This window comes from Notamacropus eugenii, chromosome 3, assembly GCF_028372415.1.
Source record: "Notamacropus eugenii isolate mMacEug1 chromosome 3, mMacEug1.pri_v2, whole genome shotgun sequence".
Taxonomy (NCBI): Eukaryota; Metazoa; Chordata; class Mammalia; order Diprotodontia; family Macropodidae; genus Notamacropus; species Notamacropus eugenii.
The window spans coordinates 115470776-115735786 of NC_092874.1; the positions used below are offsets into that span (position 1 = coordinate 115470776).

The window sequence follows — 265011 nt, forward strand, 5'->3', positions numbered from 1 at the left end:
ATTTGTCCTTCTAGGTGTGTTGGTAGAGAATTCACTGGGTAGAGTTTCAAGCTGTAGTTTGCTTAACTGATTATCCACATGCCTGTCCTCAAACACTCCTCACCGAAACTGGGGTAGCAAAGGGGTTCCAAAGGCACATGGGACTCATGCTATAGATATAGGATTCTATGATGCCTCCCATGTGGAGAAGAAAAGTAATGTAATTTTTTTAAAAACATACTTATCTTGGGGTAGTTTGGGAATCGGAAAAATAAAAAACTTTCTGGGGGAAAAGAAGGAGAATTAGGCAGTAAATAGAAGAGGTAAAGTAAGGAAGGATTTCAATAAAGGATCACAGGATTTAGTAAATAATATTATATTGCACTCAAAATACTGTTTATTCTCTCTCTCTTCCTCATAATAAAATCATCTAAAATTCACACTAGCTTTGAGTTGTTGAAGTAAAAAAAAGGAAAGAGGGGGAAAAGAAATGCATGATAAAGTGCACTGGAAATAGAGGGTATGGGAGGTTGTCTCTCAAAGTCTGTGTAGCATCTGGTTTAACAACAGCCTATAAGAAAGCTTTTCCAGAGGCTAGGTTGGGGGTTCAACATGTTTGTGCTGTTTTCTTGCCATTTCAAAGTGTTTTTAGCAAAAGGATCCAGAGTCTTGGTCTGCAGCATGGAGTCTGAGGAAGCTGACTGGATCACCTTATATCAAGGTCATAGCTCAATCCCAGTAAGTGACAATAAGCTTCACCCAGAGAAAAAACAGAGATTGCCCTCCTCACCCCAACCAGGCATCTTGCAAATGTGTAGCATTCATCATGAGGGGGAAAAAAACCAACAAATGAGAGACTGAAGATAGCTCCATGCTGTATCTCCCCATTAACACAAAGTGCATGTCCTATTGATGAGAGGAAGATATCCCAGAACAATTACTAGCTTTCAGGGGATTTAACTTAAGAATTTTCTCTATAGCAGAACATGTACTGTCCTTCACATACAAAAGTGCTTCTGCTGACCTGAGAAATACCTAACAAGCTCTGTCAATCCTATCTGCTGACTACAATATGGAAGGAATGGGTTTAGATGATCCCCAAAAGTTGTCCCTTGAATTTTATGTGTATTTGCAGATCATTGCAATATAGTCTGAGCTTTTCTTGATTCAATCAAACAAGCAAAAAAATCATTTGTTAAGCACCTACTATGTGCTAGGCACTGTATTAAGTACGGGGGTATAAAGAAAAAATAGGGAGAATGATGATATAGTTATTAATATGTTTATTTACTTTGGGATAGAGAATAATGCAGAGCTTTTTGAGACAAAAAAAATAAAAAGTGCCTGTCCCCAAGGATCCTACATTCTAATGAAGAAGAAAAGACATGTATTTATACATAGAATAAGAACACACACAAAAAAATAACAAAATCTGAGGAATCAGGAAAGGCTTCATGTAGAAAGTACCATGAGCTGAGCCTTAAAGGAAACTAGAGATCCCAAGACTGGTCCTTTGGTTTGCCTATTACTCTCTCAGCAGAAATCAGTGACAACCATTCCCTTAGTTGAAGTTATAATAATAAAAATTAATAGCTAGCATTTACATAGCCTTTTAAGATTCACAAAGCAATTTGCACGTATAATTAGCTTTAATCTAATTTCCCAAAGACAGAAGAACTGTCTATTTAATTTAGATCGGCCTCTGCAATCTTCACTGAATTATCATGACCACCATTCCAACTACAAGTATAATTTAAGTCTACCACTCACATCTCTTCATACCTGAATTACCAGGACAATCTCCCTGACTCTAGTCTGTGCAGTCGTCAATATCACCATCTGACTATACTGTGGTTCTCCAACAAATCTGTGATTTCATCAGTGTGGATATTTCCTCCAACAATGCACTTCACAACCCATCTCTGTCTGCCCATCTTGGGCAAATCTGATCCCTACCCTCCCATAACTTTGCCTTAGGGTATCCTTCCAATGTGCAGAGGGCCTCCTTTTTATTCTCCTGACATCAGGGGGACAGGGTTCCTTTGGTTATCTATCCTTTTCATTACATGGCTGGCTCATCTTTTTTTTTTCCTAGTCATTCAATTTTTTGAGAATCCTCCTTTCTTCAAGGTTCAATTCAAGTACCACCTTCTGCACAAGGCCTATTCTGATACCCTCAATTGTAAATGCTCTGCCCCTTGCCTTTCCTTGAGCATATTCCACGATTTCTCTCTCTTTTTAATAAATCACACAATATTTTTGCATACCACTGGTAAACTCATGGGGGATACTTAATATAAAAGAGATTTTAACATGTACAACATGTTTAAAGTTGTTTGAATAGAATATTCCTGGTACCTAGAATGACTTTGATCTTGATTCCTCTACATAATTCTCCCATCCCAGGGTTCTACCTTCTCTTGTTCATGTTTATTTGCTGAAATCTTGTCCATTTGTTAAGACCCAGTTCATGCTCCCTTTGCTTCTAAGAAGTCTTTCCTGATCCCCTCAGCCAGAGGGGGATCCTTCCCTCCTCACAATTCTCACAGCACTTTGTATCAAACTCTCTTCTATTTCATATAATAATTATTGTGAATAAATCTGTCAGCTAACAAGCATTTGTTGAGTGCCAACCATATACCAACCACTGAGCTACATGCTGGGGATATAAATACAAAAGTAAGACCATCCCTGACTTCAAGAAATTTATTTTTTATGGCAGGAAAACAAAATGTTCACAAACGAGCGAATACCAGATATATGGAAAATAAACACAAAGTTATTTTGGTAGGCCCCTGTAAGAGAAAGAGTGATGTAGAGATACCAACAAGGATAATCAGGAAAGGCTTTGTGAAAAACTTAGGACTTGACCTTGACTTTAAGAGGAATGAGCAAGGGGTTCCAAGAGGTAAGAGGTAAGAGGTAAGGAGACAGAGCATTCTGGGCATGGATCTCCCCAATTAAATTGCAAGCTTTTTCACTAAGGGTAGGGACCATGTCTTGTTTACTTTCATGCATCATACACAGTCCCTTATACTCAATAGTTGCATATTAAATATTTAATTTAATTGAACTGGTGACATGCCAGCCCAGCACTCTACTGAGAACAAAAACGGAACGGGAGCATACTGTCTCTGCTTTTCCATCTTGCTGCTTGGTTAAATTCTCCAAAGAACCCATGACAGAGTTCAGCTGTATGGGAAGAGATAAATCAAGATATTGATCTAAGGCAGCAGTTCTCAAACATTTTGATCCCAGAAGCCCTATATAGTACACTTTAAAAAATTATGAAGGACCCCATTATGCTAAAAAGTATTTTCATCCAAAAGAGTTTTTATTTATGTGGATAATATCTTTTGATATTTACCATATTAGAAATGAAAACTGATAAAATGTTAAAATATGTAGTCATTGAAAATAATAACACACTCATTAACATGAATTACATAAACTAAAAATAGCTATACTTTCCAGAAGTAAAAAATTCAGTGGGAAGAGAGGCATTGTTTTACATATTTTTGCAAATCTCTTTAATGTTTGGTTTAATGGAAGACGGGTAGATTCTCATATCTACTTCTTCTAATCCGTTGTAATAGGTTGTTTTGGTTGAAACATATGAAGAAAATCTGGCCTAACAGATATATTGTTCAAAAAGGAAATATTTTTGTAGGCAAATAATGTCTTAGTATTAATATTATTATTAAAATGGTCTTGACCTTGAAGATCCCCTCTAAAAGGATCTTGAAATCCCTAAAGGTATTTCAACCATATTTTGAGAATCTGATCTAAGGAACAATAAATGGGGATGGGGACGGGATGAAATGGGGAGGATAGCATTGAGTTAGTTGATATTGGCTACCAAGCCATTGAAAACTTATAGTCTGCTGCAGTATCTCTGGAGTGACAATACCTCTATAATAGCAGAGAGTATGGATGCCCTTTGGTCCCTGGGAAGAGACTAATGATTACTTTCCAATAACAGCCACCATCTATCTGGCCAAATGCACAGCAACTCCCCAGCTGTTCCCTGAATATGATCCTTATATTGCCCAGAAGAGAGCATTAGTGAGCAGTTGAAGCATGAAAATATGTACTTGTTTCTGTATCCCAAAGCAGTAGGAATTTTGGGGAGAAATGGACATAGAAATCCTTAGATAGATTAAAATACCTCCTTCTCTAGAAAATACCTTCTCATTTCAGCCTCTTTCTTCCTCTCTCATCCTCCATCTTTAGATGGAACTCTACTAGCAAACATTACATGTGTACATATGTATATGTGTGTATACATATGTATACACACATACATACATGTGTATATACATACACATACATGTGTGTATATAGATATATAGATAGGATCTGTTATTTGGGGGATGAGAATTTCAAATATGAGATTACAATCAATTGATTGTTACCCATCTAACTTAGTAGATAAGTCATAAGGTGTTTTTTGAGAGACATAGAAGCTAAGGCATTTGCTGAGGGTCAAATAGAATCAGAGGTATAATCTGAACCCAGCTCTTCTAGACACTAAGCCCAGAACTCTGTGCCATTGCTACTTTTTATGTGCTTTTAAATAGAAACACATAAATACTTTTTATGATTGCCAAATTATCAACAAACAATGCTATCTAGATGATTCTGATTATATGTAACTTCACATTAGGCAAATGTGACTTTATGTAAAGGATTCTGAAAGAAATCTGCATTCCAAATATATAAATAAGAAATCTGCATTTCAAAAATGTTAACTTTACTGCATAGCACTGTGTTCTCTTTCTCTCTTTACTCCTGCCCCTTCACTCAGCAATCTGTGACTTCCCATCCACTCCCCACCAAAAAACAAAACAAAACAAAACAAAACCAGAAACAAAAACCAAACATTAAAAAAAAAGCTTCTAAGTGAAAACAGAATAGACTCATGGCAAGACCACCACAGCTGCCACCACCGCCAAGGCAGAATGGCCCACTTCTGTAAAGTGTAATCAAATCTTGCAATTTTGACCCTCTTGAGTCAATTGTATTATTCTATATGTGGTGTCCTATAGAATATCATTTGCAAGAGTCTATTTTTCATTTCTTATATCTTCATCAAGAATATCCTGTTTGTGTGTATATAGATAATTCCCATAGAAATTCTGTAAAACTGGGGAAATAAGCATATGAATAAGTACTTGTTGATGTTTCTTGGGACAACCAATACAGAGGGTCCATTAGTGTGTGTGTGTGTGTGTGTGTGTGTGTGTGTGTGTGTGTGTGTGTGTGTGTGTGTGTGTGTTTCTCGGGGACAGACTCTATAGATGGTTAGTGAAGTGGGTTCAGAATTGTATTTGATGAAGAGGAGAAACGGATTACATTCGAATCCATTTGAAAATTATACCATGCTTTTTTAATGACTCCCAAGTTTTTCTCTGAAACAAAGGTCCATTTTAAAAAATCAATATTATCCCAATGGCCTTATCTGGCTGTGAATTATAGTCCCCCACAGTTTCTGAAGAATCAAATATGCAGATTACCAAAAGTAATAGAGGGGCTCGTGGTATTTACGAGTTGGCTTCAGCATATTACAATCAAGCATTATACAGGACAAGTGGTATAAAGGACATCATTGAAAAGTGAAAGGAAGGGATAACGAATGGATAGCCCATGTGCTCCACTGGGGGGGGGGGGGGGGTGAGAGAGAGAGAGAGAGAGATCCAAATGAAAATAGAACCCTATAGAGGATTTATGAGAGGACATAGACAAGAATCACATAGGAATAGAGGACATGAATCTTTTACACCATTGGAGGGAGTACTCATATTAAGAAGATCACAGATCCATCAAATATCAAAGTATGCTAAATTGCTAACATCATTACTGAGTTACTGATTAAAGTATCTCTGGGGCTTTTGAAGATTCTGCTTGAGTTAAAATACTTTGAAGATTCGAGTTATTCAGAAACCATCTGAATCCCAGGAAATCTTGAGACTATGTATAGGATTTTTTTTCATTTAACAATCATATCTCAATTAAACTATAATGAATCTCTGAGAGCATCATTATAAAACCAAAGAAATAGACATAATTACCATTGTATCTATACTTGTACAATCATGGCTATTCATGTGTATGTATAATAGTTTATATAATTGGAATTCACTGATTGAGACTGGTCTAAACATACCTGCATTCAAGATTGGGGACAGTGTTTTTCCAAATCCAGACCCAGAGGGTTTAGGTTGTCAAGCTAAATCTGAACATTCTATTCAAGGGAATTCACCTTAAACTCAATGTGGTTTCCATTGTTTACATGGAAAAGAGCAGATTGATCTGGGCAATATCACTTCTAAGAGTAAATATTATATAGGTAGTGACAAGAAAAACATGAGCAATATTTAATGTGCTTTATATTATATAGACTTATCTTGGCAAAAGCTGGCCAGCCGTACAATCATCCTCTGGTGGGTAGACCAAAATATTTGCTATTTATTTCTTCTGAGAATTTCCATCAGCACCTACCAATAATTCCTTCTAATGACAAGACTCTTGAGTCAGTTGTATTACTCTAAGTATGTGGTCTCCTATAGAATATCATTTGTAAAAGTCTATTTTTACTTTCTTACCTATTCATCAAGGCTGTCCTATTTATGTTCATAGCTCATTCTCATAAAAATCCTGTAAAAATGGGGGAATGGGAATATAAATAAGTACTTACTGATATTTTGGGGAGCAACTAATAGAGAAGGTATCATAGCGTCTACAGGTCCTAGCTGAAGTTGAATATAAATGGATGGGTGTCTGCTGAATTTATTTTTATTTAGCACACATACGAAGTAAAGAAAATGAACATAAATGCTAAACTGGTTTTTTGGGAGAGGAAAAGAAGCTCAAGATCTATGTTAACTTCCTCTCCCCACCTGGGATCTTTCTGGATCCCACGTCAATGTTGGTAACGATTGAATGTGCTGTTATGAGTCAATATTCATCAAATGAATGAATGAACAGTAAAGCTACCTCATAACACTGCTAGAATTAATTCCTTAAACAGAAAATTCTCTTTGGAACTGATCCCTAAATGTGTTTTGAACAGTTTAGATGCTGTTAACTATAGAGTGTGAATATTTTGAAAGTATAAATCAGGGGTCCTTAATCTGGCATCTTTGGAGATTATCTAGTGCAGAAGTTCCTAATGTGGGGTTGGAGAAGTTTTTTTCCCCAAAAAAATTTTGACAGCTATTTTGATATAATTGGTTTCTTTTGTAGTCTTGTGGTTTGTCATTTCCTTCTTCAGCTCATTTTACAGATGAAGAAACGGAGGCAAACAGTAATCCTGTTATCCAGGATCGCACAGGTCATAAGTACCTGAGGCTAGATCTGAACTCAGGTCTTCCTGACTCCAGACCCAGCACTCTATCCATTGTGCCACCTAGAATCTGAGGACAAAGGTTCTAATCCTGTCTCAGTTACTTCCTTGTGTGATCTTGGGCTAGTAGATAAACCTCCCATAGCTTCATGTGTAAAATATGTAAAATGAATGGTTTGAAAATATGACCTCTGAGGTTCTTTCCAGTTCTAGATGTTTGATCCTATGACTCTTTGAATGAATTTTCCAAGGCTTTGGAACCTCCTAGATGGCAGTTCCACATGTCTCCAAAATGGAGGCTAAATGAGATTTCATACTGATAACCAGAGGAGCCTTTCAGAGCACCCATCATGAACCTACAATTCCCTGAAACCAAAGAATAAATACTATGCATTATTGTCTACTCTAAGCAGGCATTCCTAAAAGGCAATTCATGGTGTATACATAAAATATAGGTGACATGTTGCATAAAGCACTGGACTTGGAGTCAGGAAGACCTGAATTCAAATTGGGTCTCGGACACTTACTAGCTATGTGATCCTGGACAAGTCAATTAACTGCTCTGTGCCTCAGTTTCCTCATTTGTAAAGTGGAGATAATAGCAGCACCTACCTCCCAGGGTTGTTGTAAAGATCAAATGAAATACCATTTAAAGAACTCTGCAAACCTTAAAGCTCTTTGTAAATGCTAGCTATTATTATTATTAAAGGCCATCCTCTATTTCTGATTAATGAAAAGAATAAGGCATATAGAAAATACAGGTATCAGTATACAACATTTCACTGACAGCACAAGGCAAACAAAATGACAAGTTACCAAATGGCTTTAATGAGAACATGTTGAAAAAAATCATGGTATATAGACATGAGATCATTTGCAAGCATAATCGATACGAACAAAACAAGTGAACAGATCAAGCAAACAGAACCTTGAGTGGTCAGTAAACCCCTCCAACCAAGTCAAAGGAGAATTCAGTTTAAAAGTGAGCCATACATCTGGGCACTCAGATTCTTGAAGGATAATACCACAATCTTTTTGGTATGAGTTTCTCACCAAAGATAGCAAGCCCTCCTTCTGTACCTCAGTAAGACAGTTCTGATGAATGTTTGTGGCTGAACATTTACCACACTGTGAATAACTTGGTGTTGAGCCTCTCTGAATTGTTAGGCTGGTCTCCAGGTGACAGGCATATAATCTGGCACTGGGTCCATACTTGAAGCCTTCCCATTTCAGTAGGAACTATCAGAACTTGCTCTCCTTTTAAAACCTAGACTAGGGTCATCTCTATTCCAAGATGAGGTTAGTTCCTGCAACTGCATTTATATTCAAGGACTGGGTGCATAGAGGGTAGCTGCTATCTCCAGTTCTAAAAGCAAGCCTGTAGTTGAGACTCTTACTATGCAGTTCATAAGCCCCCACTAGTTTCCTTCTCATTAACAATCAGACAGTAGGCATAATTAACCCTTTACTAAGATGACATAATAAAAACAGTAGTCACAAAACATTCCCCACATAAAATTGTTACATTTTCCCCACAAACATACACAGTGGCCATGGAAAGAGTGTGCTCAAATTTGGCATACATGGTGGTGGTTGTCCTTCGTTCTCAAAGAGGACCAAAATGACATCACTATCCTAGAGTCAAGTTTCAGTGTGTCCAACTGTGGCTGATGAGACCAGTTACAAGTTTGGAATGCTGTACCATAGGTCAGGCACAACAATGGTAGTGATGGACACATGTAAGATACACGTGTGGCCAAAGCAACTCACTACTCCTGTTGTTACATGGTCCCTTTGGGTATAGTATGTCAGCTGAGTAGGTTGTCCAGGTGGATTCCCAGGGTGTGCTTCTCTCCATTGCCAGAGGTCGGTCTCTGGAGTCCACAGCTGGCTTTGTTCTCCTCTTCCTTGAAGCTGTTTCATCTGAGTGGCTACCTTTCTGTACCTGCATCCATTTGGAGCGTGTGCCTTTGATCCCTCACATGTACCTTGAACTCTTTCAAATGAGGATCTCTTGTATTTCTGAATGAAGAGTCTTCCTCTGGTAAGACCCTGTTACATCTCATGACTCACAAAGAAGGAGAAAGAATTCCTTTCTCCAACCTGCCCTCCCACCCCAACTATGGATCTCTTTCACAAAGTTTTCTCTATAGCCCACAAACTGTCTTTTGAAAGTCACCAGGGGTATACCCATCTTCCATCAGCCCATAGGATTTTCTTCTGATTCACTTAGAGAAAGCTGCTCATGCTTCATAAAGGGATCTAGCTTAGAAATACCTTCATACTTAATTTAACACTTCATTAACAACTTGTAATTACATTCTGAGCTTTAAGGGTGACAAGCTGTCAAATGTCAAATCCCTTACACATTAAATTCTAGGATCATAGAGTTAGAGCTAGATAGAATCACAGAGGCAATCTAGTCCAAATCTTTTTTGCGACAGCTAAAAACACTGAAATCCAAGGAGGCTTAAATGATTTGCCCAAGGTCATGTGGGTAGTATCAGAGATTGGATTTGAATTCAAGTCCTGAGCCAGTGTTCTTTCAATAAATACACAATATTTCAAGCACATGTGTCTCATCTCCTCAATAAGATTGTAGGTACCTTAAACGCAGAGGTCAGGTCTATTAATTCTTCTTGCTCCCAGCCAGAATTTGGCTCATAATAGTATCCAATTAATGATTGTTGAATTAAATAGAACAGACCAGAGACCTTTCCTTCCTCAATTCCCTTTCCTTGGGAACTGTCTAATCATTAGCTCTCCTTCCTGCTACATCTAATTTCAGTCCCTCACCTTGAAGTGCTTGACCCTTTCCTCTTACTCTGTCTTTTTAAGCCACTAGAGCTTAATAATTGTCTTTAAGTCATGCCTCCAACTTCTTTTTATCTTTTCCTCAAAGACCTTATTTTTCAACGCTTTAATGCTCTCCCCTGGATCTCCTCCAAATTCATCATGTTCCTTTACAGATGCAGAACCAAGAAGTAGATTCAATAGGAGTTGAACCAAGGTCAAATACAATAGGAGAACTGCTTGTGCTTTTATATTAATTCCATTGTCACATTGACTTTTATAATATTTCCGACTCAAGTTCAGTTATCATCTAGTTTGACCTCGAGACCTTGGAACAAGATTTGAGTCCTGTCTTTGACATTAGTTGTATGACCTTGGGCAAGTCATTTTATCTTTTCTGAGAGATTGCTTTCCTCATCTGTAAAATGGGAGGTGATACTTGCACTGTCATTTTCACAGAATTGTTCTAAGGATCGAATGAAATCACAGAGGCAGCTAATGGGTGTAGTGGATAGAATGATGGACCTTACACTAAACTAATTTATATATTAAATGCAATTCCAATTAAATTACCAAAGAGTTATTTTACTGAGTTAGGAAAAAAACATAACAAAATTCACTTGGAAGAACAAATGGTCAAGAATATCAAAGGAATTAATTTTTAAATATGTAAAGGAAGATTTTTGCAGTATTGGATCTTAAATTATATTGTAAGTCAGTAGATATCAAAAGTATCTGGTACTGGCTAAGAAACAAAAAGGTAGATCAGCGGAACAGTGTAGATGTACAATTTACAACAGCAAATGACTTTAGTAACCTTGTGTTTGGCAAGTGTTAAAACTTAAATTTTGGGTATAAAAATTCCTTATGTGCTAAAAAAAAAAGTTGTTGGGTAAGTTGAAAAGCAGTCTGTCAGAAACTGAGCATAGACCAATATCTTGTACCATTTCTCAAGATAAGATCCTGGGCAAGTCACTTAATTGCCTCAAGCTCCTCATCTGTAAAGTAAGGATAAAAACAATAGCACCTACTGCCAGGGTTGTTGTAGTGGGGATAAAATGAGATAATATTGGCAAAGCACTATGCAAACTTTGAAATGTGATATGTTAGCTATTATTATGTCTACAAAGCATTTTGTAAGTCTTAAAGTGATGCATAAACTATCGCTATTCTCCTAGACTCATACCTTGCCAATTACTGTTCATCGTCTGTTTCTACAGTTTCTACTTCCTTCAAAGTTGACCATCTTGTTGGCCTCCATTCTGTTTTTTATCTTCTTTCCAAAATATCAATTGACTTTGGAATTTGACTCCTATATAAGGTGTCCCAAAAGCCTTAGTGCAGCCTTAAGCTATTATACAGCTCCCAATGCTATTGAAAAAGGAACTAAATAAACATGTTCCAGTGCATTTCAAGAAAGGGCTTTTTTTTGGAGGGGGGGCATGGGCGAAGAGGAATGTTTGTTTACCTCTATTACAGATATAATCCTCCTGGGTATGGGATCTGAACTCCTAAAAGGAAAAGACTGTGTCTTTGGGATCTGGACCCCAAAAAGGAAAAGCCCCTGGACTTTCCCACATGACTCAGGTCCCTGACTTTCTCCTGAGACATCCACTCATCCCAGTAATTCTTTCAATTGTCCTTTCACTGCGGCCCCATGCCCAAAATTCCAGTTCTCTGTTACCTGTAATCTAACCCAGCCCTTCATTTACTTCTGGAAAGCCCTGGATCTCTTCTCACTCTTGATTCTTTCCCTGTTATCTCCCAGTCATCCCAAAGCTATTGGTCACTGCTTGATAATACCCGGATCTTCTGACAGTCTTTTTGTAGATAAGGTCCATCTTGCCCCCCATTAAATCACTCAGTTTCAATCTGGTCCGCTTGTGGATACAAGGGTCACAAATGCTCAAATTCTTAAAATCTGGCCAGTGTCGTAGCTTCTTAAAATCTCACCCACCCCAACTGGTGTTCTAATAAACCTTGTCTCAGACTGAAAGAAGACTTGGGTCTAATTCTATGAGGCAGGACTCCCTGCCATTGCTTGCCTTTGAATTTCAGAATTCCTAACACCCCTCAACCTCAACAGTCCCGAAGCATATTTAAACTTACTTCAAACATAATTTAGAAAAGAAAAGTAATAAACGTTTATGTAGTATCCAAAATTTTACAGAGCACCTTCCTCACAATAACCCGGCCATTTTGCAATTATTATTATTATCCTCATCCTAAAGATGAAATAATTGCATTTCAGAGAAGTTATATGATTTACCCAAAGTCATACAGTCAATAAGTCATCAGTCTGGGAACTGGAAGAAGGGTGACCCCAATGCACTTTTCATAAAACCATACTTATGCCCAAGTACTAAGCACCATAAGGTGATGAACTTAAGGATGTGTAATTAATTATTAGACTATCAGCTCCATGAGAACAGAGAACACATCTTCTTCATCTTTATATTATCCACAATACCTAGCATGATACCTTGTAATAAATAGGGAACAAAAAATATTTATTGAATGAATGAGTACAGTGTTCAGACCATGTGGAGCTGTGAGCTGATTCAACCATTCTGGAGAGCAATTTGGAACTATGCCCAAAGGGCTACAAAAATGTGCATACCCTTTGACCCAGCAATATTGATACTAGGACTGTATCCCCAAGAGATCATAAAAATGGGAAAAGGTCCCACATGTACAAAAATATTTATAGCAGCTCTTTAAGTGGTGGCCAAGAGGGGATGCCCATCAACTGGAAAATGACTGAACAAGTTGTGGAATATGAATGTAATGGAATACTATTGTGCTATAAGAAAATGATGAACAGGAAGACTTCAGAGAAACCTGGAACTTATATGAACCAATGCTGAGTGAAAGGAGCAGAACCAGGAGAACTTTGTATATACCAACAGCCACAGTGTGTGAGGAATTTTTCTGGTAGACTTACTCCTTCACAGCAATGCAAGGAATAAAATATTCCCAATGGACTCTTGAGGCAAAATGTCTTCCACATCCAGAGAAAGAACTGTGGAATTAGATCGCAGAATGAAGCAGACCATTTTCCCTTATATTATGTTTTGTTTTGTTTTATGGTTTCTCCCATTCTTTTTAATTCTTCTATTCAACATGACTAAGGTGAAAATATGTTTAATAAGAATGTATGTGTAGAACCTATATAAGATTGCAGGCCATCTCGGGAAGGGAGTGGGGAGGGGGGGAGAAGGAGGGGAAGAGAGCAGGAAAAATCTAAGATATATGGAAGTGATTGTAGAAAACTAAAAACAAATAAAATGATTTTTTTTAAAAAAAGGTCTAAAAATGTTTATAACCTCTCCCTTCTACATTCCCTCAGCCATAGATGGGCTACCTTTCTTATAAAAATTGTCCTCCAAAATTCTTAATGTAGCTTTGGGTTATGACAGCTTAAAAGCAGCACTAAGACTTTTGGGACACACCTGTATGTGAGTACACACAGTCTTTCACAGAACTCCGTCTCTGAGACCCCTAATCTAGCCCAGGGCTTTAGTAAAGATGGGGACTGGGAGGAAAGAAGGGAGAGCATGAGAAAGTCAGGCATGACAAAGTGAAAAACATCCAAACTTCAGGAGGATTGGTTTAAATGTTAGTGTACAGAGACTGCCTGCTCATTTTATAAAACATAGAGAGGAGGGAAATGCTTTTGATATTCTTAAAAGCCACAAGTCAAGGAACGCAAATGTGCCCTCTTTAACAAAACCAAATTAAAAAAGCGGTTGGGAATTCTTTGCATAGTCAAGTAGAACCAGTTTTCCCCCAACCTTTTTTAAGGGCATATTTGTTCTCTAGAAATCACATATCCTTAAGCCCAGGAACACACATAGATCATTTTTAGCAGCAGCAACAGCAGCATATTACTTTAGTACTGCTGTGTTCTTCCAAAGAAGAAAATGCACAATCCATCACACCAAGGACAGCTTCTACTAAACTGGGAACTGGCAGTTTAGAATGAATGGGAAGGAATCCCAAGGAGTCTTTCTTTGACTCCCTAAAATCAGGAACCATAACAAGACTGGACGTGTACTTAGTTACCTCAAAGAGATCAGGACCAGTGATTACAAGGAAGTAATGTCCCTTTGTTAACCAAAAGAAAGATCCCTTAGTTTATCTGGGGACCAGATCTAGAGAGAAGGCCTTCTGGTTTACCTGGACCCTGAAAGACTTAGATTTGCAAGAAGATATTTTTCTGGTGTGAGACTCCAGAATTTACATGTGCTATTGTTTCATTTGGTAAGCTTTATAAAATCCTAGACTTAAACTATGTATTTTTGTTCTACTTTTCTGGAGAATTTTGTCTTTTATTTCCCAATTACAAGAAAATGTAATGTGGAAGATGGTTGGATAGAGAGGGAATTCCCAATTTGCAGAATGAACGGTGTTGGTCTGAACCTCTGCAGAAATGCTTGTGTATTAATAAGAAGACTTGCCCAGGGCTGTCCATATGGCAATAAACAGCAGTGCTAGCATTCTAACCTGGGTTCTCTGATTCCTCATACAACACTCATTCTACTCTACCACAGGCACTGAAACAAACAGAAGGTAGCATCTCCAACCACTCTGCAGTGTGGGGCCCCTGCCTATGGCTAGTGGACCTCTCCTGATATATAGTGGTAACCCTCTACATCCCACTTGATTTGCTCTTTGAGGTATTTCCTGTTATTACACATTGAGGAAAGGTCCTCCTTAGTCATAGACCCCTGGCTATGTTCTCTGGCCATTCTACTTCAACTTCTTCATTTGACCAATGAGGAAAATGAAGCACAGGTTGATTAAGAGTCTTGCCCTAGGTCACCTAGGGAGCAAACGAAACTGGTGGGATTTGAACCCAGAGTTAAAGAAAGATATCATGTAAATACAGCTAGTTTTCTCTCTCTTAGTTCAAATAATAAATCAGGTGATCAAATTCATTTTGCAGAGTTGCACTGGGCTGGAAACAATGACCGTATTTTACATAATTATTACTTTGAATAATGCCAATTCACATACATGTGAATACGTTGTGGGATTTATTAGTTTGTGGAGGAAATGGATAAAATTTGTGTGCTATGAGTTTAAGGAGAAACATCTCCTCAAGAATAGTTACCTGAGAGATCAAAGAGAAACATGGTAACCCCAACCCTTTCCTTACCCATATTTTTCTCTATGCCTCTTTTTAGTTTTTGTAACTGGTTCTAGGTAATGATTCCTGCCTAAAGCCTCTTGTCTTCCACATGGTTTGGTGGGGGAAAGCCCTGTTTTGGGGAGTTACGTTATCTAAACTCAAATTCCCAAACTGCCGTTTTCTACTTGTGTGACTCCGGGTAAATCATGTTACCTCCTTGGGCCTTGTTTTCCTCCTCTGTAAAGTAAGGAATTGACCTTCAAGCTCTAAAATGAGGGGTTTGGATTAGACCATGTTTTAAGTCCTTCCTAGTTCTAATATTTGTAGATTCTTCAGTGAGATCTTTAAGAAAACAAAATTCTTTCCCCAATGTGGTTTTCCTTTGGCCCTAGGGGATTTTTGAAAGTCTTGCTTCCCGCTCCATCTAGTGGTTTCTTTTTCCTGTTCCTGGGCTCTAGCTGAATATCAGTCCCCAGCATGTTAGGGTGTTGTTGGTGGTGTTACTATTAGCAAAAAATCAGAGTAAATCTGGACATTCCCCCCCAATTTTAAACGAATAGATTGTCCACTTATTGCTGGTGCTTGGGTCACTGTGCCAGGGAAGGGCACAGTCTGGTCTACATTACCTCTTGCCCATTTATGCCTGTTTTCCTTTATTTAACTCAACATTTGCATTTTCTTTTCTGCTTGTCAGCATGAAAAACTGTAATGTAGTGATGCCTTAAAGGTCAGCATGATACCTTCACAAAGACTGATGAGGCTATTTTCTCAGAAGATGAATCTGTTGTGCTACATTTGATGGTGAACTTTGAGAGCACATTTTCCTACCCCCCTCATTATCTGGAATAGCTCTGCTGTTTTGTCACCCATGACCGGCTCCTTCCATTTTTTTTCCCTGTATTTTTATCTTAAGTTTTTTCTGTACCATGTTGGTAATTTCTAATTATCAATATCTGTGCCTGGGTGCTGCTCTGAGTCTTGTTTCTGATCAGAATTTGATAAGCTTTAAGAGAGGCACTGGTGACACACCTGTATCAGGGGAGGAAAGAAAGGAAGGAAGGAAGGAAGGAAGGAAGGAAGGAAGGAAGGAAGGAAGGAAGGAAGGAAGGAAGGAAGGAGGAAAAGAGAGGGAAAGAAAAAAGGAAAGAAGGAAGGAAAGAGAGAGGAAGGGAGGGAGGAAGGAGGGAAGGAAGAAAAGAAGGAAGAAGCGAGAGAGAAAGAGAAGGGGAGGAAGAAACAGAAAGAGGGAGAGAAAGGCAGGGAGGGAGGAAGGAAGGAAGAAGGGAAGGAAGAAAGAGAAGGAAAGGAAGAAAACAATGTATTTTAAATGATATTGGGAAATAATAAAACAACCAATTCCATCAATCTTTTAAGTCCATGAAACTGTTCCAGAATCCATTCAGCAGCACAGTTAAATGGATAGAGCGCTGAATGTAGGACCAGATAGGTAACTTCAAATTGGATCTCTATTACCATAGCTGTGTAATCATTGGAGCTCTCTGAGCTTCAGCTCCCTCATTCCTAAAATGAAGAGTTAGATTAAAGAACTGCTAAGGGCTCTTCTGGGTCTAAATTCATGATCTCCATCATCTATCTCAGCTTGAAAACAAGCAACAACAAAACCTACAACAGCAGCCAGTATCGATAATAAATAGTAATATCAAATATTTTAAGAGAATATTATAACTAAATGGGATCCAATGGGATCCAATCCCTAGATTTTACTGGAGAAACTGAGGATTAAAGATCTTAATAATTATTGGTGTTTATAAGTGATATGTCCCTATGCAAAGACTGGTCGGAATAGGCAAGTAGAGCACTTTGGTCTGTAGCTGCTCATGGTTCACAGGCGTTTCAGATGGAGACCCCAGAAAGAGAAGGGACTTGACTTTGGGAAGGTAGGGCTCATGCAAAGGGTAACAGTAAGAAGCGGTGGCCAGAGAAATTCTAGATGATCATGCAAAGGAAGAAAATAAAACATAGTTCTCTTGAGTTTAAAACAAGCAACTGGGGTGAGTGATAGAGCTAAGTAAATAAGACACAGAGGTTGAATCCAGACAGTAACCTGGAACAGAATATGTGGTGAGGGTCTTCCATCCAGCCCATAGTTCAAAGTTTACAACTCCCCACTGAAAGAAGAGTTCATCCTTGTTTGCTTATGTAATCAACCGATTCCTAGTTCTAGATCTCCTGGAAAGAAAGAGCAATCCCACTGACCCTCTTAGTATCTGAGTCATAGATATTATTTCGAAGTTTTAAATTTAAATCAAATTAAATTTATTTATTTATTTTAATTATTGTGACCCTGGGAAATAATATCTAAGATCCTGGGAACCATTATCTAAAAAGGAATAGCAAAATCCACCTTACTATCTATCTATGTATCTATCTCTTTATCTACCTATCTACCTATCTATATATGAATTTACTTAATTTTAATTAATTAATTGATTAAAATTTTTTGTTTTAACAGGTATCCTATTTAAACCACAGTTAATCGTTAAATTGTATATACTAGCATATATGGAGAATTGTATATACTAGTGTATATATAGAATTATAGTTATATATATATACAAATATATAAGGGAAGAGAAGATTGGGAAAACCGATAACAGGAACATTTAAAATATCATTTATCATCACCCACAGACAAGGAGCTCATTAAAAAAAGATAATTTGTTAATTAATTTTACTTATCATAAATAAAAATTATAAATATAGGTTATTTATTATTTTAATAACTTCCCAGAGTGGTGAGAATTTTTTCTTCAGGATTGTCCCTAAGGTTAAAAAGAGTCACTAATCAATTAAAGTAGTTGGCTAAATGAGTAAAGCTACTTCCAATGGTCATGGCTAAGGGAAGCCATCTTCCAAGAAGGGAGGGGAGAAAAGGAATTGGCTAGAAAGAAAGTCATACTCTAAAGGAGGAGTAAGTCAGGGTAGCCCTGCTCAAACAGAAGTGGGGAAAGGGAAGTGACTGGTAGTTCCACCTACCTGCTCATCAATGGTCAACCATTATTACACAAAGTCAACAGTAAGTTAGACAGGATTGGGTAGACCTTGGGCAGATACTAGGTCAGAACTCACCTATAATAATACATAGATCTTTCACTTTTCTCTCAGCTAGTATCAGAAGCTACTTGTAACGATAGCCATCTTATACCTTAGCCAGTTATAGACAATCCACTACTCTTACATGATACCAATCTCTGCCCTTAGCCATAGACATCATTTTAGAAAACAAGTAACTCAGTTTGCAAGTTGGTTGTTTAGCACTCAGAACATGATTTTTCCATAGAAACTATGCGATTAAAAGGGGGTAGGTTCATGGGTTAGTTTTTTTTAAAAGAATAGTTAATTTATAACCCAGCTGAAATGCTGAATACTTGCAAAGAATATATTTGAAAATTATGTAATTATGATACAAACGAAATATAAAAATCAAACAACATAAAAATGATAGATGAGGAGTCAGTATCTCTCTGGTTATACACTTCCATGGGGACAGACAGGACACCTAGAAGCCTGAAACTGGGATCTGAGCCAAACGTAGCTCAACCACTTCCAGTTTCCTCAAAAGCTCTGTGGCTCCACTGATGTGTCTGATTCTCCATAAGACTGATTTTGTTTTCTTTTGTTTTTACACTGAAAACATTTACACATCACCCCCACTCCCTGAGAGTTCTCTTGTAACAAAGTAAAACAATTAATTAAAAGCAGTAGTACCATGGCCTCACCTGAAAGTTGCCTGCAATCTTCTGTAGTACATCTCCACCTCTCTATTTTATTTAACACAGAGTTGTTCTCTCTCTCTCTCTCTCTCTCTCTCTCTCTCTCTCTATCTCTCTCTCTCTCTCTCTCTCTCTCATGCACACACACACACGCACACAGACACACACACACACACACACACACACATGCAATTCTGCACCCTAAGTCCATCACCTCTGTCATGGATAGTATACTTTATCACCAAACATCTGGAATCTTGAATGGCCATTGAATTTATATTCCATTATATTCCATACATTGATCATTGTTCTTAAAGCTTTTAGAGCCCTTTACTTTTACAATGTTTTCCTTATTCTCCGGCTTCTGCTCATTTCACTCTTGATCAGTTTAGAAGTACTCAAAATCATTCATTTTTATTTTATTTGAACCAATAAATACAAAAATTGCTGAGAGAATTGCATAGCAGTATGAAAGAAATTAGATTTAAGTTATCTTAGAGATTAGATTATAATTCTTTCATACCTTAGTAGATAATTTCATGAGTTGCTGTGGCCAAGAATAAAATCACCACCTAATGATCAACCTTTTGGTGATGACTTCTCTGAATTTAACTAGGCTGATCCTCAGAACAGGAAGAATCCATTGGCAGGACCATAACTTTATCCTTTCCAGCTTGGTAGGATCTACCAGAAACTGCTATTCATTGGCATAGCCTTCAAAAACCCAAGGTCACAGTCACCTACATCAATGCATACACACACATGTGTAGATGTTTTTATATATATATATATATATATATGCATATATATACACATATATATGTGTATATATATATACACACACACATATATATGTATACATGTATATATATATATGTATATGTATATATGATTCTAGTGAAAGATCCTGAAGTTCCTCTCTGTAAAATATAGTTATAACTCTTATTTATGTTCAGTTGATTTCCAAGGATCTCTAAGCATGTTATATATGAGATTTTGACAGTCTTCACAATAACACTTTGAAGGGAGAAGGAACACGTATTCACTCCATGCAAAAATAAGAAAATGAGGCAGAAATCATTAGCTCAGGAGTCATAAGTTGAACTACTGGTGGAATAAAAATTTAAAAAAAACCCTCTAATTTTCAGGACCTAAACTTCCTTGTTTCTCTTCTATACACACCCTGTTCTACAGCCCATTAACTCCACCATGCTCCTTTTCTATAGTCTTCTATGTCTCAAATCTTCCCTTCTGAAAACTTCTAACTTCACCAATTTTTGTCTCCCTCCCTGTGATTTCAGAGGTCACAATCAATCAACAAGTGTTTATTCTATTTCTAACTATTTACTTATGTTTACTAGGTACCAGGAACTATGCTTGGTACTAGAGATACAAAGACAAATATGAAATAGTCTTTGCCCTCCAGTTGCTTATAGTCTATCAGGGAGACAACATATACATGTATAAGTATATACAAGGTGTATATAAATAAGAGGTCATTTTGGTGGGGAAGATACTGCAGATAAAGAGATTCAGGAAAGGCTTCATGTAAAAGGCAGCACTTGAATTGAGTTTTGAAGAAAATGGGATGAGCTCCAGGCTTGGAGTCAGAAAGACTTACCTTCCTGAATTCAGTCAGCCTCAGATACTTACTAGCTGTATGACCCTGGAAAAGTCACTTAACCCTATTGCCTCAGCTCCTCATCTGTAAAATGAGCTGGCGAAGGAAACTATAAACCACTCTAGTATCTTTGCCAAGAAAACCCTAAGTGGGGTCACAGAGAGCTGGACATAGCTGAAAAATGACTAAACAGCAGCAACAACAAAGAGGTGGAGTTGAGGAGGCAAGCCTTCCAGTCATGATGGACAATTAATACAAAGGCACAAGAACGAATCCAATATGAGTGCCAGAGATGCCACTCCCATTCCCCTCCCAAAGTGTGTTCGTCCTTTGTTGCCAAAGAAGACCATGCCATCAGAGAAATAATGACATGACTTGCACTTGACTTTGTTTTGAGTGAGGGAGGGCTGTGCAGGTCACCAGCCTCACTTCTCCTCCAGAGCCATCTGGGTCCAGTGACCAGATATTCATCAGGATGACTGGAGATGACCTAGGATGAGGCAACTTGCCCAAGGTCACACAGCTAGTGAGTGTCAAGTGTCTGAGGTGAGATTTGAGCTCGGGTCCTTCTGACTCCTGTGCTGGTGCTCTATCCACTGCACTACCTAGCTGCCCTTCCCCTCCCAATGTTCACTGGCTCTCATCCTTCTAGCAGAGCAGCTCGGTTGTATGGAACAGAACCCAGGCAAACTGTCTTACAGAGAATCCAGAAGATTGATGAGAGACTGGGCTAACACTGGGTTAACAGAAGAAGATGCTTCTTTCAGGATCATGAATTCCTTTAATCCTTCTTCTGCATTCTAAAGATCCTGTCACTGGAGGGTCAGGTGTATCCTTCTCCAGAAATCGGGCTGGTGGATTAGAAGAGGATAGCTTTAGAACTGAAAGGAACTTCGAAAAGGAACCTCTTCATTCTACAGATAAGGATAGTGACTTACACATTCCTGACTCTCTAGCATTTGGGATTAGGATGGATCCATGCCTGTTAAGCTCCCAGTTTCATCTGGTAACTGAATGAGAACATTCTTGGTGACCAGATATCAATAAGACTGTACCTGTTAATTGTATTTAGGAGTTTGGATGAGTCACTAGCATAATTGTTCCTATTTATTTGATGCGTTTAACATTATGGCCTTCTCTCTATTTTGCACATATGACATTCTTTCTTCTGTTTCTGTGTCTTTCTTCTATGCCTAATTTATCCTCTTTACTCACCTCTATCCCTTAGAATTTCTTTCTTCTTTCAGGGTTCAGCTAAAACATCATTTTCTACTCCCCCCAACTACCAGTGCTCTTCTCCCGTTACCTTGTATTAAATTTGTATTTATTTTCTTCATATTTATCAGGTATACTTTGATGTATGTACTTATCTTCTCCATTAGAAAGTAAGCTCCTTGAAAATGGGGATTGTTTCATTTTTTGTTGCCTAGCACAGTATCTGGCATTTAGTAGGTATTTAATAAATGTTTGTGGATTGGTGGTAGACAGAAGAAAGATTTTCTAATTTCTGATGATTTAGAGTAGGTCCAAGGAAGTGTTATCAAACTCTAAGGAATACATAAACATCTCTGCAGACTGCATTTTACCTTAGAAAACCATATATTAACATTATCTATGTTCTATTTTAAGATTTTTACTTTGTTAAATATTTCCCAACAACATTTTAATCTGGCTTGGGGCTGGGCCATGTGTTTAGTGGGCCACATGCTTAGACTCTGGGTCTAAACAATTTTAAAATCTAACGTTAAAGTTCAATTTATGCTACTGGATATAGATGAGCTGATGATCTCCCCCCATAGACAAATCTGTCAGCCTCCAGAAATTGGACCTAACCATAAACCTTTATAAAATATCCCTTTCCAAATATTTAACTCAGTTACAACTGCATGTTCACAGATTTCAAATGTGCACATGCTCCACTCTATCTGATGTATGAAATAACTTATTTACTGAACAGAGGTCCTTGCCTTAAGGCTAGGAATGTTGGAAATGGACAATTTTAGCATGACATGACTACAGGTCAAACTAGATTTTGTTGCAAATTGCCTTTCTGGGGACATAACCATTATAGTTTTCAATTCTCAATGGTCACAAGTGGGGTTCAAGGTCAATCATGTAGGTAGTCATAATCAACAAATAAGACAAAAAATTATTCATTCAAGCTTAGGCATTCACCTTTAACTGACATTCTATGCTTCAATTCCTGGGATAAGTAGGAACAGGAAAAAAATGCAAATATGTATATTGTAATCATGTAAAATGTAGAATCCAGGTAAATGAGCCTAATTCTTCTCCTTCAAAAGCATATTGTCTAAGTACATGCATACTGCCTTCTTCATCAAATTAATGAACTCTGCAGTGTTAGATGAAGGGACAGAAAAATAAACTTTGATTAGAAAAAAAGAAAGGGAGGGGAGGGTTACTTTATCATCCTCAATTAATTATGAAGGTCTGCAGCTGGTATCTAGCATAAGTTCTATTAATGATTTTTGAAGAGGCTATTTCTTAGTGAAACTGAAATTTCTGTCCACATATTATTTCAAGTCGAACATTCTCAGTTCATATGAATGGTTTGGTATGAGGAAATGAAAGATCAGATAGAAATGAAAATTATTGAGGTAGGGTTGCCATGTCCTCTGAATGAACGAACTCTGATCTCCTTGGCTAATTATTTCATGCTTTTCCATGATAAAGTGCCTCCATAAAATAAATTGAATAGACCATAAGTCAGCTTCCGAAGAAAAGGCTTCACGACCAGAGGATTTACAAGTGAATTCTATCAAACATTTAAAGATCAATGCATTCCAATATTAAATAAATCATTTGGTATAATAGGCAAAGAAGGAGTCCTACCAAATTCCTTTTATGAAACAAATATAGTGCTGATACCTAAACCAGGAAGAGCAAAAACAGAGAAAAAAAAAATTATAGATCAATTTCACTAATGAATACAGATGTGAAAATCCTACAAAGAGTATACATTGTGACCAAGTGGATTGTATACCAGGAACACCGGGATAGTTTAACATAAGGAAAACCATCAACATAATTGATTATAAAAATAACAAAAATAATATTATCATATCAATAGATGCATAAAAATCTTTTGGCAAATTATAACACTCATTCCTGTTAAAACCACTTGAAAGCATAAGTATGGATGGATTTTCCTTTAAAATGCTAAGAAGTGTCTACCTAAACCATCAGCAAGCATCATTTGTAACAGGGAGACGCTAGAAACCTTCATGATAAGATGAGGAGTGAAACAAGGATGTCCAGTATCACCAATATTATTCAATATTGTATTAGAAATACTAGCAATAACAATAAGTGAAGGATAAGAAATTGAAGGAATTAGAATGGGCAGTGATGTAATAAAAATTCATCTTTTTGCAGATGATATGATGGTATACTTGGAAAATCATAGAGATTCAACTAAAAAGATATTTGAAACAATTAATAATTTTAGCAAAGTAGCAGAATATAAAATAGGTCCACATAAATCATCAGCATTTCTATATATCTCCAAGAAAGCCCTGTAAGAGGAGATAGAAATAAAATAACCATAGACAAACAATAAAATAACCATAGACAGCATAAAATACCTAGCATAAAATAACTGGCAAGACAAACTCAGGAACTATGTGAAGATAATTATAAAATATTTTGTACAAAAAAAGATGTGAATAATTGGAGAAATATTCATTGTTTATGTGCGGGGAGAGCCAATATAACAAAAACGACAATTCTACCTAAACTGATCTGCTTATTCAATAACATTCCAATTAAATTACCAAAAAATTATTTTATTGAGTTAGAAAAAAACAATAACAATACATTTGGAAGAATAGAAGGTCAAGGATATTAAAGGAATTAAAGGAAAAAATGTAAAAGAAGGAGACCTGGCAATGCCATATCTTAAGCTGTATTATAAAGCAGTAATTATCAACACTATCTTGTACTGGCTAAGAAATAGAAAGGTGGATCTGTGGATCCGAGTAGGCATACAATTTACAGCAGCAAATGACTATACTAACCTTGTGTTTGACAAATATAAAGGTTTAAGCTTTTGGAATAAGAATTCACTATTTGATTGAAATTGTTGGGAAAACTGGAAAGCAATCTGGCAGAAACTAGGTATAGACCAATATTTTACATCATTTTCCAAGATAAGGTTGAAATGGATACATGACTTAGATATAAAGGGATATATCATAAGTAAATTAGAAGATCATGGAACATATTACCTATCAGACATACATAGGAGGAGAATTTATGAGTAAACAAGAGATAGAAAGCATTGTGAGATGTAAAATAGATAATTTTGATACATTAAATATAACAGTTTTTGTACAAATAAAACCAATTTAGCCAAGATTAGAAGGAAAATAGAAAAGTGGAGGAGAAAATTAATAAAAAGTTTTTTGGATAAAGGTTTCATATTTCAAATACACAGAGAACTATGTCAAATTTATAAGAATATGAGTTATTCCTCAATTGATAAATGGTCAAAAGATATGAACAGGCAGTTTTTAGATGAATAAGTCAAAGCTATAAGTATATGGGGAAATGTTCTAAATCATTATTGACAAGAGAAATGCAAATTAAAACAGCTTTGAGATATCATCTCATACCTATCAAATTGACTAAAATGACAGAAAGGGGAAATGATAAATATTGGAGGAGATATGGAAAAATCAGGACTCTAATATACTGTTGGCGGAAATGTGAACTGACCCCATCATTTTGGAGAGCAATGTGGAATTATATCAAAAGAGTTATAAAACTACGTATGCCCTTTGACCTAGCAACACCACTAAGGTCTGTTTCCCAAGGTGATCAAGGAAAAAGGAAAAGAACCTATATATTCTAGAACATTTATGGTAACTCTCTTTGTGATGGCAAAGAACTAGAAACTGAGGGGATGCCCATCAATTGGGGGATGGATAAACAAGTTGTGGTGTATGATTGTGATAGAATGCTACTATGCTGTAAGAAATAATGAGCAGGTTGATTTTAGGAAAACATGGAAAGACATGCATGAAATAATAAATAGCAAAATGAGCAGAACCAGGAGAATGTTGGATAAAATAATAGCAATATTGTTCAAAGACTGTGAACAACTAAGCTATTCTGAATATTATAAATATTCAAATCAACTACAAAGGACGTATGAAGGAAGATGTTATCCACTTACAGAGAAAGAGTTGATAACTAGAAGTCTGCATAGTGTGATTTTAGACATTTATCTATGTTTACATATATTTTACATCTGTATTCAAATATATATTTACACACATATATGTTTAACACAGGTATAGTTATGTATAGCTACACCTATTTGTGTTAAAGAGTGGTCTTCTCTAGTGCATGGTGGAGAGAATGAAGGGAAACAGTTCAGAACTTAAAATGCAACAAAAAATTAATTTTATTTTAATAAATAAAATATGTTCCTGCTGATAAAAAAAATCTTGAGAATACCAATCTGATCTTACACAGAGTTGGGGGTCCTCTGAGAAAAGAATGTTTTCAAGACTTTTAATATCTAAAAAAGATCTATACTCTTGTCCTAAGGTACCCACACCCTGGGCAATGAAAGGTGAGCTTTGAGTCTTGTATCATTGCGTGCCGTGCTGACATTACCCTTGACAAATGTTGTTAATCTATCCCTGTGTCCTCTTGGTCAAATAGTTCACTTTAAATCAAATGAAATGGTCGAATGTATGCTTGCCCCCTTGGCAACTGAATAGAAAATAATGACTTCATTCCGAAGGCCATAAAATAGCTGTGATTTGCATGTTGAGCGCCCTAACTTTTCTACTGAGTTTCTCTTGTGAAGCCTTTAGTTAGACCACATCTAAGACTATGTTTTAATATGTATTAGCATGTTGGTGACTCTGTATTTATCAATAATAAGTATATGTGCCTTATATCAGAGACTCACATGTTATAAAAGACTCAGGGATACTTTGGGGACTCTGCCTCACTTTTCTGAATTTCTCATCTTTACCAAACATTTGTTAAACATTTACCACGTACTAGGTTCTGTCTGGATTCTAGAGATTCAAAGACAAGATGAAGAGTCCTAGTTCTTAAAGGCCTTATGTTCTACTGGTCACCAAACAGATTGACAAGAAGGAAATGAAAACCATGGATGTCTGCAAAAAACAGCATGAAACATTTAAAACACTTGTCAACCTGAGAATCTGACAATTATAATTACTTCTTATATTTGTTATTATTCAGTTGTTGGTCATGTCCCTTTGTGACCCCATTTGGGGTTTTCTTGGCAAAGACACTAGAGTGATTTGCCATTTCCTTCCCCAGTGGATCCATTTTGTCAGGCAATCAGAGGTTAAGTGATTTGTCCAGGGTCACCTAGGAAGTGTCTGGTGCTAGATCTGAGCTCAGACCTTCCTGATTCCAGGTCCAGTACTCCAACCACTGAGTCACCAGCTGCCTCCATAGAATACTTCTCATAGAATATATTCAGTTTCTCAATGAGTCTCAATGATCTCAAAGATCAGCAAGATAGTACCATCAAGTGCCTAACTGCCATGGTTACAGACTGCTCAAGAAGTCACAGCACACATATTCTAACAAGAAAGCAACACCTTTGAGTAAATACCATTGATTCATTCCCCCCTCCCTCCCTTTCTCCCATCTTTCCTTCTTTTTCTTTCTTTCCTTCCTTCCCTCCTTCCTTCCTTCCTTCCTCCCCCCCTTCTTTTTCCCTGCTTTCTTCTCTTCATTCAAACAACACAAATTTATTATCTTATATATGAGCTAGTTGCTATATAACAAAAGTACCAACAGATGGCTCTCAACCCTTGCTAGTTACTGCTTCCACCAACCAAGCCATTTCAGTCCACAAGGATATTAAAGGTAGAATCACAAGACTTTGCATTTGGAGGGGGTTTTAGAGATCATGTACTCCTGGCTGTATAATGTCTCCTAGCTAATCGAGACCAATGCTGCACACATCAGCATGCCATTCATAATATTACAGAAGAAAATTGTATTAAAAGAAGCAAGAAAATCAAACATAGACCATTAAAATATGATGTAAAGGCAAATGTTCTTGGGCTAGTTATTTCACTTATAGGATGTCGATCTAAAAACAGTCATACAGTTCAGGAAGAGGAAAGAAAAAAGAATACGCATTTATATAGAGCCTTCTATATGCCAGGCAATATACTGAGTATTTTTATAAATATTATCTCATTGGAGAAACACAACTCCAAGAAGTTGATACTATTATTGTCCTTAGTTTACATTGAGGAAACTTGCCGAGGGTCACGCAGGGTCTCAGCTCAGGCTTGATGTTGGAACAAAATAAGGCACTCGCAAGTTATTGAACAAAAGGGGGTTTATGATGCCTTCCCACAGCAAGGTTATGCAACAAGGATACAGTAGTACTTAAGCTTCTCTGGATTCAGGTCCCCCTCATCACCATAGGGACACATGACAGGTCATGGTAACTCTTGTAGTTTTCAGAAACCTACGAATTTGAAGAGGCTTCTGCTGAATGTGAATGGACGTTTTCATACTGTTAGGCGACCAGAACGTTGTATCACAGAAATAGGGGTCAATTAGGTCTGGGATGTCTCTTTTTTAGGGAAAATGAATATCTGTTCCAGGAAGGAAGAAGAAAGAGTGTGGTCTAATCCCACATAGGGAAATGCTGGTAGATATTTAGTCCTGTCATGCATGTGATGGCTTGTAATTGCTGATAAAATGGTTTAATGTTTTGAGGGAGAAATTCAGAGGGATTGAGGACTCTTGAATATTAATTTGAATAAATTCAATCCAAACCTGGCCTTAAAAATTTAGATGTATTTAGTGGCTATTATGTAATGTGTCTTTCAAGGATAAAGTATTAGGAGATTAGGAAAATGCAGTATCTATGGTAGTTTTGACATTGTATTATGGAAGGGACATTTGAAAAGAAAGTCACCATGCTTTATGGGGAAAAAAAACCCAATAACTTAGAAACAAGAGAGGTGAGGCCATCATGAATATTTGCAGCTAAGTACTCACCTAGAGACTTCAAAATGTGGGACACACAATGGTAGATCCCAAGATGGTTCTAGATCTTAAAACCTCCACTGCCCATGAATGATCCTATAAATGAGCATTCTTGGTTACAAAGAGGTATATCATTGTCCTGAACGTGAGTTTTCCTATGACAGGCCACACCCCTACCCCCACAAGTCCAATCTACACTTCCCAGTTGAAGTGAGAAGAGGAAACGAATTCTTTTCTCAATCCCCCTCCCTTCCTGTTCTTTTTCATGGCTCTCCACAGCTTGACAGTATACCAAGGGAACCTGTGGCCTCAAGGCCATATGTGACCCTCTAGTTCCTCAAGTATGGCCCTATTGAGTCAAAGAGTGATGCTTGAGGACCTAAAGGTCCATATATGGCCTCAAGGCTGCAAGTTCCCCACCCCTGGTATGCAGTTTCTCAACCAAGGTGAGATGAAATCTCTGGTGTTTTCTAAACATTGAGCAGTAGTTCCCCAGTGCAAGAACTTCACCAGCCTAAGTTATAATCAAATGAAAATAGTAGCTAATTTTTAGTACCCTGGCAACAAACAAACCTAGAGAGCAAACCTTCTGAAATTTTAGCATAATCTCTAGAACACTTCTCTGGAAAGGATATTCCAGTTCCAGCCAGACATATTGCCTTTAGGGATCCCTACCAGATGAAAGGTAGCAAAAATTACAGCCTTTACATAACATATCTAACTTTGAAGCACTAGCAAATAATGAGACAACGACCAGTTGCCATCACCAGTGGTAGAGATTCCAATCACCTGGAATTAGAGGCAAGGAGGTGCTAGCTCAGTTGTATAGATTTTCATGATTTGGTTTACTGTATCTAGATCACTATTTCAATCCAAGACTCATTTGGCTTGCCTCCAGAGAGCATAATCAGGAATAAGGAGTAGAAACTGAAAAGAGCTGAAACTGAAAACACTGAAAAAAAAATTGTAGGTTGGAGTTAAGGAAAAAACTCCCATAATTAGGGCCGTCTAAAAGTGGAATGGACCATCTGGAAGGAGATGGCTCTTCTCTTCTAGAGTTCTTCAAGCAGAGAAGACCATTTGTCAAGGTTGTGTTAGCAGGTAGCTTGGTGGTACAATTGTTAGGTGGACCTGGAGTCAAGAAGACCTCGTAACTAGGTCCTAGTTCAAATCCATTTTCACACACATCCCTTTTTAGGAAAGATTCCAGGACAGAAGAAGGAAAGTTATGCCTAACCCCTGTTGTAGGGAAACGCTGATAGACATTAGTCTTATCATGCATGTGATGCCTTGTAATTGCTGATAAAATCTCAGTCTTTTGAGGAAGAAATTCAGATGGATTGAGGACTCTTGAGCATTAATTTGAGTAAATTAGATTCCTCATCTGTAAAACAGAGATAAAAACTGCACCTACTTCCCAGCATTGCTGTGAGAATGAAATAAGGTAGTGTTAGTAAAATACTCTGTATCCCTTAAAGCACTACGTAAACGCTAGCTAGCATTATCAGTGGTGCTGTGGCTATTTTCATTCTAAGGGTTGGACTGCTCGGATGGCCTCTGAGGAAACGTGAGATTCAGACAGGCTGGGATCCTGAGATGTCTTCAGTTTCTCCCATCTTTTGGCAAGTCTCTGCAACCTAGAAAATAAGTAGTAGTAGCAGTAGCAGTAGCAGCAACAGCAATAAGAGTAGTAGAAGAAGTAATGGTAGTAGATGGAGGGGGTGGAGGAGGAGTAGAATGAGTAGGAGGAGGAATAGAAGAGAAAAAGAAGGAGGAATAGGACTTGTTTTTCAGTATTCTGGACCCTAAGGAGTTTTCCTTAGATATTTTGTTAGTGTGTATGTGTTTGTCCTTCGTTGCCAAAGAAGACCATGCCATCAGAGAACTGATGGCACTTGACTTTTGTTTTGAGTGAGGGAGGGCTGTGCAGGTCACCAGCCTCTCTTCTCCTCCAGAGCCATCTGAATCCAGTGACCGGATATTTATCAGGATGATTGGACATGACCCAGGATGAGGCAACTGGGGTTAAGTGACTTGCCCAAGGTCACACAGCTAGTGAGTGTCAAGTGTCTGAGGTGGGATTTGAACTCAGGTCCTCCTGACTCCTGCACTGGTGCTCTTATCCACTGCACCACCTAGCTGCCCTGTTAGTATGGCAGACTAGCTAAGACAAAGATGTTCTCAGTGAGGAGTTCTGTATTCTAATGTTGATTCTTATGTATCTAATTTCCCTATGTGATAAAGGAGTGAAGAAGAATGGTAATCCTCCTCACAGAGCTACTAAAGATATAATGTTATTTAAAGGAATGTGTTGTAAACAGGGTCAAACATGCAGACTTGTCAAACTTCTCTCAACAGCCTTCTACTCAGTAAACAATGAAAGCTTCCTCTGTATGATCCTCATCTTGAAAGTGCCTCAGAGACGGAAATAACAGAGCCTTAGGAGATTAACATACATGGCGTGCCTAAGCCCCTAACGTCATTCTTATGTTGTGGTATGAACAGGACATTTGAAAAGAAAGTCACAAGACTTTGCTGAAAAAGCATCAGAGACCCTAACAATGCATGATGCCAGCAAGAAGTCAGAGACTGTGTTTAGCCATGCCCTGATCTGGGGACAGGGATTCAAGGGACCATACTAGACCATGGAAGAAGAGGCATCAGCTCACACATTTTTTTTTTTTTTGCCAGTAATCAGCCAGGAAGTAGAAATCAAGCTACAGGGATTGGAACGGATGAATGTCATTACTCACAAAATAAGAGAAAAATGTAGTGATTGAATAAAGATCTCCATAGCAGCAAAGGTGAGATTTAAGCCAAGGTCCTCTGACTCCAAACACAGATTTTGCTTTTGTTGTTGTTATCTTAAATTTATCATTATTTATTTATTTATGCCATTATTTTTTACAAATTGAGTTCCAAATTCTCTCCCTTCTTTCTGCCCCTCCCCGATCCACTGAGAAAGTAAGAAATGTGATTTCAATTATACATGTGAAATCACGCAAAACATGTTTCTATATTAGCCATCAAACATAGAGTTTTCCAGTACACCAAGCTGTTTTTACTCATGAATATCTGATTGACTGGAATTTATTCAATTCAATTCAGCTAATTCAGCAAGTATTTATTAAATACTCACTATGTTCAAGGCACAATTCTACATAGCAGAGAAAGAAAATAAAAAGGCCCTTGCCTTCAAGGAGATTACACTCTGTTGGGGAGATAAAACTTGTATACAAATACATAAAAATTTGAATGTCAAGAGAAATCAATAGGAGCATTCAGAGTTTTATTTTGAGCCACTTTTTGTGAACTTCTGGGAGGACAGTACTCTAGATGTGATCTGACCACTTCAGAGCTCAGTGACTCCATTAGCTCTCCTGATCTGGGGATTGTATTTTTGGGAATTCCCATGTGGGACTGAATTAGCCCCTATAGCAACTGCACTACATTGCTTACGCACAACAAACTTATGGTCAACTGTATACTCTTGAATGTGTTTCACATTAATTGCTGTCAAGTCACGTGAACCTATACTTAACTGATTAGTTTAAAGCTGAACTTGGGACTTCCCAGGCACACCTCATTTGATTGCACCTTGCTTTATTGAGTTTCATAGGTATTGCATTTTGTACAAATTGAAAGTCTGTGGCAACCCTGCATCTAGCATCATTTTTCCAATAATGCGCTCACATCATGTCTGTGTCTCATATTTTGATAACTCTCACAATATTTCAAATTTTTAAATTATTACATATATTATGGTGATCTATGATCTTTGATCATTGATGATACTAATTGTTTTAGGGCACCACAAACTACACCCATATAAGAAGGTGAACTTAATCGGTAAATATTGTATGTATTCTGACTGCTCCACCTACTTACTGGTTCCCTGTCTCTCTCCCTCTCCTCAGGCCTCCCTATTCCCTGAGACACATCAGTATTGAAATTAGGCCAGTTAATAACCCTACAACGTTCTCTAAGCATTCAGGTGAAAGGAAGAGTCCATCACTGAGGCAAACTTCATTGTTGTCTTATTTTAAGAAACTGTCCCAGCCAGCCCAATCTTTAGCAACCACTACCCTGGGCAGTCAGCAGCCATCAACATCAAAGCAAGACACTCCACCAGCAAAAAGGTCACAGTTCGCTGATCCTCAACCAGGCTCAGATGATGGTTAGCACTTTTTTTTGTAATGTAGTATTTTTAAATTAAGGTATGTATACATCTTTTTTTAGGTATAATACTATTACACACTTAATAAGCTATAGTGTCGTGTAAACATAACTTTTATATGTGCTAGGAAACTAAAAAATCATGTGACCTACTTTATTGAAATATTTGATTTATTGCACTGGTCTGAAACAGATCCCACAACGTATCCGAGGTATGCCTGTGACTGAATGGTCGTTACATTTCATCATATGCTTTCAGGCCATTATTCTAACCTGCCGAGATGATTTTGCATCTTGGTGAGGTCACCCCATATACTGACTTTGCCAGCCATGTGTCATCTGAAAATCTGATAAGCATGCCTCCTATTCTATCTGCGTTACTAATAAAATTGTTGAAGAGAAGAGAGCCATGTAATAGAGATCACCCTCCAGACTGGCATTATCAAAATTCATTTAAAGATTCCATTAACCAGTTTATACCCCAAAGAGGCTTGGCATAGTGCTTGGAACATAGTAGGCGTTTAATAAATATTTTTTGACTAATGATAAGGAAAAAATTCTTATATGCTAAAATACTTATAGCAGCAATTTTTTTTTTAATAATGAAGAATCAGAAACAAATGTCCATCAACTTGGGAATGGCTAAACAAACTGTGGTACGTAAATAATTAATGGAGTATTACTGTGCTGTAAAAAAATGATGAATTCAGAAAAGCATTGAAAAGATCTACATGCACAAGTGCAGAGTGAATTAAGAAAAGCCAGAAAACAGATCCATAATACCTACAAGGATGCAAATGGAAAGAACTACCACAAGAAAAAAGTGTTGCAAAATTATAAGGAACCAGCCTGGCTCAAAAGAAAAGCTATGAAAAGACATTCTCACCCCACACCTCTGCAGAAGTGGGAGGTTCACAAGCGTTGTACACAGCACATATTTTTAGATTTTTTTCAATGTACATACTGACTTGTTGATTTTTTTTCCTTCTTTGGTTCTTGGCTTAAAATATCATTTGTCATATGGGATGGCTCTTTGAGAGGGGGAGGAGAGAAATAGGGAAATTGTGGTGATGTTAAAAAATAAACGCTATCAACAAAAGTTTATTTAAAAAAAAACTTTTTGAAATGGTTGTTCAACCTACAACTATGTTGCTAAAGCTACAAATTCACCTAACTGTGCTGTTACCCAGCTTACATTTTTTCTAGCTTGACAAAAGGATCTCATGAGAGACTTGATCAAATGTTTTACTGATACTATGACATATCGTTATTCCCCTTATATACTTGTCTCATAACTCTATCAAAAAAAAAAAAAGACATTCTAGTAGGTTAGAATGATTTATCTTTAGTGAACCCCAGGGAAGACTTCCCCACTTTTTTATGCAATCACAAACCAAACAAAACTTCAAACTCCTGAAATAACACTACACCTACTCAGTTCACTCTAAAGGACAATATTAGTGTTGTAGGGTGATGATGGGGATATCAAAGGTGGAGAACCTGGTTTCCAACACCAACTCTGTCATGCATACGACCTTAGACAAATCATTTAACCTCCTTGGGCCTTAGTTTTTTCATCTGCAAAATGGAAGGATTAATATAGATTATTAAATCAATCAACAAGTGTTAATAAGTATTTCCTACTATACACTGGTCCCTTCTATCCCTAAGTGTATTATTTTCTAGCCTTTTTTCCTTACTAATCTCCTTCCAGATAGTGCCTTGATACTCTGGGAAGGACAAAGCCACTCAGTTGAGATGGCCAGAGAAACCCTTGATCTAGCACAGGTATCCTGGTTTTCCCTCTCCCTCTAATCTTAACCCAAATTCCATCCTGTGCTCCTCTGCCTTAACTCCTATGATATAAAATATACATATATACACATGTATACATTTTATATACATAAAAAATATAAGTATAAAAATATTTTTTATATTTGAGGGCTCATTTGCTGTTAGTTGATTTTTTTAAAAATCATAAAATGCCTTATTTAGTATTCTGGAGCATATCCCTATATTACTTCTACCTCTGCTTATGAAATTCTTGACAAAGAAATCTGTCACTGGAATTCATTCTCTTTGTTAATAGAGATGTAACTGACAACCATATGAAAGTTCTTTGGAAAGTCTAAAGTAAAGATGTAAGATGGTACGATTATCATTACTCTCATACAATTGGAACTCTCAGTTGACAGTCACCAAGTCTCCAATGGCAATAGGGAATTTAGGCTTAGATAATGTGAAGAAAGAGGAGTTTGGAAGTCTTTGCAACAATGGCCAGACTTTGGTTGCTGCTCTTGCACAAGGCCCAGGTTGAAGGAGCCAAAATGGATAGCAAGAGGTTACAGAAGAGACCACAACAAGACCATGGCAAAAGCAGTGAAGGCAAGGCTAATTAACTTCTACCCCAGTTCTCAAGTCCACTGCCCTTTTTTACCCCCAGCAAAATGATACAGCATGATGATGACAAGCCTTTCTAGGTTAACTCATCAGATCCCATGGGATCTACTGTTATCTCTACACAAGGGTAGGGCATGGAAGCTGACCCTGCAATTTCTTTGAGATAGGAATTCCCAGATGAAGAAATCCTCCCCTTCTATTCCCCCACCAATATAGGTCAGTTCCTTCTCTACAACCTATAGTCTTAGAGGACTGTCTATTGTTGTTGACACAACTCTTTGTAACCGTATTTGAGGTTTTCTTGACAAAGATACTGGAATGATTTGTCATTTCTTTCTCCAGTTTATTTTACAGAGGAGGAAACTGAGACAAACAGAGTTAAGTGACTTACACAGGGTCACGCAGCTAGTAAGTGTCTGAGGCTATATTTGAACTCATTGAAGATCAGTCTTCCTGACTCAAGGACCCATGCACTATCCATTGTACCACCTAGCCACTGGGAAAGAGTTGGTATCCAACACACAGCCTCCAGGCTGCATTCAGTTCACAGCACTCTTAAGTATGCCTGCAACTAGATTAAAATGTAATTGGGAAATACTTAGCAAAATAAATTTTAAAATACCATAAAACATAGATAATATTAGTATGTAGTTTTCCAAGTCAATATGTGGCTTTTAGTTGTGCCCTACCTCTAACAGTTCCTGGCCATGGGACATGGGCTGGAGTTTAAGGCAGAATGAGAGAGTTATACTAGATGATCCATTCAGTCCCTTCCATTTCTAAATCAAAGATCCTGTGATTTTCTCGCCTAGACCATTATGTTAGCCTTTAATTGATCTCCTTGCTTCCTGTCTTTGTCCTTGCCATCAATCTTCCACTCTTGCTTGGAATAGAAGACTTTTCCCAGTAGAATGGGCAGATGAGAACAATTTGTTCCAGTGGCCATGAAGGCAGCTGAAGCAGGCTGTATGGAGAGCTTAGAGCTTGCATCCTGAGCCATCATCAGTCATCTTGATTTTTTCTTGCCTCTTGACTTCAATGACTCTGGAAGAGAGAGTGAGATAGATGACTTTGCATAACTCTGCCTCACTTAAATCCAATTCACTCAAAAGTCAAGATATCACCCATCCCATCCATGATGTCACTGGTCCTCTTTGAAAATGAAGGACAAACAATGACAACAAATATCTTTCACTCACCTGCTAAATCTTGCCTTGTTACTTCCATGCTCAAGAAACTTCAGTAGCTCTCAATTGCTTCTAGAATGAAATATCACCTTCTCAGGTTAGCATTTAAAAACCCTTTTCAGTCTGGCTCCAGCCTAGCCTTCCACACTTATTTCATATTGCTCCTCTATGCTCTGTGTTTAAGCCAAATGGTCTGTTTGTGGTTCTGTAAACTTAACATTTCATCCCCTTCCCCCACAGCCTTCCCCCATGGAAGTGTAGAAGTTTCCTTCTTCATCTCTGCCTCATATAATCTGACTTCCTCCTAGGTTCAGTTCATATGCCTCCTATAGGAATCCTTTCCCTATCTCCCTAGTTGTTAGGGCTTTCTCCCTTTTCAGATGATCTTATATTTAGTTATCTCTGTGCATGATGCATTCCATAACACACATACCCCTCTGCCTAGTACAGCATGATCTTGGAGGATTTTTCTTTTTATCTTTCCACCTGTGGTACCAAGCACGGTGTCCTGCACACAATAGACACTGAATGAATGTTTATTTAATTGAAATGAACCATGAGCAACTAACCACCTGCCACTTAACATTTTTGATTTCACATGATGAAAATAAGAGGGTTACAATGTTCTGTCAAGCAAATGAGGCATGTCTTCTCAACCTCCCCAGAATACATGCTTCCCTCTGTGGGCAGGAAGCTCTCCAGGACCACACCTTTCTGTTTTTCCTTAGTTGGTGTTCCTATTAAGGCCTAGAGCAACTGAAGGCCTGCCAGAAGTATTTTGAAATAGGACACTTGTCAGCATTGACTTTGACTTATTTTAGTCAAAGAGGATGCCATGAGTTCAGTCTGAACGAGGAATGATTCACTTTCTATTTGTAGCAAACGTATAGTCTGTGATGGGAAGGCCACCTCACTGTTAGAGGACTACTGTTTGATCAATCAACCAATCAATATGTATTAAGCACCTACTGTATGCCAGGCACTATGCTAAGTGCTCAAGATAGAAAGAGGCAAAAGATAGTTCCTGTCCTCAAGGAGTTCACAATCTAGTAGAGGAGAGAACATGCAAACAAATATATAGGAACAAGGTGTATACAGGATAAATCAGAAATAATTAACAGAGAGAAGGTACTATTGAATTAAGAGGGGTTAGGGAAGGCTTCCTGTAGAAGGTGGAACTTTAGTTGGAACTCAAAGGAAACTAGGGAGGGAGATGAGTACTCAGAGGAGAAGAGGGAGAGCATTCCAGTTATGAGAAACAGGCAGAGAAAATGCCTCGAATTGAGAGCCAGGGAAGGAGAGGTCACTGGGTATAACTGGTCTGCACAGGGACAGCCAGCTGGCCCAGTTGATGGAGCACTGGCCCTGGAGTCAGGAGGACCTGAGTTCCAATGTGTCCTCAGGCACTTACTAGCTGTGTGACCCTTGGCAAATCATTTAACCTTAATTGCCTCACTCCCTCCAAAAAAAGTTCTGCATTTATGCTCCTTCATATCTTTCTAGAGTCAAGTCAAATGAAAAAAAATGAGAACCTAGTCCAAAGACCATGACTCAGAGCACTTCATCTGGAGTAACGATAAGCAGAATTTATATAGGGCCTACTATGTTCCAGCCACGTTCAGCTAAGTGCTATACAAATATTATACCATATTAAGAGAACCTAGATTTGAATCCAGGCTCTTCCCCATACTACCTGTATGACCGTGGGAGAGTCACTTAATTTCTCTAGGTCTCAGTTTCATCACATTTAAAGTAAGGGACTGGACAAAATGACCTGTGAGGTCTCATCTAGCTCTAAATCTATCATCCTTTGACACAGCCTCTAGGGCTATGATAGTACAGTGACTAGAGTGATGGACTTGGAGTCAGGAAGACCTGAGTTCTAAATCTAGCCTCAGATATTTACTAGCTGTGACCCGGGGCAAGGCACTGTGCCCCTTACCACACTGACTATGATATAATGGAACTTCATTTTGTTGTTCGGTTATGTCTGACTGTGCATGGAATTTTCCCAGTAAAGATACTGGAGTGGTTTGCCATTTTCTTTCTAGGATGTCCAAATTTTACAGATGAGGAATTGAGGCAATTAGGGGTTAAGTGGCTTGTCCAGAGTCATACAGCTAATAAGTATCTGAGGGTGGATTTGAATTCAGATCCTCCTGACTCCAGGGCCAGTACTCGATCCATTGCACCACCTAGTTGCCTCCCACCCCTTTTTGTTTTCAACAAATTGTTTCTCCTCTGTTTGTTGTTGTTCAGTCATGTCCAACTCTGCATAATCCCATCTGGAATTTTCTTGGCAGGGATACTGGAGAGATTTGCCATTTCCTTCTCTAGTCCATTTGACAGATGAGGAAACTGAGGCAAACTAGGTTAAATGACTTGCCCAGGGTCGTAGAGTTAGTAAGTGTCCGAGGCCAGATTTGAATTCAGGAATGTGAGTCTTCCTGACTCCAGGCCTAGCACTCTATCCACTGTGCCACTTGGCACTCAGACCTGACATTCAATCCCATAAGACTAGAGAAGGCTGCAGCAGAAAGTAGAAAGACGGTCTCCATTTTGACCTTCAACTCTGCACCCGCAAGCAAACATTCAGATAAGCCATGTATGACTAAGCCACAAAGTGCACATCAGGACATTGAATAGAAACTTCCTACACATTACTTAACACTTAGAGAAATAAATGTGTGATTTCAGCAGTGTGGGTACTCCCTCCACCCACACAGATCTCAACCCTGCTGTCACCTAAGAGACAGATAATCTTTGAGAGTTCCTGTGTTTGAAAAATGCATCCTCCTGCTGCCAAACTGGTGCAAAGGCTCTCTGGACTGAGCAAATATAACCCAATAAACATTTATTATTAGCTTACTACATGCCAGGCATTATGCTAAGGGCTGGGATACAATTATTAAAAAGAAAGACACTCCTTAGCATCAAGGAGATTACAGTCTAAGAGGAGAAACAACACACAAAAGGAGGAAGGAAAGGGTGGGAGGGACAATACCAGTGGGTGTAGGACATGGGGGCATCTTATCTCTGTGTGCAGCAAAGTGGGGTGAATTCAGTCCAGTTTCTGTCCTCTATAAAGGGAGGCATTGGGAAGAATTTGGTATTCTGCCCTCTAATCAGATCAAGGCAGCTAGGGTGTCTCAGCATATAAAGTGCTGGACCTGGAGTCAGGGGGACTTGAATTCAAATCTGGTCTCAGACATTTATCAGCTGTGTGGTCCTGGGCAAGTCACCCAACTCTGTTTGCCTCAGTTTTCACATCTATAAAATGAGCTGAAGAAGGAAATGGTAATCCATTCCTTCCAGTCCAGATCCAGTCTAGTATCTTGCCAAGAAAACTCCAAATAAGGTGATGAAGAATGGGACATGCCTAATCTTGACTTAACAGCAACAATCAGAAAAGAGAAGGGGCTTTGGGAGGTGGTATCAGGTAAGATTGATGGTAGTATAGTTTAGGAGTAATGAGCTTATCTTGGGAGGTCTCTACAGTTGAAATCAGGCCAAGTAGCAAACACAAAGTGAAAAAGCTTATCTTTTGACAAAAGATGAAAATTCCATAACAAAACCTATACTTGAAGCCTTTCTAGCTTGGTGGGGCCTGTGCTTAGCTACCAGTCTTCATACCAAGTTGAGACTTCAGAAAACTTTAATGGAGGTCCTGCTGTACCTAACAGGTACCTAATAAATGTTCATTGAAAATTGGGACCTTATGTTTTCCTTCAAGGTTCTACCAGGTTTTCATTGTCGACTGGCCCTAAGGGATAAGTATGGTCTCAATAGATATCAATTGCAGCTCCACATGAATGGGATGTATAGAGTACTCAGGTCAAGAACTAACTAGTCCCTCTGGTGTGAGGGTTTGCTGAACTCCTTTCAGGGCTGCTCATCCACCTTCACCCAACTTTCACATGTGGCTCTAAGAAGGTGTAGCATGCACAGTGGTTACATCTCAATAAACTTTCTTGGCAGATGGGCTAAATCAGCTTAAGGGTAACCAACAGGCCTCAAACCCATCAGTGAATTAGAGATGTCTGCTCCAAGCATGTGAAGTCTTCCCCCAGTAGAATAGGCAGAGAACAATTTGTTTCAGTATCTATGAAGATGGTTGAAGCAGGTGCTGTGTAGCACTTAAAGGTTGGTCAAACATTGAAGATGCCAAGGTCATCCACTGCATCCCAGGATATCGCCAGTCATCCTGACTTTACTGAACTTTAGTGACTGGAAGAAAGAATAAGGCTGATGATGATGCACCCTTGCATCACTTAAATCCAGTTCATGCAAGTTAAGATGTCTCTATTGACAGAGCTTACAAATGCTCCTCACCTAAGGGCATCTCTATGCATTCCTGAGTAAGGCATCACAGTGGGATTTTTTGCCTACCTATCCCCTCCATTTTTTAAACAGACCTTTCTATTTGATTATGGCAAAGATTAAAAGACCACTTTCTCTGTAACAGTAGCTAGTAAAATTTTTATCCACACGTAACTTGATACAAAATAGATCTTTTTCAGAATTAAAAAAAAAACACAACCCTTTACATGAATTTCAAAATCAATTTTGAAACACAAAAGAAATAAATCCATCATTGATAGCAGAGCCACAGCTGTCTATTTGGACCTCCAATGAGAAGAGTAAAGAATGAGATACCTGGGTCCTATTTCATATAAAAAATATATTGGCTAGTTTGGCTGGTATCCATCCTGGCATTATGAACATGCGACTATACATGTGGTTCTTCTGCCCAAAGCTATCATTTCAAATTTCCTCCAGTTCCTCTGCCTTGTCCTTGATTGCCTCCCAACTGATTCTCCATGTGCCAACCGCCCTGCTCCCCTCCATGCCACAATTTCTAGTCATCTCTTTATATTCTGTACAGGTCTTCATTGTGTATTAATCTATGAGGTAGCAAACTGAATATTTATTGAGGATTGCATTAAACTATTTGATATCCTTCAAAGCATCCACCATTCATTCAAAGTGCACATCTGTTGTCTATAAACCCTGGCCAGACGAATCATAATGCCTGGTTGCTTTCTGCAGAATTCCAAATTCAGCAAATAGTTTCTCAAAATCCATACCTAACACTCCAAAATTTAGACTGGAGATCAACAATTTACCACAAGTCTCTACACCAACTCTGCCTCCAAAGCCACTACTGAATGGGTCATATTGTTACTAATTTAGAAGTTGGTTAAATATAAGGCAGGTCTACTTCTGCCTCTGTCCATGCTCCTCTATTAGCCATAGCCAGTCTACTCTGGTTGGGCCCTCTGGCTCAACCCACTCAGTGGCCACCTCCCTCCCCTTACATCCACTCCGTCATCTCAGGTTTGATGATGTGGTCTAGGGAGATGTCCATCTTCTCAATGTAACAAGAGACTTTATTGCACTTATGTACTTCAATGCTTGGTTGGATTGGGATTGCATCAATGTGGTTGCTGCCCTCAATGGTAGAGATTCCAATGCATATATAACTTCTAATCCTTTGTGACTCTTGTTCATTTCCTCTCATAAATCTTGCATCAGGAATCCAACCAACACACTGAAAGTCATGTCCTGGGTCTTGGAATGTTTCATGGCCACCAGGGCAGTGTTTGAATTTCCATCTCTTCTCCTGATATGAATGAATGAATAACATTTGCTAAGGACTAACTCTGTACAAAGCCCTGTGTCAAGTGCTGGGGATACAAACAAAAAAGCAAAACAGTCCCTGCTCTCAAGAAGATTACATTCTAACAGAGGAAAGACAAAACATATGAAACAGACACATGATGAAACCAATCCCACCAATTCTTTTTTTCTTTTTCTTCTTTTCCAGGAAGAAGTTTTAGAGGGAAAGTAGAAACAGAAGCTTTTGTGACTGGTATAGAAGCTGATTTCAGTTCAGTAAAGGACAAACTTTCTAACAAACAGTTTGAAGGCTGCTTCTCTTATAACTTTGTTTGAAAACTATTTTTAGACCTACTACAATGACTTGGTACTAGACAAATACTTTTCACTAAGTTTAGCAATTTTTAATTGTTTGTCTAAAAATTAATTCAATCATTAGACATCCTTTTTCAAAGTCTTCTGCAATCTGATCTAAAAAGAAAAAAATATTCTATCAAAAACAAAAAAACAAACTACCCATGACCTGCTAGGGTTTGATCAAAGCAAGTATGTTTAAGTAGATGATTTCTATTCAAAATTCTACCCCAGCAGAGATGCAAATTAGGAACTAGATTATCTTTTGCCAAATCTCTTCTGCCTATTTGCAAGTAAAGATATGGTAAAGAGATTATTTCTATCCTTTGTGCTTGTTGTTTAGTCAGTCTGACTTTCTGGGAACCCATTTGATGTTTTCTTGGCAAAGATACTAGAGTGGTTTGCCATATTCCTTCTCCAGCTCATTTTACAGATAAGAAACTGAGGCAAACAGTGTTAAGTGCCTCACCTAGCAAGTGTCCAAAGTCTGGAAGATGAGTCTTCCTGACTTCAAACCCAGCACTCTACCTACCATACCATCCAGCTGCCTTATTTCTGTCCCTGGGCAAAACTAATCTCTTCATTTATGAAGAAGTTATCAGAGAATCGTTACCACCTCTGGCCAAAAATGTTCAAAAATCTATTCAAATCTGCTACTAAACTATATTCCCCCAGGTGAGCACAAAGCCTTTCTTATCTTAGGCTGACCTCTGTGATCTACACACAATTGACATTTAATAAATGTTTCTGGAAATCTGTTGAATCTGTCATAGTGAGAATGTGTCAATAACTCAAGGATGGTCTCATCTTTTGAGTATCATGGATCCTTTTGTCAGTCTGGTGAAGCCTAGAGACTGTCTCAGCAGATTGATTTTAAACACATAAAGTAAAAGTACTTGAGATTACAAAGAAAGTCAATTATATTGAAATACTGCTGTCGAAATAGTTTTTTTAAAAGTCAGTGGTTAATTCTCAGGTTATAAGAACCCTGACTGACGTATTGCGGTTGACATGATACTTACATAGAGACATGGTATGATGGAAAGACTGCCCTTCTTAGGAGTCTGAACAGCTTCTGGTTTGTACTGTCTTGAGCAAATCCCTTAATCTCTTTGAGCCTCATCTTCCTCAACTGCAAAGAGAAGAAAATAACAGATGAGAGAGAGGGGAGGAGTTCTTATTTGGAAAGGGTGGGAGGAGAACTTTATAAGAATGGAGCTGTTGTAACCTTTTTCCATGGCATGGGATTCCCTAATAAGGTTGACCTGAGATTTTGGAAATAGTTTAATATACATCAAGTACTCTTGATTATAATTTAACATATATCAAGTATTCTCTACCTGTGTTATAAACATGAATGGAAAGCCACCAATATAAAACTTAGGACCTGCACTGGGGGCCAATTCTATATTCTCTAAGGATTTTTTTTTTTTTTTTGCAAAGGTGTTAGCTAAATCATAAGCCAATTTAAAGTATGACTATAGACAGCCAGACAGTGTGTGGTTAATGCACAGTCATAAAATATTTTTGAGAGTTCTCGGGTAGGAATGTGCCATAGGTATGAAATTACAGTACATTAGTATTATAGATTTCTTTTCATTACCCTCTGCTATATTTCCTGGGACTAAGCTAAATAATTCTTATCCTGCTGACTATTTACATCCTCCAGATATTAGCAGACAGTCCCAAAGCTCTCCCTTAGTCATCATTTAGTCCAGCTGTACTTATTCAGCTCTTTTAATCTTTCTTCATAAATCAGTGTGTTCTCCTTCATCATTTTTGTGGCTCTTCCTGCAACTCTGCTCCCATTTGTCTATACTTTGTTGATAATTAGGTGCTCAGTGCTCAGTGCAGTATTTCAGGTACATTGTGATAGAGTGAAGAGTCCTTGATTTGGTGTCAAGAGGGTCAGTGGGTTATAATGAAAAAAACAGTGCCTCTAAAGTAGGAGAACCCAGGTTCAAATATTGTCACTGCCACATACTACTTACTTAGGTGACCTTGGGTAAGTATCTTAATCTCTCTGTGTCTCAATTTCCCAACTTATAAAATAAGGGAGCTAGACTAAATGACTGCTGAGGTCCCTTTTAGCTCTATGATCCTATGACTTGGGTTAAAACCCCAATCTTAAATTCTTTGTTATAAGGAATGACTCTCTGGGAGAGGAACGAAAGAGTGATATTGGAAGAATCTCGGAGATAGAAAAACAGAAGATATCAATAAAAATGTATTTTTAAAAAGAAAAAAACTCAGCTCATCTACTTACAACGTGTGATCTCAGACAAATCATTTCTCCTCAATTTCCTTATCTGTAAAATTCAGGGATGTGACTAGTTGATTTCTGAGGACCCTTGCAGCTCTGAATTCTGTCATTCTTAAGGGACTGACCTGTAAAGGTGTGTATTGTTCTAATAGTTGCTTAACTAAGTCATTTCAATTTCCTCCACAGCCCGTCCTTTGTCCTTCGCTTTACACAAGCAAATGCTAAGTCAACAATCCTACGATAGAACAACCTCAACAAAAATTGCACAAGACTAAGAAATAGACCCTATGAAGAAAGAAACTATATCCAGGTATGTTCTATGGAGAGCCAAGATATCACGGACCCACTTGTACAAATTCATTGAGAGTAATGGCATTCCCACTGTTCTCACACCCAGAATTCCAAGTTCACTTGTTCTTCTAGGGTTCTCTCTTTTCGCCTGATTCAAAAGTTACAGCAGACTCAGGAATTTGCCATGCAGATATACACAATGTGATCAGAGCCTCCTCATCATTGCTCTCTGGTACTGGTTTTTATGCATGAAGAAGGTCTTCAGATCCAGTCTCCCACAGACTATTCCTCTTACTTCAGTGTCAGGGGCATATCAACCACCAAATTTGCCCCAGTCTTCCTTTCCTCTCCTATATAAAGAGTCACCAACAGGGCTCCAAGCCCCAAGAGAGTATCTCACACTACCTTTGTCCTACCGGCTTCCTCCCACCCACACACAAACTGCCAGCACTTCAAACTTAGGAATATTTTCTCTCTCAAGCAGCTTCTCTCTCCCTGCCGTTCATTTTTGACGTTTGTTGTTTGTACCGATTTGGCCTTCTTAACTCACTCTTTCAGACTCCCAGAATCTATACCCAGCAGGATGTGAACAACCATATCTTTCCTAATAATGGAATCAATGGTTCATCCTGCTCCCCTTAAATGAACCCAGGCTACCATACCATAAGCCCATACTATTTTATGGTATGGGCCCCTACAGTTTCTCAGACACAGCTGTTCTTCCTTGATGCTCTATCACAAAAATCCTAGAACAGCCAGAAGTCACTTGAATAGATTATATAAAGTTTACATTTATACAATATAGAATATATTTATCTCTGTTGTCTATGACACTGGAGTGGAAAATGCCATATATCTAATTTAAGGCAGGGTTATTATATAATCATAATTTCCAACAGCAATTTTCTAAATATTAAGTAGAATCATGTTGAGAATTAGGGGACTGGCTTTAAGTACTCTCTTTTACAGAGAGTGAAACTGAGGCTCAGAAAAGATAAATGACATTCTTAGTAAATATCTGAGATGCAGTTTGAGCAATTTTTCCTGCCTCCAAACCCAGGCTCTATCTACTTTATCACATATCTAGTCCAACTGTTGAAATCTGGAAAACGAAATCCCACCAAAATACAAAGGTGAAAAAAGATTGATCTTACGTAAGCATTATCATCATTTTACTGGTTGGTTGTTGTCCTTCATTCTTGAAGAGGACAAAAATGACATCACTGTGCTAGAGTCAAGTTTCAATGTGTTTGACTATGAATGATCAGACCAACATGAGCTGGGAATGCTCTACCACAGGTTGGGCACAAATAGTCTGTGTGAACATTTGGACATCCTGTGTTTCCTTTCAGCTGCTTCAATTCTGCTTTGCTCATAGCACCTTCTCTAATGTGAGCATGCCATGCTAAGCAGTTCTGTGCCAGTGTCTCCGGTGTCACACAGTCAAATCCAAAGTTCTTGAGAGAGATCTTGAGAATGTCCTTGTATTGCTTCTTCTGACCACCACGTGAATGCTTACCCTGTGTGTTCTCTATACAACAGTCTTTTTTTGCAAGCATATGTTCTGCATTCAAACAATGTGACCAGCCCATTGGAGTTGCACTCTGTGAAGCATAATTTGAATGGTTGGCAGCTTAATTTAAGTAAGGACCTCAGTATCTGGTATCTTATCCTGCCACGTGATATTCAGAATCTTCCTATGACACTTCAAATGGAAGCAATTCAATTTCCTGGTACAGTGCTGGCAAACTGTGCACATTTCAAGGGATCATCATTTTACTAATCTTTATGATAACCCCTTAAAATATACAATCATGCTCATTTTACAAATGAACTACCAGAAGTAAAGGGAGATTATGCCAGGGATAGCATTGTAACTCCTGACTAAGTTCTGTGGAGTATTGGCAATAGTTTCATGTGTGTTTCTCTAGTTTCCCCAACTATATAATGGGCTTCTTGAGGAAAGAACCCTAATGTCCTTCTCCTTCCATTTTCCCCACCATACCAAGCATAATGCTTGGAACACGGTAGGCAATATACTTGCTTAATTGCATAGTAATGGTTGATTCTGGTCAAACAGAAAATCACTGCTTTAATACTTCTGTTAGCTTCTATTAAGGAAAAACTGGGAAAGGGGAGGGTAGGTGGGATTTCAAAAAGAAAGTCAGTTCAGACTAAGCCCTTGGCAACAAGAGAGTACAAGTTCATAACCTTACTTTGATCAGCATTTCAGAGGGAGGAAACTACAAATACTTGAGGGATCATTTCTTCCTCTGGATATAATGTTCTCACTTAACGCCCATTAACATTAACAGACATAATGAGTCTGCAGCCAAGGGGAAATAGACCCTCTAGTGCTTAATGAACTCAAAATAAAACATTTCCTTTTATCTTAGACATCTATTAGGGTAATTTGAATAATGATATTCATTCATGGAGCACAATACACTTTCATCCTATTAATATTGTCTTAAAGACTCCCATAAAACTTCAATAACTACACTGGGACCATCATGATTCATTTTTTGGTTAGAAGATGTATCTACTGATGAATTAGTACATTTATGGATCCAGCAACTTAGGCAGATACAAGATAAAGGAATTGTTACAATACCCTATCTCCACTCTAATGGATGGTATTGGGTGACCTTGAGATGATAATCTCAATACTAATCACAAAAATAACCATAGACAAAGCTGAGACACATACTTAATGGAAAACAAAGTAATTGCATAGTGATAGAGACTCCCTCAAGTAGAAGAGACTGTATGTATCCATTTATGTCCAAAAGGATGTGGAGGAGACACCTGTGATTTCCTTGGTCTATGGAACTTCTGGTGAGAAAATTCCTTCTACAAAGACAGGTAGGCATCTTGTCTGTAATTTATTATCTTAGAGAGTTCATAGAGCACTGAGAAGTAGTGACCTTCCCAAGGTCATACCTCCCAGCTAGTATGTGTCAAAGAGAAGATTTAAACCCAAATTTAAAGATTAAATTAAAAGATTTAAAACTTTTTGGTTTTAAGACCACTCTCAAAACTGTATCATGCTGCTTCTCATTGTGTCTAAAAAGCTCATTAAAAATGAAATAATATATTGGTCATATCATAACTTCAAATTGAGCAAGTAGAAGTATAAATGGAAGCAAATGCTCTTTTTTTGTAAGTTTATTTATTTTTAGTTTTCAACATTTACTTCCATAAGTTTTAAATTATCTCCCCTTCTTTCCCCTCCCCCCTCCAAGATGGCATGCAATCTGATATAGGCTCTACATATATATTCCTATTAAACATATTTTCATATTAGTCATATTGTATAGAAGAATTAGAACGAATGGGAGGAACCAGGAAAAAGAAAACAAAACAAAAAAGAAAGAAAATAGTCTGCTTCACTTTGCATCCAGATTCATGGTTCTTTCTCTGGATGTGGAAGGAATTTTCCATCATGAGTCTTCTAGAATTGTTTTAGGTCCCTGCATCATGGAAAATGGCTAAGTCTATCAAAGTTGGTCATCAAACAATGTGGCTGTTACTGTGTACAATGTTCTCCTGGTTTTGCTCACTTCATTCAGCATCAGTTCATGTAAGTCTTTCCAGGTTTTTCTGAAATCCACCTGTGCATTTCTTATAGCACAATAGTATTCCATTAAATCCATATACCACAACCTGTTCACCCATTCCGCAATTGATGGGGATCCCCTCAATTTCTAGTTCTTGATCACCACAAAAAGTGTTCCTAGCATTATTTTCTTGTACATGCAAATTCTTTTCCCATTTTTATGATCTCTTTGGGATACAATCCAGCAAATGCTGTCTTAAGGGAGTTTAGATCTCTCTCTTTTGCCCAAAGGGAAAGAACCCAGAGAACTCAAAGGCCAGTTCTTGAGATTTAAATTCCCCTTTTCCCTAACAGGAAGAAAATCAGAGGAAGAGAATGTCTCTGAAATTAAATAAAATTTTTTATTATGCAGGGAAGAAAAAAAATAACATGTGCATGGATACTATTTAGCCTCTGCTGATTAGGACACCAGGTAATGAATGAGAAGAGTTTATATACCTTATAAGCAAAGGAAGGCAAGGAATTTTGTGAGGTAAGTTGGGCTTAGAAAGGAATGAGTCAGTGAGTTCCATTCCCAACGGGTATGTGTGAGGAATTCCAGGTGTCAAAGCTATGGCCCTTTAATACACTAATCAGAAGGCATCCTTGATGATAAGCAGTCCATAGTTTATGGCTTGATAAGATGTCTCAAAAAAACAGGATACTTCTAAGAGCCCCCTAATCAAAGTTAGGGGAGTGGTTTTGGAGATGTCTCCAAAACTCATAAAGTCTTTGAAGATAGGAAAGTTCCAGAAATCACCAAATGGCTCAGTGTCTACTTCAAAGCTGGTATGAGTTTAATTAGCTTCAGAGTTGATGATTTTCTAGGGGGAGGGGGTTCAAGCAAATCAAGGTATCTACTTTCACAGAAGTCTCTACATGGAAGCTAAAGGTGCTATATGGGACTACTAAAAAAGCAGAGCCTGAGAACAATTTTTAAAAATCATGTGCTTTGTGTTTGTTTTTGGCTCAGAAGACATACACAAATGTAGAACGAGAGAAGGGGACATACAGTAATGCATTTCTGTAATTTCCTATTTACAGTAGCAATGTAATTGGGTGAACTTGAGGTAGAGGTAGGGACATGAACAGTCAGATAAAGATCTATTTCCCTGATCCACCTTAACTGAGTTTGACCTTAACTAAAATTTAGCATTACCATTCCACTGGACCCTCAAGTAGTAATTATGTCTCTTGTCCACTAATTAACTCCATCACCAACTTATGAATATCTTTTTACCCATTTCTTGGAACCAAGAAATTTCAGAAAGATGTTTTTTCTGGACCAGATGGTAGCAGTATCAGGGATCACTATTCCCTCAAAGCAGTATTCTTGAATGATGTGGTGCCTTGATTAGGGGAAGGGAATTCTTCCAGATGTTAAACTCTGCATTGGAGCTATAATTAAGAAGTTTTTTTATTTGTTTGTTTAACCTAGGGCAAATTCATTTAAGTTGGAGGAGAGGCATGATAACCAAGGGACAGTCATAATGCACAGGTGAGCCACAAAAAGCAGTTGTGGGAGGGAAGAAGTTTGATCTCCCATTGCCCATACCTGCCAGTGAATCCCCGGTTACCTATATTAATTAAGTCTTTGCAAAAATATACTACATGATTCTAGACTGACTCTCTGTATTTCCATTTTCTTTCTCTGATTATTAACACCACCACCACTTATTTACTCCATTACTACCACCTTGAAGATGACAAGATGAATCAGTAGATAGAATGCTGATTGTGAATTTAACAAGACCTGAGTTCAAATCCTGCCTTAAATACTTAGCAGTTGTGTGACCTGGGACAAGGTACATAATGACTCTCTCTGCCTCAGTTTCTTCATCTGTAAAATGCTCTAATTCTATGATTCTTTCATCTGTCCTGGATCCTTCTCACTCAAAATGCCGTTGAATGAAATCACAGATTTCCAACTCTTGCCCTATACTACTGTCTCCTTAAAAATGCTTATTGCTCTTTAAGTTTTAGATATTAGGATATTAGGATAGGTATTAGGAAACATACTTTAGAGCCTTAGAATTTTAGATGACATCTTCTGAGCTTAAGTGAGAATAGCGAATTTTTAGTAGGTAAGGGACATGAGAGGCAGCATGGTATAATAGATATAGGGCTGGCCTTAGAGGCAAGAAAATGTGGATTCAAGTCTTGCCTATGACACATATTGGCTGTGTGACACTGGGCAAGTCATTTCACCTTTTAGGACTATAGGTAATTCTCTAATATGGGGCCTGGAATTTCACAAAGGGCAAGTAGAGGTAATCATCCTAGCAATGTATCCTTTATCAACAGAGGCAAGTAAATAGAGAGGTCTTACTGGTTTGCCTCTATGTAGTGCCAAAAAACCAGGAGTGAGAGCAGGGGCAGGGGAGGTGGGGCTGGAATGGAAGACTCCTCAGATGGGCAGATCCCTAGAGATTCACTACAGCTAGTGAAAATGGCTTTAGAAGATGGTGGAGTAGAAAGACTCACATACTCTAGCTTTTCCCCCACAGCCAACAAAACACCTAGAAAAAATGACTCTCAACAAATTCTAGAGCAGCAGAAGCCACAGAATGACAGAGTGAAAGAGATTTCCAGCCCAATATAACCTGAAAGGCCAAACAGAAAAGGTCTATCACACTGGACATAGAGAAGAGCACAGCCTTGGCCCAGCAGCACCAGGAGGAATAGGACCAGAACAGGCCTTGGAGGCAGAATCCCCAGCAGCAGCGGTGGTTCCCATATCCCTCAGACCACAAGTGCCAAAGGCAGCTTCAAAGGTCAATGAGAGGGCTTTTTCAAAGGGTAAGAAGGGAGCAGGGTCCTGGAGCCAGGCAGTGGCATGGAGGCAGCAGAAGTGGCAGCAGCAGGATCCATTCCTGGAGCCCTTCACCTGAAGCCCCTGGGGGAATTGAACAGCTGATCTGAACCTCAGCCCTGAGCACAGTTCTGAGGTGTGACAGACAAAGGACTCAAAAGTCAAGTAACTGACTGGGGAAATGCCCAAAAAAGGAAAAAAAAATAAGACTATTGAAGGTTACTTTCTTGGTGAACAGGTATTTCCTCCCATCCTTTCTGATGAGGAAGAACAATGCTTACCATCAGAGGCCTCCAAAATAAATATGCAATGGTCTCAGGCCATGGAAGAGCTCAAAAAGGGTTTTGAAAATCAAGTAAAAGAGGTGGAGGAAAAATTGGGAAGAGAAAGGAGAGCAATGCAAGAAAATCATGAAAAGCAAGTCAACAGCTTGCTAAATGAGACCCAAAAAAATATTGAAGAAAATAACACCTTTAAAAATAGGCTAACTCAATTGGCAAAAAAGAAGTCCAAAAAACCAATGAGGAGAAGAATGCTTTAAAAAGCAGAATTAGCCAAATAGAAAAGGAGGAAAAGCTCACTGAAGAAAGTAGTTCTTTAAAAATTAGAATAGAACAGATGGAAGCTAATGACTTTATGAGAAATCAAGAAATTACAAAACAAAAGCAAAAGAATGGGAAAAAATAGAAGATAATGTGAAATATCTCATTGGAAAAACAACTGACCTGGAAAATAAATCCAGGAGAGACAATTTTAAAATTATTGGTCTACCTGAAAGCCATGATCAAAAAAAGAGCCTAGACATCATCTTTCATGAAATGATCAAGGAAAACTGCCCTGATATTCTAGAACCAGAGGGCAAAATAAATATTGAAAGATTCCACCAATCACCTCCTGAAAGAGATTCAAAAAGAGAAGCTCCTAGGAACATTGTAGCCAAATTCCAGAGTTCCTAGGTCAAGGAGAAAATATTGCAAGCAGCTAGAAAGAAACAATTTGAGTATTGTGGAAATGTAATCAGGATAACACAGGATCTGGCAGCTTCTACATTAAAGGATTGAAGGGCTTGGAATATGACATTCCAGAAGTCAAAGGAACTAGTATTAAAACCAAGAATCGCCTACGCAGTAAAACTGAGTATAATACTTCAAGGGAAAAAGTGGTCATTCAGTGATATAGAGAACTTTCAAGCATTCTTCTTAAAAAGACCAGAACTGAATAGAAAATCTGACTTTCAAACACAAGAATCAAGGGAAGCATGAAAAGGTAAACAGGAAAGAGAATCACAAAGGACTTTCTAAAGTTGAACTGTTTACATTCCTACAAGGAAAGATAATATTTGTAACTCGAGACTTTTCTCAGTATTTGGGTAGTGGAAGGGATTACACACACACACACACACACACACACACACACACACACACACACACAGAGTACAGGGTGAGTTGAATAAGAAGGGATGATATCTAAAAAAATAAAATTAAGGGGTGAGAGAGAAATATACTGGGAGGAGAAAGAGAGAAATGGAACAGGGCAAATTATCACTCATAAAAGGGGCAAGAAAAAGCTTTTTCAATGGAGGAGAGAAGGGAGGAGGTGAGAGGGGAAAAGTAAAGCTTACTCTCTTCACATATGGCTTAAGGAGGGAATAACATGCTCACTCAATTTGATATGAAAATCTATCTTACATTACAGGAAAGTAAGGGAGAAGGGGACAAGTGTAGTGAGGGGGATGATAGAAGGGAGGGCGAATGGGAGAAGGGAGCAACTAGAAGTAAATACGTTTGGGGAGGGACAAGGTCAAATGAGAGAACAGAATAAATGGGGGGCAGGATAGGATGAAGGGAAATATAGTTAGTCTCACACAACATGAATAATATGGAAATCTTTTGCAAAACTACACATATATAGCCTATACTGAATTGCTTGCCTTCTCAGTGGTGATGGGTGGGGAGGGAGGAAGGGAGAGAAGTTGAAATTCAAAGTATTAGAAACAAATATTGAGAATTGTTTTTGCACATAACTGGAAAATAAGAAATACAGGTAATGGGGTATAGAAATCTATCTTGCCCTACAAGAAAAGAGAGAAGATAGGGATAAAAGAAGGGTGGGGTGTGATAGAAGGGAGGGCATATTGAGGGAAGGGGCAATCAGAATGCAAGGTATTATGGGGTGGGGGAGGGAAGAAATGGGGAGAAAATTTGGAACTCAAAATTTTGTGAAAATGAATGTTGAAAACTAAAAATAAATAAACATAAAAAATAAATAAGAATAAAAATATATATTTCATATTTTAAAAAAAAAGAAAGAAAATGGCTTTAAATATGGTTGACTTGCCCCTCTCTGGCACTTAATGAAATAGAATGCTAGTTGGTTTATGAAACCTAGCTTCCTCTATCAGTCTTTGGTTAGAAAAACACAAACCATCTTGGTCAGGTTTTTACTGTCTTGATCTCCCTTTTCTAGACCAGGTTGCCCCAAATCTGGACAAGGAGAATATAGAGGGCAAATGAACATGTCCCAGCAAAAAGATCTAGCTGAGGCTGGCTTTTGTTTATAGAACAAACGAAAGTGAGAGTCTCTGCCCTTACTTTGGTTTCTAAGATACACAAAAGTAAGGGTCCCTGCCCAGGTAGAGATCTTGGGGTCTGGGAATAGATTACATTCATCAGCTAGAATGTACCAGCATGGGTTTCTTTTTAGGGTAACAGAAGAAATGATCATTTGAACAGAGAAGGGAATATTACAAATTAATATTAATAATCAATCATATAGCATTAAAATTAATTTTCTTCACTAAGATAGAGAAGGGGATGGTTTCCATTGGTAGAAGGAATTTCTTTAGCCAGAAATTCCCTATAGCAATGCAATCACAAATCTTTAAGACATATCTATCCATCTATCTATAGACAGATGTAGACACATACATGCTCATCTAGGTTATATATAATCTTCATGTGTTATGGATATACAATAATTAAACAGTGACCTTATCCCTGGTTTATTTTTCATAAACCAACCCATGGGCAGAGGAAGAAAGTATGGGAAAAGGAAACTGCTCTAGTATGGTTAGCAATTAGTTAAAGCTCAGAACTAATGAGGCCAAAGTCTGGGTTCCATAGGGCAATTAGCTTGATTCTATTTCATGACTATAGACCATATTGTAATTGGTCAGCTGTCTCAAAAATACATGCTATTGGTCACAAGGCAAAACCTGGTGAAAGTATGATTGAATCAGTGTACACCAATTACTAAAAGAAAAAACAGTCAAAGAACATGCATTGAGAGATCCATGGGTCAATAGTATCTTTTTCTACTAACTTAATGTCCTAGTTGGGAGAAAAAAATGGTATGGGAGCTTGGGAAGGAAACAGAACCTTCAAAGAATCAGTCTATTTTAAATATTATGTTACAAAAGAGAACCAGGAACACAGTGAAAGTGCTAGAGATATATGCCCTGTTTTCAGAAGAGAATCAAGTTGACACCATTTTTTAAATTAAAAAATGTAATAGGAGTATATTTAGCATTTGGATTTACCACCTCAAGAGAGAGTTTATCTATAAGGAACAAGAAAAAAACAACCTCCAAACACACTTAGAATGTCCAAAATTAAGTGTTTAATTCTGCTCCCCACCTCTGGTTTTCACCTCAATAGTTTTTTTTAATAATTAATGTATTATGAACTTTAAATAATAAAAATGCTCATTTGAACTTACATTTTTAAATAGACATTAAAAAAATACCTTCAACATTCAACTGTCACCTTCATTTTTGCCCATAAAGGAGTCATAATAAAAGCACATAGGTTAAAGATTAGTAATGCTGGAAAAAAAGAGTCTTTCCCAGTCAAGACTCCAGGGGAAAATTGAGTAGCAGAGAAGAAATTTGTCTTTTAATAATATCCTTGAAGAAATTACATTTAAAATTTTTCTGGGATATTATTCGTATCTTACCTAAGAAATGAACATTTTTTTCACTCTCTAATAATGCCTAGATTTTATTTATTTATTTCCTTTCTTGTTCACAGTTCAAAGTCTTTGTAACTCAACATCTGTGTAATAGAATTAGAAGGAGAAAATCATTCACATTTTATAGCTATGGAAAAGCAGTTAAAACAAATTAGGTAACTAATCTTTAGAGCTGTCAACTGTAAGGGACCTATTGTGCTATCCCATAGGGGTTATTATTCCTTGATATTTTAATCAATATCTTGAACAACAGATTTGAGAGAAAGCATAGTAGCTTTTGGGGTGATAACCCCCAAAGGTTAGGTAGCTAGAAACTATATGCAAAAATAACATACTAAAAGAACATTCATTCAAACCAACTTGGACAAATTAGAGAAATGGTGCATTGAAAAAAGAATTCATTTCAATTGGGACAAATATGGCATTAGTGCCTTCTCCCTAACTTTCTTACTGCTACTTTGCAGCCTTCAGAGACTATGCCTTGGAGGTTTTAACCCTTTCACCTCTGAAACATCTGCCTGAGGGCCCCACTGTCTTCATTGGTAACTACCCCAACCCGGCCCACAATTTCAGGCAAGTCCCAGCTATGCTTCATTTTACTCCCTGCTCCTCGACCATGCTTTGATGCTGAGCACAAACTCTGGCACCAACAACACCACTGCTTCAGCATCACCCCAGTAGATTTCTGGACCAAGGTTCTCTTCCCTGGCAACTATTCTCTCCTCCTATTACATCATAGGCTCTTTAAACATGATAAATATGGCCTTTATGTTTGTATGCCTATCATTTAGAGCAGTTCTTGGAGCTGTGCAGGAAATGCTTTCTCAGTCTTTAGGGGCCCCAAATGAAATCTGTGTATACAAATTATGCAGTGTCAAAAAAAATGGAATCACAGAATCTAAGAAGTAGAAGAAACCTCCATGGTCACTTTGTCTAGCCATAAGTGACCAAGAATCCTTTTTACACCATCCCCAGAAGTGGTCGTCCCAGCTCTTCTTCAAGGTCATCCCTCTATTGGGGGGGAATTCACTGTCTCTCAAAACACTCCATTCCACTTTTGGATAGCTCAAATTGGGAAATTTCCCCTTGTGAAGCAGCTAGGGGGCATAGTGGCTTCACCATTATATCTGGGGTCAATAAAACCTGGGCTCAAATGTGACCTCAGACATTGACCCTGGGCAAGTCCTCCAACTGATCTCTGCCTCAGTTTCTTCATCTGTAAAATGGGGAGAAAAATAGCACCTACCTCCCAGAGTTTTGAGAAGATGGAATGAGATAAATGTTTGTAAAGCACTTTGCAGACTTCAAAGTACTATCTAAACAGTAGCTATCATAATTTCATCATTATTGCTATTTCTAAACCTGCTTCTCTGCTCATTCCACGCGTTGCTATCAGTCCTGCCCTCCAGGGATAAGAGGAAGAAGTTTAATCACCATTCTCAGTATCTGATGACAGCTATCATGGATTCCCCATCTCTTCTCCTCCAGGCTGAACATCTTTGGTCCTTTAAATCATTTACTCATATAGTTTGTCTTCCAATCCTCCCACCATTATGGTTACTCTTACCTGCACGCATTCTAGCTTCTCTTGTCCTTTCTAGAATGTGATTCCCTGGGGGAGGAGCCAAGATGGCAGAGTAGAAAGACACACGTATGCTAGCTCCAAACCCACAGCCCATAAAATATCTGTAAAAAAGAATTCCCAACAAATTCTGGAGCAGCAGAAGCCACAGAACAACAGAGTGGAGGAGATTTCTCCTCCAGAGAGCCCTGAAAATCTGACCCGAAAGGTCTATGGTGCACTGGACCTGGAGCAGAGCCCAGCCCTGCCTTGGCCTCGTGGCCCAAGAGGAGCAGATCCCAATAGGCTTCAGAGACAGAATCTCCAGTGGCCATTCAGGTCTCTCCACCCACAGGTGACGGGGGTGAGTGAGAGGCTTTTTGGCTTGCTGGGAGGGGAGTGGGGTGTCTCCATAACTCAGGCCCCCTCAGGAGGCAGCAGCAGAGGTGGCAGTGGACCCTGGGCTCCCTAAGCAGGCAGGAGCCTGGATCCATTGTTGAAGGTCTCTGCATAAATCACTTGAGGGAACTGAGCCCCATGTGGCAGCCCTGCCCCCACCTGAGCACCTGAACTTAATCTCACACTGAATAGCAGCCCTGCCCCCACCCAAAGCCCTGAGGCTGGGAAGCAGCATTTGAATCTCAGACCCCAAGCACTGGCTGGGCAGATCTGGAGGCGAGGTGGAGGTGGAAAGAAAACTCAGAAGTCAAGTCACTGGCTGGGAAAATGCCCAGAAAAGGGAAAAAAAAAATAAAACTATAGAAGGTTACTTTCTTGGTGAACAGGCATTTCCTCCCTTCCTTTCTGATGAGGAAGAACAATGCTTACCATCAGGGAAAGACACAGAAGTCAAGGCTTCTGTATCCCAGCCCACTCAATGGGCTCAGGCCATGGAAGAGCTCAAAAAGGATTTTGAAAATCAAGTTAGAGAGGTGGAGGAAAAACTGGGAAGAGAAATGAGAGAGATGAAAGAAAAGCATGAAAAGCAGGTCAACACCTTGCTAAAGGAGACCCCAAAAAATGCTGAAGAAAATAACACTGTGAAAAATAGGCTAACTCAATTGGCAAAAGAGGTTCAAAAAGCCAATGAGGAGAAGAATGCTTTCAAAAGCAGAATTAGCCAAATGGAAAAGGAGGTTCAAAAAGCTCACTGAAGAAAATAGTTCTTTCAAAATTAGAATGGAACAGATGGAGGCTAATGACCTTGTGAGAAACCAAGAAATCACAAAACAAAACCAAAAGAATGAAAAAATGGAAGATAATGTGAAATATCTCATTGGAAAAACAACTGACCTAGACCTGAAAGCCATGATCAAAAAAAGAGCCTAGACATCATCTTTCATGAAATTATCAAGGAAAACTGCCCTGAGATTCTAGAACCAGAGGGCAAAATAAGTATTCAAGGAATCCACAGAATACCGCCTGAAAGAGATCCAAAAAGAGAAACTCCTAGGAACATTGTGGCCAAATTCCAGAGTTCCCTGGTGAAGGAGAAAATATTGCAAGCAGCTAGAAAGAAACAATTCAAGTATTATGGAAATACAATCAGGATAACACAAGATCTAGCAGCTTCTACATTAAGGGATCGAAGGGCGTGGAATAGGATATTCCAGAGGTCAAAGGAACTAGGACTAAAACCAAGAATCACCTACCCAGCAAAACTGAGTATAATACTTCAGGGAGAAAAATGGTCTTTCAACAAAATTGGGGACTTTCAAGCATTCTTGATGAAAAGACCAGAGCTGAAAAGAAAATTTGACTTTCAAACACAAGAATGAAGAGAAGCATGAAAAGGTAAACAGCAAAGAGAAGTCATAAGGGACTTACTAAAGTTGACCTGTTTACATTCCTACATGGAAAGACAATATTTGTAACTCTTGAAACTTTTTTCAGTATCTGGGAAGTTGGTGGAATTACACATACACACACACACACACACACACGCACACATGCACACACACAGAGACAGAGCACAGAGTGAATTGAATAGGATGGGATCATATCTTTAAAAAATGAAATTAAGGGGTGAGAGAGAAATATATTGGGAGGAGCAAGGGAGAAATGGAATGGGGCAAATTATCTCTCATAAAAGAGGCAAGCAAAAGACTATTTAGTGGAGGGAAAAAGAAGGGAGGTGAGAGAAAAACATGAAATTTATTCTCATCACATTCCACTGAAGAAAGGAATAAAATGCACACTCATTTTGGTATGAAAACCTATCTTACAATGCAAGAAAGTGGGGGAGAAGGGGATAAGCAGGGTGGGGGAGATGATGGAAGGGAGGACAATGGGAGGAGGGAGCAATTTGAAGTCAGCACTCTTGAGGAGGGACAGGATCAAAAGAGAGAATAGAAGCAATGGGGGGCAGGATAGGATGGAGGGAAATATAGTTAGTCTTACACAACATGACTATTATGGAAGTCATTTGCAAAACTACACAGATATGGCCTATATTGAATTGCTTGCCTTCCAAAGGGAATGGGTGGGGAGGGAGGGATGAAGAGAAGTTGGAACTCAAAGTTTTAGGATCAGCTGTCAAGTACTGTTCTCGCTACTAGGAAATAAGAAATACAGGTAAAAGGGTATAGAAAGTTATCTGGCCCTACAGGACAAAAGAGAAGATGGGGACAAGGGAAGGGAGGGATGATAGAAGAGAGGGCAGATTGGTGATAGGGGCAATTAGAATGCTCGGTGTTTTGGGGTGGGGAGAGGGGACAAATGGGGAGAAAATTTGGAACCCAAAATTTGGTGAGAATGAATGTTAAAAGTTAAATAAATTAATAAAAAAAAAATAGAATGTGATTCCCTGAACTGAACACAGTTCCCCAGATTGTGTTCTGACCACGCAGAACATGGTAGAATTACCACCTTCCTCCTTCTAGACATTATTTTTCTCAGTGTAGCAAAGGGCAGGACTAACTTTCTTGCCTGCCATATTAATCGCACCGTTGACTTATGAGGAACTTTCAGTCCACTAACACCCTCACATCCTTCTCAAATTAATTGTAGTCTAGCCATGAATCCCTCATTTTGTAATGGTGGAGTTCTATGCTTGGATTAAAAAATATTACCTTTGTATTTATTCCTATTAAATTTCATTCTATTAAACTCAACCCATTACTGTATCTATTAATTTAAACTTTATTTTTTAATTAGCAGATTAGCTGAATTGCTAGAGCTGTATGATTAATGGTAGGTCAAACTGGTCACTCAGGACTTGGCTCTTCACCATGTGATTACTGGCCAATAGAAGCATGGATTCATGATGATTCACTCTCCTGATCACAAAAACACAGCCATCTTCAACACTTTGACCCAAAAGTAGAAAAGAAAGAAACCACAGTGACAGAAGCAATAGCAGGGCCATAGGCTCTTTTTTTCATGACAGCTCTGGGTGGCTCAGAAGCAACTTTAGTGGCTTGGCCCTTGGGCTTTGACTCAGAAAGACCTGAACTCGAGTTCAACCTCAGACACTTACTGTGTGATTTAAACTCTATCTACTTCGGTTTTCTCAACTGTAACATAGGGATAATAATACTAAAACCCCGCAAGACTTTGAGAATCAAGTAAGATCTATGTAAAGTTCTGGCACAGAGTAGACACTTAATAAATGTTTATTTCCTTCCTTCTTTTACTCCCTTCCTCTCCCTACTTAGAGGCAACACTGAAGTCCCTGTCAACTTAACTCAGACATGCTGTTCAGGAAAGAGGATTTTTTGAGTCTTTTTATTGCCTTTTTGAATATACACTTGATCCCAACTCAGCAACCAATCAACACTCCTTCTATTTATCATCCATTAGCTGACTGGAACCTGTTACATGCTCAGTCAAGTTCCAAATAAGAGAGCACAGCCCTTCCTTCCATCCATCATTATGCACCTTCTAGAGCCACTGTGTAGGTTCACCAGCTCCATTACACTCTCCTACCTGGTTAAAAATCTTTCTAACCTCAACAAATTGGACACAGTATATTTTGAACATTACCCAGGTCCTCAATAAAAAATAATTCTCTGGGGTCCCTGGCAGGCATAACTACTGACTTTTCACTTGTTTCCCCAGTGTCATAGAGAAAAATCTCTGAACCTAAGGTGGCATAGATCCACAGTCCCAACATGGATAGGCCAAATTCACAATTTCTCCCAAATACCAAGTCATGCAGATTCAACTAAAAAGGAACACTTTACAAAGTTTATTGAAGTTTACTGCTGGTTGAATATTCAACAGCATTCTCTCTTGGTAATTTTTTTTTATTGTAAATAGTATTTTATTTTTTCCAATTACATGTAAAATTAGTTTTCAACATTCATTTTTTATAAGATTTTGAGTTCCAAATTTTTATTCCTCTCTTTCTTCCCCTTTTCGCTGACCAAGAGAGCAAACAATCTGATAAAGGTTATACTTTTGCAATCATGTTAAACATATTTCCATATTAGTCATGTTGTGAAAGAAGAAATTGAACAAAAGGGGAAAACCATGAAAAACCAAAAAGCAAAATAGTGAAAATAGTATGCTTCGATCATTCAGACTCCATAGTTCTTTCCCTGGATGTCGGTAGCATTTTCCATCATGGGTCTTTTGGAATTGTAATTGATCATTATACTGCTGAAAAGAACTAAATCTCTTGGGATACTTGAAACAGTATTTCCCAACACAAAGGCAGTAAGGAAAAGAAACCAACAAAAAACACAGGGACAATCGACTTACTGTCTCAAAAGAAAATCTGGTCACCACAGGTCTTTCTCTGACAATATCAAGCTCTCTCTGAAGGGAATTAGAATCTGAAGTCAACATCATTACTTTCGATTCTTTCCAATGGGATGCTTCAGGGAAGGTTTGGGGAAGACACTTCATTCTTCTCCTTCTGCTAAGTACCCTCTAAACTCTGTTCTGGGACTCACACTTACAGAGCAGATTTAAAACCCCAGTAACCTAAAGATGAAAAGTACATCAAACTTCTTCTCTCAAAAGGAAACCTTAATCCCTACAGCAACCCCAGAGTGTGGGATTCTCCCCACAACCTGCAGCCTTCAGGCAGTAAGAGGTCCTGTGGTACACCAAAGGATTTCTGGTAGCCTGAGAAAAATGTAGGAGATATTTTCCTCTACATTTTAAGCAGGCTTCCTGAAATCCTTTGACAGGCCGAAGGTTGTGCAGGGCTGCTCTAGAGTGAGCCTGGGTCTGGCAGATAAGTCCAGAGTCTAGCTATGTAGGTGCTTTGTGGCTTTTGTTTTAGACCTGTGATTTTCTTCATTCATAGAATATCCCTTCACCAATGTAAATAGAAAACATGGTACAATTTATGGTCTTAAGAGAGTTTCTTGGAAAACTGAAGGTCAAGTGACTTGTCATTAGACACCCAGCCAATATGGGTCAGAGGCAGGTATTAAACTGAGAATTCCTAATTCCAAGGCCAGCATTCTATCCATAATATTATGTTGTTTCTTTTTTCATAAGTACTCATGTATATGTATATTAAATGAGATACTTGCAAAAATGAAAAGGCAGTAACTGATACACAGTAGGTGCTTATTATATAAATGCTTATTCTCTTAATACAGTGACTGGCACATAGTAGGTGTTTATATAAATGCTCATTCCCTTAATACAGTAACTGACACATGGTAGGTACCTTTATAAATGCTTATTCCCTTCTTCCTATATACATATACACAAACATATTCAATACGTGCATATAATATCTATGATCAAAAAATAATGGATTGAACACTTATATTTAATGCCTATAGCAATTTCAGAGTTTGGGATTCCCCACTCCAATTCAGAGGTGGATCACATACTGAAGAATAAACAAAGGCTCTAGGACACCTTCAATTCGTTTATTACTTTGGGTGATATTGATTCAGTCAATCAATAGACAAGTTATTAAGGATCTACTATGTACTAGGCACTGTGTAAAGCAATGAGAATACAATAAAAAGCAAAAAATAGTCCCTGTTCTCAAGGAACTCACAGTCTAATGGAAGAGATGATGTACAAACTGCTACATAAAAACAAGCTATAGACAAAATGAATTGGAAATAATCAATTAAGAGATTGGATGGAATCAAGGGACTGAGAATTTTTTTAGAAGGTGAGATTTTGCAGAAGATGATACTTGAAGGAAACCAGGGAAAACAGAAAGTGGAGATGAGGATGGAGAGATTCCAGGCATGCCAGTAAAAATGCCCCAAGTCCAGGCATCTTGCTCAAGAACAAGGTTAGTATCAATGAATCATAAGTACCTGGTGGGATGGATGATGTAAAATAATTGAAAAGGCTAAGGATAAGGCAGGTTATGAAGGATTTTTAGAATTGTAGTAGCATAAAAGAAACATGAGATGTCCAAATTTAGAACCAAATGTTCATATGGACTATCTGTGCCTGAGACCTGTGGCAGAGCCTTCTGAGCTTATATTGGTCTGATCAGCCATAGTCAAAACACTGTACCTTGACTTTAACATCATGATGTCATTTTGATCCTCTTCAAGAATGAAGAAGAACAACAATGAAGGATTTTGAATGTCAGAAGATTTTGTATTTGATTCTAGAGGTGATGGGGAGTAATTGGATTTTAGGGAATGGGTGGGACTTGGAACATGGTAAAACCCTTGCACTTCATGGTCATGTTGATAGCTGAATGAAGGATGACTGTAGTAGACAGAGAGTTGAGGCAGGGAACTCAACTGCTGAAATAGTCCGGGTATGAGGTGATAAAGGCCTATACCAGGATGGTGACAGTGTCAGGAGAGAAGGGGCATATGCAGGAGAATAAACAGGCTTTGGAGACAGATATGGGGGTTGGGGTATGAAAGAGAGTGAGGAGTTGAGGATGACACCTAGGCTGTGATCATGGTGACTGGGAGGATGGTGGTACCTTCAACTGCACTAGAGAAGTGTAATGTTAATGAAAGATCTTCCTGCCCATTAATAGGCCTCATGTGGAGCCCATTAAGGAAAGCTTGTAGGAAGGCCCACACCTTTTGTTAATTGTTAATGAGGCACTGGGTCATAACAGTTGTGATGCCCTCTGGCTCTGAAAAGCATATATATATATATATATATATATATATATATATATATTCTGAGGAGAGGTTTTGCTTTGGGGACTTACTCTTTGGAAAGAGGTTCCTGTGCCAGATGAGACTCTGAGTAGCTGTTAAGAAGCCCTCCGGCTGCTGGTGTTTCTCTCTCTGCTAGCTATATATGTATGTAATGGTCAGACAGTTGGAACTGTCTGTTGATCTGTAATGTATGCGTTGCTTAGGGTCAGACAGTTAGAAGCCCGGTCTGTTGGTCTTTATTTCTCTGCTTGTATTTTCTCTGTTGGTGAATGTAATTAAAGTAAATTGTTGACCCCTCAAAAGTTTCTTTCTTTAGAAAAGCACATCTAAGAAGCTATGCCAGCAGGTCATTCTGAATGTGTGTCAGGGTGCTTGCTTCTACAGGAAATAAGGATGAGGAGAGGGTTTTGAAAGAAAGATAATGAGTTCAGTTTTGGATATATTGAGTATAAGATGTCTATGGGATATCCACTTTGAAGATATGGACAGATAGAAAGACAGATGACATATACATGTATGTATGTATATATGTACATACATTTACCTTGCTCGAGCTGAACTGCCAAGCATTCAAACTATGCTTCAGAGAGTGCAACTCCAAAGAGCTGGTCACGTTGTTCAAATGCAAAATGCACACTTGACAAAAAGACTATTTTATGGAGAACTCACATGGGGCAGGCGATCACATGGTGGCCAGAAGAAATGCTACAAAGACACTCTCATGGTCTGTCTCAAGAACTTTGTATTTGACTGTGCAACATGGGAGACACTGGCACAGGATCGCTCTGCTTGGTGTGCCCACATCAGAAAAGGTGCTGTGCTCTACAAGCAAAGCAGAATTGAGACAGCACAAAGTAAACACAGGATGTGCAAACTTGGAGTATCCACCCCAAATGTTCACATGGACTATGCCCAATCTGTGGTAGAGCATTCTGAGCTTGTATTGGTCTGATCAGCTACAGTCAGACACGCTGAAACTTGAGTTTATCATGGTGATGTCATTTTGGTCCTCTTTGAGAACGAAGGACAACAACCATACCATTTGCTTATATATACATACATAGACATATGTATATACACCTATCTATCTATCTATCTATCTATCTATCTATATATATATATATATATATATATATATATATATATATATATAATCTAATTCTTTTACAAATTAAAAAATCAAGACCCAGAAACTTGATTAGGTCACACAAGTGAGGATTATGTGAAGATGTATGCAAGAGAGTACCTGTATATCTATGTACTCAGATTCAATCCAACAAGAATTTATTGACTCCCCTCTGTATACAAGGTACTATCCTATAAGGCACTTAGCCTGGGACACTCTGCCTGACATTTGGCCCTTAGCTGAGTTTGGTGGATCATAGCAGGGTATTACTTACTCAAGAGTTGTTAGTCTACCACTATATCCCCAAAGACAAGGATGGAGATGGAGAACAGGCACAGTTCTCCACTGTGCAGGGGTTAGGGGAATGGTGCCTCCTCAATCTGGAAAATATGCATAAAATTTTTTGGCCTTCCATTTGTAGCAGAGAAGTCTGAATTGTTATGGTATTAAAAGATAAAACAGTTGATACTATACAATACTCCAGATACATTTTTTGCTTTTCTGAGTTTCTAAACTTTTCCTATGTCATTGCTGGCCTTTGAGTGTCTTCTGTGGCTTCTGCAAAACTCAAAAAAATTTCTCATTTAGTTTCTTATGCCAACCTGTGATATATCAAAACTGTGAAGGGGAAATTTAAAATGTAGAAGGGATAACTATACTCAGAAACTGTTATATGGAAGGCAGCCATAAGATCGGACAATCACTGTCCACCTGCTGGTCTCAGTTAACTGGCAGAGATTATAGAACAAATAGAGAGTAGGTTCAATGGGACCAGTGTGATGGCATTACCACAACACATTGATTATGGTCCTGCCTTGTCTATGTTGTAAGTTGTTCATGTGCCCTAGACATGTTTTTACTATATATGCTCACAGTAGTCAGAAATTCTGTTACAGTTGGTGTGTGGTGTTCAGCAAGTCCCAAATAAGATCCCCAAATTCTGAGGGCAAACAAGGTCAGATGATGGCACCTTTTGAAAAGGAAACTAAGGAGAACCATCCTAAAATGAATTCCATTAGCCATCTTTAACATAAATCAAACTATAAGAGGATTGATAAATGAGCTGCTGGTGAGATAAAGGTATCTACAAAAATCTCATCAGCAAGTTACCAGTCCCAAACTAATACAAATCAAATGTAATCTACTTAATCTGTGCAGAGGCAATAAAATGATAGAAGGTTTTTTCATGACCAATGAGGAAAATGAGGGAAAAAAGATCAAGCGAGAGAATTAATCATTGTATCTTCAGTATTGTCCACGAGATAGAAGTGTCTCGATCAACTGACACAAGTATTAAGGTCCATTTGGCAAGAAGTTTACCTGCCTCACAGAAATTCCTCCCCCTCATTTGTCCTGGCCTGAACTCTAGGTCATTCACCTGACTACGAGCTCCTGGAAGATCAGGTTCCTGCCACAGTGGTCACACTCTGAGCCTATGGAACCAGCTGGGTGCGTGACAGCACTGTGCTCTCAAGTGAGTGGGGTTGAATTGGGACTGGCCCGGGTGGGATGCCTAACTAAAACTCTGATTCCAGTTATGCTGACAGTATACACAATGAATAGGGATGCCTAAATCTCTGAATCCAATTACACCAAAAATGTACACGATGAATATCAAAAAAGGTTGAATTTTTTTTTTAATTTTCTCGTCTTAAAACACTTAACGTAGTAACAGCAAATGGGTATGTAATGCTTTAAGGTTTAGGAGCTGAACTCATTTGATCCTCAAAACAAAAACATGAATTAGGTCATTCCCATTACACAGAGCCAGCAGAGGCATTATTAGTACACAGGGCTTCTGACTGAAGCACTTTTCTGCACTACTCCAAAGGGTTTTACCGAACATCGCATAAAGAGGAAAAGATGATAGATTTGGAGCTGAAATGGACCTTAAAAGATATCTTCTCGAACCTTCTCATTTTACAGCCGAGGATAATAGATGCTCAAAGCATTCAGCACACAATTCAGCTAAATTTTTTCTATAGAAATCACTAAAATCACACTACAAATATTGTTTAATCTTATTGCCGAATTTTCATTTGCAATAGATTTAAAAGCTGTCCTGTCTTTTCTCAAGAACTTATATAGTTTTCTACATAGCTTGAAAGAAACCTAACGCAATTCTTCTCTAAAGAGATCCATAACGGTAATCCACTCTTTTCACTGTATAATGGAAAGTGGGACATTTGGAGTCCTAAGAACTGAATTTTAATCCCAGCCTGGACACTCATTAGTTGTGGGACCTTTGACCCGGTACATTCTTTTCCAGATTTTAGTTTGTTTGTAAAATGGGGAATGATATTTTCATTTACCCATCACCCCACAGGACTGTTTTTAAGCAAGAATGAGTGGGAACTATTATTAAATTCCTGGAAAAACTGCTAGTTTGACTCTAGTGCCTGGGACACAGTAGGCGCTTAATAAATATTTGTTGGCGTGAGCTTCTGGGCTGCAACAACAGCTCCTAAGTGGCCAGAGCTTTGTGGGTGATTTTTCTTAGCAATCCACAAGGGAGTCCGATCACGGAACCCTGGTCAGTTTTCCGCCTGCAAAGCCCCCGGAGTGACAGCGATGGGACTTCAAATCCCAGCAAGCGCAGCTCTCGCAGAAGATCACGGGCCCAGGCGGCCTCGCCACGTGAGGCGCTCGGCATTCTGGGAGCTGTAGTCCCGCCCCTACCGGCGAGCCCCCTCTTCTGAATGGGCACTGGATAACCTGGAAACTACAGCTCCTCGGGAGGAGTGGGAAGCCGGCGCTGCCCCCGGAGCCCCCAGAGGCGATGTTCTTGGCTGAGGTGGACGGAGCAGCCCGGCGCCCTGGGACAGCGGCTTAGGCGGCCCTCTCCAGCCACCCTCAGTTCCACCCCGGAGCCACCATGCACCAGGCCTGCGCCGTTGGCCTGGTGTTCGCCGGCTGCTGCAGTAACGTGATCTTCCTGGAGCTCCTGGCCAGGTAAGAGACCTCCCCCGAGGCTGATGGGCGCGGCCTGGGCACCCCGGGGCGAGGAGGCGCGCCCCCAGCCGGCCGTTAGCCTGGGGCTCGGACGGGCGGGGGGACGGGGAGCAGGGGAGGAGGGAGCGTGAGTGGAGGGGGGAGCGAGAGGGGAGGGGGGAGCAAGAGGGAGGGGGAGGAGAGGGGAGAGGGGAGCAAGAGGGGAGGGGGGAGCAAGAGGGAGGGGGAGGAGAGGGGAGAGGGGAGCAAGAGGGGAGGGGGGAGCAAGAGGGAGGGGGAGGAGAGAGGAGGGGGAGCAAGAGGGGAGGGGGGAGCAAGAGGGAGGGGGAGGAGAGGGGAGGGGGGAGCAAGAGGGAGGGGGAGCAGGAGAGCAGGAGGGCAGGAGGGAGCAGGAGGGGAGGAGGGGGCAAGAGGGGAGGGGGGAGCAAGAGGGGAGGAGGGAGCAAGAGGGGAGGGGGAGCAGGAGAGCAGGAGGGCAGGAGGGAGCAAGAGGGGAGGAGAGGGAGCTAGAGGGGAGGAGGAGCTAGAGGGGAGAAGGGAGAAAGAGGGCAGGGGGGAGCGAGAAGGGAGGGGGGAGCGAGAGGGGAGGGGGAAGGAGAGGGGAGCAAGAGGGGAGGGGGGAGCAAGAAGGGAGAGGGGAGCGAGAGGGGAGCAAGAGGGAGGGGGAGCAAGAGGGCAGGGGGAGCAGAGGGGAGAAGGGCAAGAGGGGAGGGGGAGCAAGAGGGGAGAGGGGAGCAAGAGGGAGGGGGAGGAGAGAGGAGGGGGAGCAAGAGGGCAGGGGGAGCAGAGGGGAGAAGGGCAAGAGGGGAGGGGGAGCAAGAGGGGAGAGGGGAGCAAGAGGGAGGGGGAGGAGAGAGGAGGGGGAGCAGGAGGGCAGGGGGAGCAGGAGAGCAGTAGGGCAGGAGGGCAGGAGGGAGCAGGAGGGGAGGAGGGGGCAAGAGGGGAGAGGGGAGCAAGAGGGAGGGGGAGGAGAGAGGAGGGGGAGCAAGAGGGCAGGGGGAGCAGAGGGGAGGGGGGGCAAGAGGGAAGGGGGCCCCGGAGGGAACCGAGGGAGGGGGGGACCCTGGGGAGAGGGGAGGAGAGGGACTATGGGTCACCTTTGAGAGGCAGGGAGGCTTTCCTCGGCTCTCTGCCCCGCGGCCTCGGGCACAGCACCCCCGGAGGCCATCACTACCTCCATGCCACAGCACCCAAGGCACCCCTGCAGGGCGCCAAGCTTTGCAAAGCCTTTAGCACTAGTTCCTCCCGTTGGAGTCTCACGACACAGATGAGGACACTGAGGCTGGGCCAGACGAAGTGACCTGCCCGTTGCGGCCAAAGGCCCCTCGAGCCCAGCGGACGTTACCCCCTCCAAGCACACTGGCCGCTACCCCGCCTAGCTTGACCAAGCTCATTTCGCAGGTGGGGAGACGCCCCCGGAATCTAGAGGCCTCCTTTTAGAGCTTGTAAGGGGCCTCAGAGGCCATCTAGCCTTCACTTTACCAGATGTGAAAGCTGAGGCCCGGAGACTTTGAGTGATGTATTCTATCTAGGTCAGAGATAGTGAGTTAAGTCGGAAAGCGTTTATTGAGAACTTTCTGTGTGCGGTGTCCGGTGTCAATCACCCTAATCACTTGGTATTCAAAGAAAGGCAAAACCAGGAATCCTACCTTAAAGAGTGTGTGTTTTAATGAGAGAAGCAGCATGCAAGTAACTGTACATACACAAAGTACATAGAAAGTAATGGCGCACCTACCAAATGTAGAACTTGAGCTGAATCTTAAAGGAAGCCAGGGTAACCAGAAGCTGGAGATTAGCAAGAATATTCCTGTTATGAAGGACAACTGGTGCAAAGACATGGAGGTGGGAGATTGGAATGTGCTGTTGGAGTAATAGCGAGTAGGCCAGCGTAGTTGGGTTATATAGTGTGTGGAGGTGAGTCAGAATAAGAATGAAAAGATAGGAAGGTGAGGGTGTTAGAGCAGAGATTTGAATAGTTTCTTTGACTGAGAGAGGAAAATATGAGGGAGTGGATAAGTGTGGCTTGGTAGCCACAAAGATCTGGGTTCAAGTCCTGCTCTGACTCTGGGACACTGAGGAAATCACTTGGCTTTTCAGTGCTCTAGGCAACTCTCTAAATTAGAGGGAATTTTCTTACCTAAGAAGCTCTGCTCTCAAAGAAGTCACAGGTCTTGTCCTTCATCTTTGACTCCAATTCCAGTCTTTGGACCCTTGTATTTGGACTTTAGGGATCATCTAATACAGGAATATTTAGCTTTTGTGTGTATGGTGGACCCTTTTGGCAGTGAAGCCTGTGAATAGATTTTCACAATGAGGATTAGCTTGTTTCCCAGTAGTCCATGGCCCTCCACAGCCACCTCTTGAGCATATATTGGTCAGAGATTTTAGTACCTTTCCTTGTTCATCCTAAAAATTCCTTTGGCTGTCCTGCTGCTTTGATAGGGTCATTACTGAAATAAGTGGTCTACCCCAAGTAGATTCAGTGGAGTTTTTATGTTGTTCCAACTCTCTAGAAGTTAGTTATAAGCAAAATGTTGAGAGTATATTACTAATTATTCATAATCCTAGGATGGCGATAAGAGTCTTGGAAAGAAAAATATTGGGCTCTTTAATCTCTGTAATACCTGAGAGGCAGATCAAAGTGTAAATTAGCAAAAAGACCAGTATAGTCTCATCAGCCATGAGAGGGACAATATGTAGATGTGTGGAGAATCAGTCCTGAGTATGCTATTAGTTGGAATTAAAGGATTGTATAATGTTAGACTATGCAATCAGTTTAGAAACTTAAAGAGTACCTTATGGGCACATTTGACAGGTTCTTGAAAGGTTGTATGTAAATTTAACTTTATAAATCAAATGAATTTACACGTACTAAGGTGACTATTTTTGTCAAGATCTCCAGTTTCATTGGTATAGGACAGAGGTGTCAAACTCAAATAGAAATGAGGTCACTGAATGTTACATTAGAATCCCTGAAGCCAGAATACTGACTTAGAAAATCAAAAATTAACATTATCTGTATTGTACCGTATTCCTGTTTATTTTGTTGGTAATGGATGCCCAGCATGGCAAGCCTGCTTTACTCTGTGAGTAAAGCAGAATTTTAATAGCTCAAAAGAACTTGTGCAGACATTTATATGTGGTCAGTTTCCAACCTGTGGTAGAGCCTTCTGAGCTCATGTTGATCTGATCAGCCACAGACACACTGAATCTTGACTCCAACATAGTGATGTCATTTTGATCCTGTTTGAGAATGAAAGACAAAACCAATCAGCAATTTATTTTGTTAAATATTTACATTTTTTAACTGTTTAAAAAACTTTTAAAAAATATTTACATTTTGATCTGATTCTGGCTGTATTTTAGGCTGTTTGTTGGACACTTGGTATCCATACCCATTGCACCTGACTTGCAATTTAAGGTTTTGGAAAGTTTCCTGATTGCCGAGAGATTAAGTGAGAGAGATTTTCTATCCACTACACTGTGTGTTTTTTTTTTCCCTTATGCTGGTGTCTTTTATAAAGTGAATTAGCATGCTCAAATTTTGTCTCTTTGTTATTCTGGATTTTTAAAAAATAATACTAAGTAACATCAAGTTTTAAATAATATTGAGTAGGAACCATTTGTTGTGGTAAGAATCTTAGTCTGAATGCCAGGAAACTTAGGATCTTATTCTAGCTAGAATAAGTCATTTGACCTCTTTGGGACTTTTTTTCATCTGTGACATAAGGATATTAATCTCTGAAGCCCCTGGAAGTTCCAGTGCTGTTGAAGAATATCTAAACGCTTATACCTCGATGACTTCCTTCTATTCTTGAGGAAAGAAACTGAAATAGCAGAGATTTGCTTAGAGATATAAAATCTTGGAGAAAATGATTGCCAGTCTTTTAATTTTCTGCAGTTTAATGGATGCTTTTCATGAGTTGCAGAAGCTTTAAAAATTTGTCACCTGGTAACTTGTTGATGCCTCTCTAGACTTAGCTGGGCTAATCCTCACAATAAATATGTAGTTTTAAGTTGTCTACATAAAGGGTTTCTAGCTTGTGGAGATATGCCAGAGCTTTCATGTATATGTCTTTAAACCAGGGTCTTCTCTGTACTGCTCCAATGGGAGTGACACATTAGAGTAGAGCTCTATTCAATATAACTAGCAATAGTGTATGTGATACATTTCAGTATCTCATCCAGCCTAGCAGAGTGACATCATCTTCTGTCTTCCCAGGACTCTTGAGAAGAGTGAGAGCTACAGTCAATTGGTACTTGCCTTGACCAGCAAACTTCCACCACTTCCCTTTGATTAAGAGCTATAGTCTATGGAAGCTAAAACTCCTAGTTCCACATTACTCCCATGCCTGTAGTCCCATCTAAGTACACTTCTCCTCCTGAATCCTCATGTAGCTGTTTTTCTCTTTCATTGGGTCCTTAAGAAACTCCATTTTATTATTAACAAATTTCCTTTCATCTTTTAGCTTTCTCTCACACTCTTTCCATCTTCTCAAACTTAGAGATTCCCGGCTTCCCACAGAAGACTCGGCATCTATGATCACCTTCTTCACTACTAGCCATATCTTATTTCATGTCCCCTAGCATGAGGGTTGTCATACTCTGTACCTCACTGCTATTTTCTGTCCTGTTTAGTTTATTTTTCGTTATTTTGGCCATTTTTTTAAATAAATAAGAGGCTTCTTTCTTTTATAGAGTTTTTTTTAGAGGTTTTTCTTTTTTTCTTTTGTTATCCCTCTAAGCTTTGAGAGGCAGCAAGATATGGTGGGTAGAGCCTGCTTTAGGGTCCCTGAGTCCTGTGTGCCTCTCTGATATAGTGTAAGCCACAAAAGGGAGAAGGCACTAAGACTCTTTAAATAGTAAAGCAAAAATAACTTGCATTCTTAGAAGGACTTTCCTCACAAATAGCACTGTACACCATTAAAAAAAACCCAACCAAACATACAACAAAAACGAACACATATGGACTTTGACAAACTTAGTTCTGGCATCTTCAGTGCAAACTGATGGATAGACCATTCTGAGTATTTGTATCCACAGATTTATTCTTCCCAATCAAATTATAAGCTCTTTGAGGTTAGGCACTTAGCCACATACTCCTTTCATATGCCCGTGATGTTTAGCATAGTGTAGTGTGCAGAGTAGGTGTTCTGTTTAGTTGCGTTGATGATGCTAGTTCAGATTACTATATACTTTGTCCAAGGAACCAGATTCTCACTATTATATAGTAAACATAAAGCAATTCTATGAATATTTAAAAAGAAATGTTCATGGACTATGATTAAAATTCTTTGTCAGTTTTTCCTCCTTTTTTGCCCTTTATCTGTTTCTTTGGTCCATTTCCCTTATGTAAAACAGCCTGAGTGAAACCTTTCACTTCATATTAAAGAGAGACCTTTGGATCATATAACTCATCACTTATTTGAGTACCACCATGTGCCTAAGTACTTGATGCACTAATGTTGGGAGAATAGGGTAAGCAAAGTTATATAACATGTATCCTGCATAACTCCTACAAGGCATTCACAGCCTAATTAGGAGACAAGTCATATACATATTAAACAATAAGAAAACAAGACTTCATTGATTATAGGATAGTTGCAGATAAGTGCAGAAAACCCCAGAGGAGAGAGGTCATTTCTGGCTTAGGAGTGTGGATCACAGAGGAGGTGACATTTGAAGGTAGACTTGGTTGAGTTCGTACCAGTTACCATTCTACTAGAGTAGGCTTTATAGCTGCTGTAGGAAGTAATGATAGAAAATGAAGGAGACTTGGATTAGATCAGGGGTTCTTAACCTTAGGTCCATGGACTTCTAAAGAGTCAATGGATAGATTTCAGGGAGTCTGTGAATTTGTACAGGAAAAAAAATCACATCTTTATTTCAATGTGATTGGTTTACTTTATATTTTATGCGTTTAAAAACATTATTTTGAAAAGAGATCCAAAAAAAGAGATCCATAACCTTCATCAGAATGTCAGAGGAGTCTGACACACACAAAAGGTGAAGAAACCTTAGGAAAGGGTTCTCTAACACCCCCTCCAGCTCTAAAGTTTTTGTTACCTCTGGCAGTAACTAGATTATGTTTCTATTTCACTGCTAACCAGGAATTGGATTTGGTGGTACTCAGGGATTTAAATTCATTCTTCTGGGTAACTTAGAACCAAGGACATTAAGGGTAAATCAGATAAGGACTTTTTCTCAAACTAAAATAAGAAATATAAGAACTGAAACTTTTGAGTTCTAACGAAATCCTCATTTTCTCAAGTATTTGAACTTCCCGTATTTTATGTCTGTTTGGGTACCTTTCTAGCGAAACTAATCGATATAGATTTGTTTGGAAATTTTTTAATGAATTTTAAAAATTATTTTAGTAGTTCTTACTGAGGAATAGAATCTAGAAAAACATTGGCATGTAAGGGAAAGGGAATTGGGTTACCACTCACAAGGCATAGATCTCGATAAATCACCTTGTGCTCTTTGGAATTCAAAATTTTTATGCAAAGAAAATAACTAAAATGTCTATTTTCTTTTACCCAAAGATTCTGTTATCGGCACATATACCCCAAGGAGGTCAGTGAACAAAGAAAGGCCTCATATTCACCAGAGTACTTATAGCAGCCTGTTTTTGTACTAGCAAAGAATTGAAAACAAAATAGATCCCTATCAATTGGGCAATGGTTAAATGCATTATGGTAGTGAATGTAATGGTTACTGTAAAGTGTTACTGTGCTGTAAGATATAATGACTGCAGAGAAGGACCGAAAGACTTATGTGAACTGATGAAAAATGAAATAAATAGAACCAGGAAAACAATATGTACAGTGACTACAACAGTGTTAGAGGAAAGAATAATGACAAAAGAGGCAATGCTGTGAAATTTTAATGTCCAAATTTGGCCCAAAGAAAAGATATGAAAAGACAATTCAGCTCCCTTTCTGCAGAGATGGGGGACCATGGATGTGGAATGCTATATAATATCAAACTTCCTTGATACATTGTATTGTGTAAGTTTTTTCTTTCTCTTTTTATTATAAAGGATTGATCTCTGGGAGAGGATAGAAGAGGGAACATAGTAAGAAATGTAGGTTATATGAAAGCAAAAGATCTAAAAAATTATTTTTTAAAAATATTTTTAAATAAATTAACAATGCTAAATACAAGTATGTCTTTTTTTTTATTTTTAAGTTAGGAGGGACCTCAGAAATCATCTAGTTCAACACCCAACCTGAACCATAATGCTTTCTGTGTAAACCCCATAAAGAGAATTTTTGTAAGCAGACTCATATATTAAATGTACTCAGGAAACTTGATACATAAAATAATCTTAGGGATATTATTTTATAAAATAAAACGTTCTTTTATCAAGTCAAGAATTAATACCATTTGCATAAACTTTATTTTTAAATCCTGCTCTTCATTTATCATATTTGCTTAAAGCAAAGTATATCTCTGTCCATGCTACAAGCATCCTAACTCATCTTTCAGATTCTTGAATGACTGCCACATTTCTTTTTTGAAGTGTTCAAAGAACCATTGACTAAGACAAAAATTCTTCATTAGTTTCCCACCCTTATTTGTGTGTGTGTGTGTGTGTGTATCCCCCTTAATAAAATAATATAACTAAAATCTTTTTGAAAAGTCTCCTCCCCTTCATGGCCTAGCCACCTTTTAACTTGAGCATATGAATTATCCAGATCTCACATTTTCATTACATTTTACAATATTCAATCACATCAATTATATAATTTTACTTATAACATAAAACTGGTCACTTCCTCTCATTGCACATATTATATTCTAGTGCATCTGTAACAAAATCTGAGCAATGATTGAGTGGTTTCCAGGGGGTGAGGTTCTTTGGTGCACCTTTGAGAATGGCAGTGGCAGGCTTTTGTTGGGCACAGTAGATCTTCCATTTCTTTTGTGGAGACGATGATAGAGCAGGCTCCTCCTGTTCATTGTTTGAGCTTCATATCATGATTGCTGCACCCACCAGTTGCCTGCATTTATGGGCTGTGTTCTTTACATGAATTGATGCCCTATTAGATCTGTCTCACTCTGGTCTCATAATTTATATAATGATAATACAGAGGGCTGGGCAAGAGGATATAAAAAATACTATGTTCATAGATATAATAGAAACAGTGATCGTGAGACAGAGCAGTGGAAAAGGTATGACCAGGATAACCTAACAAAGTTAAAAGATGAAGCCTTTATTCTGATTTTGAAGATGTTTCCCTTTGGAAGGTTTGTATATCCCCACAGATACCAACTTTGGAATTCTGATTATGCCTTTTTGATGTGTGGACATCATTAGGAGGATGGATTTGTTTATAGGGAGCACCACTGAGAATGAATTATGTTATTTGGGAATAATTAAATAGAATGTAATATATAACATACACAGATATATATTTAATATAATCTATAAAAATTATATAATATAATAAATAAATATAAAAATAATTAAATATTGTCCATTGTAGATTTGAGCCAAACTCTTAGGATAGCTTAAAAAAATAGAAAACAGTTACACAAATCATAATTGAGCATAGAAGAAGACCAGAACTGAGAATGGGACTGTACACAGGGAATGAATTTGAATTCTTAGATTTGAGTATCCATGCAGTGCTCCCCAAGAAACCTCTCAGCCTCAGAGATGAAAGCTACAGATAGGCAGTAGTGGGGTGGGAATGAAATCTGTGGAGAGGAAATTGTGTAGGCCCAGAAGAAGAGTGAAATATGTCACCCAAGAGATGGATGCAGCTAGGGGCAGTGGTAGCATGGCCAAAATTCATGGACTCAGCCTTCTTGAAAGAGGAGAGTTCTAGAGAATACACAAGTTCCCAGGTCAAATTTAGGAGTTCTGAGACCAAGAAGGTATAGTCAAGGAAAATCTACTATACAGAAGAACAGTCTGGACCTTCCCCTCCACTACTATTATGAGTTATTTGGATTGTGCTGGTCTTATGTAAAGGAGTTGACTCTTTAGCTACCCCACTTGACTACAGGAGCCTGAGTATGGAGTATTGAAAGTATTGAGTATAGGCATATGGGGGGAGATGGGATCAACTAGAGGATGAAGGATTGCCATATAGGTAACCCCAAGTACCTTTCCCTTTTAGGGAAGCCTCAGGAAACCACAGGGTAATGCTAAGACTGTGAGAAGGTGGGATTCTTTGGAAGAAAGGAGAGTTGTCTTGAATATTTGTGGGATAGAGTGTAAGTCCTTTGTGTTGTACACATAGAATTATTCTTTCTGTTTGCATAGAAGGTTTCACCTTTTATGTAGAAACCAAGGCACAAGCTGTATTCCAGTGTTCCCAAAGAAAACCTGTGTGGTAGTAAAATGAGCATTCTCCAGGGAATTCTGGGTGGAAGCATAAAAAAAGAGTGCTTTGTAAGAATCCCCATGTTTCACCTTGGTCCATGTAACCCAGAGCTGGGTTTCTGGGGCATAGGAATTAAAAATGAAAAAGAAGTAAATTCTCCAATAAACGCCTTTACCCAAACTGTGTTTTGACAGCAGTTCTAACAAAATTCTCACATAGAGGAACCAGAAATGGATTGCCACCTGATAAATAGCATCCTGACAACTGCAGCAGGCATTGAAACTTGCTTGTCCAGTTCTCTAATGAACTTTTTAAGAGATTTATCAGAGAAGCAGATGTGCCAGTATAGGAAACTAGTATAGGAAACAAAGTTTTTATTGGCCAGCCATTCATAGGCTGTTCATTTAGGTTACAGTAATAGTTTGATCCCCTTTCCAACCAATCATTGAACAGTAAGTGCCTACTACAAAGAGGCATGACAGCCCCACACCCTCAAGATTACAATCTAAAGGAGAGACATGCAAACAAATGTATATAAAGCAATCTGACATATATGATAAAGAGAAATAATCATCAGAGGATTAAGAGGGGTTGGGGAAAGCTTCCAGTAGAAGACAGGATTTTTGTTGGGCTGTAAAGGAAACCAGGGAGGTCAGTACTCAAAGCAGAGAAGAGAGCATTATAGACATGGGAAGCAACCAGAGAAAATGCTCAGAACTGAGAGATGAAATGTCTTGTTTATGTAACTGCCAGGAGGGCAGGGTCACTGAATCAAATAGTATGTGTTGGAGAGTAAGGTGTAAGGACTGGAAAAGTAGGCAGGGACTAGGTTATGAAGGGCATTGAATGTCAAATAGAGCATTTTGTATTTGATCTTGGATACAGTAGGAAGGCAAATTAATGAATAGGGTGGAGTGACATGATTGGACCTGAGCTTTAGGAAAATCACTTTAGTGACTAGATTGGAAGATGGATTGGGGTGGGGAAAAACTTGAGGTAGCAGCCCCACCAGCAGGCTATTGCAGTAATCCAAGTGTGAGATAATGAGGGCCTGTACTAGAGTGGTGGCAGAGTCAGAGGAAAAAAGGGAGGATGTTTGAGAGATGTTGCAAGTGAGATAGACAGGCCTTGACAACAGGTTGGATTCTGGGGGGGTAGTGGTGTATGAGAGACAGAAATCCATAATCCAATATGACTCCTAGGTTGTGAGCCTGAGGAACTGGGAAGATAGCTTTGCCCTCTGTAGCAATAGGGAAGGTAGGAGGAAAGGGAGGCTTTTAGGAAAAGATTCTGAGTTCTGTTTTGGACATATTGAGTTTAAGATGTCTACCTGACAGCCATCTCATATGCCTGAAAGGCATTTGGTGATGTGAGATTGGAGGTCAGCAGAGAGATTGGAACAAGAAAGGTAGATCTGAGAACCGTTAGCATAGAGATGGTAATTAAATCTGTGGGAGCTAATGAGGTTACCAAGTGAAGTAATATAGAGGGAATTGTCCCCCTCAGAACCCTGAGGTAAGCTATGATTAGAGGGTGTGATTTCGAGGACGATTCGGCAAAAGAGACAGAGAAAAAATGGCCAGATAGATAGGAAGAAAACTAGGAGAAGTGGTGTCCCAAAACATAAAGAGAAGAGAGAGCATTGAGGAGAGAGTGATCAGCAGTGTCAGGGGCTGTGGAAAGATCACAGGGAATGATGATTGAGAAAAGGCCTTTGGATTTGGCAACTAAGAGATCATTGGTAACATTTTAGGGAGCAGTTTTGGTGGAATGATAAAGTTAGAAGCCAGATTGCAAATGGCTGAGAAGAGAGAAAGTAGAGATGCCTAAGGCAAATGGCCTTTTTTAGTTCAGCTACAAAAGGCAGAAAAGACGTAGGACAATAGCAGGAATGGAAAGGTCAAGGAGGGTTTTTTCAGGATGGAGAGACATGGGCATGTTTGTAGACAGTAGGAAATGAGTCGGTAGAGAGTGAAAGAGTGGGGATGACAGAGGGAGGAGATGGGATGGAATTAAGATGACTTGAAGTGGAGGGTAAGCCTTGGTAAGGAGTAAGTCTACCTCATCATGTGAGACGGGGTGAGACAGCCCTCTTAATCCTAGTGCCTTCCCTCTGATGGTTATTTCTATTTATCATATATGTCAGATTGCTTTATATACATTTGTTTGCATGTCTCTCCTTTCGATTGTAATCTTGTCTCTTTGTAGTAGGCACTTACTGTTCAGTGATTGGTTGGAAAGGGGATCAAACTAGTACTGTAACCTAAATGAATAGCCTGTGCATAGTTGGCTGATAAGAATTTTGTAGTTTCCTATACTGGCACATCTGCTTCTCTGATAAATCTCTTAAAAAGTTCATTAGAGAACTAGACAAGCAAGTTTCAATGACTGCTGCTGTTCTCAGGATGCTGTTTATCAGGTAGCAATGCAAAGATTGGCAAAAGACATGTGAGTGAGATAGGAGAAGAGGGAGTTAAGGCAAATGGCTTTATTTTTTTCTGTAAAATATGAGGTGAAATTCTCAACTGAAAGAACGAGGGTAGAGGGAGCCATGGGAGATTTGAGTTGGGATGTTCGTCATGGAAAAACATAATGTTGAAGGGTTAGGGAAGAACAGAAATGTTTAAAATACTTTGTAACTAAGTTTAAAATGAGTAAAACAATTTTAAAGAATAAAATAAAATACTTTGTAGTTTGAGGAAGTCACAGAACACCACTTACTTCACTGTAAACTCCTTGTGACCAACTGAACTCTAGTGGAGTAAAGGGTGTCTGGGGCCTAAGCAACATAGACAATAGGAATTCTTGAGGCCTGCTTTTAAGAAATGGTGCAGGGCAATTTTTCAATGTGGGGAATCCTTCCTATCTCTTCCTGTAGAAGATCACCCACTTTGGCCCTATAGCTCTGGGAAAATTTTTAATTTCTGTAACAGTCTTCAAAATTCTGGGTTAGGCTAGGTGTAAAGAGTGTAGAGATCTCACTGGATTTTATTCCTTATCCTTCCCATTTAAGTGGGGTTACTGAATGAAAACAATCTGGTTATATGAGGATCCCAATGACTACATGTAGCCAGTTTTATTAGGCTGGACTTACATGGTCAATTCAAGAAATATATTGCTCCAGATTAATGCCTACCTCACAAATTTGATGAATTTTGTTAGAAAAGAGTCTGCCTACAGGCATTTTTCTCTGAGTTATGGATAACTGGCATGTGAAAACACAGATAGAGGAGATAGCATGTTATAGAAATTTATTTTCTGTATTCTGGAATCATCAAGCTATCTTGTGTCATATAAATGACCTTGTTCTCATTTCACTTATTTTTCTCCCCTCTCACTCCTACCCACTGTTCAGGAGGCATCCAGGATGTGGGAACATCGTGACATTTGCACAGTTTTTATTTATAGCCGTGGAAGGCTTTATCTTTGAAGCTAACTTGGGAAGGAAGAAGCCTGCTATTCCAATAAGGTATGGAAGCTAACATTTTTTTTCTTTCTTTGCTTTTATAAAACATGTAAAGGCATCTCTTGTACCTAAATGTAGAAAAGTCTGAAGATCTCCTTAAGATCTGTGGCAAAGACATCTGTGAAATCATCCATTTTTCTGAACTTCAAGAGTTTTGAAACTGTACAAAATACTTAATAATATCTAATGCTTTTACAGCACTTTAAGGTTTGAAAAGCATCAGATACATTACGTTGTTTGAGCATCACAGCAATCTTATAGCTAGTACAAATATTATCTCTGTTTATATATGAAGAAACTGAAGCTAGGAGGAGACAAATGGCTTTCCCATGGTAAGAGTCCAAAGTGACTTTGAACCTGTTTTGTTCAAGTCTCTCTTAACTTCAGGTGCAGCCCTCTTCCTGGTATACTACTCAGCCAATCATTCAGCTGGCATTTCTTAAACATCTGCCAGCACTTAGTAGTACGCAGCCCTGGGCCAAGCATGGTAACTACATAACTGTCACTCTGAGAAACTAACATTCTAATGGGGGAGGAAACATGTTAAACAGATACATACAAGATAACATATAGATGGAAAATGACCTTAGCGAGGAAGACTCAAGAAACTGGGGAGTAGGGAAGACCTGGAGAGCCTTCCTGTACTCGGTGTCATTTTATCTGTGTCTTAATGGAAACACAGATTTCTCAGAGCCCTAAGAGAGGAGCCAGAGTGTTTTAGACATGAAGGATTCAGTCAATGCAAAGTTACTGATGTGGACTTTTGTGTTTAAGGAACAGCAAATAGACCATTATAGCCGGGGAATAGTTTATAAGAAGATCAGAAAGGGTCCAGGTTGTAAAGAGCTTTTAAATGCTAAAGAAAAGACTTTATATTTGATCCTAGAGGTTACAAAGAGTACCTAGAGTTTGATTAGTGACATAGTCCTACCTACACTTTGGGAAAATCACTTTGGGATTACAGTGGCAAAAAACTTGGGGCCCAGGGGCCAATTAGAAGGTTGCTGCAGTGGTCCATGTGAAATTCGATGAGTCCTGTGGGTGGAGAGCAGGTAACACAGATGAGGACTGTTGGGAAGGGAAATGGGATATGAGGGAGTGAGAATAAGGAGGTGAGAACAGCACCAAGATTTGGAACCTGAGCAACTAGAAAGATGGTGATGTCTTCAACAGTAATAAGCAAATTAAAAAGAGGGGAAGGTTTGGAGGGAAAGATAATAAGTTCACTTTTGGACATGATGAGTTTGAGATTTCTTTGGGTGATTTAGTTCAAAATGTCTAGTAGGGAGTTGGTAATATCAGACTGGAGCTCAGAAGAGAGACTAGGACTAGACATATAGATCTAGGAATCATATGCAAAGAGATGGTAATTGAACCCATGAAGACCAAGGAGATCACCAAGTGAGAAAGTATATAGATTAAAGAGAAGAAGACCCAAAACAGAGTCTTGGGGCATACTCTTAATTAGTGGGCCTTCTGCCTCCCCTTAGAGCACATAACGCCAACTTAAAGAAATTGTGATAAAGATAGCAAGTGATGTATATACATATGAAATATGTTGTGAGTAGTTAATATAGGGCCAATCAAACATTCTAGTCGACCTATGCTCAAATGGGAGTTTGGTAGACTGGGTTGTTTGTGTTTTTGTTTTACTTCTCTATTAAAAAGGAAGAAAAGCAGAAATTAAAGGTAGATAGCATTTATTTCGTCAAAGTACAAAACTTCACTAAAGTAACCCAAAGGGAAAAGAGTCATTTAAGTATCTAACAGTTTATCTGAAAGCTTATTGATCTTACTGACAAACTAAAATAGAAGGGAAATGCATTTAATTCTGAGTGTTCTGTATAGGAAACTGTCGCTAGATTGGGTGTGGTGGGGAGGTAAGGAGGAGGGATGTGAGGGAAGAGAAGAAGCTTTTAACATCACATCCAAGTTTGGAAGTTAAAGTTGGGTTGGTATTTCGTAGAAATTTTCATGAAGAATCCTTTTGAACTTATGTTCTTGATACTGTAGTTACCTTTTTTTAATTGGGGGTAGGGAAGCTAGATCTTGTGATTCCTTTTTTTCTTTCCCTTTCCACCGTAAGTTTGTGACCCTGAGGTAGAATGGCGTTGCCATTTCAGAAATGGCCACATCTTACCCAACCTTGCCAGCTATCTTGGGGTGGCACAATAGAATGGAAGGACCTGAGATAAGGCTTGATGCGCCTTAGTATTCTCATTTGTAAAATGGAACAATCCTATTTGCACTACCGACCTCATAGGGTCATCATGCAGAAAGCACTTTTACAGCGCTATTCAGAATGTTATATTTTCTGACTCATTTACTATTTTTTAGCAGTTAGTGCTTTATTTACCATAATCCTGTGTATTTGATATCCTAGGATGTCTTTCTATTCCCAGTGCTTTTCCCACCTATTTCTGAAATTTCTAACTAAGAAGACTGTCACTGGAATGCATCTTCTTTGTTTGCAGATTTTATATGAGAGCATTCTGAGAAGTCTAAAGTATGCATGTAAAGTATCATTATTTTCTGTATAAAATTGGAGCTTTAAATTCATGGTTGCCAGGTTACCACTAGCAATGGGAGATTTTGGCTTGACTGGTATGAAGAAAGAAGTGTTTGAAAATGTTGATGAATGTCACCCTTTGCATTATTGTACTTGCTGCTATTAACACCATAACTCCATAATCATGTGATAAAGGAGTTAAAATTGGTAAAAGAGAGTCAAACAAAGGAAGCAAAGGGGACTGGTATTTATTAAATGCCTACTGTGTGCCAGGTTCTGTACTAAATGTCTTACAAATAGTAATATATTTGATTCTCACAGTAGTCCTGTGAGGTAGGTGCTATTATACTGCCATTTTACAATTGAGGAAACTGAGGCAGATAGCAGCTAAGTCATTTGGCTGGAGTCACAGAATTGGTAAATGTCTGAGGCCTACTTTAAACTCAGGTCTTCCTGAATTTAAATCTATGATACTGTGCTAAGTGCTGGGGAAACAAAGAAAAGCAAAAATACATTCCTTACTTTCAAGGAGCTTACATTCTGGGGTGGGGTGGGGCACAAAAATGCAAAAAATTGTACATACCAGACTTGAGCAGTGTAAATGGGAGGCAAGAAAAGCACTGGTGGGGTGGAGAGAGACCGGAAACAGCCTCTCATAAAAGATGGGACATAAGTGGAGTCTTGAAGGAAACCAAGAGGTGGAAGGAAGCGGGGGAGGATATGCTAGCATAGGGAACAGCCGATGAAAAGACAATCGAGATGGACTGTTGCGTGCAAGAAACAGTAAGAATTAGACCAGAGTTACTGAATCAGAGTATGTGGAGAGAAGCCAATGTGAAAAGACAGGATAAGCAGGAAAAAGCCAGTCAAGTCAGTCAGCATTTATTAAGTGCCTGCTATGTGCTAGTCATTGTGCTAAGTGCTGGGAATCCAAAGAAAGGCAACAGAGTCCCTCCCCTCATGGAGCTCACAATCCAATGGTTAAGACAACATACAAACAACCATATACAGACAGAATATCTACAGGTTTAAACCAGGCCGTAGAATTAAGAGAGACTGGAAGAGGCTTTCTGTAAAAGATGGGATTTTAATAACCTTGAAAGAAGCCAGGAGACAGAGATGAGCAAGGAGAGCATTCCATGCCTGAGGGACAGCCATCAAAAATCCCCAGTAGACACATGGAATGTTTTGTTTATGGAACTACAAGGAGACCAGTGTCATTGAGTCACAGAACATGTGGAGCAGTGTAAGAAAGCTGGTAAAAGGGGGACTGTAGATTATTAGGCTTTGAATGAAAACCAGGAATTTATTTTTGATCTTGGAGGAAGACAGGTTGTGAAGAACTTTAAATACCAAACAGAAGATACTCTATTTGATCCTATAGGCAACAGAATGTCACTGGGAAGGGAATTTGAGGGCTGACATGTTCCACCTGTGCTTTAGGGAAATCATGTTGACAGTTGAGTAGAACTGGAGTGGGAAGAGATTTGAAGAAGGGAGACCAATCAGGAGACTTTTGCAATAGTCAAAGAATGAAGTGATGAGTACCTGCACTCCCAGGGTGATGACTATATAATTAGGGATAAGGGAGATACAAAAATGACGAGACTTGGCAACAGATTGGCTACATGCATTGAGTAAGAGTGTGGAGTTGAGGATGATGTTTAGATTGTAAGCCTGAGTATGGGAGGATGGTGGCCCTTGACAATAATAGGGAAATTTGGAAGAGGGGAAAGATGGGGGGAGGGGATGATGATGAGTTCTGCTGGCAGAACCAAAAGGATGGTATTAGATGATGTTAATATCAATCACTTTTATACACATATGTAAAATAAATACATTACTTCCAATTTTCCCAGAAATACAAATATTATCTTCTAAAATGGTAGATTCTATGTGATGTGCTTTTTTTACTTCTGTTGCAGGTATTATGCCATCATGGTGACCATGTTCTTCACTGTCAGTGTGGTGAATAATTATGCTCTAAATCTCAACATTGCCATGCCCCTGCATATGATATTTAGATCAGTAAGTGCTACCTGGATCACCGAATGTGTTTACTCTTCTTAAAAACTTAGCTTTGTAGACATGATATAGCAAGAGTAGGGAGTTCATCCTGTGATAAATGAATCTCAGTATGGGAAAATGGGCCCGATAAATGTAGAAGTTGATTTTTACCATATATGGATGGGTGGTTGGTTAGTCTAGTAGCAAGACAAAGGGAAAGAAATAGAGAAGTTTTTTCCTTCACCTTTACTTCTTTTCTCTCTTTTTTTTTGAGTTAAACATTAAATGTTTAATCAAGTAAACTAAATTATCTCAAGGAAAATAGAAAAAATTTATTTTCATCTTAACTTTTAATTGTTGGATTTCACATGAAAACTTAATGTTATTCCAGTTCTTATTTACTTCTTTTTTTTTTATTAAGTTCAGAAGGTTTTTTTCTGTGATTTGAGGTAATTAAAAGCAACTTTTATTACAAGAGCAGCATTATTTTTGCAGCAATCCCACCTTTCTTTCTTTTCTCTCTCATGTATATGGAATGTATACCAACAAGAAAAAGGGTTCAGAGAAGAGCTCTGAATAATTTTGATGTGGTTAGTGAGTACTGCCAGAGTATACACAATTAGTTAGATGGGGAAGCATAGGCAAACTTTTATATTGCCTGGAATTCTTTTGAGGTAGAATATATTATTTTCAAAGTCAGTTATCTGTTCTTATTTTTGTAATTCATATAACCTTTCAAATGCTAGGCATATAGTAGACACTCCAGTGAATACTTTTTAATTCGTTTATAGTTTCCCAGAGAAGAGACACTTTTGTGCCTTTTTTTCTTTTTAAAGTCCATTTTTATTGATTTGTGTGGCACCATAATTTTTCCCAGTATCATCCCCCCTTCCCTCCCAGAGAGCAATTTCATGTAAACAAGCAATGTTTTTTAAAGAAAAAAAGAGGAGAAAAATCTGACAAATACATTGCTAAGAACTGAAAATATATGTATTGCACCACATTCATGACCCTCACCTCTGCAAATAGGTATGTCTTCTCATGTCTGTTCTTTGGAGCCATGCTCATTCTTTGTAATCTTGTAATAGTCACTTTGGATTTGTGTGCGTGTGTGGTTCTTTCCTTTTGCTTTGTTGTTGTCACTGTGTATACTGTTTTCTTGGCTCTGCTTAGTTTACTCTGTATCAGTTCATATGGCTCTTTCCATGCTTCTTTGTATTCATAGTTGTCATTTCTTATAATATAGTAATATTCATGTATCACCATTTGTTTAGCTATTCCTTAGTTCATTGGCATCTACTTGTTTCTAATTCTTTGTTATCACAGAAAGTACTGCTAGAAAAATGTTATATCTGGGAATTTTCTTATCAGTGGCCTCTGTGAGGCATAAACCTAGAAGAAGCATCTCTGGATTTAAAAGTATGGCCATTTTAGTTATTTTATTTGCATAATTCCAGATTGCTTTCCAATATGCCTAATGCTGATACACATCTCCAACAAGGTACTAGTGAGGTTATCTTCCCACAACCCTCCTCCCCCAACATTAACTATTCCCATCTTTTATCATCTTTGCCAATTTGCAGAATGTGAAGTGAAACCTTTCATTTGCATTTCTCTTAATTACCAGTGATTTGTAGCGTTCTTTCCTATGGCTGTTAATAGTTTGCTGTTCTTTTGAAAACAGTTTGTTCATATCCTTTGACCATTTATATACTAGGGAATGACTTGATCATATGTATATATATGTGTGTGTGTGTGTGCATATATATAAAATCTGTTATTTATAGATCTTGGCTATCAAACTTTTATCAGATATATATATAATATAAAGACTTGTGTACCTTTCTTTCATTGATACTTGAATTCTGTTAGATTCTGCATACTGCTAGCTTTCATTAAAAGTTTGATAGAACAGAAAGGTGAACCCTTTGTTCACATGAGGCCTTTGAATTTCATTTGTTTATGTTCTCCCTATCCTCTTTTACAAATGATTATTATTTATACTTTCACCAGCATCTTTAGTAGTAGTACCATGACCTTTAGTGGTTTTGAGATTTCCAATAGTTCTTTATTTTATGACTGAAACTATTTCTGTCACATTCAAATAGTTAAGCCTCATTAACTGTTAATCCTAGTATTTGTCTCTCTTGCCCATTTTCTTTACACTTGTAACTGAGTTTTGCTGCTTTTGTCTTCAGTGTGCTGACTGTTACTGTTCTTTTTTTTATAGGGTTCTCTAATTGCCAATATGATTCTAGGCATTATCATTTTGAAGAAGAGGTAAGTAGCACATCCCTTCCATATTTATAGGTGATATCACTGAACAGAATTAATGAGATATGCATTTTGAATTACTTTTCCAGTAATTGTATTGAATTTCTTTCTGAGTCATCTACACCTTCTCCCTTAGTTCCCCTTGTGACCAAGACCTCACATTTGTCAGGTAGTTGACCAGGGTCACAGATAAGATTTGTGGCCATCAAACAGGTTCTTTCTCTGTATCAAAGTAACTGGTCTTTACAGTTACTGAACTTGAGCTCTAACCAACTATTCCTACTAGTCTAGATATATTTAATATTCATAATGAAATAAAGAGAAATTATGTGGGTTAAAATGAAATTACTAATAAAGGCAAATTGTTGTTCGTCCTTTGTTCTTGAAGAGGACCGATGACATCATGAGGGTGATGTCGTGACTTGCCCACGAAATGGATGTAAGTGAGGCTGAGCTATGCAGAACCATCAGCCTCACTCCTCCAGAGTCATCGGAGTCCAGTGTCAAGATGACTGGGGATGGCCCTGGATGCAGTGGGTGACCTTGGTCTTTCTAAATTAAGATCTTTCTCAGGTCTTGATGGCAAGTAAAGTATTATAGAGATGCTTATTTAATAATGTATTTCAGGATAGCATCTTCTCCAGTATTATTGTTCTGACTGTGTCTTCAAATGTCTACCTACTTTACTGGAAATTTTTCTTTAGTAATTTGTGGATTCAGATTGGAAGACCCTTGACTTTTTAGGTAATAAGTGTTTGTCATAGAAGGGGTAATCTTCCCCACAGGTCTAGCCCTGCAGGTCATTTTTTCTAAGGCATTCTAGTAGATTTCATTCTTCCTGCCTTGTTGCAGTTTAGATATTGATATAATGTTGAGGCTTATTTTGCATATAGGAACCAGCCCACTTCTTGGGCAACTTAAGGCTTTAAGAGTTCATCCTGGGCTAGGTTCTTGGTCCTTCCACTAAGTGTTTTCTCCCTGTTTTCTGTCTCTTTTGACATTAGTAATTGGAGGATCATTTAAATAGGGTTCTCTGACTGAATTTATCAAAGATGAGATTTTTTGTTACAAAAGAGTCTTTCTGTCTGCATTTTGCTCTATAGAGTCAGGTGCTTTTTTGGAGTTTATAATATTAAACATTTTAGGATTGTATATTCTCTGAGCCTTTTTATGAATTGTGTGACTGTAAACATATGATTTGAAAAAATTATTTGCAAAATCTTGCCTCTTATCACAATTTTATCAGAAGTACTGATCTATGGATAGATCATTCTTGTAGTTTTTATAGATGAGAAAGTTGGCATATGGGTCACAAGTCATTGCTGTCTCTCAATCTCTCACCCCATTTAAAAAAAATTCTTTTGGCATCTTCCACTTCCTGAAATATCTTAAAACAAGCTCTCATCACTTTCATGATGATGTCCCCTCTAGCATGGCTTTCTTCTCCCCCCAACTTCATTTTCTTATGTTCCCTTCTGCTGCCTTTGTTAGCACATCTGGAACTTAGTGTTATTTCAGTTATTGTTAAATATCTCTACCATCTTCATTGCTCGGTCCAGTAGGTACAATTTTTAGCCTGATAGGCCAGGATTTTAACAGTGGCTTGCTCAGAGACAGCTTTGTTTATTTCATCCCTTCTCCACTTATCCTGGGATGAAGGAGCAAATGATTTTCTGAGTTTTGAAATCAGCCACATAGGTCAGATATATTTTTTTAACCCTTCCACACACCTGCTGACATCAGTACCATGCTTCCTAGAAACAGAAGAAACAGTAGAAGCTTTGGGAGACTTTACAACAAAGTAGACTTAGAGTAAATTGTTAGGATACCACACTGCAGTAGCCATAAGTGTTTTAGAAATGCATTCATGTGTTCATTCCTGAATATGTTTCTGTGGAATGCACTGGCAACTAATTCCCTCCTTTTTTTTAACTCCTGCAATTTGTGCTTTTTGCAGTGTCAGACTAGAGATACCTGTTGAAAATTAATATGTGAAACCTTAAAGCCCTTTCATTCTTTGTGCAGATACAGTATATCCAAATATACCTCCATTGCTCTGGTGTCTATGGGGATTTTTATCTGTACTTTTATGTCTGCAAAACAGGTGGTAAGTATCTATTCACAAGGTTTCTCCCCCTTGGTATAATGGATAGATGTCAGTCTTGTAGTCATGAACCCTGAGTTCAAGTACTGCCTCTTCTAATACATATGTCCGTCAATATCCTGGGCAACTGAGACTTCTGGGTATCGGCAAGCTGCTAATGTGCATTGGTGGACAAAGTTTCTGTACTGACAATTCTGTCCCCTGCTGAAATCTAGGCCTAGACCAAAGCATCTTCCCAAAACTTTTTGTAAATATTATGGATTGGGGCAAAGCTACCAGGGATGTAGTAATAAAATTTTTTCAAGTGTTTGTTTAATGGAAGGATGCACCAGCCATTCTGAGATGAGTGAACTAGAGGTGTTTAACTTAGAAATATTTCTTTTACATCTGAAAACAGTTGCCTGGTATGTAGTTGTTTTTTTTAATACCTGTATTCCCCCCCCTTTTTTTTTTTTTTGCTTCCCAGGCATCCCAGTCCAGCTTGAATGAGAATAAAGGATTCCAGGCATTTGCTTGGTGGCTACTAGGTTAGTACTGCTAATTGTAGTAAAACCAATTTTGCTTCTGCATTTCTGTTTGCTGTTGTTTTCTCCTTGGGGATAAGTCTCTAGACAAATAGCTTGTGCTAAACAAATTATGCCAGGAAAGAGGGAGAAGCACCTGGGAGTAGTATAACATGTTTCTGTTCATTACCATCTAAGAAACAGGAAAGAAAATCTAAGAAAGAAGGAAAAGTTTCACTATAGAAGCAGCAGCCCTGCAGCAGCAGACATTTATATACGGCCCATCATGTGCCAGGTGCACCATTCTAAGCATTTTACAAACACTTACAGAGTTCTCATTCTTTTCTCTTAGACCAAGCAAAATAAGGAATCTAAGCCTTCTTCCATGTTCTCCAGATTCCCTCTCCTCCTCAGATTTCTTTTCTTCAGGCTAAGCAATCCCTAGTTCTTTGAACTGGTTCTTTTTAGGGGATAGCTGTGAGCCCCTCCCCATCTTAGTCACCCAAGTGAGCAAGCCCTGACCTGACTCACAACACAGGTTTCACGTTGTCCTTGGTTGCTGGTCTAGTGTGGGAGGCAGGTCAGGGGGGGAGATGGGAAGAAGTGTACTTTTCAGTGACATTTTCAGTATCAGATCTGTGATGTGTGATCTTTCCATGAAATGGAGATACTTTCTTTAGTCTTAAGTAGCTTGTATTCTCTCCATGGATTGACAAACCCATTGGGTACTTTGGCATTCTCTTGGGGTCACTGATAGACAAGGATTTAGTTTTTTTCCACTTCTGTAGTGAAACTCAGGAGAAACATTGCTGTTGATTCTGTCTGGTACGAATTCAAAGAATATGCCAAGAAGGTGAGAATAATCAGTATATATTACGCTCCCTATTTGTAGTTATTCCTTCTCCAAATCCACATGAATCAAAGCTAGTATTTTCCCTGTTAAGTCTCCGGAGCTTGGGAAACCCTGTCTTTGACAGTGACGTCTACTGGAAGGAATACAGTCTTTATTCACTTCAGGAGGAGAGGAGTGAATGCTCTTAGGCCATTCTTATGGAAATTCTAGAATGGATTAGAAGAGAAAAGCTTTGTGAATATCTAGAAGAATTTAGAGCCCTGGACAGTTGTCCTCCATGCTGAGGCACAGAGTTATTAAGCCAGTTAGTTTGTACCATTTCTTGAATCCCATTTCCCTCTTCTGTTTAGGTGAGTGCAGAGAGTAAAACTATTGTGCCTGCCTTTCTCTGCCTATCGGAGTAGAACTGTATCTTCCCACTTCTCCAGTAACGTTCACAGGCAGACTCCTGTGTTGTTCACATGAAAGATGCTGTGTCAGTGCTGGGCATCATTGTTATTATCTATCATTTCCCAGTTTCCACATTTAGCAATTAAGCACACTCAGCATTTCCCAAGTAAGAATAAATCTTCAGCTTGAAGCAGTGATTTTGCATGAGACAAAGCTCTGCAACAGGTTTATTCAGTGTATCCTATTTATAATTTTAACATGCTTTTCTAATGATAATTTTACAAGATGAAGATGCGTAGCCTAATTGGTCATTATCCATTGGAAAAGACTGAATAAATCTATGGACCATACCCTTAAGTAGTGAAAGCCTGTGGGAGGAATCCAACATCCCCTCCCATTTTTTTTTAATCTAAAGAGGAGACTGTATCAGCATTTTATGCAATTTTAGATCGTAACTGGAAGCAACCTAAATGTCCAACAGCAAGGTCAAGGTTAAATGGTGGTACCATTAATATGATAGAATATGAGGAATACAAAGGAATTGGGAAAGGCTTTTATGAAATAATGCAAAGCAAAAACAAAAAAGCAAAGCCAAAAGAATGGCGTACACACTAACCATAGTCATGTGAGGAAAAGTGAATGCAGATGAAAGGACAAGAATCCTAAAGGGGAATTGGATTACTTGGAAAAATAGTATGATGCCATCTGCATTGGAATAATTGATTTTAACATAAATAGTTATAAGCAAATTTGATTGTATTGTTCTCATTTGTAATAAGATATTTATAAAAGAGGAGGCTATCTTAACATAAAAAAGGAATGTAATTAGGGATGTTTGTAGCTGAAGCAGCAGAGCTTTAGAAATGTTCAATTTCTTTTTCTCAGGAGCCGGTACTTCCTACCAGAAATAGGCTAAGGACAGTTAGGTAGTAAATGTGTTTCCTTGTTTCAAGTCAGGGCTGGGAGGCAGAATTGAAGTGATGCAAACAATCGCAGTGACTGCGAGATGACTGAGGAAATGTTACAGGTGGGAGTGAGTTTAGGCATGCCTGACTCCTCATCCCCTGCTTAGACTGTTCCCTTATTTGGAATGTGATATATTTTAACACCTAACATAAGTTTGATATTTTTTACTAAGAATTATAGATTCTTTATTCTATAGATAGTTTGTAAGCATCTGTTGTATTCATTCTTTTATTAGGATAAGGCCGAATGTCTACTTCTCATGATTCTGGAAACTAAAAGAAGAAAAACCAAAAGCTCTGGGTTGTTAGCACTCTGTTTGTTTTTCAGGGATTGCTGCCCTGACCTTTGCCCTCCTGATGTCAGCAAGGATGGGCATCTTCCAAGAGACACTCTATAAGCAATTTGGGAAACATTCCAAGGAGGCTTTGTTTTATAATGTAAGTAACTGCTGGACTTATTGGGAGAGACTTAAGTGACTGAGTAGTGCCCCTCACAAGGGGACACATTTATACCTCAAATGAAATTAGAACTTCTTTCCAGATAGTTTATAGATCAGATCAGTTTGTCAAGTTAATAAAGAATAGGAAGACCTCACAGAATGGAATCTGTTACTAACAATGTAAAATCTATGTCACCAGGTAAGGAAGTCTGCTTAAACTGCCTGGGCATCCTACTGGTGTTCATTAGAGTCTCTGCTGCCCACAATCAGCCAGCCAGTCAGTAAACATTTATTAAGTACTTATCAGGCACTGTGCTGCGTGCTACCAAGGCACGCTGCTAACAGCCCCAACCATGTAATCTGTGGAGCGACCTATTCCTCCAAAGCCAGCTTTTCAATGCAGGTGAAATCATGTGAATGTTGACAGCAAACTTGAAAGGGTAAAGAAGTCAGCTAGCACAGCAGAGAAAGGTGGGCAAGTAAGGCAAGGGGCAGCGTGGAATCGTCAGTTTGATGGATCTAGGGCTTGGGAAACCTCGTTTGGCAGGAGCCCCCTGCTGCCCTCCCTCTCCATCTGCCACTGCCAAGCTTTGGGGCCCTTCCTCTCCTTTCCAAGGCACCAGTCCTCACCTAGCGGATGGCTCTGACATTAGCTCCCTGGACTGAAGTCACAGATAACCAGCTGAAGAGAGGCGTTCGAGGAGTATGGAGCAGTGGGAGCTGGAGGAACAAGGAAGCTCCTGTCTTCTCTTAGATATTCATTTCTGCTTTTATGATTCCTTTCCCTTTGCCCTTCTCCCCTCCTTTCACTCTTTTCCCCACCCCATGTTTGTCCTTATCTAATCTCTTGCCTCATTTCCCCACCATCCTGCAACCTGTCTCTTCAGTATCTATAATTCTAGAGTTCATATTCAGTTTTGTACATACATTTACACAAAGTAAAACCAATACAGTTATCATGGGGGGGGGGTGTAATTATATGCATTTATATACATGTATATATATGTATACACAGCTCACCAAATCCTTTAGGAATTCATAGGAACATTTTGGTAATTGTCATACTGTATTGCATTTTAATTCTCCTCAGTTTCTATTTCTTCCCATAGCATGCCCTGCCACTCCCTGGTTTCATCTTCCTGGCTTCTGATATATATGATCATGCACTTCTTTTTAATAGATCTGGTGAGTTTGGAATTGAAATATTTTTAATAGAATAAAGAGATAACTGGCATTTCTATGAGGCAGGGCCTAGGTCTTCTGCCTAACTCATTTTTTAATGGAGCAAACAAATATATATGCACACATTTCAGTCTTGTTACTAGTTTCCTGTTAATAATGGTGGGTATTTTGGAGATGATGAAGCAAAATATTCAATTATAATGACCAGAAGTAGAAATTCTACATTCCTTATATGTAATTTTTATCCTTTATAAAACAAATTAGTTGCAGTTTCCTGATCTGTCATTGTATTTTTAACAATGCAGCTGAGGGTAAGGAGGCTTGTGTGGCCAGGACTTTAGAAGCAGGATCATATACAAAGCATTATCTAAGGAGCTTAAGTTGTCTGGTGCAGTCTCAAGACAGGATCACTTGAAGGGCAAAGAATTTAGGCACAAAGGATGGTGTAGAGGTGAACTGGTTTCCCAAGGGGTTAAGGGAAGAGAGAGGAGAGTACAGAATGGTCTGGGAAGGAAATGAGGGGTGGTGAGATTGGAGATCATGGTGAAGAAGAAGAAGGGGTTAAGGATTGTAAAGCAGAAGAAAAGATGGAATGGTGGAAGTGTACTATTAGATAAAGGAGAAAGGAAATGGAATACTTGAGGTGATGGCAGGTATGATTTTTTCAGTGTGGAATAGTGGAGTCTCATGGAAATCCAACTGGAAACTTAGGAACTGCCAAATTAGGTTATTTGAGGGAGTATCAATATCTATATTGGAGTTCCCTGATATGAGGGGAGGAGTTGGAGAGGGAGAGAGACTGGGAGACTGGGAACCAGGCACTGAATTCCTTGAGAAAGGAAAGGAATACCCTAGGGATTGTCCAGTCATGGCCACCAGGATCTGGCTTGGGTGATAAGTTTTTAATATAGCATGACCCTCAGAGCAGGGGAAATTGCTGAGTGTGGTAGAGATGGAAATGGGGAATAAGATATATTACAACTCTGCCACCAGGATATACCAGGCAGGGGGTTTGAGTGACAATGCAGCCAATACCAGAAAGGGTGGCTAGAAATGGTATTGCTATAAGGGAGCCAGGTTTCATTAAGGACCAGAAGATGGAAGGAAAAGGTTTAAGATGGAATAAAGCACTTTACAGACTGTAGAGTGTTATATAAATATTCAGAGCTTATTATTAATGCTGAAGGCCTTTCCAAGCCTGTGGTCTTTGGGAAGGATGGGCCCATATTTTGCACTGAGGCTGAGAGAACACTGCCTGCAGCTGTGCTGGGTGACCTAGGTCCTACAGCAGAAACATTGACGAAGGATCTGACTGACAAGTAGCTATTTCCTCATTTTCCTCTGTCTGCCCACAAGCTCTCTTTTTCTGGCCTGAATCTTAGGCCACCTAAGGAACTTAGGAACTTTTCTAGCAATAAGTCTTTGTCTCCCATCAGAAGTACTGAGCCGTTAAGTGAAACCCTTCCCAGCTTCCCAGTCTTTATAACTTCCTCATATTTAATCCAGTGAAAACATATGGAGCTGTTTCCAGAAGACTAAAAGTCTCTGATTTCTTTGAAAAAAAAAAGAATGTGGATATACTCACTAACTCCTCCAGAACAGCCACAATTAGTGGAACAATGAGTGTCGACTGCTGTAGGCAGTTTTGTTGAATTAGGGAGCTGCAATGGCTGCCCAGAGCACCAGGGGGAAGGGTAGGTGTTAGGGTGCCCATGCATTCCTCTCCTTGCCTCCAGTCTCCCTGGGTACACACCTTCTGAATCTAAAATATGATGGCAGTCTATGATTCCTAGCTGCAGTTCTGCATGGGAGCATGTGCAGAGGGCTGGCTTATGTGACACCTGGGTGTCTGGAAACTGACGGGAGCTGATCCTCTGGATTTCTTCACTCTTCTCTGCCACTGGTATCTATCCCATGTGTTGGTGGAGGAGGGAGGGATAGGACTAAGAAGGAGGCCACCATACCTGCCACCATGCATGCATTCCTCATGGTCCTAGATGCGTGCACAGGAAGGGAGACACCTGTTGGTCCCAGGATCCTCAGCCTTCCCACTTGTGTGCTGCCATCCTCCTACTCAACTATTCTTGCTCTTTGCTTTCGTGTGCCCATCCGAAATGCTCCTTCTCTGCACCCACTGCATCCTCCCTGGTCCCTCTCTCATCATGTGTAGACCAGTTTCCAGACACCCAGGTGTTCCATAAGCCAGCCCTTTGCACACGCTCCCATGCAGAACTGCAATTAGTCACTCTCATTTTCAGCCTCACAACACCTGCATCCATCTTCCATTATTAGCCGTGCAGTCAAATCTCCTGACCCAGGTTCTGGTTTATAAGATAAACGGCAGGAGGTACCTTAGCACAAATAAGAATTTAAGACTTCAAGAGGCCTTCGCATTAATGTCATGACCCTGATTGACTTCACATTAGTTATATCCTCAGTGTGTCTTTGTTTTCATTTGGAAAGTAGGGAGCCCAGTACCTGGGTTTTTTAAAGGTAAAATAAGAATGTATTAAGATGATATTATTTCTGGTTTGACTAGAGGAATGAATTTGACAGTTTCTTGGGGAGACATGAATTGAAGCAATTTGTGAAGTAGGAGAGTAAAGTCCTCACTACTGAGCTTCCTTCTGTCATAACATATGATGGGACACCTCCCACTCAGCTTGTATTCTTTTGGTCAAAACCCATGAAAGTTCATGAATGTCTTTGTTCTCTTGTAATCCTTACAGAATTATATCAGGTTCCAGTTGTCGGGGTGACGATGCCCATCATGTGGTTCTACCTCCTCATGAACATATTTACTCAGTATCCTTTAGTCTCTGCTACCCCTGCCTTCATATGGCAGGGAGAAAGTGCCCACATCCTATTGTTCTCGGAATGCAGCTTCAATTTCTTATCTTGATACCTTTTCTTCAGGGAAAAAGGAGAAAAATGACTCTTCCTGAAATCTCCTTGCTGAAAGATGATACTGCAGTGTTTGTCAAAAGATGATAGAACAGAGATGCTAATTGTGGAGATAGAGTGAGTAAATAGATGGTGTGACAACTGAGATAAGAAAAGAAACCTTTAAGAGAAATAGCTGTAAATATAGAAGATGCAGTGAGTGATTGAAGGATTTGTATACTAATTTGACTTGGTAATTTGCAATCCTGGGTTTAACATCCCAGCATCTTAAGGGATGAAACCCTGAAACCCTGAAAAAAAAATTTCAAAATTATTTGAATAGATTTTAAGCAAATAATTTTAAAAGTTTGTATTGTGGCAAGGTAGTGAGACTGATTTTCTTGTTTGCTTTGTGGGAATCAGATTCATTCCTTTGTAGTAATGGGGCATTGAGTTGTGTCATGAAGTCAAATGACGATGTCATAAAGATGAATCCCAGGATGAAACTGAAGAACCTCTTGGGATTGGGTTAAATTGTTAAAATCACATGGAATAGCAGAAAGTTTTCAGGCACAATTGAATTGGGATGGCAGGAATTCTGCAGGATAATATGCTGAAAAGGCCCTCATGCTACCGATCATTATGTCCGTTGCCTTCATGCCACCTTAAAACAAAGAATTGTACTTTCTGCAGCTTCAGTCCCCTGACTTCTTAATCACAGACTGAAAAGCTCCCTTAACTTCTGCTCTTCAGGTATGTCTGCATTCGGGGTGTGTTCATCCTCACCACAGAGTGCACCTCCCTCACCGTCACGCTTGTTGTGACACTACGCAAATTTGTCAGCCTCATCTTCTCCATCCTCTACTTCCAGAACCCTTTCACCCTATGGCATTGGTTGGGCACCATGTTTGTCTTTACTGGGACCTTGATGTACACTGAGGTATGGAACAGCCTAGGGGTGTCCAGGAGGCAGCCCCAGAAAGAGGACAAGAAGGACTGAGGTTCATCTGGGATAGACTCTCCTTGACTTGGGAGGGTGGTGATGTAGTTGATGAGAGTCTGGCTACCATCCCACTTTCTTTAAAGCTTACATCCCCCAGCATAGACTCAAATACCTAGCAGGGAATCCTCCTATAGAGGGGAATTTTAGTATACCTGATATCTGTGCTGAGTGATATTTGTAGCTGCCAGATGAAACATCCATCCCCCAACTCAGAAGTAGAAAAGGAATAGTTCTGATCTCTTGAGCAGAGTATCCATTTGTATTTTTATTAAAGTGTTCAAGATACGTATTTATTCAGTTCCAAGGATGTGAAGGACCTAATTTTATACCAGTGGTCTCAAACAAGATTACCCTTTTCACAGCAGCCACTAGTCCTACTCCTACTCTATCACCAGCAACAACGAACTGCTCAGACCCACCTGACATAATCACCCAAACAGTCAAGTGGTTAATTAACTGAGGCAACCGTAACATGTGGCTGGGAGCCTCGGTGAAGCTGGAGCAGGTCAGGTAATAGTTTCATTTGTCCGTACTGTCTTCTCCATCCGTCCAGAGGTAAAATGATGATGACACATTCGTTCACTATCCTGATTGCAGCAGCCCTGAAACAATTCAATTACAAGCACAGTTGTATTAGGGCCTACTCTGGCCCACTATTAGCCTTTGTGGAAGGGTCCTGTACTGAATAGGTTTAGTAACAGTGAGGTCCCTTATGTGAAAGCTGAGGTGGCATCTTCAGGACATCATTGAACAAGCTTGCTTCATGCTGACTGGCCCTGATCACAAACTATAAGATGAGGTCAGTCCTTGAGGCCAGGACATTTGGATTCAGTCTGTTCTAAGGAGACAGATCAGTAAGGCATCAGAAGGAAGTGTCAGCTCTGCTCAGGAACTTTGGTAAAGTACACAAAAACCAAAGCCTGTCAGGCCACTGATTAGATTTTAACTTTACGTAAAGTCATGTCAGGTTAAATCATGATTATATTAAAACCAAAAGCTCATCACAAAGTATAATTTGAACGTGGTAAATACTATTGTTTGTTTTATGGCGTGTATGTATCTCTTGTCTCTTGTTAGACAATTAAAAATAGTATTTGCCTCTATTTTGATCATTTCATAAATTGAGTTTCCTTCTGAAAATCAGGCGAATATCATTTTTGGTTTATTATGTGAAGGTGGAATCAGAGATTTCCAGAAGCCATTATTCCTTAAAGCATAGGTCTCATTTTCCGGCTGTAAGTGTCCCCGCAAATAATGCAATTTAATTCATACATTTTGGAAGGGTTTTCTTTGTGCACAGCATTGCTTTAGGCTCAGGCCTGCCCTCAGGGGACATACCATACTTGGAGTGCAAGAAAACCCAAGGAGGAAAAGCCATGTTAATAGCTAGTAGGGTCAGACAGAGATGGAGGGAGAGCCTGAGCCAATCCTTGAAGAGAGCTTGGACCCTGGGAGGTGGAGGAGAGGAAGGCAGGGCCAAAGCACTGGGACCCTTTAATAATAGAGGACAAGGCAAGATCCTGTTTCTGTTGGCTTTTCCTCTTTTGACATTTAGAAAAATAGACTCCAGTTTTTTGTCAGGTGCAAAATTATATGTACAGAGTGGAATGTCCCTTTTTCATGTAAAAGCCAGTGTGAGTTTCTGGGCAACTAGGTGGCGCAATGGATACAGCTCAGGCCCTAGAGTCAGGAGGACCTGAGTTCAAATTTGTCCTCAGACGCTTACTAGCTGTGAGATTCTGGGCAAGTCACTTAACTCTGCCTCAGTTTGCTCATCTCTGAAATGAGCTGGACAAGGAAACAGCAAACCAGTCCAGTATTTTTGCCAAGAAAACCCCAAATGGGGTCACAGAGAGTCAGACATGACTGAAACGACTGATCAAGTGAGTTCCTGAACACTTCCCAGACTATAGCTCAGCTATGCGGCCTTGTGTTTACTAAATGGAGCCTAGTAGCAAAATTGCAAGCTTTTGTGCACAGAAATTTCGAGGTTATGTTGCGGAGGGCATTTGACCTGCCCCAACTTTCCTCGTGTAAAGTAAAGATATTTGTTTGCTCATCTGAATTCTGATGTTGAAATTGAACTGTGATTCTTAATGTTAATATGCCAGTATTAATGTCAAATGCCAGTAGTGTTTGATTCTGAAGGACACAAAATTGGATCTGAATCCAGCCCAGAGTTTGAAAAGAAGTATCTGTAATGAATGTGCTACATATTTTTAAACATTCACTTAAAGAAAAACTAGAAACAGAAAACATTTGTTAAACTTCTTTAAATAGGAACTCGACTGATTCCATCACTATCCTGGGGCTGCTTTTATGCTTATGAAGGTAAAAATACAGGCTTTGTTAAGCTTCATCTAGACAGGTACAAGGTACACTTGTTTTTAAACAGAATTAAATCCTTGTGATGGGCATTGAATTACATTTTTGGTGCTCTGTGTGTTTCCTTTGATCTGCATACAACACTTATGGTAATAAAGGACTCTACATATGTCTGAAAGACTAGAACTTAGGAGGACAATGAAACAAGCCTACCTAGCAGCAGAATAAAGGCGTTGGTGCATTAGGTTTCTGCTTTTCAGCAATTTGGATCAAGAAATTTATCAGGAAAGCAGTTCGAATATTGTTCTCCCGTGCTGTTTTATTACTCATTTATCCTCTTTGGTTTTGTAACCCACTCATTATTTTTAACCTTTATTAGAAAGGTCCAGGAACTAGTCTAGCAAACATCAGTTCAATTTAATATTTAGTGAGTAACTACTTCACCTGTTGGAATAAGGGATGTTCTTTTTTTCATGTAACATTGTGTGTTGACCTCAGTTGTACTTCAGATGGAGGGGGTGACTATTGTTTACAAGATGGATTTTGGTGCCAAAAGGTGTTTTTTAAAACTGAAGCTAGAGCAGAGATCAATAACAAATGGCACTGATCTGAAAGATTGTGTGTGTGAGTGTGTGTGTGTGTGTGTGTGTGTTATAGTATTCATGTGTGAACACCAAATCTAGTAACAAATTGACAGGTCTTCTGATCTAAATGTAAAAGTGGCAATGATGAATATTTGTACTTTGCTCAGTTTACGGCTGCATTTCATTTACAAGTCTTTGTCATCCATTAAAGGCTTTATCTTTTTCAGTTCTTTAATTGGTTCATATTTCCTTCATTTTGGATCTCATACTGGCTTTTTCATTCAACTAAAACAACTGTTATCTGTACCCATGTTATGTATGTTTATTGCAAAACCATAGATTCTAAAGAGTCAAATGCTGTCCAGCTCAGATGTGTGTGTGTTTTCCTTCACTTTAGCCAATAATTTGTAACAACATGCTACACAATGCTTCAGTTTGGTCAGTACTAAAAATTGAATTAAATTGATCTTTCCAAGACTTTGCATAACAAACCTTTTCTAGTCTTTTTGTAAGGACTCTAATAGCATCCTTTGGTCACTTTTTAAAAATGCCTCTACTCTCTTGCCAATCTACACTATTTCTTTTCTCTATCTGTGTGCCTGGTCTCTCCCTGCCATTACCAGCCTCTATTTTCCTGCTACTGATCAATTCATGTGTCCTTTTCACTTAATAACTCACATAACCTACCAACAGTTTACCCAACTATTCATTGGATATTCTATGTGTTCTATCTATGTATATTATGTTTGAGTGAATGTAGCAGTATCAGTGAAAGTGGATATGACAGATTATGGATATATATCTGTGAGACTATAATGGGAAGAGTGAATACGAAGATGAGTGTCTACGTGTATATATACGTGTGTGTGTGTGTGTGTGTGTGTGTGTGTGTCTGCGCATTGGGTCTAAAATTGGGGATTAGTGCAACTGGAAGTCTTCTTCCCTTCCTTTCCAGAACTAGTGGTTCCCTTCTTCCTACCATAGCACTCCATATTTAATTACCTACCTCTGTCCCCCCAACAGTGTCTGCTAGGCATAGGGATCAGAAACAGGACTCATTAGTTTAGGTTTAATTTCTGAACCAATGAACTGGCCCTACACCAGTGCTATATATGTATCTATTAATACTGTATATTCAGAGATGAACAATTTGGTATATTAGAACTCTAGATAATTACTCCTTAATGGTAACCTATCACTAAATTGAGAACAGAAATTTTAGCACTCATATAAATTTCCTGATGACAGACATTAGTTGTGACATGTATGTATGTATAGATGTGAGTGTATATATGTATATGTGTATATATGTGTGTTTACACACACACACACACACACACACACACACTCTAAACTGAGTATATTCCCACATTCATTGACTTACATGGGCATAATAACAAGCTAGAGCTGAGGTTCTTCATAGTCATTTTCTTTCCCAGCACATTTAGCTTTGTGACTAGTTGCCCAACATATATTTGGCAGTTTCCTCATATAACATCCATAGACCAGTATGGTGGACAAATTATTTATGTTCTCTTTGCCAAGATTTTCCAGATCTATTCTAATGGTTTTTAATTGCCCAGGGCATCAGTCATATCTATGTTTTCTTATTCCATTCCCACATTTGCTGGTCTTCTGGTTGGCAAAAGAGATGGAAAGCAAATAGACCCTACTCCTATCCTCCAAGAGAAGGGGAATAACAAAATATTCACTAGTACATAACTGAGAATAGCTGTCAGTAAATCTTCAGCTATCAGGCTTTTTGCTATTCTGGTAACCTGATAGCAGAGTAGAACAATATACATATCCTGTGTTCATTAATACCAGGATAGAAGGGCAGATGGATGCTCATCAGAGCAGCACTGAAGTTTCATTAATGTTATTTAAGGAATTTGCCTTCCTAATGTCATGTTCTCATGGTCTATTCCAGTTTGTATGGAAAGGTTGATGGATCTCATTGATGACTGTTGAGTGTAACTGTCTAATCTTAGCGGCAAAAAATCATCCACATTTGTTAGACTGTATTCACTTTATGCTTTTTCCTCTTAATAGTCTGCAGTTTCCTTTGAAATTTCAAAAGTAAAAATGATGAATCTTACCTGCATTTTATATAACATAAAACTGTTTTGCTGTTTCCTGAAAGCTTTTCATTTAAATTCCACTCCAAATAGATTTTCTTTTAATGAACATTTAATTTGTCCAGCTCATATGTAGTCTCACCTACCCCCCACCAAGCCACTTTAGTATCCTCTAAGGGTAGCCTTCTAGATTCTAGTAGAGATTTAGGTTCTAGTCATGGTTCCATCTGTAACCAAAGATAAGTGTCCCTGCTACTTCCATGGGTCATTGGGTGGAGGAATAAAAGTAACTCCTTGAGCATTCTGTGATAATATGGGCTTTGCAGAGCACAGTGACATGCTAGTCTTTCTATTATTAGAAACGTGTTTTGAGTTTTTAAACTTTCATTATCCAAATTGCTTATTTGGTAAAGTGAGGCACTCTGCTAAGGAACATAATAGAGTGTGATGATGATACCTGCCCACTGCCACAAAGCATGAGGCCCTCACCACATAAGCCAAATTTGGACTAATATTACCTTACTGATGCTGGATTTTAGGGACAATGAATGACTCCTACAAACCAGAGAAAAGGAATGATCGTTGTTACAGAGTACAAAGAAATAGTAAATAGTGTGTGGTCCCCTTCATTCCAAAGCATATATGTAGATCCTGAACCAAAAAGAACAAGCTTGAAAGATTTATTTCCGACCTTTGGGAGGCACAGTGGATAGACTGCAGAATCTGAAGTCAGACTTCTCTTACTAACTTCAAATCTGCCCTCAGACACTTACTAGCTGTGTGACCCTGAGCAGGTCACTCAACCCTGTTTGCCTCAGTTTCCTCATCTGTAAAATGAGCTGGAGAAGGACATGGTAAACCAGTTCAGTATTGCTGCCAAGAAAATCCCAAATGGGGCTATGAAGAGTTAGACATGATAGAAAACGACTGAACAACAGCGGGAGGCAGAGGTGGAAAAAGTAGGGTTTGGGGCAGTCTAAGATCTGTTCTAAAGTGACATAATGACCACCAAAGTGTATATTCATTTTATGAACTGTATCATAAAGCATTGACTCGATCTTACCAATGTTTTGAATAGTGAATTTAGGGTGAAGGGATATTTTGTGAATAAAATTATTTTGCCAAACTTGAGTTTTTGTCATTATGTAGCTCAAGTCTTTACCTTCTAGAGCAACTCAGAAGACACGTGACATTTTTATTCTGAATTGTGTAGCCATTATTTCTTTTTTTCAGGTGTTTATTATTGCTGGCCCAGGAGGGGAAGTGAGGCTGGTGACCTTGAACAGCCCTCCCTCCCTCAAATCAGAGTCAACTGCAAGTCATGTCATCATCTTGATGTCATGGGCTTCTTCGAGAACAAAGGACAAAAACACAGTTGCTTATCAAGAGTCTGCAACTTTTAAAATTTTCTATTTTTTACGGGAGGGGGGCACCAGAGTGGGGTGTTTTGTTTGTTTGTTTTTTTACTACAAACACTTGTAAGCAACCTCTTTGTAATGTTTACCACCTGATCAATCACAAAACACTTCTCAGGCTATTTATTTATGCCCCAGAATGGTTAAAGGATCAGTCTAACTTTCTGAAGTTTTTATTGGCTCACTGCAATCATTAGTGAAACTTAAAAGCCCTTGGTATCAGCTCTGCAAAGTCCGACTCTCTTGACTAGCTTAATCTGCAACCAGTTGCTTTCAGGTAAATCTGATGAGAAGGCAGTTCTTTTTAAGGTTAACTACAGCCTGTGTGCTCTTATCAGGTGCACTAGCCACAAATACAGCAAATTAAAAGAAAAAGCAGATGAGCGATTTGGCACTTAATGTAGCATAATTAAAATACATCTCTTTAAAATCACAGAGTAACTTTGTCAGAAGGAAAGGGGCCATGACATGCTCAAACAGTCCCGAGTTTGTAATTACTAACAGGTGCAGTTTTTGGCTCTTCTGGAGATCCATCAGTCTCCGGAAGCATAATATCTTGGTAGTGATAGGATTTGCCAGTCACTGAATAGTATGACATCCAGTGTTTGAAATTGCAGAGCTAAAAGTAAAAATGACCCTTGAGGAGAAGAAAATATAGTTCAGTTCTGAGAGCTTTTAGCAAATTGTATCATCAAACTTCACTGTACTCTGTGTTGCCAGTACCACAGCCCACTGCAAAGTACAGCAGTGGTGACCACCAGGCCAGGCAGCAGTACTAGTCAAAACCAAGGGTCAAAGTCATTATCATAAATCAAAAGTGAGACATCCTTTTCTATGTGCAGTCTTGTGAACTTATTTGAAGACAGCTTCCTTAGGGGTTTGTTCGGAAGTGTTTGTGTTCAAATGTATAATTTTTTTAAAGACAAGTTTCAATTTCAAATTTCTCTGACCACCAAAAGCAATTGTAGTAGATTTGGGGCAAAAGACAAGGAACAAAGCAAAAATACTCTTTAAAAAAAATTTACCTATGAAGAGGGCCCTTTCAGAGGAGGTAGGTAGTACCAGAATTATCTCTTTTGCAGATGAAGAAACTGCGATGTTAAATGATTTCTCCGTCATTATATCCATAGCTGCTACTGTAATGCAGAGTGAACACATCAGGCCATGTTTTTCATGTTCACCATTCTTTCCAGTGCAGCATACAAAGCTTTGCACTATACCATAACCACACTACATACTTGTTATATAAGTAGGTTTATAATGTATAAATATTTGGAAATCTACCATTGTTCCCTCATTACATTTAAATTATTTCAATTCCTCATTGTTTCTTAATGCACACTGTACCAATTTAACATGCTGTTTGCAGAATCTCAGAATCAGAAGAGATCTGAGAATTCAATATACCCCTATAGGACCAAGAAACTTCTTTTCAGTATTTCTGAGAAGTGGTCATTTGACTTCCACTTAAAGACCCAGAAATCATGAACTCATGACCTAAGACACACGTATTTTTGGAGAGTTGTAATTGAACCTCTCTTCCTTATGTCCACTCAAAATCTGCCTTTCTCTAGCTAGCCCTGTCCACTGGGAGCTAAGGAGAGTTAATCTAATCCCTCTTTCACTGTACCAGCCCTTCTAATACTTGAAGACAACTCCAGATCCTTCAGCTGATTCTCATGCGTCATCCTTCTGTGGATTCTCTGAACCTTTTTAATTAATACACTCGTAATACTCTGGACAGTATGATGTCCAGAGCTGAACACGATACCCCAGATGTAGCCTGACCAGGGAAGAATGCAAAAGGATACTGCCCCCATACTATTTCCACTAGTGTACACTATACCTACCCCCCCCCCTCTTCCTTGTAAAAGCCTCCTCCCATACCATAGAAGAGACCCTGAATTTTCCAGTAGTTTATTGACAAAGTCCAAGCTTTGGCCGGTTCTACCAAGTTTTCTACCAAGTTGGAAAAGCTTCAAGTATAATATCAATGGACTGAAGACCAGCCAAGGTGAAGACTTATTTGGCCATAGGATGATGAATTTTATTTTGCCTTCCCCTCCCTCAACTTGAAGATGGTCTACAAATGATGTAATGAGGTCTGGAAGGATTTTAATCTGTGGATGGAGTGAGTACTGACATCATCAAAACCATGAATCCTTGGAGGATTCAAATATTCAGATTTTTTTTTTTCATATTTGTTACATCCTTTCCTCTGCTCCTTTCCCCCATTTCTTCTCTTCTACTTCTGGAGTTGATTTTTTTAAATGCAAAAATCAAATTTTATATTTTAAGATTTTCAAGATTAAATTAAATTTCTTTTGTAATAGCCCATCTTTCTAGACAATTGAGGTCTTTTCTAGATCCTAATTCTGCTACCCATGTTAGCCATCCAGCTTTGTGTCAGCTGCTCAGATCCACATGACTGTGGGGCCACCAATGAGTTTGGGATTCAAGTTATCCTTCAAGTTTGGACATGACAGCTTGGTGTGCCAGACCAGTACATTACTACTTTATGTTTTTATTAAACATTTATTATGTGCCTCTTACTCCTGCCTGAAAAATTTCTTTTGATCAGCTCTAATATTAGGAAGTTTTTTCTTATGAGTGTGCCTAACGCTACCTCACTGCAATTCCCACTCTGTTCTTCGTTCTGTCCTCAGGCCAAACAACACAAATGTAAATCTCATTTCCACAAGACATATTTAATTTCTGAGCTTTGAAAAAACTTAAGGTGAAGGGATTTGTCCAGTGTCACCGGCCTAGAGAAGTGTCTGAGGTGAGAATGAATCTTGGCAGATGCACTAATCAATATTCAACAACTGGCTTTTGAATGGGGAAATGTTCACAAGGACACCCTTTAGTTTAATCTGCATTATTAACATTTGCTCCATAGCAGTTGCCAACCATAAATGCTCACTGTTGAAAGTTTAACACTCAGCTCACATACCTGTACCTCAGTCTTCCTGACTTCAAGCATGGGCCTCCATACCATGCTGCCTGTGGAATCATCCCTTCATAGCCATCATATACATTTTGAAGTCTTCTTTCTAGGTTAAGTATCTCTAGTTCCTCCCACTGATCCTCACAGGGAATGGTTTCAAGTTCCTTCTTCATCCTGATCCAAGGGTTCTGGATAGGCTCCAGCTTTCAAAGTCCTTTAAAAAAATGTAGCACCCCCATCACCCCCACTCCTGAACCCAGTTCTAAACATGTAGCCAAAAAGGATGGGACTATCCCTCCACAATCTGCTTCTCTCAGTGTAGCCAGAACCCACTCTTAAAGTCATTTTGACCTTGTAAACCACTAAAATTCCCCCAGATGTGGAAAGCACTGTGGCTGATCATAGGTTTAAGAGACTGGGCTTTGCCAAGGGGTCAGCCAATAAAGAGTTAAAGGTGTGGCACACCACCCCAACCCTCAGGAGCATCTGCCTCTTAAAAGTGAGCTTCATAAAGGCAGAAACCTAGGGACAGAATGACTTGGCAATCGGATTGTTATCTGGGGTGAGATTTGTTATGTCAGTTCTATGCCAATCAGTTTATCACCAACCTGTGGTATTTGCATTTTAATACTTAAACGATGTGTGAATTGTATCATTGTGGGTACACCCTCCACTAGTACATATTACAACACTTCCATTCCTTAGTTTTTAGTCTTCTACAGTTGCTGCAGTCCTCCCTACCCCCCCCCCCAAAAAAAAAAATCAACCTCACATGACCATTCTGTATCAGCTGCTTTGCTTGGTTCCAATTCTACGGAACAAGATACTCCTCCCAAGTTAAACTCCCCACCTCCAGTCTCATCACTATGCTGCTCATCAAAGCCTTTATTGGCACCACCTCCCTCAGTCTTCTCTCTCTTCTGACAAGAGAACTGGAGGGTGGCATTCCACATTCCTCCCAATGCCTTTTTTTTTTTTCATCGAAGACAGAAACTGGACTTTCTTGACTTATCAATGTCTGCTGTTTTCCCTGGTTTCAACTACACAGAACAAGATGCTCCTCTGCTGGGTGCCCCCTGGCCTTCTCCCCTCCCCACTTTCCTGCCTGATTTTGTGTGCTGTCTCCCCCAGGAGATTGTAAGCTACTTGAAGGCAGGTACTGTATTTTTCTTAAAAGTGATTGGCACACAGTAAGCACTTCATAAATGTTTATTTTGTTCAGTTAGCCTTTTGAAGACAAACTTCTATATAAACACTTGGCGTGGCACACTGAAATATATTATCCATTCATGGCATTTTCCTTAGGTTCTTGTTCAGTCACATCTGACTCTTCATGACCCCCAAAGAGGGATTTTCTTGGCAGGGACAGTCACTGCTTTGCCATTTCCTTCCTTCTCCAGCTCATTTTACTGAGGAACTGAGGCAAGCAGGGTTAAGTGACTTGCCCAGGGTCACACAACTAGTAAGTGTCTGAAGCTGTATTTGAACTATGAAAATGAGTTTCTTGAGTGCTCTCTCTGCTTCACCACCTAGCTGTCCCAATTCTCCTTCAACATTTAGCTTCAGCATAAATTGGTGCAAAACTTACATTTATAATTACCGGAAGCAACAATAATCAGTTTTCTAGTGCAAAAGTAGGAAAGTGTGATTTATTTTTCTCTTTAAAACACACTGCCCCTTTTTAAGTTTGGAGGGGTGAGGGGGATGACACATTTTAATTGCTTGAAACCTTGAGGAGAAAAGTCATCAAAACAAGGGAAAAAAAGTTTGAGGGGAAGAGAGCAATTGAAACCCTATGGTAATTTGCTTCTGTTCTGCAGCTGCCAGAGCCTAAGATTTGAATTTTGTCAGCTTCTTCATTAGGCTAATTAATTCTCTTTAAAAGTCACCTCTTTTTCCCCCTTCAATCAGTGTCAATGTCCAATTGCAACTTGTCAGCAACTGAAGTATAACAACACAAATGTTTATCAAGGAAGGCAGCTTTAGGTCTGCCAAGATTAGTCATTCACTCCCTCTTCCTTACATTTGCAATCACTACTTTCCAACTGTTTACAACAATTTGCCTTTAAATAACTCTATAAAAGAAGATGTCTAACTTCTTGCGTACCCTGGGCCACATAGCTCCTCTCTCCCTCTTGGTTACAATGGATATATTATTAAGATAAATTCCCTTGAGGGCTTTCTCCTACTCCATTAACCCAGATGCAAAGTCCTGTTAATTATTTAAAGAGATAATATTCTTAGTAGATGAAAGAAAGCAGCAAATGGCATTTGTGGGTGATTAACTGTAGAAGCAAATGACAATTGTCATGTTCTGCAGTGTTAAGAGCATCATTTTCTTGACGGAGTTGGAAAAGTTTCTTCTCTGTTTCTCTGTAAATATTTGTCCTTGTGGAGGGACCTAAATAATTGAATGTGATTTTGGATTTCCCCTGATGCCTCTGGCAGGTTGTTGTTTATTTGGGCATCTATGTGATGACTTAGGGCTAGCAAGCACTTTCTATACATGGTCACACTTGATTTTCACTTCATGGGATCACATTGTATGTTGGAAGTTTTCCTTATTGAAGTGGGATGTAAGCTTCTTGAGAGCCGAGATTGTCTCCCCATTTTGCTTTTGTATGCCTCTCTACTTTCCTAGTGCCCACAGGCTTCTGACTGTCTCTTGATCTGGACCTGGGCTGGCAAAAACACTTTCTCTAGTTTCTCTTTGGATTTTGCCATTGTTTCTGCATCTGGTGTTTTATCCTTCCCAGAGTACTTGTGAGAGACCTGGGCTTTGCTCCTTCCTTTTCCTGTGCCATTTGAAGACAATCCCATTCTCGCCAACTAGCTCCTAAGCCCAGTTGTTTGTACATTAATGAAGGAATGAATGCGTTATCATTATGTAAATGTAAAATGGTTTTAAAAGGTCATGATTTCAAATATTGTACCCTTGAAAATTCAATGTCCTAAAACTTTAAAGTGCCAATCACCCAATCCTAATTATGTCTCTGGTTTAGCAATCATTTAGTCCAACCCCGACATTTTAGGAAAGAGAAAATTAGAAATGACTACTCAGGATGCATGAGATATTCTCCAGAATTAAATCCTGATCAGATGATACCACTACCACAAAATATTCTGACAGGGATTGTAAAAGTCAAGCTCCCTAAAAAGACCAATGTGGTTACACCAGGAAGTAATCAAACAACTCAGATTTTAATAATAACAACAACTGATACTTCAATAGCACCTACTATGTGCCAGTCACTGGGCTAAGCACCTTACAATTAGTATTTTATTTGATCCTCACAGGAACCCTGAGAGGGAGGTGCTATTTATTATGCCCATTTTACAGGTGAGAAAACTGAGGCAGACAGAGTGATTTGCCCAAGGTCATATAGCCAGGAAATGTCTAAGGTTGAATTTGAACTTGGGTCTTCCTAACTCCAGGTACTGTGCTCTATCCACTGAATCATGTTTATAGAGGCAACTAGGTGGTGTAATGGAAAGACTATTGGAGTTAGGAAACATTGAGTTCAAATCCTGCCTCAGAGACTTACTTAGCTATGTGCCCTTGGACAAATCCCTTAATCTCTCTCAGCCTTCTAACTGTTGTTGTGAGGATCAAATGTGTTAACACATGGAAAGTGCTTTGTAAACCTTAAAGCCTTAAATGCTAGCTACTTTTTTTTTATTCTTACAAAGGAAGCAGGGGCAGTTGCCCCTGAGGATGATTAATAAAGAATGTTAGAAACCTGTGTCCTTGACTCTGACCTGTTCAACGTATTTATCCTTGCCATAGATGACAAATGAACAGATTACATACTTATGAAATGCATACATGACTTGGAACTGGAAGGGTCAGTTTACATTTGATGACAGAATCAGAATGCCCCCCAGATTTTTAAGGAACAAGAATGATTGTCCAGATCTACTAAAATGAAATTGAAGAGTGAAAATTAAAGTTCTACATTCAGATTTAAAAAGGCATCTTCCTTTTTGTGGAGATGGGGGAAGGGTGACTGGACAAGCAGCAGCTTATGCAAAAAGACCTGGTGGTAGAGCGGATGGCAAGTTGGTTGTTCCCAGTGACATGATAATGGAAAGATCCCAAATCTGTGGGATGCCCATCAGCCTTAAGGATCTCTGTCTCATTGTTGATTCATAGCATTGTTGCAAACATCAGAAGAGAGGCAAAGTCCTATATAAATTTTATTATAATTGTAATGTGTTGGGGGGAGGAGGGCATCTAGACTTTGGATTTCATCACTGTGATGAACTCCACCATTGCAAATCAGTATTGTTGTTGAGTATTTTGGGTCACGCCCATCTCTCTATGATCCCATTTGGAGTTTTTTGGGCAAAGATACTGGAGTGGTTTGCCATTTCCTTCCTTGAGGAAACTGAGGACAAAGGATTAAGAGACTTTCCAGGGTCACATAGTTGGTAAGTGTCTGAGGCCACATTTGGACTCCGATCCTTCTGACTCCAGGGACAGTACTCCATCCACTGTGCCACATAGCCACCTGTAATTTATCACCACAGACAATTGCCTATAGCACTGACAGGTTAAGTGCTTTGCCCATAATCTCACACAGAATGTATCAGAAATGATTTGCCTATGCTCACACTTCTAGAAAGTATTGGAGACAGGACTCCTACCCAGGTCTTCTCAACTACAAGGCCGATTTCTATTCATTGTGCTGGGAATTCTTGACCTGGAGTAGGACAAGGGACTACATGAACCTGAATTAAAAAAAAAAAAATAGAAACTGCAAAAATAAAAAATTTACAGTATCTCTGATAAAAGCCTCATTTCTGAAATATATAGAAAACTGAGTCAAATATATAAGAAAATGAGTCATTTCCTAATTGACAAATGGTCAAAGGATATGAATAGGCAATTTTCAGATGAAAATGCAGACATATGAAAAAATGCTCAAAATCATTGTTGATTAGAGAAATGCAAATTAAAACAGCTTTGAGGTACCACACCTATCAGATTGGCTAATATTACAGAAAAGGAAAACAATAAATGTTTGAGGGGATGTGAGAAAATTGGGACACTAATGTACTATTGGTAGATTTGTGAACTGATCCAAACATTCTGGAGAGGAATTTGGAACTATACCCAAAGGGCTATAAAATTGTGCATACTCTTTGACCCAGAAATACCCTTACTAGGTCTGTATCCCAAAAAGTTTAACAAGCAGTGGGGGTTAGGGGGAAGGGGAGAAGGACCTATTTGTAAAAAAAAAAAAAAAAATTATTGTGATGGCCATGAATTAGAAATTGAAGGGATATCCATCAATTGGGACACATCTAAACAAGTTGTGGTATATGATTGTGATGGAATATTACTGTGCTGCAAGAAGTAATGAGCAAGTTGATTTTAGACAGAAAGACTTACATGATTTGATGCAAAATAAAGTAAGCAGAACTAGGAGAACTGTGCACAGTAATGCAACGTTGTATGATGGATGGTCAACTGTGAATGACTTGGCTATTCTCAGCAATATTATGATCCAAGACAATTCCAAAGAACTTATGATAAAGGCTATCTCCTCTGGAAAAAGAACTGATGGAATCTAAGTGCAAATCAAAGCATGCTATTTTCACTTATTTTTCCCTGGAATTGGGGGGGGGGGGTTGTTTTCTTTCACAGCATGAATAACATAAGAATATGTTTTGCATAACTGCACATGTACAATCTATATAAAACTGTTTACTCTCTGAGGAAGGGGACAGAGAAGAGAGGGAGAGAATTTGGAACTGAAAATTTTAAAAAACAAATGTTAAAAGTTAAAAATTGTTTTTACATGTTATTGGGGGAAAATAAAATATTATTTAAAAATACATCTTTATTTTCACCAGCCTTTGGTTTCCTTTGTAATCCTTCATGCATTTAAAAATGCTATTCTGAGGAGTTCATAGGCTTGCCAGACTACTGAAGGTGTCCGTGACCCCAAAAGGGTGAAGAACCCCAGCATTACACCATGTCACCTCTATTATTTATTATACACCACCACCATCAACATTTGCTGTCATAAAGTTGTAGAAAGTGAACTGAAAGCCATCTTAGAGGTTATCTAGACCAGCCCCCTCCTTTCAAAGAAGAGGGAACTGAAACCCAGCGGGGAAGACTTGGTTTACTCAAGATCAAATAAAAGATTTCTGTCAGAATTGAGGCTTGAACCCAGATCTCCTGCCTCCCAGTACAGTGATCTTAATACTAAATAACCATCACAACACTCAGGACCTTCCCCTGGAAACCATATCTAAAGGCTCCTCTGCATCACCATGAAATCCCATTATTCTGGCCCATAACAAAATACCACTTTCATATTCAATGTCCCATTTTTACCTAACCGCCTCTCTCCTTGTTTTTTGTTGTTCAGTCATTTCAGTTGGGTCTGACTCTTCCTGACCCCATTTGAGGTTTTTGTGGGGTTTTTTTGACAAAGATACTGGAATGGTTTGCCATTTCCATCTCCAGCTCATTTTACAGTTAAGGAAGTGGAAGCAAACAGGGTTAAGTGACTTGCCCGGGGTCACATGGTTAGTAAGAGTCTGAGGCCAGATTTGAACTCAGGAAGAGGAGTCTTTCTGACTTCAGATCCCGCAGTCTATCCACTGCCCCCACCCCCACCCCCCATTCTGTCTCCTTACAAAAAAATAAAAGTAAAGGATGGTGATTTGGGAGATTATTTCTACCCACTGGCAAGTAGTCTCCCCATACAACGTAGAAGGAAAGGAAACTAATTGTTTTTGTTTTCTTTTTAAACTGTATCACTGACAATAAACTCAAAGAAAGAAAAAAATACACACCAACACAGACACACAGACACACACACCTGCTTAAGTTTGTCACTATGAGCAAATGATCAAACAGGAAAAAGGTTTGGGCAAATCCAATGGGCTCTCAGAAAGCTATGTGCCTCTCAGGGTCCCATCTAGGTTTCATCCTGAAGTCTTTGCTCAGCCCTGTAAGGATGGAAAATGGTGTCAGGAACCAGTGGTAACAGGTGGGGGGAGCACCCATTGCTTCCATCATAACATGCACATACATGGGAGCTTTTGAGAGAAGCAGAAGAGGAAGTATCCACAGGACAGTTAGGGATCATAGTCTTCCTGCCCCAGCAAGAGACTAGGGCTACAGCAGGGGCTCTTAGCTGGAGGCTAGGATTTTCCACTCTAGTGAGACCTTTTGAAGTAATGATTGAGAGGATGGAGAAAGAAAGGAGACAGGCTGGGAGCTGAGCTTCCACGAGGAAAAAACCATGTCATGGTCACAGCAATTATGTCCCTAAGGACCTCTTGAGATGTGTGTGCTGGGGCTGAGGACTTAGTGTAGTAAGTAGGCCAAGCTTGGGGCAGCCTCCCAATGGAACGAAGAATTCACACAGAGCTTGTTGAATGACAGCCCCTGAGAAACAGCCCCAAACTGTTTCTCAACATTCCCTATGTTTATGTACTCAAACAGGTATATGCACACATACATACACATGTGTGTACATATATGTACACATACACACATTTTTATAAAAAACATGTGGGCAGCTAAGTGGTACAGTGGTTGGAGCACTGGGCTTGAAATCTGGAAGACTCATCTTCCTGAGTTCAAATCTGGCCTCAGGTACTTACTAGCTGTGAAATCCTGGGCAAGTCACTTAACCCTGCTTGCCTCAGTTTCCTCATCTGTAAAATGAGCTGGAGAAGGAAATGGCAACTACTCCAGTATCTCTGCTAAGAAACCACCCCCATCTGCTCTCCAATGGGGTCACAGAGAGTCAGACACAAGTGAAATGATTGTGTATGTGCATGTAAGACACTAGGGTGGCTTGCCATTTTCTTCTCCAGCTCATTTTACAGATGAAGAAACTGAGGTAAACAGGATTAAGTGACTTGCCCAGGGTCACACAGCTAGTGTCTCAGACTAGATCTGATCTCAGATCTTCCTGACTCCAAGCTGCTGAGCCACCTAGCTGCCCTCTGTATATATATATATAATGGTACCAAATACTGTCCTGAGGGTGGAGAATTCATTTATAACCTGTATTAATGAACCCTGAGGGTCTCCCAGTTTGATTTTTTTGGTTATTCTTTTCTTTTCTAAAAGAGGCCATCCCTGAATAGATATATCTCACTCAAAGTGAGAATCTGATAAGACCTTGGCCTGAAAGGACCAGGGTCTCCCAGTGCATCCTGGGCCATCTCTAGTCATCCTGATGAATATCAGGCCACTGGACCCAGATGGCTCAGGAGAAGAAAGTGAGGTTGGTGACCTTGCACAGCTCTGCCTCACTTAAGTCAAAGTCATCATCTTGATGGCATGGTCCTCTTCGAGAATAAAGGACAAACACAACAATTAATAAGCTTTCTTTAAAAATGCAAGAATGAACCCAACTGGATTTGAGTCAATTTTCTTGTGGGCTAAAAAGCACAAGCTCAGCCGACGCTAAGTCATGTCTAATATGGGAGCCCCACACAAAGACAAAAACTCAGCTTGGAAACCAGAAGAGGGAAGAATGAGAGGCAGGAACCAAGGGGAATATTATTATTCCCTGAGCTGGCCCAGGGGGAGAGAAGAACTGGCTCCTCCTTTTTCCAGAAGGGAGGAGGGAGTAAAAAGGAGAGCCTGCCAGCCAGTCAACTTTGCTCTCCAGTGACCTGTACTGCTTATAGTAGTTATTCAGTCATTTCCAACGCTTTGTGACCTTGTTTGGGGTTTTGTGGCAAAGACAGTGGAAGTGGTTTGCAGTTTCTTCTCCAGATCATTTTACAGATGAGGAAACTGAGGCAGACACGGTTGGATGATTTGCCCAGAGTCACAAAGCTGGTAAGTGTCTAAGGCCAAATTTGAACCCAGCGCTTTATCTACTTGGACACCTAGTTATCCCAGTTATAGTAGAAGCATATTTTTTATCATAACTAATTGATCAATAGGACCTTTTTTAATGTTTGTCCGGAAAAAATTGTCCGTTGTCTGGGAGTACACTCACTGGCTCTTGGAACAAAGGTGAGTGGTCGACCATTAATGACACTTTTGATTATTTGGAATAATAGATTTTTCAATAATTTTTCTAAACCAAACCGAAGACAATATTGCCTAAATACCAGTGAGTCTGAGCTCCCTCCCATGAAAGAAACAGCATTAAAAAGCCATCATGCAAATGCAAGCTACATATACCTGGCTTTTTGGATCATAAAGGTTCCATCTGTTTTTGCCCGAGGCATCTCTGCGCTTCGGAGCAGAGCTGACCTGAGAAGGAAGGAGTTGCTGAGGTGGTCCATATTTATGCTAATACTAAGAGGTTAGAGAGAGAAATCAAAGAGTATGCTTGGAGAACTATGGTTATAGGCATGTCAGGTAGAGCTGGACATGACTTAGAAATGGATGTTGGCAGTGGGAGAAGAAAGGAGGAAAGAAAGGCAAGTCCCGGCCTTTGTTTAGCTCCTTGCTAAATCTCAGGCCCACAGCTTTTGTGTCAATGAAGCTCCCAAACGCTACAGAGAAGGTCTAAGGGAATTCATTCCCATTTTGAACCCGCTCTTCCATCTCTCTTCAACATATAATGGAAACCCAGGATTCCAAATGTTAACTGGATTCAAGGATCTCCTGGCCACTGGGATGAGGTAAGCACCCTTTTCTGTGTTGTCTTCCCCAGCCCTTTCTGCTCCCACTGTCTCCCTGGCAGTGAGACCCCTGGAGTGCCCACACGCTGCCAGCCGCATCTGTAGCTCCGCTGACTTCTGGGCAGTCAGTCGGACTGTGGACCCTCGTAGAAGGGGACACCCTGGCGCTGGGTAGGTCACATTTTTTTCTCCCCTCTTCCTGGAACGCTGGGAAAAGTGGCAAGAAGCTGCTTGGAGACTGCTGGGAAGGGTATTTGGGGAGGAGATCTTAAGGAAGAGCAACTAGTGTTCCATTGTAACCAGCCTGACCTCAATATAATCTAGGAAAGTAATTTGTGAAAAGGGTTTCTAAACAAAACAAGCTAAGTAAGAAATTTGGTCTCCAAAACTTGAAGAAAAGGCACCTTGCTCTGCGTGAGTAGACTTTTTACCCTGGGTTGTTCCTTCCCCTCCCCCACGGGATATTGAGGGAGGTGAGTAGGTGGGCCTCTGCGCCTAGTTTTCTCTGGGGGCTCCTGTACCCTGGTTACAGGGTCTCTGTGCCCTGTAGGCCTTTGCGCCTGGTTTACTGCTTAGATGTAAGCCTTCTCTCTGTCCCTATCATTTTCTTCCCCTCCCTGAGGATATGCATTTTCTAGTCTTCAATCTCAAAGGCAAAAAAGACAAAGAACTATAGTTCCTCTCCAGCCAAGATGGAAGGTTTTGGGTCCAGCGGTTGAAGGCCATGGACCTGGACACACCTTCCAAAGCCCTATGTGGAAGGGTAAGTCCAATTCTCTCATTTCTCTCTTTGCTAGGGAACTGGGAAAACTGTGGGTGCTCCCTTCCCTCTGCACACCAATATTCTCTGTCCCCACGCCCATGCCTACAGGATCACCCTTCTCTCCTGGCCTGCTGGCCACCAGATCCTTGCAGCTGGACTTAGCAGGACTTCCCTGAGAGTTCCCCCTAGGTTAGCAAAAACGTGGATTTATGGATAATAACATTTTCTTTTAAAGTGCTAGGAGTATTGGGTCTTAGAAATTAAAATGTTACCACTACGGATTATGAATCCAGATTTAATTTGCTCATTCAACTAAATTACGGTCACCTGATTGGTAATGAATTGGTTCTGTTTCAAGTTTTAAATACATGCTTGTGGAATGATTATATTTCTGAATTTTCTTATTGTGTAATTTTGCATTACCTGTGTTAGAAAAGCAATTTCTCTTATAATCTAAATGTTGTTAGATTATCAGATTATGAGGTTGCTAACTACAACAAGAATTTTGGAACCATCCAGTCATAAATTCTTATCAAACCTGTAGAGACTTTGGTGTAGCAGAATTCCTACTGAGTAATTATGGTGTTCCTAAAGCAGGAACTTGTTTTGGTGAGCATTTGGAGGTCTATATATACAAACGATCTCTAGTCATTGACTCTTGCTTGTACCAGGACAAGTTTAAAAATTTGAGATGTGAATCTTGGTAAATTTTTGATTAGTGAAACTTGCCGTCTGAGGTAAAAGCTCTTGGGACTATAAGGAGAACTATGTTTTGAGTTATCTGATGGATCATAAAAAATTCATCAATAATCAATAATCCACCGAGAGAAATGCCGCAAGCTATTCAGAGAACATGTGACCATTACAGATGGAGATCTCCCTCTGGAACAGCTGAGAGGACAATTCTACCCTCTGCCTAGGATGAGATCCTCCTGGCTCAGTTTCCCCATTGTGTTCCTTTGAAAAGGAATGTTTCCCACCTGAATATTCCTGAGTCTGGCTATGAGGTAGAACTAATACTAAGTGCTTGCAAAACTGTGATGTTTTATCTAGTCATGTCCTTGCTTTTCCTTTTTATGGCAAAATTCTGTAATCAAGGCAAGTTATCAGTCTGAATGTGTAGTTATTCTGTATCCCAGGTGGGTAAATTAGTACTCCTGCATAGCCATGTGAAAGATTAAATCCCTGGAAGAGAACATTCTTTCTGAATGATATGGAAATAGACAAAGGGAAAAAATATTTGTGAATAAAGGTGCAAACACAATGTTGAATCATTATCCCACAGACTAAGGCTGGGACAGTCTTAGCTACTACATTAAAGTATATGCTTAAGATGTGAGTTATTCAGCCTAAGATTATATTCTTTTTTATACATCAAGCAACTTAGTAAATGGGTATTTGACCTAGTCATCTGCCTGCTACTAGATCTATGTCTGTATGGAATAAAAGTCCTTAAATGTTTTAAAATGATGTTGGAATAACTGAGTATCGGTACAACTGATTAAAGTACCTACCTGCTATTCTATTAATTACTGAAACTAGATCAGAAACATCTTCAGTTTGAAAAAAAGAATTTAGTACAATTTTCTTAAAGGGAGGTAACGGAATATTTTTGTATTAATGGAAAACTCAACTTCATTCAAAGTTTGTTACTCTTGTGGAATTAATACCTGTTTATACTGTGGTACAAACATTTTATTATAAGCAACTTATTGCTATGCACTATTTTGGAATTAATTACTTATGGATCCTCCCAAGTCTTTTCTGGTAACCATGTAGTAAAAGTCAGTCTCTTATAAGTAAATTCATCTGTATAACTATTAAGTTCAAGGGTAGAAAGCTTCTACCTGCAAAGTGTTGTTATTCATATTTACATGTATAGAGTTGGATCCTCAATAGCATCTGATCCTTCTAAAGGAATTGCAATCAGAGTGGAAACTTTTGAGAAAATAGTAAGATTAGAAAATCCTATATGTCAAAAGTAAATAATAATATCATGGTGCTCTTGGTTTTTTTCTTTGCTTTTCCTCTTTTCTGACATCACTTTTAATGCTCCTCCTATTTGGGGCCTGCATATTAAACTTGTCAGATTTGTGTCTCCTAGACTATGCTGTCCACCTGCATATGGTCATGCAACAAGGATACCTGTTCTACACTCTCCTCATCCTCTGGACACTGCTTCAGCCTCATTTTACTCTCCTCCCCACCCCCCGTCAGGCAGGGACAGTGCCTTTGTCCCTTTCCCAAAAGCATTTGGGTTGGATAGTGAAGCAGACCACAGCATCGAGGCAGAGAAGCAAGCTGGAGGCAGGATGTGAGATAAGATGCAGGGCGTGACTGTCCAGAAAAGTGATCAAAGAAGACCTTGCCTTGAAGCCTCTCACCTTGGAGACTTGTGTTCTGGGCCCCACATTGAACCATTTCTGTTCCTAGCCCACCTGATTCCTGATTCCCACCCTATGCCAAGGGTTAGACCTGCTTTCTCAGCACTGGAAGTCTAATGCCTTAATTAAAATGGGGGAATGATTGCTGGATGTGTCACCATCATGCCCAGGATACTATCTTACACCCCATGGCTCTTCCCCGATATTCCCTGAAGATCCTGCATGGAATTTTTCCCTTGAGCACTCAAAGGATATTACAGCAGCCTCTTAGATATAAGACATCCACTCCAGCCTGATATCTCCCCCTACCTCCTCCTGGGGGTTGTGGCTTCTCTCTCTTTCCCCTCATTGTAACCCTGTTATTGATCATTTTACTTGCTCTTATACTTGGTTTGTGCTTGTGCTTATACTCCTGATTTGATTTGTGTCTTCTCACCCACAGCAACTTTTAGGATACCAAGTCCGGCCCTTGATGTCACCAAATGGCTTTCTCTCTCCACCCTGGACTCAGCTGGCACTGCATTCTGCACCCCATGCTGATCACCCTCCCCCCCAATCTATTCTGGCCCCTGAAATGGACTCTTTACCCCTGCTCAGCAGGAAGCAGCTACTGAAGACCATTACCTTTGCTATTACCTAGTTGTTGAATGGGGAAATGATGTGGATAGAAACAGTGCCCTAAGAGTTAAAAATAATATTGATTGACTTTGTACAGACCTTGGTGCCCTAAAGTCTCCCCTTACACAACTTCCCCCAATCCTGGACCATAACATTCCGAGTCCCCACCCCTCATCCTGGGGAAACATAAAATTCCCTATCCCCACCCCACATCCTGGAGAATGGGATTTCCTTATCTTGTGTCATTCATATTCCTCACCCCGTGCCTTTATCTTGTAGATTTCTTTATCTTGCAAGACTTACCCTAGATGTCCAACTCTCACCAAGAAACCCTAAAATCATCCTATATATAAGTATGACCCTTTTCCTATATCACTGACTTTGGTTAGCTCCTTGCTAAATCTCAGGCCTGTTGCTTTTGGGTCAATAAAGCTCCCAATGGCTACAAAAAAAAAAGGAAAGTCCCTAGTCAAAAGATCATGTAATTGAGATAAGTAGGAAAACCAGGAGAGATGAGTATCATGAAATTCCAGAGAGGAAAGAGTACTTAGAAGGAAAGAATGATCAACTAAGTCAAATGCGTTCTGGAGGTTATACTAGGTAACTTCTAAAGTTTCTTCTAGTTCTGAATTTCTCACTGATCCTATCAACCTCTGAGGTCACTGAGTCCAATCCTGAGCAGGAGTGAATGACTACACTACTTCTGATATAAGGCTTCCAGTGAGCGGGAACCAACTACTTACTAAGGTAGTCCATTTCTCTTGTGTAGCTCTAATCGTTAGGAAGCTTTTCCTTATTTCCAAATTTAAATCTGCCTCTCTGCCACGCCTGCCCATTGTTCCCAGTCCTGTACTTTGTGGCCATAAATCCCTTTGCCACAGGTGACACCTATCATGTGCTCACAAAGTCTTCTGTTATCGAGGTAAAACATCCTCAGTTCTCTCAGCTGATCTTCAGGTAACCCCATTTCCAGTTCCTCTCATGACCCTGATCACTGTACACACTGTCAACAGGCTTCCAAAAATCCCTCTCAAAACTGAACATGACTCTTCAGGGATGGTCTCAAAGCAGAGCAGCGACTTCGATGTGCTTTAAAAACTTGAGGAATAGTTTGTTGCTGACGCATGAATTAATAAAGCATTGATTTATTCCTTTATATATGCAAAACACTGTGCTAAGTGCAAATAGAGAACAAAAGTCAGTACTGCTCTCAAGATGCTCCCATATGGCAGGCTTCAGCTGCAAGTCAAAGGGGAAATTGTCATGGTCCTTAGGGTAGAAGGGCAAAGCAGATGGTAATGCCTTTTCTTTCAGGTCATTTCTATTGGGAAAACTGTATCCTTTTCTTTTTTTAAAAAAATTAAGTTTGTTTATCTTCCAGTGCCCTAATCACAATGTGTTATATATAGCAGGTGCTTAATGATTATTGAATTCACGAATCAAATAATATTCCTCTGAAAATTTGAATTGGATGTTTAAACAAGGAATTTCATACATTCTTTAATAATCTGAGGATTATTAACCAATATTAATTTTTAAACAGTTATCTAAACTATAGAAATACTAAACTAGTTATATTTGTCTCTTGAACAGTGTCAAGTTGAATGGAAAATGAACTAGCTTTTAAAAAATCATCACTGAATTCTTTTTGGAGATCATATCCTTTTCCAGCATTGAACCACTTGAAGGGGCCAAGGACTTTGGTGTCCAGAACTCTCTTTTCTGGGTCTTCAGTCAACGTGGCTGTAGCACCTGCTGGAGCAACTGCCAGGCTTCATCTCCACAGGAGTTGATTCTCAGGATGATGGCTGTGGATGCTGGGCTGGAAGCATTACTATTCCCAAGGTTCTTGGACTCAGAGTCTTGGGCTGTCTCCCTCAGGTTCTGGGTGGGAGATGGTGAGCAAGGTAGTGGTGGTGGTTTTACTTGCCTGGCATTTGCTGCCTCCTGTCCCTCCTCCTCAGGGTGCCCCACCACTTCAGATAGGCTAGCCCGCTTGTCCTGTTAGCTGCAGTTGGTGGGCACGGGTGGCCCCTCAATATTGGTCCTGGTTGTGAGAGATGAAGCCACATTTGTGGTAGTTCCAGGCAGCCAGACCTGCCCAGAATTTTGCATTCTAAACAGTCACAGTTGTTTAAGGTCTTCAGTCTTCTATATTAAGGAAAACAAAGAGAGCAGGAACCTCTTACAAATGCACCTAAGCCCCTTTGAAAACATCAATCATAAGAATAAAGAATAAAAAGAAGACATGGTAGAATCTCTTTGGTGTTAGGCAACGCGCTTAATTAAGGAATCAGAAGAACCCAAGAGAGTGTCCTGTAAGCCGTAAGAGCACATGCGTGCACACACGCACACACGTACACTAAGAGCTTAGTAGCTACCAGGGTAACAAACCAATTTAGCATGGGCAAATACGAAAAAGCTTAGCAGTCCCCCATTTTCAGCTTCCTATGGGATAGCCCCATATGAATGTCCCACAGGCATGACAATCTGAACATAGGCACATTTCACTTCTCAAAGAACCTGCCCTTCCCCCAGTTTTCTTTCTTATGACATCCCCATCCTCCCAGTTACCAGGCCCATAATTAGAAGTTATCTAAGTCTCTTCTCCCTTAAACCACATATCCAATGAGCAACCAAGTGCTGCTCAATCTGCCTCTGTCCAAATCATCTTAAACTGCAAATACTCTAATTCAGGTTCTATTTTCTTCTTGCCAAATTTATTATAATACTATTATAACTGCTTTTTTTGGCTTCTAATCTCCTTACTTTCTAACCCACCCTTTCTATTCTTGCTCTGATCATGTCTCTACTTAAAAACTTTTAGGAGAGCCTCAATGCAAATAAAATATGAACTGCTGATCCTGGAACCCAAGGATCTCCACTATCTGGCCTCAACCTACCTTTCTAGTCTTTTCTCCTCCAGCCAAATTAGACTCCTATCTTTCCCCCATTCTCACGATGTCCTTTCTCATCTCTTTGACTATGTTCAGAACCTGGAATAGATTTTGCGCTCATTTGAGTCTACTGAAATCCCTCTCTCTCTTTAAGTCTCTATCCAGACACTACCTCCTTCATGAAATCTTAGATATCCCCAAATGAAAGAGATACTTCCATTCCTCAGATGTCCTAGATTGTTCCATAGCACCTTCCTGAGAGCAAGGTCCGTACTACAACTGTCTTTATATGCCTCCTACATAAGTATAGTGCCTTATACAAAGTAAGGGCTTAATAAATGTTTAATATGGTGTGGTAAATGACCATGTATAGATGGTTAATTTTCAAAGAAGCAGGGTACAAGAAAATCCATTTAATGATGAAACTATATTGAACACAATTTCATCATTTCTCTTTGATTATTCAGAAACACAGAACTGTGGGTAATTAAAAGTCTAACCTCCACCCATTTATGTTTCCAGTAAGTGGTCATGCAGCCCTGACATGAAGACCTTCTGTGAAAGAGAAGTCACTACTTTGCAAGGTGGCTCATTCCATTTTGAGACAACTGGAATTGCCAGGAAGTATTTTCTTCATATTGGGTCTAAATCTGCTTTGTGACAGTCCTTCACAAGCTTGATGCACCTTGGGGACATCATCATGAACATCAGTTTTTATGGTGTTGGTAAATATGGGAAATGCTGCTTAATAGATTTTCAACTGATATAATGACATATAAACCAATTTTATTTCAACTGAAGCAATTATTCACAAGCTGAATTCTTGAAATTCTTTGGCATGATGCTGAGAGGTTAAATGATTTGTCTGTCCAGGGTCACAAAGCTAGTCTGTGTCCTAAATTGAACTTGAACTTGGGTCTTCCTGGCTGGAGGCCAGCACCACCACCATACTTTCTCTACCTATTACCAATTTCATTTAATGATAAGTTAAAATAATGGATCCTACTGAGAAGTTTAGTCAAGACTCATATAAAGTTTAATCAATGTGTGGGGAAAAGTTAAAATTATTATGAAAACTTATGTACTACTAACAGTATAATCCATTTTACAAAGCACAGAAGGATCCATGCCATTGAGTTGGAAAAGTGAGACCTATGCCAAAGTGGATGGGTCTCCAATCAAGAATACAAAAGGAACTGGTTGTGATTTGAAAACAACTTGTAGAAGATAATTTGGAAAAACAAAAGTCAATGGAATCTCTCTAACTACTTAGATTTTTTTTGTAAAGATTTTCTCCTACTTCTAATAGTCATGAAGATTAACATGGGTTGGAGAACCATTTCTACTAGACCACAATATTTATAGCTAATGACAAGAAGAACCTAACTTGAAACAGAAGGGAGTAACATTTTCTTTATTTCCTAATATTGTTGAAGCAATTCAAAGGAACAATGGATACAACTTAAAATAAAAATCAGATTTAAGAAATTCACATTAATGCTTTTAAATGTAGACTTTTATGCAAAGGTGACTCCCTTTGAAAGAGACAGTCAGTGCCTGTTAGCCACAAATAATGTGTAATTCCCCAATCCTTTCCTAATCTAAACACCACAATAACTCAATATAGATTATTTACCAATATTACAAAGGGGTAAGTGGAAAATCTTAAGGCTGGCCTCCAGTTTAATCCTAAAAATATTTTAAAATCACCATGAACATATCTTCACATGGATCTTGAGAGATTTCTGCTCTCTGTGACATTTCAAAGCAAGAAACAGCTGGGAAAATCATTTATAGCTATGGAGAAAACTGAAATGTCATTTTTTGAGGCTAAAAATAAATCACATTTTTCTTTTGAAAAGACAGAAGCTATTCAGAGAGTTATAAAGAGACTGATTGAGAATACCAAAGGCACATGGAGCATTCTTTTGTAGGTATCTGGTTGGGGAAGATGAAGTTAGAATCAGTAGCCAGGTTAGATAAAGGACTTGGGCATGAGCGAAGCAATTTTTTCCTCTTGAAGGCAGACATTCGGCACTGGCCTATTTTCGGCATCGTGGTATGGGAGGGAGGACAACTTTGGTATTGGCACCTAGCTGGATGGTAGGTTGGTATCCGGTGGGTTTTACTCTGAGCTTTTTCTCAGGTGATTCAAATGAAGGTTTACTTAACTGTTCTGTAAAAATAAAAACACAAACACATATGTAACCCCTATCAGTATTCAAGATGAGGAAAATGAAGGTTTTCCTAGTCTGAAGGAATTCTAGATTCTTTCAAAGAATAAATAAAAACTGAGCTAAATAGCAATAAACATATGTGGAAGTCATCATGGACATGTAGGGATGGATTATTCCAGAGGGTATTTAGGTATTTGCTCAGAGATAGGCTAACAGGTTGCTCTCCTTCCGAAAGGAGATGTTAAGCTCTAATTCTTCACCACCATTAGTTCTGTCCCCCCAAGGGCATCCAATGGAATGTGCCAATGACCAGTTCCTTTATCTTTTTCCCTCCTTCTAAACATTCTTCTAGAAATATGTACCTCTGAAACCCATTCTCAGAAAAGCACTAGCCCAGTGAGTGATATCACCACCCACCGGGGCCATTTGTACAGGGCTGGGAAGATCACAGAATTCCAGGATCTCAGAGGTGGAAACAGCCCTGGAGGACCATCTAGACCGTACCTGGACAAGGATACTTTTTGCATTATCCTTTACAAAGTGATGTTCCTCTCAGCCTCTGCCTGGAAAATCGGGCTGAATGTATCAGCTCCCAGGGGAACCTCCCATTTTCACTTCTGAAAGTTATAGTTGTAAGGAGACTTCTCCTAATATCAATCTGAAGTCTACTTTGCTATAACTTCACCCTCTTGTTCATGAAGGTCTGAGGTCTGACATATCTTTATAATTTGGAGAGTTGGGAAAAGGTTACAGGAGCAAGGAGGTGTCTGAGTTTCAACGGGAAGAGAAGACTGCCCATAGATGAGTAGCTTGATTTCAATAGCATCCCTAGTGACATTACTGAACTTGTGCTTTATACCCTGGCCCAGGGCACAGACCAGAGCAACTTTCTTTCCCTAAGGGTGTGGCAGAAAAGTATTAATTGCCAAAGGCAGCTGATGAAGAACATATCTTCATGTTGTGAGACATGGTGGGAAGGCTACCCATAATAAAATATCCTGTACAAGTTTATAGTTGAGCTAATGTGGAAATCAGGCAGTTTGCCACCACATTTAGTCATACAGCCAGCCAGCAAAAATGAGAAAGGACCAAAGAATCTACTTTCTAACACATATGGTGGGCAAGGTACCTCATCTGGTGACACCTCAGAGAGTTCCTATAAACTACCAGAAAGTAGCCATGGATATGTACGGAGGAAAAGAAATGTCTGTGTAGCACATACTATTGCCAGGTACTATGCTAACTGCTTTTAAATATAAATGTATATGTGTGTGTATATGTGTGTGTATGTATGTGTGTGTATGTATATGTGTGTATGTATATGCGTGTATGTATATGTGTATATATGTGTGTGTACATGTGTGTGTATATGTGTGTACATGTGTGTATGTGTGTATGTATATGTGTGTATGTGTGTGTGTATGTGTGTGTGTATATGTGTGTGTATGTATATGTGTGTGTATGTATATGTGTGTGTATACACACACATATACATATATATATATGTAATTTCATCTTCACAACCACCCTGGGAAGTATTATCATCATCATCCATCCATCATCCTCATTTGTCCGTCCATCATCCATCCACCATCATCCATCCACCATCGTCCATCCACCATCCACTATCATCATCATCTCCATTTTACAGTTGAGAAAACTGAAGCTAGGTGACTTGCCCAGGGTCACACAGGTAGGAAGTATCTATGGCTGGATTTGAACTCATCTCTTTTTGATTCCAGGCCTAGCACCCTCCCTGTGCAATGTGGCATCCCCTAGCTGCCTCTGTAAAGAAGAGGACATTCTTCATCCTAGAAAATAACATATATCTCTTCTTCAGTTTACAATAGAAAAATTAAACCTTCTTTGGAAAAAAATATAGAAGAAATGTTTTAGGGAGAAAAGAAAGAAGAAAAGTTTTAGAAAGGAAAAGGGAATCCTAAGCTGTATCTGCAGGTCAGAGAGTAGGGGAGTATAATAAAAAGAAGCAAAGGAAGGACCACGTACTGAGCACTCAAAGCTAAGCTATAGTAACAGGCACAAGGTTCTGCCTGAGAGGGCAAGGCTGGAGCCTCCCAGAAGGATGTGACCTCTTGGCCTGGGAGGGTTGTGGATGCAATCCAGGAGCACTATCAGGGTCTTACCAGTAAAAGGTAGAGAAAGATGAAACATGCAGCAATGGATGACTGCTAAACCTGTCAAAAACCTTTTTGTAAACTTGACAGAAATGAAGATGTCTGCTGTCTCCCTGGGGCGTGTATCCCAAGTACCACTACCTACTTTTCTTGTAATTCATGTGCAGGCAAATGATCCCACCAAAGGATATCCAGAAAGCAGTGCTATGGACTGCAAAGTCCTGAGTAAGTAACTGAAGATGTTAGGGACATGTGTAGTGCTCTCATGACTGTCACCCAAATTTAAGGTAAGGGATTTAGAAGAGAAAATCAGAATGAAGATGTGAATAGGTGGTTGGGGCAGAAATCTCTCTAGAATAAAATTCTTAAGGATCCAAAAAAATTTAATGGAGAGGAGAAAGGAGGAAATTATTTAAAGACACTAATTGGAGCTCACTGATCTACTCAAAATTTTAAAACAATGGGAGCAAAGGAAAGTAATGAAACTTGAATATAAGAGTGATACAGTCCTATCAGGATAGCGTCAGGAGTGCTAGCACCCAAAATGAGGGAGTTTGGTGATGAATGCTCAAGAAACTTGGAAAAGGGCTCTTAAAAAAAAAAGCTAATAAGATGTTGGAGGTGAGATGTGGACCAAGGAGGGGACAAAAAGATTGACCAGAGTGAATGGGGACAATGGATAACTGCAAGAAAGAAAAACTATCCATTTTTATTTCACTTTAATCTTCTAAGCAAAATGATCTTTGGATTGGGAAGGGTGGACAAAAGTGGTTAAGGGGGAGTTGAAACCTGAGCTATTTGAAAATCCGGTGATGAGTAAAAACCACCAGGCTGAGACAGATGACACCGTAGAATCCCAAGAAAAGTGGCAGAGAGAAATCTTTAAAAAATTATGAAAGAAAAGCTGTAGGAATCAAGATCAAAGAAATGCTGTCACCATCACAACCCCACTTTTTTTTTTTCCTAAGAAGAGGGAAACTAAAGATCCTTCAATTCCTGGGAAAATTCAAGAATGTATTAATAAAGAAATGTAAGTGGGGATCAAGAAGAGCCCAACCAACACCCTTTTCTTCCTTTTCTGACTAAGTAATTGAATTATTTACATAGAGCAGGTATAAATAGTAAATCAAAAGACTGCTGTGTGCACAATTTAACTATTTCGGGAACACCTTTGACAAAACATTTCATACTATCCTTGCAAACAAAGAATAGTGAGAAGTGAGTTACATGGAGACTTAAATAAACTGTAGTACAGTGGATTCAGCATGGGTTGCATGACTGGATCCAAAGAGACCAGTAACTGATGAATTAATGACAATGTAGACATTTAGAATGAATTCCCCAATGGATCTGTCTTTGTCCCTGAGCTTCTCAACATCCATATCAATGACATGGATGTGAGCATAGATGCCAGTTTTGCAAGTGACATAAAATTGGGAAGAACAGCTAAAATATTAGATGAGACGTCAGGATCCCCAAAGATTTTAAAATGTTCAAACAATTGGCCAAATCTAAGAAAATTAAATTTAATGAGGGTAAAAGTAAAGTTCTGTACTTTCCCTCAAACAATAAAGTTTACCAACAGAAAATGGAACAGTCCACATGGACTTTTTATTGAACTACAAATTCACTATCAATCTTAGGGCAATATGGCAGCTGAAAAAGCTCATTCAGTTTCAGTCTGTATTGAGACTCATAGTGCTCAGACCAAATAAAGTGACAGTCTTACTGTACTCACTAGACAATTGGAATATCATGTTTTTCCTCTGAGAATTACATTTTTAGAAGGACACTGACAAGGTATAGAGAACATGTCCAAAAGAGGCAACTAATATTGTTAAGTCCTTGAGATCATGTCATATGAAGTTGGTAGGAGGAACTGGTGATATTTAGCTTAGAGAACTAAAGTCTGTAGGCAACACGGCTCTTGTCCTCAGCTGTTCATCTGCCACCTCTGCACATTCTGACATCTTCATGCCTAGATTGTACTTCCTCCTTATCTCTGCCTCTGTGTCTTTACCTTCCTTCAAGACTCATCTCAGGAACCTTCTGTGTAGTCTTTCCTTATCCCTTTACAAGCTGCTGTGCACTTTCTCTGTGTCTTTCTCTTTCTCCTCAAATTATTTGAATTAGTTATTTTTGTGCATGTTATACCTACCACCACTCAAATGTGATGTCCTTGAGGAGAGTGACTGTTTTATTTAGGATTTTCCACCCCCAACACTTGGCATCATTCCTTGAACACAGTAGAAGTTTCATGAATATTTGTTGAATTGAATCTTGCCTCTAATGCTAACCATCTGTGTGATCATGAGTAATAGAACCTCTCTGAGCATCCATAAAATAGAGATAACAATACCTGCAGTACCTAGCTCCCAGAACGGTTGCGACACCAAATGAGATGATATAGATAATGTGTTATATGAACCTTAAAGAGCTACACACACCAACTGCAATTTGCTGCTCTTGCAGCCTGGACAGGCTTGCCAAGTACTTTCATACTGTAACATTAAGTCAGCCAAAGACAGGTCTAGACCTCCTTCCCAAGATGATCCAGTCAGTTTAATCTCTTCTAATGTCCTTCAGCGCTCAATGGCCTATTATCTTTTTGAAGAAAGGATTTCTCATGTATAGGCTTCAGGCTTTCAAGTAGTCTACAACAATGGTATCAAACTCAAGTAGAAATGGAACCATTAACTGTATGTAAAGAACCCTGAAGGCCACATGGTCACTTAGGAAACCATATTAACTGTCTGTGTTCTATTTTATTTATTTTGCTAAATGTTTCCCAATTACATTTTAATTTGGTTTGAGCAACACCGGGAGCATTACCAGCAGCAACGTGGCTTAAATGCTGACTGTCTGGACATCTGTCTATAAGTCTTTGGCCTCTTCCATTTCTTAATCCTAAACCACATATGATTGTCATCCTTCCTATGTCTATCTTTGTATTAAAGTTTCTAATGATCAATGTGTATGTTGAATTGGTGAGGATGATTTTGTAAATGCATAGAATTTATCTATGTCTGATTCCTCCAAAACAGATGGATGCTGGCACATAAGCTGTAACCAATCATCTTCATGGTGGTCTTTTCACTTATAGCTAGTTTGTCCCCTCATTGCCTTTAGGTACGTGATGAAACCAACCCAGGCAAGTCCGTTATTTGTCACTAGAAGGAGAACTTGCGATCCATCTCTCCATTTAGCCATGACTTCTTGATTCGATTCTTTGTGTCTACTATGTCCAAGACAGCATGCTGGATTTCAGATGTACGAAGACAAAATAAGTTCCTTCCCTCAAGGAGTATTTACTTTTGTCTTTTTATTTTCTTCATAGTAAGAATTCCAGTCTCAGCATGGTTAAGATCTGACAGTAGTATATCAGCTCAGTCATTGCACTGCGGTCAATGTCTCAAGATGTCCTAAAACCTGTGTGATTCTTAGTACCTTCTTCCTCCTTTTTCATCATTCTGCCACCTTCACTACCCAAGTGGAAAGGGGGAAGGGATCCACAGGATTGAGGGAAATCATGTATTTTTCATTTCATGGGTTATTATGGCCAAATAATTCATTGCCTAGCGACCAACTTACTGGTTTCTCAATATTTCTCCACTTTCAGGCTTCTCAATATTTCTCCACTTTCAGGCTTCTCAATATTGAGCTGGGTTGGTTTTCAGGGAGCAAACATGGTATGTTTGTTAGGTGGTCTGTACTCTAAGCTTTTCCAGAATGGTTGAAACTTTGAGAGCTCTCATTCCAAGGGTACAAACTTCAAGGACTCAAGATTACTTCCATGCCATGATGAATAAAAGAAAGAGAACTTATGTGGAAGTATTTACTTATTCAGTCCTTTATCAGATAGATGGGGAAAATACAAAGATAAACAAGAGTGCCTTTTCTCAAGGAGCTTAAAATCTAACATGAGTGAAAAGACAAATAATATATGCATATTACATATAATACAGATCTGAACATAAGGACACCAAATAAAAATGCATACAAAATGCTGGAAGTCACTATATAAATATAAGTAATTATCAGAGCACAAAGTACTATGAGATCAGATGGACAGGCCACCATTGACTAGTGGAATCAGAGAGGTCTCCAAGGAGGAGTTGATATTGGAGAAAGGTATGAAAGGATGGGTAGGATGTCAATAGGCAGAGATGGTACAAGAACTCATCAGAAACCTGGAAGCCAGGGATGGTGATATACCCAGAAAGACAGGAGGGTAGTATACCATGAGGCGAAGTATAGGAGAAGGTTGGAAAGCTGGGCTGTAGCTAGGTGACAGAAGACCTCGAATACCAGGCTAAAATGTTTGGATCTCATTTCCTAGACAATGGAGAGCCATAGAGGGCACTGAATCATGTAGTGACATAAGCTGATCTGTACTTTAGGAAGACTGACTTGCTTAATACCTCCAAAATAAGTATCTAACCCCTGATTATTTATTCCATCACTGAGCACAGGGCCTGGCACATAATAGATGCTTACCTAAATGTTTACTAACTTATTGACTTAATAATTACCAACAGCATTTGGCCCCAGATTTCTCTTTAGCTTTTGAAACACTTTCATATTTCTTACATTTCATTTGAAACATATGTTTGAATTTTAAAAGTTCAAAAGAAAACTATCATGTGAGACGTAATTCATACCTTTTGCTGTTTCTACTATAAGGAGACCTTTGGAGACCTCTGGTTTTATAGGACTTTGGGAGTCCATAGCTACATAGGATGTCTCTTTAGGAAAATGAGCCAGTGATAGCGTAGGAGCTTTAGACATGATAAATGATTCTCTATAGCTGAAAAAAAAAAGAAAGAAAAATTAGTGCCCTTATGTTGAATTCATTCAACAAGCATTTATTAAACACCTATTATATGCCAGGCACTGTTATAATCTTTGAATTCAGTCAACACTGAAATGGCCAAAGAGTTTACACCCTATTGGAAGAAGGCAACATTTTCATATAGAAAGACAGGGATTAAACTTGAGATTTTATTGGTGTAAGGAACTTCTAGGTGAAGACACTTCTTCCACCAATACAGGTCAGTACTTTCTCTGCAAATTTATGGGCACTGATAGTTTAGGAGACTCACCAGAGTCATATAGCCAGGAGGTGTCAGAAAGAGTACTTGAAACCAGGTCTTCTTGGTTTCAAGGTCAGATTTCTAACCATTACGTCACATTGCCCCTCAGTACAGAGGCACTACATAAGACTGTATCTAAGCAAATACAAAATAAATCCAAAGTAAACACAAGGTAATTTTGGGGGCTGGGGGAGCTCACAACTGGAGTAATTAGAAAAGCCCCATGTAGAACATTTGAGTAGTGCCTTTAAGGAAGCAAAAGATTCTAAGAGGAAAAGGTTAGGAGGGTGTACATGCACGCTGAAGAATGAACAGATGAATGTTTATCTGTGGGCAGTGGATGTAATTTGATTGACTCTACTGATCCCCTCCTTATGTAAATATCAACTCTTATTATTAAAAAGAAGATAATTTTATGGTACGAATCCAAAGTAGGTATCATTAGAGCTTCCCTGGTCTTGTATAACACTGAGGGCTGGGAAATACACAGTGTAGTGGTGTGTTCAGTTATGCCCAATTCTTCATAAACCCATTTGAGGTTTTCTTGGCGAAGATGCTGGCACGGTTTGGATTTCCTTCTCTGTCTCATTTTACAGATAAGGAAACTGAGGCAAACAAGGTTAAGTGGCTTATCCAGGGTCATAAGTAGCTGAGGTCAAATTTGAACTCAGGATTTTCTGATTCCAGGCCCAGAGCTTTATTCACTGCTGCCCAATTCCTGGAGTCAATAACTATTCAACCCTGTGCCCCACATCACTTAAACCTAGAATTACACCATTATCTATCTAGCAAAATATAACAGATGTCAGGTTAGCATATATTCAGTAGAGCAATTCTGATGTTCAATGTCATTAAATAGGTCCGTGGAAACATGATTTTAAGGTGAAACAATATTGTAAAAGGGTAGGCAGTTTTACAGTAATAATGTCACAAATGGAAGTAACATTCCTGGGAAACCAACATTAGGAAAATAAAGTGAAAAAGTGGTAAAGAGAATTGAGGCTGTGACAGAGTCAGACTGGCTGAGTGGGTCTGTGTGAATAAAGTGACAAATCTGGTGCCCCAAATCATCAGAGGGATTCCCGAGTTTCTCTATTTTCTGGTCAGGTCCCATCACTATTATTTAGCTTTTCTACTACTAGTATTCATTGTCACTTAGATCTTCTATTCGCCATCCCCTTTCTCTTTGTCTTTGTGCTTAATTCTTTCTTCACTAGTTTCCTTTCCTTGGCCTTTCTTCCATGGTTCTTCCACATTACCAGTTAGTCTATTCTTTGGGTTTGCAAATGGAGAGGAGAGAAACCCTTACTGTGGCAGCAGGAATACAGGGTAAAGTTGGTCGTCTGATATCCTGAAGAGTTCCTAAGTGCCCCCTTGAGGCTTATTGAAGCTTTGGTGCAGTGGTCCAGGAGCAGAACTGGAATGGAAAGAAATTCACACCCTGTCCACCCCAATAACCCTGCCAGGATTTAGGGTTGGCGTATTTTCCTTTGAAGAGGAAAGGTGAGTTCAGAAGAAAAGGTCTTGAAAGCTTGGTTGGGGCAATCTCACAGTAACCTCCTCCTTCCACCTGAAGAAGCAGCTATGGCCATAGATATCTGCTCCAACAGCTAGAGAAGAAATATTCATTAGCAGCTTCCCAACACAGAGAGGAGGTACCAGCTACCGAGACGGAAAAGAGTCTAAAAATGATGATACGTGATGGTAAATTTGTAATGTATTTTCCCAGAGAGACAAATGTCATAAATCAGAGGGTTAGGTTGTTTGTTTGGTTTTTTTTTTTTTTATCTTTTTTATGTATCAAGAGCCCCTTTTTTCAATATGGTCTGTGAAATCCTTCCGAGAATAATGGTTTTAAATGCATAAAAATAGAGGATCACAAAGAAAATCAGTTTTAATGTAGTACGGTTATCAAAATGTTTTAAAAATACAAATTCATGAACCCCAGGTTATAATGTGTACACACTTACAATATTGTTTCTAAGGGAAAATGAATGACTAGTTCCAGCTTGGGATTCTAGGAATACATCTATCTCCCTTTGAAGGTATGCTCCTCACCACCCCCAACCCCCACCCTCAAGATGTATGAGAGGACAAAAAGGAATTGGGTATTTTATCTAAAGAGCAGAGTAGATACACACAAGCATCAGTAACTTGTTAACTTTGTACACTTCTACATCTGCATGAGAGAAGGCAACCCACTCTACATTTGCATAAGAGGTCATTCACTCCCTGGAGTTCAGACCTTTGGAATAAAAATCAGTTTTCCCCATAGGAATGGGAGAGGAATATGAATCATTTGTAAGCTGACATTACCAGGACTGAATGTATGCTTCTCCTTAAGGAAATGGTTACAAGTAAATACTCATCTGTATGAATACTTAAAATCTATGGCTAACCAACTACCTAAAACATGTAGGACTAACAACCCACTTCCCAAAGCCGGAAAACTTGCCGGGAAACTAGTGGAACATTTAGAAACTGCTTTTCAAGTAATCTATGGTGCAAACTGTTGGAGTCTCCACTGCGTAGGCCAAATGGTTTAGATTAGAGATGTCACCATCCAGCACAGGAGGACACAAATTGGATGAAAAGCACTTCACTAGCTAGATTTTGAATGTCCTTTTAGGCTAAAACCCCAAGGCCACTCAGACAGCACTCACTCTTGACTAGTCATTGGCCATCCCTACCCCAGAGATGACATCAATTGTATTTCAGCCTTACACAGTCTTTCATTCCATATGTTTTGAAGCATGAAATTGTTCATTAAAGATGAACTTTCTTATTCAACCACAGATAAAAATATTACAGATTTCATGGTCACATCTCTGAAGTGATGTTTTATAAATTCGGCATACTGAAGGCAGAACAATAGACAACGGAAAAGAACATTTCCACTGGATCTTTAAAATACACGTTTTGGTCCTTCATTTTTGTAAAGGATGGGCTGCAGTCTGAGGCACAGAAAATGGATCATGTTAACAAGCTATATTTTTCCCTCCCTATAGTTATTTTCTCACTATATTACTGACAACATTAAATGAAAATGCTGTAAAAGTCAAACACAGAAATGCGGTGAAGTGGAAAGGCACATTTTTTGCCACATGTACAGGGTCAGACTGTTCCAGCTCATCATAGCTCCATAGTTACTGGAGTCAGAGGCCTTACTTCCTTACTGGCTGGGACAGAGGATGGATGCTCCCAATGCAACCTATTATGTATTCTTATTCTCTCACTCTCTCATTTTATTCCCATCAGTTTACTCCACAACAGTACAAATACAGATCACTAACAAATCCACAGGGGCCTACAGTTTCAACATTGTTACAGCATGCTAATTAACTAATTATTGTGGCAGGTTCTACCTTGTCTGCTAAATGTGCAGAGTTTTTAGAATTTAAAGGGAACAGAGGGTTATTTTTCATCATTAGATTTATGAAAGGAAAAAGTAAAGTATCACAAAAACAAGATGCAAAATAATATCCTTTCTATTCAGAGATACACATTTTATATGCAAAACATTTGTTAGGTTCAGCATTTTTTAAACAATATATTCAGCAAAATTAATTTTGAACAGTGGCAACAATGATTCCTATTTATGCCTTTTAGGTTATCTCTTTGTTTTATTAATATAAAATGGATATTTCAATTTCCATGTTTTGGTGTATTCAAACAATTAAAAATTGATATCTTCTGACCTGCCTGGATCAGAGAAATTGCAGGTCAGGGACCTAACCTCCAGGGGGCAGTGCAGGACTGGCAACCACAGCCTTGTTCGCGACTTCTTTGGCCTGTCATTTTAATGGGATAAATGGATTTCTAGGATTCAATTCTTTGTCAGAACAGAAAGCCTGTAACTTATAAGCAAGTGGCCATTGTCAGCTGCAGAAAGCATGCTTTCCTTCCCTCTTTTGCATAAGATTGGCTCCTAATTTTTATTTGTTATATATCTTTTCCTTTTTAAACCTAAAGCCAAGATAGTAAAGCATCATTAAATATATACATGTATATCTAAATATATATGCACATACACATGCTTATTTTACATAAATATGATTTGCACACATACACATACGTAATATGTATGTGCATAAACATATCACAGGTAGTGAAATTTTCCTAAATAGGATGTTAGAGCTGGAAGGGACCTTCAAACAACTCATTTTACAAAAAAAGGGAAATGAGGCCCAAAGATGAATTGACTAAAGTCAGAGCCGAGCCCTGACACTTCAACCTCAGAATATATTCTAAGCAATGGATGACACCTCAGAGACCATCTAATTCAACATATAACCAAACAAGAATTAATTTTATGACATTTTCAATAAATAGCTGTCCAAACTCTGTATGAAGACTTCCAGTATGGAGGAATGCAATGCCTTCTGAGGCATCCTGCTCCATTTTTAGGTAGTTCCAAATGTTGGGAAGCATTTTTTCTTACATCAAAGTTAAATCTCCTTCTCTGCAACCTTTACCCATTAGTTATGCCTGGTCCCGTACCTTAGGATCAAGCAGAGTAATTTCTCTTCTCCATAATGGCCTTTCAAATACTTGAAAGATAGCAATGGTGTTTTTTCTTCTTCTGGTTAAACATCCAAAGTTCTTTTTCACTATTTTGGCCATCATCTTTTTGACCTGCTTCATAGTTGGCCTATCCCTTTGTAGTTTCTAAAATGTGGTTTCCAGAATCGAACATAGAGTATAGCAGATCTGGAGAACTATTATCTTTCTCTTTCTGGATGTTTCTTTTAATATAGTGTAGGATAACATTTATTTATTGGTTGGTAAGCTGTATTGTTGATTCATTGAGCTTGTAAAAACCTTATCAACTAAAAACCCCAATATCAATCTCCAATTAAATACCAAAATAAAATATAACCTTAATATCAAAGGAGAGATCAATAAAATTAAAACTTTAAAAACTGAATTAAAAATAAAACTAAGAGCTGCTTTTATGAAAAAATAGTTAAGCCACTGGTTAATTTAATTTTTAAAAAGAAAATTTTAAAAAGAAACAAGAAAACCAAATTACTAGTATCAAAACAGAAAAGGGTGAGTGCACCATCATTGAAGATGAAATTAAAGCAATTATTAGGAGTTATTCTGCCTAATTATGTGCCAGTAAAACTGACAATCTAAGCAAAATGGGCGAATATTTACAAAAATATAAACTACCAAGATAAACAGAAGAGAAAATAGAATACTTAAGTATTTTCTATATTAGAAAAAGGAATTGAACAATCCATCAATGAGTTCCCTAAGAAAAAAATCCCCCAGATCAATTCACAAATGAATTCTACCAAAATTTAAGGACCAATTACTCCCAAACTATTTGAAAAAATAGGGAGAGTCCTACAAATTTTTTTAAATGACACACAAACATGGTTTTGATACATAAACCAGGGAGAGTAAAAACAGAAAAAGAAAACTAGGAAGACCAATTTTCTTAATGAATACCTATGGAAAAAAAATTTTAAATAAAACACTAGAGCAAAGAAATTATAGCCATATATCATGAATATTATACACTATGACCAAGTGGGATTTATACCAAGGCTGGTTCATTGTTAGGAAAACTATCAACCTTACTGACCATATCAATAACAATAAAAATCATACGATCATATCAAGAGGTGCAGAAAAAGCCTTTGACAAAAATATAATACTATTCTTATGAAAAACACTAGGAAGCACAGGAATCAGTGAAACCTTTCTTCAGATGATAGGCAGTATCTATCTAAATCCAAGAGCAAGCATTATTTGTAACAGGGATAAACTGAAAACCTTCCCACCAAGATCAAGGGTAAAGCAAAGATGTCCACTCTCCCGACCATTATTCAATGTTGTACTTGAAATGCCGCATAGAGCAATAATATAAGAAAAAAAGTGGAAAGAATAAAAACAGGCAATGAGGAAACAAAATTATTTGTAGGTAATATGATTTTTATACTTAGAGAACCCCTAAGAATCAAAAAACTAATGGAAATAATTAACAAGTTCAGCCAAGTTGCAGGATGTAAAACAAATCTGCATAAATCATCAGCATTTCTGTATACTATGAACAAAACCCGGCCACAATAGATAAAGAGAAATTCTATTTAAAATAACTGCAGACAAAATAAACCAAGACAAACTTAGAGATTATAGAAACACAATGACAACACTCTTTTCACACAAATAAAGACAGATCTAAACAACTGCAAAAATATTAATTGCTCATAGGTAGGGTGAGTCAATATAATAAAATGACAATTCTAGCTAAGTTAAATTACTTATTCAGTACCAAACCAAACTACCAAATAATTATTTTATAGAGCTAGAAAAAATAGTAACAAAATTCATCTGAAAGAACAAAAGGTCAAGAACATCAAGGAAATCCATTTTTTAAAATGTTAAGGAAGGCAGAATAACAGCTCCAGATTTCACACTATATTATAAAGTGGTAATCATCAAAACAATCTGGTACTGTCTAAGAAATAGAGTGGCTGAGTAGTGCGATAGGTACACAATACACAATAGTAAATGATCACAGTAATCTAGTGTTTGATAAACCCAAAGATCCATCATCTTCTGGGGTAAGAATTCAACATTTAACAAAAATTTCTGGGAAAACTGGAAACAAGTTTGGCAGAAACTAGGTATAAACCAACACCTGACACCATACACCAAGATAAGGTCAAAATGGATAAATAATTTTGACATAAAGGGTGATATCATAAGTAAATTAGGGGAGTATGGAAAAATGTGACATCTACAGATAAGAAAAGAGTTTATGATGAAATCAGAGATAGAGAGAATTATGGGAAGTAAAACAGATAATTTTGATTAGATCAAATTAAAAAGCTTTTGCACAGACAAAACTAATGCAGTCAAATTTAGAAGGAAAACAGGAAACTGGAGGAAAATTGCTACAAATTTCTTTGATAAATGCATCATTTCTCAGATACGTAGGAAAATGAGTCAAATTTACAAAAATAAGAGCCATATCCCTGTTGATAAATGGTTGAAGGATATGAACAGGCAGTTTTCAGAAGAAGAAATCAAAGCTATCAAGTCACATGAAAAAAATGTTCTAAATCACTATGGATTAGAAAAATGCAAATTAAAATAACTCTGAGATACCTCACACCTATCAGTTGGCTAACATGACAGAACAGGAAAATGACAAATGCTTGAGGGAATGTGCAAAAATTAGGACACTAATGTAATGTTGGTAGAGTTATGAATTAGTCCAACCATTCTGGAAAACAATTTGGAACTACACTCAAAGGGCTATAAAACTATGTATATCCTTTGTCTCACCAATAACACTACTAAGTCTGTATTCCAAAGAGATCAAAGAAAAGGGAAAAGGATTATTTGATTATTTTATTTGCACAAAATTATTTATAACAGCTCTTTTTTTGTGGTAGCATAGAATTAGAAATTGAGGGGATGCCCATCAAGTGGGGAATAGCTAAACAATTTGTAGTATGTGATTGCAATGGAATACTATTGTACTATAAGAAATGATTAGCAGGATGCTTTCAGAAAAACCTGGACTTACATGAACCAATGCAAGGTGAAGTCAGTAGAACCAAGAGAATATTGTATACAGTAACAGCAATATTGTAAAGGTGATCAACTGTGAAACACCTACCTTGCTCTGATCAAGACAATGATCCAAGACAATTCCAAAGGACTTCTATTGAAAAATTCTATCCACCTCCAGAGAGAGAATTGATCAGCTCTAAGAGCCATGTGAAGCATACTTCTTTTTATTATATTTATTATTTTGTGTTTTCTTTTGCAACATGGCTAATAATCATGGCTTCTCTTCCTAAGAGCTCACAGACTTTCTCCTTAATAACGTATTCTAGAATTTGTCAGGAATGGACATCAGACTCACTGGTCTACAGTGCATGGCTTTTCTCCTCTGTGCTTTTTGGAACATTGGGACACTTAGCTTCTCTAGCCTTTTGACGACTTTCCCATTTACCAGGATCCTTCAATGATGGCTCAGACATCATGGCATGGCTGCCTCTATGGAATAGTTTATCTAGGACTGATGAGATTTAGCTTCATGTACTCAAGAATACCAGATTTGGAGTAAGAGAAAATGGATTTGAATACTGACCTGGCTCTGCACTTAAATCACAATAGGTCTCAATTTCTTCTTTTGTAAAATGAGTGCACTGGATCAAATAATCTTGAAAGTCCCTTCCAGATTTATGTCTAGAGCTGAAAGTCTAGTTCAACTCACTCAATTTTTCTGGAACGGTGACCTCAGGCTCAGAGAAGGTCAATTCCTTTACCTAAGAAGCCAAGACTTAAACTTAGGTTCTCTGATACAAGATCCATCATTCTTTTCACCATATCCTACGATGAGTCTATGATTCTATGACTTGAACTCGTTGAAGGTAATGTTGCTTGACCACCCTCTCTCTGATCTTGGTTTCCAAAGCTGCTAACCAGTTTTGTTTAATCCTTCCCAATCCAAAAAAATTAGTCTTTTTAGAAGATAAAATACAAGTAAAATAAGAATTTACTACAACTGAAGTCATCTAGTCCAACCTTTTCATTTTATAAAGAATTGAGGACCAATGACTTGTCAATGGTCACCTTGGCAGTAAGTGGTAGAGCCAGAACTCAAACCAACATCCTCTGACCCCAAATTCCATGCTAGTTCATCTTTTTCATGGTCTTCCATTATCATCCTATCCATGTCAAGCATTGGTCTTAACCTTTTTTTTTTTTTAAAATCTTGCCCCCAACATAGTTAAAGAGAACATCTTTCTGTTGTCCTTGTTCATTTCCAGACCTGGCTTATTCTGGACTTTATCACTCTTCACACAACTCTTATGAGACAAAGATACTTGTTGTAGATCCATCCTCTAATATTTGTTTTTGCTTCACTTTCTATTCATTCTTTTTTTTAAAATTTTATTTATTTTTAAATATATTTCCACATTAGTCATGTTGTAAAGAAGAACTAGAACCAAAGAGGAAAACCATGAGAAAGACAAAAAAAGAAAAAAAGAAACTAGTACACTTCAATATGCATTCAGACTCCATAGTTCTTTCTCTGGATGTGGATCGCATTTTCCAACATAAGTCTTTTGGAATCATCTTTGTTCATTGCCTTGCTGAAAAGAGTTAAATCTATCAATGTCGGTTATCACACAGTGCTGTTGTTACGGTGTACATTTTTCCTGGTTTTGCTCACTTTACTCAGCATCAATTCATGAAGTCTTTCCATATCCATTCTTTTTTAAAACTAATTTAAAATTTTTTTCCCAATTGCATGTAAAACTAATTTTTAACATTTGCTTTTAAAAATTTTGAGTTCCAAATTTTTTTCTCTCCTCCTCCCTCCTCTTGAGGGGACAAGCAACTTGATATATGCTATATATTGTCAGTCATGCAAAACAGATTTCTATATTAGCCATGTTATGAAAGAAAAAACACAATCCCCCATCAAAAAAGAAAGACCAAGAAAAATAAATAAAGTTTTTTAAAAAGTATGCTTTGATCTGCATTCAAACTCAGTTCCTTCTCTACAGGGGGGTAGCATTTTTCATCAGAAGTCCTTTGAAATGATCCTGGATCATTGTATTGCTGGGAATAGCTAAATCATTCATAGCTGATCATCAAACAATATTGCTCTTACTATGCACAGTGTTCTCCTGGTTCTGCTCACTTCACTTTGCATCAGTTCATCTAAGTCTTCCCAGGTTTTTCTGAAAGCATCCTGCCAATCATTGCTTCTAGTGCAGTAGTGTTTCATCATCATTACATGTTACAAATTGTTCAGCATTCCCCACTTGATGGGCACTGCTTCAATTTCTAATTCTTTATGACCACAAAAAGCTACTATAATTTTGTATATATAGGCCTTTTTCCTTTTTTAAATTTGAGATACAGACCTACCCATGGCATTTATCCATGTCTTTTAGAAATCTGATTTTGTCAATTAGTTTCTTGTGTATCCATATTTCGGCAACTTTTTAATTCTCCTCAATAATTTCTGATTATGCCTTCTAAATTTCATTCTTGAGAGCTTCTTACTCCTCTTGGAATGACATCCTCTGCAAAATAATAAGCCTCCCTCCTCTGAAACCTTGGAAATTTACTCTCAGAAGAGAAATAAATGGAGAAGGAGAGAACAGAGAGAGAGAGAACATGTCACAAACGACTTGCCCCCAAAGTTCCTGTTGTTTCGGCCAAAGCAATGAATTCCTTCTTGTTTATCTGAATCCAGGGTACTAGTTTCCCTTGTCACTTCCTCCATCTTCCAGAGGATGAAAACATCATTCATATAAGTCATAAATATATCAGCTGTCCTGCTTCTGGCAGAGGGAATATACCAGCAAATGTCTGGGTAGTTAAGTTTGTATCACTGCAACATCCTATTTCTCTACCAGAGTAGTTCATTTCATTTAATTTCTCCTTCTGTACAAGTGGTCTACTTGTTCGACATCCCTTCAACTCTACCCTAAAAGCTCCCCAACAGGTTTCTCTTCTCACATTACTAGGTTTCCTTTTATGAACACATACTCTTAACATATAATGCTATATCCCTCCCTCCCTTTTATTCTGTTCCTGTTAAATAAAATATACCTTCTAAAGTCAAATTGGTCATAAACCCCATATCCCACCAAGTCTCAGTAATAAATAAATAAATTAAATAAACCACGTCAAATATACTCTCTTGCTTTAGGATTTCCATCTAGTTCACCCTGCTTGTTACTCAGTGCATTTGTTTATAGACACTTAAGACATGAATTTCCCTGGTTCTCTTTAGTGTATACACATGCAAATAAAATAAATAAAAGAGTAAGCATTGAATGTATTCAGGTCCTTTGACTCCACGTAAAGTTCTCTTCTTACTGTGCCAGACTGCCTCTCCTATGACTTAATCATATTACATCTGAAAACTAGTCAAAGTATAATCATTATTAATAGCATGCAGAAGGTGTCTTATATCCTTCAAGAAAACGTTTCTGCTCACCTGACTCCTTCAGAAAAGCACGGAGGGGGAGTAAGGTTGCTGTCCTCAGCGAACCTATTTTTCGCCCACAGCCTTGTAGGTGAGGTTCGGTCTAGATGAGCAATGGCTGACAGTGGGGTTGGTACTGGACCCCTGAAAGAGCAACCAAGAAAATTAGAAAAATTCTAATTGATCAGAACTCTACATCTTATTCATGGTAATTCTAAAAACTATTAAAAGGATAAGAAAAGATTAAACATAATAATAAAAGAAAGCATATGCAAAACATAAACCCTATTATTATATACCCAAGAAAACAACAGGAAAATCTTTCAGGTATACTGGAGTGTATTCACTTGTGAAAATGTCCTTTAGGACTAGCATCTTTATACATATAAGAATAGGGAGATTATGCAAGTTTGTAACACCAAGCAAATCTGTCTCATCCATTAAACTATCACTTTCATACTATCTTCTGAAATTAGGATGTACTCTGCAGAGGTTCTTTGAATACTCACTAACACAGACAACTTCTTTTCAATCCAAGTTATTAAGCACCTATTGAATCTGAGCAGTGCTAACAAAAGAAATGCAAAAACAAAAACAAAGCCCTCCCTGCCCTTAAGCCTACGTCGGTAGTTGGGGAAGAGGAGGTACAACACAAATATGGATAACAATAGCATTTCTATAGTGCTTTAAGGTTTGTGAGATGCTTTAACAAATATCTCATTTTATCTTTACTGCAACCTCTGGGGGTAGTTATCCCCATTTTAGAAATGAGGAAACTGAGGGAGACAGAGGGTATATGACTTGCTTGGGGTCATACAGGACAAGTAGGAGAGCATTAAGAAAATTGAAGGGGAGAACACTAACAGATGGAGGAATCAGGTGAGGCTTTACATAGGAGGTAGCTCCTGAGAGGCAGTAAGGAGGTGGCAGCATGGCAGGCAAAGAATGTCTCGTTTGAATGGAAAGAGTCAGAATATGGAGTGTCCACTCTAGGGAGTAGCTTGTAATCCACTTTGGCTGAGATTCAGAGTTTATGAAGAGAAACAGTATGAATTAGGGCTGGAGAGGTAGGATGAAAGAGGCTGCAGAAGGCCTTGAATGCCAAGGTGAGCAAGCAGCATTTTTGCTATTTGATATCATTAATAATAATAAAATAGACAACATGCACAATGTTTATTGGGTTAACTCCTAAGTGAATAGGAAAAGAGATGGTCCGATTGGCCTAAAATCTAATACTACAAAAACAATACTCAATATAGATATTTTCAAAGAGCTATTGCAATTTTCTCAAATAAAAATCTCTTTAATTTCTAAATTAGTAGTCCTGGAAGACATTAGATAAGTAGTTCTTAAGCAAAAAATTCTTCATTTTAGATACTTCTCAGTTCTTCAAACCATCTCTGATTTCTTATCCCATCAACTCTTTTCTGCATAACAATTTTCTACATACAATCCAGAGACAAATTCTAGGAAGCCAATTTTTTCATATCAGAGGTTCTGAGATATGCCCTGAAATCTTTTTGATCAAATTCATTTTAAAGATCTGCTCAAACAACACAAGGAAGTAATTGTAGAGCTAGAAACCTAGAAACCAGTTCCCTAGATTCTCAGTTGGCTGCTCTTTGTATTAACCATCCAATGCCCAGCAACAAGAGGATAGATAGTAGGCCTGAGGAGTGCTTCTCACTCTGAGGAACTAAGGAAAAAGGCATACAAGACATTCACAAGTCAGAAAAAGTCCATGAATATCTTGTACATACAAACACATGACGTGCAGGCAAATTAGATAGTTCTTGATGCTTGCAAAAACTTGGATTTGATGTTTAATTTACCTCCAAAAGCAGTTCGGTATTGCAGTAGCTTTTATGGTGTGAAATTTGTTAATAGCATCACCCTCTTCCCCTTCCCCCCCACAACACACACAGATACAGACACAGACATATACACACACACACACCACACACACACAGAGACAGACAGAGACAGACAGACACGCATGCAGACAGACACACAGATGTCCCTCATCTAAACTAACTCCAGCAATTGAACACCTGGAAAAGAAAGTTCTCCACCAAAGTCTTTGGCACTGTCAAATGATTCTACATGAGAACTAGATATGGTTTTATTAATGGAAATAATATTAAAGAGGCAGCATTTTTGTCTGCTTTGCTGGTACACCTTTTACCCAGGAACCCTGAAGGTTTTCTCCTCCCAGTTTGATTTTTTTGTTTGTTTGTTTAAAGCAGCCATCCTTTGAGCAACTACTTAAAGAAGCCTATTCATTGAATGGGTGTATCTCACTCAAAGTGAGAATGTGATAAGACCTTAGCCTGAAAGGACCAGGGTCTCCCATTGCATCCTGGGCCATCTCAAGTCATCCTGGTGAATATCAGGCCACTGGACCCAGTTGGCTCAGAAGAAGAAAGTGAGGCTGGTGACCTTGCAAAGCCCTCCCTCACTCAAATCAAAGTCAACTGCAAGTCATGTCATCATCTTGATGTCATGGTCCTCTTTGAGAATGAAGGACAAACACAACAACAAGACCTAGTGGGCCTTCCTATCTGATGGAATAGCTAAAGTTTTTCATATGTGTTTTCTTCTGCTAGTAGAGTTTGAGCACCCATCAAGCAGCTAAATGGTGCAATGGATAGTGTGCCTGCCTCAAACACTTAATAGCTGTGAGACCCTGGACAAGTCATTTAATCCTGTTTGCCTCAGTCTCCTCATCTGTAAAAGGAGATGGAGAAAGAAATGGCAAACCACTCCAATACCTTTGTCAAGAAAACCCAAATGGGGTCACCAAGAGTCCAACACGACTCAAACAACACACTCCAGAGAACAGGACAGTCTTGCTTTTCCACTTCTGTCTTCAGTGCTTTGCACATAGTAATTGCTGGGTACATTTTCATTCACGGCATTATTTTATTCATTCATCCATCCATTCATTCATATGCTTCAAACTTAAGGTAAATTGCTTTCTTCATCCTTCCGCTGACCATTGTGTTCTTTGAGCAGCTACTGAGGATGGCATTGGTTGGTTATGCCTCGAGAATAGTAACTTGACCAATTTTGTCCTTCAAATTTTCCAAGACTTCCTTTGGTCAAAATATTATAGGAAAAGAAAAATACAAATATTTCAAATCCATCGTCCACTCTAGTTATAAATATTGGATTCAATTTAAAGCCTAAACTTTTATCTTTAAATTCAAAGGAAGAGACCTACTCACTTATCTTAAAGGCTCTGGCTTGCTGGTCCAAAAGACACTTTATATATCATAACACCAGCAGTGAGATCAGCAGATGCCAATGTGACTGACAGCCTTTGAGGATTCCTTTGATGAGCTAGTGGTAGTGGAACATGAAAATTACATTTCTCCTCAGACTTATACTAACCTTTCATCTACATTGATTTTTATTTGCCTTGCATGATACACCATCATCCACCCCTTTTTCCCAATTAGAACTCCTCCAAGTTTGCCTGGAAAGCTAGACTTCCTTCTGTAATCTTTCATCAGGTCTTTATCTCCAGGCATTTCACCTACTTTAGATCACTGTCTAAGGCTTCCCTATTCTCTTAAGACCTTCTAATTTCAGCCAATTTGTATTAACCCCATGTAAAGCACTGCCCCCTTTTCACTCATGGATATGTTAGCTGCTGAAAGGGGGCCGAAAAAGGACATGCATGTTAGAAAAGTTAGCTTGAGAACATTTTGAGAACCTGAGAGAAAACTGGCTCTGAGATAGATATCCCAAGAGGACCTGTTTGAAAGCAGCTCAGAGACATAGCTACTACACAGTGGAGGGGAGTGGGGGGGGGGGGGGGCGGGCTGCAGTGTACCGTTGGCCATCAGCTCATGTGTTACTCTTTCCAGTGAAGGCTACAGCTGAGAAACTAAACAACAAAATTGTTTGGGGATAACAAGAAAATTATAGATTATCTGTTTGTGTTATGCCTGATTGAACTGTGGGGGCTTTTTTTTTCCAACCTGAGTTAGAGAAGGATCAGTACTCATGAGGAAGACCCAATGGAAGGAGATGAAAAGAGGAGACGATACGGCAGCTGCCTGAACAGAGAAACTGGTGGCATAGACTCCATGGAATTTGAAAGAAGCAGAATGAAGGAGAATCAGAAGATAAGAAGAACCGCTTTGGGCAGAGCCCACCAATGGAGCCCAGTAAAGTCTGGCAAGTACTTCAGTCTGCTGTAGGCTGGAGGGCCCTCTGCACTGCCTGAAAGCAGAATCTTCCTCCTGTGTGAAGCTTTCTGGCCACTGGTACCTTCTGCAACATGAGGAAGGGAAGCTCTCAAGGACTTGTCTGCTTTGCCTTCTATAACACTAGAGGAAGAGGCAGAATAAGGGAGAAAAGGCTTTGCATCTGCTTTACTGCAAACTGTACTGACTCACTGCTTTGTGAAGAAATGACTGGAGAAAACAGATCAGGCCAGGGAGAGTCTGCATTGCTTGATGGTACTACAGCTTGGAAGAGAGGGGAATCCCTCACGGTTTTGTGCACATTACCCTTTAGTGACCTCTTGAAAAGGGGAAACCCCCTTATAGCCCACAGAGAAAATACTGGATTCGGCTGGCAGATTTTAGACTTAAGGAAAGTACTTTGAGCTTAAAACACTACTTCAGCAGCCCCAGCAGAAGAGTGAAAAAGCCCAGAAGTGGAACAGGGCATGAATAGTGTAGACTGTTCCTAAAAAGGACTTGTAGACCTGGCTTGTGAGCTGCCCTAGGTACATGGGTAGCCCTATTCATGTTCCTTATTGCTAGATTTCTGTGTGTGCCTACTCTCTCTAAGACAATGTGTGCATGAATAGAAGAGTGGCTCCCAAGTTCATGGTTGCATGGTTATATTTTGGTTATTCCTGATTTTGTCTTCTATTGACTATATATTATAAATATTCTTGCTGTTACTTCCCTGTAAGGGGCCCAGAGGGTCCCAGGGGGTGCAAGTCAGAGGCAAAGCCTGTTCCCGTGGGAACGGTGCTGATGCACACCCTGGAAGAAGCTCTGTGTGACCCTGGAACCTGATGTTCCTGCAGATACCAATGTCCTGTACAGTAAAGTTACAAGTGAGCCTGTGAACCCAGGAACTAGCTGCAGGAACAAGATAAGCTTCCTTCCTTACTGCGGGTGTAAGGATGTGGAATAGTCATGAGATGGTGAAGTAATGGGATGAGCTCAGCATGTATGTGATTGGTGGATCAGCCTTTACAAACCCTAACCCTCAGCTGAATAATGAGTTGTTGTTGCCTGGATCATCTTGTCTCTGGTCTCCTTCCTTCAGGGCCCACAGATTAGAGGCCCGTGGGTCAGGGGGATCCAGGGGGCTCGGGCCTTGACCCTGAGCACTTCCCATTTAATAAATACTTCATGTTTAAGAGTCAATGTTATAATTGTGCCTGATTTATGTAATTGTAAAACACACTTATGGGAATTCAAGAACTACAGTGGTAACTAGTAGGAATGTTCTTCCAAACACACACACACACACACACACACACACACACACACACACACACACACCAGGGTTACCCTTAGGACTCAGAGAAAGTTGTAGCAGGACAGTGGCCATAGCCAACCACCTTCTCAGAAACTCTCCCCTCCCCTACCCCTATCAACCTCCCCTACCCCTATCAATATGAGAGCAGGGCAAAGTGAGTTAGGCAACTACAAAAGTAGGAAAAAAGGGGGTGCAAGTGCCATTTGGAATCATGCCTACAAATCTACTTCCAGCAGGAACAGGTTAGCACCATGCTTGACCTTTCACTACATTTCCTTTTTTGGATCTTAGACTTCTATATAAATACTACAACACAACTGTGCTCGTTAGTATATAAAGCTGGTCAAGGTAAATCCTTTATGAATGATAGTTAACCAATGGTGAGGCATAGATTCATGACTAGTCCCTTATTAGATGAGCTAACATGGAATATCATCAGCCATATAGCATACTCATATATGACATAAGGCTTCCACATTGTACCAGTTACTAGCCAATGGTACTTTTAGACTGTGGTCAAGGGGATTATGGAAGTCACAGGTTTGACATGTTTACTAAGGGAGGTAGGGATCTTCTAATTTTTCTCTTGTCTCCTTCCCCTCCTTTAGGAGTCACAGATTCTAAGTACTTGTCCCACTGCTATCACCAAAATTTACCATCTTAGAACCTCAGAATTGTAAAAGACATTAGAGATCATCAGTATGGTAGAGCAAAAAGAACCCTGGTTTTGGAGCTGGATGACCTAGACTGAAATCCTGGTTCTGTGAATTATGAACTGGGTTACTTTCATACTTTGAGCTGTGGTTTCATTGGACTAGATGAACTTTAAGTCCCTTTACACTCTTAAAAACCATGGTGGTATGAGCCTATGCTCCTATACAGCTTCTTGGCCATGCAGAAACTCCTTCTAAAACTTCCCTGACAGGTAACCATTTGGCCTCTGTAGAAATAAGGACCTCATCTACTTCATTTAACAGCCTTTCCATGGTTGTTCAATCGCTTTTTAGTCATGTCTAACTCTTCATGACCCCATTTGGGTTTTCTTGGCAAAGATACTGGAGTGGTTTGCCACTTCCTTCTCTAGTTCATTTTTTATTACAGATAAGGAAACTGAGGCAAACAGGGTTAAGTGACTTGCCTAGGGTCATACAGCCATTAAGTGTCTGAGGCCGAATTTGAACTCAGGAAGAGAAGTCTTCCTGGCTCCAGGCCTGGCTTCTTATCCTCTGTGCCACTATTGCTATGCAATATTTCACTCACTCACTCGCACACACATATACATGTACACATATGGACACATATATATACCTATACATGTATTCACATGTATGTGAATATACACACAGTGCATACACATACATATATACATATATATGTATGTATATATATATATGTGTGTGGATGAGGTGATACTTGAGCTGAACCTTGAAAGAAGCTGGGCACTGTGTGAGTTTGCAGAGGTGAAGAGAATGTACATTTCAGGCAAAACATTTCCTTCTTCAAGGTTTGAAGTTAAGGGCCAATCTTAGATCCATGGGTATTGTGGATATAGCTCAAATCCTATAATTATATAATCTACTTTGCTGCTTCTACTTATTTCCAATTGCAAGGAAAATTAATATTTCTCCCCTTGCGTGCATATTTTCATCTGTCCCCTTGCTACAATCTCTTCTTATTATTCATTGATACCACATGAGGAAATAACTGCATCTCTCTCTTTAAATAGTTCTGTTGTGTTAAATGGATTTTAAAATGTTCAAGAAGAAAACCTTGAAAACCTTGGCCTTGTTATGAAACCTCTAGCCAAAACCTAGGTTTTAAAAAAAATTTATAGAAGCTGCACAATTCATCAAGACCCCACAAAAAAAAAAAAAAACCTATCAGCATTGATATAGAGAGAATCATTCTGTGATTCTGTATAGGTGAGAGACTTGAATAGAATCATGGTTGCCAAGGAAACCTTTTCTTGATTCAAGGAGATTACCAAGGGGTTTGATACTAACTCAGGGAATCATGCTGGAATTTTTTTCTTCCTTTTCTATTTTTTTCCATTAGATGGAGAATAAGTGAGCAAGGCTGAAAAAGCATTTTAGAACTGGTTCTAAAAGCTGTGAGTATCAGAAAGCCCATGCCACTCTAAAGGGAAAAGGTAGACAGAAAATGAACTCAAGAGTCAAATGAATACTTTCCTTTCAATAAGCTGAAACAGTGGGCATAGGAATTTAGCAGCATTTGGAAGTCAAAAGTCAGAGCAGGGCAGAACAGGTTAAAATTATGTAGAGCAGACATGAAGCCTGAAGTATCTGAATACCAGAAAAGTGAGAATATAAAGGATTAGAGGAGAATGAAGCAATGCCCAACAGTTCCTCTCTTGGTTATTAATACCTAGAGCGAGCCTATTTGCCCCACATAGTCAGAAGGAGATACCACAGCATTCATTTAGTGGCAGCACCCAGACTGTAGACATAATACCAAGAAGGGAATAATGATACCCACTCCACTTATCCAGTGCCTGCTCTGTGTCAGGCATTTTACCAAGATTATCATAACAGTCCTGGGAAGTAGGGGCCATTCTTATTCCCATTTTACAGATGAGGGGGCTGAAGTTAGGTCACACAGCTGGTATCTAAGGCAGGATTCGAATTCAGCTCTTCCTTACTCAATGTTCAGTGCTCTTAACCATTGTACCACCCTGCTACCAGATAGACAAGCTAGCCACAATTATTACCTGATGAATACTTGAGCTGTGTGCATCTGGTGTTCTTTGTTCTAATTACATGACCAACTCAGCTGCTTTTCCCAACTACACATTTACTCCATGACATCCCTCACCCTACTTCTTACTAAACATGGGGCAGCAGTGGAAATAGAACTACAGTTCTCCTCAAGTTGATGTGGTAAGCAGAAGCAAGACAATTCTCACAACTATTTCTGTAAGGATGAAAAAAAATCACCAAATGAAATAATAGTTAAGAAATCTAAGGGGAAATGACAAAAGATGCATTCTGCCATCCTAGGTCTGTTCTACACAAAGACATGGCCAGAAGCCCGTCCAGGGACACTAGACACACAATCTAGCCTTGTAGCCGAGCTCTCAAAAGCCTTCAGACTTAAGGCAGTGCCTGTCCCTAACTTACAGCTATATCTAGAGGTAATATACTTTACTAAACTGTATAAGCAATTAAATCCAATTCAGTTATTTCCCAATTCTGGAAAACCAGACTGAACAGAGAATAAAGAATATACATGGGAAGTTGGTTTGCCCATTACCTGAAAAAGACTCTCTCATTTAAGGAACAATGGAGCTTGTTAAACTAACCTTCATGGACAAGCACTGGGAACGTGGGATACCTGTATTCAGATATACCCTGAGGTCATACGTTAATAGATTTAAAACTGGAAAATCAGTTTTGAAATCAGTTTGAAAATCAGATGATTTTCAAAATCATCCAGTACAATCCCCTGGGTTTTTTGTTGTTATTTGTTTTGGAGGCCATTGGGGTTAAGTGACTTGCCCAGGCTCACACAGTAGTACCTGTCTGAAGCTACATTTGAACTCAGGTCTTCCTGACTTTAGGGCTGGTGCTCTATCCAGCTGCCTCTCCCTGTTTTTACAAAGGAGGAGACTGAAACACAGAGAAGTTAAATGATGCATCCAGGGTCATAGAGCTGGATGGATCTGAGCAAAGATCTGAACCCAAGTTTTCTTGACTCCAAGGACTTTTTACTACCCAGCACACTTTGTTGCCTTTACAGAAGTCCAGACACTAAATCATTATTTAATTGTAACCTATTATGTTTAATGTTTTAATTTGATTTGATGTCTATGTTTTAATAAAAGCATATTTGTTATATTAATTACAGATAGTGAGAAATTTTAAAAGTAACATGGTTGTATTAAAATTGACCCAATTTGACAATATGATGTTCTCTAGGGGAATTTCTCATTTTTATTGGTAATTTAGGCTAGAAATGGAATATACAAACACTGGAAATTTTAAAAAATGATAAAAATGTAACAATTAAAAACTTACTTGGTATAAAAATTTACTTTACCTTTGAAATAGGATAGTGCAATCTGGTGGAACCTTTCCCATTAGGGCATGCCGAGCTGCTTCACGCCGTTTCTGCATAGAAATGATTTCCTAGGCAAGAAAAAGGATTGTCAATTATACTCATATTAAAAAGAACACACGCATACCCTTTGACTCAGTAATACTCCTACTAGGCCTGTACCCCAAAGAGGTCAAAGAAAGAAGAAAAAGATCCAGATGTACAGGAATATTTATAGCAGTTCTTTTTGTGGTATCAAGCAACTGAAAACTTAAGAAATGTCCTGTCCATCATTGGGGAATAGCTAAACAAACTATGGCACATGAATGTAATGAAATATTATTGTACTATAAGAACTGATGAAGAGTATTGGTTTCTGAGAAACCTGGGAAAATTTGTGTGGACTGATGCAGAGTTAAGTGAGCAGAAGCAGGTGAACAATATATATAATGACAGTATAAAGACAAACCAACTTTGAAAGACTTGAACAATCAAAACTCAGAACATGACCAACCAGAAATCCAGAGGACCCACGATGAAACATGCTACCCATTTGACAGAGGTGATGGACCCAGAGTACAGCCTGAGACATTTATTTTTTTTTAACATGGCCAGTAGAGGACTTTGTTCTGCTTAAATATTATTTGTTATAGGGGCTCTCTTCGTTTTGCTTTTTCAAGTGGGGAAGATGAGGTTAAAGGGAGAGGAAATAAATTTTTGTTAAATGAAAAAAAAATTAACAAAAAAACTAAAAGCAGACATCGAGGAATTAAAAAGATGGTACAGCACCTAGAAAAATAACAGTAATAATAGCTGCCATTTGTTTACGTGGTATCATTTGATCTGACACAATCATCAGTTCAAGACATCTTGGAGGCCATTAAGTCTGACCCCCTGACAGCTACACAGATAGTAATTGTCAGATTCAGGACTTGAACACAGGACTCTCCTAACTACAGGTCTAGCAATCCATCCACTATGCTACACTGACTCTGGAAGCTTTTCAAAAAGCCAGGAAAGAACACCTCCTGAGGATACTGCAAAGCAGAACCTTGTTCAAGTACAAATTAGACTAGATGACTTCTGGGGTCTCTTCTAACAGGTCCAAGAAAGTCATGATTCCCTCCTCTCTCCTCTAATGACCCCCATCCATCCTACACTGGATAATGAATGACTCCCACTTCAGGGGTTACTTCATTCAAAGACCTTTGGCACATAGTGGAGCCACTACAGGGCAGGCATGGAGTCCTTCCTGGTGCCCCTAAAAGAACTTCTTATGGACATAAGGTGAATGAGTCGAGGGAGAAGCAGGCCAGAAGCAGAGGAACAAGAATAAGGAGAGAGAAAAGAATGGGAAGGAAACATAAAGTAATTCAAGAAGTCCTTAAGCCAATCATACTTACTAAGGATTTACAAAGATGTATGTACGTATATACTCACAAAAACAAGAATGTCTTTGTGCCCCCAAAGTTTCCTATGCTCATAATGGCCTAAGCCTCATTTTCTCCTGCTGAAATCCTACCCATCCTCCCAAATCCTCCTTCAATGCTACTTTCTTTGTGAAACCTTCCCTAATCTCCTTAGTAAGGACTTATCTTTTCCTCCTGGGAGTTTGCATTGTATCCCTCTCTAATGCACTTAAGTTCCATTCCCATTTACAATTTATTGTTATCAGCACATGTCACTTCCCTTTTTATATGGCAAGCTCCTAGAGAACTTCGTTTAAATTTCCTTCAGTATAACATTCTGCATGTAGTAGGTATTTAACAAATATTTTTGAATGAATGGTTAGTAAGCCTATGAGATATAGTTATAAATATATTAAATAATTCCCATAAGTCCCAGGGGAAAAAATTGTCTCAATTCAATTCAAAAAGCATTACAAGTGTGTGATATGTGCAAAGAATTGGGGATAGAAAAGATGAAAATGAACAAAGTCTCTATCCTCCCAAAATGCATAATCCAGTAAGAGATTAGGTAGATTCACACATACATATGATGCAAGGTAGGATGTGATATGGGTATTCACTAGATCCAGATAGTGCTAAAAGAACATTTGAGGAGGGAAAAATTATCTTGAGTTGAGAGGAATTGGAAAGGGAAGGAAAGGCAGGGTCAGGGAAAACTTAGGTATTAACTGATAATGGATATGCAGAGAACAAAAGATGAAATGTGATTGGACCTACATCCAATCTGAAAAGGTATCCTGGAGGTGAGTTTGGAGCAATCGTGAAAGAAAGGGAAATGATTTGAAAAAGAACCATTTGATCATTTGAAAAGGAATCATACCCTTTCTTGTTTTTTGACAAAGGTACCCCAGGAAAGGAGAACAGCATGTGATGAAGTAGATTAACTGATGAACGTATTTTGCTCTTCAGCACAAAACAATGACCAAAGTGATATTATTTATTTAAATCCATTTCTGTCACCCTTGGAAGGAAAATTTCAAGCAATCAAACTATCACAAAATAGTCAAGTGCTGATTATTTCTATCTATCTGCACCATTTAAAATGCTGGTTTTCCATAAAAGTAACATCAAGGACTTGTTAGAACCCACGTTGTCATTCAGCACATCAAGGAAACTTCCCTATTTTTTCTCCCATCTTTTTAAAAGCAGCTCTTGGACAGTGCTTAACAAAGGATGTTATCTCTGTGATTTTGTCACACCATCTGCCCACCACCTCTGACATCTTGGATGGATCAAAATCTCTCTCTTTAGGGACAAACTATGCAATGTGATAATGCTCCAAGAAGACTTGAACTTTTTTGACACCATTGAATCTGTAAGTTGAAAAAGAAAAACAAGGAAATAGCAGAGGAATCCCTAGAAATTGTGCAGGTAAACCCTGGCCTCTGACTCTTCCATGGTGGCCTCACACTCTACATTGACAGCTTTGGGAAGGACTAGTTAAAGTGAAACCCTTGGAAGGGATTACCAATGTCAGGAGAGACCTAAAGCCCTAGTATCTGGAGAATATGAACAGTCAGAAGGAGAGACAAAAGCCCAACGGAGGATTTTGCCTTTCTTCCACTGGATTGGTAACGCATCCGTCCAAACGGGCCTAAGGAATTAAGCAAGAATGGGACTGTGAGCTACAGTACAGAGAGGAAGCAGGCCTTGAAAAAGGAGGAGGAGAATGGCAGTTCATCCTCTCTCCTGAAGACTGAGCAGAAGAAGGAAATGAGGGAAATGAAGGACCCAACAAACCCTTGGACACTTCTTGGGAATCAAAACATGAGAAACGTAACCAATGTAGAAACCCACGGGGCAGCAAGGCTGCTTTAAGAAATGATCTGTCAGAGAAATTTCAATTGTCCAAGTTATGGGTTATGTTTTAGAACCAAATCACAGATATCCTTTGCATGGAAAGGTGATGAGTTTAGCCTGCAGGAGCCCCGAACCAGGATCCAGAGAGAAGAAACTTGGGGGATTCCCAAGAGTTGGGGATAGTGTGTAGACCAAAGGGCTAATTAGAACCCAGTGCCAACTCTGTCCCTTATTCCTGGGTCTCTGTTCCAGTGCCATTGCCTAGATAATTATATCAGGGCTGATAAGTCTTATTTAAGGAAACACTTCTTACTTAGTAAAAATCTGTTATTTAACAGAGAAAGAAATGCTACATGGTCTTCCCAGGATGAGGCCCAGGTAGAGGCCCCTGGAAATTCTACATTGGAGAAGACATTCAGGAGCTATACATATGAACTGTCCTCATTACTTCTCTGTGTATTTTTTTTTAACAGTCATACAAAAACATTGTCATCACTTCAGTTGTCTTTAGGGTACTAGTGTCAAACTCAAATAGAAATAGATCCCTGCTGAGATACATTGACTTAGAAAATCACAAATTAACATTATCTAGGTTGTATTGTATTTTTAGATTTGTTAAAGATTTATTTCCCAATTACATCCTAATTTGGTTGAAGCTTCTGGAGCTTTTTAGTCCGCAACTGAGCCTTGAGTTTGAAGCTTCTGCCTTAGGGTACTCAAATCAGTATATTCCATGACTCCAGCACTGAGAGGGTCTGGAAAACTGTTATCATAATAGAAATCGTCTGGTCCAGGGGTGGGAAACCTGAGGCCTTGAGGCCACAAGGGGCCTTCTAGGTCCTTGGGTGAGGCCTTTCATTAAGGGGATTTGTTCTGGGAACTGTGTTCTATAACTGTGACTCTGGGCAAGTCACTCCATATCTCTGAACCTTACTTTCCTCCATATCTGTGAGCAAAATGTACATAGTAAGATAGACCTGACCCAAATATGAGTTATCACAGGTTGAGAAGACAGATCCGTAGGAAGATGGACTTGTCCAGGTGACATAGTGTTTTAGTCTGCCCAGACTTTAGTTAGTCCAGACAGGACTGGGACTAGAAGGGATTAAACAATTCAGTAGTTCATTAAGAGTATTTCTTTTTATAAAAAGGTCTAAGGTTTTTTCATGTTCTGGTAACAGCCTAAATCAAGGAAACCTTATGGCAGCCTTCAGTCCTTGCACATAAACCCTTACATGTTGTGGCATCTTTTCCTATTCAAGACTGTCCTTAATGTTTATATTAGTCTGATTTCACCTTTGTGACAATAATAGGAGGGGAGTAGGATCAGGATTCCTCCTAGTCTTTATTTGGCTTGAAGGTTCTAGTGACAGATAATGCTACACTAAAATCTAATGCTTCATCCTACAAAGGGTGAGACTGAGAACTCTTCAAATACATCAAATACATCAGCACACAAACTCTGACAGGTCCTACACAAGCTGGCAAGGCCTCAAATACGAGTGGAGAGGACTGCAGCTCTCAGCACCAGTGACCTCAGACAAAGAGGAGGCTCTGGTGACATCTGCATTGCTGACTGATCCTCACACCCAGGCCACATTCAGTCTTTTATAAGCCCCTGATATTCCTCAATATAACAATACTTCCAAAGATCCACGATTTCATCAGAGTCGTTACTCTATTTCACCAACGAGGTCAACAAGTCCTCTTTATCTTTAATGGACTGACTTCATGGATGTGGCTTAATTTTTTTCATTACTTCATTGTCAACTTTTTCTGATCACAGAGACTTTCTAAACATTGCAAGGCTGACCCCTGAATGGCAGATATTTATTCAGTCTACTGTCCAGCCCAGGACCAAAGGTTCTTCAGCCTGGCTGGTAGGGCCTACCTGCTAGAACTTCAGAATTCCCTGGTCTAGCCTGTGAATGTCACCTCAATTCCATGATGAGGCGTTAGAGTAAGACATTAATGGAGGAGCATTCTAAAATAATTACCAAAAAATGCATTTGAAGAGGGAAAGTGAACACGCTACCCTATACTTTTAACTCCAGTCAAGACTGGAATTTACTACTAAGTCATATTAGCTAACTAATTTACAACCACAAGAAATAGGTCAGACCATTAGGTAATTTCTTTTCCTTTTCAAATTCAAAGATTATTATCATTGCAATAATTTACATTACTTGAACCCAAAAGTAAATCCTTACTTGGATTCCAAAAAATAAACATTATGTTTATTTTTTCAGACATCCATCTGAAAAACTATGGAGAATTTTAGTGAACTGAAAGTTCTGTGTGGGTCAACAGTGTGATATGGTAACTGCTGTGTGCTGCTGATACTTTGTCCTTTATTCTCGAAGAGGACCATGACATCAGGGAAGTGAGGCCATGACACACAAGTTAATTCGACTTAAGTGAGGGAGAGATGGGCAAAGACCAGCCTTATTTTTTCCTCCAAAGCCATCTGAGTCCAGTGGCTGGATGTGGAGCAGGACAACTCAAGATGGTACAAGATGCAGTACCTTTTCAAGCTAAGGTCTTTAACAGGTCTCAGTTTGACTGAGGCAACAGTCGTTCAGTGATTAAGGTTTAATAACATATACACATATACATACACATAATTACTATATGTAATATATTTACATATTATATTTACTGACTAAGAAACAGAGTGATGGATCAATAGAACAGATTTGGTACACAAGACAAAGTAGGAAATGACTACAGTAATTTACTGTTTGATAAACCCAAAGACTCCAGCTATCCGGCAAAAACTACTGTGAAAACCAGAAGACAATATGGCAGAAGCTAGGCATAAACCAACATCTCACGCCATATACCAAAAGAAGGTCAAAATGGGTATATGATTGAGACATAAAGAGTGATACCATAAGCAAACTAGGAGGACAAAGAATAGTTTACCTCTCAGATCTATGGAGAAGAGAAGAATTTATGACCAAACAAGAGATACAGAACACTATAAAATACAAAATGGATAATTTTGATATGGTAACCAAGAGCTAACATTAAGAGAGGCATAGTTTCTAAGACGTGGGGCATACAGGACAGTCCCATTATACTTTGTCCTGGTCAGAGGACACTTAAAGAGGGTTAACGTTCAGTTTGGGGTACTCCATTTTAAGAAGGACAACAATCAATAAGTGATCCTCTAGAGGAAGACAATGAGGATGGTGAATGTTCTCAACATGCCACAAGAAAATAGGATAGAGAAAAGAAGATTTAAGGCAGATATGGTAGGTATCATGCATCTGAGGAGCTCAAATGATGAAGAGGGATAAGAATTATTCTTTTGATGCCAGAGGGTAGAACTAGGAGGTGGAAATTGCAAAGACATAAATTTAGGCTTGATAAAAGGGGAAAAAAACCTCACAAATCCTAAAGCTACCCAATAGTGTAATGGACTGACTTGGGAGTTGGGGAGCGTTCCCCCTTACTGGATGTATTCCAGACATGGCTGATGGTCACCTCCCAGGGGTTTTATAGAATGGATTCTTTTTGTTAGATGAGTTGAACTAAATAGTCTCTAAGGCTCCTTCCAACTCAGAGATTCTGTGATTCTATTTAATAACATTTTACAAAGTGCTTGACATACATTATTTCATGTGGTTCTCGCAACTGCCCTGTGAAGTGATACAACTATCATCCTTATTTTAGAGATGAGGACACTGAAGTTCAAATTAAATGAGCTATCCAAGGTCACAGAGCTACTTGACTGCAGAACTAGGACTCATCATGTCTCCTAACACCTAGGTCATCCGTTTTTCCATTGCATGGCAAAGTCATCCACTGTACTGGAAAAGTATAATAAGTTATCATTAAATTAAAAAGTAACTTTTCTCAGAACATTCTTTTTGACAGCATTCATTTTATTGTAGCCTTTTAAAATGTTTATTGAATCCATTCTGGATCTATTGTCAAATTACCTGATCTAGGATAATAATTGACATGTTAATTTTCCCTGAAGGCCCCAAATTTTAATATATTATTAATACAATGACATAGCATATATGTTATATAATATCAATCATATATCATGTAACACATGGCTTACATGTCATACACCACATATATTACACATGATATATGTACTACATGTCATTCATATATACATATATTATATGTACATATATAAATATATATGTATATATACATACACATCAAGTCTGATAAGATGTAAGATTGCACACCCTTTTCTTAGACCTTGTGCTATTGAGAGATCTGATTTGGCACAGACAAATAAACCCTGGATTAGACGCAGCTAACCCTGGTTCACATCTTGGGCCCTTTTTCTCTCAGACATCCTATAAATCTAAGTGGGCACCGAAAGAGAAAGGGAAAGAATGTGTCCTCTGCTGGCACTGACAACAACAGTCTTTAGGGAAATCTGTTACTTTTTCAGAGCATTAAATCTCTTCTTAAGATAACATATCACAATGGTCAATTTCACCTTTATCCCATCTTTCCTACTCTTACCGCTGGTATTTCATCTGTTGAAAGTTTGGCTGATAAGCTGATGACATAATTTCTGTCTGTGGAGTCCAGAAAATCACTGAAAAGAGCATTTGAAGAAAGATGCCAGAAATATTCTTCATTTTCTGGTGCTTTCCTGTCAAGCAACTCCTTGTTAATATCTGGTAGGGAAAAGATAAAGTTAAAAAAAGATCTTCTTCAAAGTATAATACTGTTCTGGCTAAACAAGAGGAACTCCCTAAACATGCATATATTGAATTGAATTAAAATATTCCAAAATATTGCTAAAGCAGTAACCCCTTTGATTTAATTGAAAAAACAATCATTATTTCTCTTTTGGAAAAATGCTCCTTCGGAAAATTGAAAATAAAAGCAATACATGTATGATGTTAAGAACAATATCTAAAATAGAAAGGAATGATAACAAAGTCATTGTTAAACAAATGTATTGAACAATATGCTAATTTCTTCTCAAAAGCTGGGGACCCTTGAGACCTAGAGTATCCAGAATTTAAACTGTCATTATTATCAAACTGCTGGGGGCAATTTAAATACCTTTAAAACTGTTTGAATCAGATGGGTAGGTCTTCTATGTTATGAATATTCATGAAGAAAAATATAGGAGCACATCAAAACTTCTAGAATTATTATGAGAACACAGGAAAAGAAATCATTTTCACTTAATAGATCCTATTTGAGCCAAAATCTACATAAAATATAATTTTGTTCTAATTTTTTTTTTTTACTAGTTTTCTCTTATCCACCACCTCCACTATAATGTAAACAATCCTGATGATGCAGTAAATGCATGGCTGTTGCTTGGCCCTGAGAGGCTAAGATGCTTGCCCTCCCCGTCTTCCAGTGAAGGGGAGGTCCTGTCAAATCTGAACCCACATACTCAGATTGGGTTTAATCCTGAGGGAAGCTAGGTTGTCTAGTGAGAATTTAAGCCTGCTCACAAAACACACACACACACACACACACACACACACACACACACATTGACTCTTTAACCTCTTGCTCACAAGCCCCAAAGAGAACCACTTAAAGGTTAGGTTTGGTTCATGTTTAGGATCCCCTCCAAAGGAACTAGAATGGCACTTTGTGTACAATAGAAATAAACAAAAAGCATTAATTGTGTGCTATGTACAAAGTATGATGGTAAACACTGGAGAACACAAATAGAAAATCAAGACAGTTCAAAGAGCTAACATTCTAACAGGGAGAGACAACTCATAGGAACTTGAAATTTCAAGTCAGGTGGAAAGGCCCAGCAGACCCTTTAGGGTGCAGTGACAGAACAGGTATGGGAAAGCTCTTTCCTCTAGACAAAATGATTGTTTAAGACAAAAGAATCGTGTGTGCCCACTGACAAAGATGTGAAATAGGCAGCAAAAGTATTATATGATCACTGTTCTACCCTCCCTGAAGGCTATTTAAAACATCACAACATGAAGCCTTTTGTGAGCCTGTTCAATCAGCAGTGAATCAACTTCCTCCTTAGTTCTGCCCTCTTTATACAGTTTCCTCCAGGCCCATGTCTTCTGGCAAGTCAGGCCTAGCATGCTGGTGGTCATTTTCAGGAACTATAGCAATTACTGGGGCTCCTCCTAAAGTGTAACTAGTACCAATAAAGTGACAACTCTTGTGGTACAGTAGAAAAAACACTGACCCCAGAGAGGGAAGGCATGAATTCAAATCCTACATTTCACATTTACTATGTATATGACCTTGGGGAAGTATTAACCTCTCCCAGGTTTCAGTAACTTTATCTATGGAATGAGGTGGATGGAGTGGATGACCTCTGAGGTCCCTTCTAAACTATGATCCTATGGCTACCTCCAAGGCTGGAAATGTCCATCATAGGTTGGCTATTCAGTTACTTATGCTCAGTGAAAGGCCCAACGCCAAGAAACAGGAATATATGGGTAGCACACATGTCCACTGCCGCATGCTCTTAGGTGCCATTTCTGCTGGAGTGAGAGAATGCTCCCATTCTCCCCCCCCACTCCTCACAGGAAAATAGAGAAAGGGAATCTTACTACTTATTCTGAAGAGAGGATGGAAGAGAGAGACAGATGGAAGATTCATTCTCTTTAAAGTCTACTACGTGGGAGACTCCTTTAGTGCTCAGTCCTCCCTGATGCAGTTGATCACTTCCTTCCCCACAAGACAAAGGCTGCTTTCAGTCATCCCAGAGTGGGCCACAAAGGATCCTCCTTCAGCGTTGAGTCACATATGTCACTGGAAGTTTCCAGGGGAGTTTAATATATCTTGCATGGAAAAACCACACAGACATCCCTTGAATGCTCTATATACTGCATTCTAATCCCCACTATGGTGACATGACACCGTAGTGACATTAGGGTGGTTCAAACAATGACTTCTCTGTCAATAGTCCTCCAGTGATTATAACATTTTTAGAGAAAATTAAACGTTAGGTTGATTAGCAGCTTTGAGAACGTTAGGGCTATATTGACCATATTGGCTCAAATACCTCCTTTGGTATGTGTTCCATACAATTCTTAAAATATTTTCCAGTATCTCAGTATCTCAATGGACAAAAGATTCAGCTTTCAAAAAAACTGAACTAATAGTGTTATAATATGCTGCGACATAGCTTCCTGTACAATTCCAGTAAAAGTGTCTGAATTAAAATCAACCTTGAGGCAACATTTTAAAAATAAATTGCTTTGCTGTTCATAAGAAGAACCAAGTTCCCCAGAAAATATGGGGTACTTAAACTTACTTAAACACCTATTATGAAGCATTAAATGAATTTAATGATGCAAAGTAGATTTTAAAGTTGTTTCATGGATTCATATCATTGCCAAACACAAGACTATCAGGGTACTCAAAACCACAATTCAATTTAATTCTAAATTGCTGAAACATTTGAGCTTAGGTCCTTTTAAAGCCAAGTGTGTCAGAATAACAAGAAAAAAAGGCCTTGTCTCTTTCTTTCCCGTGATATTTTTACTACACATTTTAACAGAACATAGAACCTAGATTATACAACAAACAAAAGACAAAACATACAGAAACAAAAGCATTCAATATTTCTTTCTTTTTTTACTCTACTTTCCCCCCCAAATATAACAAGTATCTCATTGCATGTAGGACAGAAGAAATGAAAAATCCCAGAATTTCTATATTCACATACTATGTGTAGACATATTTACAGATATAAGTGAAACAGCATCTAAAAGGAGATTCTAGTTATGTAGGTTTCCAAATAACCACTTACTGTACAGTTGATTGTATCAATTACATAGGCAATAAACCTGAGCTGTGAAGCTGGCCAAAACTGCGAGACTTCTCAACTATTTTTCAATGTAGTTTTCAATGTAATTTTTCATCATTTATAAATAGTCTTGGAGAAATTTAAAAAAGATCAAATCTGGATCCTATCTATGTTTGATGTTTTAATGGACGACTCTGGAACAAGGTAAATTCAACATACTTTCTTTTACAGGTGGTCACAGAATCATTTTTCAGTCATATCAAGTGTTTTTTTAATGCCCTACCGACCTTTCCTCTCCCCCATGTAACTCTTGTGATCTACTAAAACTGGACTTCTTCCTCTTCCTCCCGACTCTGGGCATCTTCTTGGCTGTCTCCCATGTCTGGATTCCTCTCCCTCTTTGCTTCAGCCTCCTTCCTTCAGATCTCAGCCATAATCTCACTTTCTGCAAGAAATGGGAGCTCCCTGAAGACAGGCCGACTTTTGCCTTTCTTGGGGTTCCCCACACTTAGCCTAGCGCCTGCTTGTTGACTTGATCCTTTGCTTCTAATAGTCTTTTTTTCTTTGAAAACTTGAATTCTCAAAGACACGCATAACATAAAACACATAACACACATAAATGCTATGCAGAGGATCAGATACTACAACTGACTTATGCATAGGTAACTACTGGGTTTATAGCAGAAGGAGGTAAAGGACCTACAGGTACAAGAATGTCAATAGCAGCTCCTTTTGTTTTGTGGAGCCAAGAACTAGAAACAAAAGGGGACACCGATGGCCTATGAATCTGATGGAATATTATTGTGCCATTAGAAATGACAAAAGAGATGATTGCTGCGATTGTTTTCAAAGAGGACCAATGACACCAGAAGTGATGTCTTGACTTGGATTGAAGTGAGGCAGAGCTGAGCATCGGCCTCACTATCTCCTCCAAAGTCATAGGAGTCAGTGGGAGACCCTGGACTTTTTAAGCTAAGGGCTTTTTGAGGTTTCACTTTGTCTGAGGCAACATCCATTCAGGAATTAAAGGCTGGGTAAGAATTAAGGTGAAAGATGGTCTAATTTGCCTTCATAAAAAAGTCAATCTGGGATGGGAAGACCCTCAGAGTTTCTGACCAGAATAGAATTCATACTGACTCGGAGCCATCAAAATCCAAACAATGACCAAGAGAGGCTTGGGGTAGGACAATTTCAGAGAAACCTTACACAAACTGATGCAGAGTGAGTTGAGTAGGGCATGAATAAGCTCTATGATAACTACAACAATGTAAAGGAAATGATTTCCTAAGATTTAATAACTCCCATCAATGAATGACTCATCACAATGTGTGAGGACCAACGATGTAGCAAGCCCCTCAGACCCTGAGAGAAGAGTGATGGATTCAGCATGCAGAACAAGATATACACTTTCAGACATGGCCAGTGTATAGATTAATTTTGTGTGATTATGAATATTTGTTATTAAATTTTTGCTTATCTTTTATTCAATGTAATGGGGCTTTGGGGAGAGGGGTAGACTAGTAATAATACCATCCACCCCCACCTCATCATCCAAAGAAGAAAGGAGTGTCATTGAAGTGTTTAAAAGAAAACATACGGAGGAAAATCAAAGGACATGCAGAAGGAAACACAGAGAAGATGACAGTTTTGAAAATAACATCTTGAACTTATTATATCCCTTTTAAGAAAAGGAAGCTATATATAACAGAAATTTACAGGTTTGGTTTTAATCATCTTTTTCTGTTTTATTTTATATATGGAAAGCCCCCCTCCACTTTTTTGGTGTTAAGCACAGAATAAAGTAAAAATTTCAAAAGGATATATGGGGGTAATAAAGAAAAAACAACTATATGAGAATAAAATGTAAAGATATACAAATCTCCCCCAGAATTAATCATTACATTTTTTTAACAGAAAAGATTAGAGAACTTGCTATTACAGAGTGAGAAAGAAAAATGCAATTTATCAAAGTGCTACTACTCTTACTTAATCACCGGGGGTCACCACAAAAAAGTATTGTAGGCAGTGGTTCTGCATGGACAGCAGCAGCCATCACAGGGGCTTTTCATCTGTAATTCTAAGTAAATAATTACTAGAACCAGAAAAATAAGTAGCTCATATAGCAATCATATTGATCTACTACAATGATATAAATTTTAGGTATCCACTCACAAATATGTGTATTGGAATACATATATACACATAATGTTAATACATGTGCATATATGTATACATATATGATATAATCAAGAAAACTGTAATCACATCACGTAGCAAAAATGACAATTTGAAAACTATTTTCAAAGCAAAATTCTCTATCCTTGAATGTCATATTCTGAAAATTAAATCTCATAATAGAAACATTCCATGACAGGAAATTGGGTGATATGTGTAAATGTGCATAATATATCCACAGGGCTATGTACAGAAATTTCTCCCATTTAGATTATTCATTTGTTAGACTTAAGTGGCTAAAAATATGCAAAACAGAACATTCCAATTATATAATAGAATTGATCGTTTTTGCTTGTACTAACTAATCCACATTTTGGATTTTGAAGGGCAGGTACATTTCAATGGAAGAGCAACAAACAAAATATGAAAGAAGTTGAGATAGGGGAAACCAAGAAGGGCAGGCAACAAGACCACAGCCTGGATACTGAGGGGCTGGAAAGCTTCTCTTCAAAGCATTTTTGAACATCTGCCTCCTGCCTCCACCCTCCCCACCTCTTCTGACAATTTGTGTCACTTAATTGACAAACATTCATTCAGAAAAAGGTAATTTATTTTTTAAATGCAGCTTCAGGTCATTTCTTCCAGCAATGTCCCCTTTTGATCTTCGCTTAACTCTTCTTTTCTTTCCTATCTTTTTTTCCCTGCCATTTGAATTGGAAGGTCTTTGAATCTGGCGATTTTATAGAAGTTGGTCTTTGTTTCAGTAAGTCCACGAGAGAAAGAAATTGAAATTTCTCCCCAGGGGCAGTGGATCTCAAGTTAAGCAATATAGTATATATTCCAGTCAGTTTAATTTTTTAAAAAAATCTATAACTCAGAAGTGTAGAATGCAAATGTTCTTAATTTCAACTTAATACTTATATTTTACACATTGGCTCTCTAAATTACAAGTATTTCACTAGTTCTCATGTTCTCACCAACCTCCTTCCCAGACACTTACAGTTTCTGGTAATCACTGTACCTCTATACAGGGTGCCAAATATTTTCATAGGAATTTTGGAGAAGACCCTGCTACTTGTCATCTGGTTTGATCAATGAAGACCAAGATCCTTAATTTATTCTCCTCCAACTTTTTATCCAATCTAAATTAGTTTGAGATGGTGATGCATGGTTTCAATTATGAATGTAGAAAACTGAAAATTTGCTCAAGAAATAACCACTTTAAAAAAGGCATATCCTTTTAATTAAAAAAAAAAGACTAGGTTTCATTTATGCATTAATGGCTGGGCTGCATTTACAAAGACAATTTAAAGTAGATGCTTCTAACATTATGTAATGAACAGATTGGCCTTGCTTAGATCAAACACTGGAAGCCAAGGTCTACTGAAAGGCACTGTGGCACTGTGGATGGGGCCATGGACTTGGCAGTCAGGAGGCCTGGTCTCATACATTCACAAGTTGTGTGTCCACATGCAAACCATTTATCCTTTTCAAAATCTCACTTGTGTCACCAGTGAATTAAAGATGATGATGATACTTGTCTATGTACCTCTTGTGAGCCCCTTGCAAATTTTAACACATTCCATAAACGTGAATTGTTCTTTTTGGTGTGTTAGGAAAAAGTGAATTCTGAAGCTAAAGCTCTCTATAAACTGCATCAGTCATCTGGAATAGGACACCCTTTATCTTAAGCAGGAATGAGCTGGCTCTTCAGGACTGTGATGAATAAGGAAAGAAACGATTCAGGGTAAGTTTTCTCATCTAGAAAATGCTACCTGACATGTTAGACTCATCTTCTTTGAATCTATCATTCATGAAGATGCTGAGTTCAGAAAGAGCAAATTGCTACTATGTGTATAGATTTCAGAGACATCTCATCACATACCCTCTACTCACCTGCCAAAGTGCTTTTCCTAAAGTGGGGGTCTTAGGATGCTATCACCTCCTCAGTAAGCTCCACTGTGGCTACCTATTACTTCCAAGATCAAAATATAAAGTCCTGTTTGGCATTTACAGCTCTTCATAACCTGGCCACTTTCTACAGTTCCAGTCTTCTTACACTATATGCTCCTCTCCTATGCATTTGGTGATCCATCTACACTGCCTAACTTACTGTGGTTTTCATACATTCCATCTTACCTTTGCACTGGTTACCCCCTTGTCTCCTGGCTCCCCTGGTTTCCTTCAAGATTCCATTCTATACTGATTTTTGTGCAGGAGGCTTTTTCTGGCCAACCCTCTTCTCCTCTCCCCAACCCCTGACCTCTCAGCTGTTAGTGCCTTCCTTTATGATGTTATCTTCCATTTACCCACACATACACACACAGAGTACAGACAGAGCTATCACATGGTAAATGTATCTATCCACTTTATAGCAGATATAGTATATATTGTATATATATAGCCATTTACTTACCATATGCTATGTACTATATGGTAAACATATTTACTAAAGATAGATATGATATATATATATATATATATATATACCATGTAGTACATATACTCTGTCCATCCATCCATCTTTCTATCTATCCATCCATCTATCTATGATCTATGCAGTCAATTCTCAACTTTCATAGGGATAATGATCCTAGAAAACAGAGCAGAAGTAAAAACCGTTTATGTGGATAACACTGAAGCTATGGGAAATAGGGAAGTGTGTTCATCCTTTGTTTTCAAAGAGGACCATGACATCAGAGAATTGATGACATGACTTGCAGTTGACTTTGTTTTGAGTGAGGGAGGGTTGTTCCTTTGACCACGGAAAACTGTAATCTTTCACTAGATATTGCTGAAAACACAACTCTTTGCATACAATTCTTTATGATAAGACCATTGTTACTGTTAGGAAAAGTGCATATTATCAGAATTAATATTTTGCTATATTTATTATATACGTATATATCTACTATAGTTCTATCTAGTATATAGGAAGTCTACCTATCTATCTAAAGCAAATATCTCTACTATATAATAGATAGATATTACTATGTGCATATCACATATATATACATATATAGTGTAGGGTGTTCAGGGAAGATTAGTACCTCTTGTGTGAGGGCTGCTGAGCCATTTCCAGGGCTGTTCATCCACCTTTGGTGTCCACCTGATTTACCCAACTCTCACCTCTGGCTCCAAGATGCTGTAGCATGCATAGTAGTGACATATGCAAAACATTTGGGAAGGTGGGCTAAACCAGGTTGAGGGTAACTGAGGGGTCTCAAATGTATTGGTGAGTTAGGGGGATGTCTACCCCAAGCATATTAAGATTTCCCCTAGAATGAGTGGATGAGAGTAATTTGTTCCAATGACCATGAAGGTGGCTGAAGCAGGCGCTGTGTAGTGCTTAGAGCTTGGTTAGACATCAAAGATGCCAAGGTCACCCACTGTATCCTGAACCATTGCCAGCCAACCTGACTTTTGTCTTGACACTGGAATCTGACAGTTCTGGAATAGAGAGTAAGACTGACAACTTTGAGAAACTCCACCTCACTTAGATCCAATCTACGCTCGAGTCAAAAGACATCAACCCAGCAGTACTACTATTAGGATTATATCCCAAAGAGATCACAGGAAAAAAATGAAAGGACCTATATGTACAAAGATATTTTTGGCAGCTCTTTTTGTGGTGGCAAAGAAGTCCATCAATTGGGGAATGGCTGAACAAGTTGTAGCACATTAATGTGATAGACTACTATTGTGTTGTGGGAAATGAAGAGGGAGTGGCTTCAGAAAAACATGACAAGACCCATATGAACTGATGCAAAGTGAAGTGAGAAGAACTGGGAGATCACTGTACACAGTAACAGCAACGTTATAATGATCAGCTGTGAGAGTTGGCTACTCTGATCAATACAATGATACGAAACAGTTTCAAAGAACCCCTGACGAAAAAATGCTACCCACCTCCAGAGAGAAAGTGATGAACTCTGAGTGCAAATTGAAATATAATTTTCTCACTCTATTTTTCTTGCCTTTCTTTTTGAAATGACTAATACTAAAATGTTTTGCATGATTCCACATGCATAATTGATATCATACTTCTTGTTTTCTCAGTGAGTGGAGAAGTGGTGAGAGGGAAGGAAAGAATTTGAAACTCATAATTTAAAAAGCAAGTTTAAGATAAATACATAATAAAAATTTAAGTATAGAGAGAAATCACATAAAGAAACTCTAGTCCACCTCTGAGAAGAATATAGTGAATGCTCATAAAATCATCTCTGCCAAAACCTAAGACTAAGTTTTTCCTTGAGTTATCTCAGAGGGGCAGTTGTCCTGGAAAGAGACCCGTCTCTTCTAGCTGTATTAGGTTACTATAGTGCTCAGCCCTAAATCCCTGGGACACATTAAAGTTTCCCAGGTGTTCCTATATGGTAACACAGCTATAGGTATTTACCAAGAACTACTACCATGGTTTTAATTCCTAAACTAAGGAATAAAATAGCTGGGTCCCAGATGGTCACTTGGTAGGGATACCTAATTCTCACACAAACGCACCACTTACCAGCTATTGGCTAAACCTCACGGGTTATGAAAGGTAGAAATAACAGGTAAACTAGAAGGAAGTGGAAAGGGCTCCTGATGACCTACCCCCTTTGTGACCTGGAGAAATCACTTCATCTCTCTAAGTCTTAATTTCCTCAACTCTAAGACTAGGGCTGAGGAGGAGTGAGCCAGATGACAGCTTCACTTAAAGGCTGTAGAGTTAGAGCTAGAAGACATCTTTAAGGCCACCTACTCCCACTTCTTCATAACTGAGACTTTTAGAGGTTTAGAGACTTGTTCCATGTCACAGAGATAGTGAGCATTCCAGGAAGGATCCGTACTCAAGACCTCTGACTCCTAAGCCAGTGCTCTTTCCATGATGCCATCTTGGTCCTAAGGGTAAATAATATCTGGTCTGAAAATAGAGCCATGTCTGACAAAATTGATTTTCTTTGGTTTATTGCTAGAATCAAGTTTTTTTTTCAATTTATTTATTTTTAGTTTTCAACATTAACTTTCATAAATATTAAATTTTCTCCTCTTCCCTCCCCCCTCCCCCCCAAAACAACATGTAATTCGATATGGGCCCTACACAAGCATTCCTATTAAACACATTTTCACATTAGTCATGTTGCATAGAAGAATTACAATGAATGGGACAAATCATGAGAAAAACAAAACAAAATAAAACAAAAAAGAAAACAGTCTGTTCACTCTGCATTTCAACTCCATAGTTCTTTCTGGATGTGGATGGCATAAAACTGATTTTTTTTAAAGAAAAAAAAAATACTGGATCCTCAGTTCTTGCCTTTTGAAAATATCCTGTATATTTAAATAAATGCAAGAATGAATATGAAGTTAGTCATCTCAACTGAAGTCTGATTCCAAACTTTGGCGGGGGGGGGAGGGGGGCGGGAAGAAGCATCAATCTTAAAATATCCCTGGCATCCCAGCAAGTACCTTGTGAGAACCTGGGAAATTTTTTTTCCTTTTTCCTTTTGTCCTATATACATAAATGACAAGGAGATGGTTCCTATTTAAAGAACATAGCTACTATCTTCACCATAGAAACCAAAGACTAGGAGATCATGTTCATGATTTATCTGTTGTACTAGCGTTCCCTTGTGACACTAGATAATAATGACAACTAACATTTATATTGCGCTTTAAAGTTTGCAATTACTCATTTTATCCTCACAATAATCCTGAGAGAAAGGTGCTATGATTGTCCCCATTTTATAAATTATTTCCATTGTACTTTGGGTATGGTAAGTAACTATTCAAGGGATATGCCACTGGAATGTGACTGTGTGACTAAGACTCCAGGTAAGACTCCCCACACTTTTTCTTTGATTCAGGGATACTGGCCTCTTAGTTCTAGGAACAAGATATGCCAACTCTCTCTGTTTCTCTCTGTCTCTCTCTCTCTCCTTGGCATTTTCTCTGAAAGTCCAGAAAATACTTAGAATGCTCTCCATCCTCAATTCTACTTTCTGATTTCACTGACTTCCTTTAAATCCCAACTAAAATCTCATCTTTTACAAGAAGTCTTCCTCAACCCTAGGCACCACAGTGGATAGAGTATTGGGTTTGGAGTCAGTAAGCCTGAGTTCAAATCCAGCCTCAGACACTAACTGTGTGACCCTGGGCAAGTCACTTAACCTATTTGCCTCAACTTCCTCAACTGCAAAATAGGGGTGACAATACCATCTGCCTCACAGGATTGTAGTGAGAATCAAATAAGATAATATTTGTAAAGCACTTAGCACAGTGCTTGACACATAGTAGGTACTACATAAATGCTTATTCCTTTCTCCAAAACCCTTCTGAATTCTCGTGCCTTCCTTTCATTAATTATTTCCTTTTCATCTTTTATAGAGCTTGTTTTGAATATATTTGTTTGCATATTATCTCCTTCATGTAGCTAGGCAGTGCAGCAGATAGCACGCTAGACCCAGAGTCAGGAAGACCTGGGTTCAAATCCAACTTCAGACACAATAGCTATGTGACCTTGGGCAAAATCACTTAACCCTGTCTGCCTCAGTGTCCTCATCTGTAAAATGAGCTGAAGAAGGAAATGGTAGAGCATTACATATCTTTGCCAAGAAAACTCCAAATGGGATCACATAGAGTGTGACACAATTGAGAAAACTGAACATCTCCCTCACCAGATTGTACGCTCCCTGAGGTTAGAGAATGTCTTCTGCCTCTTTTTGTATTCTTGGTGCTTAGCACAGGTCTGGCACATAGTAGGCACTTCACTGATTCCTAACTTTAATAAAACCTGACACACAAAAATTAGAGCTTATGAAGTATGATTAGAAGGAAACTCAATTCAATTCAATCCAACTTTTATTAAGCACCTGTGCCCCAGGCATGGGGATACAATGACAAGATGAAAAACTGATCTTGCCCTCAAGGGCAAGGGCAAAGGCAATTTCCAGCAAAAGGCAATAATATGTACAAAGCAAAGTAAATACAGAATAAGGGGTGATTTTTTTCATGGGATGAAGTAATCTCCGACAATTAGAGGAGACAGGAAAAGCCTCTTTCAAGAGGTGATGCTCGAACTAAACCTTGAAAGTGTTTGAAAGGGATTGAGATTGGAAGAGGCAGAGGTGGGAAGGAAGTGCGTTCCAGGAAGAAAAGGGAGTATCACATGGGGACAATGTCAAATAGGTCAATTTGGCTGGATCCTTGAGTACAGGATGAGGAGTGATCAGGGTCAGTATGAGTAGAGAGGAAGGGAGGAATTTGAGGGACAGGTGTGGCTGTAGCTTGGGCAACTGATTGAGTATGTAGGACGGAGTGACAGCCAAGAACCAAGGGTGAGCTCTAAGGTTATGAATCTGAGTGACTGCAAAGTGTGGTGGTATGTGATGTGAGACTGGAAATTAGGGGAGAGCCAGGCTGGATATGGAGATCTGGGAGTCATCTGCACAGAGACCATCATTGACTATATGGGAGCTGATGAGTTCACCAAGGGAGAAAAGTAGAGGGACATTTAGAATACAGATGGTAACAAGCAGGCTAAGAAGTGGCCAGGCAAATCAAGTGTCACAAAAACAGTAAACTGGGAGGGTGAGGGGGAATCTTTGCAACAAGTTTCTCTAATAAAGGTATCATTTGCAAGATATAGAAAGAACTGATTGAAATTTATAAGAATAAGAACTTGCTGGTTGTTGTTCCAGATCCTTGAGAAGGCCATCGCTACCTCCTTTCCTCTCACTTTCTGAACTCTCTGCAGGCTGGATTCCAACCTCATTGTTTGACCAAGATGGCGCTCTCCAAAGTTTCCAATGGTTTCTTGATTGCTGAATCCAATGGCCTTTCCTCAGTACTTATCCTTCTTGACCTTTCTGTAGCCTTTGTCACTGTTGGTCACTCTCCTCCTTGATACTCTCTAGGTTTCTCTGACACTGCTTTACTCTGGTTCTCCTCCTACCAATCTGGCTATTCCTCAGTTTCCTTTGCTGGTTCTTTGGTCAGGTTATACTTCTTAATGTTGGGGGTCTCCCAGGCTCTGTCCTAGACCCTATTCTCTTTTCTATATGATTTCACTTGCTGATCTTATCAGCTCCCATAGACCTAATGATCACTTCTGTGCTGATGATTCTCACATCTACTTAACTAGCCCTAACCTCTGGACTTGACTTTCAGTCTCACATCTTCAACTCCCTCCTGGACATCTTAAACCGGATATTCCATAGACATTTGAAACTCAACATATCCAAAACTTCCTTCCCTGCCCTCAAATCTGCCCTTCCCAATTTTCCTATTACTGTCAAGAGCATCATCATCCTCCCAGTCCCCCAGACTTACAACTTAGGTACCATCAACTCCTCATTCTAACCCCTCTGCCCATCTCCGATGTTTCCAAAGCTTATCAATTTTACCTTTGTAAGCTCCCTACTGTATATCCCCTTCTCTCCTCTGACACTATCATCAACTTGGTGCAGGATCTTCGCACTTTATGCCTAGAGTATTGCAATTTGGTCTTCCTGGCACAAGAATTTCCAAATCATATTCTATTCTTCGCTTGGCTGTCAAAGGGATCTTCTTCAAGTGTAGATCTGACTATGTTAACCCCTACCCCCATCTCCTCCATTCATTGGCTCCCTATCACCTCCAGGATCAAATAGAAAATCGTCTGCTTGGTATTCAAAGCCCTTAATACTCTGCGCACCAACCCCCTTACTCCACTTTTCCAGTCTTCTTGCATTTTATTCTTCTCCATCTACTTTGAGATCCAGTGACAATGGCTTCCCTGCTCTTTCGTAAACAAAGCACTTCATCACCTGAATTCATTCTCTGCTCATTCCCCACTGGTTATCTTCCATGCATGGAATTCTCTCCCTCTTCATCTTTGCCTCCTGCCTTTCCTTGCTTCTTCCTCCAAGTCCCAGATACAATTCCAAGTTCCACAAAAAGCCTTTCCTGATTTCCCGTTACTGTCAAGTCTTTCCTCCGTTATCTTCAAACGATCCTGTGTAGAACTTGTTTGTACATAGCTGTTTACAAGCTGTCTCCCGTTAGGATGTGAGCTCCCCGAAAGCAATGTTTCCCACAGTATCTGGCGCATTCTGTTGTTATTGCTGTTTATTTGTTTCCGGGCATGTCTAACTCATCATGACCACGTTGGGGGGTTTTCTTGGCAAAGATACCAGAGTGCTCTGCCATTTCCTTCTCCAGCTGATTTTACAGATGAGGAAACAGAAGCAAACAGGATTAAGTGAATTGCCCAGGATCCCATAGCTAGGAAGTATCTGAGGCCAGATTTGAACTCTGGTCTTCTTAACTCCAGGCCAGGGCTCTATACACTGTGCTACCTAGCTACCCCACCTGGCATATAGGAGCCACTTAATAAACATTTATTGACTGGCTGATTTTCCAAATGATAAATAAAATAAATAAAAAAGGATATGAATAAGCAGTTCTTAAGGGGGAAAAATTTAACTATCTATGACCACAAGAAAAAATGTTCCAAATCAGTAATAACTAAAAAATGCAAAATAAACAACTGTAAAATTCCATCTTGTATCCAAAAGATTGGTAAAGTTGACACAAAAATAAAACGACGAATGTTGGAGGGGTTGTTGGAAAACAGGAACATTGATGCACTGTTGATAAAGCTGTGAATTGGGACAATCATAATGGAGAAGTACTTTGATACCATGCCTTAAATATCACTAAACTACACATATTCTTTAACCAAGCAATACCACTAGGAGAGAAAAAGTCTTAAAAGCACAAAAATATTTCTTTTGTTGAGGCAAAGAAATAGAAACTGAGGGGGTGCCATCAGTTGGTGAATGAATACAATTGGAGAACCCCTTGTAAGAAATGAAAAATGAGACAGTTTCAGAGAAACCTGAAGACTTCAATAGATTAATGCAGAGTAAAGTTGGCAGACACGGGGGAACAACATAATCCAACACTGTAAAAAGTAACAATTTGGAAAGACTGAAGAATTCTTATTGATGTAATGATCAATCATGATTCCAAAGGATCAATGGTGAAGAATGCTACTCATCTCCTGAAAGAGAGGTGATGCATTAATACACACAATAAGAAAAACACTTTAAACATTACCAGTGTGGCGTACAGAGTGTCCAGGAGGATTAGTAGCTCTGGTGTGAGGGTTTGCTGGGCTCATCCACCTTTGCGGTCCACCTTCCCCAAACTCTCACCTGTGGCTCCAAGAAGCTGTAGCATGAGTCACAGTCACATCCTGGTAAACTACCTTAGCAGGCAGGTTAAAAAAGGTAACTGATAGGCCTCAAACCCTTCATTGAGTTAGGGTGATTTTTACCCCAAGCATGTGAAGACAATTCCTGGTGGAATGAGCAGAGGAGAAGAGTTTGTTCCAATAGCCATGAAGGTAGCTGAAGCAGGTGCTGTGGAGTTCTTAGAGCTTAGTCAGACATCAAAGATGCCAAAATCATCCACTGCATTCTGGGCCACTGCGGGTTGTCTTGACTTTTATCTTGCCACTGGACTTTGATGTCTTAGAAAGAGATAATGAGGCTGATGACTTTGTGCAACTCTGCTCCCCCCTTAAAGCCAACTCATGAGCATGCCACAACATCACACCCCATGAGGTTATTGAACCTCTTCAAAAATGAAGGATGAACAACAGACGCACCCAGTACGGGAATTCATTTTACTTGATTATGCTTGTTATGAGGGTTTTGTTTGTTTTTTTTTTAATCTTTTTTCTTTCCAGGGCTAGAAGAAGTGGGAGGGAGAAAACAAAGGCTAGAAAATTTAAAAAATGAAATGTAAATTTAAAATCGTCTCAGTCAAGGTCCTCCTCTGAGAGTGAAGGGGAAAGGAATGGTGTAGCTGGTTTGAGAACGAAGTTTTGGGAAAGAGACATTAAGGAGATTAGGAAAGCGAATCAGGTAAGAGTAGAGAGATTGGTAGGCAGAAATGAGGGCACAATTAAGATGAGACACTTGCAGCACACCCATTCAGCTGCTTTCCAGTACCTTTCAGCACTACAGAAGCAAGATGGCTATGAGGGACTTAAAGTAAGATCAGGGTTTTGAAAGGGATCAGTAGGAAAAGGATTTAATTTGGGGAAACAACTCAAAGTCATTCTGAGCCAAGTCTGATGAATGAAGCAGGTGGTTAGGTTTGGTTTGGTTTTTAATCAAACACAAGGCATGACTAAAAAGAAATTATATTGGTTTTCATGTGTAGTTCATAAACTTGGTTCTGAAGGCAATTTCAAAATGATAGTTTCAAAAATGCTTTTTAGAAATGGCTCAAATGGTTACAGCAAGCATGTGGCTTCTTGTTCTGCAAAGAATGTGTCCTTTAGATATGTAAGTCCTGATATATTAGTTTAACAATATCAATCTCATGATTCTGTACCTTTGATAGAATCAGTCAGATAACAAGTATTTATTAATTTCTTACTAGCACTGGAGATACAAAGAAAGGCAAACACACGAACTCTATGCTCAAAAAGCTCATTCTATTGGGAGAGATGTAAAACATATACACATATGTATATATGCAAAACATATACATATATGTATGTGCATATGTTTATATACACATATGTATGTGTGTATATATGTATGAAAATTATTTCAGAAAGGAAGGAACTAGCAGTATTCTGGACCAGGAAAGAACTCTTGCAGAAATTGGGATTTGAACTGCTTCTTGAAGAAAGCCAGGGAAGCCAATAGGTGGAGGTGAGTGCTTCACACAGGGGGAGATGGCTAATGAAAAGACACAAAAAATAGGAAATGTGGGGGCATATGGGAGAAATCACAATGAAATCAGTGTCACTGGCTGGTAGAGTGACTTGAGGGGATAACTGTAAGAAGACTGGAAAGGTGGGCAGGGGGCAGGTTGTAAAGGACTTTAAAAGCCAAACAGAGGATTTTATATTTGACCCTAGAGGTAATAGGGAACCATTGAAGTTGACTGACTAGGAGTGAGAGGTGATGGGATCAGACCTGAACTTTAGTAAAATAAATTTCATGAGACTGATTTGAGGCTATTTGAGCAGTGCAGATATGAAGTGATATGGGCCTGCACCAGGGTTGTGACTGTGTGAGGGGTGATAAAGGAATACATAGTAGATGTTGTGAAGGTAAGACTGTGAAAGGAGACCAAGAAGCAACAATGATACAAAGGAGAAGTCAGAGTGGTAATAAGAGAACAACAATGTTAAAGCTTGCAGAGAGGTCCAGAAAGATGAGGACTGAGAAGACCTGGCAACTGAGAGATGACTCATTTTGGAGAGAGCAGTTTTGGTTGACTGATGAGGTCAGAAGCCAGACTGTAGAGTCAAAAGAGTGACCAAAAAGGAAGCTGAGGCAGAGATTGTACATGGCTTTCTTAAGGAGTGTAGCCACAAAAGGGAGGAAAGATATAGGATGAGAGCTATTGGGAATGGATGGACCCAATGAGAGAGAAACATGGGTATTTGCAGGGAGGATGAATTGGTCAGTGATAAGCAGAAAGTGAAGATTAGAGTGTGGTTATAATAACTGAGGGAATAGTTTCCTGGAGAGAGAGAATGGAATGGGATCAAGAATGCACATAGAAAGGTTTGCCTTGGTTAGGAGAAGGGCCAGGTATTGCTATGTGACAGAGGTAGAGGAGCTAATGGGAGAAGACATCTGAGTGATATGACATGAGGAGGAGAGAAAGGGGAGCTCTATGTGAATGGCCTCAATTTTTTTCAGCAAGATCAGAAGAGAGAGTTGGGGCAGGGGAAGAGGGGTGTGTCCTCTTGTTGAGGAAAGATGAAAAGGTTTGGAATAACTGCTAAGGTATTTGAAACAGCAAATCGGTTGGGGGGGGGTATAAAAAGGAGTGCTTTTTTTCAAAGATAGAAGAGATAAAATAGAGCATTTATTTGCATCACAAAATGACTCACAGCAGGAAATGATTTTTAACAATAAAATCTTCTAGCATATTTAAAATATGATTTGATTTACATGCAAATGTCAGTGACATTATCTTCTACATAAACTTGGGCAATTTGATAAAGATTTTTAGGACATGGTGTAGTACCTATCAATAGCATCACCAAGCTAAAGATTTTATTTATGCATACATTACTACAGTCAGTCAAGGATTTTTTCAGTTTGCATTCCCATTGCTTAGTACAGTGTCTGGCATAAAGTGAGCATTTAACAAATGCTTGTTGACTGACCAAGTGATTAATAAGAAAATATTGTCCCCTGAAATCACTCTCTCCCAAGTGTCACAGTATAAACTCAGCAGCTTCTAATCCATTATAAGGTTATGTTGGTATTCTAGCACAACCAGCTTCCAAGGGCAAAATTCACTCAACCACTAGAACCAAATGATGGTATGATACCAAATATCTCCTAGCATATTGCTGTGTCCTGCGTTCAACCAATATTTGCTGAATAAATTTAACACCTGGTGTGACTGATTTTTTTTCCCATCAAATTGGCTGATCCATGTGTTGACTTCAACATTTTTGGCATCACGTAGACATGACCTAATCAAACTCAGATTCCTAACTAAAGAGAGAAGGGTGGCATTAATAATGAGGTGTTTGATCATACAATACCCTTGGAACATAAACAAAAAGGAAAAAACCTCCAAGAAAAATGTTTCCTTAACTTCTTTCTGGTCTACACATTTCTGTTTAATTCCAGCTTCTTTCATTTAAAGATAAAATGGTTCTTGGGGAAGGACCATTCAGCCCTGGGACCTTTCTCACTCTCTGACAACTTCAGAATCATAGAAGGGTCACGACTCATTGTTGCTCGAGGTGGATCTCTTAGTGATCCAGTTCAGAAGAGAATTTCCATAATCATTTCCTCTCTAATGAACAGAAGGAAGTATTTCTGGGGGCTAGTAGAAGTTCTTCTGGCTTGTGGTCTTCTTTCAGTGACCCCAAGATTAGCTGTGTTTGTTGTGAAACATGGCAATCAGGCTCATCTGCTGGAGTTGTTTACCACAAGCTTACTAGCCATAATAAATCTGTGATAAGACCACAAATTCAGAGCTAGAAGGAGACTTCATAGAGGCCAGTGAATCCAACCCTTCCATTTTATAGATGAGAAAACTGAAGCCCAGAGTGATGAAGTTAACTATCACTGTAGCACCTTGATGTCCAGGGAGGCTTGAGTTTTTAAGGTCCCTCCAACTACACTGTTTCTTGCACACAGAAAGGGATGAATTTATAGTTCTCCACTGGCCCTGCCCACATCTCTTTGCTCTGTGGCACCCCTGGTTTGGGAGCTGCCTCTTCTTTAATTAACTGGTAACAGCGGGGTTTGGTTAGGTCTTGGTGTTATGACTGCCCCTGGCATGAAGTCTTCCTTTGTGGGTTCTCTCTACTTGGGCCAATTGTTGGTTTGGGTGAGGAGCAGTAATCTCATGTTGGATGGACCTGCAGAAGTTTCTTGGCTCTGAGCTATCCCATTTTTTTCTGAGCTCTTGCTTTAGTTTGTTGTTTACCAGAAGATGCACTGTCTTAACGAGATGATGCTGTAGAACTTCTTGTTCTGGCTGGTCCCCTTTTTATAAGCTTGTGTTTCTTTGGCTGACTGCTCAGTTACGGACAAGCTCTCATTTTCTACGGCTTCTGCCAAGGTCTCTTTGGTCTCAGATTTCCCCTATGTATAAACCTGCCTTTTTTTTCACTGACTGTTCCTTTGTAATTAAACTGTCCTCCTGTACTAACTCTGACAAAGAAATTGTGCCAGAGGAATCTGTTTTTATGGACTTGTCCCTCCTGAGCTAATTGATGGCTGATAATTGGAACCTCACAGCCATCCTGGGATAAGTTTTCAGGATTCTCTCTCTTTGGGAATGGCCCCCCTTTTAGGTACTCTCATCTTTGGAATCAGCTCATTTTTGGGGAGCTTAGCAGGGACCTTTTTGCTGGAATGAAGAACTTTTTGAGTTCTGTCTTCTTGTATCTGTTTGTCACTTCCTATAAATGGTTAAGCTTGGGATGGCTCAGGAAGTTCTGATGGAGGGGTTTCCTCCTCCTGATTCATCTTGGAGCCTTCAGGTGGGCTTGGGTTGGTGGGCTCTGGCAGTTTTGTAGGATTCTGCTTGTTATGGGCTCCTGATCCCAAATCTGTCTTTTTCAGTTGCGCTGGCCCTTTGGCTGATTCTCTTTTGAGAGAGGAGGGTTTTTTGGCTTTCACCTGCTGAAATGACTCTTGATTTGGCAGTTTGTCTGCAATCTTCCTATTGGAGGTCAACTCTCTTTGTTGAGCTTTTTTGTCTTTTTTCTGCCTGTGGGCTTGAGGCTGATCTGGACCTTGAGTTTGTTGGAGTTCTGAGAAGGGAGTAGAGAGGTGAGGGAGTTTAATTTGCTGGGCCTCTTCTTCTACAGTCAAATTGGGGCTGTGGTGTAATTGTGGCTCAGGATGGGGAGGACTGAGGAGAGGGAGCTTTATCTCACTGTCTTTCTCTTCTTGAGTTTTCAGGGAATTTTCAGGGGGAGTTAAGTGCATGCTCTGTGCAGGATTGGAACCGAGCGGACTGATGGGAGGAAGTTTGATTTCTCCTTCCTGGGATGGCTGGGGCCTGGGAGAAGGAGTTATGTTCTGGTCTACCATTTGTCCTAAGCCAGATTCCCTGTTGGGTGAATGGGATTTGCTAAGAGTTTCCAACCTGGGGCATGGCCTTCTACTTTGGAGAGGAGCTAGTAGTCGGGGCTGTGGCAGCCTGGTAGGAGCCCACTTGTTTGGAGGGAGCAATGAGATTGGGGCACCCTTTTCTTGATTCTGTTTTTGACTTCTTGGCATATCTTCAGGGTAAGGGGTTTCAATTCGACTGACTTCTGTTTTATGGGTTTCTTCCTTGAAAGGTTCTCTGGGAGCTGAGCCAAGCTGCTGTGCTGACTCAGAGTGAGAGGGACTGGAATGAGGGAGTTTTACTTCACCCAATTCTTCATTTTGGACAATTTGAGATGGTAGATTTGGTTCAGGCTCTTTTGGAAGTTCAGAATTGGAAGGAAGTTCCTCTTCCTTGACTTCCTTATTCTGAGTGATCTGAGAGCTAGATGGAGATGGATCAGACTTCTGTGAAGGCTCAGGATGAGTGGAAGGAACTTTGGCCTCACCTGACTCCTCATCCTGCTCTTGCTGAGGGTTCTGAGATGGAGGTGGGTCTGAGGACTGTGAAATCTCTTGGTGAGAATCACTGGTGGCAGATGGGTCAATGTGTTTTGCTTCATCCTGGATTGGCATGACCTGGCTTTCAGAAAAGCCTGTTGTATGGGCTAATAGTTTCTTATCAGGACTACCACGGTTAGAATTGATATCTGAGTTTTCAATTCCTGCTCCATTAGTGTGTTTCTGATTTAAGGGTAAGTCTTGGAGCTCTGTGGGCTCAGGATTGTTATCAGTTTCCTTGTCTTGGGCTGGCTGGGGAACAGTAGGTAAATCTGGATTGGAATTTTGTGAAGCATTTTGATGGTTGGAAGGGACTTTTAGTCTATGGGCCTCTGCTTCTTGAGTCATCTGATGGTTCTGGGAAGGACTTAGGTTATGGTTTTCAGGTACCTTTTCATGATTCTGCAACCCAAAGGGAAATTCCGTTAAAACCCCTTCTGCTTCCAGTTTTGCCAAACGCCTTGGAGATGGAATTAGGAATAATGGCATCCCATTGAGAGTCCTCCCACTGGAGGGTGGTCCTGCTTTAATATAAACAGAAGTTAGCTAAAAACAAAGGCATAGAAACACCATAATTACAGAAATTCCAATAGCAGAGAGAACCGTTCTTACATCTAATATACTTAGATTCTTCAAAAAATATAACCAACCTAAAATTAGAAACACAGGCAAAGCCAGACATCACTTCTTGAAAATACTCAGAATCTAGAATTCTCATTTCTGGGAAATTGCATAAAACTCTATTTTAACTGAGAAATTAATATTGAATGTAGAAAAATGAAGATGCCTATTTACATGTACAAATGTTATAGACAGTTTCAGAAATGATCAAGAAAATTTTCCTAGGGATCTTAAAAGGATGAGATTTCACAAGATTTCACCAGGAGGTGAGGAGCACTCACCACTTAATCTGTTGGCTTGCATATACATGTGACTTAGAAGAAGTCTTATAATAGAAAGCATAGGTGTCTAAATCCCAAATGCTTCAACCTCAAATATAGAGCTTCCAGTGCTCCTACTGATATTCATAAGAAACCATTTGCTGTCTTCTGTAGGGAAAGGACTAACATTACCCTTTTCCCTCAAAGTCAATCCTGATATCCAGAATGGCACTTGAAAGACATCAGTAATATGAATGAGGTAAACAAAGAGCCCTTTGATCGTCATGGCAACCAATATTATGAAGGGCTCTTGATTCAGAGAGAAAAGTTTTATGATTATCTCCAGATTCAAACCAAGTTTAGTATGGGAAACCATGGCAAGGTGGTAGCCTCATAGATATTCTTGGAGATTACTCCTGTTAAGATCCAGTTACTGAGAAAATCAAAGACCAGTACATTTTGGAGCTTTTATATCTAGAGAAGATCTGAGATTTTATTTAAGAGCTGTACAGGACTGAGATTGATCTACACCTAGAAATCCCACTGTAAACCAGAAATCCAGGTTTACCTTCAAAGGACTTAACACTAGTCATTTCTCTTAAAGCCCTCCTCCAAAGCAATGAAAAGGTTTGGTTAGGATGGACCTCAAACAAGTATTGGAGTTCTCTCTCTCTCTCTCTCTCTCTCTCTCTCTCTCTCTCTCTCTCTCTCTCTCCATATGTGTGTGACTGACAAAAGTAAAACAATTGCATCTGATATATTCTTTATTTGATTTATTGTCAATTTAATTCTTCAAATGGCAGAAGAGAAAGGGGAATTACTACTTTGTATTTGATTCTTATCAAAAGGAGAAATAGATTGTTGACAAAGAAATGATAGCGACCAATCCATCTTAAAAATCTGTAATATAGAAAGAGAGAAAATCTGGGGATAATTTGACACACACCTTTGTAGAGAAAATATACTTCAGAGGTTTCAGAGGGAGGAGAGTTAAAATCCACTGGTCTAAAATTCTACTGGGGAAAAGTCATCTCCCAAAGGAAAGGAGGTTCTCAAGAATCAAATTCTGAAGAAAAGAATAGAAACTATTCTAATGGGAAGGAAAAGGGAGAGCTATCTAAAGAGAACAATATGGTCACACAGGGACATCACTCTGGGAGAACAACGAGAAACAGAATGAAGTTCATCTATTCCAATTCCATTTTGCCAAGTTAAATTAATGGGATGATTTACATAGACCCAGACTAGGGGGTAGGAGAATGAAGAGTAGTTGAAAGGAATGTATCCACCCTAAATCAAATAGTAAATTGAATTCTAGGAATGGTAACTGAAGTAGAGGTAAAGTAGTCCAAAAGAAAAAAAATATCCTCTGAGCTTTTTCAGTCTTTCTGGACATGCATGCAGCAGCTGAAAGAGCCCTTGATACTACAGGCTAAAAGAACCAATAGCCCTTTGCTAATGTGTGCAACAGACCTCATAACCTCATAACATAACAGTTATCTGTGAATCAGAAGACGGCAGCCAAGAGCAGTACAAGAGAGGCATCAGAGAGCACTTCAGCCAATGGCAGGCTCAGCAGATTAAAGAATTGGAGAGCTAGAGGTAGAGGGAACCTTTAAGGTTCTGCTCTTCTCCAGTCTAAAGATCGCATTTGCACATATTTAGCACTGAATGGGACCTTGGAGATCATCTAATAAAACGCTTTCATTTTACAAATAAGGAAACTGAGGACTAGAGAAGTTACATGTCCAGCTGAAACATTTAAGGGATCCGGATTGCATCAACAACCACCTCAGATTCTTAAAAGATGAAAGCAAGGGTACTGAAAAACAAAACTAGATGTGCTTGCTGATCTGTTATCAGTAATATAAGAAAAATAAGAGAGAATGGGAAGGGTGCTGAACAAGTGAAGAAAGGCAGATATCTGGCTTGATTTTTCAATAAAAGGAAAAAGGTAGAATCTAAAAACCCTAAGCTGATGAAACTGATTTTGATTTCTGCCAAAATCCCAGTATGTATTATTAAAGGAATGCCTAGGGAGCAGTAAGAAAAGAAAGCAGTGATCTTCAAAAGCTAGCACAGGCTCATCAAGAACAAGTCATGGCAAGGTAACTTAATTTCCCTTCTTACAAGGCAACTAGACTGGGAGATCAGGGTGATGAAGTAGGCATAGTATGTCTACATCTTGACAAAAAATTTGACAAAGTTTCTTGTGCTATGCTTTTGGGTAACTTGCAAAGATGTAGAATAGAATATAGTTAGGTAGATTTTGAACAATTTCAATAACTAATTCACAGAATACAGGCATTGCCTGGTGCGGTGGTACACATCTATAATTCCAGCTCCTGGAGAGATTGGACTGGTGGATCTTTTGAGCTATAGTGAGCTAAGTCAATCAGGTCTTCTTAAATAAGACTGGCATAAAAGTGGTGAGTTCTCAGGAGTAAGGCAGGCACCACACTGCTTGAGGAGATATGAACTGTCACAGGTCAGAAACACTGAGGTCAAAGCTCCTATGCCAATAAGTGGTGGGATCCTGGCCATAAGCAGCCCCTAGCACTTTCAACCTGGTCAAGAGAGGCACAGTTATTTAAAGAAAAAAAGGAAGGAAGCAAGGAAGGATAGTCAGGGAACTAGAGACTATGCCATAGGAGGATCAACTGAAAGAATTGAAACTATTTACAGCAGAGAGATAGTGGGGGAGGAGAGGATTGGGGGAAGGGTAGGACAAGATAACTGCCTTCAAATATCTTAATACACGAAACTTATTTTGATTTGGGCCCAGAGGGTAAAACTAGCTGTAATGGGGGAAGGGGCGAGGTAATTGCTCCAAGGATGATTTGGCTTAATTTAAAGAAAAAACTTTCTAAAAATCAAAACTGTCAACAAGTGGAATAGGCTGCTTTGGGGACATGCCTTCTGAGCAGTGGGTTAGCACTCTAGACATTTTTCCTCTGAGGCTGGATATTTGGGATATGTAAATATGACCGGTATTCAGGCACAGATTGGACTAGATGGTCTCTGAGACTCTTTCCCATTCTGAAGTTCTCAGATCACTATGAGTTTAAGAAGAATCTTCAAGTCCTGATAGGCTGATCAATAATTCTTAGCACTGGAATAAAATGGGTACCTCTTAAATTGAAGATAATGTCAATTAGCTTTCTCATTAGCTTCCTAGCTTAAAGTTTTAAAGATAAAAGAAACCCTAGAGATCATCTAATTTGTGAGCTGTCAGTTTTTTAAGAGAAAAACTTTTTTTTGTAATATTCTTAGAATTAAACCTCTCATTGTCTCCAAGCAACTGCTTAAAAGTATGTTATAGGTAAATTACTCATCTACATTGTGAGGGGAGATTCCACAATGGGAGTTCTTCATACCATTTAAATCCTAAGTCCACACCTCCCCTGCCAAAAAAATTCTTAAAAGCATATCATTTTGAAAAGTCACATTATATTTTATAAAAAACAGATTTCTTCATCTGATGTCAGAGATTTTACACCAGCCTCATCTGTATTGCTTTATATATTTTATTTGTTTGTTTAATGAATACAAATCAGTACAATACAACACAACAGAAAGATCAAATAATCATTATTCATTATCTTCAGAAGGCCCTTGTTATAATCACAAGTGTGACCTAGGCAAGGTAGTAGTTAGCCTTCCCTCATAAATACATTAGTCCAATGAGTTTATTAGATGAGCTAACTGTCACCTGAAAGGCAGGGAAAACTTGCTCCTGAAGCATGAGAAGACAGAAGAAGACAAGAGGAGGGAAGCATGGTAGCAACAAGTTCCTGGTCAAAGGAGAACTGGCCAAATGTGGATAAGGGCTAAGAAGAGGAGGTCCAAGGAGAATCTCTGCGCTTGTGCAGAGTTAAAAGTTTTCAGCTCGAGCATCACTTATCTCCTGAGCTAGGTATTCATTATTTATAGCACTGAACGTGCTTGAATGAGATGAGTCATTAGACTCCTTCTATTTTGGCTAATACAACTCAACCTATGTACTGGAATAAGAACATGCAATTCATGATATGCCTTTCTGACCTAGTCCAAAACTTTTAGCCGTCCCATATTCATCCTCTGGCTTACTAGCTTGTGATAATCTAGCAACATCAAATCAACTCTTTGTTTGGTTTTGAATTCTGGATAATTTTTTGCATGCATAATTTTATTTAGAAGAATATTATCCTCATATTGAAGATGTGAGTCAGTTGTTCAAAGGCTCATTTGGAACCATGAATTCTACCAGGCCAGGATAAAAACAAATAGAGAAATAGAGAGAGAGAGATAATGAAAGGGCATCTGAATACATTAAAATTAGTATATGCACCATCGGAAGTGCATATTTAACTCACTTTACTTATTTACATAATAAATATTTTTAGGCCTTTGTGCTATGGAAACGTTGGTTGACTCAAGGATTTCCTGGCCAGTTGAGCAAAAAAGAGAAAGAAAAGTCTGCTTTTAAATGATGCAATTGTTCAAAAGATATGAAAGTTTGTCAATATACTCTATTTTCAACTATTATTTCATCCATGACCAAAGGGATATACTAGAATCTTAGTTTTTTCCAACTAGACCAGGTTGACTTACCAAGTTTAAAAAAATTCAGAAACTTTCTCACAACTATCACTGATTAAAAAAATACCCCAAGAATTAGCTTCATTATTCATTATAAATTACTGATATTAAATAATTACTGCTGATATTTATAAAGCCTTAGAGTTTACAAAGTATTTTACATGCATTATCTCAACTGATTCTCACAACACCCCTGTGAAGTATAATTAACTTCAATTTGCAGAGAAGGAAACTGAGTCTTAATGATCATCTTGTCCAACCACCTTTTTTTTTTTTAATGGAAGAAGAATCTGGGGGCCAGAGAGGTTAGGGGATTTACATAAGATCACACAGACATAATTTGTCCATTAGGTTAACCTTGTCTTCATTTTCAGTGTATAACAGTGGCATGGGGTTGATATTCTGGGCCTCCAAGCAAAAAACATAGACAGGGGCCCTTTACCCTTTGTTAACTGAAAAATACAAAAATACCAGTTGAAAGGGTGTCTCCTTTATGAAGTTCTCTGAAATATAGGGGCTACTTAGGATTTACACCTAAGAAGAAATAAGAAGAAAGCAGCTGGCCTGGAGTACCTCATTCCTCTAACTCGGCCTTTTTCTCTATGACTTTTCCCATGACCTTCAAACAGACTAGAGCCACATGACTAATTCTCAACAAGCTAAGCAGTCATTTATCATAAATTTGGAAAGTTTAGTGAAAGTCAGTACAAGAATCATAGGACCATAAAATTTTAGAAATGGAAGGGATCTAGAGAGTATCCAACTCCTTCATTTTACAGATATAGAAACTGAGGCCCACAGATGTGAAATGATTTACTCTCTCAGTGGGAAAATTGAAATGTGAACCCAAATCTTCTGACTCCTGATCCAATCCTCTTTCTACCACACCACATTACGCATAACTATCTTAAAGACATTTAATAATGTAAATAAATAAAATAAATAATATTTAATAGTCTCTGATCATATTTTGTAAACAGCTTTATTAAGTAACATGTGAAGGTTACTTTCCATTATACCCTGAAGTTAACTGTATTTTTTAAACAGGTCAGATGTGGCAGATCAAAAAGAAGGGCACGATGGAAAGGGAAGTCCACATGACCAGATTACTGAGAAATGCAAAGGGGTCATGCAGGGAAATACCTATACTGTCAAGGCAGCTGATTCCCTTTAGAATTCACTTCTAAATAAAGGGCATACCTAACCAAGCAACGATCCACTTACCCTCTACTGCACTGTCCAGCATAATTCTCAATGTGTTTTCCTGGAGTTCCATTATCATAGTGAGGTAGATCAGAGTTAAAGTCAAACTTCCTCAGAACTGCTGACAGTTCTGAGCATAAATGTTGGGAAAACATGGCCACAACCCAAGAAGCAATCTAGGCACTGGGAAGGGCAACTAACTTTCTAGAAGTTAACTGACTTGTCCATGGTCACTTAAGTCACAAGGGCTTCCATGCTACAGTCCAGAAATTACAGAAACTGCCTTTGACCTGGTTACTTCTCTTAGAGAACCAGATATATTTAATTTACATTTTTGGTTTGAAAAAGAAAAAAAATAGTATAGGCATCTAAGTAGTACAGTTTAAGATGATATTTATAGTACCTGCAATGCCAGATATGATCTTGTCATGCTGGTCAGACAAACCAAGGTATTCTCTAATGAGCTTACACAGTTTCTGGTATGCAAGATTTATATCATCTATCGGTAAAAGAGAAAATATATTTTAAGGCAAAAAGCATATAAGAATGGCAAATTCTCAATTACTGATGGTAATGGATATATAACATTAATATATTTCACAAATCTCAATCAAATCTCCCTCCACATCTTCACCCAAGCTGTTACTAAGTAATGATTAATAAATAACTAACAGTCTACTTTTTGTCAGGAAAAGGCACAGCTATTATCTGAGGACCAGTCTAGCTAAGTTCCTAAAGACTCATCAGGTTGGCAGTGGGGTGATGAATTTGGGGGTCCTGGCATATTATACTTCTACACAGCTGATTTCTACTTTGATATATCAACATCTCTCATATTTATCTCCTTCTCTCTATTCATGTGGTCACCACTCAAGTTCAAGTCATCTCTTTTTTCCTTATTACTTTTCACTTCAATTATTAAGATGGAATACAAATTGTTCTTCCTGCCTCAAATTCAGTCCATCCTTCTGGCTCCTATCTATCATTCACTTGACTGACAAAGCATTTTCTTAAAGTACGGGTAGGACTATGTCTCTTTTTTGCTCGATAAACTTTAGTGGCTCCTTATTACCTCTAAGATCAAGTAAAATTTCTTGTGTTTGTCATCTAAAGCCCTTTACAACCTGACTCTATCCTACCTTATCATAAATTACTCCCAAAGACCAAGGTACATGTGGACTTGTTCACAGGATCCTGTCAAAGTCTTCAAAGACTTGCTTTGCTATTTTATCCTCTGTAACAAATGTTGGTGGGAAAGATACAATTATTCTCAGGATTGTTCTTTTGCTTTATGTGTGTCATGAATACTAACAGAATGACCAAGAGTCCTGTGAAATGATGAATCTTAAAGCTGTTGAGTGTATGATGAAACCGAACTGCAAATGCCTTTATCTGCCTCTGAGAAAAACCTATCAGCTGTCCTTTCAATTAGCTAGAACTATTTGATTTCTTCTAATCTCATTTGTGACAAAAATGTCTTTAGGGCTATGACTCAGATCCTCTAGTCATGTGTCATCTTATTTTCACTGCACAAAGAGCTCAAATTTAGATTACCAAAAGTTAAATTAATATCTGAAGCTATCTAAAACCTGTGGGATCCTCACACCATCTGTCCCTTTCGCTATTACTACATAGTACTCAGCTGCTTCATGGATATGGCCCCCAAATTCACCGCCTTGTGGTTACCTTATTGGTAACATATTTCTCTATGGTTAGTTAGGCTTGTTCACAGACAGTTGTCCTGTTGTCTGAACTGTACTTGAAGCCTTTTCTTGCTTGTGAGAAACAGCCAGAGATTGCATTCTTTTGGGCACAATCTTTGAGAACCCAGGGTCAAGTCCATGTCACAATGAGGCAGCAGAAGAAAACACTTCTGGAGGTTTCACCCTTTCACATATATTATCTGAATTTTGTTGATTTCAAAACATTTCAATGGTGGTAGTAAGAGATTAGGATTGCCATTCCAATTTTACAACCAAAGATTGTAAGGCACAAGGACATACGGAACACACAATAAGTGAAGAGTACTGAATCTTCCTCTCTAACCATATTAACTAACAATAAAGATTTGTAATGTATAGTTATTAGTCACTATGTGTTAACAGGGCTAGACTGCATTACCATTATTCAATGTTACAAGGAATATTGATGGCTTTACCAAAGAATTTTTCTGACATAGAACTTTTAAGTCAATTGTTTCTTAATTCCGAAATAAAAGTTACAACTTTTTTCATCAAAGTTACTTACCTGTATTGATCAATGCATCAAAGTAACCTGGATTTTCTTGATTTATTTCAACATAATAATCAACTCTCGAGACAGAAAATTCAATCTCTGAACGACTGAAGAGCCCCATTCTCCGCAAATTCCCCTCATATTTTTCTTTGTTCATTGGCACTAGGAGGATATATCGAGGTTCAAAGTAGGAATGTTTCAAACTTCTCACACCCTTTGAGATGAAAGAGAAAGTGAATGAAACTGAAGACAATGACAGACAATTCATCTGATGAGATGACTAAGTGAACTGTCTTCAGAGAGTATATTAAAATAGTTTTTACTTTATTTTATTTTATCATAATGATGTGAGCTATCCCTCACAGAAATGATCCAACTATGGTGAACCAGATGAAATTACCTGAGTGCACATCATACACAAACATCCAATTAAATCATTGTCAGGATGAATGAACTTGCTCTCCAAAACTTACATTGGGAATGTGTAGAACTCTGTCAATATATGCCAATGATATTATAATGCAGATAAACAACAATATTTTTGAGGTATCCTGGAATCTTGTTTGAATGGCATTTTGAGAAGACTGATGGTACTTGTGAATGTCAGGGAGTGGAGAGATAAACATGCCTTGATGAATATGCAGTCCTTTATTTCTGGTAGCAGCATTAGAGAGGGAGAGATATATTTATACTGCACATTGGGAGCTTGTTCCCATAGCTGCCAACCAATGATGTGGGCCAATAAAATGTTAAGATTAATCAAAGTTTCCTACATGTCATTTATAATCCTGTGCAGGCTTGGGGGAAGGATAAATGGTGGCAGAAGCAACAAATATCAAGGAGGTGGAAGGCCAAATTAAGGGGGAAGGAGGACTTGTATTCCCAGAACTCAATTTATACTCCATATCATTATTAAAACTGGTAAGATAGAAAGAATTGGGGGAAAGTTTCAGTAGAACAGATTAGATAATCAAGATCTATATAGCCAAACAAGTAGCAAAATAGTATTTGATAAACTCAACATAAAATGCTATAACTGAGGAAGAAATTAATCAACAAAAACTGTTGAGGAAATTGGCTAATATTTTAGAAAAAACAAGAGATGACCACTCTCATTTCATTCTTATTTTAAAACATCAAGGATGTATGACTTTATCAGTCTGGGCATTGGTTTTTAGTACTGATGCAACATTTATCACAATGGCAAACATGATATTGAGCATCTCTAAAATGAGGTAGGCCAGTCCTTGCACCCCAGACTGAGACTATTACTACTCTCGTAATCAAAACGTTTCCAGTTTGATAGGACAGGAAGAGCTTGAGTTCTGCTGGCAAAACCTTTGATAACCCAAGATCACGACCATGAGGTAGTAAAGTGGGACTTTCATAGTCATATCATATAGCCCAATAAGTTAGAAATGTATTACATATTACAAATATGCATAATTTGTTAAAAGTTAGAGGATAATGGAAAGTCGTTGATTTCTCAGTTGTGGTTTGGTGAAAAATTCTTAGCCATCCAACATTTGTTAGAAAAGATAAGATGACCACTCTTACTGGTGAATTTGACCATACATACATACATATAGATGTGTGTGTGTGTGTGTGTGTGTGTGTGTGTGTGTATCTTTTCTGACAAAAAAGCAATGCATCTGGGATAAAAAAGAAGAAAATTAAGGGAAAAAATTCCTTGTAAAAAGCATCTCTGAAAAAATCTAATATCTAAGATCTACACTGAAATGACAAATTGAGAGCCATTCTCATGGAATTACTATGGTTGTGTCCAGAGGAAAAAGATATGTCTATACAAAAATGTTTCTATGAGCATTATTTGTAATAAGAAAAAAGAATTAGGGAATGACTGAACAAATTATAATACATGACTGTATTTCAATATTATTACATCATTAAAATTATTATGAAGAGTATTAAAAAAAACTGGGCACTAGACGTGAAGTTAGGAACATCTGGGTTCCAACCTCATGCCAGGTAATAGGTATTTGGACCTGAGCAAGTCACTTAACTTCTCTTGGCTGACTCGGTTTCCTTAGCTATAAAAAAAAGGCGCTGGACTCAGTGGCTATTAAGCTCATTTCTGGTTCTATAGCTATGGCCCTATAATCTTATAAAGCGATACACGGTGAAGAAAGCATAACCAAAAGAAAAAGGCACACACTGACTACAATTATTTAAATAAAGTCAGCAATAACCAAACAAAATTCAGATAAAAGTATGGGAAAGAATTCCAGAAGGGATCATGAGAACCAATAGGGTGATCGAATTACCTCTTAGAGTATATGCACTTCTCTGGCGTTTGTTTTAAACAATTTGTAAATGACAGAAGGTTACGATTACATGTGCTATCACTTTATTTTGTCACATTGTGCTTTTTCTTTTTTTTTCTTGTTTATATATTTTTATATCTGTACTTGTCAATATAAGTCATAATATGTTAGACTAAAAAAATGGCTCAGTCTGTTAAATTTAACAGTATTTTCAGTGACTTGATCAAAATTATTCAGTGAGTTTCATTACTGCTAAAACCACATACTGTATGATTCAAGTTAACTAAACCATTTTTAGTGCTTCTGCATTAAAGCCAAAAATCCATATTTTTTATTGCTAACACGCTATTCTACACCACTGTTCAATTTAAAAATTTCATCTGGCCCATGCAACTATGGCTTGTCATTCATGTGGTCTACTATTTACAAAACCACACTGCCTCTAGTCTAGATGAATTCAAAGTCCCTTCCAGTTATAAAATTCTCTAGTGCAAAACCATGCTCAAAAATTATATTTAATGCTAAAAGATAAAATGCTAAAACAACAACAACAAAACCCAGCTTCTTGAAGATGTAAAATAACCTGCTTATTAAAGGAAAGTCCTTGTACACAGAATCAACATACAGACAGACAGACCTTAAACCTCCCTATGTTCACAGATTTCAGGAAAACATAACACTAGGCAAAGTAGGAAATAGTTAATTCCATTAAGAATTGAAGCCATTGGGGCGCAGGCTCTAGCTCAGATCGTGGTTCGTAAGCCAAATGACACTGCAATCGGGTGTCTGCTTGGTAAGATGGAGTTGGGTTATACTAAGACTATTACTGTGAAATCCCATTGGTCAGGGAAATGTGATACGGGGTGTGCCTTCACTTGATGTGAGGGAGCAGGAATGAGCTCTCCCCAAACAAAATGAAACAATAAAAAATATGAAGGAGACATAAAGAAAGGGAAGGAAGCTGTCAGAGAAACATTCAAAGGCAATGGCACTGTTATGCCAATAGAATACACCCTCGAGAGCAGAGATCAGAGTTTATACTTCCATGACTGCCTGATTAGAGGGCTAGTTCCACAAATATTTCTTGCTTGATTGAATAGAAAAAAAAAAACCCACAAAAGAAGCAAAGTACTTACCTCAATTTCCAAATGAACACAGCTTGCCAGGCCATCTCTTGCAATGCCTTCTACAGTATCCCTACTCAGTCCATAATTATTCTTGTTATATTGATAGGTCAAAATAAATTTTCCCTGAAATTCATAAAATAAATCACGTTGGGGGTGGAAATTGCTTCAACGAAGAATTCAAATATAAGCACAATGCCCTGTTTCTGCAATTTCTAATATCAGACACCATTAGCATTTCAGAAATTAACAATTCTGTTGTACTTGTGACAATAGGGATTTTAAAAATCCATATTCATTGAATCATAGTAATCTTAGATGTCCTTTATTCTAACTCACATTTTAAGCATGAATTCACTCTCCATCATTTCCAACTAGTGTTAATAAGGTTTGTTTTTTTTTTTATTATATCAAGCTAAAATATGCTTCTCTCCAGCTTCATTTCCTGATCCCCTTTTTGGTCTCTGGGATCAAGCAAGACATGTCTACATCATTTTTCATAAAAAAGTTCTTCAAATACTTAAGGATATAACTTTTTTTCATGTTTTTTTTTTCTTTTGGTCTATTTCTTCTTTCACACTATGACTAATATGAAAACATGTTTTACATGATTGCACATATATAACTATTTAAAATTTTTAACCTTTTAGGGAGTGGGAGGGAGAAAGAGAGAAAATCCGGAACCCCAAATTTTTTTAAAATGAATGTTAAAAGCTGTCTTTACATGTAATTGAGAAAAAAATAAAATATCATTAAAAATAAATAAGATTGCTAATATAATAAAAATGACAATTCTACCCAAATTAATATACTTATTTAGTGCCATACCAATTAAACTATCAGACAATTACTTTCTAGAGCTGGATAAAATAATATCAAAATTCATTTGGAAAAACAAAAGGTCCAGAATATCAAAGGGACTAATGAAAAGAAATGCCTGGGAAGGTGGCCTAGCGCTACCAGACCTTAAACTGTACTATAAAGCAGCAATTATCAAAACCACTTGGTATTGGCTAAGAAACAGAGAGGTAGACAAGTGGAATAGACTTGGCACTCAAGATGCAGTAGGCAAGGAATATAGCAACCTTCTGTTTGATAAACCCAAGGACCCCAGCTTCTGGGATAAGAACTCATTGTTTGATAAAAATTGCTGGGAAAACTGGATAACAGTGTGGCGGAAATTAGGCATAGACCCATACCTGACACCGTACACAAGAATAAAGTCCAAATGGGTACATGATTTAGGTATAAAGATTGATACCATGAATAAACTGGAGAAGCAAGGAATAGTGTATTTATCAGATCTATGGAGAAGGGAAGAATTCTTTACTAAAGAAGAGATAGAATGCATTATGAAATGCAAAATGGATAACTTTGATTACATTAAACTGAGAAGTTTTTGCACAACCAAACCCAATGCAACCAAAATCCGGAGGGATGTAGTAAATTGGGAAAAAATTTTTACAGCTAAGCTCGGGGATAAAGGCCTCATTTCTAGAATATATAGAGAACTGACCCAAATGTATAATCATACAAGTCATTCCCCAATTGATAAATGGTCAAAGGATATGAACAGGCAATTTTCAGAGGAAGAAATTAAAGCTATCTATAATCATATGAAAAAATGCTCTAAATCACTATTGGTTAGAGAGATGCAAATCAAAACAACTCTGAGGTACCACATCACACCTATAAGATTGGCAAACATGACAGAACAAGAAAATGATAAATGCTGGAGAGGATGTGGGAGAGTTGGAACACTAATTCATTGTTGGTGGAGCTGTGAGCGCATCCAACCATTCTGGAGAGCAATTTGGAACTATGCCCAAAGGGCTACAAAAATGTGCATACCCTTTGACCCAGCAATATCGCTACTAGGACTATATCCCCAAGAGATCATAAAAATGGGAAAGGGTCCCACATGTACAAAAATATTTATAGCAGCACTCTATGTAGTTGCCAAAAACTGGAAGTCAAGGGGATGTCCATCAATTGGGGAATGGCTGAATAAATTATGGTATATGAATGTAATGGAGTACTATTGTGCCATAAGAAATGATGAACAAGAAGACTTCAGAGAGGCCTGGAAGGACTTATATGACCTGATGCTGAGTGAAAGGAGCAGAACCAGGAGAACTTTATGCACAGCAACAACCACAGTGTGTGAGAGTTTTTTCTGGTAGACTTAGATTTTTGTAATAACACAAGAACTTCTGAAAAAAAAAAAAATCCCAATGGTGGACCTCAAGGCAAAATGCCTTCCACACTCAGAGAGAGAAATATGGAAGTCACTCACATAATGTAGCAGATCATGTTTGTGTATGTGTATCTGTTTGTGTATCATGTTCTGATTTGTTATACGGATTCTTTCATTTATCTTAGTCTGACTACATAGCATGACTATAGTGAAAATATACTCAATAGGAAAGTATATGTAGAATCTATACAGAATTGTATGCAGTCGTGGGGAGGGAGGGAGGTGGTGGGGGGTGGGTGGGGAGGGATAAAATCGCAATTGTATGGCAGTGATTGTTAAACATTAAAAAAATAAAAAAATAAAAAAAATAAAAAAAAAATAAATAAGATACTTGTATTTCTTCCATACAAAAACAAAATACTCTCATCTTTCCCTCTTCAGGCAAATATGGTTAGTTTTTGGCTTTTTTTTTTTTTTTTTCAAATAATCCTCCTCTGGCCCAGCTTTAGGAGCCTTGACTATTTTGGTTACCTTTCTCTGAATTCATTAGAATGTCTATCAGTATGGTGCCCAGAACTGACTACAAGGTCCAGATGGAGTCCAACTAGGACAAAGGATTTGTGATATCATCCATATGAATGTTTCCTCCAGAGATGCAAGCTGCAACTACCCATGCCTGCCCATCCTGCTTAGTTCTTATCTGAGTCCTCTCAGGTGCTCGCCATAGTGGGTTCACCAAAAGTGCTAGTGTCCTTTCTCACCTTCTTCTGACATTGTAAGAATACCAATAGAGCCAACAAGCTGTTGAACAATTATCTCATACTTTTGCCAAGTAACTAGTCCACCTTCTCTTTTCAGTCATATATTATTCCGATGATATTCTTTTATATCAGACAATGAGACAAAAGAACATCTTGATATTGTGCTGGAGTTTAGTTATAATATGTTAATAAGGATTATGAAATTATATTGGTCAGGGCAACAACCTAGGGAGTCTGCCTTTACTTGATGGAAGGGAGCAGAAGGGAAGAGCTCTCTAAAACAAAATTGGGCTAATTCGCATTTTTAGCCTCCATGTTACACTGTTGACTCACATTAAGCTTCTGGTCCACTAAAATCACCAGGTGTTTTTCATGTGTATTGCTGTCTAGCCACATCTCCTTTATGACTTGCCTATGTAATTGAGTTTTGGAATGTTAAGTATAAGTCTTCATGAATATTTAGAGGAATCTGATACTGCCTTTGCGCGGATACTCTGCCCATCAGTGCTGATTTCCTTCACACCCTGTCTCATTCTTGTCCATGACTTTTCAGAAATCTTCTACAGAAGACCCACCCACTGACCTGGAGATCATCATCTGCTTCTTTTAAGAGCTTCAAGGTAGCAGGACAACACGCAGGCTCCCTCTGAATTGTCTCTCACTCCTATCATTTGATTAGCTGGCTTTTTATTCTGGTCTCTGATGATATCTTTTATGTCACTTCTTATGCACAAATTATTGATTGTTAATACTTTACAACCCATTTATATCTACAGTGTATATTATGGTCCTTTGCATCACTTGCAGTTTTGATTCTTCCAAGAGCATAATGTTGCATCATTCACAATATCACAGGAAGAATATGGCTGCTTAAATACAGCAGCAAGCAGTTTAAAATAATTGAAAGCACTGAATGATTTTCTTAATGTAATCTAGCCCTCTACCATCATTACCACTCATTAATTCTATGTCTTGATCATTGTTGAATGTTGGCACTTCTCTAGAATACAGTATGCATTTGCACACATATATACTATTGTGTGTATATATATATATATATATATATATATATATATATATATATATATATATATATATACACACATACTGTGTATTATATATATATATACACATACACACATACATATATCTATATATGTATGTATCTGTATCTATTTATTAAAGCTTACAACTGCACTAAGACTCTTGGAATGTCTCATATATACATAAATACATATGCATGTATTTATGTATATGCGTATATGTATACGTGTGTGCTGTATATGTATATACAGGGGACATCTTATAGGGACAGTAAGGTGGGGCAACAGATAGAGCACCAAGGCTAGAGTCAGGACGGCCTTTATTCAAATTCAGCCTCAGATACTTACTAGCTGTGTGACCCTGAGCAAGCCATTTAAGCACTGTTTGCCTCAGTTTCCTCATCTGTAAAATGAGCTAGAGAAGGAAATGGCAAACTACTCCAGTATCTTTGCCAAGAAAATTCCAAAGGGGGTCACAAAAAGTCAGACATGACTGAAACAACTGAAAAAGAATATATATAATATATATGTGTATATATATCTATGTATAGATATATATACATACACACACACACACACACACACACACAAATATGTGTTTACTAACTCACTGAGATATCTGTCAATTTGTATACCAAAAGCTGGGTAATGTGATTTTTTTCCTCCACTTTGTTTTTTTACAGAGTGAGTAGTTACATTGACCTTTTTGAGTTATTATTAATTTAACTGAAGAAAATCTGTAATGTCTTTTGGGGATCAATGTAATTATTACAATGGTGTCTATGAATCTCAAGAACTTCACCAGAGAGAGAACCCTTCCTCCTGGAATCTGAGTGGGCCATCTCCATGACGGTACTAACAAACCTGAGTGAGCATATGCTTCCCTATCTTCTGCCTCCCTTGAAGTCAACATTTAGTGATCATGAGGTAAAATCACCTCAATAATAGCTGTTGTCTTTGCAGCTTCAAAGTTGTAAAGAACATGGTCATGTTTCTCATGGCTACCCACTCCAGCTGTGACTCAGGAGCACACTGTTTGGTAGCAAACATATAAGCTATAAAGAAAAAAAGTGTGGCACAAGGTGGGGAATGGAGCCCCTCATAGTCACTTTACCAGAGCCACACAAATTCTTTACTCTTGCTCTTGGGACAACATCAAGAGTGTACAATTACCATGGAGGCGTGTGAAGGCAAATAGAGCCTTTGTAGCAACTATCGATTTGTGTAATAGATATTTAGAAATATTTATATGATATATTTGCAGTAATCTATATTTGGTGGAAATACGTATTTGCAACAAATACAGAGTGAGTCATAGTAGTTAACTATAAGAATAGTTTTGATAATGCAGTATTGCATGAATATGTAATAATAAGTTATAGATTACCAAAAAAAAAAAAAAAAAGCATAGTCTCTGGGGACTCATTTTGCATATGAATACAAAGTCACTGCTCTTAGAGGTAAGTGTATTGTGTGCAATTACTGATGGTTGGAATGACAAAATTGCCAAAACAGACATGAAATCTCATGTGAGCAAGATTGCACTAAGTCTACCTGAGGCAGTTTTATGAAGGAGGGCTTTCACCTGTTTGGGAATTTATGTCACACAAGGAGTAAAAGATACTTTAAATGTGACTATCTAAGGGCTTCTCTACCCATAGGCAAACTCTACAAGAGTTAAGCTCTCTGCATCTCTGGAAATGTGAGATGAGAATGCAGATAAAGTAGACTGAGTTCTGTCTGAAAGCTTGCATAGACCTATGATATTCAGAATGTACTATTAATACAGAATGCAAAGACCTCATCTCTGACCATATAACCAAAGCCTCATATATGAGTTAATCCATAAGCATTCTATCTGGTAGAATTTATCTACATAAAGGCACAAAGCCCAACTAGTATCAGGTATATCAGCTGCAGAGAAACTACAGCAGTATTTTCTTAACATGGTAAGAATCAATTTTCCTAAAACACGACATGAATCTACATAATAATATATTCATCATTGCAAAATAATAATGTAAGCAAGATTACTTCATTCCCGGAATGTCCAAAATTCTTACCAAGCACACCATTTCATCAAAAACTTCCTGAGAAACAAAATGATAGTCAACTCGGTCCCCTTCCCCAAAGTAGGGAAGTCTTGTGGTATGACAGGCACTGAAAGATATAAAATATAAAAAAAAGATATAACAAATAATTTAACCAGTTTCAATTAAGTTAAATGAAAAATGGTTCAAATCTTTTTTCTGAGAAAAATCAAACCTTTTTTTTCAATGATTAAGATTTCAACTCTCAGTGATTCTCTGTAAGCAGATTACTCTTATCATGGATTCAGGAAATTGCTGGTCCTTGTTATCATCGCACCTTATGAGCCAGCACTGTAGAACCATAAAACCACAAGAGGCAGAGGAGCCCTTCATCACAGAAGGACCTTAGAGGTTATTTTGTACAACCTCCACCATAAGCATGCATCTTCTCTACACACTCATGACACATCCAGCCCTAGCTTGAAGACCATGGAATCTTAAGCAAGCTCAGACCATCTTAGATAAAACAGTAATAGTACTTTATCTACTTAAGAAGGTCGTGGTGTTCATATCGTGTCTACTTCTTGGTCAGCTGACATTTTTTCGGATCCCAGTTCCTCAGGACCATACTTCATTCTTAGGAGCCATAGGTTTTTGGCTGGAGGGGTCCTGAGAGGTTATTTAGTCAAACCCTCTCATATGAGATGAAGAAACAGCTCAAATAGGAAGAGGCATCTCCTCTTCCTGCAAAGACTTACTCTTGACCTTGCTGGTCCCGTTCAGCTCCCATCCCATCTTCCATTCACTTTAATGCATCTTAACATCAAATTTCTAAAAAGAGCAGTTTACATTCACTGCTTCTATTTTCTCACTACCAACTTGTTCCTCCAAATCCTTCACAATCTGTCTTCCAGGCCCTACTACTCCACCAAAGCCTTTTCTCCAAAGGCCTAATGACATCCTTGTTACAAAATACAAGGCTTTCCCCCATTCCTCTTCTTTTCATTTCTCTGCAGTATTTGGCACAGTTGATAAACTTCCCAACTTCTCTTTTTTCTTGATAGTCTCCTTCTTTGGCATCCTTGACATAGCACTCTCATGGCTCCTCTCTTACTTCTTACTCTGTCTTCTTGGTCTCCATGGATGATTCCTTCTCCTGTCCCATAAAAGACCCTCTGCTACCAGTTGTTAACAACAGTATTAGTAACTGAATAGTGACTTATGCTTTTTCAAAACATTTCAAATGCACTCTTTTGTTGAATTCTCATTCCAAACTTTTCAAGTAGACAAGGCACATAGTATTCTTATTTTTTTGTAGGACAAAATTTAAACATCATTTGCCCCATAGTGAGTCAGTGTCAAACCCAGTCCTAGAATTCAGATCTCATGACTCAACAGATGGCCTTTTCCCTATACTATACTGTTTCTTTAGTTGCTGTGTGCTTGGGGGATCCCTAAATAATTCTGACAGCATACTATGTAAAACAAAAAAAAAAAATTTAAAAGGTAAATTTTCTAGGTGGAAAACAACCTACAAAATACATTCCAAATCCAAATATTTTCCATTATTAACAATGCTGTTCCCCTCCATTAGTGCAGATAATCGAGAGACCATAAAAGCTGTTTGTAATATTTAATATTACATTTGGATTATAAACCCAAGACAGCAAGGAAACTCTAAACAGAGGTTATCAGGATACCTTGAAATTAGTTTTTCTATGTGAAGACACTATCAGACCTTGGTAAAAGGACCTCAGTCAATCAAATGACAAGAATTTACTAACCATCTACAGTGCTATGTGGCTGGCATAGTACTAGGTGCTAATCCTCTTCCAGATCAGTAGAAGCATCAGAATCAGAAGAGCAGGAATCACTTTCTTGATCTGCTCTGCTATGACCTTTCCACCCTGCCAGAAGAATTGACTGGGGGCCTACCCCAGAAGGAGGAGGAGCTCCTGGTGCTGAGGGGGCCCCGCGACTGCCCAGCCCCTGGGTTTAGAGATGGGTTCAGCAGAAAAGACAACAAATAGAAGTGAGCAGAAATCCAGGAGATTTTTAAAAAGTCTGATATGGAAGCAGCCCCCTGACCTCTTGCTGGTCAGTGCCGCTGTGGCCCCTGGTATCCGTGCCCTCTGCTCTTGGAGGAACTGTATCGAAGCCATCCTGGAAGCGGCCAAGCAGCTGAAGGTCCTGCATCAGGGAGATGTGGCAGAATTCCGCAAGAAAGTGATGAAAGATCAAGACCTGCTCATGGTTGCTCATGACTAAATCTGGAAGATACCAAGCCCAACTTCTTCCAGGACTGTTGAATGGAGCAGCACATCCAGAACCCCACAGTGCTGCAGTCCATCCTCACCCTGATGGAGTGGGGCACCAACTATGATACCCTGCTGGAGATCTTTGGCCAGCCACAGAATAAGCCAATGGGATCCTTAGACCTGAGAGATAAAACCAAGGTTCTCCAGCGGGCCAGAGGGCACATGAAGTATGTGTTCTTCATATTCCTGGCCTATACACAGATCCCTGCGGGATGGTTTTGGATCCTTCAGGATATAAAGATGTGACCCAGGACCCAGAAGTAATGGAAGTGCTGCAGAATCTGTACCGGACCAAGGCTCTTCCGTTCATGGGATGCAGTGAGACGCTGCGGAAGCAGATCTTCCAGGCGCTGTTCCTGTACCCTGTGCAGGACAGGTGGATCTGGAGCATTTCATGGTGGTGCTCAAGGAGAACGAAGACCACTTCTTCAAGTACCAGGCTGACATGCTCCTGCATGGCATTAAGGTCGTCTCCTATGGGGACTGCTTTGACTACTTTCCTGAGTGTGTGCAAGACCTCGCTGCCCAGATCTGCAAACAATGAAGCCCAGATGCTGACGGAGTGGATAGCCCAACACTCTTAGGCAATGCCTGCCAGGACTGCGCCAAGAGGAAGCTGGGGGAGGACAGCATCCATGTTCCCAAAAGAATCCGACAGTCGGATCCAGATGACTCTGGAGGGTCTTGAGATCCCAGAGACCCCTGAGATCTGCACCTGGAAAGCCAGCCTCCAAGCCACCAGTGCCGGCCCCAGAACCCCTACTTAGACACTGACACCTGAGGGAAGCCCCCCAGAGGGGCGTGGCCAGGGGTGGGGTGGGGCCTCCATGCACACAACTACTAGGGAAGGGATTGACATTTTTACATTTCAGGTATACTTGGAAAAGACCTGGCACAACTGCCTCAGAGATAAAGTCCAGTGCTGGCCTCCCTGTTTGTGAAGACCCTTTGTAAAGGGGGGTGGGAAGATGGAAGAATTGCCTTGTGACCCCACCCCCACCCCAAGGCACCAAGGAAAGAGGAAACTAGGGACCCTTCCCTTCCTGAGGCACAGACGCTGTAGAAAGAAAGCGGTTTATTTTGTAAACTAAAAACAGAAGGGCTTGGGTCGGCCCACGGTGAGGCAGGGAGGAGGGAGCTTCCTTGGCAACAGCAGTGCTGCCCTGGGCCCCCTAAGGAGCCTCAGGGGGATCCTCAGGATGTCACACTCCTTTGTACCCCAAGACTTGGCCCAGATATCAGGAGGATTGGCTGGAGGAGGGACCCTTGGGGCTTGGGTCAAGTGGTATAGGCAGAACTTTGCCAAGGGCCTGTGCCACTCTTAACTGGGCAGGCCTTACTAATGTCCAGAAGTGCCCTGCCCTTGGCTGGGGGGGGGGGGGGGGGGGGCACCTGGCCCGGTGTAGGCTAGGGGCCATTCACACTAGCCTCTGCCCGTCACACTACCCACTGGTAAAGGCTGCCTCCCCCTCGCTGGGAGATGTGAGGAACCAAGCAAGGCCTGGCCAAGGAGACCTGAGGGAAGCCAGACATGAAATCCAAGTCATTTCTTTGGAGGCATGGGCCTCTCTCATGTCTCTGGTCAGTAAAATAAAGCCTGAATGAGCTTGGGGAAAAAAAAAAAAAAAGAACTGGACAGGAAATTTTATAGAGTTTCTTACAGAGAAAACATAATTTGAATTAGCAGTGTCCTGCACAGCTAAGAATGTGCTTGGGAAATGGTCATTGATTTTATTATGATTTATAGCTTTTACCCAGGCAAAGAAAACAATGGTCTCATTAGCACTGTGGTTGTCAACAGAACCTGCATTTACTGGAATGACACCTTATGAACTCTACTCTTGGTTCATGAAAAAAGACCCAATCCTACAGGTAAATATCTGAAGCTATGGTCTAATTGTCATTTGTAGAAACATTATATAACAGGCTGTCCTACATATGAAGGAAACAAGCATTTATTAAGTGCGCACTACGTGTCCTGGCACCATGCTAAGTGCTTTACCACTATTATCTCATTTGATCCTCACAACAACCCTAGGAAGTAAGTGCTACTATAAATCACCCTAATTTTATAAATGAGGAAACTGAGGCAGGCAGTGATTAAGTGACTTGCCCAGATCATACAGCTCGTAAGTTTCTGAGACTGGATTTTAACTCATGTCTTCTTGATGGCAGGCCCAGCTCTCTATTCATTGCATCACTTGGCTACCTCTGGATAAAGCTAGATGTAAACACCCCAGAAAATAAATTTATAATAGAGAAAATGCTGAAACACTGCCAAAACTTTAACTAGTGACACAAGACATGGGCATTTTTTTTAAAGAGTTTTAATACATATATTTTCCTTCTAGGTAGAAATATACTATATACAGTTTTCTCCATGTTCCTTAATCACTGGTTAGTCAAGTCACAGTAAATTCCTATAAAATGAGTCAAGTTCTATTAATTTCATTTGGCAGATAGAGAAACAAAGACAAATGTTAGATTCTGGCTGCTACAATGCTAGTATTATTCTAAGGTGAGAGGGAGAGCTCTATCATATCTAAAGGATGGTAACAAACTGAAGATGTGCAGCTATGACCGAAGAGGATGGTAAGGTGCTTGGAAACCTGGGTGAGGTTACAGGAACTAAAGATGTTTAGGTGATTAATCAAATGATGTTTCATTTCCTCAAAGAATTGGCTATTTCCAGAATATTCCATTGGCAAGAAGACAGGTGTTTGTTCCTAGTCTTCATATTTGGGAAGTGATTACTTTAAATACTTCCAGTGACTGCCACGAGAGGGCCTATTGGGGTGTCAAATATTAAGGGATTTTGTACTCGTAAGTAAAAGTTCTCCAGTGCAGTGAAAATGACGGCACTAGAAAATTCTGCTGTTGCAGAACACCACCATGGACAAACCAATGAAGAGAGTAATCCACTAACATTAATGCTGCGCTGTAGATAGAGGTTAGGCACTTTTAAAATGGTAAACTGTTAGAAGGTGATACAAAATTAAACTGAGATTTCATTTATGCTTCAAAGCAAATATGAATAGCTGGCATTTATGTATTCTTTAAGGTTTACAAAGCACCCTCATTTTATCCTTCCAACAACCCTATGAATTAGGTGCTATTTCACAGGGGAAGAAACTGAGTATAAGTGAAGTTAAGTGACTTGCCCAGGTCACTTAATAATAAGTGTCTGAGACAGGATTTGAACTCAGGTTATCTTGACTCCAAGGCTTCTTATACCACCAAGCTTGCTGTTTAGTCGTTTCAGTCACGTCTGATGCTTTCTGACCCCATTTAGGGTTTTCTTGGCAAGGATACTGGAGTGGTTTGCCATTTCCTTCTCCAGCTCATTTTACAGATGAGGAAACTGAGGCAAACAGGGCTAAGTGACTTGCCAGGATCACTCAGCTAGTGAGTGGATAAAGTTAAATCTGAACTCAGGTCTTCTTGATTCCAGGGCTGGCACTTTATCCAGTGCACTACCAAGCTGCCCTTGCCAACCGAGCTGCCAGGTGTGAATTAACAAGTTGCTCATGTGTGATATTAGTCAGGCAGGCAGTTAACAATCATTAGTTAAGCTATGATTGTGCCAGGCACTATGCTAAGCATCAGAATATAAAGAAAGAAAGGCAAAACAGGGTCCTTGCTCTCAAGGAACCAACATCCGAATGGGGGAGACAGAATACAAATTACTATAATACAAGATACGTACAATGTAAATAAAAGATAACCTCAGAGGGAAGGCAATGGAGGGTTAAGGGGAAACTAGGAAAAGTCTCCTAAAGAAGATAGGATTTAGGTTGGATTTTCAAGGAAGTTAGGAGGCAGAGGTGAGGAAGGGGTACATTCCAGGCAGGAGTGAACACCACTGAAAAAACATGGCATCGGGGAGTTACGAGTGCCATGTGTGAAGAACAGACAGAAGGATAATATTGATGGACTGTAGACACACAAAGAGGAACAGAATGTAAGAAGACTGGAAAGGAAGGAAGGGCCCATGGTGTGAAGGACTTTAACATCTAAACAGAGTTTATAGGGAGTCACTGAAGTGTAGTGAGTTGGGATAGGGAAGCGAAGGATGTGGTCAGACCTCTGCTTTAGCAAAATCACTCTGACAGCTGAGTAGGGGATGGATGGGGGAAGAGAAGCTTGGAGTGACAGAGCAGTTATTCATGGTTATACAGCTGGTAAGTGTCAGGCCTAAAACTTGAACCCAGCTCCATCCTTCTTTCCACGACTTGATGCTTCCTCTTGGACTGCTGCCTTAGTGCAAGTGGACAGGGAACATCATCGTGTCTTCACTCCTCTTGGGAGACTGGCAAGTAAGTGAAGAAGCTGTCTTGTATTCCCTGCTATGTCCTTAGCAACTAGCACAGTGCCCTGCACGTAGCAGGAAATCACTAACTGTTTGGTTGATGAATGAATGAAAATGGATGGTGCCTTATTAGATCCAGGATGGTTAGCCCAAGGGCATAAGGGCCAAAAGAAAGGAACAGTTCATGGATGGTGCCTGGTTTGCCTCCAGGTTACTGCCCTTCACTGGAAAGTTCTCATATTTGAAGTTCAGGACCATAAAGACAGAAAAATCCTTGGAAACTGGACATCCTTGCCATTTTCTCTCTGGAATTATGCCAAACATTCTTTTAAACTGGTATGGGATCTCAATTAGTTGGCCCAGTGATGCTCTGAGGTTTTATTCTCACATTATAATCTAATTTATTAGAATATATTACTCAATTTATTAGTTGTATCTGGGTATCTGAAATATTTTCCTCCTCAGAATATTTCATAGTGTTTATGTCATGAGGTAAAGTGAGGAATATGATTTTAAAAGTCTAAATAAATGAGCCTATTCAAAGCACTATTTGCATCATGTGAATGTGCTTAGCTTAAGAAAAGAAAGACTGAAAAGCTGTATTAGGAAACCACGTGTGTTTTGCTTTTCTTTGCTAATTTTTTGCTGAGTTACATTTCCAATTTGTTGTTGTTGGACTGCTAGTCTAAAATCAATCTCTTTCTCATCCATGCAAATAAAGGGAATATTTCAAAGGAACATGAACCACAATCCCAGTTTGATGTCTGACTTTCCTAGCCTTTGAAGAGAGCAGGCCATCACTCAGAGGACATTCAAGAGGGCTCTGGCTTCCTCTAATTTTTCTCAGCTTTTATTTCATTCTGTCATCAGGCAAAGTATGTGCTTCAGAAAATCACAACACTGATGCGAAGGAGAAAAAGGCCCACCATATTTTCTTTTTCCTTCCTTGTGAAAAGCCACAAGTGAAGATGAAGGGCAGACAAAGACATGCTGTTCAGTGTCTGTTACTAGGAGGCTGTCACTAGTGCGAGTTTATCCAGTGCAGCAAACTTGAACATCACAACATTGTGATTAATACTGACACACTGTGTTGGAACAGGATGAGATGGCTTTCAAACACCATCACGTTGCATTAAAAAGAAAAATGTTTCCAGGTTCTGGAGAATTATTCTGGGCTGACTCTGAATTAAGTCATGCCTCTGAACAGTTACTGCCAAGAAATGCTCTGTTGTGTAAAGAAAACTCTGTGAGGAAGCTGCTATAAGGAAGAAGATACTTAACATCTGTGTGATGTCACTGAATATGCGCAGCAGTCCTACAGGACAATGACCCTGGGATTTTATTTAGCTTCGTGTTGCTTGTTGGGTGGTTCTTATACTGACAATAGTTCGACAATCATCCCTGCTTCCATATGGAATGGTACAGGGATGGTGCTATGTTACCAGCCATTACAAGACAATTTAAGTATGGATCACCAGATCGGCTTCCCCTCATAATGTGAATGATTTACTCCTGAGGACCATGGCTTCAATGTCTTCCCTCACTCTCATCACCGATTAATGTTTATTGACCAGCTACTACAATGCCCACTTCTGGAAATCTCCTCACATACCAGGGTTATTAAAACAGAATGTATTCCGCAAAATGCCTTAAAATAAGATTCCGACTAACATTTATCACGTCTTCCCAGTCTCACAAGCCAATGAGCAAACTCACCCATATCTGAAGAAAGTACTGAACTGCCTGCAGAGTCGGTGGGCAAGTTCCCGTTTCCCTCCAGATTGTGGACCAACTAATACCAACATGGGATAAGGGGCATCAAGGCTCGGCAGAGTGCTATAACAACACAAAACCAAATACATCTAGGCTCAGTTACATGATATCTAGACAAATCATATTAACCACTTTTACAGGGCTTACTACTGTAATTACGATTAAAACAAGGAAAGGGAGAGAAAAAAGCACTTAAAATACCTACTATGTGCTAGACACTTTTTACAAGTGTTATCTGATTTTATCCTCACACAAATCTTACAAGGTAGAAACTATTATTATCCTCATTTTATAGCTGAGTAAACTGAGGCAAGCAGGGGTTAAGTGACTTGCCTAGATCCGCACACTTAGTTAAGTGTCTGAAGTCGTATTTGAATTCAGGTCTTCCTGACCCCAGATACAGCACACATCCATTGTGTTACAAATGTAAAATGTATTAACTATGGTGGCCCTTTCAAAAAACTAAAGAGCTATCATATATAAAGTTCATATCAAAGATAGTCATAAAGTAAAAATCAAACATATGTGTTTAAGAAAAAAAAAATGTTGGACTTTAGCTTACTAGGGGACTTTGGTGATAGAATTAGGGACTGGACCTGTGATCTCATCAATTTAGGGAACTGCCAGGTGGGAAAACTTCCTCCAACAATGCAAATCAGGATCCCCTCTCTATCTTACAGTCTTAGTAAGTTGCCTAGAGCCCAGAGAAGAGATCTGGCTTGCCCCAGCTCACAGAGCCAGCATGTGTCACAGATGGAACCTGAATTCAGGCCATCCTTGCTCCAAGGATATCTCTCTATCCACTGCACCATGCTGCCTCTTACTGGCTTCTAAATGAAGTCCCCAGTTACCTGTGACTTTTCCTTCTAGTAATGACCTACCAGGTATTTCATTTGTATTTTGTTGGTATAAAAGTAAAGTTTAATAAATTAAAATTGATTACTGATTTTGATTTACAAATGATAAACTACCAAAAAAATCAGACTTTATAAACATTAAATTCATCAATCAGAGAATAAAAAATAATTAGATTTCATTAATGGATACAGTGTGTGGTTTCCTAATTGAACACTGGCATATTGATAAATGCAATTTTATAAATTGCTTGTTACCTTAAGTACTAAAACCATATGTTCATCTATTTGAAAATATATTAGCTCCGAAGAAAATTAAAAGACTTGCTTGAAAGATACACTTTTACTAGCAGATATAACAGACATGACTTTCAGGAGAGGCAATATTCAAAGGGCTAGAAACGAAAGGGAAGCTGGCTATGGCATGGAAGTGTAGTAATCAAACACTAGATGATCCTTCCACCAGTTACTACTGTTGGCTGTTTGGTGATAATCCTGTTTTCTACCCATGCTAAAATTAGATCCACTGAAAGCAAAACAGCTATTTCTAAGAGAGAATGACAACAGTCTTTGTCCAGGGGTAGATCAGAAATGATCAGTCACTTGATTATTCAAACTACTGCAGCAGATTTTGTTTAACACGTATTTTTATGTGAGTACACTCAGAAGCATGAGATAACTAGCATCTTTTAATGGAAAAAAACCCAAAACAAAGAAACCATACATGTTCTTCTGTTAAGTCAAATGTACTTTTCCAGAAATAATAAAAGAAATGATTAAACATTTTGCACAAAGGAATACAATGAACACATTTTACAGTATTCAATGCCTGGGCTATCAAACTGCACAAAAAGTACGTGCTTTGTTGAAAATTAAAACATTTTACTCTTCCCAGGTTCCCAAGAACACAAAGCAATGGAGTAACTTCTTTATGAAGATCAGAATTTTAGAACCCTTTACTCCCAGAGGTTTTACAAGTGTTTTTTAAATTCCTTTGGATATTGATAGAATTTTTGCACCCTACACTTGCAGCACAAATGGCTGTCTGCCCCAACAGATTGCTTAAAAAGAAACAGAAAAACTGTTGCAAACCTGTCTCAAAGCTTCGATGTGGTAGACCAAATTCATTTTTCAATTCAACCAAGTTGGATTTCTAAGCTCATTTCTAAGCTGCATGTAATGAAAATGTTAGCTTTTCCCTTAGGCTAAGTCTAAAGCATATATAAATGCAAGTTATTATTGCTACCAGAGGGTGATCCCAAAGATCTTTATTAGTTTAAAATTCTTTGATAGGTATTTAGGTGTTTACTCAAATGTTAATGAACAATTCTCTATGGCACTACAGACCAACTCAATTCTCCCAGTGAGGCCAAGGTCACAGATTGCAATCCTGCCTGGGAGAGGTCATTTTACTGCTTCATGGCTATAGCTATATGCAAGCTGTTTCCAAAATTAGAAGCCACTTTGCAAGCCTGTACCATTGGTCATGAGGGAGCCTGGGATGATCTCCATCAGAAAAGTAGAGCATCATCACCTTTAGCTACAAAGGACAGGAGATTAGGAAGTGGAAAAAAGTAAAGTCTTGTCCAAACTAACTAAGCTGGACCATTTTCTAACAGAGGAAATGTGGTGTTACCAAGGAGAACAACATTTTCTAAGACAGTGCTTTGCTAAGCTTGAATAGTGCAGTCCCTGGTGTGGACCATGGCTACACGCACCTACCTGTCAAAGATCCTCTGAGGCTGCATCATGCTGTATGCAATGTGGGTCAGATGATCTTGAGCAGCGACTACTTCGGGGGGAGGGTTATACTTATTCAATGCTTCAACCTGTTTCCAGAATTAAAAGTAAAAATGGAGAGGGGAGAGGGGAGAGAAGGGAGCTGATGTCACCACAGTAAATTTCTATGTAAAGAGGAGAAAGTTGTTTCCTAATTAAAAGTTACAAATCTCATGTTTAGCTTGTTAAAGACTGCTCACTCAATTCAGCTCCTGAGATCAACGAAGAGAAAATAATAAGTGGAAATTGAGTTGTTCTTTACTTACCCATTTACATTGTGGTTGGGGAAAGGATGAAGGAAACAAAGCTTTAAAGCCACAATTATGTGTGATAGATTTTAAAAATCCAATTTTTATCATGAAAAGAGGGAACAGTTTAAACTCATAGTTCTAAATATCAATGTAGACTATTTTTCTAATCCATCCTTAGTAAAGAAGAGTAATGGAGGATTTTGATAATGTTCCCTTTAAACTTTCTTTTTATTAATCAATGTGCAAAGTATTATTTTTAAAACTTCAAAATAACCCTTTAAAATAAGAATCACAGAGTATTAGAGTTGGAAGGGCCTTTGCAATTCATTTAACATTAGTAAGAAAAGCACAAATTTTATTAATTAATTAATTGATTAACTGATAACAAGATATGACCTACAGTCTATTACAGAGATAAAATACACCAAAACAAATAGCTAAAATACACAATATTTTATTTAAGTATTAGAAAATTAAAAAAAAACAAACAAAAAGCTACGTGAAATCAAAGAGGGAAGTTTATCAACAAAGGAGATTAAATAAACAATTATCAAGCACCTACTAGGTGCCAGGTCATGGAGATTTAAAGCCAAACAAAGCATCATGAAGGATTGGACTGATATTTGGGTAAGGATACCAGGGGTGAAAGAAGGAAGAAGAACATTCCAAAAGCATGGCGATCCCAGTGTCTGTTCAGAGAGGACAGAGTAGTGCATTTGGTTTCAAGTAGCACACTCTGTTGGGCATGTTACAGTCAAGATTCCTTTCATGCATGCACTGGTATTACATGACTGCTGAGTTCCCTCCCGATTCTCACATTCTGCAATTCTGTGAACTATACATCAGACAGTACCTTTTCTTCCACTTTAATCTTCCTCCGATCTAATTCTGTTAGTCGAGGTAATGTATGAAGGACAAAGAGCCAATAGTCAGCTTTTTCCTGTCAGAAAGATGAGGGACAGTTCTCAGTGACTTTCTCAGACAAACAAGCCCTAGAATCCTCCTCTGACCTTGCTGACCCTTCAACCTTTCCTCCACCCAACCAAAGTCATTCACTCATGTTATCTATCCACTCTCTCCCCTGTCTTCTAACCCACAAAATTAAGTACCTTCTCTGCTCTTTCTTGGCCACACACTACTGACAGACACAAGCTCATGAATGGGCTATCATGGGAAAAACCTAATTGCTTAAGTTGAATGAGCATATGAAAATACCCATCTTAGAATGTTAACATGTGGGTGTAAACTTAATAAAGAGAGGGTAACTGTGTGTATGTTTGTGCAAGTGGCTGTCAAGGAATGTGTATTAAGATTTACAGGAGTGTGTATAAGTCCTAATTGACACTTAAACCTCAAACCCTGTTAATATCTCACCAATAAGGAAAGTAGAGTAGTTTATGCTATTTTCACATAAGGGTGATTATGCTAAGGGCAAAAATCTGGGCTTGTCTGTTCCCTTTTTTTAAGGATACTTGTAGATAAAACATAAGACATTTTTTAAAACAGTGGTAAGTGAAACTGCAGCTAGGTAGGAGAGATAGAAAACGGGTGATTAAATAGATTCACAGAAGGGAGAAGCTGAGCAAGTGGGCAAACATTGTAAGTGACTGAGAAAAGGGATGAGGGAACGGGGAGAGGGAATACATTCTTTACTACATAGTAATTTCATGGCAAATAAAATGCTCTTCCCAGAAAATCAGCACAGACTTATTCCGGTAGGTTCTTCTTCCTGCTATTACACAATATTTTCTGTCTAAACCATGGATATCTTGGCCAATCCAAAGAAACCTTCATCTACAACACCAACAGCTTCTCTAGGAAATCTTTAATACCAGTCAGGGTGAGTGACAAACAACTCCAAAGCAGTCAAGTTCGATGTTCAGGACTGGGCTCTGCTTTCAGTGGAAGTTGCATGACCCTTAAACTTGTTAGTCAGCAAAGATTTGGGGAGTCTGAAATTATCTAGACTGAAAGAATGAGAGGGTCAGCTAGGGGACACAGTGGAGACAGCATCAGGCCTGGAGTCAGGAAGATTCATCTTTGTGAGTTCAAATCCAGCCTCAGACACTTATTAGGGGGCAAGTCATTTAACCCTGTTTGCCTCAGTTTCCTCATCTGTAAAATAAGCTGGAGAAGGAAAACCATTCCAGTATCTTTGCCTAGAAAATTCCAAATAGGGTCACGAAGAGTTGGACATGACTGAAAATTAACTGAACTGACAAGAAAAAGATAATCAAGTAAAGAGAGTGCTTCTGATTTTAATAACAAGCAGTTTGAGGGTGATTTGTCACTTAGATAAGGCAATAAAGATGGACATATTTATGTTCCTTTGTATTCTTTACCAAAAGTTCTGCTTAGAGATAATTGATTCAATGAAAGTCCATTTCATTTCTTCCCAGTATTTGCTGCATCTTACCTGAAGAGGATTTTTTAAAAGATTGAGCACCCGGAGAAGTGGCAGATTTTCAATGTGTTTGATTTCACTCAACTCTGCAATCTGTTTAATCACAGAAACACAATATTAACACAAAACTAAATAACAAAAACAATAAAAACTTGAAGGAGTCACTGGGGGGTCTTTCCAATTTAGCATGCTACAAAGATTATTCTGTTTTTTATTCAAGCTTGACAGGACTGGAAAAGATGCATTAGCCTCTACAGAATGGGAACTCTCACCCAGAAACACGCTTGCTAAATTTTTACTCCTTTGGGCAATGAACAGCCAATTACGCTTCTGATATTCTACACCTTCTTCATATTTATTTTCAGTCAGAAATCAAACAGAGTGAACAGATCAGAAAATAGTGCAAACAAAAAACATGTGGGGTTTCTTGGGTCACTACACTCTATTAGAATTATTCATGTTGGCTGCAATTTACTCACCCACAATCCAACTTTACTGGCTACATATTGATATGTTTGTGTATGTATTACCAAGAGAGTATTTTAAAAATTAAAATCAACGATTACATAGTTTTGATGATGTGCAGAGTCTTCTTGCCAAACCTCTTACACTCTTTTTTAAGCTGTCAGGAGACAGAACAAATGTTGTTACTAGAAAATGTTCCTCACACAAAAGTTCATGTGTATGAAGAAAAACTGCTTAGCCAACAGGTGTCATCAGTTCTCCATCCATTTAGTTTCAGCAGCTGAGTACAAAGAGATTTCTGTTTCCATTGTCTGTAAGTAATACGCTATGATGTTTCTTTTACATATGGTTAGCGAGGCTCCCAAAAGCTCAAAACTGCCTTTACTTTTTTCTTATTTTTCCCAAAGGCACTTTTCTAAATGTGACAAGAGTCCTCCAATAGTGCAGTAAAGGAAAACTGCATCACAACGCTGCCGAGACAAACAAAATCTTTGCTGCCGAGCACCAAAATAACCAAAATATTTCTAAACCCCCACATGGGAAGAATATTTGCATATATATTATATTTTGCTACGTATCCCACCAAGGTGGAAAGAAGTACCACTTGAACTTCCATTAAGCCAGTCCACAGGAAAAGAGTTAAACTCTCCTTCTCCCTGAGCCTGAACACAGAAAAACTGACTGTTGTCTCTCATTTCTGGACACAATCTACACAAGTCAATTTGAGTATGGAGTTTTTGATTTTAGGGGGACTAAAAAGTGGGGAGCCATGTACCCTCAGGGGCTTGTTAGCAAGCCTGTAGTATCTGGAAATTACTGCTTTATTACTAGGGTATCTAGAATTCTTAATAAAAATTCTCAGAAGCTCAGCAGTTTCTGGTTAACACATAAAACTAAGAGAAGGGAAATGTCAACTTCTGGGGAAAGCTCCAAGGCCATTAGAATTGACTTTATATAAAGATATAAAGGATGTGTCAACTAATAGACCAGTCAGTTGGTTAGACATCACCCCCCACCACCACGTTTTCTATCTGTCTCCAGTAATTCTCCAACTCAAAGAAAGCCTTTCCTTATTTCTTAGGATTCTGTCATAGGATTTACATTTCTACACAGCACAATATTGCCAAGGTCACCCATATCACAGGTCACAGATTCAGATCTGGAAGAGCTTTCAAACTTCAGTTTAGGTTTGTTTTACTGATCAGGAATCTGAGACCCAAATGCATAGCAAGCAGTGGAGCCAAGATTCAAATTCCACTTCTCTGACTTCAAATATAGGTTCTCACTGACCTGATCCCTCTCATTCTATTTTGTGTGAGAAGGAAAGATCTGAATTCTGGTCTGGCTTCTGCCACTAATTATCTAACTGATCTCAGGCAAATCATTTCACTTTTAACCTTAGCTTCTTCATATGTAAAGAAAGGTCATTTAGGTGAACAATAACATCACTTATTATTCTAAAATATTCTTATTATTCTAAAACATTTATTCTAAAATAGGATTCCTTTTTCTGGGCTTTAGAATCTTGCTGTAAAAGATGGTTACTGTAAATAAATTACCCTACACGATTTTATGAACAGTGTTCTGCCTTGTTTAAAAACACTGTGATCTGTGGAAAGGGACATGGTTCCCTTTAAAAGAGATGACTTAGGTCAAAAGTTAAGCTGTACAGGTTGCTGGTGATTTACCAAGAATCTGGGGGTATTTTTCAAATAGAAAAAAGAAAACAGGTTAATATTTAGAAGCTTGTTGGCAAGGAAACTATCACTTGGGGAAAAAAAAGAATCCACATGCTTTTTTTCCATTGCATAGGCTGTTAGGATTGGGTGACAGTGGCTTGTTAGACACAGAGATGCAGAGGGAATGAGATCTTAAGTGTCGATGGATACAAGGCATTGAGAGGTCTTCCAAGGACATCCTGGTGAACAAAGATAATAGATAAATAAGAAGTATATGCTGATTTTTCCGAGAAAATCTGTTTATAGCAATTTAATATCAAGGTCTACGTGGAGAGATTAGGCTCATTGATTAATTGGAAACATCACTTTTGCAAGAGTTAGACCTTAAGATCACAGTAGGAGGCAGTGGGTCTGACTAAATTGGGGCAAAAGGAGCAAAAAGGAAAAAAATAACTGTGCAGGTGCAATAATGGGGGAAGGACCTTTTAAAACCCTAAAAGGGGGCTTATAAGCTACCAGCTAATTATACATACACAAAAGGAAAAAGGTCATATGCCAACTGGGGACCAGATCGTTGATATAGAATGGGCCAAGGCAAGAAGAGCAGGCCCCTACAGGGATTTGGGGAAAGGACTTAGGTCCACAGGGGTGGGGAACCGGTGGCCTTGAAATCACATGTGGCCCTCTAGGTCCTCAATCTAGATTGAGTCAAAGGACCACACTTGAGGATCTAGAGAGCCACATGTGGCCTCGAGGCTGCAGGTTCTCTACCCCTGGCCTAGGAGTATATGGCATTTCCTCAGATACCCATAAAGCTGAATTCTTCCAAGAGAACAGAGATAATAAAGAGAAAGAAGGAAAAGGGCTGACAATTTTGGAAAGGCCAAATAAGATCATTCCTTTTCCTTACAGGACAAATCTGACTGATTATGACAGAAAATAGAATGCTGAAGGAAAGCTGCCAATTAGCCTATCAACAAGAATTTAGAAAGTGCCATGTATTCCCTATTAAAGACATCTGATACTCCTCTGATGTCCCCAAAGCTCTCCCCAAACTGCTCATGCAAAAGAAAGATTCTGACAATAAGATTAAAATATCAAGGCTAAATTAGGCTGGAGGAAAAGAACTGGGGGGAAAAATGACTAAAACAGTCAAAATTAGTGATGAACTGTGATGGGGGAGGATTAGCCAGGACAGACAAGAATCAGGGATTGACCTCCAAAAAAAGGTGGGTCCAGTAAGATACCACAGGCAGGCCATGGGTCTAATCCAAAGAAGTTGGCTATATTACAGGAAAGCAGGATAACATGGCATGGTCCAGAACTCAAGAGGTCAGAGTTAGGGAATGCCATTTAATCCTAAACCAAGGACAGAGGCTATTTGCTTTCTGCCTTATTTATATTCTGTGCAGGGTGCAAGCAGGCCTGTACTTACAAGTGTTGACTGTACCCATTAAGATATCAGAAACTGGGGTATGGGCAGGCAGAATCCTGTCCCTGATTGGGTCTTATACAGAAATATGAGTACTAACTTATAATATCATCTTTCCTCCTGTTTGGGTGTTCTCACCTTTCTTTGAGGTCCTGATGTTTCAAGAGAGCTGACTTGTGGACTTTTGTGAAAGAATAAACCTTTTCCATAGAACCCCTCCATCATTCTTTCATAACATACACCACCCATTTTACCAGAAATAATAAAGATGACAGCATTTATATAGTGTTTTGAAGTTTGCAAAAAGCTTTACAAATATTACCTCATTTGATCTTTATAACACCCCTGGATGGCAAATGTTATTATTAGCTCCATTTTATAGATCTGGAAACTGAGGCAGATGAGGTTAAGTGTCTTGCCTGTAGTCACATAAATAATAAGTGTCTGAGGCAGAATTCAAACTCAGAACTTCCTGACTGCAGATCCAGAGCTATACTATACTATCTACTGGTCTAGATAACAAATTTTCCATATGCCACCTTGAAGTGAAGAATTCTTCCTTTCTTTGATCAGTCACTTTTGAAAGAAAAGGATTTGAGGAGATCAGCATAGAATGACAGATAAAATCTTGATAAATCTTGAAATACCAAATAAATCTTGATTGGATATAAAAGTACAAGCCTGAAAGTAATAATGCGGCACAGGAGAAAGAACACTGGATTTGGAGTCAAATGACACTGGTTCAAATTCTAGCTCTGCTATTTATTACTTAGAAGATTTTTGAAGAAAATGCTGATCTTTTCTGGGCTCCAGTTTCCTCATCTGAGAAATCATGGGGTTACATCTCTCAGTTAAAGTGTCTAATATTTCCTTTCAGAATAAATCTACTGTAGAATGGGGTCATATTTCTGGCCAAAATTTGCGGTGGGACAGTCAATCTAGTGGTTAGATAGTGTGGAAAATGGGAGACCAGCTCAATGGTGTCAGTTGGCCTAATTTTCATAAGGCAGATCTGCTTCCTTGTGCTTCCTGAGCAGGAGGCTATTATGGATCATCTACAGATCACTGTCCTCATACTGGGAGGTATTGTTATATATGAAGGAATGGTGATCTAGCAAGAAAACTACCAGATGTTAACCTGGAAGCATGCAAGGCAAGTAACTGACCAGATTACCCTGACTATTTTTCTGATGGCAATGAACCAAGGATAACTAAAACACAAAATTAGATTTGGGCTAGATTCTCCCTTGCTTTTGGGTCGATGGAATTTGCTACAGAATTTCTGAAGGAATACCTGGGAAGCGGACAATGAATGTAAGAAAATGGACCATAGAACATTTGGAATTCAGTAACAAATGTGCTCCCAGGCATGATGCTAAGGGTTCATGAGGGTCACCAGGCTGGGGTCCAGGCCCTGAGATACTGGTTCATTTGGAATGGACCTCCCCCAGTTGCCCCATCTAACTAAATAAAGTCCTCCTGCTAGAGGATACTGGCAGTAAGAAAGTCTGGTGATAGATCAGAGAGGGTCCTTTACATCACCAGCACCATCTGTTGCCAAAGGGACCCTACTGGTACTGTTATGCCTTGTTTTGTCATATTTTGTCTCTATATCACCTACACTTCCCAATGTACTCCTCTCCTTCTCCTTCCCAGAGAGCCATCCTTTTAAACAAAGAATAGCATAGAAAAAAACTGTTTCACAAAATTCACAAATGTCTTGAAAAAGTCTGACACTATCACGCTATATCCAGCCTTTCAAAACCAGTCTTTTACCTCTGCAATAAAGGTGAGGGGAAAGGGAAAGACAACATTAATTTTCACTGGGGTCATGATGACATCTCTGAAAATCATTGATATCTTTATTTAACAGTGATACTTTTTCTTTCAATTCCTGAATGGCAAACTTGATTTGCAAATTTTATTCTAATGCAAGGGAAAACAAGCTATGTTCCTATATCTGAGAATAGCTCTTGGAGCAGGTGACAAGGACAGCTTTCCAAGAAGCCTCTGAATGCAAGTAGGAAGTGTAACTGCCTACAGAACTTTCAGACTGGACTGTGACTAAGATTTCCTTCGTTTGGCAGCAAATTTGGGTCAATGTGCAAAGAAAAAAAGACGTGAATTTCTATCGTCTCATCTAAGCTGTAAAATGTTCTCTTCCCTCTTCTGCACCACTGGAACTTTTGCTCATTCTAACCCCCTGAATGACAAGACACAGATTAAAATTGAGGGGGACACTAATATTCCTGAATGGGGAAATTTTACCGAGCACTACATCTGGCTCTAGACAGCACTGACTCTACCAAGACCTTTCCCATTTACATGGGAAGGAACCCTGAAGCTTCTCTTAGGAATAAAACCTTTCCCAAAACATGGCAAAGTCACCACAGTGAACAAAATTGTTTCTGAAGCCATACTACAGAACAAATCAGCCAAGTCTACCAACTTAATACTTGATGCTTTGAAATATATTTTAGTAAAAATACAGTGTCATTAAAAGCAGAAAACAATTCACGTAATTTGTGAAGTAATGTGAATTAAGCATGGTGTGGGGATTTAAATAAATATAATTAGTTATTCATTATGCAGAGTTAGAATGTTCTATTGTATTAAAATTTAAATTAAAATTTATTCTATTTTCAGGTCTGCATTTTTCCCTCCTGCATCTTTTCCCCCAACTTAAAAAATTAAAAAAAAAAACAAAAAACAAAAATCCATTACAAATATGTATAGTCAAGGAAAACAATTCCCACATTAGCCATGTCCAAAAAAAAAGTCTCAACCTGTGCTCTGAGTACCTTACCATAATGATCATTTTTTTTCTTAAGTATCCTTTAGGAAAAGTAGTCCATCCATTCTATCTTTTCTCAAGAAGAGATTAGGTGAACTGCCCGTGCATACCACAAAAATAAGTTTGTGAAAACCATGGAGCATGGTACCTTTCTGCCTTCTTTGATTCTATCTGGAGGTGGGTGCTATCGTATTAAAAGCAAAATGAAATGCTTCACTTTTTCAGACTCTGCAATCTTCCTTTAAAATACTGTTAACGGCAGCCTCCTCTCAGGCTACCTAGGACACCATTACTTTCCTAGAACCAACATCTTAGAATTGCCAAATACCAACCATTCATCCTTCCACCCAAAATGTGGAGGCAGCCGATCTCTAAACTACTGGATCAAAAATTCTGGCCGCAGTCTTGAGAGAAAAATATGATAAAATAGACAACCTTTCAGAAACTACTATGAAGAATATTGTGGTAAGTCAGGCAGTCAGTCAATAACCATTTAATAAGCACCATCTCTGAGTCTGGCACTGTACTAAGCCCTAGGGATACAAAAAAAAGTAAAAGACAATCCTTGCTTTCATGGAGTTCACAGTCATCAATCTTAAGGAAAAAAAACCTGAAAACAAAAACTGTTTTTATATATGATGTTACCTTATTATCCTCTAGGTTGATTATTTCCAGAAAGTCATGATTTTCTATGCCTTGTAAGCTACTGATTTTATTTCCAGATAAGTCCAAGTTCTGCAGTGCTTTCAGGTTGTCCAAACAAGTTATTTCCTCGATCTGGTTATTGCTCTAAAATTGATCAAACATACTTTGAATTTTGTTTCAGGTTACTGACAATGAATAGTGTTATTGTTCCTAAGTGACCATTTTTCCATTTTTAACAATGTTCAAATCTGGTAAGAAGCAGTAAATCATTCTCCTCTTTGGCTTCCTCAGTCCTTCACATGTTGAATGAATGAGTACAATAAACATTCCAATACTCAACAGTCAAACGGAACTCATCAATTTGGGAGTTCCTTTGAATGATGCAGATCACAAATATGCCACTGGGGTGATTCTTGACCGCATGAAACTGGCCACAATTGGTCTATCTACTCAATGTGCTGGAAAGAATGTTTGAATGAATACAATTGGATTTAAGTCCCACTATACACTATCTTCATTCGCATTAAGGAAAAATAAATGTTATTCCCTTTTATAACTGATAGGAAAAATAAAATTCTGAATAACTAAATAAATGGCAGCATAATTCGAAGATTATCATTAGAAATAGAAATCTGATGCAATTCTTTAATCAAAAAACTTCTTGAATGTCGGCAGCTTTACACAATTACCCTGTTTTTCAAAACTTGCTCAAGAATGAGCATTTCTGCTCATTAGAAGGTCAGTTACTCATATATGAGTATTCTTTCTTACAATGAAGATGGAAAAGAAAGCATACAAGGCAAATTTTGCCCTTTTGTCCAATCTCCCCCTTTTTTCCGTACTCCTAATCACAAATAATAATAGCAATATCTTATATTTTATAATAGTTTTACAACAGTCCCCAGTAAGAGAGGTGATTGCCAATGCAATTATCTCTATTGCTCCTTGAGTTAGCTTTGAGTTCTATGATTCACACTAAAAAAATTATATTTTCAGTTTAAGTGGGTAAACTAAAACTATCATCTCAGCATCATCACCCACTAATGTCACTTTGTGTGTAACTATTTAACATTATTCCTATCCTTTAATAAACTCTTAAAAGCTCAAGAAATGAACATTATGATATTGACCTGGCCAAGCATATCTAACATTTTTCCTGACTTGTACATTTTTAATTAGGCTATTAATAGCAATAATCACCTACTATTTCTCATAAAGATTTATTTTAATAGAGTATACAGTAAAAGAAAAAAAGTTCTAAAATTGCTGATCTTTCAAATCTGGAAACAAAAAACAAAATGATTCTGTAAGTAGCTCCCAAATGTCTCTTTGAAGGTATACAATTCCTAAGAGTTCTCTTCATTAAGCAGAACTCATTATTTACTTTCAGGTAGAGAAGAAGACATTTAAAAAATACATCCTACATTCTTTTTTCCATAGTTAAAACCAAATTTACCACTCCTTAGAGCTTAAGGACTTGGAAGGGGTAAAAGTTATAACAGGAATAGACATAAAAGGTAAAATTATGGAGGAAGAAAAAACTGAACATATTTAATATACCTATTTACCACAAATATTCATATGAATATAATTCAAATATAGATATCCCTGTAGTAAAAAAAAAAACATGCAATTTATCAATTTTGCAGTTACTTTTTTCCTGACAATGTTTACAATGCTTTAGATACTTTAAATAATTCATAATAATAACTAACTAATGTTCATTTGGCACTTTAAGATTTGCAAAATAATTTATACATGTTACTTCATTTAATCCTTATAACAATCTTGTAAGATACGTCCTATATTATCCCCATTTTACAGATAAGGAAACTGAGACTGAGAAAGGTTAGGTGACTTGCCCAGGGTCATACAGCTAGCTAGGAAGTATCAGAGGCAGGATTCAAACTTAAGTTTGATTAATTTAAGACTTAACATTGAGTTCACTATGCCCTTTCCAATGAAGTCACAATTATAATACCTCTGGTAAGTAGTTTACAGGTGGTGAAACTGAGGCATATACTACAAAACATATCCCCAACTAGCAAAATTCCACAATAATGCCATTAATCCATCATTACCAAACCTTGAAATAATGTCACAAAGCTCTGCAAATCAAAGGGTCTACAGTCATTGTAGCTACTGTTCTTATTCCATCCCTTCACCCAACACAGTGGAACCAATTAAAAATGGTAGGTGGGCTAGGCATGTAATTGGACTGCCTAAAGGCACAGAACAAGAAAGAAAAGGTTCCATGTCTCCTGGACTTCCTAATTGGTTTCTGCCAGTTATAAGAAGAAATTCTTAAGAAATAATACATCAAGATATAAACTCATAAGAGATAAACCATTCCTAAAAGGAATGAAACCAGAAATACACATAACTCTACTATTCTGAATAAAAAAACAGGTCTTATTTCAGGGAAACTGAATTTTAAAGCCTGGAAGTCATTGTCATTTCTTGAGATGAATTTACATTTCAGTTTACAGTGAAAGCTGGTGCCAGAGAATTAATAATTGCTTTTGATAATGAATGTTTTTCTTTATCCTTCCTATTAATGATAAAAATAAATCCTTTTTAATAGGGTTTAAAATGAGGTAATTGGCTGTGTTTAAATTGGTAAGGAAATTAAACAAATATAAAGTCTAGAATATGTGTGTGTAATTTCATTTTAGTATAACAATGAAAAAATAGAAAAAATTTATTCTCAAATAATTAAAAAAAAACTGAAAGACACCACACTCCATGTTTTCACAAACTCATCTTTGTGGTATGAAAGGGCAATTCACTTAATTGCTTCTTGAGAAAAGAGAATGGAGGTGCTGCTTTTCCTAAAGGATACTTAAGAAAAAAAAATTGTCAATATGGATTATTTAGTGTTGGAACACACTCTACATATGATAATGCCATGAGCATTATTTTAATAATGGATTTAATTCTTATTCCCTTTAGCACTCCCCCATATCAGTCTTGAATCATACCACATGAAGTAAATGGGAGCACCAAGCATATATGCCCTAGAGTAAGGATATGATTCCCCAAGTAATAAAAATTCATTATAGATGCTACCCATAATACTCCAAATTCTTATCTTTCTACATATTTCACTTCTATTTATCACTCGAATTTTCACTTAAGTAAGTGAGTCCATTAACATGGTGGAGCAGACAGAACACACAACCTAAAGTCAGGTGAATTGGATCTTGATCCCTTTAATCAACTTACTCTGCAGCCTCAGGCAAATGACTGTATCTCTCTGTGGCACGTCTATAATCTGATCTGAGTACCTTGGCCCAGCTTTCCTTGCTGTTTAATATGGTGAATCTTAAAAATGCACTTTAATCTCTTTGAAAGAAGAATAAAGTCAACACTAAATGTGCTATGTTGAAGGGAATAAGAACAGAAAATTCCACAAAATTAAAAAGATACAAATAAAATTCATTTAAAAGACCAATTTCAACCAATCTTCCTCATCAAAATATTCACCTAAATATGACCAGAAAGTAAATTTAGCTAGCTTGAAATTCACTACCATCTTGCCCAACCTGTTGTTGTTGTGGTAAAGAATAGTGATACAAAGGCAAGGAGTAGAAAGGAGGAGAAAGCAGGGACTTGAATAACTGACAAATTAAATCATCATTCCCCAAACAAGTGGCAGAAGTTATTTCAGAAACGCGGTATGTGTACTGAGAGGTAATAATCTTGTAGATTTTTTTCCCCATAAAAGAACTTATTTTTATGTTGGGCCAAATCACTTACCCTCTCTCAGTCTCAGTTTCCTCATCTGTAAAATGAGGAAGCTGGCCTAAATTACTTTTAAGGTCCCTTCCCTCTTTAAATCTGTGATAATATGAAATTTCTCACTACATATCATTTTATGAATGAAATGAATAAATGAATGTTACTGATTAAGTTTAATAATTCCCTGTCATAACTTCTTATTGATTCTATAGAAAATTATGGAATTAAAAATCTTAATAGTTTTTTATTGTTTCTTCTAAATTCTAATATTTATTAATGAGTGTTACTGGTGTCTACACATTTTTCATTTCTTTAAAATATTGTTGGAAGTTATTGTGAATGCCATTTTTCCGATACAGAAATGATCAACATGTTTTTAAAATTAATTCAAAATATTAATCTTTATTTGCCAAGTAATAAATATGGAAAAGAGATACTACCGATGAAAAATGGCACATTCCTAAAAAAGTAAAGAAAAACATGAATGTTTTCCCATTTTGTAAACCAATTAAGATATTAAGAAAAATTTAAAATTTGAAGAAATCAACATTCATACTCTCATTAGATTTTAAAAAACATTTTTAGGAAAAACAAGAATTTTTTTAGACTCACCAGACAGAGTATTTTGATCGGTAAAGTGCATAAGCCATCCATTTTACTGATTGTGTTGTTTGCCAAACTAAGATGAGTTAGATTTTTACAATTCTCTAATCCTTTGATATCCTTTATTTCATTATCTATACACCAAGGGCTGTATTTAAGGAAAATATTTGTAAAGTCTTATATTTATAAGAAAAGAAAGTCAACGTTAAGTTACCATCATAGGAACCACTTAAAATGTCTAAATAAAGCAAGAGACAACTGAGAATGCATGAATTCTACGCAAAGTCCATTTTAAACAGTGAATAGATAACACTAGCAGTTAGTAGAATGCAGACTGTGAATGCTCAGGGGCATACACATTAGAATATGACTTGTTTAATCAGAAGGGAAAGACAGAGCACAAGACCACATTGCCGCCTTCCTAGCAACGGATTTTGTCTTGGCTAATTTAATAGTTTACTTCAAGACGTTCTGTGCTTTCCCACAGAACCTCTAAACTCAGCAGAGGTCTCACTGTACAGCTTACCTCTAGGTGAGCTTAGTTACAACTAGCACAGAAGGTGATATTCTCAAGTCTTCTTGAGGGGGCAGTAAGAAATTTTTCCCTCTTTTGTATCCTCTGAAAAAGTATTAAAAGGTCTACCATAACAGATGATCCAAGCTTCTATGAAGGAACAATTCAACTTCTCCTTTGACTGGCACTTTTCCCTTTCCTTTCAAAAGTGCTCAGGTCTCCTCTTACTCCAAAAAAAACAAAAACAAAACTTCATTTGAGCCTGTTGTCTCCAATGCAGATACAAGCATCTTACTTCACCTCCCCTTACTTTTCTATTAAACTTCTCAAACAAGTGGTCCCTATCTATTGACTCCATTTCCTTACCACTCATCACCCTGCTAACTTCTTGCAATCTATTTATTCCTTCTTTTCATCACTTTTTTCAAACTGTTCACTAGAGAGGTCACCTATTCTCTTTGTCCTTGACCTCTCTTTAGCACATTTCAGTTCTAACTAACCATGCCTTAAAACTTTCCATCCTCTGGCCTTGGACTGTCCTCATTAACCCCCTACCTCTCTGAGAGCTCTTGTGTCTTCTTGGCTGTGTCTTCTTTCTCCAACAGCCCTCTAACTCGAAGTGTATCTAAGTCATATTACTGTAAACTCAACATTTCTAAAAATAAGTTTGCCTTTTACCCTTCCCCAAACCAGCTATCCCCCCCCCAACCTTCCCATTTCTATTTTCTCAGTTACCCAAATTCTAAGCATTATAAGTCATCTAAAACACCTAAAACACCACTTAGTTCAAGTGATTCCAAAAGCTCCAATGCCCTTTAGTATTCAAGGTCCAAGCTTCTTAGCCTGGCAATGAAGGTATTCTACAATCTGCCTCATCCCCTTACTCCACCATAGAAATTGTCCATTCCTAAATAGGTGCACTACTGTATTGTTGGTAAAATTGTAAACTGGGTCTACCATTTTGGAAAACAATTTGGAATTAAACCCAAAGGGCTAAGTTTGATCCAGCAATACAATTGCTAGATCTCTATCCCAAAAAGATCAAAGAAAAAGGAGAAGGATATATATATACACAAATATTTGGAGCAGTTCTTTTTTGTTATGGCAAAGAACTGAGGGGATACCCATCAACTAGGAATTTCTGAATAAGCTGTAGTATATATGATTGTGAGAGAATATCACTGCACTATAAGCAATTGTGAGAGGGGTGGTTTTAGAAAAATCTGGGAAGATTTACATGAATTGATATATAATGAAGAGAACAGAAACAGGAACTCATTGTACATAGTAACATCAATATTGTAATGACAATCAACTGAGAAAGCCATAGATACTCTGATCAATACAATGAGACAGTCATGAAGGACTCATGAAGAAAAATACTATCCATCTCTAGAGAGAACTAATAAACTCTGAATGCACATTGAAGCATCCTTTTTTCACTTTTTAAAATTTTTCTTGTTTTTTTGGTTAATATGAAAATATTTTTTGCATGATTTCATATATAAATGACATCATACTATTTGTCTTTTCAATGGGTGGGGGAAAAACTGGAGGGAGGGAGAGAACTTGGAACTCAAAAGTTTTAAAAATGAATATTAAAAATAGATTTTTTTAAAAAAAAACATTTTCCATTCCTGCTAGGCTGGCCTCAAATTCATTAAACATTTATAAAGTACCTTCTATATGCAGACTAATTTGCTAAGCTGTAATGGAGGTACAAGTTTTAGATAAGACACAGTCCTTGATTTCATAAAAATTATAACACATCACAAACACAGACAACCACAACACACAGTACTGCACAATAAGTTCATTAGAGAGATATAAAACTATATAAAGTGGTTCAGTTTACTTGGAGTATAAAGAAAAAGGAGGAGAGGAGGGCCAACGTGGGATAAGGCTGGAAAATTAAGCCACACTGGATTGTGAAGGGTGAATGAGGCTGAACTTCCTTTGGGGAGAAATAGGGAGCCAGTTAAAACTTTTAAGCAAAGGAGTGACATGATATAAAGGACTGATTAATAGGGTGTGAAGTGGGGTTAGAGAAACTGTTGCTGAGTCACTTCAGTCATGTCTGACTCTTCATGACCCCATTTGTAGAGATACTGGATTGGTTTACCATTTTCTTTCTCCAGCTGATTTTACAGATGAGGAAACTGAGGCAAACACAGTTATGTGACTTGCTCAGGATCACACAACCAGTAAGTGCCTGAGGCCAGACTTGAACTTAAAAAGATGAGTCTTCTTGACTCCAGGTTCAGCATTCTATCCACTGCACCACAGTTAGAAGGATTTCCCATTATTAGTTCAGGCAGGTAGTGAGTAGAGACTATACTAGTTTGGTGACAAAAAAGACTGCAACAAAAGAATTGTCTAAATCCATATTTCCACATGTAAGATTAATTTAAAACCTAGCATGTGTGTAGATGAATTTATACTTTAAAAACCAAGAAATTGCAATCCCATAGCTGAAACAAAAATAAATAAGCATCAGGAGTATAATTCACAGCTTTCCTAACAATATTATTTTCATAACTCTTGACTCAAACTTTTATTCTTTAAAAAATGTACCTACTTTCAACATTTTATTTTCAAATGTTTTAAATAAGTTGAAATGTCATTCCTATAGCTTTAGGAAAAATTTTGTTGAATACCTCTGTATCACAAATATGTAAAAAATTAGCAAACTTGATAAATCTCTTATCAAAAATATTCCCTTTATCCACTCCAAAGGATACTATCCAATATTAGTTTACTGAGCCCTGTGTATGCATACAAATCATTCATTTCCGGGATTTTGTTGTATGAAAAATCCACTTTCTGAAAAAAAAATACCGAGTTGCCATAAGTTGCTTATTCTTCCATCTTTTTACAGTAGTATAGCATAAGAAAAAATGTTTACATAAAGAACGAATAATAATGATTTTGTTTAGATTTAATGATTTACAAATGTAAATTTTGTGCTTATTAATATGAAAAGGCAAGTTTAAATTTTATTAATTAACGAAAAAATCCTCAATACTAAAACTTTGCAAACATCTCTTAAATAACCCCTTTCTCTTTCATCTTTTGACTAGTCCAAGGAACATGTAATTTCCATAGAGTTCTGACCACTGACATAGGTGATCTTATAACATACACAAACCAAATCAAATTCCTCCATTGGTCACCTCAGTGTTTGAAATTCATATTAAATTTTTGTATTTGTCCTTCAGGAACCTTCTTCATTCTGTTCCTATTTAGTATCATTTATCTCATTTTCTCTGGATGTCCCTAAATTCTATCCTTTTAATTTATATGAATATCTTGATTTTCTTTTTCTCTGCTCTTTTTAATCCCTGTCTCAATTAATTTGTCCACCTAGTAAAGATGAGAAGAATCTGGCTATATTTATACTTTAACCTACATCCTTCCATTTACGACCTTTCTCATAATTATTTCAAGAAAAGTCTTTTCTAGACTCTATATTCATTCTCAACTAAAAGGCAAATGATTCACTAAAAGACACTGAGGCTCAGAGATTTTATTTCTCCTTAATTTATATCTTTGATTCTTTTATCCTTTATCTCCATGCATCCTATTCAGCATGTGTATAAAATGTACCTTAGTCAAAGACCATGATTAATTTTATATCCTCAAGAATATTTGGTACAGAGGTTTTAAGGGGTAATAATACCAAAGCACTCTGATAAGCACTGGAGCCTAGCTGCAATCCTCATGAAGTAAAGGGCCAGAAGAAAGTAATCCCTTAAATATAAACCAACAAGTATTTACTGAGTATCTACTAGGCACATGCAAGACACCAAGTTAGGGACTCTGGGGTGGGGGGTGTACAAAAAAGTGTAAGAAACAGTTTCTAATCTCTAGAAACATATAGTTGGGAAAGTTAAACAGGAAGAAAGGAAGGCATACCAGATAGGTAGAATTGGGAGAACAAATCACTGTCCTCGTTCTGAAGGGTGATTGAGGGCTATATGGGTACTGGCTTTGCCATTTTGGGGGATGGGGACCTATGAACGGCTCCATATTTTTAATCCTGCTAATTGCCCTAAGATTTGGGGACTTCATGGTGGTAGGATGTCTTGGAAGAAGATACTACGATATGTACCTCCAGTGGTAAGTGATTCTAAGGAGGCTTCCCAAGAGGTAAAGGGCATATTTCAGGATGAAGAAAACTCTGCCAGGGTCTGAGACAACTGGCAGTGGTATCAGCAAGGGAGACCACAAAGTGTCTGATCAATGTGACTACTGAGTGACCTCCCCAGACTGCCTAATGGTTCCATAGAGGAACATAATGTGGCTTATGGTTATAGAGGAATGACAATCTGATACATTCATCTTACAAAAAATAAACATTTTAAAAGAAAAAAGTAACAAGACTGATAATAACTGAGCGATTACTACGCAAGAAAGAGGAAATCAATGAGTGCTATTCTGCCATGACACTGAAATATAAACAAATGAATGCTGTAGTAGAATAAATTTGAAATAGATTTCCATGTCTTATTAAAGAACTTTAGATCTAAAATTTAGATTTAATTTGTTTTATACATAAAATGTAACCTTGGGAAATAGACAGTAAGAGTTTATGTCCATATCATACAAACATGAATTCACATAAATGATTAGCCATACAAAGTTTAAAAGCACAGAAGCATTTTTCATTAAGAAAAGGAGTCATGTGACAATGCTAATCATACAGTCTCCAGTATATCAAGTTGCTTTATAAAATGCCTAATGCAATCTATGCTTTAGGGATGCAAAAGTACATGTAGAGGTATGGCCAGATTTGAAATTTTTGTGTAATAATAATAATTAGCACTTATATAACACTTTATGGTTTACAAATTACATATATTTATCCCATTTATTTACATAAATTTATATGAAAACTCGTAAAAAAAGAGTCAATGATAATTTTAAAAACTGAGTTACATAAAGTGGGTATGTTTGGAACAATGAGAAACTCAATATTGCATGCAATTGTTTCTTCTCTGATTTAAAAATATATATTAATAATTTCTGAACTTCAGAGAAAGGAAGAACTTTTTTTCAGGAGTGCCTTAAATCATCCTGTTAGTTTTTAGCAGACTTTTCTAAAAATACTGTCAGTTGACAGGCTAGCCTATATTTATATTTCTTCAAAATAAATGAAATACATAATATCCTGTTTTCTCCTTTCACTTCAAAGGCTAATAGTCGTATTATCCAGCTTGACTCACTCTTCTAAATATGTAAAGGTTGAACGTGATTAGTCACTCCAAACTTGTCATCTGCTCTTGTCTCAGTCTCTCAAAGTAAATTTCTCGTGTCTCTTCAGCACTGTTCTACCTGTCTAACATGGTATATAAATACTTAGCACAGTCATAAATTCTACCTTGAGATTCTTGGGTGGCTTGAAACCGAAGAACGTCGTCAACTCATTGTGAGAAGCGTTGAGCTCTATGAGGTAAGGCATGTAACTGACACAGCTCAGATCTAAGAGCAGAAGAAAGCAGTTAACAAGATACATTACAACTAAAACGGTTTTTAAAAATCATTTAATTGCAAGCAGCCAGACTTTTGCCAGTGATGCTCTGCCCCCCACAACATGAATAACTTCAATGTAAGTTTAAAAATGTGAATACTTCACACGAGTCAGCCTTTGACCAGAACAACTAGAAATGCAGACAGACTGCTTTAGGTTTCACTGTCTTCTCGGTGCTGACAAGTAGTAGTCAGTTTGCTGCTTGGGAAGGGCAGAAGGAGGAAGACGGAGGAGAAGCGACATTTCCGGACAACTACCAAATAACCAGACTTTAAACAACTGATGACTACAGAAAGAATAGAAATTAATGTAACCTCTGTATTTTAAACAAGTTTTGTTTATAAACAGTTCACCAATAATCACCAAAACCTAAATCTTATGAATTTTACATGATCACGTTAGTAAATTCCATAATTCTATTTTAGTTTCTATTTTGTGAAAATATTCACCTAAACTTCATATTTGATCATAAGCCAGCAATTTGTATCTTAAAGGGAGAAAGACTATATTTTAATCACTAGAGTCATACATAACTTTAAAAATAAAGTATAAAATTTGCTCATGAGAACATTTTAATAATGGATTCAACATGATTTAGTGAAAAAAAATACTGGGATTCAAATTACGTATATCCTAGTTCTGGGTCAACCAGGCATGGTTTTATGCTCCAATTTACTCATATGGGTTCATGATCAATTAGTCTGCAAGCTCTTATTATTATCAATCATAGGATTTAGAACTTAAGGAAGAGACCTGAGAGATCATCCAATGTTTTACAAAGCCACAGAGCTGGGCTTTGAAACCCAGGTGCTTCCTCCTCTTCTTCCTCTTCCTCTCTCCTCCCTCCTCTGCATTATCATTATTATTATTGCTGCTGGCTAAATGTCCGTTTCCCTCTCAACTTGATTTAGTTATTTTTTTCTCTTTTATTCATTAAAAGGGCCATTCCCTGACTACTTCTTAAAGAGGCCTATTCACTCAATAGGCATTACCTCCCTCCAAGTACTTGAAAAGGCCAGCCCAAAAGGCCAAGGTCTTCCATTGCACCCTGGGCCATCTCCAGTTGTCCTGATAAATAGCTGGTCACTGGACCCAGATGGCTCAGGAGGAGAAGTAAGACTGGTGACCTGCACAGTCCTCCCTCAGTCAAAACAAAGTCAAGTGCAAGTCATGTCATCATTTCTCTGATGTCATGGTCTTCTTTGGCAACAAAGGACGAACACAACACAACAATAACAACAACACAACAACCACTGTTGTTATTATCATCATCATTATTAATGCCTTGGCAAGGAGAAGGGCTACTTCATTAGGTGAGATAGGGGTGAAAGAGAAGATAGTAGCAGAAGACAAGTAGGTGATAAGAGATGAGGTAAAAAAGGAGAAGAAGGAGATCCTGGCAAATGGCCACAATGTTTTCAGTAAAATATGATTTTTTAAAAAAGAGATCTGGTCTCTAGGCCCACCTCTACTAGTTTATGGCTATGTAACTGTGGGCAAATCACTTGATCTCTCTGAGTCTTAGTGTTATAAACTGTAAAATTCAAGTGTCCAGATTTTGGTGATTACTATATTTCTACAAGCTCTAAGTTTGGTGAATCTTAATGGTTTACAGATCAAATCAGATAAACCAATTCTGCTGTACAAAATTTGCTAAAGGAAAAGTTTCTAGAGATTATAAGAACCTCAGCAAGTTATCAAACCTCGATGTACTGTTTCTCTATCTATAAATTGAAAAGATAGGACTACATACTTTCTAAGGTTCCTTCTAGTTCTAAATCGATGATCCTATTACTTTACTGAGTTCAAAAACTTATTTCTCATCTCTATATGCTTACCAAATGCCATTGACCCATTAAAAAGATTTAGAAGCTGTGGCTTCTTGAAAATATTGTCATTATTTTGTTTCCAGGTTATAAAATAAAGCACTAAATTCCTAACACTCTAATAATAAAGCATATTCATTAAAATCTCTTCAAATGCTTTTTAAAGAACATGAGATTTGTCCATCTGAAGACTTATATTGGCTATTGTTCAGTTTCAAAAGGGCAGACTGAACCATAAATCATACCTTGATGGTCCTTACTAATATGAATGAATAAATGGAGTGGTGATTAAGTAGTTACTATAGGTAAGGTACTGTGCTTAGGACTGGGGATGCCATGCAACAATGAGGCAGTCATTGCTTTCAACATTCTAATGAGAAAGACAACACACATGGAGATTTTCACTTGCAAATCAGATAAAAAGGACCTATGGTCTCTAGAGTGCAGATAGCTACATGCCAAATTTGGTTAAAATCTGTTAGTTCCTTCACAACTTATTGTGTAACCAAATATACAAATGTGAAGTCATATATAATATGCTCTCATTGTTTCCCCCCCCCCAAAATAAACCTTAAGGAAAAATTCAAAAGAAGTCAGAGAGATCCTTTATCAGTGAAAAGAAAGAGCTTATTTTAATCATGCAAAAACAATAGAAGTCAGGAAAAGAGCTCAGAAAACAAGTCAAAAAAGGAGAAAGAAGCAAGTTGTCCATCATCAAAGTAAGAAATAGTGAGGGAACTGGGTTGTTATTGTTCCTTATAAGGAAAAGGTAAGAGACATATTTTAGTAGTCAAGAAGACCAGTATGCAGATCCTACCTCAGACAATGTGATCATGCATTTAACCTCTGGGCCCTAGGCAACATTCTAAAACTGCATCAGTGAACAGAGTTCTATTCCAAGAGTACCCAACTCCAATGATATCAACAGGTCTAGACAAAAATGAAAGATATCTATTTTAGGTCTATTGGAGAAAGTCCTCTGTTGAAGTCCTTATACCGATGCCTTATAGGAGTCCTTGAAGTTTATATCATCAAAGTGCCATCTAAAGATCCCACAGGACTAGAAAAGCTTCAGGTATGGCCCAGGGGAAGGATGTATGTCTTTTATCCAGAGACCAGCCTTGCTAACATCCTAGAGGCTCTTTGCCAGGTTGGTGGTGTGATGATATTTTCCCAGTCATGGCAACTCATGAAGAGAGTCTACTAAAAAGCTGTCATCAGTGATATGCATTGATGGATCACAATATTGCACAATTTGAGAGTTGGGAGAGGGACTTCAGAAGCCATCTAGCCCAATTCATACAAATACTAGGTAAAAAACAATGCTTTATCTCCTGGGGAAGATAAGAATATACAAAATGTACAGGATAGTAGAATTAGCAATCAAGATCAAGATGAAAAGGCTTGGGGGGGTGGGGAGGAGGCAGCAGCAGCAGGACTTAGAGATCACTCTAATAAATTGGAATGAGTAGCACAATGTGCTACATGTACATAACATACACACGTGAAAGACAGAAAAGAAAAAAACTTCAACATGGGGTTGAAAAAATAACAATGAATAGAAAGGGAATAATTTATACATACATAAAAAATTTTGAATTTCCAGTGTTCAACTAATAAGATTAGATATAGTTATCCAGGAAGAAGATGGAGATATGAAAGAACAAATTAAGATAGACACCCTTTAAAGATAAAGGAAGCATAAAAGGAATGTATAATCTTCATTGAAGTTAGAGAAAAGTAGGAAAGGAAAACAGAATGCTTAAACCCTAGGGCATAATCAACTTCATAAAAGGAGATAATGCTTCAAAAGTTTCGCCCGAATCTCTGATAACTGAATACATACAATTCTACAATATCAGAAATATACCACGGCATTATCCCTTTTGTAAACTGGTACCTTTGCCTTTGGTTTTAGGGCAGAGAAACCACATGGGAACTGACTCACGCCATCATTAACTGCATATTACATCAAACCATTTTAATTCTCTGTAGTTCAGCGGTCTACACAGGAATTTACTAGAATAACTGTTACATACCATTAATTTTATTGTGTGACAGTTCCAAGTTCTCTAGGTGAACATATCCACAAAGAATGGAAACATCTATTAAGTCAGCGTTCTGAGGGGAAAAAGTAAAAAAGACTTTAATATCATTTTAGGAGGATAATCTCCTTAGCATACAAGGGAAGAAGAGGTGGCACAAAACAATCAGGTCGACCCTTCAGGGAGATGTTGAAAGCTAGACACCAAACTCTAATGAGAAATGCATTGTGTATTCAACAACCTACAAGTAAGAAATCCTCCGAAGCACACAAGCAATATTCAAATAAAAAAATTCAAGATAAACGTGAAAAAAACAATTGCTAACTGAATTAGAATAAAAATGGTAAAGATCATGGGCAAAGAAGACAGCTAAAGCAACTGCACATTAGGCAAAATCTTAGCATAAAACAAATGTAAGAAAAAGATAGAATAATAATCAATAATAAACCAGAAATTAGGGTAATGAAAATGATAAAACACAACTCCTACACAACTCTACCGCAATCTAGCTTTTGTTGGCTCTGCACATGAGAATCCACTGGCGTCCCCCCATGCCCAAAATGCACTCATTCCTGACCTCAGAGGCCCTACTATTCCTTTAAGATGGCAGTCAGGCACCATTTTCTCTCTGCAGGAAAGGCTCTCTTGATCCCACTCCCCCCAAATACTAGTGCCCTCATAAACTTTTTGGTACTTAACTACTTTGCTTATTATATTTTTATTACCGTTATGTTTATGCTGCATATATTCTTAAATGTGCTTGTTAAATTCCCCATTAGCATGTAAGCTCAGGCGGGTTAAGGAGGGTTTCATTCTTACTACTAATATCTCTGGCACATGGTAGGTGTATACGAACTACCTGTTGATTGATTTTATGCCTAACCAAGAAGCAATTATTAACACTGCATGACATTTATACAGTGTTACTCTCATTTGATCCAATAATTCTATGAGCTAGAGGAAAGAGTCTTGCCCTAGGCTGCAGACCTGGGTTTGAACTCTATCTATGCCACAAGCACATTGTGTGAAGTTGGAGCTTCCTCTTCTATAAAAGAACACTGAAGCTCTAAGCGTTCTCCCAATTCTAAGACCCTATGACCCATACCTTTTCTGCTTCCAATATGTAAAAGAGGAGACAACTCAGAAAAGCCATGAGAATCTCGGGTCCTTGATAAGATGGCAGATGTGACCACAGAAATAAAACTAGCTAGGAGTCATTAACCAGAATACTCAAACAGAAGAATGCTGAGAAGACATCTCCTCCCCATCCCCCAACTGCTTTTCAGAGGTGGACTGGTTTGTGTGGCAAAGTTCAGGGACTGGTCTGCTTTCAAAGACATGGTCTTTTCTTTGAGGGGTCCAGGTGCTATCATCCCATCAGTGGGAGGTCCATGAGTGCAGTACTTTGAAAATGTGGTAAGCTCTCTGAGGGCAGGGACTGTCTTTTACCTCTTTTTTTTTTTTTTGTATCCCCAGCACTTAGTACAGCACCTAGCAATAACAGGCAACTGTTGACTGATTAATTAATATTATGAGACATTTGTGATGTGTTGGTCAGCTTGTTCCCCTAAAAATATTATTTTTATATGGAATGGTCCTCTGGGGGAGGAGGAAATTTTGCTGATGTAAAAAAAAAAGACATCAATAAAAGTTTATTTTTTTAAATTTAAATTTAAGTTTTCAACATTCATTTCCACAAAATTTTGAGTTCCAAATTTTCTCCCCACTTCTCCCCTTCCCCCACCCCAAAACGCCAAGCATTCTAATTACCCCTATCATCAAACTGCCCTCCCTTCTAACATCCCTCCCTTCCTTTATCCCCATCTTCTCTTTTCATCATCATCTCCTGTGGGGCAAGATAAATTTCTATACCCCATTACCTGTATTTCTTATTTCCTAGTTGTATGCAAGAACAATACTCAACAGTTGTTCCTAAAACTTTGAGTTCCAACTTCTCTTCCTCCCTCCCTCTCCACCCAAACCCACTGGGAAGGCAAGCAATTCAATATAGGCCATATCTGTGTAGTTTTGCAAATGACTTTCATAATAGTCATGTTGTGTAAGACTAACTATATTTCCCTCCATCCTATCCTGCCCCCCATTTCTTCTATTCTCTCTTTTGACCCTGTCACTCCCCAAGAGTGTTGACTTCTAATTGCTCCCTCCTCCCATTACCCTCCCTTCCATCATCCCCCCCAACCTGCTTATCTCCTTCTCCCCCACTTTCCTGTATTGTAAGATAGGTTTTCATACCAATATGAGCGTGCATTTTATTCCTCCCTTTATTCGAATGTGATGAGAATAAGCTTCATGTTTTTTCTCTCACCTCCCCTCTTTTTACCTCCACTGAAAAGTATTTCGCTCCTCTGAAAAGGGTTGGAATGAGCATATAATAGTTTCCAAAATTCTTTATCATCCTCATATCTATATCTAATGCTATGTGCACATAGGAGGATCAATACATGTTGAATGATTCCTTTTTTAAATGTTTTAAAGTAATAATTATAACACATGCAAGCCTTGCTATAATGCTATCATCAAAGGACATGCCATGAGATTGACCTGTGGATGAATCTGCCTTCCAATGCTGCATTGTCTCCCAAAATGAGGTCAAAGATGGAACAACCTCATAATGAACTTCACTGTATAACAGAATCATAGTGCTAAGATAACCTTCCAGCATGCTTTGCACATACATTGTTCAGAAAACAAAGTACCCTGGGATTTACAACTATAAGGAGCCTTAGAAGTTATATACTTCAACTCCTTTATTTTACAGATTAGTAAGCTAAGGCACAGAACCCAGAGAAGTTTTGGGACAGGCAGAGAGGCAGAATTAGGATTTGATTTGATTTGAGATTGGGTCATTGTATCTTGCCTAGCCTGGAAATGTAGTCACCAACATCAATATGGATCGGCATAAAGCTTTAACCTGTTCCTTTTTTCCCAAGTTGGCCCATTTAGCCCCTTTTTACACCATCTGGTGGCCTCCTGAATCTGGGAGTTTATCTTACTGGCATCATAGTTAGTGCAGACACCCAATTAACTTTAGCCTCACTGCAACCTGAAACTCCTGAACTCAAACAAACAGCTTCCCCAGTAAGTAGGGATTACAGGTGTCTTCCATCACACCCAATCAAATTGCTCACTAAATCCAATTTTTTTTCCACTGAGATATACTAGTTTTATTTTAAAGTGTTTTTTTAACATTTTATAATATTCTGAAACAAAAAGTTAAAATATTTTTCTGGGATATTAACTTGATTTGAAACAAAACTAAAACTTGCAGTACTCTGATTATTCTTTAGTTATCATTTTAGATGATTAGATCAAATTCTGTTATTAATTTCAAACATAAATGACCTTCAAAAGCTAAAAACTACTGAATAACAAAAAAAATTCTTTACAAACCTGTATTTTTGTTGCATTTTCTTTGGAAAGGTGGATCACCTTGATATACATAGAAATAAACCAACTCAGTACAAAATACTTATTTTAGTTTGGATTCAGAGAGAAATTTTGAATTTCTTTTTTGTATTTTTGGGTTGTAATCATGTCATCCTGTTTTTGGCCTATCACTGCTGGTGAAAGTGATCCCCATGTTGCTACACCCTCACCAGGTACCAATCAGGTTGTCTGATACTGCCTAACCTAACTGAATTGTATCAGCTGAAGTTTCTCTCAGTTTCTAGCCCTGAGAGAAGGGTGCTCCAGAGGTGTGGAGCTTGCATTAATACTTATCATGAAAAGACATAAATGTGAGAGCAGTAACAGTAAAGGAACTTGGGAGTTTGATCACCAAACATGGTAGGGATGCCCAAAGTCTGTCATCTATGTAGGTAGCTGTTAAACAACAATTTCCACCCAAATGAAATGGTTTGGGACTTGGGGATAGTTTCTAGTCATCCCCAAATGTGAGTAGCAGAGAAAACTTAAGAAACCAACAGATTTAGTGTACCAGGAATACCCACACCAGCAATCATTGGCATTCTGTTTGTTATACTCACTGGTAATGACAAATTGAGGTAGACTTGTTCAGTACCAGGACCTGAGCGGCCCAATTTGCAGAGCGCTTCAGCCACTGCTTCTTCTCTGAGTACTCCATCAAACTCATTCTGAAAAAAAAGTAATAAATAAGGAAACCAGAAAGATAAAGATGCATTATGAAGGGAAACAGGACTCTCCTAGAGATGCATAACACCTATGCTATGTGCCAAGTAGTAAGTACCAAAACTGTACCAGCCCACAAGGAAATTTTGTCATTTTATTCTTACTTGACGGCATGTAAATACAGCGTGCAGTTCATACAGACTAATGAAATGACTATTTTGATTGTCATAGAATAAACAGATAGTGCCTGGCTTCAAACATGATTGCATAGTTATTTCTAAGAGCATTCATCTCTGGTGTTTTTGCTGAAGAAAACAGGTTCTAATGTACATATTTGACTGGCTTCTTCCTCTAGAATCAAATGTTTTGAAACCATTTCCAAAAACATTACTCAATCAGTACATGTTTCAGTTAGAAGATAGTGCTGTGGTGCCAAAGTGTCATGGACTAGCACTTGCCAGCTATTACCCAACCCCTGGTCCAGGAGTTAAGCCTGTCCTGTAGCAATGCAGTGTCTAGTAAGATTTCAGAACCTGATGCTGTGTGCCAGCACAAGTATGTCCCCTACAATTCATGGAGGCCAAAACTGCTACCCATCTCTAGGTTATTGACTTCAAACTAGAAAAAAAGCTTGATCTTTTCTAGTTAACCTAGTAATCTCCTGCTGACCAAGTTACCTGCTCCAGTACTAATGTCATATTTAGATTTACGCGACAGCAAGATTTATCTTTTCCAGAAAGCCTCCTGACAATCTTAAATTAGGACCAAAAATTTGCATACTTTTATTCTTCCCCACCCACACCACTTAACCTATGGCATCTACAATCTGTATTTATATGTTTTGGAATCAATCAGTAGACAAGGAAGCAAAAGATTGGGGAAGAGATGGAAGAAATAAATTAACACAGTATCCAATTCAATCCAATTTAGCAAAACTTTACTAAGTTTCCACTGAATGGAGAATGCCTGTGGTAGGCACTGATGGTTAAGTGCCATGTTTAGTAGAAAGGAATATGCTTAACTATAAAACCCCTAAATTCTTCTAATACTTTCTAGACCCTGAGGAATGGAACAATTACTTAAGCACTGTCACCCTCACCTTCCCATTACTCTCAATAATGAAGCTAAAGTTTGGGGGGGGAAAATTGACCCCAAAGCCCAAAGGGCTTCCCTTTAAATCTTTTTTTGGTTAATTCAGCTTTGAAATAAAGTCAAATAAAATTTAAAAGTACAGAATATTTATAACTTAATCAGTTCTGTATCAGAATCAGGACAGTAAAGAAATCTCTACACACAAATCAAAGCATTCAAAAATGAGTATCAAGTGAAAGCCAAACTCTTTCTGTTTGTTAATAGCTTGCAGAAGACAGATTAATAATGGTTCTAATGAACCCCATAGAGGAAAAGCAGATGTTAATTAGAAGAAGAATAAAGCAAACTGGTGATTCATTTGTGAATTCCTTTGGGCTGGGCCCCGATGGAAACCACACAAACATCTTAAACCTGCAAAACAAGGTGGCAGCTTTGCAGGTATGGCACTTAAGAACAGCAGTGGCAATCCCAAGGAAAAAGAGACTGGAAAAAAAGTTACTGCTCTACAAGTCAGTACTGTAGATACTGTACTGTAAAAGACTGCTGTACTGTAGTCAGTACTGTAAATACACAGGGGCAGATAGAAGGGACAGAAAAAACTGGGGGGTGGGTTAATCCTTCAGTGGACACAAAAGGGAACTGTGCAAGTGGGCTGAAATGCAGTAGAGGGAGGGACTAAAGTTGAGGTTATAGGACTACAAGGAGGGATAACGGGAAAGAAGGAATGTTAGTCGTGAGAATGGAGAAATGGAAAAACAAAATAATGGGGAAAAGTAATGCAGCAGAAGGCAACAAAAAGTTTCAGGAGAGTGGGGACAGGACTAAGGGATTAAACTTTCTAGGGGGTTTGTGATAGAGAAGAAACGATACAACTGTTCAAGATAGAGAAAGCTGAACAGAAGGGGGCTGTGGGGGGCCCTGGGACTCTTCTGGGCTGGGCTGGAGAACCACCGGTTGGGAATGTTGTAGGGAAACACCTGTTCAGATAGGACCTCTGATACTCTGTGAAAGTTTCATGATGGAGAGCTAAGGACAAAAGGCACTGACAGGAGGGGAAATAGAGACCTGCGGGAATGGGTGATGGTTAAAAGGGAGAGGATCTGAAAGAACGGTCAAGGTAGGACCCCTCTCCTAGAAGCCTTGGAGTGCACAGCATGTGATTGCCTTCAAGACCCCTTGTACCCGCAGGGCACCTTATCCATGGAACTAGCAAGACACGTGATAATTCTTCTGCTGAAAGTTACAGTGTAACAGCAAAGCCTTAGGCCTTATCAGTCATTTACACTATAGTGTAAAGGGCCCTTTCCCCACATGCCCAGAGTTTTGTTTTATTTTTACACATACAACAGCCAGAGTAAGCGCCGCCCCCCACCCAGCCACTGAGAGCTCTGGGGGCGCTCAGAGGCGAGGGGAAGGGGTGTCAGAGACAATCAATCAATAAGGTAGGAGGGAAGAGTGGTTTGGGGCAAGGCGGACTGAGAAACAGAGGATGCCCTGCCTCGAGGGGGCCACAGAAGTGTCCACCAGGGTCAGTGTCCATCAGGATCCCTGGGGGGGGCTGCCCCGGGAAGGGAGGCCAAGGCGGGGTCACGTGGGGGGCGTGGACTGGGTGGTATCTGGCTCCGGAGAGGCAGGGGGCAGAGGGCCACTTTCCCGTCGGGTGGGAGGGGCCCAGGTGAAGAGAGTGGCCGCGCCTGGCCTCGGGGGGCTGCCGGAGGGGAGCGCCCCGGCCCGGCGGAGCTCTGCGCGGAGGGGGCGCTTCGGGCCCTGGGGCTCGGGGGGGCACCTGAGGAGCGCTGCCGCCCACGGAGGGGGCACGGCGGGAGAGGGGCACGTGGCCCCGGAGGGAACACGTGGGGGCGGGGAGCCGGAGGGAAGGCGGGCCGGGGTGGGGGGACGCGCGCCTGTCCGCTTGGAGGGCGGGGGGTGGGCCGCGGAGGAGCGAGGCTCACCTCCACCACGGGCATCTCCTCCTCCGACTCGGACGACTCCTCCTCGGCCTCCGCGTTGTCCTCCTCCTCGGCCTCGTCGTCGTCGAAGCCCAAGCGCAGCGTCGGGTCGTTGTGGAAGAGCTGCTGGAGGAAGAAGGAGACGGTGGAGAAGCCGCTCGGCAGCTTCTGCCCCAGGGGGAAGTTGGTAGTCATCGAAGAGCGGTTGTATCTCAGCTCGGGGGACGACATGGCTGCGGCTGGCGAGAGAGGCTCCCCAGGGAGCCCCGCGGGTGGAGAAGCGTGTCACCGGGACGCGGTCCCGGAGGCGGCCATCTTGTTTGGGGCCGGTCGCCGTGGAGACCGCGGGGGCGTGGGGGCAGCCGCAAGGGATTGTGGGGGTTGTAGTTTTACCATCCTCTGTCAACTCCTCCCCTGCCCCCTTTCTCTCCTTCGCTTTCCTTGTCTTTCCATCTTTTTGCTGCTTTCTCTGTCTCTGCCTTGTATCTGTGCTTTGTCTTTGTTTCTTCTTCTTTCTCTTATCACAGTCTTCTAGTTTCTGTGCCTGTCTCTGTGTCTGTCTGCCTCTCTCCTGTCTGTCTTTCTCTCTGTCTTTCTCTCCTGTCTGTCTCTCTGTCTGTTTTTCTCTCTCTGTCTGTCCCTGTCTGTTTTTCTCTCTGTGTCTGTTTTTCTCTCTCTGTCTGCCTCTCTCCTATCTGTCTCTCTCTCTCCTGTCTGTCTCTCTCTCTGTCTTTCTCTCCTGTCTGTCTCTCTGTCTGTTTATCTCTCTCTGTCTGTCTTTCTCTCCTGTCTGTCTCTCTGTCTGTTTTTCTCTCTCTGTCTGTTTTTCTCTCTCTGTCTTTCTCTCTGTGTCTGTCTCCCTGTTTTTCTGTCTCTGTCTGTCTCTCTGTCTGTTTTTCTCTCTGTGTGTCTCTCTCCACTTCCTTAACTCCCTCGGTTTGTCTCTCTATTAAAAAAAAAAAAAAGCAAGCACAATGTAGTAAAAAAGAAGGATAATCTTGGAGTCCAAAGTTGTGGATTTAGCCTCAAGACCTGGCTCCCATACTTACTGCCCGTGGGATTCTTGGCAGATCCCTCCCCCTGCCTGCTTTAGTTTCCTGGTCTTTAAAATGGAAGTAATGACACTTGAACTACCAACTTCACAGAGCTGTTTTGAAGAAAGCACTTTGTATGCCTTAAAGTGACCTGAAATTTAAGTTACTCTCCTTTCTTTCCATCATTCTGTGTCTTTTCTGTTTTTCTCTTTTCTCTGTGTATCTTTCCCTTCTACTGTTTTTCTCCTCCCACTTATTTTCCTCCCTACATTTCTTCCATTTTTATGATCTTTCCCTCTCCTTAACTTTTTTGCCTATCTCAGAAACTAGTACTTCCCAACCCCCAGTCCTATTAAAGGCCCAAGCTAGCATAGTGTGGTGGAAAAGAATCTCAGATTTAGGCAGAAGGCTTAGTTTAAAATCCTGACCCCATTATTTTCTACCTGTGTGACTTTGGGTAAATCAATTCAACCTCAATTTCCTAATCCTATAAAATGAGGAAAATTAGTTGGATTGAATTTTCTCTAAGATCCTTCTAAACTCTAAATTCTATGACCATTCCGTCCTGTGCTGTCAGTAGGTACTAAAGGGAAAGTTCCAATTCTTACAATCAAGTTGAGAATAATTAAAAATAGTATGATGTCACCCTTCACTTCTCACTTACCCCACATATAAAATCTCTTAAAAAAATGTTTTTTCTCAATTACACGTAAAAACAGTTTTTAACATTTGTTTTTTAAAATTTTTGAGTTTGAAATCTGTCCCTTCTTTTCTCTCTCCTTGTTAAGGCAAACAATTTGCTGTAGATTAGACACGTATGTATACAGTCTATTGTCAGGTCTTCTCAATTCTATCTTCAAAGCATCTCCCTTGTAAGTCTCTTCTCCATTCACACAGATATTACCCTGGTGCAAGTGCATATCACCTTGATGGAATCCTAATGAAGCTGTCCCCAGCACCAATACTCTAATTTTCTCATGGACCCCACTGAACAGCAGGGATGCCCTAGTTTGACCACACATTCTAGCTTTAACCACATCACAAGCCCCCAGACTCACTATAGACAATGACTTTAGCTAGCCACTGCCCCTAGCTAGCCACTGCCTCCAGACTCAATCCTCTGGCTAGCCACTGCCCCCAGATCCAATTCACATATTTGAACTGGTGTATCCTTGTTCTCAACTACAATCATGTCATCCATTTAGCCCAAGACAGGACCACAATACCTAACTATCCATCTTGACTGGACAGGAGCACAATATCTAGCCATTCAGAAAGCAGCATGACCAGGATGTTTGACCATAGAACCCATAGAAGGAATCCTTCCCTATTACCTAATCCCTTAACAAACCCCTCCTGCCTTTTTCATATTCATAATTTCTATTATGTAATCAACATCATTACACTATAAATTTCCCTCTGCTGTCTTATTAAGTTGCTAATTCCTCTTGGAACCTAGTCTGCTTCTGAGGGGGTGGCAATCCTCAATAAATGCCTGTATTTGCATTAGAAATGGTCTGACTCTGAATTCTTTGAGATGACCCCCCCAACAACAGACCATGAAACCACAACAGTTTTTGACATCTTTGGGTGGGCAGAATCTGATTTGACTTGCTTAGAATTTGCAAGTTTGTGTATTATTTCTAATAATTTGCCTTTACACCAGGATACATTTAAACTTGAAAAGGAAAGAAAAATAAGTGAAAGATGTTAAGTGAAACTTCTTATGTATGTAAGCCATGGTAAATTTTTATTGCTTATTCCAACTCCACAAGAGTAAAAACAATTGTATCTGACCCTATGTGTAAGATGACTGAATTGGTACCACTAGGAAGGGTAAGTACTAGAAAATTTTATTTTTGATCTTGGAAATAATTATAGGGAAGCATTCAGAAGTACTACTTCAAGGTACAAAATGGTCAGACCTGTGCTTCAGGAAAATCACTCTGGCAGCTGAATGAAGGATGGATTGGAGTGAGGAAGGACTTGAGGCTGATAGACCAATTAGAAGGCTATTGAAATAGCCAAGGCATGAGGTTATTGTGGTTTTATGGTATGTTGTGGGGGTCATCTCAAAGAACTCAGAGTCAGACCACCTCTAATCCAAGTATGCTTCCCTATTATTATTTCCAAGATCAAAAATAGACTTCTCTAGTATTTACCCTTCCTAGTGGTACCAACTCCATCTTCTTACACTTTACTCTCATCTGTGTATTCTATTATCTAACCATATTGTCCTTTTTCTTCTTACAAAATGCTTAACTTGACTTTGCACTGGTTGTCTTCCATGCCAGAATCCGCTCCCTCTTCATGTGTACCTCTTGGACTCCTAGTAGGCCTTTTCATTCTTTGTCAGTTGGACATCTGCTCGTGGTTTGACTCTGTCACTGACTGTGTCAACAAAAATGGAGAGAGGCAGTCTTGTAAAAGGAGAGGCACAGAGCCCTTCCCCTTTGATCCTGGCGTGTGGCTTCCTAAATACGGTCTTCATTATTTGCCATGTTGTTTGTTCTTTTGTTTTAGGAAAAGGAGTTTAATCTGGAGGGTATGACCTTGTGAGTTTAAAGATTTTAAAGATCAGGAAAACAAGCGATTGGATGTCAACCAGCCCATCATCAGTGCCTTGAGGAAGGAAGAGTGACCTTGAGGTGCTGGTACTTGAGACCTCCTGGCCAGCAGCTTACTCACCTTGGAGAGTATCTTCACCCTGCAGCTGTCTCCTCTCACTGATGAGTTCCTGCTTGGAAAGATGGGATCATTTCCATGCAAAACGCTCTGCTGGGGAAAAGCTCATCTTTTGTGAAATTTGAGGAGAGTACATCAGGCTATAAGTGCACCAAGACACACATTCAGGAATTACAAATCAGAAGAAAAATTTTTTAATATCAATAACAAACTTCACTGGGGAGACATTATTGGGTTTCAGGGGAATCTGTTGATAATCAACGATGGAAAACTACACATTGTTCCTCGTGAAATTATACTACTGTCTCCATGTCTTCATGTATTGGTTCACCTTCCCTTCAGTCTCAAAGAGGAGGAAACACAGTATTATCAAATACCTAGACTTGATCCGGAATGACTGTGTGAGGAAGAAATTAAACACCTGCTCCAAGATAATTGCATATATAAGGAGACTCCTAGAGAAATTAGATTCCTGGAAATTGAAAACTTCTATGATGAAATTTATACCAGGCTAAGCTATTGCCAAGAAGGGTCCATGCCATCCATGATCACTTCTCTCCTAATTCCTCTCCAGAATTTTCCAAATCCTTCCTTAATAGGCTTGATCTGCATGTCCACTTTCCAGATAAAAACAAGTCCTGCTTTCAAGAAACTCACATCCTAATGAAGGAGGCAGTATACAAAATATACCAAAACTATGTGCAGGATAAATTGTAGATAATGTCAGAGGGAAAGCAGTAAGATTTAGGATTGGAAAAGACTTCTTGCAGAAAGTGGGACTTGGGTGAGACTTGAAAGAAAACAGGGAATCTAGGATGCATATCTGTGAGAGGGTGAGTTCCAGGCATGGAGAACAACCAGTGAAAATAGTCAGTAAAAATATTGAGTATCTTGTCTGAGAAACATGGAGGAAGCCTGAATCACTGGATAACATATAAGAAGGCTAGGAAGGTAGAAAGGAGGCAGGTTTTGACAGGCTTCGAAAGCTAAACAAAAGGTTTTATATTTGATTCTGGAGTTAATAGGGAGCCCCTGGAGTTTACCGAATGGTGGAAGGGTGACATTGTTAAGACTTGAGCTTTAGGTCTGACAATTTGATGGTTGAGTTGAATGGAGGATGGATTGAAGTGGGGAGATTTGAGGTAGGGAGACCAACCAGCAGGCTATTGCAATAGTTCAGGCTTGAGGTGATGAGGGCCTGCCCCGGGATGGTAGCAGAGTCAAAGGAGAGAAGGGGGATGATCTGAGAGATTTTATTAAGGTAGAGACAACAGGACTTGACAACTGATTGCATATGAGAGTGGTGGCAAGGGTAAGGAGTCAAGGATGACACTTAGATTGTAAGCCTGTCTGACTGGGAGGATGTTGGTCCCCTTGACAGCAAAAGGCAAGTTAGGAAGAGGGAAGGATTTGTAGGAAAAGATAATAAGTTCTGTTTTGGATATGTTGGGTTTAAGATTTCTATGGGCCATCCAGTTCAAGGTATACAGAAAGCAGGTAGAGATGTGAAACTAGAAGTCAGCAGAGAGGACAGGGCTAGATAATTCGAACTGAGTGTCCTCTGCATAGAGATGATAACTGAATCCATGGCATCACCAAGTGAAATAGTGCAGAGGAGGAAGAGAAGAGGGGTCACAGAAGAACCTTGGAAAACATCAACAGAGTTAGCAGGTACAACCTGGATGAAGATCCAGCAAAGGAGATTAGGAAGAAGAGGCCAGGCAGGTGGGAAGATAACCAGGAGAAAGCAGTGTCACAAAAACCTAGAGAGAAGAGAGTAGCAAGGAGAAGAGGGTGGAAGCTCCCTGAAGGTAAGAAATATCTTTCTGGCCAGGATAGAAGTTCCTGCCACTTAGCATATTTTTGCTGTTGTTCAATCTTCATGACCCCACGGACCATACTGATCATGGGGTTTTTTCCTGGCAAAGATACTGGAGTGGTTTGCCATTTCCTCCCCAAGTGGCTTAAGGCAAACAGACACTAAGTGACTTGCCCAGGTCTGATATATACTAAGGGTCTGAGGCTGAATTTGAACTCGGGGCTTCCTGACTTCAGACCCAGAGCTCAATCCACTGTGCCATGTAGCTGCATATAGTAAACCCTTAATAAATGCTTTATCTTTTATCTATCAATCTAATCTAATTTATGATGAAGACTTCTCCAGCAGCAATGCTGTATTTGGCTGTGAGCTATGTAGAAACTATGCTAAGCCAGAGCCCATTCTCCCCAAAGACCAAGGTGGAATGGGAACAATGTAAAAATTAAATGATGTTAAAATATTAAATGGAACGGGGGGGGGGGGAGTCACTAGTGTCAATAGTGGGTGGAGCAAAACTTGTGGAGGGCTAGAGCTACTGGCATTAAAGAAGAGATGCCCCAAGCCTCAGGGGTACCCCTAGAACTCTGAAGAAGTGATTTAGCCATCCAGGCTCTGGGATAGTAAAACCTAGAGAGCTACCTGCTACATGTGTATACTCATTACTTAACTCAGTGCTTGCCACATAGTAATCCCTTAATAAATGCCTCAGGTAAGAAGAATTTCTCCCTACTCCAATCCATCTTTCATTCAGCTACCAAAGTGATTTTGAAGTCATCTTGAAGTCCTGCTACACAGTAAACTGCAGAGACTCCCTATTGCCTCCTAAGATCAAATACAGAATCCTTTGTTTAGCATTCAGACACTCTCGAATCTCACTTCCAGACATGTACTTTTCAATTCAATAAACAAGATATTCCATCTCTTGGCTCTGGGCACTTTCACTGGCTGTCCCCCATGCCTGGAATGCTCTTTCTTCTCATCTTTGCTTATTGGCTTTCCTGGCTTCCTGAAAATCCCAACAAAAATCTCATCTTCTGCAGGAAGACTTTCCCAATCCCTCTTAACTCTAGTGCTTCTCCCTTTTAAATGTTGTGATGGTTGTTGTTCAGTCACGCCCACCTCTTCATGATCCTGTGGACCATACTGCCCATCAGGTTTTCTTGGCCAAGACACTGGAATAGTTTGTCATTTACTTCTCCAGTAGATTAGGGCAAAAAGAGGATTGCAGAGCTGGTAAATGTCTGAGGCTTGATTTAAACTTAGATCTTCCTGACTCCAGGCTCAGCGCTCTATCCACTGAGCCATCTAGCTACCTCCCTTTTGAAAATTATTTCCTTTTTATCCTGTTTATACACATTTATTAGGTTGTTGTCTCCATCTCGCCACTTAGATTGTGAGCTCATTGAGGGTAGGGACTGTCTTTTGCCTCTTTTTGTATCTCAAGTACTCAGCATAGTACTTGGCACACAGTAGGTGCTTAATAAATGTTTATTGACTGCAAGATACTTGTGAACTATTTGATAACTAATTTTCATTTTTACAGATTTAATAAGACAGACTTTTAAGGGAAAAAATTGCTAGTGGCCATAAAAAACCTCTATTTTATAGCAGATTCTAAGTAACTGCATTGACCAAGTGACTTGAATTAGTCATTTTTTTTTAATATGCATCAAATTTGCTCTCTTTCCACTTTTATGACATATCTTGCTGGATTGTAAACAGCATCCTAAGTATGATTTGATGCTAGTTGAGTTTTATACAATCCATATGCCATCGCCTTAAGTCCCTCAAAGGAAAATCTTTACATAAAACCAAATAAAAATATAATGACCATTATATATTACAATGGTGACGATGACATCTCTAGAGATCCTCTCCTCCTGGTGGAAGCTAGTCCCTGTCTCCATTGCTTTATGGCTCCTTGTCTCCAGCCTTCTGAAAAAGCAAAGTTACCAAAAAAGAGTGATAGTGATTTCAACAACCACCATGGGAGGGGGAGAAATCCTTGTGGACATCATCCATTATCTACTATCTTTCTCTGTGCTTGAGGGAAATGTTATAACTGCAATAAAGCTTTCAGAATTACCTTCCTTCATTATCCTGCTAGTCATAAATGTAAAGGCCATAATGAAACTGTCTCTCTTTCTGCTAGGTGCCTACTGCTCGCTTACAGCAGGCACAAAGTACTCAGGGATATACACACACGTACACACACGTACACACACACACACACGTACACACACACATACACACACACACACACACACACACATACATGTACACGCACACACACACATTTTCTTCTTGCCTTTTCCCACCAGATTTTAAGTCTTGCTGAGATTATGTGTACAAGGGTGGGAGACCACAAAATGCAATCCCACTTCTATTTCAATTTTTTGAAGTTTCTATTTCATTAACTTTATTGGCCTGTTAAGCAAGGCAAACATTGGCAAAGTGGCTACGTAAGGATCTATATATCTTAGAAGAAGTTTAATATCATATGGTACTTCCCATTACTGCTATCTTAAAGAAAGTACAGAAGAGTAATGTTTACCAGCATTTTTCTGTTGCTTCCAGGAAATTTGTCAATAAATGTACACTATGAATAACAGACATGGCAGGCGCCCTGCTGACACTGTCCCTCTCACAACAGAGCACTGTTAGCAGTATAGGACTGTTGAGGAGGAGAGAGGGGGAATTGCTTGACCAGAGACAGCTCTAATTTCATCCGTAAAGGGAGCTCCCAGTGAGGACCCTTAACAAAAACAGACCAGCACCTTTTCTGAAACTTACAGTCTTAGAGATTTGCCTAGGTATGCCGAGATATGAAGATATTTGTCCAGGGTCTCACAGCCAGTTTGTGTCAGAGGCAGGACCAGATGAACTTTCCAGAGTACATATTCAGCACAGAGTCAGTAGATAAATGATCAAATTTGACTGCTTTTGTAGGTGATACAAATGAGAATACTCAACCACAGGGGAATCAATATCCTAGTTAAACTGAAATATCAAGTCAGGACTCAAGAAAATTAACATAACCATCTTTGAATAGTTTCATATGTTGATATACTTTAAAATTCAAGTGAAGTGGATCCATGTCCTCAAGGAGTTCATTTCCTTAACATATATAAAACTGTGCTACCATTTTTATTAGGTGCCTATCTTTTTTTTTTGGTCTATGACAACATTTTTGAGTGTTGTGCTCTTAACCTCATTTTCCCAATAATCTTTGTGGTTTTTATTACCAGATTTTGCATAATGAGGTGCTTTTTGGGAAATGCACATCTCTGTTATAGCAGAACCTATCTACTATATGTTGGGTTAAGTTCTACGTTCTGGGGATGCAAGTCCAACGAAAGAATGAAACAATCCCTGCTCTGAAGAAGTTTACTTTCTAACAATGGCTAATGTTGGTTATCGTAGTTACACAGATTTGACTCTTATTTCTTTCTGTTTATATTTCTACAGTTGTTATGCCTGTTGCTTCCCTGATTCTACTTCCTTCACTCTGTGTCAGTTCATGTCTTCTCATTTTTCTCCAAATTTTTCATATTCCTTGTATCTCCTTGTTGCTCAGTTATTTTTCAGACATGTCCTACTCTTCATGTCCTACTCCACTTGGGTTTTCTTTGACAAAGATACTGGAGTGGTTTGCCATTTCCTTCTCCAGCTCATTTTACAGATGAGGAAACTGAGGCAAACAGGATTAAGTGCCTTGCCCAGGGTCTCACAGCTAGTAACTGTCTGAGGCTGGATTTGAACTCCAGTCCTCCTGACTCAAGGACCCACGCTCTATCCACTGTGCCACCTAGCTGTCCTGTTTATAGCTCAAGGTGCAACAATATTCTGTTATATTCATATGCCACAACTTGTTCAACTTTTCCCCAAATGATAGGTGCCGTCTTTGTTTCCAGTATTTTTTTTTTTGCTACCCCACACACACATGCACGCACACACACACACACACACACACACACACACAGAACATCATAAAGGAATGAGAACTTGAAAAAAAATCCAGGAAAACATGAACAATAGAAGTACTGAAAGATGAAAATAAGGTGAGAGTGCCGTTGCACTCTGCCTGGGTGAGCCCACGTGTGGCCTCAGGACCACAGGTTCCCCAGGTTGCTACACTCTTCTATTACATGCCAGTTGTTAGGCTGAGTTTCCTCATTAAATGATCCTTACATTCTTCAGGGACTAGAAAGTCTCCAAAGGTCATCTCCCATGCCTACAATACACTCTCTCTTCTCCTCTACTTTGACACTCCCTAGTCTTCTTTAATGCTCAGTTCATGAGTCCCTGACCATGGGAAGCCTTCCCTCCTTCCCTTGGCGACCCTTGCTTGCTCCCTCTTCCTTAAACTGTCATTATATACTTATCTCTTTACATGTTGTATCTCCTAAGCAGAATGTGAGGCTCTTAAGGACAGGAACGATTTTTTTCTTTTGTCTATACTCCTAGATCTTCACACAAATAATGAGTATTTACGAAATCTTTCCAATGTGCTGAAAGCCTTCTCTTAGGTCTTTGAATATTGTGAACATCAGTGGTACATTCAAGCTCCCAAGGAAAGACATTGTCATCCTTTTATATGTTGCCCCTAGCAACAGTGCTTCACATACAAAATAGGCACTTAATAAATGCTTACTGATTGATTGATCAGTTATTTCTTGTTATACATGATTGGGCTTTTTTTTAACATGATCAATATTTTTCTGGTATTCCCCTATAATGCATCTTCCTCCTTAGCCAAACTGGTATCCTCGTCATCGTCTGAATAAACCATGTGCATTCCTACCTCTGTGTCATGGTGCCTCAGAGAAGTTCATATGCCCTAAACCAGGGGTGGCCATCTAGGTCCTTGGCTATGGTTTTTTGACTGAGACCAAGTTTTACAGAACAAATCCTCTTATTAAGGGAATTTATTCTGTGAAGTTTGGATTCAGTCAAAGGGCCACACTTGAGGACCCCACCCCAGGCTTAAGTCTGGTGTCCTACCCACCCCTGAAAGTAGTCTTCCTCCACCATGTGAACATGTGCATGTGAACAGTGCATCTTTATCTGCAAAGGAATTTGCTAAAATCATATGATTAATGTATCTTGTTTTCCAATCATATATTTTTCTTATGTCCATTGTGTTGCTTATGCCATTTCTTGCAAGTAGAAGGCAGTTAGGTGGTACAGTGGATAGAGTGCCAGGCCTGGAGTCAGGAAGACTCTTCTTCCTGAGTTCAAATCTGGCCACAGACACTTAGTAACTTTGTGACCCTGGGCAAGTCAGTTAACCCTGTTTACCTTAGTTTCCTTATCTATAAAATGAGCTGGAGAAGGAAAGGACAATTCACTCCAGAATCTTTGCTACAAAAACCTCATGAAGAGTTATTCATGATAATGAACAACAAAGCCATTTCTTGCAAATAATCATACTTAAGCACGTGACCCTCTCCCACAACACATCTCTCTAATGCCTTTTGGCTCATTTGAAACTTTGATTCTTAAGATATCAAGGTGTTCTGAGATTCGCATTGATAAAGTATCATAGGAAAATCTTCGTGTTTAAAAGATGGGTTTTGGGACGTAGGGTCACTGAAAGCACATCCCAAATTCCGAAATATGATCTAGCTGGCTCTTGTTTTCTTACTCAATTCTAGACCCAATTCATTGACCAGATGCACAGCCTGTCCCAGATATCTGTACGGAAGGGCTAACTCAGTCAGAAAAGCAGACGGTTCAGTGTTTCCTGACTATATTACTACGCCAATCTCTTTTGAATAACCATGATGCCAATAAGGAGGTGCTAGAATATATGCTGTTCCCATCAGCTCCATTACACCTGCAAAAAGCAGCATCTAGAGAGAATTCCTCTTAGATTTAGACCTCACACATGACATTCTCCATGACAGCACAGAACAACACATTGGCAAATCTACCTCTCTCTGCGTTCAGTGTTGCTTACTCTTAATAATCAGTGTCATTAAACAGCCATCTCTGTGGTTGCATTAATAAAGAAACATTTCATGATCCTCAGCAATGCACAAAATCTTCATTGGAGAAGAGCCTTTCAGATGGTTTTGCTTTAAGTGTTTTGCAAAGTAACTTACAACGATCTCGTTGTATCCTCACAACAACACTAAGAGGTATAGGATGTTATTATCTCACTCAGAGAAATTATTATATTATCAATTAAATTATCAATATTATCTAATTAGTTTGCAGATGAGGAAACTGAGGCAGGCAGCAATTAAATGATTTGCCTAGGGTCAAACAGTCCTTAAGTGTCTCAGGCTGGATTTGAACTCAAGTAGGACTCCAGGTCCAGTACTCCATCTACTATGCCACCTAGCTATTATTAGCTAGTTATTATCTGTCTTGGCAGATCAGGAGGGACATATGAATGGAAGGACATTTCTGTAGGAGCCCTTGGATACACCTAATGGATGAGGTCTCCTGAGAATGGAAGATTGAGAATGTTAAATGTTAAATGAAATAACCCTCTTTGGTTTTTTTTGGTAATCAACAAAACAACAAACTTGAATTCTGCATATCTTCTAATCAATTATGTGATCATAATGATGTGATCTGCTGAAGAAAAACATTTGCCAAAACCTGTCTGCTCCTATACAGAACCACAAGACATGATGACTGTGCTCAAGTGTTTGAAAGGCTGTAATGTGGCTACAACTGTTCTGTGTGGCCTCAGACTGCAGAATATGGGGTGGAAGCAGCAGAAGCCAACAGTCGGAACTGTGCAGCAATGGAACAGTACCACTTAAGAGGCCCTGGGTTCTCTCTCCTTGAAGAACATCAAACAGAGCTTGGATGACCATTTGTCAGGTACGTGGTAACGATTCCTTTGTGTATGAGCTGGACCGGGTAACCCCTAAGGTACCCTCCAGCTCTCAGGTTCTGTGATTCTGTGCCTTCTCACTGCAACCTTTGCTGCCTTCTGGCAGAACAATGGGAGTGCTTGCTATAATCAACTACAGGAATGGAGAACTGGGCACAGACAATGAGATATCCAGGCATGGCCCATCTCTCAAGGAATTTAGCTTGGTTCAGCAACAAGAAGGTCAACGTCTTCATCACCTGAGTCAGTCTAGAAAGTAGCAATTGAAAGATTATATAACAGGGGAACTCTGGGATCCAAGTGTCCACAGTGTCCTGAAATGCCTCTGTCTCATATCTGATTTCCCAGGAAGCTAAGGCTTTCATTAGGACCTCAGCCATGACAGTCCCTCTTTATTCACATGTAGGAGGTTATTATGTATAACCTGAATGAATCTATCTCATGAAGTGTACTTCATGCCATGCTCCTATACTCCAGACTCCATCTCTAACCCACAATTCCTGTCTTGGGCACCTGGGCTTCTGACTGGTGAGCATTCCCATTAGCAAATGCAGCCTAGACCCTAGTTCTGCTCTCTCCTCATCTTCACACCATGCCACCTTCTGCATTCCACCCACACTTCCTAAGCCCTACCCCTTCCTCCTCTAGATCTGAGAACACTAATTAAACCCACAGTATCATTCCTAGAAAATATGGCAGCTAGGTGGTATAGTGGATAGAACCCTGACCCTGAAGGTAGGACCGAGTTCAAATTTGATCTTAGACATTTACCAGCTGTGTGACCCTGGACAAGACACTTAACTCCAATTGCCTATAAAAAAACAAAAAGTACATGCAATGGTCCTATGACTGTACTCACCATCCCTATGACATTCCTAATCATAATATAATTCCTGGACCACCACTCATCTTTCTGGCCTTGTTGAATTGTTTCAATTGCGTTTGACTCTTTGTGACCCTGTTTGGGGTTTTCTTGGCAAAAATTTTGGAAAGGTTTGCTATTTCCTTCTCTAGCTCATTCTACAGATGAGGAAACTGAGGCAAACAGGGTTAAGTGACCTTCTCAGGGTCACACAGCTACTGAGTGTCTGAGGCAAGATTTGAACTCATGAAGATGAGTCTTACTGATTCCAAGCTCATTGTTCTATCCACTGTACCACCTAGCTGCTCCAGTAGTCTACTTGTGTTTTATTTCCCTGTTAGAATATAAGCTCCCTCAGGGCAAGAATTGTCTTGCATTTTGTATTTGTATCCCCTGAATGAAGTACATTGCCTAGCATATGCTTGACATATGCTTTTTCATTCATTCATTCATTCATTTGGATGTAGGAAGCCAGTCCTAAAAAACTTTAAGAATATTGCTATTTAGAGACTAGATCAGGGAAGTAGCCATAATCAACTGAGTTCCCTGACCCAGTTCTCTATGGATAATTTATCCTTCTCCTATGAAATATATTCATCAATATTATTAGCTTTTCAAGAAAGATCAGAGAAGCTGAAACATGATGAAGTAGACAGAGAATTGGATTGAAAGTCTGAGGCCTCAGGTTCAAATCTCACTTGCTTTCTAGGGACAAGTCACTTCACCTCCCTTTCCCTCACATATAAAACGAAGGGGTGAGATGTGGTGACCTTTAAGATTTCTTCTGACTCTAAAAATCTATGATCCTCAAAGCTACGTTATTTCCAGGGTATTTAACTTTCTGCTATGTTCATTCCCACCTCCAGATAACAGAAAAACATTAGGAACATCAAATTCCAATCTGCCTGACATTCAAGGGCTATAAGAAAGCATTCAACTCAACAAAACATAATGTGATCATCACACGTCGCAAAATCAGAATGTGTTTAAATTACACAGACCTAATGGAAGAAATATGCCACAGCTACGTTCATAGAAATTGTGATACTCAATGACCCACAATGCATAAATCTATCCAGGGGAATGAAGCAAGAGGATACAACCTCCCAGAAGTTGTAGATAAGCCCAGATGGAGGAGTCACTTTTCCATAAGTTTGATGGGGAAATAGGAAACAACGTTAATGGTGAGCAAATGATGCATCTCCTGTTGGATGATGATTGCATTATATCGAAGGCCAAGAACTAGAAACAGACATTTTGGTGCTGTCACCACAAGTGGGGTTGGAGTTACAAAGGCAGGGTCTGGGCATCGTCCAAAGGTCTACACTTTAGGGGCCAAGCAATTGAAGAAAATCAAAGATGCCATGAGCAGCTTGAACTTGGTCATAGAATCACAGAATTTCAGAATTGAAAAGAACCTCCAAGGCCCGTACACAAAAAGGGATCTCTCCATCTCCAACATAACTGACAAGCAGCCACCAGACATGTGCTTCATTTCTTCCAAGTTTCTGTCCAGGTTTGGCTATGGAGATTCTTCAGGGCTCGTGCTGAAGGTGCTGCTGCTGCAGCACCCACCTTGACTCTCCTGCATGTTTTGCAGCTTGCTTTTCCTAACTCAGTAACCCCCTGTATTCTTTGTTACTTCTCTTCCCCAGGAGTCCCTCTGTCTTTCTTAAAAATTTTTATTGATTTTATTCAGCACTTAAATAAAACAAGAATTTCCATCATCTAATAGAACAGAAAAGAAGATGATTGTGCATGAACCTGCAAATCTGTTATCAATAACTTGTTATTCCTTTTAAATATATAATAAAGTTATCATGTAACATTCTTTTTTCCCTTTTAGTCTCCTTCCCCTCCCCCTAGAGATGGCTCCTATTAGACACAAATATGTATATACATGTAAAACCATTCTATACATGCTTCTGTTTATCAGTTCTTTCTCTGTATGTAGATGACACCTTCCTTCATATGTCCTGAGTTTCTCTCTTCTGAGGTTTTCACATGCCTGTGAAAATAAAAGAAGTTTGTTGTTCAGTCCTTTTGGTCATTTCTGACTCTTCCTGATGCCATGTGGGGTTTTCTTGGCAAAGATTCTGGAGTGGTTTGCCGCTTGTTTCTCCAGGTCGTTTTACAGAGGAGGAAACTGAGGCAAACAGGTGAAGTGATTTGTCCAGGGTCATTTGAACCCAGGCAGATGAATTGTCCTGACTCCAGGTACTCTGTCCACTATATCACCCCACAGCATTGTTTAAAAAAAGTTTTGCATATCATAGCACTTGATGGAAGGAAGTAGGCCTTAAGGTGAGCCCACGTATGGCATACAGAGCCTTTCCCAGAGACATTCAGTTCCGTTGTGAGCACTCTGGATACCCTAGCTGTTTCACTTGCCACTGAGACTTAGTGAGATGAGCAAAGTAATAGTGATTCCTGTGTAGTAGATATCATTCTAATATGAGAATCAGGAGGATTTGTGTCAGCTCCTGCCTCGGAGACCTACTAGCTACGTAACCCTTGGCAAGTCACTCTTGGTGCCTCACTTTCCTCATCTGTATAATTGGGATAATAAAAAGGGTTGTATTGGAAGATCTGTTATATAGTATATGTAAAGTTATACATAATGGAGTGCAGTTTCATGTGTAATCATCTTTTTTCTATTCTACTGTGTTATAGAAATGTTTGTTCTGTTTTTTGAGTTCAGAATGAAATAAAGACAAGTGATACGTCCTATATAAAGTGCTTTACAAACCTCGAAGTCCCGCCTAAAGGTCAATTATGAATCACAACAGAAACAAGAATGAAAGTAAGAAGAAGCTATGTTTTGACTTAGCAAAGCTAGTTGGAGATTGGAATCAAGTACCAAGGAGACTGAATGAAGTATTTATTTTCCTGCCTCAGGATAGATCCAATATTACCTTTTGTGGATTAAGGTACTTTCCTTCCATCACTGCCAACTCTCCCTTTGACCTAGGAGCAGCTTCAGCAAAGAATGGAGTCCTGGTCATGGGGAGGAAGGAAAGAAACAAGCATTTATTAAGCGCCTACTATGTGCCAGACACCATATTAAGTGCTTTACAAATATTATCTCATTCAATACTCACAAAACCCTTGTGAGGCAAGTGTTATTTTGATTCTCATTTTACAGTTGAGGAAACTGAGACAGACAGAGGTTAAGTAGCTTGCCTAGAGTCTAGTAAGTCTAAGGTTGAATTTGAACTCAGGTCTTCCTGATTCCAGGTCTAGCAATCCACAGCTCTATACACTAAACCACCCAGCTCACTCACAAGAAGGGAAAAACAATTAAAACCAGCTCTGAATTCTTGGGAATGGAAAATTTAGCACTGAATTTGTCCTGGTCCAATCCTGAGGGGGTTGGGGGTAACAGTGCAAAAGATTCAACTGTCTTGGCAGATCAGGAGGGACATATGATTGGAAGGACATTCTGTAGGAGCCCTTGGATACACCTAATAGATGGAACTAGGAGGCAGGTCTCCAGACAGTGGAAGATTGAGAAGCAGCAGCAGCAGCAACTACACAACAGAGAATCAGCAAATAGCAGCATCAGAAATACGGGGCAGTGGCAGAGGGTAGATGATCTGCAGCAAATAGCAGCCACATAGGCACTACCTGGGGGTCTCCGGACCATTCTATGTAGAGCTGACTCTAGTAATGAGGCATAGTGGATTGCCAGGAGATGTAACTGTGAGAACTCAGGTAGTGGAAGTTGTCCCAGATGCAATGCAAGGCAGGTGGCTCTCATGCCCTTTGCCACCCTGGAGCATGAATATTCCAGTGAATTGTTTCCATCCTCCCCAGCACATGAGTCTGTGGGAGATTCTACTTGTGTGTGTATGTGGGATGGCAGGGAAGGGATGAGGGCACTAAGAATGTCCCTATTGCAAGAATTTTCTGTAATTTTGCCATTTTGTTCCAATCAGACAACTGTATCATTATTGCCTGCTCTGTTGGTAGCATATGGGACAGCTAGCTGGCATAGTGGATAAAGTGCTGGGCCTGGAGTTGGGAAGACCTCAGTTCAAATCCGCCCTCAAACACTCACTAACTGTGTGACCCTGGGCAGGTCATTTAACCCTTTTGGCCTCAGTTTCCTCATCTGTAAAATGAGCTGAAGAAAGAAATGGCAAACCACTCCGATATCTCTGCCAAGAAAACCCCAAATGGGGTCACAGAGAATTGTACACAATTGAAATGACTGAACTACGACAATTAGTAGAATAAACACTAGACAAACCATGTTTCTCTCCCACATTGTACTGTGTGATTCCAGAGTGGATACCCACAGCAGTGACTGTAGCATTCTTTTGGCTTCTTCATCATGGCACCTGTTTTATATCCATTAAACACTTCTATACATGTTGGCTATGAATCAGTGTCTTCACTTTTAAAGGGTCCTCATTTTTCAGCATGAAAGGGTGATTTGGATAGATGAGGTTGAAGTTTTTCCGATAATCTGCATTATCTTCTTCTCATCTTTATCCTTTCTTTTAATTTGGTATTGATTTTGACCTTTGCTCTAATTAAACAATGATCCGACTGCACAAAGACAGCTAATTCTTATAATAATGATGATAGCGTACATCAATAGAACACTTGGCTTATTTTATTGGGTTTGATTGCTACAACAATTTTGTGAGGTAGAGAGTATAACTTAACTCCCCCATATTATAGATAAAGAAACCGAGGCTCAGAGATTTAAATGAACTTGCCCAAAGGCACAGATCTTTGGCAGAGCTGGGGTGCTGTCTGATTCTAAATCCAGGATTTTCCTCTCACTATTTTCCTACTTCATTCCATTTACATTTCTTCAGTTACTGTTCATTAATGACATCTTGGTCGTGCTCATCCTTACAGAGATGGTCTTTTTCTTGCCCCTAGTAGCTGTTCTCAGAAAGAACTGTTGAAGAGTCCATTGATAAGCATTTATTAAACACTTACTGTGTGCCAGCCACTGGGGATATAAAGGAAGGGCAAAACTGATTGTGTCCTCAAGGAGATTATGTTCTAAGGAATTATGTTTTATGGTGATCCTAGGGGCACCTGCTAATGCAGCTCTCTTGTTTAGTGCAATTTGTATATTTGTCTTATACACACAGAAAAGTTTCCATCTCATTGCCAAGAAGAGTTTACTTTCATATTTTTGTTGTGATGAACCTGTGCTGTGGCCCAGCCAAAGCATGAAGAAGAATGCTATGCAGTGATGCAATGGTTATTTACATGGTCACATTATATATAAAGGGCAGAATGGGAGTCCTAGGGAGCCTGGTAAGGGAAGAGGGGCAGAATTCAAAGCACTTGGAGGAGCATGTCTAGCTCTGGAATCCAGCCATTCAGGGCTAATGAGTTCCCTGCATGGAAGTTTCCATGACTTTATTTCCTTCCATCTGGAGAATATTCCCTGTCTTCTTAGAGTTTATGATGATGCAAACAGAAGCAGAGATTATTAAGAACTCCAGGAGCACATACCTAGAGACCACACACAAGTCCCATATGTTCAGCCTGGCAGGGAAAAAGGGAGTGATGTCAGTTTTCCTCCCAAGAAGATGTCTGACACAGTCCTTCAGTATGGAACCTAGCACTTGGAATTAAATTAGGAGTATACCCCCTGGAAAATGGAGTTTCCCAGTCCCAGTACATGCTAGGAAATTTGGGAAAGGATCTGGTATGGAAAAGAACAAGCAGATTTTTTTTAGAAAAACTATTTTGAACTTTTAAAGTCTGTTTTCAGATTAAAGACCAGACATTTAAAATTGAATGGAGGTAAAATGAGTGAGAAACACATACATATGCAACACACACATACACTGTACAACAATTATACATACATATATATAATATATATATACGTATAACAATTTGGTGATATTTCTGTACCCTGCTGGGCATTAGGACATGCAAACATGGACTTTGCAGAGAAATGCAATCAAGACGTGTAATTGTTAGCCATTACAAAGCTAGAAGGAAAAAACCATCTTGGCATTAATGCTTCATTTCCACCAGAACACTTGTCAGGGGATTTCTGTTTGAATCACCATGTCTAATGAGATCATTTTATCTCAAAAGCGTATTTGTTTGACTTTAATATTCCAAGTGGACACATTATCCAATGTAACAGTTACAGAAAGAATGGATACAATTTATAAGTACTGGTAAACTCCGTACGACTAAAAGAAACAAAGGATTTACTTTTATTGTGTTAATAAATCCAGAACCAATTTATTTGTAGTTAGTAGCAGAAATTATGTGGTGGGAAAAATATGCCTCTAAGATCCTTCTTAGGGGATAGAAACTGGACCTCTAATTTTATTGATATAAGGATGAGGAAATTCCCTCTACCAATGTAAGCTACCGCTTTCTATGCAATTTGTAATCTTAGAAAGTTGCCTTGGACACTGAAGTTAAATGACTTGCCCAAGGCCACACAGCCAGAAGGTGTCAGAGGTGAAGCTTGAACAGGCGGTCTTGGCTTTGAGGCCAGGTCTCTATCTATCATGTTCTACTGTCTCTCAAGGTGCTCCTTGATGGCCTATATTTTCTTTTTTAATCTTTTAAAGGAGAAAGGCTCTTCCCTTAGAAACCAGTTATATTTGAGGATTTGAAGCAATATAGTCTTGGATTCTTACGAGGTGATTTCTCCACGAGGAAACCCCTACTTTCTACCAATTTGAAATAGTTTTTTGGAAACCTAAAAACAAATCCTGTTGCTTTAGAATTTCTGTTGCTGTGATTGTTGTTATCCCTTGCCTGAATCCTTCCTGTGATGCTTCATCACGTGCACGATTGAACCCTGGTTCTGAAAGCTAGCCCCAGAGCAAGTTCCTGAAGGTTCTGCAGCTCTGTAAAGCCTTCATGTAAAGGTTCAGCAACTGACTATCATATCGTCTGAGGATCAGATAACAGACTAGCTTAGTACTCAGAGGTTCATTGCCAGAAGGTTGGCCATAAGGCCAATACAAGATACAGTATGAAAACTACCGTGCTGTGTCTCACCTTCTGAGATTCTCAGATGTTCAGTTCTGGTCCTTCAAAGAAGGACAATATACATTCAAGAAAGATGAAACCTGGCCAGAATGCTAGGCTAGGACCAAGTGACCAGGGGAACTTTGGAGAGAGTATATTTTAAGCTCAGAGGCAGGCAAAAACTAGTTGGTTTATTCCAAGAGATACTGGGTGAAAATAAGGAAGTTCTTGCCCTTGCATCAGCATACCAGATAAACACAAACTGAGAGAAAGGAATATAAAAATTAATATGTTATCTATGGTAATAATGCCATTTCATCATATCCATACTCCTCTCTACTCCCCACTCCTACTCTGTGGATTCTGAAAAGGACCTTAGAGATAGATGGGGGTCTTCACCAGCCTGGGTCAGTGTGTAAGGTCCTTTTCAGCTCTGAAATCCTATTCCCCTGAATCCTGAATCCTCTGAATCCTATCTGGACTAGGATTGATCCAGTCTAATTAAGTCGAAGAGACTATTCTCAAGTATCAACTTAAGTCAGCTTTAACCTTCCATCAGTCTCACTCCACATTGGGCCACAGACTCCTTGGCTTGGAGTTGAGGTTACTCCTCTTTCTAAATAATCAACAACGCAAGCACTGTACTAATTTTTTTTAATTGGTCAGGTTGAAACTTAAATCTTTTAAATACAATGCTGTCAAATCTATCGTGAATTGGTATATAGGGAAGAACGTTGGCCTGGGAAGCAGAAGACCTATAATTTAGACCCAGGTCTTTCATTAACTTGTTCTGTGTTCTCAGACAGGCCAGTTTTCCTCTGTGGGCCTCCATTTCCCTACCTGAAAAAAGAGGAGGTTGGATTAGATGAGCTTTCCAGTCTTAGCTTTCTGTGATCCTGTGCTTCAGTTACTGATTCTTTCAGTTAGTTATACATCAAGGTATTTTCAATATTGGTCTTAAGAAACCTCAGCAGGTACTACCGCTGGCTGGGGGAAGCTACAGAAATTGCAGACATAGAATCCCAGGAAGAAATGAGCTCCCTGTAGAAGACATGTTATGTGAATACAGCCTGCATCAATGACCACAAAGCATCAACAAAATTAGTTTCCACTCTATTGTCATTCTAATGCATTATTGGTAAGTAATCTCCTCTCCATCTCGCTTTCCCTCTTCCTCTCTTCACCTGCAGGTGCTCTGTTCCAAAGCAGATACATTTTGTTGACTGAAGGCTACCTCATTAACTTGGGGTTTATTACCTAGATTTCTTTCTCAAAGACAAAACCTCATACCCATTTCACTCTGGAGCTCATAGATTGGATAACAATAGGTCCCTGCTCTCCTAGCACAGAGTTAATATAATAGTCATTGTTTCTCTTGGCCAGCAACCCTGAGGATCGTCCCTTCCTAGTTTGATTTTTTTTTTTAATTAAAGGGGCCATCCCCTGATTCACTTCTTAAAGAGGCCTATTCGGTGAATAAATGAAGTGAAAACCTGAAAAGGCCTTAGCCTAAAAGGACCAG

The 265011-nt window shown here is 38.9% G+C and overlaps 2 protein-coding genes and 1 pseudogene across 6 annotated transcripts; 2 read left to right on the plus strand and 1 right to left on the minus strand.

Annotated features, from left to right (window-relative positions):
• The first annotated feature begins 67714 nt into the window (after positions 1-67714).
• SLC35B4 (solute carrier family 35 member B4) lies at positions 67715-100347 on the plus strand. The gene is made up of 10 exons (XM_072652705.1): positions 67715-68003; positions 80697-80810; positions 85242-85344; positions 87554-87603; positions 89623-89704; positions 90168-90228; positions 92741-92850; positions 93962-94037; positions 96764-96839; positions 97671-100347. Exons 1-10 carry the CDS (start codon positions 67927-67929, stop codon positions 97915-97917), a joined length of 996 nt encoding a protein of 331 aa, XP_072508806.1. The 5' UTR covers positions 67715-67926; the 3' UTR covers positions 97918-100347.
• A 24592-nt stretch (positions 100348-124939) lies between these two features.
• LRGUK (leucine rich repeats and guanylate kinase domain containing) lies at positions 124940-243590 on the minus strand. 5 transcript variants are annotated; one of them, XM_072652710.1, is made up of 20 exons: positions 243262-243590; positions 240115-240222; positions 236102-236183; positions 232087-232187; positions 229448-229529; positions 226202-226326; positions 221849-221992; positions 214846-214926; positions 213283-213369; positions 212122-212228; positions 209489-209608; positions 201179-201275; positions 195127-195240; positions 191718-191919; positions 189874-189969; positions 161266-161423; positions 153503-153591; positions 143948-144079; positions 132526-132671; positions 124940-125728 (listed from the first exon to the last, which is right to left on the minus strand). In XM_072652710.1, exons 1-20 carry the CDS (start codon positions 243487-243489, stop codon positions 125595-125597), a joined length of 2433 nt encoding a protein of 810 aa, XP_072508811.1. In that variant the 5' UTR covers positions 243490-243590; the 3' UTR covers positions 124940-125594. The 5 variants fall into 5 exon arrangements, with proteins under 5 accessions (XP_072508811.1, XP_072508812.1, XP_072508808.1 ...); XM_072652711.1 differs by lacking the exons at positions 124940-125728; positions 132526-132671; positions 143948-144079; positions 153503-153591; positions 161266-161423 and adding an exon at positions 171725-171991; XM_072652706.1 differs by lacking the exons at positions 124940-125728; positions 132526-132671; positions 143948-144079; positions 153503-153591; positions 161266-161423 and adding an exon at positions 181520-183329.
• Positions 203132-204487, plus strand: LOC140531250 (protein FAM118A pseudogene; annotated as a pseudogene).
• Positions 243591-265011: the final 21421 nt, after the last annotated feature.

Coding starts and splice junctions, on each gene's coding strand:
- SLC35B4 (XM_072652705.1), top strand. CDS start 67,927: ATGCACCAGGCCTGCGCCGTTGGCCTGGTGTTCGCCGGCTGCTGCAGT. Junction 68,004..80,696: donor TTCCTGGAGCTCCTGGCCAG/GTAAGAGACCTC, acceptor CCCACTGTTCAG/GAGGCATCCAGGATGTGGGA. Junction 87,604..89,622: donor ATTATCATTTTGAAGAAGAG/GTAAGTAGCACA, acceptor TTCTTTGTGCAG/ATACAGTATATCCAAATATA.
- LRGUK (XM_072652706.1), bottom strand. CDS start 243,489: ATGTCGTCCCCCGAGCTGAGATACAACCGCTCTTCGATGACTACCAAC. Junction 232,188..236,101: donor GTCACACAATAAAATTAATG/GTATGTAACAGT, acceptor TTCTGCTCTTAG/ATCTGAGCTGTGTCAGTTAC. Junction 209,609..212,121: donor CCTCAGAGGATCTTTGACAG/GTAGGTGCGTGT, acceptor GTGTTGTTATAG/CACTCTGCCGAGCCTTGATG.